The 232,556-nt window shown below is 41.7% G+C and overlaps 6 protein-coding genes across 36 annotated transcripts; 3 read left to right on the forward strand and 3 right to left on the reverse strand.

Annotated features, from left to right (window-relative positions):
- The first annotated feature begins 26,241 nt into the window (after positions 1 to 26,241).
- On the forward strand, positions 26,242 to 125,409 carry BLTP1 (bridge-like lipid transfer protein family member 1). 8 transcript variants are annotated; one of them, XM_071555511.1, is made up of 87 exons: positions 26,242 to 26,330; positions 33,425 to 33,554; positions 36,438 to 36,554; positions 37,943 to 38,021; positions 38,650 to 38,714; positions 42,756 to 42,942; positions 43,970 to 44,051; positions 44,668 to 44,861; positions 47,190 to 47,269; positions 47,792 to 47,942; positions 49,545 to 49,701; positions 50,456 to 50,534; positions 50,818 to 50,909; positions 52,557 to 52,674; positions 53,108 to 53,263; positions 53,850 to 53,947; positions 54,903 to 55,081; positions 55,225 to 55,331; positions 57,809 to 58,017; positions 60,346 to 60,573; positions 61,111 to 61,248; positions 61,614 to 61,790; positions 63,287 to 63,415; positions 64,117 to 64,236; positions 66,314 to 66,591; positions 67,413 to 67,663; positions 68,086 to 68,344; positions 69,314 to 70,157; positions 70,940 to 71,010; positions 71,489 to 71,662; positions 72,314 to 72,434; positions 73,222 to 73,368; positions 73,554 to 73,681; positions 73,777 to 73,979; positions 75,649 to 75,846; positions 76,487 to 76,698; positions 76,870 to 77,021; positions 77,806 to 77,956; positions 78,742 to 78,894; positions 80,121 to 80,361; positions 81,346 to 81,494; positions 82,951 to 83,170; positions 84,084 to 84,242; positions 85,806 to 85,981; positions 86,073 to 86,248; positions 86,860 to 87,566; positions 88,661 to 88,888; positions 89,860 to 89,953; positions 90,943 to 90,993; positions 93,548 to 93,754; positions 94,665 to 94,903; positions 95,503 to 95,747; positions 96,663 to 96,768; positions 98,747 to 98,844; positions 99,146 to 99,331; positions 100,071 to 100,239; positions 100,725 to 100,936; positions 102,273 to 102,471; positions 103,043 to 103,102; positions 103,926 to 104,152; positions 104,642 to 104,836; positions 105,049 to 105,179; positions 105,665 to 105,788; positions 106,219 to 106,328; positions 107,157 to 107,247; positions 107,707 to 107,769; positions 109,345 to 109,589; positions 110,221 to 110,436; positions 110,951 to 111,131; positions 111,973 to 112,165; positions 114,068 to 114,229; positions 114,344 to 114,483; positions 115,296 to 115,497; positions 115,681 to 115,884; positions 116,001 to 116,180; positions 116,882 to 117,019; positions 117,463 to 117,723; positions 118,120 to 118,270; positions 118,548 to 118,705; positions 119,196 to 119,388; positions 119,534 to 119,751; positions 119,939 to 120,190; positions 120,754 to 120,957; positions 121,773 to 121,967; positions 122,436 to 122,570; positions 122,997 to 123,162; positions 124,697 to 125,409. In XM_071555511.1, exons 2-87 carry the CDS (start codon positions 33,458 to 33,460, stop codon positions 124,911 to 124,913), a joined length of 15,255 nt encoding a protein of 5,084 aa, XP_071411612.1. In that variant the 5' UTR covers positions 26,242 to 26,330; positions 33,425 to 33,457; the 3' UTR covers positions 124,914 to 125,409. The 8 variants fall into 8 exon arrangements, with proteins under 8 accessions (XP_071411612.1, XP_071411613.1, XP_071411615.1 ...); XM_071555512.1 differs by having other exon boundaries at positions 117,466 to 117,723; XM_071555514.1 differs by having other exon boundaries at positions 111,973 to 112,069.
- Positions 125,410 to 128,020: 2,611 nt separating this feature from the next.
- Positions 128,021 to 136,287, forward strand: ADAD1 (adenosine deaminase domain containing 1). Its single transcript, XM_071555546.1, has 11 exons — positions 128,021 to 128,198; positions 128,982 to 129,158; positions 129,617 to 129,784; positions 130,318 to 130,380; positions 130,901 to 131,023; positions 131,141 to 131,264; positions 132,043 to 132,213; positions 132,970 to 133,196; positions 134,541 to 134,778; positions 135,188 to 135,320; positions 136,152 to 136,287. The coding sequence occupies exons 1-11, from the start codon at positions 128,021 to 128,023 to the stop codon at positions 136,263 to 136,265; spliced, it is 1,716 nt and encodes a 571-aa protein (XP_071411647.1). The 3' UTR covers positions 136,266 to 136,287.
- Positions 136,288 to 140,527: 4,240 nt separating this feature from the next.
- Positions 140,528 to 216,512, forward strand: BBS12 (Bardet-Biedl syndrome 12). 24 transcript variants are annotated; one of them, XM_071555523.1, is made up of 12 exons: positions 140,528 to 140,636; positions 156,962 to 157,121; positions 177,844 to 184,539; positions 184,638 to 184,686; positions 184,785 to 184,833; positions 185,266 to 185,334; positions 185,987 to 186,133; positions 189,023 to 189,149; positions 204,979 to 205,201; positions 205,968 to 206,077; positions 210,258 to 210,385; positions 213,087 to 216,512. In XM_071555523.1, exons 11-12 carry the CDS (start codon positions 210,357 to 210,359, stop codon positions 215,239 to 215,241), a joined length of 2,184 nt encoding a protein of 727 aa, XP_071411624.1. In that variant the 5' UTR covers positions 140,528 to 140,636; positions 156,962 to 157,121; positions 177,844 to 184,539; positions 184,638 to 184,686; positions 184,785 to 184,833; positions 185,266 to 185,334; positions 185,987 to 186,133; positions 189,023 to 189,149; positions 204,979 to 205,201; positions 205,968 to 206,077; positions 210,258 to 210,356; the 3' UTR covers positions 215,242 to 216,512. The 24 variants fall into 24 exon arrangements, with proteins under 24 accessions (XP_071411624.1, XP_071411627.1, XP_071411645.1 ...); XM_071555544.1 differs by lacking the exons at positions 140,528 to 140,636; positions 156,962 to 157,121 and adding exons at positions 171,066 to 171,422; positions 211,547 to 211,789; XM_071555534.1 differs by lacking the exons at positions 140,528 to 140,636; positions 156,962 to 157,121 and adding an exon at positions 171,066 to 171,422 and having other exon boundaries at positions 177,844 to 181,564; positions 184,046 to 184,539.
- Positions 141,745 to 149,100, reverse strand: LOC139672193 (uncharacterized). Its single transcript, XM_071555855.1, has 5 exons — positions 148,854 to 149,100; positions 143,614 to 143,729; positions 143,470 to 143,508; positions 141,950 to 142,069; positions 141,745 to 141,864 (listed from the first exon to the last, which is right to left on the reverse strand). The coding sequence occupies exons 1-5, from the start codon at positions 149,098 to 149,100 to the stop codon at positions 141,745 to 141,747; spliced, it is 642 nt and encodes a 213-aa protein (XP_071411956.1).
- IL21 (interleukin 21) lies at positions 168,429 to 172,818 on the reverse strand. Its single transcript, XM_071555856.1, has 5 exons — positions 172,684 to 172,818; positions 172,528 to 172,563; positions 169,056 to 169,193; positions 168,546 to 168,626; positions 168,429 to 168,446 (listed from the first exon to the last, which is right to left on the reverse strand). Exons 1-5 carry the CDS (start codon positions 172,816 to 172,818, stop codon positions 168,429 to 168,431), a joined length of 408 nt encoding a protein of 135 aa, XP_071411957.1.
- Positions 206,719 to 211,692, reverse strand: LOC139672070 (uncharacterized). Its single transcript, XM_071555547.1, has 5 exons — positions 211,536 to 211,692; positions 209,867 to 210,022; positions 208,511 to 208,639; positions 208,285 to 208,422; positions 206,719 to 208,048 (listed from the first exon to the last, which is right to left on the reverse strand). Exons 1-5 carry the CDS (start codon positions 211,536 to 211,538, stop codon positions 207,959 to 207,961), a joined length of 516 nt encoding a protein of 171 aa, XP_071411648.1. The 5' UTR covers positions 211,539 to 211,692; the 3' UTR covers positions 206,719 to 207,958.
- Positions 216,513 to 232,556: the final 16,044 nt, after the last annotated feature.

The raw sequence follows: 232,556 nt of genomic DNA on the forward strand, positions 1-232,556 counted from the left end.
TGTTGCTGAGTGCAGGGAACCATCTGATAGGTAAATAATTGTCACAAGACACCATCTTTAACAAGTAATTTTGTGTTTTGGCAGTGGTTCAGATATTGGGTGGGTAAATGCAATGTGTCCTGTCCCCTTGGTGGTTGATAGCAAAAATTATTGCATGGATATATCCAGTGTTTCAACTAATGAGCTTGAGAGTTGCACTGGATGTATGGAGTGCAGAGGAGCTCTTATTTTGGAAAATTATCAATGATTTCCATCCTGTGCAAGTAATTAAGTCTGAGTATTTTTGGACACAGTTTGATCTTTCTTTAATTGGGGGAGCAGGATTTGAGTCACTGTGGGGTTCAGAAGAACACAATAAAAATAATAGCAAGAGACAAACAGGTCATGTGATGAATTAAAACAGTTCACAGTGATTTTTAAACCCAGAAACAAGTGGATTTTTCGTGTTGTTTTGTGAATTGATGCTGTAACTTATTTTAATTTGTAGACACATTCTCGCTTGTGACACCGTAGCAGAAAGAAATTTAAGCAGCAGCTTAGTGGTGTAAAAGAGAAATCTGAGTGACAGGAGAGGCTCCCTGAGGAGGCCAAAATCCTTCATCCTGGTTTGCATCATTCAAAGCTCCTTTATCCAGGATTTCTGGTGATTCTGACAGAAAGATTGCCTGATTCTGTCAGAGTTGAGAGCCCACTTTTCCTAAATCACATCAGAACCCTTGGATAAATGCCATGTGGTGCTAACTACTTGCCATACCTCAAAGCACTAAATCCCTCTGGTTGGAGGAGGAGTGAACAGCACAGTGTGTGGTGTGGATTGAAAATACGATCTCTGCTTCCATGGGCTGCTGTGGAATAGGTGATAACTCTCCCCGAGATGTGCTCACTGTGGCTCATCCCAAACCACTGCTTTGCTGTGGTGGAGGAAGGGGCAGTTCCAGGGGCAGGACAAGTGCCAGCACTCTGCCTTTCCATTGCAAATAACATGTTTAACTTATGGCAAGTTCAGGTGTTCCCAAGGTTGGGATCCCATATACATGTTGTGTTATGAAATTAAAACACCTACGTAGAGTTTTGCTGCAGTTTTCCTGCATTGTATGGAAGAAAAGGAGTTCTTCAGGAAAAGGAGTGAGAAAATGCCAAAATTTCTAGTAATTGAGAGGTGTTCAGAATCACAGACTATTCTAAGTTGGAAGGGACTCACAAGGATCATCGAGTCCAACTCTTTAGTCAATGGCCCATACAGGGGATTGAACCCATGACCTTGGCATTATTACAACCAAGTTTTAACCAACTGAGCTGATCTCAGGGTTCAATAACAAAAAAGAATGGAAAACCCCCAAACAAACAGGTTATTTCTGTGAAAGAGACTCTTTCTGTTACACTTTCTGTTATAATCTGCAAAGCAACTGAGCGGGAAGATGGGAACGTGTGGAAAGAGGGAGATAGGACAGTACTTATAAATTATTCCCTGAAGCCAATTTGAAATACACTGAAGGTACAATATCTTTTGCCATGAAAATAAGAATAACTGCTGTTGTCACTAACAGATAGATGTCCCATTGAATTAATATGTTTTGGGGAGGAAGATGGTTGTAGAGATAAAAGGGCAAATAATCTCAGCACTCCTGCCTTTCACCAGTGCCTCTGGTGTCCTGGTATGTGTGACCAGGTGCTCACACAAAGATGTGGAGGTCACATTTACCACTTCTCTTTCCAAATTAAGGAAAGCAAAAAAAACTTTTAAGGATTTTTTCTTTTTTCTTTTTTTTTTTTTTGTGAGTTCAGGTCAATTCCGTCAATCAAATTCCAATCACTTTCAGTGGACTTTGAGATTCATATTTAGCTTTTAATAAAAATAGTAACCCATGAAAAGTTGGGAGAAGTTTTCCCAGGGTTTCAGAACACAGCCAAATGCAGCTGGACTGGTACCTCAGACAAATTAAGAAGAGAAGGTAAATCTCAGAAGACCCTCATAGGTTGCATTAATTTTTAAAACATCCATGTCCTGATTTTTAGGAGCAACTACAGCTCCCATTAAACCTCAGAAAATGAGACCAGAGGTGCTTATTCAGCAGAAGAGCAGCAGAAGGCAAAGTATTTCGTGGTAACATGACAGACAGACAGAAGGAAATGCCTTTCATGCAGAAAACATTGATAGGACTATAATAGAGGTATTTCCATCTCCCTCAATATTTTTCATTAAGGTGCCAGAGCTGCTGTGTGGAAAGTGCCTACAACAATGAAGTCTTTATCCAGGAATCCCACCCCCTCAGCTTCCAGATTCAGCTAACAGGGATTTGATACTGATAGAGAGCTCAAAGAAAATTCCTCTTAATCAGAACAGGTAGAGTAAGCCCTGAAAAACTGAAATACTGAGCATCAAAATCAGTCTGTAAGGGAAAGGTGATACAAACTGTCTCCTTATCAGATGAAACAGCTGTTGACAGAAATATGTGCCTGCCAAGCTGAGATTTTGGAAAATTAGGAATCTGCACCTTCTGGGCTTTGATGTGGGCATGGAATTCATTTGAAGAGATCCAAAGGTTATTCAAGGGCTTGTTGAAATCAGATGTGTAAATATACATCTTGTGTGCAAAACCAGTGTGTTAAAAGACTTGGAGAACCTTTTAAAAGAAGCTGCAAAAATAAAACTGTGGCCAAAATTGGTTCCTCAAATTAGTAAAATCCCTTTTACAGATGTAATAATCAAAAAATAACTGACAGGCAGTATTAGATAGAAAAATTTCAGGAGCCTCACACAATTAAACTTTCCATTTTTGAAGTTATAAACCATCAAAGGGGAACCCTTTAAGAGCTTCAGTGTCACTATAAAACAGGCTATTAGCTTTGTCCATTTTTGATCAATCCATTTTCAGATTCAGGCGGTGCTTAACATAACTCAGCATAATTTCAGCAAACCTTTTAGCAAGAGTAACTCTGTTACGTTGCCTGTTCTGTCCAACACTCAGAAATGGAAAACACTGATTGCACAGGACTCTCTTGTAGAAATGGTGTCTCTGCCACACAGGAGGGACAGAAATGCAACTTGGCTGTTCTTCCTTCTTGCCACTTTGTTAGGAAGATCCTTTTATCACAGAAAAGATGCCCCAAATTGCAGACATCTGCATTATAAAAAGGGGAGGGTGGAAATTATTCACAACACAAGCAAAGTTCTAAGAAGGCCAGCAGAGATGCACTGACTTGTCCCAAAAGCAGTGAGATACACAGGAGAAAATTAAAAAGGTTTTGGGGAGGAGGAAGAGTTTGTTTCGGCATTTTCAGGGATGACATCCCTGCAGAAGTGGAGTGGATATGGAAGTGGAATGGAAGGAAGAGAGCAGGAGTGTATTGGCATTTTCACTCTTCTGTCCTTGTGACATCCCCCCAATTAACACAGCACGGCTCATTAGTTCATGGAAGGACTGGTAGGCACTTTCCTGAGCAGTGTCTCCCTGTGGCCCTATTAGATCAGATATGCAGAGTCAATTAAATAATCAGCATCCAGTTTTGTGGGAACCACGAAGAAAATTCAGATAAAGGGCACAAGCCTGTCCTTGACTTCTGCAGTCCATCTGACAAACTGAGATGTGAGACCTGAGTCTACATCCCACAAGGAAAAATAAGCAGGAAATCTGGTGTACCAAGGCATATGAAGCTTGCTTGTTCCCATATAAGTTGCCTACTTATATTCCTTTACTTCTCCCATCTTCCCTCTTTTCCCATTGCTGCCACCCCCATGCAATGAAGCAACAACTCTCAGAAGCTGGAGCCAGTTCAGCAGCAAAGCCCTGGCAGAGAATTGCCTGTCACCACCATGGATTCTGTCTGAATCTGGGTAAGGAAATGCCAAGAGAAATGTTACCTGGGCGTTTTGGATCAATCCCTGCTGCATTTCAGAAACTGTTTTATTTGTGATTGTTCTTTTCTGTCCTCTGTGTTCTGCATGGATGTTTTTTTTTCCATTTTTCCCCTCTACATTTTCTCCCCCTTGTATTTTATTCTTATTTTTTTTGCTCCCATGGTCCCTTAGGGCTATCAGAACCCTTGGATACTCCCTGCTTAGTGCAGAAAAAGAGAAGCTCCATCCAAACTAGCCTAGATAAGAAAAGCAAAATCTGCATTTTATAATATCCATTGCTCGTCTTTTTTCATGTGCTTATTTTGAAAGTTTTTTCCTTCTGATTTTTATAGACAGTCCCTGTGTCAGAGAGTCTCTTTTCCCTTGTTGCAGGGTCTCAGAGCACAACAGTACAGAACATAAAATATAATTCTAGGCTATAAATGTATATATAAAACATATCAGTCACTGTAGTGCTGCTTCTGCCCTTATTTTCCAGTTCTCTCCCACTGCTCTGCCTTTTGGCACCTCTGCACTGTCCAGGAAGGACTTGGATAGTCCTGGTGCCCAGGATACTTTTGGTGTGGGAGGGTGGCCTGACCAACAAGTCTGAGATGGTTTGGCAAACACCTCAGAAAATAAAAGATCCTCCTGTGCAGCAACAGAATAGGACTCAAAAGATGCAGGAAATTCAGTGGGGTACCATTGTGCATTGTGTTTATTACACCGAGTGGCTGTTCAATAGGAATATCCTCTAACATCTATTTAAAATCATAACTGATGTTTTTAATACTGACACAAAATGGTGGGGATTTGTGAATACTATTGATTTATTTGGCTGCTGAATTGAAGTAGAAATGGGAGACATAATGAGAACGGATGTGAGGAGCATTGTGCACAAAAACAATTGACAGGTCAAGAGAAACAGACCCAACCAGAGCATAAACACAGCCCTAAATGTTATTAAAACGGTACATTGGGTCATTCATGCCATTTGATTACTTTAACATTTGTAATCACATGGGACAGGGACTTGACATGAAGAATGGAATGGCTTTTGCACAATGGACTATTCAAATTGAAAAATTGGCCAAGTGCATGACGGGCAATTTGCCTTCCTTTGAAGCATCTTGCCTTTGCCAGGCAGAGTGGAGAATATTGGACGTGATGGATCATTGGCTTAATGGAGCATGGCACATCCTATGTTCCCATTAAAACTGACTGGCAGAGGGCATTGTTCCAAACACAAATTTGGGATTAAAAGTAAAGGTATATATTCTTCTGAGCCGTCCCTCTAATAAAAATCACAAGTAGCATTATTTCAGTTAAAACTTAATAATTTCATATAGTTCGATATTTTTTTTTAGTCCTGCACTCTGATTTACAGATTTAATTATGAGACATAATTTATTACAATAATGTAAAGTGTGAAAGTTTGTGTAGCTGAGAAATGTGGTGGTCTTGTGACAAAAGTACCTTTAGCTGAGATGAAGGGAATAGTCTTGGGAAAGCAGAGATACAATTCAGTGATCTCTGTCTTTATTCCCTTTCAGCCAGAATAATGCAACAAACCTACTTAGCCCACGGCCATAAAACCTCTTATCAGAATTAATCCAGAATTAGGAAATAAAAAACCATTTAAACCTTTTTACAGGCGAAGGCAGGGCTGGAATGAATAAGTACCTCAGAATTACATCATTCTTCTTTGTGCCAGGTCCACACCCTTAGGAAAAGGGCAAGGCAGGGCATCGGCTGTTGTTGCCTGGCTGCCCATTAGTGCTGCAAAAACTTAAAGTTTAAAGGGACTAAAGTTGAAAGTGATTTGGTGTTTTACCTGTTTCTCTCTTGTCCTTTGTTCGAAAGCTATTGTAGAACCTTTCCATGGTGATAAAGGCAAAGAGCTTTTAAAATCCATCTACCTCCAAGTCATTTACTTCATAATTATTAAATTACCTCGGGGTGAACATCCTCCAGTGAGCAGTAATAGGAGCAAAGGAGACTATCACACTATCTAACTTCTAAATTAAGTAATGAATGAAGAGTCTTTCTGGTGTCTTTATGTATCAGTGGAGTAAAGGAGCTCTTCCAGTCGTTCTAAATGACTGTATTAGGGAATATAACAAGAGTTTTCCAGTTTAGCCACCTGTGTTTGGGCCCTAAAGTCAGGCCATGCATTGTGGCCAGAAAGCAGAAGCTCTAAAAGGAACTGAAAATCCTTGCTATGGCAGAGAATATTTTATATTGGCAACCAAACAGTGACAGGAGAATCCCAGAATTTTGTGAAACACAGAAGTGCCAAGGTTGTTGTATTTTAACATGGATTTTGTGTGATGTCCTAACTGGACTAACAGAGGTCGTTCACAACTCCTGACACTCAACTTAAAATTGCAACTTGGTTCTTCTCCTGACAAATAACATTTTAAGACCTCAAAACAGAGACAGAAATAAAGCCAAAAGTGAGAGACTGAGGCAATTCTTTAGGTCCAGAGCTCACTTAGCAAACATTTGGTTTCTCTCCTCTTAGAACATCATTGGCAATGCCAACCATGTTTTAATTTTTAGCAAGATAAAAAGAAGAAAAAAATTTCAACTAAAAAAATTTATATTACTCGTGAATATTTCCCATTTCCTCTCTGCTTTCCTTTTTCTCTTTCTTTAAAAATGTATATATGCCTTTTCAAAAATATGCCATATATAAACTGACATATAAATTAAAAGAGCAATTTGGTCTGACAGCCTCTGGGCTGTCTGACATCTTCACAATATCCTTGTTGGGATGAGGAGCAATTAAATTTGGTAACTCTGGTTTGGTTTTAGTTTTGGTTTGTTTGTTTGTTGTCAAAATGAGTTCTTGGGGTTTTTATTGAAACTGAAGAAAAGAATTTTCAAACATGGAGAAAAAGAGGTCAAAGGCTCTCAGGAGTGAATTAAAACCAGCTATTGCCAATGGTGCTTGAACTTTCCAAGTCATACTGAACACAAGAACAGAATGTTTGGTTTACCAGCTTTATCTAAGTTTTCAGTGTTATCATAGGCACATTAGAGGTGTATTAAGCACTTTGGGACCCCAACTCCACCAGAATCCATTGCTGGAAATGAGGATTTAAATGCCAGATGGGTTACTGTGAGATTTGCTCCTGTCAGAGTTGGACACTTCCCTTGGAGAAGGATGCAAGGAAGACGTTGGTAGAAGGCATGAGGAAGAAAGTGAAAAGGTCCCAAATACAAAAGCTCCTTCTGCTTTCTATTCACAGCTTGCAGGGTTCAGCTTCCTCCATCCTGGTAATCCCAACTTGTCCAAAGAGCTTCCCTTGTGAGGAGTGATGCAAGCAGGACAACTGGGCATTGCTCTACAAGGCTGTCAGCAAAGTGCCAAAAGGACACCTGAGTTTACCTGAATTTCGTGCTTCTTACAAGTGTTTTCATTTTAGACCCTTGCCAGTACTCGCCTGGGAATGGTCAGGTTGCATTATAAACAGATGTTTACAGAGTGCTTTATTTTTTTCAGAGAGCTTAAAGAACATAAATAATTGCTGTAGTGTTCTCACTACTCGAAAGGTTAAGCAGAACCTGAGCTCAGAACAAGTTCAGGGTCAGGCCACCTGCCTCCACTTCAGGAAAGGCTTGGAAGCACTTTCCAAAGCAGCCACAGCTGGCAGCTGTGAGGAGATGATGGTAATTTCTTCTCTTTGAGGCAGCCACAGAAGACACTGAAAAGGCATAAGCTGTCACAAATAACAACTTCCCTGTCACAGCACACACAGGATTTTGGGAGAGGTGGAAAATGATGTGCAAAGTAGTAGCTTTCCACACCGGTGACAGCTTGGGCACAAAGTGAAGTTGTTTCTGAGGAGCCTGAAAGTGGAGATAACAGAGAAGATTGTGGGTAATAAGCCGAGACAAGACAGTTACATGAAGAGGTTCCTTCTCAAGCTGCCTGCTGCTTTCTGAGTGTGTTTCCCTGGATCATGTAGGCAAACAGTTCCATCCCTGGCTGCTGCCTGTGCCTGCAAACACCTCCTGGCTTCCAGGACATGGTGAAACCCAAGTTTTACTACATCTTTCAGGCTGAAGGGATTTACAAGCAGCTTGTGCAGCCAGGGAATAGGAGGTCTCAAGGGCTTTCCTTTTTATTAGGACAAACCCATTACTTTTATGAGCTTTTAAGTAAAGCATTGGCAAAAAGCAAAAAATAGTCATTGATATGAAACATGCATACATCTTTATCCGTGCATGAGAAATTAAATAATTTTCATTACTTTTCAAGGATAAAAACTAACTTTGACATACATTTAAATTGAGGACAGGCTGGAGATAAGGAAAATAAAACATTCTGTGTGAGAGCTGCTCTCAAACAACAGAAACGTTCATTTCTCATTCACCAAGTCACAGCTCAGGCAAATAGGTTTGGGTCATTGCCCAGCCCCTTTGCCCTGAATTTGCATTGGCCATTTTGCTGCTGTATGAGCAGTCACTGTGTTCTGCTCCAGAGAATGCTTCTGGGAATACATTTTTGTGCTGTTATTGCAGTAACAGTAAATACAACTGGCCTTCCAGATTATGGAATACTGGATGTATACAGGTCACTCCACTTAGCCCGGCTGCTTTTAAAATGCATTTTCTTTCCTGCCTTTTCAGACAGTGAGGTCAATAGGTTGGCCAAATGTGATGAGAGTTTCTTAGCCAGGCTGTGGGAGATGTTTATTAATATGCATCCATTAGTAGTGTACAAAACAACTTATAAATTATGCATTGCCCTTTCTTATCTAGAAAACTATTCAACTGACCAATTTAAGGTAATATTATAGTGTATCAGGAGTTGATTATAGGTGATTATAGGATACCATATTTAAATGAAGATCTACTTTGCTATAATAGAGGTCTCAGAAACCACAGACATGCAGAACTGGGTATAATCCCACCCATCAGTTCCATTCTCTGGGATCAAGTGTAGTGACTCTTATGGATATTTGTAAAGCCTGTCCTTAGGTCTGCCCAGATCCCACAATCCTGTAAATGATCTCTTTATTATTAAAATATAGTTAGAAAGTTATTCCTAATATTTAAAATTATTTTTCACTTGCCATGAAAAAGGTGATTTAATTTACAAAACGAGTTCTCTATGACTAATCTCATTGTACAAGGTGTAGCTTGAGAATGGATTCTTTGACTGAAACCATTCTGACCTAATTTGGCTCCATCTGAGTGCAGCCATGGCACCTTTACACCAGTGCCACTTCAGTGAAGTCACAGGCTTCAAGGGCAGTTTCCTTACAAAGAGCTCCCACTGGTAGTGCTTATCCACTTATTTCCATGGACTGGGATATACATAATTACATTCACACTGTATGGACTTTCATTATCCAAGTACAGTGTAGATGTAAAAAGATGTATTTTTCATAGAAGCACAGAATGGTGTGGGTTTGAAGGGACCTTAAAGATCATTTTGTTCCAACCTCCTGCCATGGAGAGGGACACCTTTCCCTTCAGACTTTCACAGACCAGGTTCCTCAAGGTTCCACCCAACCTGGCCTTGAACATTCCCAAGGATGCGGCATCAATTTTTAAATCTCCTTTTTCCCCCCCCGTTACCTCTTGCCTGCAACTCATCTCCTAAGGAAGGAAAGTATCAAGCTGTTTGAATATCTCTAGACAGATAATATAAACAGAGAGGTTGTGTGTGTTCTTAAGAACAATGAAACAATTTTTGTAGCCATTAAGAATAAGTAAATATGTTGAATGGATAAAAATAGAAGACGTGGCCTATTCAAGAGTTATTTTTAAGTGGTCACAGTTCTAGCAGCACGGGCTGCACTGCTTTGCTTTTGTAAATGAATTTATCAACAGTTTTGGAAGTAATATCACTGTTTTAGCAAGGGAAATATTGTGTGTTTTCACTGGCAGGTGTGCAACATTTTTTCACTAAAGATGTAAGGGCCACATTACCAGGCATGGGGTTCAATGCAGAAAATAAGATTAACAATACAACTTTGCCACCCAATAAAGCTTGCAAGCCCTCGTATACCAACCAGCCAGCTGAAGGAGATGCAAAATGCTTGGCCAAATAGAATGTGGGCACACCCTTTATAGAAACACATAAAAGAAACTTCTATTAAAACAGCATTTCTTCAGAATCTGGTGTGGAAGAGGAGACTGCCTGGACAGACTGATGCACAGAAAGAGGGAGGCCCCTGAGTGCTGTCACCTGCTCCAGTTTGGTTCAAGTCATTGCTGTCAAAAAGTTTTGAATGGTTGTTTAATCCTCCATGCAAAACTACCTTGACTTAGAGTATCCACTTCTTCCCATTTCTGAGAAAAAGGGGGATTCTTGGGAACTGGGGCTTTGCCTCATTTTTTCTTCCTGTTCTGTAACAAGTCTTAAGGATGGGCTGGAATAATGTCAGTTGTCCTGATAATGAGAAATGCTTATTTCCTTGCTGCTGTGAAGGAAAACAATAAGTTGCTTTATGATAATATTTGCCTCTAACCACACTTAGACAACACTCTGAATTTCCACTGAGAGGCAAAACTAATGCTTTAAACTCAACTCCGTGGGTTATTTATAGATCCTCTGCTGGCTGGTGATAATGATCCTCCTCAGGCTTAAGTCACAGGCAGAATAATCCCCTGAATTGGAGACCTTTTATTAATTGTTCTTGTACTTTTGCTTTGTGGGAGGAAAGCTACATCCTACCTGTGTGCTTGGATGCTGTTAACAAAACACCTCAAGGAGCGTAATGTACTTTTCCAAAGGAGTTTTGCCTCAGAGAACAGGCCCCTGCAGTACCTTGGCTCCTGCAAACACAACCCCAAAGAACTGCACAAGCAGTGGGTTTTATCCTGGGAATATGTTTGTTCAGAACAATGGGTTTTATCCTGGGAATATGCTTGTTCTTGTCCTCCACATGCTGCAGGAGCCAAGTGGAGTTGCCCCAAACCAGGCAGTCAAACAGCTGTGTTGTCCAAGGTATTCAACACTGTGGAATACTAAAATAATTATTTTCCTCTTTTTTTTTCTCCTTTAATTTTTAATTAATTTGGACAGTAGCAACCCCTAATCAGATAACAGAAAGCATTGCTCATTATTCAGAAAGAAACAGGCACAGATAAATGCTCCCTCTTCTCTAATGTGCCTTTGGGAACAAAGAAGCAGGAAAATAGGAGCAGAGAGCCTTAGAGTCTCTGTAAGGGGAACAATGAAGCCTTTGCTATACAATTTGTTTTACCAGCCTTACTCATAGAATCATAGAATGGTTTGGGTTGAAAGGGACCTTAAAGATCACCCAGTTTCAATCCCCTGCCATGGGAAGGGACACCTTCCACTAGCCCAGGTTGCCCCAAGCCCTGTCCAACCTGGCCTTGGACATCTTCAGGGTGGAGCATCCACAATTTCTCTGGGCACCCTGTGTCAGGGCCTCACAGCAAAGAACCTTCTCCTACCATCTAATCTAAAGCTGCTGTCTTTCAGTTTGAATCCATTCCCCCTTGTCCTGTCACTACAAGCTCTTGCAGAGAGTCCCTCTCCATCTTTCCTGTTGGCTCACTCAAATCTTGTCCATGATGCCCCACTAACAGTGCAGGTACTACCTGGGAGCAGAACTGGTTAATAAGGTAAATCTCTGCTGTTATTCACTGTCCTGAGGCATGTGTAAATCCAAGGAGGAGAAGAATATTCCTTGTGCTGATATATAGAAATAGGATGCATTCTTTGGGGTTTGCCATAACGTTTCCCAAGGCTGTGTTCCCACATGAATTCCAGCACACTGAAAAACAGGTATTTTCCCAAGTGAAAAAATTTTTTGTCATAATTTTATTTCCTTTACCAGATTTTACCGAGTTTCCTTCATATGTATGTGTGGGAAAAGAACACTCATTCCATGAAAATTCTGAAAAAGAAGGGAGTATTTGAAAAATCATTGGCATTACAGATTTCCTGCCAGCAGTTCTACTTGAGAGTGCAATGAGGAAACAAAGGGCAGATTATTTCCCCTCACTTTTTAAGCTTTCAAACCCCTCTGAGAGTTACAGGTGAGAACCAATTTCATAATAAAGTCAGTAAAGAAAAATCTTACACTGCCCCACAAATAAAGAAGGGTCAAAACTTTTCTAGAGGATCAGGTCCTACACTGAAGGCAGGAAAGAAGGTATGTTTAATTTAAGGATTTTCTCCAGTTGTGGACATCCTAAATGCTGTAATCAGACATTCATTGGTGGCACACTGGAGTATTACTTGCACTACTAAAATACAGCTCGATTCAGGAAAATATGTTTTAAATTAATTTCTAATAGGCCTCCCCTGCAATACAAGAACAGACAAAAAGGTCTCATGAGATTCCTTTAAAGAAACATCTTACTGAGGGATCTGAGGAGAAATCTCCCTGGGAAAATGCTTTAAAATTGCTTTTAACTTTAGAATGTTGTATTGCCAAGTTTAATAGAATTATACACAGTTGAAAGTGGAATTTTCTGATAAGAACTGCTGGATATTCTTTATAAAGGCACTGCTGTTGGTCTTCAAAGTAGCACTTCCCTGTCCAGGTGTGTGCACAAATCTGTTTGTGTGTGTGTTTGCCCAAACTAAACACACTTTCTCTTGCTTTAATTCTGCTTCCTGCAGGGTGGAAGATGGGAGACTCCAATGGGAATAGCTTATAAGAACAGAGAAGAGGAGGAATATTTGGAATAACTAAACAAGGGATACTGATAGTGTGTGATCCATTCCAAATACTTTGTACAGATTACACAGTACAGCACTGTACAGAAAGGTGCGTCAGTTGACCACATGATTGATGATCTCAGAGGTCTTTTCCAACCCAATGGATTCTATGATTCTATGATTATGCTTAGAAATAAATGCTATAAAAGACAATTTCTAAAATCATACTTTTAACCACATTTGCTGTATCCATGTTAATTTGCTGAGGCTCCACTGGTAAACATGAATCACATAACCAGCCACTTGATTTGATTTCGAAGAACTGAGCAAGAAGCAATAGAGTGAACACAAAATATAATATTTAGGCAGAGTTTTGAACAGCATCTGCAAAATAAGCAAATAAATAAAACCCCAGAGATTTTTAAAAAATTCTTCAAATGAGCCTACAAAACAACACTTACCACAGAACTTCATTAAAGAGGACTAATGACATAATCTCTCTGTGTGTTTACTTCTTCAGAACAATTACTTGAGGCAGGAAATCTTTAGATAAAAACCTCTAATGATGCTAAGTCTCCTATCTAACCTCCTTCCCGAAAACATTACAGTTAATGATGACAAATTCTTTCCTTTTGTATCATAATAAAATTCAGACTTTGTATGTGGTTCAATAAGAACAAGAGACAATTTACCCTCCTTCTTTCTGATTATAGATTTAAACTGGTAATTAATGTATGAGAAGTTTAAAAAAGGTGGAAAATTATTTTTCTTCTTTTGTCACTGTGGATTTTATTTGTTCTGAGCTTGCAATAACCAACAGATCCATTTAAAAAAAGGGCAGCAAATTCAGAAGTTCTGGGGTACAGACTCTGCATGTGCTTTTCTCTTTCACAGACTGCAGAGCAAATAAGATGAACCTACAAGACGCAGTGGCCTGTGAGAGTCAGGAGCTACAAGGAGAGTTTAAAACCCAGTAAAATGGAAGGAAAAGCAAAGACTGCAAGACTAGCCTGTGATGTGTAACTACTCAGGCAGGAGAGCTCATTTCACATTTCCAGATAGTGGTATCTAAGGGCCACATGCTGCTGGAAGCACAACAGTGCCAGCTGACCTGCTTACCCACTGATACTGCCAAATATATGGTGAGTTTATCACAAACTTCCAGTTACTATGCATAAGGTTCACTTTAGCCAGTTCTGCTTATATTTGCTGAGTTTCGGAGTAGAAATTATGGTGATAAGGTTTATGCACAAATAAGGATTGCAGTGTCATTCCTCAATTTAATTATGACTTTGCACCCAAGTCTACAATAAGGTTTATCAAAGGTGTTACTGGCAGTGAGTCCTCTACTACTTGGAGTAACCTTTTGCCCTTTAAAGTACCCACTGTTGGGGACATGTATGTAGAGAAGGTTCTGGAAAATGCTGCTACACTTTGATGATGTCAAGTACTCCTGAAAACATGATATCTGGGTTTAAACCCCAACAGTAATGTCAGCATTTCCCATACTAGAGCTGTGTTCTGACAGTCGTTGCAGGGAAGGTGGTGGCAGGTTAAGGCACAGCTGTCCACAGCTGGTTGGTGCTTCTGTGCCAGAAAGCACCCCTGCACTAGGGCTGGGGGGATAAACCACTGCAGGGCCCCTCATCAACACCCCCACAGCAGGCAGCCCATCCAGCTGGCGCAGCAGCTGTGGCTGTGGGCAGGAGCTCACTGGTTTTACCCTGGAGTGGGTGAGGAGAGCTCATAGAATCATAGAATTGATTGGGGTGGAAAAGGCCTCCAAGATCATCAAGTCCAACCCTTGGTCCAACTCTAGTCCCTTTACCAGATCATGGCATTCAGTGCCATGGCCAATCTCAGTTTAAAAACCTCCAGGAATGGTGAATCCACTCCCTCTCTGGGCAGGCCATTCCAATGCCTGATTACTCTGACTGGAAAGAGTTTTTTTCTGATCTGCAACTTCAATTTCCCCTGGCAGAGCTTGAGCCCATCGTGCCCCTTTGTCCTATTGCTGAGTGCCTGGGAGAAGAGACCAACCCCCTGCCTGGCCAGAACTTCCCTTCAGGTAGTTCTAGACAGTGCTGAGGTCACCTCTGAGCCTCCTCTTCTCCAGACTAAACCCCCCCAGCTCCTTCAGCCTCTCCCCACGGCACTTGTGCTCCAGTCCCTTTCCCAGCCTTGTTGCTCTTCTCTGGAGTCTGTTCCCTGCCTGAATTGTGGGGATGTGGCTGCCTGCAGGGAGCTGCTGCTGACAAATAGGACAGACCTTCTGCATAGATCATCTGAAGGTCGCCTGGCAGTGCTGCCTTTGGCAGGCTGGAATCAATACCAGTTGCTGTAAAGACTCCCTTATCAGTCTGGATAAAGCCAGAGACTCTGCAGAAGCAGCATCTTAAATGCTTGAAAAGCATAAAGCTGATGTTTAAGGCAATGTAGGTGCACTGATACTGGGTTTATTACAAAAGCTGTCATTGAAGCAGTCGATGAAATTGTCTGAGAATGCCCCTTAGCACTGCACATGCAAAGGGAAAAGAAGCACATTTAATTCAGTATCTCGTGTCTTTTGCTCTTACGGGAACTGGTAACAGTAAGGCATTGACAAAGTTGCAATAAGGTCATCAGGAAGTTGTTATCCGAACAAAAAGGTGTGGTAGTCACTTTGTTACTGGAGCTGAGGAAGGACTTTCACTGCTCTGGGAATTGCTGATACTTTCTGACAAGTTCAGCAGAGGATGTAAAAGAACACGTGATAGGCTTTTGAAGTACTTGCCGGAGCTTTGTTCTTTCTGGAGTTAAAACACATGGCACTGCGGTTCAGGAACTGCACACACAAGAATGGACCCTGTTGCCTGAGTCTGAAATGTAAGCAAAGCACCACCCCTCTCAAAGGAACACCCCCATACCCAACCCCACACAGCACCCCTCTGAATGTGCTGAATTCTGCTGTTCTCTACAGATATTATCAGCTTTAATCACCTCCATCTCAAACTCAAAAGTAAAGATGATGCCTAATTTCAACTCTCAGATTATTGTCTTACCCAGACAGAAAGAAAACACCTTTCCCAGAGAGAAAGACCCACAGAACTAATTATTGCTCTAAAACACAGCTTTATTTTAAAGTGATTTTCCATCTCCATGTGGTTTTCTACCCTCTTTGAAAGTGGGGGTGCCAAGGCTGGCCTGAGGCTGAGAAGAACATCAGAGGTAACTGAGGAAATGGGAAAAAAGCTGGATGCTCATGTGGTTGTGGTGATTAGGTCTCAGCTATGGGATCACAGGGATACCCTTGGTTGGGACTGGCAGGTCAGAGCTGGAAGTTTTCCCCACATGCACCTGCTGGACAGAGCAGGAATCACCTCTAAATCCCAGGCAGACCCAAATGAGGCAAGTGTGTTCTGAGAGCTGGAAAACTGCTAATGGCACTGAAAGGCCATGTCAAGGTCCCAGGCTGAGGCTGTTTGTTCAGAAGACAGATCAACAACACAGCTGGAAAGCATCCAGGACACAGCTTCCAATCCCTTTATGATCTCCCTGCTCCCATCATCACTCTTCTCACCATCTCTCTTGGTTGTGCAGAAGATGTATCCATTCAGCAGTCCTTGGAAGGGGAGTGGGAGCTGCCAAGTCACCCTGTCCAACTCCCTCTCATCCCTGCTATCTCTCCTTCTTTCCAGTGCAACAGCACCAGCCTTCTCCATCCCCAAAGTTTGCACAGGATCACAGACACCCAGGGCTCTGGAGCTGGGCAGAGGGAGGTGGGAGATGCAGCAGCAGGTAGTAAAGAGAGAAACATGGTTAAAATGGAGAACAAATATTTAAAATAAATCAGCTTTCAGGAGGGTTTTGTGTTTGCAGATAGTTATACCAAATCTGTTACTTCTGTCACCATCTTCAGAGCCCTGACAGAGCCTATCCTCATTGAATTTAGTGAGCTTTGGGTTAGATCTGCAATCAATACAAAGTATTAAAAGAGCTGATTAAAAATCAGCAGCAACTCCAGGAATTTGGCCAATCAAAACCCATCCTGGTGCCTGAGTGATGCACCCTGCTCAGCAGTCAGTGCATCCCTCTTGGGTTCTTTGCTTTCCCAGGTTGTGCCTGTGGGTGACAGTGACAGAGAGAAGCACTCCTAGGGGACACTGTTGGATCCAGGGCTGCTCCCTGCCAGCAGGAGCTGGCTCTGGGCTGACAAAGGTGCTCCTTCTTAGACTGAAATACTAAGCTGGCACCTCCACTGCAGAAGGCCAGAAGAGAGGAGGCTCTCTCTTTTGTGGAAGTGCTAGTGCTAAAGTAAGCAGTTTTCCTTTTTGCTAAGTCTGCAAAAGCCATGACTATTGTGACCAAAGTCAAAGGAATACTGTCAGTTTAGCAGAAGCCCTGTTTCTAAAGGGCTGCAAGTCCTACTAATGAAATCTGGGAAGAGCAGAGTTGTTTACATTGCACGTTAATACTGAAAACACTTTCCATAATAAGTTTGTTTTTCAGTTTCCTTCCTTGTCCCTTGCAAATGTAAATGGAATAGTGATAAAATCTAAACTGGATGAACACATTTCAAGGCAAAAATCTAAAATTCTCCAGCATTGCCTAAAACCTTATGGCACATCTTGTCCTCTGGTAGCATTCTAAGGGAAGCTTGCTATAGGAACTCATAAAACATACAGTGATTAGGGAATAAATCTGTAGACTTTTGAACAGTTTTCTGCCATTTTTTGACTCATGGAAAATACAATATTTGTTGGCTCTTGTTTGGAAAGCCAAAGTTTTCTCTTTTTTGCCTCACAAATTAGTAAAAGCTCTTCTCTAGCCAACTATTGGGCATCTTGGGGAAGATGTGTTAGTGTTTGTCACATACCTGTCACATTTGGCACAATGCAGTGTTGACTAAAGCCCAAAGAAACCCTCTCTGGAAAGAATATTCTGATTTACTGGTGTGCATGACCAGGTAGACCTGGTCATGAGAACTCACCAATGTTTCCAAGGAATTCTTAGGAAGGAGGAATGCCTAAACACAGGTGAAAGAAAACAACTCACAGACCTCTGTCCCTTTACAAATTGTCTGGTCTGATGCTGTGCTGGGTTCACAGAATATTTTGTATATTGCTTGGCAAAAAGCACCAATATTTATTTCCCGAAAAGCCAAAGTGTTACTGACTCTTTCTTTGTTTAAGAAAAAGCTTTCTAGTCAACACAAGGAGGAGGGAAGGGAGTAAGTCCTTTGACAAACCCTTTCCTGCACACATGATGAGCCTGAGACATGGACTAACCACAGGCTGAAGGGGAAACTGTGCAACTCCTTTCTCTACAAGATAGGCAGTGCCTCCCTATCTCCCCCACTTCCACCACTGCCGTAGGAAGCATCCAGCATTTCAGATAACAGCCTATGAAACAGCACAGCAGTGGTGACCAGTTTGCTCTGTACCAGTGAGTTTTTCAATGACTTTGACCCTCGGTTCAAGGATACCTGCTGGTGTTAACTGTTTTCAAGGATAGTTCAGGTAGAGGGAGAGGACACGCTGTGCAAACAGAAAATGTTGAGCTGTCATTTGCCAGCTGCCCATGGGACAGGAAAAATGAAGAGCTGTTTTTTTAAGGGCAAAAATCACCTTGGTCTTGCAGAGTGGCAAACTGCAGAATAGAATAGTCAGAGTACAATCAGGGAAGCTGCACAGTGGAGGAAATGCAAATGTGATAAATTGCTTTTTTATAAATTACTGTTGTAAACATAATTTGTGAAGTCTCTAGTAGTTGAAATCACCAGAATCGTATGTCTCCAAGGTTGTGATCTGTGTATTACCAATGACACACTGGTTGTCTCTGAGTGTTACCACCGGCCAGTTCCCATCATCCTGTTTTATTACCAATCCCAATGTACTGCTTTGTGCACTAAGTGGGATCTGCAGTGTGGAAGTGTCAGCAGCATTTCCTCTGGGCCTCTGGGGCATATTAAGGGCCTGCCCCCTGTCTCCATGGATGTCATGGGCCAGACTTGCAGTGATTTCACTGAGAACAGGACCAAGCCTTGAATGTGCTCTCTCCCAGAACAATCCCACTGTGTCCAAGGTGAGGGCTTGGGAGCTTTCCATGGGTCAGAGTTCCATGGCCGGTCCTGACTCCTCCTTGATTAATTCCTTGAACACTGTACATCTTGAAGTGCTTCCTCTTCTATTCCCAGTGCTGCTTGTTATTTTAAGTAACATTTTTAAAGTCACCTTGCTCATCCTTAAGCCTGGAAGGTGAGAGGCAGTTCGTTTGCAATTTGTCACAGCCTTTGGATGTGAAGGTATCCACAGTGAATTAAGACACTGTCCTTACAGCTTTGTCAGTGCTTCACCTGTATTTTTCTTATTTATCCTGGAAAACTCTCAGAAGATGTGGAAAATAGGGATAAAGCAGTCACTTCACCCACTCCTATGAGCAGTCACTGCTCTCACTGAGTATGGTCACACCTGTGGTCTCGCAGTGATGCTGCCAAGCAGCTACTCACAAAAGATTGTAAAAAATGACTTTATAGATGTATAATCTACCAGAGGATCTCCCAAACAGCTTCCAAAGCCCTTGGTCATGTAGGCACAAAGCATTTCAGGTACTGCACACAGGTAAGTTGCATTACATAGTAATTTGTTGCACAGCCAACTATCACTGTTCCGTGTGTTGAATGGTTCTCCATGAGTGCAATTTTGACAGCCTTTGGCCTGATTTTCTGTGCCACAATTATTAGCTTTAGATCTCTTCTTTCACCTCCTAAAAAACTGCACTTAAGTGTCATTATTCCCTCAGTTGCACAGTTACATCACCCCTTAAAAATCCATGTTATATTTGAGCATGAAGAATTCACTGTTGGATTCCTCCACCTTTTTTTACTTTGAAACCAAAAAATGGACACGTAATGAAAGGAATAAACGCCCACACAGTCTCAGTATTGTCCTGCTGTACAACAGTCATTGAAACACCAAGGGAAAAGTGGCTTCTTCAACAAAAACGCTGGAGGAGGTTAAAAGGAAGGTAGGTGGGTATTTGTAATTTGTCCAGGCCTGGCATTAAACATGGGGTGAGATCCTGTGTCTGTCTTAATACACCCAAACTTCAAGTCTGTGGGAATTTCCAGAGTGCAAAGAACATAGAGAATAAGCCAGAATTATTTGTAAACATGGGATAGATGGGATTTATATAACAGGCTACTGCAGATTTATGAATCCAGAAAGGAAATAATTACAAAGGAAATTAAAGTTAAAAATAGCCATGAACCACCAAAAAGACTGTGCTTTCACCTCTTTCTCTGGCAACAGAGTCTTACACCCACTTGCTGTGTGCCAGTTCATTCTTCTAGATAATTATCAGGGCCAGGAATGGGGTCTCCAGTTTAAAAAAGAAACTTTACGTGGTAAATACCTCTCATTGTATGTTCAAAATAGGTTTTAGATTGCCCAGACAAAAGGCTTATGCAATTTGCCTATACATCTAGCACAAAAATTCTTATAATAGGGTGTTTCAGTACAATGCACTTCTCCTGAGAGCTGGAATAACTAAAAATAAGAGAAATTTTAAAACCTGAGGCTAACCTACCATCTGATGATGTTCATCACCAGCAGAACAACATAAATGTGATGTGTGAAACACAAGATGTGAACAGTGTGGGAATGGACATAATTGCTTCTAGTTATCCTACAGATAGTTATTTATAGGGCTACAGACACACAATAAAATCCAGTATGAATCAATAATGCAACTAGACAGAAAAAGAAACGGGGAGAAAGAGTGAAGATGGAGCTCTGCCATGCTGGATATTGCTGTTACCTGGGGTACAGACATGCCAGGGAGCAGGGAGGGTCTCCAGCATCTTTAGGGGCTTCCAAATACTCACCTGAAGCCAGGGAGAGGTTTTCAGTGGTTTCAATGAATGGATCATAGAAAAACACAAGAGCAACCATTTTCTTAATAGAAAGGAAGTTATAATCCATACCAAAAAAAATTAATATTGAAAAAGGAAGCAAGAACACAATTTAGTTTCATGTGTGCACACCTGGCAAGTGATGTGGGGGACAGGTGAGAAATGAGGGGGTTTTAAATAATAAGCAAAGTATTTTGTGAAAAAATGTGTGCAGGTGCAACACAAGGACACTCAAATGTGTTCTAGAGATTGCCAAGATACAGTGATGGGATCTCACACAATCCCAACCTCTTTGCTTGTTTTCACCTGTTGTTTTCTGAAATTAAAAGTAGCAATTTTTCACAGAAATAGGATTTTTAGTGCTGCCTGAAAACATCTTTCATAGCTGAATTTTAACAAGCTTTTGTCTTCTACCAGCTAAACCCTGGCTGAAGTCAGTGTTCATTTTATGTGCTTTGATGCCTGTTTCCTCACAGGATCATCTGTATGGAGGAGGGTTGAATGAGATGCACAAGAACATTCCTGTGACTTTGGCTAAACAACACCTGTTCATAAAATGGAGATTTTATTGTTGGTTTATAATCACACTCATTAATCAGAAGGAGAGAGTTTATTAAAAATTATAGTTTGAAGAAACTAATATAAAAACTAACATTTTTTGTTGGCATTTTCATATATCATTCTGGCTGCTGATCAAGGTGAGAACTATATTGCTTAGTTTAGAGAAATATGACAGAGAAATATCCTTTGTGTAGAGTAAATTATATTTTTCTTTACAATTTATGTAGGGATGCAATGAAGAGTAGTTTGATCCTTCTACATTTTTCCTATATTCACAAAAGATCTGGTGCACAGATCCAGACACCAGTAAACCACTCTAAGAGCAAGGAGGATTTTTTTCCAGCTAAGAAGGAACCTCTTTAGGCATCAGTTTTTGGGTAAACCATGAGATGAACAACTTCTTTTGAAAGACAGACAATGCTCAGTGAGGCTCCATGGAGAAACAGGCTTTGGAAGGAAAAAAAGACACTGTGAGTACTGAAAGGTCAAGTATGGAATAAATTAATTCTGTAATTGATAACAAGTGACTTCCAGCTCTGGCAAATTATGTACTTAATACAAGTTATTAATATTTGTTTGTTTTCTGAACTGAGTGTCTGTGATTTTATCCTCAGATGAAAAGAACCAAGGAATTTAAGACTTTGCCCCTAAGCTAAAGGACGTGGGTGTTTCGACCCAGCAGCTTCTGGCTTGTTGTAGCGAGTTTTTGCAGTGCTGTGATTATTTTGCATAAGGAATATTTGTATTTATTTATGTCTAAGCTCAGGGTTTGTTTGTTTTTAATGTAATCTAGAATGAACCCTTATAGTAAACACTGATGTTCTTTAGGGAAAGAGGAAACCAAGCAGTACTTCCATGGATATACTCACAGCTCCAGCAACTTCAAACCCGTCATCAAAGCACAGCTGAAGACAGAATTTGGTTTTCTATCACACAGAGTGCCAGTAATGTGGTTTGCTCTATGTATTTGTGATTGTTTTTCTCTGAAATGGGAGAGGAGGGAAATATTTCAAATTCTGAGTGGATTCCCATGCCGACCTTGGTCCACCCAAGCCAGAGCCCAGCCCAAGGTGTGAGACACCTGAGCCTGCTCTCTGCAGCCTCCTGGGATTCCCAGTACAGCATCGGGAAAACAATTCCCCAAAGTGGTATTGTTAGAGAGCTCCCTGCAAGAGGATTGCCTGACAAGGGCTTTGCAATCTGATAAAGACTATGAAAGGGCTCCTCAGGGTTTCCTGATTAAATGAATTGTCTCATAAACTATCTGATGCTGGTGAATCAGCTCCCAGCTCCAGGATGGGGAATGTCTGGTCCTGCTTCCTGGGCTGTTGCAGGATTTTGGGAGGAGTTATGCCCATGAGTATCAGGTAATGCCAGCTGGGGCAGTGACTGCTCTGTTCCCCTGAAAAATGCCAGGGCTGCCCTAATGAGGGAAATCAGTTAAGTCCAAGAAATGAGTATAAATATGCAAAATCACATATTTGCTTCTTTGTTTAATAGTGTTGTGTACTCAGCAGCACCTGGTTCTGTATAAATAAATTCTGGCAGCCTCAGCATCAGCTTAACTTTGACCCTTGGATGGCATCAACCAAAGATAAAACCCATGACCTAAGTGACTTGGGAGCTTTTAGAACAGTGTGCAGAGAAGCATCTTCTCCTGCAAAGCAGAAAAGGTGTAAATAATTTAAAGCAGTGCATTTCTTCAATTAGTCCTCTTTGCTTACAAAGAAAGTCCTGGAGTTTTAGGTATAAAAATAAATATATATATGTATTACAGTCAGTATGTTTCTCTGCTTTTAAGGTACTCAATCTTATTGCAATCACCTGTTAAGCTGCCTCAAGAACAGCTCAGTGTGTTGGGAGAGGCTTTCTTGGTACTTCAGATCTGAATCATCAACTGGATTACAGCAGATAAAGGTAATTCATCCACTCATTTCTCTTCTTATCTGAGCTTTTAGGTTTATGTGGATCGCATATCTTGAAGCTGTGATCATTAATTTAGCCTTCTAAAAGTAATTTCTACAAATCAACTTCAAATGTCAAATGTATTTTATTATCTGGAATCAGTGTACAGAAGGAAGGGCTGAGGACAGCAATCCAGCATCATTCCTTCTTGGTAAGAAAATGAAGAGAAAGCTCCTTTCAGAAGAGAGAGAAGGAAAAGAAAGCTGGGGCGGGGGGGGGGGGGGGGGAATATCAGGAGCTAATTTGTAGACAGTCCCCCAAAAGGTCATGGGAGGCAATGGAAGGAATGAAACTGGTGATGGAAATCAGCAACACAGGCAAACATCCCAAAAATGCAATCTTCAAAAAAAGCAGCAGGCAGTCAGGCAGGGGTGCTGTGAGAATCCACAACCCTCACGTCAGCACTAACCCCCAGCCTCCACAGCTCCAGCCCCTCCGTGTGACAGCCCTGCCTTCCAGGAGCTGCACTCATGGGGCCAGAGTCTCTGACATAACACCAAGTGCCCACCTAAAAAAGGAAGATCCTGGCACCCACTCCCCATGGCTCCAGGCTGTGATGCAGCAACTCACTGCATTGTCCCTGTGCGAGACTTAGTGAGAGCCTGAGAACAACTCATCTGTTTAGACTGAGTCAGATGCTGCTGACAAAATAACTGTCAGGTGGAAAAAAGGAGATCTGAAAACTGAACATATCTAAATCTAAAAATTATATAAAACTGTTGCCACTAATTGCTAAAATTACTCTATGCTGTGGGCTTTGGAAATAGTTCTTGTTACTGCTGCATTAGCAAAGGAAGGGACCAAAGACATATAAAAGTGCAGTGCTGCTGTCTGTCCTAAGGCAAAGAGAAACTGCTGGATTGCAGGCCACAAACACACACAGGTACTAATATTTTATAGAAACACAGCAGCATGTTTGGCTTAAGCTGAGCTTTACTTAAAAATACTGCATGGAGTAACTTCTGTGGTTGATTTTATCTGTTGCACAAGTAGACTTAGAGTCTCTGCATTCCTGCCCACCACTGGTATTGGGATAAGACTCAGAATTTCAGCTATCCTGGCTTTTCTATTTCAATCCTGGTAGCTTTAAATTGTGGTGGTATACTATGATTCTCCCTCTGCCTTATTTTGGTTGTTCTGGGACACATTCTGCCCTGTGTTGATAAGAGATTAAAAATAAATCTAGTTTGGCCTTTGCAAACACAAAAAATATTTTTGTGAGAAGAGAGTGCACGTTTCTTTTACAGAGAAGGTAAATATGAGTGCCCTTTATGAAACAAATAAGTTCAAAGCCCTAGAGGGGCAAATATTTTTCCTTGTGTTAACTCCATATTTCAATGTTCTAGCCAGGCCTGTATCAGCATTAAAGCTTTTCTTTCCATTTCCTACACCAGGCAAAGACCCACCTTCCCCAAGCTCTGGTGATGACTTTGAGCTAAAATTTCTTCACGTGGCCTGACTGTGTGGACCTCATTAAAACCTCCAGGCACCATGTGGATAAAAACATTTGGAAGAGCCTCCCAAGACCCTGAGCATCCATCCCCTTGGCACAGCAGGTCAGAGCATCCCTGGAGTGCACGGCTCCAGCAACAATGGGGAAGGAAGTGGGAAGGGGGGCTTCAGTATGAAAAACAGGGATATTTAAACAATATTTGTCTTACTATGCTTAGTATGACGGGAATGTAATCAAAACCCATGAAGGATAAACCTCATTAGATAACACTTGCTGTGATGGTGGTTCATCTGCTGGGTGGAGGGTGCCTGGAGCCGCTCAGGACAGTGAGGGGCAACCAAGGTGAGGGGTCACTCTGGTTTAAGTGCTGCTCAGGGGATAATCTCACCAACCAGTGCCTTTCTGTGCCAGGTTAAGAGCTCCTGCCAGGCCCCGAGGGGCATCCCTGCCCTGGTGCTGTTTGCTGATCCAGCAGAAAGTTGGATCTGCAGGGAAAACCATGTGGTATTCCTGAGGCAATGTGAGGCAAGAGGCAAGGACACGTGGCTGGTAGAGAGGAGCCACGAGCCCTCTGCTCTGCTGGGCTGTTTCACTTTGGCCCTAGCACATCCAGGCAGCCCTTGGATAGCTCTGTCAGGCCAGTGAGAGCAGGATCCTGGCTTGGGGAGTCTGTTTCTCATCCATAGCGTTTATTTTGTAGGTATGAAGTGGTACAACCGGCCTTCTTTGTAATCCAGGTGCCCAAGGCTGGGTAACCCTCACCCTGCTGCTGGCTGAGAGCCCAGGGGCACATGGAATGCTGCACTGCCTTGTGAGCATCGAGGAACGTGGAGCACCAGTCTCGATAGTGTGCAAGGACCGCATGGAAAGAGGTACAGACTCACACAGACACACACTCCATCACTGTTTCGGTTTCCTCTGACGCTCCGCCTAAGCCTGTAGGATTCCCGCCTGGGTGATTGAAAGACATGAGGAAATCTGCGTGTTTATCTTATCTGGCTACATCCGGCCGTCAAGCCACAGTGTTCAAAAACCGTCTGACAGTTCACTTTTTATCTGGTTTTTGAGGGCGGGGTTTTCTTCACTTCTTTGTGAAGGAAAGGGGCAGGAACACGAACCCGCCAGCCCGCAGCGGTTTGAGCGGCAAACCCTTGCAGCGTCCCAGTTAGAGTTGCGAGGGCAGGGCAGGGGAGGGGAGGGCAGGGCAGGGGAGGGGAGGGGAGGGCAGGGCAGGGGAGGGCAAGGGAGGGGATGGGAGGGCAGGGGAGGGGAGGGCAGGGGAGGGGAGGCGAGGGGAGGGGAGGGCAGGGCAGGGCAGGGGAGGGCAGGGCAGGGGAGGGGAGGGCAGAGCAGCGGCGCTCTGTGCATCTCCCGGCGCACCGCTCCGAGCAGCCGCGGAGAGCCACCGAGGGGCCCGTAAACCGGGATACAATTTACGCCGGCCCCGCACGTACCGGGGGCGGCCACCCCCGCGGTCCCGGGCGCGCCGCGCCAGCCGTGCCCGCGCCTGCCGTGGCCGTGGGGGCTACGCCGGCCGTGCCCGCGCCAGCTGTGCCAGCCGTGCCCGCGCCTGTCGTGCCCTCGCCAGCTGTGCCCGCCGTGCCCGCGCCCGCCGTGCCCGCGCCCGCCGTGCCCGCGCCCGCCGTGCCCGCGCCCGCCGTGCCCGCGCCCGCCGTGCCCGCGCCTGCGCGCGTCGCCGACGGGGCGGGAGCGGCTCCCCGCGCACAAACACACACACACACAGAGGCCGAGCGCCGCCTCCCGCTATTGGCCGAGCAGCCCCCTCCGTCCCGCCCTCTCGGGGGGCGGACGGCCACGCCATTGGCCGGCCGGGAGGGCGGCGCGCCGCGGTTGGCTGCGGTGGCGGCGTGGGCGGGGCCGCGCTGGTCCGTGCGGTGCGGGAGGGCCCCGCCGCCGCCGCCGCCGGTTCCGGGTGCGCGGGGGAGCAGCCGCCGAGGGCGATGGCGTAAGTGCGGGGCGGGGGACACACCGCGGCCGGGCTGCGCTCCCTGCCCGCCCGCAGCGGCCCCGCGTCCAGGAGCGGCCCCGCCGCGCCGCCCGGGCCTGCCCGCCGCGGGGAGCACGCAGCCGCCCCCGCGCCGGGAGGAGCCGCCGGGGCCGCTCCCCGTGGGGCCTGGGGCCGCGGGAGACGTGCCGGGCTCGGCGGGACCCCCTCGGCGGGGCAGGGTGCGAGCCCGCGGGGCGGCAGCTCCGGCCTGCGGGGGAGTTTCCCGGTGCGGGTCCCGGTGCGGTCGCCGCCCGTGCCCGCGGCCCCGGGAGGGTGTAACACACCGTGCAGGGTGTTACACGAGGTGCACCTGCTTTTTGGGGTGTCTGAAGCTGCAGTGGTGTAATACGTAATGGTGTAATGATAACGTGCTTGCACTTTGTGCTGTCAATAAAAACCCTGATGTACTCTATCAATATAACATTTATAATATATGACAGAACCCTGATACGGTGGAGGTGCCTCTTGCAGATTAGAAGTAGCCAATATCCCATCACAACCTATGCCTGGATTGGTTTCCCCATGTTAAGACACAGCAGCCTTTATGCAACTTTGTGACCACTTCCAGAGTTGGTATTTTGCTGCAACATATTTTCAGGTTTCACATTGAAAGGGCCACAGTTGTTGCCCTTTGAGTTCTGTTGTTGTGTCATTTAATCCATTAATTCTGCTTTTCTGGCTTTTTTTTAAAATATGTTATTGTGGCTGTGCAGGCGTTTTGTTTCTACTTTTTATGTGTAGTGACCAGATAAACAACTGGGCCAGAAATGTTGGCAACTGAGAAGAAACACTGGAATGTGTGAGGGAGTATTCCTCTTGTTTGTAAAAGTGTGTCAGTAGGTTATTCAAACAGTCGTTGATAAAACCAGTATTGTGGGGTGGATGTTGGGGGATGTTTGCTTAGGATCGTGGCCTGAACTTTCATCATTTGACAGTGTTCAGGAGTAGATGTTGCTGGTGGTGGATTGTCTGGGATTGGTTTGGTGAAGGTTTGGACATGCTCAGGCAGAGTCTCATCCTTGTGTGTGGCATGTTGGGGTCGCTCACCCTCTTGGCTGTGCTGTTAGAAAACTGTGGCAGGTGAGATGTGCACAGCTGCTCTGTGGTAATTGCCCCTTTGCATGACTTTATCCTGTGGTAAATGGGTGAGGGTTTAGTGCTCTTAGCAGTGTGCAGAATTATCCTGTGTTTGCTGTGAAATGTGAGACCTTCTCCTGGTAACTCCTTATCTCCTTAAATAACTGATTATAGCACTTGTTGCAGTGCCAAAACCTTAGTGCTGACTTCAGGCTGGGATGGACACTGATAAAGATCTATACATGGTTCCCTTAAGGATGATGGTATATGTGGCCACAAGAGTGATGTTTAGGTTGATTTATGGCAGGCTTTCCATTTCCCCAAATTGTGGTAATGTGTCAGAGGAGAAATTTAGAGGAAGTAAACTTCTGGAAATAGAGGCATTGTCTTAATGTTGAGACCAGCCCCAAAAAGGACTATTTTACTTTTTTTCTGTGAGTAGAGGAATGTGCATCAGGGAAGTTCTGAATTATTTCTGCTGTTGTGTCTTTATGTTCTGTCACTTGTGGGTTGTTTTTTTTGGTTTTGTCCTTTTTCCCTCTGCAGCATCAAAACCTGGCAATGTAAGCAGGGAATGAACTCTCTCCCCTGAGCAAGTCTGGGAGGTGGAGTCAAACAATATATTTTTGGGGTTTGGATGATTTTTCACTTGATTTTGAATTTTAAAGTTCAATTAGGCACTCCTAGGCTCACAGTGGAGTGATGCAGGGAGTGCTGTTGGTTGCCATGGCAGGAGTTTGGTTTTGATTCCTTCTGTATGAAAACTCATGTCCTGTACTACTAAAAAGAGATAAATAGAAGACATCACTTGTGCCCTGAAGTTCGGCCTCATCAGCTGGGCTACTGTGAGAACGGCTTTTATCTTACATCTTACAGTTGCTTTGGATATACTTTCATTTTAGTTTAATTAATTTTGAAGCAAAGGTGTTATTTACCAAGCCACTGTAGTGCAAATTTAGTTTAACTCGGACTGAACAGGCACCAGGTGTGACTCTGCTGGGCTCTGTTTCCAGCTCAGCTGTTTCCGCTGGAGGTTGTAGCAAGACTTCATTAGTGTAATTAAAGCACTAGTTGAGTTTGTTTACACTTTGCCACTAGTGGGACTTCAGCACCAGCAGACAGGGAGGAAAATAGGCCTGAATATTAGTTTTTTTCTTTAAAAAAAACACAACACCACATCGGGTATGATGGCAATGCAGTGGTCACGTGGCAGAATTGCTGTGCGGGTGCTGTCACTTCATTTGGGTTTGTGTACGTGTGTTTTGAGAAAAGCTTTCCTTTTCTTCCTTCCTCTTTGCCTTACTTGTTGATTAAAGAGTAGCTGAGCTTCCTAAGCGGTGCTGGGATGGGTTTGAAGCCTTCAGGGCTGTGTGGAGTGTTTTGGGAAAGGCGCCAAGGTTGGCAGCTTTTTGTTTTGTGCAGTGTGCCCGATGTGTGTCTGGGTGTTGACAGGGTGAGGATACCCTTAGAGGAGAGTTCAGTCCAGCTGTGTCTATCCTTGAGAGGCTCCTTTATAACACCACTTAAGTATGTAAAGCTTTGATTTCATGGCAGCTGTTACTGGAGACCCTTTGAAAGACAGTGATGGGAGTGGGTAAAATACAAAAATGCCTCTTCTTTCCTTTTCTCCAAGGAACTCCTTTGGGTACGGCTTCTTTATGGGGATGTGAAGCATCCAGGCCTATTATCTATCTTCATTTTTTTATACATTTGCCTCCTTTTGTTTAATGTGTCATTTTGGTGTCGTTGTGATTCCACGAACTTGTAACTGTTGTGAAAATTTGGACTTGGGTATCCTCAGAAGGGTATTTCACGTCTAATAACAACACTTAACATACATTCAGTAAGCACTTGTTTTGTGGTAAGGTCAGAGAAATGTCTGATAAATTAAACTCCCACCATAATTCTAAATGATAAAGTGGGAATGGTCAGTGTCCCTTATGTCCCTACCTGCTTCATAACCATATAAAAGTATTTCTTCTCATTATCAAATGCTCTTTTTTCCTCCACCTTTGGACACCCATTTTATTCAGCTGTCTCTATGGGGTGTGCCAGGAAAAAGGTGTTAAACAGACATTCCTTTTTCTTGCTCCTTTTCTTACACAGCTCCAGTCTCACATTATCCTAATGCTCCCAGGCACTGAGTAAAACATTCGGTGCCTTTGCCCTGAGCTGCAGGTACAGGAGAGACCTTTTCCAGGTGGGATATTTGTCCCTGGGCTGCAGCTGTCTCTGCCAAGTGACTGCACTCTGGTGACCCAGAGCCTGCTGACTGAGCTGCTGGTTTCTTTACTGCCAGCTCCTGCATATATTCATGCCCTCTGTAAATTGTTAATGACTCAGTTCAAGCACAGGTTTGTTCTCAGTGTTGTGTTAATTTGCCAGGCTGAGGTTAAAACTAGTTTGCCTGTTTGATGTGATTGCAATGGGTTTATAAAGCTTTGGAGCAGCTGCATGTGAGTGTTTGGCTTTTTAGGGATGGGATGCTTGTAGTGAAAACTGGATTGAGTGTATAACAGTGGAAGGAGGCTGGAAATGAAGTGCATCCCCAGTGGATTGTAACTTTCCTTGCATCTTTTTGGTACTGTGGAGAATGGATTAATGTGTGACACGAGTAATTAAAATGTTTCTGCTATAAAGGCAGAGCCTGGCTGACCTGGAGGTGCAACTCTACAGCAATACTGAACCCTCACATCTTCAGTCCAGTCCACTGTCTGCTTTGAGCTTGCTGAGGCTCTGGACATGCACAGCCTGAAAAGCAGGCCCCAAGTATTTCAGTCTGAACATCAAAAATAAAGGATTTGGCTTCTATCTTCTCCTTGCTTCACATATTCCACTGCAGAATGATGACTGCATGATGCCCTGAGGGACTGCTGTGAAGATAAATAGGAGTATGAGGATTCTGTCACCTCAGTGCCATGGAATCTTCCTATTCTCCTGTCCCCTTCCCAGGAGAAAACTAATACATGTGTTTATTAATGTGGTATGTGGTAAATGAGAGCCATGAATGACATGCTAAATACTGCTTAAAAATAAGGCAGAGGAAAGGCAAATCCACACACTTGTCATGGTTTCGGACTGTGTTTCAACCTGGTAATTGAGCTCTTCATCACAAAACAGCAGAGACCTTGGGAAAAGATTATAAATAAAGGCAGGGATGTAAATGAGAGGTTCTGGGTTTCTCTTCCTCTTTGTTGCATTTTCTTTTGTGTGCTAGCAGGGTTGGTAAGACTCACTTTCACACCCAGACTTGGCTCTCATCCTTCAAAGAGCAGTTTGCAAAGTGTACTGTTACTTCAGGAGAATACAGCAGTAGGATGAAAGAAAATGAGGGGCTCAGCAACCTCTTGGGTCAGTGTTCCTGGAGGGTGCAACAGTTCCCGTTTGCTCGGATTGCAAAGATTGCACACAGGAATAAATGTAGCAGAGTGAGGGAGGTGAGAGGTGTGCAGGGTTTAAACATGGTTACAGCATAGAGAGCCTGGGAGATGGATGCTGGAAAGCGCAGGACTGTCCACAGAAAGAAATGCTGGTTCCTCAAAGCAGCAAATACCTGTCCTGATAAGGCTACATCTCTTCCTCTTAACCATCCTGGTGATCCAGATCCTGCTGCTCCATCCTTCGGGCCATATAAATGCACATGATAAACAGTGTGTACTCCTGAAGTCTCTGCTTGCTCCCCTTTCTATTACACCAATTCATATGGCCAAGATTATTCATAATCTAGGTGGGTTAAACCCCTGCTTCCTCTGAGATGCACATTGAGAGGTCACATCTGGTGCAGGTCTTGACACTGCCTGTTTTGGGGTGGTTACACTTTCATTGCCAACATCTTCCTCCTCAGGTGACTTGATCAGGGGCAAAGACTACCAAACCAAAAACCAGTGGGGTGGGGTGTTACAGGCTCAGCTGGGAAGCTCTAATATGCTGTTTTGACACATGGTGACTGATGGGAGATCCTGAGTTTGTTTGCATGCAAAAAGCAAATTATTCCAGAGGAAAAATTCAAAGGCTGTCCTGTTTGGGGTTATGGATAGTGATCACCAAACCTGATGGACACTGGAGTTGGACCAAGGGTTGGACTTGATGATCTCGGAGGTCTTTTCCAACCCAATCGATTTGATGTTTCTGTGATTCTATGTCTTTAAATAGCTAAATATCAGAATCCAGTACTCGCAGCCTCTGAATTGTCTTGCCACAATCTCATTTAGAGCATCATGGTTTTCACTGTCCTGTCTCAGTATCATGGAAGGTTGAGTGATAATTTCTTTGGAAAAAGCTGCAGGTTTCTTCCTTGAGGACCTAAATAGTAGTGGTGTTTGAGGCAGCAGATGGGCACTCCTTACCTATTGGCAGCACTTCCACAGTGGTCTTGTTCACAACAGTGAGCCTGTTGTCTGTTGGTAAGACAGGGAGGAAACAGGTTGTTCCTTCCTTTCTGCTGGAAGTGTTGGTTTGGGTTTCTCCCGTTACCCTGTCTGTGATTCACAGGTTAAAGGCTCCCAGAGCCTGCCTACAGGGGCATCATCTGCTTCAGAACACCAGCTGACATGTGGCTTTTTTATTAAGGCACTGTGGATGTCTTAAAGCAAATCACAGTGCCATTATGTGGTTTAATTTGCTGGTGTAACATCCCTTCTAAAACAGCAGCTTCTTCTTGGATGTCTGTGTGTGTGTGTGTATGTGATACTTATTATTCCTTTTTGTTCGTAGCTTCTTTATCATCACTGCTGGAAAGGGTTGGTTGGGGTTTTTTTGTTGTTGTTTCTTTGCTTCTGTTTACTGCTTTAATTTTCTTTTCTCCCCATTTTGCTCCTACTTAAAGAAGAGGTAATTAACAAATTGTTAGCACTTTCTTGGGACTCTACTCATATTTTAGTTCAAAACACAGGCTCTTGGTTTGAGGTACAGCAAAAGAAATAAGTGCATCAAAGGCAGGGTTTTTTAACTTCTACATTTTGTTTTCCAATAATGAGAGTATTGTATGGATATTACAATAAAAACTGGATGAATTGTTACTTTTATTGCTAACATTTCCAAATACTGACTATCCCAAAGCTGTTATGCTGCTAATGTTACTTAGTTTTATGTTTCAGAGCCCTTGATGGAGCAGCAGAGGCTTGATAAAGAAAGGGAGTAAAGTCTGCTCATATTCTTTGAGGCTTGAGTGCTGACAGGAAGATGGGCTGCCAGGAGCTGGAAGGTGTTAAAAAGCCATGACAAAAAAGAAAAAGCAGAATTAATGCTTTTCTTCCTGTAAGAAAGCTTGACAAGGGAGGAGAATTCCAGTGAAACTAATGCAAGGAAAATACTGCTGTGTAATTAGAGATGTTGTGGAGTTGAGCAACACCCTGTTAATCACATTTAATTAATATAACCCAGTTGCAAGGTGATTAATGGGTGGTTTGAGTAAGTGTAAAATCAGGAGGACTGGTTTTCTGCCCTCTATGACACAGGCACATGTAGTCACTTTTTATGACATGATGCAAATCCATGTGAAAGCAGAAGAGTTGATGAACACAGTGGACTAGAAGGTTAAGGGAATTTTCCATAGTTCCTGAAAGCGTCTGCTTTGGCCTTTCCTTAGCAGGGGTTTAGTCTCTTATTACCTTTTTGCATGTTAAAAGGCTTAATGGAGACTCATTTTCACTTGTCTGTGCAGTTACCTTTTGCCATTCTGCTGTAGCACAGCAGTTTTGTACATGTATTTGCTTTTCTGTGCAGTCCAGGACATCCAAGCTACTAAATCTGGGGAGCATATCCTGGCATTCTGTTGTTCTGTGATTTGTTTTGGGGAGGCTTGTGCCTGGAAACTGCTCCAGCAGAGGTGAATGGAAGTATTTCTGGAACTCTGGAGCTGAAGAAGAGGCAGCTGAGAATCATCAAGATGCTATTAAAGGAATAAAATAAGTTAATTCATAGTTCTGTACTGGGCTTATTACTCATTTTGGTTTTGTGTTTTTTTTCTCTTTTAGTTCTATAAGTGCTGGTGCAAAAACAGTGTAGCAATGGATCAAAGAAAAAATGATAGTTTTGTCCCAAGTATCACACAATTGGAAGACTTCCTGACAGAACATGACTCCAACGTGGTTTGGCTGTTAGTAGGTAAGGTTCATCTGTTCTGTCCTGGCTGAATTTCTTCTTTCAAACCATAACAAGGGATTAGCATGACAGGCAGATACAGTAACCTCATTATAGCAGTATGTCCATGCCTGCCATTTAATGTGGTATAGTTTGAAAAGTGATCTCAAAGCTATTGTGTTTAATGACACAACTTCTGCACTAAATTGTGTGCCACAATAAGCCTTTGAGCCAAACTGTTGTGTAATCCATTTGCAAACATGCCTGATTTAGGTGGGCTAATTTTCTTATAACATTAGTGCTTATTGCCCTATATTTGTGTAGGTACTTTTATTTTTTGAATCTATTCAGGTGGATGAAGGACAGCAAAATAAGTATTAAGTTGTTTTTGTGCCCAGGTGAGAGTACTAGAGGTGAGCAATAAATTCAGACTTTTCCAAAGGTAGATAATTCCTGCTTTTTAGCCTTGACTCTTGGACCTGACTTGAAGGGCAGCACAGGAAAAATGACTTCAGTTTTCACTTCTGTCAACTTAAAACAGTCTGTTGGCTGTTGACTTACTGGAATTATTTTTCAATAGGCCAAGCTGAATGAAAAGAACATAGACAAAGTAGAAGAAGGTGCTTTCTAAATACTACTCCTTTCACTTTTAATATGTTGGCATGGAAGGTTTGTACTCAACATAAAATTCTCAGTGTAATCAAGGTGAAGATAAGGGAAGTCACTGATAGTAGCTCATGGTAAAAAGTGGCACAGATGAACAAATCTGAAATATTTGTCTCCAGAAGCTTTGACTTGGCTCCTGTTATTATGAGGTTTGGATAGAAATCTATAAAGTGATGTTTATTAACTGACCCAGTTTCAACCAGCCATTCCTCCTTTGCTTTTATCTGCATCCTGTTGTAAGAGAACATAAAAAGACATCAGCAGTTTCTTCTCCTGAATGCTGGAACAGCTATTGATTCCAGTAAAAGCAGTGATGAATTCCAGAAATGAACATGTCCCTCAAAGAGCTGCTGTTCAATCCTAGAATAATTTCTAAAATTCACATGCAGTAAAACTTTCCAAGTGTGATTTCCTAAACATGGTTCCAGTGAAGAGGCTTTAAAAATCAAGAATATAACCATGAAATGAAGAGAGTTTGTGGGGTTTGTCACTTGAGACCCTGAGAGTAGCTCAGTTGGTTAAAACTTGGTTGTAATAATGCGAAGGTGATGGGTTCAATCCCCTGTGTGGGCCATTGACTTAAGAGTTGGACTTGATGATCCTTGTGGGTCCCTTCCAACTCAGAATAGTCTGTGATTCTGTGAGACTGAATTTGGTGAGGGAGAAGCAAAGGCAGAGATGAGCCTGCTGGTAAAAGCAGAGCATCAGGACTGCAGTGCCTGGGAACTGCACTAGTTGCCTGGTTTTTCTCATTATATGTCCCCTTTAAAGGGCACCTTGTTGGCCTCTGGTGGTGTGTAGTTGAACTTTAATCTCAGATTAAGCTTTCCTGTTGGGATGGACCCTCTGAGTGTGAGTCATTGCACCTTTCCCTGCGCTCATGGAGGAACTGCAGTGAGTTCCTGCTCTGAGAGGGAGGGAGGCAAACACTGCCCTTGGAATGTGCCTTCCCTAAGAGCCAGGAGCACCTTCTTTTCTGGGATGTAGCCTTAACCCTCCCTGCTTTGTTCCTGTGTAATCACTCACACAGATTAGGTTTGTTTGACATGTCAAGCAATTTAACTGCCCGAGGGTGTGAGCTGCTTGAATTTTGGTCACACAGGACCCATTTGCCAGTAAGGAAAAGACAAAAGTCATGCAAGGCTTTCTCTTCTCCCTTCTCCTCCTCATTGAGCACAGGCATTGGTATGGAGCAGTGGAGTATGCCACTGCAAAAATTAAAAGGACAGGTTGGTTTTGTAAGTTTACTTGGTGTTTTGTTTTTTTTAATAATCATCTGAACTCTCTGCAGGGTGAAGGCATCGTGCCCATATGCTTTTCTGTGCTCTGTATTTCCCTTAAAAGCCACATAAATCTGAGTTTTTCAGCATGAAGGATACACACAAATGAAAAATTTCTATGACCAAGTTCAGGTTTTTTTCCTACTCTGCTTTGGAATGGTAATTATCAGTAAAGTGAATTAGAACTAGTCCATTCCCTGACAGTGCCACTCCTTTTGGGTTTGTCCTTCTGGAAGCTTTAAGAACCCTTGTAGTTAGAAATAGGTTACTAGCTCTTAATCAACTAAAGTAAAAATGACTTTGGGGATTAGCAGACCTAATTTTTTTTTAAACATTTTTCTCATTGGCTTGCTATTTCCTTTTTTTCCCTATCAAATTCCATGCTAGAACTGTTGACAGATTTCTGCTTACCCAAGGACTGGCATGTTTGTCTCAGGATGCAGCAGCTTAGGAAACAGTTTCAGATGTGATAATATTGTTTCCTGTTGTAAGATATGAAAGACCACAAATTTAAGTTACAGTTCACAGTTTGGAGAGGAGCAGAGAAGGAATGTGGTATGATTTTGTGGTGTTGGAGTTTTTTTAAGGTGTTTTGAAATAAATGACCACATGGGATAATGCATGTTACAATTAAATCTATAAAATTTAACTTCTTAGATGAGAAGTGATGTAATGAAATTTGTGGTATGTAATGAAATCTGCAGGTCCTCTGGGAGAAGGATTTTTTGTATACTGGGCAATGGAAGAATGAAGAATCTCTCTTTTTCTGGACTCCCAGTTTCCTGTTTTTCCCCCTCCCATCCCTTCTCACCCTTCTCACACCCTTAGTGTCCCATCAGTCTCAAATTTTTTGGTGAGATTAGGAAGAACACTGTTATGCCCGGTAGTCTTAGTAGGTAAGGTTTTTATCTGGGACAGCATACTTTAAAAAATGCCTTAATTAATTGTAATCTTTCAACAGCAACAATATTGTCCTGTGGATGGATTATCTACCTAACTTATTATAATTCCCGGAACATTGGGCTCATTCTAACGCTGGTTCTTAACAGATTGTATAAACATGGCTACATCCACATTGGTAAGTTATGATTAATGCAGTGCCACTGTTTACATTACCACTGCAATGCACTGTTTATTGCTTTTTATTATACCTCAATTTGCTCAAAACTTGAAGGAAAAATGAGTGTTCCTTTGTTGTAGTAGTTTGACAATGCTCGGTGTGGAGCGGGCTCGGAGGGGCCTGGAGTTCCTGTTCCAGCACTGCCCTTGCTTTCTAAATAAGCTGTGAGAACAACTCATGGTGTTAATCCATGCTGGGACTGTGATATGTGGAATTGATACCTGTTAGAACATTTGCATCAAAATCCATTAACTTTTTATTAAAGTATTTCAAACATTTTTGAATAAAACAGGTCAGTGCAAATCACTTGGGCACTCACCCACATTACAAAAATACCTGGTGCTGAGTCACAGAGGGCTGTAGCCCACAACCTCACTCCAATCACACTTCTAATTTTCTTTCATTTACTCCTCTGCCTTCCTCTGTCTGCCTCACAGAACAGCAATGACTTTACCTCTGGACTTTATCTGCAAGTATTGGTCATAAATGTAGTGAAAACTTCAAAAAATCCCACCCACACCTGCCTGCCAAAGACACCCCTGCAATTCCTTGGCTTGTGTCCTCAGCAATCCAAGAGCTGAATTCCAAGCCATCTTCAATCCAGCTTTTTGAGGAGCAATATAGATGAAATGCTTATTGGCTGCTGCACTTGATCTATAGGCTTTTATTAAAATTTCTCTCTGAAATTGCCATTAGGTAAAGACAGCTGATACAGCTGGCCAGAGATGTGGTATTCTTTATAAACTTAATCAGTAAGGGGAACATAACATTAATTAAATCCCGTGATTTACAGCTTGGTTTCAGTCAATTAATGTTGATTTTTAATTTTTTTTTAAAATCTTGGTTTACTTAACTTTCTGTGAGTGAGGTGAAAGCCTTAGGAAAAATATGGGCTATTGCATTACCTGCTGGTCCTTTCATGCTTATTAATCCTTCCTGCTGTAAACACACTTTCTCATAATAATTGGATGGAAATCCTTATAGTCATTTAAAATTTAAAAGATTAGTCTCTCAGGAATCTTTATTTCTCTGATTACAGTCTTGCACACAATGGCTTGAAACTATAAATGCTGAAAATAGATGTTCTGACTGTTCCACAAGCTTTGCCAGGCACCTGAATGGGTGACTGATGTGTCCCAGGGGCCTGGTTGTGTTCCTGGCAAGTGCCAAACCCACCATCTTTTAGTTGTGCACTTTTTGCCCTGAATCTCTGAGCTCCCTTCAAAGGAAAAACTCAAAATACCCAGTTAAATCATTTCAGATGTTGAATACTGTATTCTTCCTGTTCAGATTATGAAGCATCACCAACTTCAGGGTAATGTCTGATCAATTTTTTTCCACCTTAGGCTCCTTTTCGTTCTCTGTGCTCTCTGGAAAGGTCATGGTGCGTGAAATCTATTTCATCACAGAAGACATGTCCATCAGGTACAGATTTCCAAGGCAGTCCCTCTTCTAAATGAGGATTTTGAATACAGTCAATGCATACATATAAATAACACATAACAAAATACAGCCTTACAAATGAGCAGTGTATTTATAAATATTAAACTACCTCTTTTGATTATGGTATTTAACACTCCTAGATACTTGCTACTCATTTGCTGCTTTGTCATTATCATTTACAAGAGTATACTGGGTAAGATTGTAATTCTCCTTAATATTTGCAAAAGAAAACACTCTGGTTATGAAATGGCACTATTTTTTCATTAATATTTCTGACTCCCTCGTGCTTCTGCTCTTAAGTCTGGAAGATTCATGTTGGCCAAGTAGTTTGCATTGATTTTACTGGAATTCAGAATGATTTGTTTCATGACCTTGTAATTTTGATTCTTACTGTCAGCTTTGGAAAGCCTTGGGAAGACAATGGAGTTTTATACAAGTTTCAGCTAATGCAGTAACTGTATAATATTGTGCTGTGTGCTTTATGCTCTAATATTGCTTACACACTTAATATTACTTGTACACTCCTGCAGCTCTCTGCATAAAGCAACATGTCCTGCAGGTTGGTTTATCTTTCTCTTAACTTCTGCTGTATCTCCTTTATCTGCTTTAGAATTCAAGATGGATTTATCATATTTCGCTGGTGGAAGATGTACAACCCTAAGCAGAAACAGCATGGTAGGTTTCCCTCAAAGATTTCAAAGGTCACATTTACAGGTAGCCTACAGAAAAATGCTTCCTTTACTCGTTCACGTGTGTAATTGATTTGTTAATTTGTTAATATGTACCTGAAGCACTTTGAACCATCAGAAGGTGTGGGGTTTTCCCCAGCTGCAGACTAGAACACCACGATGAAATAATTACAGAATTCATTATCAGGGACATGAATTGAACCCTTCTGAAGACAAACCATTAATCTTAACAGTAGCCTTCATTACCTGTAGTCCAAGCATAATTGCCTCTCTGTTGAAGTTTGTGATGAATAGAGACATGTTCTGGAAGTGGATTTACTCTCTGAATTTTAGTGTTGTGCTTTAGCAAAAGTGTTCTTTACTATTTGATAAGACCATGTCTTGATGACATCTGTGGGGGTAGAAGTGTGAAAAATTGATTTACTTTTCTTCCTTATCTCTGCCTGAAGAAGGATGATTAACACCAGATGCAAGAGATTAATTGTATCTGCAGAAAACACTGAGGAAGCATGAGCAGCCTAGGGATGTGTGCTTCATCATTTATGGGATTAGAATCTTGTTGAATGACTCTCAGGTCCTGCCTCTCTTGACTTCTGAAGCCATCACAGCTCCATTGCTAATTCAACAAGGTCCAGAACTGGCAGCTGTGTATGGCTGAGGACAGTAGTTGAGAGAGTCATTGAACTTTACAGAGCTTTTTTTTTTTTTTTTGCTATCTTGCCTTTGGAAGTGGCTTGTGATGGTGTGAAGCCTCTTAGCCTTGTCAGCAAGCTGGTACAGCTGGTGCTGTGGCAGTGCCAACTCAACAGTGCTGCATGGAGAGTTAGTCAGGTGAATGTGAGACACCACTCCTGCAGGGATATAAATTAAGGATTGCTGCTCACTCCTGTTTATTGAGGCACTACTAACCCTCTGAGTATCAACATGAGCCACCAGTGTGCCCAGGTGGCCAAGAAGGCCAGTGGGATCCTGTCCTGTATCGGAAATAGCATGGCCAGCAGGCCCAGGGCAGTGACCCTTCCCCTGTACTCTGCATTGGTGAGGCCACACCTTGAGTGTTGTGTTCAGTTCTGGGCCCCTCAGTTCAGGAAAGAGATTGAGGGGCTGGAGCGGATCCAGAGAAGAGCAACGAGGCTGGTGAAGGAACTGGAGCACAAGTCCTGTGGGGAGAGGCTGAGGGAGCTGGGGGGTGTTCAGTCTGGAGAAGAGGAGGCTCAGAGGTGACCTCATCACTGTCTAGAACTACCTGAAGGGAAGTTCTGGCCAGGTGGGGGTTGGTCTCTTCTCCCAGGCACTCAGCAATAGGACAAGGGAGCATGGGCTCAAGCTCTGCCAGGGGAAATTGAAGTTGGAGATCAGAAAAAAATTCTTTCCAGAGAGTAATCAGGCATTGGAATGGCCTGCCCAGAGAGGGGGTGGATTCCCCATCCCTGGAGGTTTTTAAACTGAGATTGGCCGTGGCACTGAGTGCCATGATCTGGTAAAGGGACTGGAGTTGGCCCAAGGGTTGGACTTGATGATCTCAGAGGTCTTTTCCAACCCAGTCAATTCTGTGATTCTATGATAGGGCACAATTCAAGTTCTTTATACCATAAACAAAAGGAATTCAAGGAGTAGAACCTAGTATTAGACTTAATTAGATTTTCCCAACCACAGGCTGTTGTTCTACAGGTTTTCACAGAATTGTCTTCATCTGCTAGTTAAAACAGATTTCTCTGGTGGCTCACACAATGAAAAAATGAATTGAATTTAATGCAGTGAAGATGGTTGTATCTGTCATCTGTGGCAGCTTTTTGGCTTGGCAATATTGCAGGGCCTTAAGGTTTTCTGATGGTATTTAAGACCACGTAATTAGTGGACAAATAATCCAAGTAACCAAGGAAGTCAGAGGTGTACAGATCTGACAGCAAAGGAACGTGGCTAAAATACCCCTCAGTGTTAAGTTAAACCATACTGGGATTGTAGAGCAGCTTTTGTACATACTTGAGAAATGGAAGTGGTTTAGGAACAAAAGCTGGAGGATCATATTGTGAATAGAGCATACCCAGATGTCTTGGCTCAGATGCCAGAGCACATTATCAATTTTCACATTGTAAAATCCTGTAGTGTAGTTCATGTTTTAAAGGGGAAATACTGTGTTGAGAAGGAATTGCTCTACTTTTTCTTGTGAGGAGTGGCTTTTTTTGTGTTCCCCTCAGGTTTTATTTAGTGGGTACATTTATGTGGAGTTGTTTGGATACACATGATACAAATATTTGAGGAAGTAATAAGTAAATAATGCACCTTGATTAAACTCTGTAGGTGGCAAATTTCATACCCTTACATACATTAGTCACCTTGATTCCAACAAATGTTGATAAAACTTTGCTGTCAATCTGGTAGTTGCTTGTAAATAACCTACATATATCCTTCTCTGAGTCATTCAATAATATGACATTTTGATTTACTTGGCTCTTTTTCCTTGCCCTTTTTCTTTCCAAAAGTGTTTTAGGCAACCAAATTGATGTGTGGAGGTCAAATCTTGGTTTTGTTATTAGGAAAAAGAGATACTTGTCTCTTTAAATGCCCTTTAAAGAAATGAATTTTACATATGATTTCATTTTGTTAATGAAGTCTAATGCTTGTCTCCAGGAATTGAAAAATTACATTTATTTGTGTTTTTGATGATGGTTAAATCTCCCTGGGGAGCAGCTGTGTATCCCAGTCCTTGTCCATGTCATTATTTGCCTGTATTTTATTGATGCAAGTCACCATTGGGAACAAATGCATTTGGTGGTGCTTTGATGCAAACAGGAAGGAACTGAAACTGCCTCATTAACTTTTCTCTGTCTCCTGTTCAAGAAAACTGGGCTGTCAGTGCTTTCTGGAGACTTATTTTACTTTTTTTTTTTTAATAATGATTTGGATATTTCTGGTACTTTAAGTGTGAGGGGTAAAAGGTGGGTTGCTTTTGTTGGGACAGTGTGTATAGATGTGTAATTTTGGGGGACAGCTGAGTTTGGTAGCAAAGAGGGTGGAGTTAATCAAGCAGGTGTCTAAACTTTGGCTCTTGGGCAACTGCTTTTCTTCTCTTGACCCTGGTCATGACAGCAGCAGTGTTTGCTCTGGCTGTTTGATTTACAGTGTCTTTGGGAAATGCTGCCTTCAGTTTGTACCCCCTGAGCTACAGATTGCTGTAATAACCACTGATGCTTCAGTTTCCTAAAGTCTGTTTGACTCAGAAAGACCAGCTGAGGTTTTTGGAGCAGCTCAGGTCTCTTGAGTGAATGTGTAATGGGCACTCTTTCAACTGGGTAATTAGGGGGAAATGGTGCGAGCGTTTCCCTCACATTAACTCCATAATTAGGTCATACTATCTGAGGCAGAACTATGTCAAAGGATGTCACAACCAGCTCTGGACATGAGCAGCAGATGCCAAACTAGGTTTGAAATATCCGAGAGTCAAGCTGATATTACAGTTAGAATTTTAAATTTGTGCAAGTGTGGACTGACTGTGCAAAATGAGTATGATCTTGTTGGTTCTGCGTCTGAGTATTTTCTGCTTCTCTGGAAAAGAAAGATTTTTCCCAGTTCAGGCATGCTGTACCAGAGAGCTTGGCTTAAAAACCATTGGAGTTTTGAGATGGAATTGGTCTCAACTATTGATATCTGTGCTAAAAAAGAGGTTTGCACTGGAGCTTCTGTGCTCTGCATCAAGAGGGATTTTTATTTGTTTGTTTTGATAAACTTTTTTACCATTTTGTCCGGCTCTAGCCTGCATTTATTTTTGGATTGTGACCTAAGGGTGAAATGCCTTTCAGGTTTCAACTTTCATATCCAAGTGTATTTATTTGCCAGCTTTTACTGATTTGCTTGGAATGGTGTGATTATTTTGTGGAGTTTTTTTACTGCTTTTTAATGTGTGCTTCAGCAGCTTGTTCAGTACTGTGTGGATTGTTTTTGCAAAATGGGCATATGTGAGAAACTGTAAATATTCCAAGGGAATGTTGAAATAGAATGAGAAACCCTTTTCCTACTGTTTGTTTAGATCCAAAGGCAGAAACACGACTGTATATTATGGTGAATGACTTTGAATTTCACGTGTACAACCGTTCTGAGCTTTATGGACAACTTCAAGAACTATTTGGCTTGGATCCCACAATAATTCCAGCAAAGAAAGATGATGAAAGAGCACAAGTAAATGGGAGGCAGAGAACACATACCAATCTTGAAAGGTAAATTATTATTCATTTTGCTGTTTTGTTGGTGCTTTGTTCTGCAAAGTGCTGAACTAATTGGGCAATGTTTTGTTCAAGGAGTGCTCTGGAGGCCAAATGATCGAAGCACAGCTGAGAGAAATTGCATTGACAAGGCTCACAATCCAAATCTTTTTCATTTCCTTTTAAAAAACACAACAAAACAAACCAAACACTCTTGTTTAATGATCAGAGACAGGTTGAAAAATTTATTTGTGATAGAGTGTGGAAAAGGGTGTGTGTGTTGAAGAGGGTTATGCTGGCAGAATAATGGTGGTGTTGCTCAGCAAAGTAACAGCTGCTCAAGACACTGAATGGGGAAAATGTGAGGATCTCTGTGTTATTGTGGATAGCTACACAAACTTCCTGCTGTTAATTCCTCTTTTTGGGGTACCCCAGAAAACATGGTGTGGGTATCTAAGGAGTTTTTCTACATGGCTTATGTGTAATGGAGTCAGATATTCAATGAGAAGCCTCTTTTGGGGCAGAATCACTGCAGACTGATTTATTGTCAGGAGCAGAGAAGATCTAATGAGACTTGGGTCCTTCCACTGCTGCTGGCCAGTTACTAAATGACAGTGGGCAGCTGCAGGAAGCTGTGGCAGTCCTCAGTTTGAGTAAGGACTGAGCCTCTGACTGATCTCTTTGTGGTTCCACCATAAGCTGAGAGGCACAGGACAGATTTTCTACCTTTGAGGAGGATGTGTCTTGGGAAATCAAAACTCCTGTGCCTCAACAGAAGTATTTAGAACAGACCACGTTCCCCTGAGGAAGATTCATTGAACTATTGCTCTGAGTTGCACATGGCAGCTTGTTTTCCTCCTGTGTCAGCACCCAAGGCCCAGTTCCATGTGCTCCCTGCTGCTCTTCTTGGGAGGAGCTGCTAAGGAGTCTGCTGGGGAAGGAATGTTCCCCAAGATCCATGCGCTGAAGACTCCTTGAATAGTTGGGTTAGTTCTTCTGCAAAAAAGACAAAATAATAATCCCCCTTTTTTTGTTTCTTTAGTGTTAAAGTGAAAACAGAATCTCACGACCCTTCTTCTTCATGGAGATCACTTATTCCAGTCATTAAAGTCAATGTGAGCACGGTAAGTGACAAGATTCCTGGTAGTGAAAATATTTAGCAGTAGATGCTTAAAAATTAGGCTTGCCATTCATTTTTCTTATACATTCTATTTGAGATTGTTGCTCCCCTTCATGCTTTAAACAAGTTTTAAAATTACACCACCAGCACTCCCGTGGCAGTCTCAAATCCTGCTGGTGCTGGTGGAAACATGGTTATGTTCTCAGTTTTGGGAAGTACTGGTGTCTTAGACTTGTAATGATTTCAAGAATATCACCAAGTAATTAAGTTAGTGAATGTTCTGTGAAGTGTAGTGGATTGGGGTTTTGGCAGGAGTTTAGAATTGGTTTTTCCCTCTCTTCCTGTTTGTTTTAAGAGGGATATTTGGACACTTTCCTTAAAAGTTGATATTGCCTTTCAAAAACCCCAAGAAAACTCTTACTGAGTTGCTAGGAGGGAATACTGGGAGTTTAATGTACAAGGCAGCATTTTTAGATACGCACAGATTATGGTCAGGATTTTTGTCCATGGTCTTTATTTCCATACAGCTGGTTAAACTTCATTGTTATAGGTGAATATATACATGTATTTATATAAAAGAACAGTGTATAACAAGTATTTGGGTTGGCTCTTTGCTCTAGGGGCGCTTGGCATTTGGGAATCATTATCAGCCACAAACACTTTGCATTAACTTTGACGATGCCTTTTTGACCTACACCACAAAACCACCTTCGAGCCACCTCGATCAGTTCATGCACATTGTGAAAGGGAAACTGGAAAATGTTCGAGTCATGCTGGTTCCCAGTCCCAGATATGTTGGTCTGCAAAATGATGAGTAAGTTTGGGGTATTTTTGTATCCCTGTTATTTTAATATTTATTTTTGTGAAAAGAAGAAGAGAGTGTCGGTTGCCTTTCAGCTTATTTTACTTAGTGTGTTCAGACAGTTGGCTTTTTTACCACTCTCAAGGTTTTAAATGTTGAATTTTGGAAGCAATTTTAGTTATGGTGAAAAATACTGGTTTTCTATCTCATTCTAGGTTTTTATTTATGTGCATGGGTTTGCTCTGTTAATAAACATAGAATAGTTTGGGTTGGAAAGGATATTTAAAGGTCATTTAGTTCAACCCCTCTGCAATGAGTAGGGGCATCTTCAACTAGATGGGGTTGCTCAGAGCCCCCTCTAGCCTGGCCTTGAATGTTTCCAGGGATGTGGCATCCTGCATTCCACTTGTACTTTCCTTCTTTCAGGAACTAGAGCTTTTCACAGGCTTTGCCAGCACTGTGTTTCTAGTTGTGTGTTAAATGCAAGGTGTAAGGTGTTGACTTTGGTAAAGTTGATTCATGTATGATTTGGAAAATACCAAAAAAAATGGGCAAAAGGTGCATAATACTTGGTGGAGTGGCAATCATGTTATCTGCTGAGGGCAGGTGCTGATCCTTCTGCCTCTGTGTATTCTACACTAGTGGGGTTGTGCATCCCTAACAAGCTGCAGCAAGTCAAACACAAGCAAGAGGGCTTGCATGAAGTAATAAAACAAACTGTACGTCAGTTGGCTGTTCCTTAATTGGATTTTTATCAGCCAAATACTGCTGTCTATAATATGCCTTTGTGCATTTTCCAAAGGACACTTTGTGGATGTAACAGAATCTTGCTCTGCCAACATGACGACAAAGGAAATTTCTCCAACTAATACGGAAACCAAACAAGATTAAAACAAAATAGGATTATGATGCTCCAACTATTAGCTTTTTCTCTTGCTTCCTCTAAGTATTTTCTTTTACAATCCCTGCAGCTCCTGATGGCTGAAGGATGCACAAAACATGTTCTGATTTACTGGGTAGATGGAACAAATTACCCAATTCACTAGAAATGGACAATGTTTGACTCTTTATAGCCTGCCCTCTTAAACTTCTTTAGTTTAAAATTTAAGCTGGATGTTTTAACTTTGGGAAATTCCTGCAGGCATTGCAGTTATAACAAACAGCTGAGTGACTTGGTGAAGTTTGTAAGAGACTGGCTAATCAATACAAACATTGAAACCTCATCTTGAAAACTGTCATATTGTATTACAAACACCCAGCTCAACACCTCCATCACTCCTAGCTAATAAATCCTCCAAAATCCAAGGAAAAAGAACATTGTGCTAAGAAAAGCAGCTCTAAGTGTGGAGAGCTCCAACTAAGCCAGCAGGCTCAAGGTGGAAGTTTGGGATAGATAATAGGAAATACTTGAAAAAGATGATGGTAATCTCATTATCGCTCATTGCCATTACCTGGTTGGTGTTAAAGTGTTTTGTTGCTCTCAAAGCAAAATTGATTTCAAGGTTGCTGCTTGGTTGCTTTTCAAGAAGTCCTGGCAGCACATGGTCTCTGACCCTGCTGCCTTCCATGTTTTCCAAGCTTTCTTGCCTTTGGAATGAGCTGTGGCAAAATGAGCACTGTGCTGGCAGGTCACACGCCTGTTCTGTGTGTTTGTCATTGGAATTGGCTTTTTTTGTTTGAGCAGTCACAACTTAGGAAAGTGGCTGAGAAGCTGCAAAAACATCTGCTGCAGTAAAACCAGAATTTTCACATTTTAATAGTATTACTGTTACAGAAGATATTAATATGTAAGTTAACATATGGTAGCCCTGAGAAAGGGATTGTAACATACCAATAGAAGGGTCTTTTATCTATTAGTTTTATCACTTAGATCCTTTTATATTGAGGGAAGTGTTACTGAGGCAGAAGAGCTTTTTTTCTTCTTTTTTATTAACTAATGCTCTAATTACTGAATGTCTTGTCCCTTTGGTTTAGAGTGCTATTTTAGTAAGAAAACAATTAGCAGGTGAAAGAACAATATAGGACAAGGAGAAAGGAACTCTTGACAGAAAGAAACAAAGAAAGTAAAACTTGGGTAGTTACTTGTGGTTTATAATATGTGAGAAATGTCTTTGTGGAGAGGAACCTGGTATCTTCATGCTTAAAATAACTCAACTTTAAATTATTTGATGTAATAATTATAATAATAATAATAGCAATATAATGAACAAGTATTTTTTGGCAAATCATTATGCAAATCCACTATGCTTAATATGTTGCATTTAAAATTAACTTGAATTCATAAAGCTTAATCTGAGCAGGTGGATTTTTAACCTTTATCTTTGCCCTCTTTCCTTACAGACCCCCGAGGCTGATGGGTGAAGGTTTTGTGGTGATGCAGTCCAATGATGTTGACATCTATTACTATATGGATGAACCAGGTACCTTCTGTTAAATACAAACATAACATTTTAGGGGAATTTTGAAGGCTATTTGTTTATTTATCTGGCCAGATTTGCTAGACAATTTCTTCTCTGAATAACTTGTTGAATGTTTACTATTACCTCTTGGTCTGCTGTAGTGAGTTTTCCTTTGCTTGCTTTGTCTGCAGAAATTATTTTTAACTTGATCTTTGGGTTTGTAAGTAGGATTTGGAACTAAATGTGGATGTGTGAAAGCCTGTAGTGGTAAAAAACATTCTTAAGAGATAAAACTGTTGTGTGCATCACTGACATTGATGAACAGTGTTTGAGAAAATCCCGATTTTTGGTCCTATTTGGTCCTGTTTCTTGGCCTTCCACTGGGAGTCTGCACTGAATTATGTCTTGGTAGTTCCACACTACAGCTCTCTCAAATAAAACTGCTATTAGGACACTTTAATTGTCTTGTGCTTGGCAAATGTTTGTCATGCTAATTTGAAGCAGCTTCCTTTAATAATCTGTTTATTTTATTATGTAATACAGGTCTTGTCCCAGAGGAGACAGAGGAGAGTAATGATGGGGAAGCCAGCAATGAAGACAGCAAATTACAGGACCTGCCACCGTGTTGGGGCCTGGACATTGTGTGTGGGAAAGGAACAGACTTCAACTATGGACCTTGGGCTGATAGGCAGAGGTATTACCATGATTTACAGCTTCAGTTTTAATCCTTAATAACTAATATTATGGAGGAAACATTCTAAAATTTCCATTGTGGGATTGTTCAGTCTCCTAATTTCAGGGGGTTAGGGCAGACTGGACAGTGTGGAAGGGCAGTCCAGTCAGAGATTTAGGATTAGTAAATTCCTTGTTGTTCATCTTGTTGGTCTTCCTAAGTTAAGATCACTCCTTGAATTTTTGTTATTAAATTAATACATTGTGTTGCCATTTTTTGTGAATCAAATAGTTTTATCATTTTAAGTGTTACATACATAAGGGTTTAACTTTTTAGTTGGTGATCTTTAGATTTATCCACCTCCTGTGAGCTCATGGATGGGAATACACTGCATATGGATGAGGAAATTGTATAGGAATAAAAATCTCTAGAAAAATGATGAAGGGGGGATAATTTATCCCTGCTTAGGATAATCAATTCCTTGGTGTGATCTGCAAAGTATTTATTATCTAGTTATTTCAGTGACAAAATATTAGGCCTGGACTCTACTACTCTTGTTTCGCACATGAGTATTTGTGGTGAGTGAGGACAGCAGGATTGTTGAGAGAGTAAAGGACTATTAAGTAAAAGTGACATCAGCAGTGCTTTCCCTCTTTCCCCCTATTAATTACAGGCTGAGGCTTCTCCTTGGCCTTCACTAATTCTCCTGTGAAACTGTTATGATTAACTGTCCCATAGGAGTGTGAGGATGGCAGACCAAAGAGTAGTCATTAGAGATAGATATACATAGATATATATAGCATTAGAGAATTTAAGAGAAAATGTCAACTTTTTACTAGAAACACGAGGTCACTGAATCATTAATGATACTTTCAGTACTCCAAGGAAAGCCTGTCCTATAAAGGCAGGTTTTTTATGATTGCCAGAAGGCAGTTTGGTGCCTGTGCAAGGTGTGTAGAGTTCATAGATCTACACTGGGAACACTTTTGTGTTGTGTCATGCATAGAATATGGAATTTTGGAAACTTCTAAGCTGTTAAAATGATCAGGTGCCTTGTGCAGGAAACTATTACCCACTTCTAAAGATTTAATTCCAGGCCTGTGTAAGCTTTGCTGTGCCTTTCCTGTCATGTATTTGCATGTTCACCTCTAAGTCTGTAGAAATGGGATCTTCATTCTCAGATCCTCAGGTTTTGTATTTCATTTATTTCTGGGCATTACATCAATTATTTCTGCACAAACTGAAGCATAAATAGATTACTTCCTGCTAGGTCTTTGTAGCAGATTTGTAACCCAAAGATTGGAAATAGGAAGCAAAACATGCCTTTTTTGCCTTCTGAATTAAAATATTTCTGTTCTAAACCATTTATGGCTTTTGTCCAAAAGTAACTTCTTGTCATTGAAACTTTTGGAAATTTCAGTCATGAGCTGGAAGGTTCCCAGGATGAAGATTTTAAACAAACATTCTCTCTTTTCACATCCATTGGTTTTCTAAAGACTCAGCTGAAAGGAAAATCATTAAACAAACCAAATAAATGCATAAATATACATATATATTCTTCTGTGAATAAAAACCAACTCATTTTGTTTAGTTTGGTTTTCATTTCTTCTTCTTCCCCACTAGGGATTGCTTGTGGAAGTTTTTCTTCCCACCAGACTACCAAGTGATGAAAGTTTCAGAAATTGCTCAGCCTGGGAAACCAAGACAGATCCTTGCTTTTGAACTGCGGATGAATATTATTGCAGATGCCACCATTGATTTGCTTTTTACCAAAAACAGGGTAAATAACTAAAGCTTGTCAAGAAATTAACTTGTCTGCTGTGGTTGCACTGTGCTTTTGGGTTGTGCATAGTTTTACTTGTTTCAGGTGTTAAGAGCTGGGTGGTTTTTGTCTTAGTCTTCCATAATTATAAGCAAACCCATCAAAGAGAGATATTTTCTGAGAGACATTAATTTGTTGGCTTATTTAAAGTTTCTTTTAAGCCCTCAAGTTACATCTTAAACTGTGCTGTGTCCTGCAGTCTTGGGAATTCATGGTGTGGACATTTCCTGTTATGATGAAGCTCCCCATGAGAAAAAGATAATTTCTTCTGATGTTGAATGAATATCTAATAGTACTGGAGAGATGATATTGTGTGTGTAGGGGGTTGGACTTTTCTTTTCCCTGCTGCTACTCTCCTAAATGAGAAATAGCACAACTTCATTGTACACTTATTTTGTTCTTTTTGAGGGGACTGAAAGGCTTAGAAATGCAGTGTTAGAGGTATATATTGATCTGCCCTCCCAGGCCTTGGATCAGAGTATCCTGTACTGTTTCTGTTGTCAGACCTCAGCATTCGTTAAGCCTAAAACTGGTGTTATTCGGTGTCAGTGCACACAGGTAGTTCATTAGGAATTTTTTTAAGGCAGAAAAGACTTGATGAATCATGAGGTGCCTTAATCCAGGTGTGGATAGTGACAGCCAGAGGTATGAAGTACACTGGTTGATGCAGCAAGCCTAGAAATAGTGTTTGTTTTCCTTTCTTGCCATGCAGGAAACTAATGCTGTACATGTAAATGTTGGCGCAGGATCATATTTGGAAATAAATATTCCCATGACAGTAGGTGAAAATGGTGAGTTAAGGCTAAGCCTCTTTTTGTTCCTAATATTTTTCCTGTTATCTTCATTCCTGTGTGTGTCAATGTCCTGTAGTGTTCTTCCTGTGGGGCTTAGAGATGGATATTCTTATGGAAATGAACCATAATATTTCCTTGCACAGTTCACTGCAGGATACTAAGACGTGTATCCATCAGGATACTTCTTGTTTGTCAGTGGGCTGCTGAAATCACTGAAAAATGTTGAAATACTTTGTAACTCTTGTGTTTGAGTGACTGATTGGTCCATTTTGTTTGCCAGGCTATTCCCCCACGATCAAGGGGCAGCTTCTCCACGTGGATGCCACGAGCAGCATGCAGTACCGCACGCTCCTGGAGGCAGAGATGCTGGCTGTGAGTTGGCATTCATCAGCACAAAGCTTCAATATTTGGGGAATCTTTAATAAAATGGAGATTATTTTTTCTCTGCAGCAGCCTTTAGGTTCTTAATGCAGAAAAATACCTTTTGAATGTATTTTGCAAGACTAATATATCAGAAGGCAGAAGGGCTCTGCCCAGGGACCTTGATAGACTTGAGAGATGGGCTGATTCCAATGGGATGAAGTTCAACAAGGCCAAGTGCCAGGTCCTGCACTGTGGCCACAACAACCCCCTGCACCGCTACAGGCTGGGCACAGAGTGGCTGGGGAGCAGCCAGGCAGAAAGGGACCTGGGGGTACTAATTGACAGGAAGCTCAACATGAGCCAACAGTGTGCCCAGGTGGCCAAGAAGGCCAATGGGATCCTGTCCTGTATCAAAAATAGCATGGCCAGCAGTGACCCTTCCCCTGTACTCTGTGTTGGTGAGGCCACACCTTGAGTGTTGTGTTCAGTTCTGGGCCCCTCAGTTCAGGAAAGAGTTTGGGGGGCTGGAGCGGGTCCAGAGAAGAGCAACAAGGCTGGTGAAGGGACTGGAGCACAAGTGCTGTGGGGAGAGGCTGAGGGAGCTGGGCGTGTTTAGTCTGGAGAAGAGGAGGCTCAGGGGAGACCTTATCACTCTCTACAACTGCCTGAAGGGAAGTTCCAGCCAGGTGGGGGTTGGTCTCTTCTCTCAGCCAGTCAGCAATAGAACAAGAGGGCATGGACTTAAGCTCTGCCAAGGGAGCTTTAGGTTGGAGATCAGAAAGAAATTCTTTCCAGAGGGGTAATCAGGCATTGGAATGGCCTGCCCAGAGAGAGGGTGGATTCCCCATTCCTGGAGGTTTTTAAACTGAGATTGGCCATGACACTGAGTGCCATGATCTGGTAAAGGGACTGGAGTTGGAGCAAGGGTTGGACTTGATGATCTCAGAGGTCTTTTCCAACCCAATCAATTCTATGATTGTAATTTATGTATACACACGTAACTGTGCATGTGTTTGTCAGTAACTTATATATTTATGTACCTAATTAGTGGGTTTTATGTACAAATCTTGCCTCATTCATTGTGTAGCCTGGTGTTCAAGCAGGTTTTGCCTTAGTAAGTGGTTACACTCACTAGCTCTGCTATAGGGTGTGTACTTGAGTGTGCCTGAACTACTTGAGACAGATTTAATACTGCATTATTCTTTTGTTTGCCTAATATTTCACTTGTACAATACTGTCATTCTGCAGATTATTCTTCTCATAATTTTTAAAATTACTTTATTAGAGTCATGTTTTTTAATGTCTGAATTTGAGTGTAGTATCAGTGGTTGAAAAAACTGTATTCTGAGGTATTTTCTTTGGTGTGTTGTGAAAAGTGATGCTGTTGATGAAGACTTGGGTTTATAAATTGCTTGGTACATCTACTGCAGCAGGTTGATAAATATACCTTTCCAAATAAATTAATATACTAACACTTGACCTTCAAACACAGAAAGAGAGATTAAATTATTAAGGAACTGGAGAGGCCTTCTGTTCATCCCAGCAGGAAAACTGTTTTAATTATTCAGCAGCGTACATATGTGAAAACTGCTGAGCTACAGGGTCAAGCATTGTCATCTTTGAGGTAATTGTGATGCTTTAATATCTTGTTCACAGTTCCATATTAATGCCAGCTACCCCCGGATATGGAACATGCCCCAGACATGGCAGTGCGAGCTTGAGGTTTATAAAGCAACCTATCACTTCATCTTTGCTCAGAAAAGCTTCTTCACAGGTAACCTCTTTCCTAAATAAATTAGTTACATATCAAGTTAAATTTTCTTTCTTTGGAATTTCTTTTCGAATTTTGCCAAGCTGTGCAAGGTCAGGCTCTCTGATTTCACATATTTAGGGCAACAGATCATTTCTGAGGATGAAGTTCCTGATGCCTATAGAAGTTTTCACTGTATGATATTCTTACATTTGAATAGAAATACAAATAATTTAATCTTCAAACATCTAAACTAAATTTGATCTGCAGTTATGTAAAGGGATCTTACATTTATTTCTTATCAGAACTCTTATCACAGCTATTGATTTGTTTAATATTTGTCACCTGCCTAATCTGCTGATGTATTCATGGACTTCTACAATAATCAAGTCTTAAAAGAAGAAATCTCCCACTCGATTGCTACTAACTTGCTTTTTATTACTTTGCATGGGTTTAGATTTGATCCAAGACTGGTCCAGTGACAGTGCACCTGATATTTTTTCCTTTGTTCCATACATGTGGAACTTCAAAGTCATGTTTCATCAGTTTGAAATGATTTGGGCAGCCAATCAACACAACTGGATTGACTGTTCCACCAAACAACAGGAGAATGGTGAGATCACTTTTGTATTTGGAAGAAGTAGTCCATGTTACAGAAATTAGGTACAAAACACAGAGTCTATGTATACTTACATGTAGAGAGAGAGACAGAGAGGAATAGAATTCCATTGTTTCAGTATTGCAGTGGTTTACACTGTTCTCAAATCTTATCATGTCAACATAGAAAGAAGATGTGGATTTAAAATCATGAGGTTGTGTTCTAGTTGAAAATAAGGCTCAACACTTCATCAGAAGCCTAAAGAACCTTCACTGTGTGTTTTCTTGTCTAAAAACTGGTGTGTGAAGCAATAAGGAAAAGCATTAGATATTACAGATATTTTTATTGTTTACCTGCAATTTCCTTGTGCTAAATGTCTTTCTAGAAAGGACAAGCTGTAGGGAGTAAATACTTTCAGAATAATTTATTGCAGTAATTTAATACTTTAAATACACTGTAGTTAAAATGGCAATTTCCTCTGTTATGAGTTCTTTAATACCTTTTCATTATTTTTACCTGTATGTTTGATAATTTGTCTAAGAACAAAATAGGGAGAATTTTGACAGATTTTTTGCTGTTTGTTTTTGCTCTTCTCCCTCAGTTTATCTGGCAGCTTGTGGAGAAACACTGAACATTGTTTTCTCTCTGCCTTTCACTGACTTTGTTCCAACCACATGCAATACCAGATTCTCTTTAAGGGTAAGTTCTTTTGTCTTCCAAATGTGAGATCTCTTCCCTAACTTCTTGAGTCACGAAATTTTGAGTCTCTTTCCTGAAAGAAAAATACTCTCTTTCAGTTGCAGTTCATAGAATTTTTCTTTAAGTAACACAGAGGTAAATGGTTTTGGTTTGCTTCTATGAAGCATTTAATCCTAGACTGGTTTAATTTATATATAGAAAACCCCCCATTTCTTAAAAATACAAGCACATGTTTCATACATGCCTAGATACATTTAGTGTGTATATTTATTAGATGTACTTAGTCTGTGTGTCTATGTGTGTATTTTCTCTTGCAATTCTGCTCCCCTTTATTAAGGAAATGTGGAAATCTAATGGATGTTCAAAGATAGAATCAAATACTGGAATAGGTACCCCCAAACCATTTTGGAAAGCCATGATCCACACTTCTAAGAGGTTCTGTAGAATAGATAATGATTATAAAGTGTTTTTAACAGACAGAGATAATTCTTTGTAAGGTTGTACTTCGTGTCTTCCCTAAAATAGAAACTATCTGCTGCTACTAAAAATAAAAAACTAGTTGATGGGGATGTTGATAATTTTGTGTAATTTTATAGCAAAGAAAGCATTGTTTTATGATATTTTCTTTTCAAAGTGTGATTTAGTTGAGATGCAGGGTAGCCTTGGGCCAGCTATGTAACTTCTGCAGTGTGGTTTGAACAACAAAAGAATAGGAATCCCTACAGGCTGTGCCTCTGTGTTGTACAGATTGCTGTGCTGTGTTGTTGTGTGCAAGTTACTGGACTTGTAAGTGTTCAGAACTATGGGCTGTGCTAGAAATTGGTGGGAAAACAGAGATTTCTTGTCTAGATTGCCCGTGAAGTGAAGATGATGACACGTACACATGCAAATAGCATGAACATTGTGCATGAAGTGAATGTGAATTAACTTTTCTGCTGCTAATGTTTGATTTTAGGGAGAAGATGTTGATCTTCATTTGTATCTCCCAGATTGTCATCCTAGTAAATACTCCCTTTTTATGTTGGTGAAAGACTGTCAGCCTAATAAAATAAGTCCTGAGTCTTGTATGTCTGCAGAATGTCAGAGTGGTCAGAAAACAGGCAAACCCAAATGGAGGAACATCACGCAAGAAGAGTGAGTTTTCTTAGGATATATATTTATGTCTTTCTATTGGCTTTTCATATTTGCTTATTTTGCTTGTGACTCATGAACATCTTTGACAAAACCTAATGGAAGTATTGTACTTGAAATAACAGTGTGATGTCTCTCTTTGAAAGGGCTGGATGGGTTGAATGCTGGACAGTCCCCAGTGTTGTGTTTACCATTGACTACTCGTGGCACCCAATTTATCCTCAGAAGGCAGATGAGCAGCTCAAACAGTCCTGTAAGTATCCCCACCTGTTTCTTGTTAGCTTGTTTCCTTTTGGAAGCTTCTGTGAGTTGGGATCACACTGCTTCCCATCTGCAGGGATGAATCTGGGACTCCACTCCTGTTCTGAGTCTGTGCTGATCTTCAGAATGCTCCAGGTTTGATTTAAAAGCTGACAACATTTCATGCTGCCACATTTCAGAATGTGCCCCAATTCCTTGTGTGAAAAAGAGGGTTACTGTCTGCAGTTCACTTCTCCCTGTCCATACAAAGTGGATCTCTTAAATGGGTTGTTGCACAAGATAAAATATTAAATATTGGTTTATTAAATGGGAATCACAATATTTTTGGCAATATAACACTCCTTAGCTTTTCTAAGCTTCTTTTCCTTCAGATGTGATTTTGTCTTATGATTTAAATGCTTAAGCCCATTATATATGAGATATAATCACATTGTCTTCCAGTTATGGCTATGAAACCCTGGGATTTCATTGTAGCACTGTTGAAGTGAGCCATGGCCCCCAGCTCTGAGCCTCAGGGCGGGGACTCTAACACTGATAGCCAAGATTTCCTTTTAATTTAACTGTCTAAATATTTCTAAATAACAAATACCCTCTAAGTGTGTACTTGCAATGGGATCCTGTCCTGTATCAGGAATAGCGTGGCCAGCAGGCCCAGGGCAGTGACCCTTCCCCTGTACTCTGCGTTGGTGAGGCCACACCTTGAGTGTTGTGTTCAGTTCTGGGTCCCTCAGTTCAGGAAAGAGATTGAGGGGCTGGAGCGGGGCCAGAGAAGAGCAATGAGGCTGGAGAAGGGACTTGGAGCACAAGTGCTGTGGGGAGAGGCTGAGGGAGCTGGGGGTGTTTAGCCTGGAGAAGAGGAGGCTCAGAGGTGACCTCATCAATATCTAGAACTACCTGAAGGGAAGTTCCAGCCAGGTGGGGGTTGGTCTCTTCTCCCAGGCACTCAGCAATAGGAGAAGGAGGCACAGGCTCAAGCTTTGCCAGGGGAAATTTAAGTTGGTTATCAGGAAAAAAATCTTTGCAGAGTGAGTAATCAGGCATTGGAATGGGCTGCCCAGAGCGGTGGTGGATTCCCCATTCCTGGAGGTTTTTAAACTGAGACTGGCCGTGGCACTGAGTGCCATGATCTGGTAAAGGGACTGGAGTTCGACCAAGGGTTGGACTTCATGATCTCAGGGGTCTTTTCCAACCCAATCCATTCTATGATTCTGTGATTCTAAGTTAGAAAATATTAAACACAGATAAAAGTAAGTTAATTTAAATGCAGAGGGAGGTGTGCAGGAAGTTTGGGGATTGCATAAAACTCTTTGAGGTTGAGATGGTAGAAGCAGAACTGCTCAAGGAGAGGGATTAGAAGGAGAATGAGGGCTAATTTGAATGGGGCTCAATCAGCAGGTGTTACAAGACATTGTGGGGAGTGCTTTTAGGTTTTGTGTTCCAACAATTCACATCTAAAAGAACTCAAATTCTAGAGGATGATGTAGAAGAGGTAAGATTGGTTTTGCAGGTGTTCACTCAGTGCTCCTGTGGGAGTGCCAGCTTGTGCCAAATGTGTTTTCTTCACGTTTTGAAAACATTTGCTCCTAATCACAGCAATTGAAATCTGCATGTGAGAGTTGGGGCATACACAGGTGATCCTGTAGCTTCCTCCACTGAATAAACAGCACAGTCCAACTCACTCCTAATCTGTGCTGCTGACACAATATGTTGGTTGCAGTAGCTACCTTTGGTTTGTTGTTTGTTTGGAGGGTTTTTTTGAGTCAATTTTTTAATACAACTTTTGCACTTTTCATGTTTATTCCCTTTTGTTTATTCTACAGTAGCTGTGGGTTGTGGGAAATCTTCTGTGCTGTGGAAATGAAAGCACTTTTCTGTTTAACTTCAAAAGCAAGATAAATAAATGGAGTATTTTTTCAGAACTCGAGGGATTGTTTTCCTCTTGCATAATTAACATTGACTAAAATATTTTAGATTTTCTTGTCTTCCCATAGTTACTAGGGATGAGAAACCACCTCTGTAGCATAGATATGTTCACAGAATTATACAAGTTAGAGGCAAAAAGTTAGGTGTTTCATACCTGAAAGGAGGTTCTAGCCAGGTGGGGGTTGGTCTCTTCTCCCAGGCACTCAGCAATAGGACAAGGGGGCACGATGGGCTCAAGCTCTGCCAGGGGAAATTGAAGTTGGAGATCAGAAAAAATTCTTTCCAGAGAGAGTAATCAGGCATTGGAATGGGCTGCCCAGAGAGGGGGTGGATTCACCATCCCTGGAAGTTTTTCAACTGAGACTGGCCGTGGCACTGAGTGCCATGATCTGGTAAAGGGACTGGAGTTGGACCGAGGGTTGGACTTGATGATCTCGGAGGTCTTTTCCAACCCCATAAATTCTGTGATTTATATTTGCCAGATTTTGTCCAGCAGAAGTCTGATTTGTAACCCCACTCTGTTTTGTGCTCTGTTTTGCTCCCCAGTGTCAGAAATGGAGGAAACAATGCTGTCTGTGCTTAGGCCATCGCAGAAAACAACCGACAGTGTGATCTCATCTCCCACAGCCTCAGCGCGGCTCCCCCTCGACCCCTCCGAGCTGCCTCCAGACAAGCTCCACGTGGAGCTGGAGCTCTCCCCAGATTCCCAGATCACCCTGTATGGCCCCCTGCTCAAAGCCTTTCTGTCCATAAAGGTAGGCATGGCAGCACAGTCAGTGACAGCCACGTGCAGCAAAGGGAAGCAGTGAGTTTGAAACAGAAAATGGGAATTCCGCAGAGTGCATGAATTTGGATGCAAAGTTGTTGAAAGTTCTACTTCGGAATGACTTTGATAGGGATGAATTCCATTGGCACAAGCTGATGAGAAGACTTCCCATATGGATAGATATGTATGTAGACCCACATCAGCATAATTTTCCTTTCAGGAACTGGTGTATGCTGGAAAATTTCTTCCTTGTGTTTTGCAGTAGTAAAATAAAATAAAAAATCATGATTATGACTAGAACTTACATAAACAACCTTTTCCATGGAAAGTTATAGCAGAATCCATGCTTTTCATGCATTTTAAGCTCTGCAGTGTCCTAATTATTTGTTTGGTTTTGTTTTAATTGGATTCTGGGAAGTTTCTGGAGTTAGGATATCATGGAGGGGAGTGGGGAAGGCCAGGAGAATAAAGCTATTTCAATGGATAGAAGAAGAATTATCCATCCTTTCCTTGATGTTAATCTGTTATTGTTTAAAATGTGTGTTTGTGTTGCTTTTGCCATGTCGTTTTCCATGAGTGATTTTTTTAGAGTGTCCAGAAACAGCTTAATTTCTGCTCCCCTTCCCTTGTGGTGACAAAAGCAGAGGCAGTTGAACACCAGGGACAGTACCAGTGAAACACTTGGGGTTTGGATGATTTTTTGGGGTCTTTTTATGTGGTTTGGGGCTTTGTTTTTGGTGGGTTTCTGCTTGTTTGTTTTGTCTGAAGGTCTCTTTCAACCCACACAGACCTTGGCTAAGGTGATGCTTCTGGAGGTTGTCATTTTGGGTCAGAGGATGGGGAATTTTCTGAGGTGGTATGAACACCAAGACTCACTGCAACAGTGATTTTCATGAATTTATATAAGACATTGCTTATAAGCAGTGAATAACACAAAATATTAAGGTTTTTACTGTATAGGACTTGCAAATACTCAATATTTTGTCATGCTCTCGATAAAATAAATAGGATTAAAATTAGGTCAGAATTGGATCTTGAAGATTTGATTTCTCCTGATGCAGAGGAAAAGCACCCATGTTTGAATTGTTTAGCGAGCCCCTTTTTTGGAGCCCATAATTCATGAGGTAATTCTGGCTTTCCAAGCAAAGCAGCACTTCCTCAGTGCCCGTTGCCTCTGGAGGTAGATGTAAGCAGTGCTGCCTTAGATCCCTGATTCTATAATGATTTAATTATTTTAGGTGCAGATTTCTCATATGAAATCTACTTTTTCTCTTCAAAATCTCAAGAGAAACTTTAGATGAATAGCTTGTTTTAGAAAATGTGCATTTATTGCTCTTTTTAATATTCTTGTGGCTCTGTTTAGATCTTTTTGTCCAGCTGTGCTGGGAGCATCTCTTAAAAGATTTCCAGGAGTGGGTTTTTTTATGTTTGTTTTCCTGGCTTGTGGCTGAAATGTTTGTTTTCATTCTTTTTTCTAGTACACATGATAGAGATTCCTGTACATGGATCATTCTTGCAGTTTTATTGAGCCTTGAAATCTTAGGGGGTGGTTTTTTGTAGCACCCCCTGGTTTTTATTAAGTGCTTTCTGGCTGGGAATGATGGATTTATAGATCCTGACATTCCCAGTGGAAGGTACCAGGAGTAACTTAGTGAATTTCTTACCACCCTCTGCTGGGTCTGCCTTATAAAAAGTATTGTAAGAAAATTCTTCTTTAGTCTTTTTTTTTTTTCCCAGGGCAAGGATGTGACAAATGCTCAGAAATCTGATTCTGATGCACTTAATAAATACAATGGAGGAAGTTGTCCTTTTTTTTATTATTATTACTGATGGATTTTCTGTTTCCCAGTATAAATTGGCAAAGTTTCTTTGGTCTTAGATAATGGAGGAGGATTTGCTTAGGAACAAGGTGGCTTTTAGACCACAGTGAGAAATGTTTGTGATCTGGTATTTTAGAAGCCTGTTTAAGACTTCCAAGTTTGCTGAAAACAGAAGGTGACTTCCTGCAGGATGAGTTTTCTATTCTTACTCTGTTACCTATCTTCAAAAGCTCAAAATTTATTTTAAAATATCACTAATAATACTTGTATTGCATTTATCTAAAATACCAGCACTATGAGAGCACATGGCTTAAATTTGCTCGTTTAAACTCTCCAGTTGCCATAAAATAAAAGTATGTATGTTTCTTTAGCTGTAGGCTGTAGCTATACCATTTATTTAGGGAGAACCAACACACAGAAGCTGATTTATTTTGCATTTCAATATTTTGTCTACATGTTTTTCATTCTCATATGGCCATAACAATTCCATTTCCTAGGAAAATTATTTTGGGGAAGACGACATGTACACTGATTTTGAGGAGGTTCTTTCCAGCCCTGTGTTGTCCCTGTCCACATCCTCAAGCTCTGGCTGGACAGCTGTGGGAGTGGACAGTGACAGGAAGGACAATGAGAGTTCAGGGAAGCCGGTTCACCCTCTCACTCTGCGCCCCTGGGACATCACTGTGCTTGTGAATTTGTACAAAGTGCATGGGCGATTACCAGTGGTAAGTACTTTAAAATCATACAATGATTGGCTTTATTTAATTTATTTCCCTTTTCAGTTTCTTAATCTGGAGCTAAATTTAATTCCCTGGAATGTTTATTTACTGTGGTGCTCACCAAAGTGAGTATTTGCCCTCTGTGACTAAACTGATTTGAGACATTGTTTATTTTGCTTATCTAAGAGGCAGAACTGGATAATTTTTCACAATTTTTATTCAATGAAGTTAATTAGTGTGATATTTTCGATTGACCATTATGATTTCTCTGCTAATTAGCAAATCAGTTTTCCAATGGTGCACTCTGCTGTGTGCAGCTGTAGTCTGAGAAATCCACAGGAATAAAAGATGGGATTTACCCAAACAGGCTTGGATTGCTCTTTATGCAATTGTCACAAGAGTTTTGAAGTTGTACAGGCTTCTTTTTGAGTATCCACTTGCAGGAAAATGATCATATTTCCTACTTGCAGGTTTGCCACAGTATTTCAACCATGTTGTGTATTTTCAGTTTCTGAAAGAGTTGTGGTTATTTTTTTATTGTAGCATTGCAGTCCAGATGGCCCAGAGTGCCCTACAGCTTTCTTGGAAAGGTTGTGTTTCGAGATGAAGAAAGGATTCAGGGAAACAATGCTCCAACTTGTCCTGTCTCCAGTGAATGTGTTTCTGAATGACAACTATCAGGTAGTCAGCTTAATTTTACATGTTTGTATGTGAGTGTTTCTACTGTGGAAAGTTGTGTTGACCTTAAAATTGAACCTTCCTGTTCTGCAAAGCCTTATGAATCATAAGAGGTATTAAAGAAAAATCTCATGCATATTTTTAAAGATCTTTACTTCTGCCCAGAAATTTTCTTGTGTTGTCAATGAATAGGATTGAAATTAGGTCAGTGTTGCATCTGGCCTCTTTTTTAGTAAAATGCACAAGAGAAAGCGCTGCATTGTCTTAATTTGTCTTAAAAATACTCTGGGGGAGGTTCTCTAGGAGATACCATTTTGAGGAATGCTTTTTTCTCACAAGAACTGCCTTTCCCTCCCTGTCCCTGCCAGCGCCCTGCGGTGGATGAGGTTCTTCGGGAGGGCCACATCAGCCTGTCGGGGCTGCAGCTCAGGGCTCATGCCATGTTTTCAGCTGAGGGGCTGCCCCTGGGAAGTGACACCCTGGAATATGCATGGTTGATAGATGTCCAGGCTGGAAGTCTCACAGCCAAAGTTACAGCACCACAGGTACCATCCTGACACCATTTGCTTTGAAGTGTTACCTTTCTTCTTCCTCATGCCTTAAAGCAGGAGGCAGTGATGCTGCTCACTGCATAAATTGTGCTGCCTGGGCCCACTGGAACATAGTTTGCTTGCCCACTCTTGGATTTTATTAGCTCAGTCTTAGCACTAACTCCTTTCAGTCATGCCATTTATGATACATTTATTTTTCCAGATAGATGAATGACTCCAAGTATACAACAGGCAGATCTATTTCTGTTGTGGTCTGCCAGGTATTTCAAGGAGGTTGTTTTGCTAGTGTGTTCTGAGGCATGAGGAAAGTACATAAATTCTATTTAGTAGTTACTGTTTGGTTTATTTATATTTAATTTTCTTAAGACACTTCTACATCCTCTTGTTCCTCTAAGAATTGGCATTATTTTCTAGGATTAAACATATATTTCATCAGGAAACTTCTGCAGCAAATAAAACTTAAGTCATACAAGCAGGTTCAGTAAATCTAAAGAATAGACTTCAGATACATTTTTGTGTGCTACATGCACAGACATGTGTGGTGGTATGTCCCAAAATGCTGCCACTGATTTAGGGAATCTGTAGTATGTACTGCACTGCTTTATGGTTCAAAATTAAACCTCTGTGATTCAAAGTGCTCTGAGGTTAGAGAACATTTCTAAATGCTTAGTGCAACCTAAGGATTTTCTTCCCTCATAAAGCCATTCTCAGCTGTATGCATCACACAGGATTTTTATTTTATTTTCAGTTGTCAGCACTGCTGTGGAGCAGAACTTAAATTTGCTGGTTCAGGGTCATTGGTTTCTTTCCTCCCACAGTGTGATGTATTGCAAAAATTTGTGAAGGGACAACTCTGAAGGGGGGAGGAGAGGTTTTGTGCAGGATCGTCATAGCTATATTAACTTCCATTTAAATAACTGCTGATTTTAAGTGCCTTTCCTTTGGCTAGCCAAGGAAAACCCATTTCCCTCTCATAACAGACAGACAGTCATGAATCATTTCCTCTATGAGCGAGCTAACTCTATCAAAGGCTTAAATCAACAATAGGCTAATTGCTGCTCTAGCAAGAATCTGTTGAGCCACTTCCCTCCTCTGCTTTCTAAATGTAACTTGGTTACTTGCAAGCAAGTTTGGCATTTAAATTATGGATGGTAATAAACTACTTTGAGGTATTCCTTGTGGTAAAGTGTGGGGAGCTCTGTCTTTACAGTGAAGTTCCCAGTTTGTAATAGCAAAAGCTGCCGCCTTTTATTAAGAAATAATTCAGGAAATTGTTCCTTATCACAGTGTTTTCCATGGAAAACAAGAAGAAAAATCAGGAGATAGACTTTGTGTAAGGAAACTAATGCAGCCAGGGTGGTGGTGGTGGGTTGTTGTTTTCACCCTTGTCACCTCCCCACCTTTGGTGGTGTTCTGGTACCCGATGGGGAGCTGAAAGAAGCTCATTTTGTGTAGATGGTGACAGACAATGTGCTGTTGTTTGCCCACAGCTTGCCTGTCTTCTGGAGTGGGGACAGACCTTTGTGTTCCATGTGGTGTGCCGAGAGTTCGAGCTAGAGAGGCCCAAGTCTGTGGTGATCTGCCAGCACGGGATTGATCGTCGCTTCTGTGACTCCAAGGTGCCCTTTCCTCCCCCTGAACTGCTCACGGAATGCATGGGCTCTTTGGAGCAGTCCACAAATCCAGCACTCGTGTTAGCAACTCACATGGAGTGTACAGGCAGATTGAGTGTTCCTTTTGGTAAATTACAGAATCATAGAATGGATTGGGTTGGAAAAGCCCTCAGAGATCATCAAGTCCAACCCTTGGTCCAACTCCAGTCCCTTTACCAGATCATGGCACTCAGTGCCACGGCCAATCTCAGGTTAAAAACCTCCAGGGATGGGGAATCCAACCCCTCTCTGGGCAGCCCATTCCAATGCCTGATGACTCTCTCTGGAAAGAATTTTTTTCTGATCTCCAACTTCAATTTCCCCTGGCAGAGCTTGAACCCGTGCCCCCTTGTCCTATTGCTGAGTGCCTTATACTTAGTTATGTTTTAAAGAAATGTGGTTCTCTCTGGACTTTTCCTGTGGATATGCACAGTGGGAGGCAGTGGGTCCCCTGGCATGGCTGGACACAGGAATTAAACCTGCGTGAGGGAAAATGAACCTCCGCACAAAACCACCTCATCTCATACTCAGTTGATATTGTAAATAACTTGCTATTGGTCTAGTTTTAGGCCTCTGTTAAACAACATAAGTGAAAGGATTGGCTCAAATGAAACTAAAACTCCTAATGTATGATGAAATATAATTCCATTTTTTTTCCTTCTGTCCAGATGAACTGTGTGCCTGGGCCGTGCCCAACATCTGATGACTTGAAGTACACGATGACACGCTTAGCCATGGATGGAGCAGATCTGTATGTGGTAGAACATGGCTGTGCCACCAATGTAAAGGTGAAAATAGTTCTCTTAGTGCAATTAAAATGCTTCCTTGTCAGTAGAATTATTTCTATTTTTTAATGGAATAGCTGCCTGAATTAATTGCTTGCTTACATGCAATGGGCTAAGCAGACTTTCTGAAACTAAGTGATAAAAGGTTGGCTTGGACTGGGGCATGAATGGGTCAGCTTGGCTTCTACTTATTAATTCCATTAATGATGTTGGAAAATGGTAAGGAGGAGTATATATGCCAAAATAAGAGTGGAAGCTGCAGAATTGGTGTAAAAAATGTAGAGAACACTGGGAAATATAAAGCTCAGTGGTTGTACCTGAGAGCTACAAAAAAGTTGTGCTGGGAGTTAGTAACTTGGCAAAGGGAAGGGATTGCTACGGATCATGCACAAGTCAGTGCCTGATAATTCGTGGTCCCCTTGTGTGAAACAGCTCTTTAATTTCAGATGTACCTTTGGTAGAGAAGGGAGAAGTGTTAGTGCCACTGCCTGACTGAATCTTCTGTTTAGAAAGGGCTGTGCAGGAGGAGCTGAATTTCTCTCCATTATCTTGCTGCACAGGAAAAACTGGAATGATTTACTCAGTGTTGCAAAATATGAATTTGGACATAACTGACTTATAGCAAAAACAGAAGAGAAAACTGTTATGCTGATACAACTGACTAATAGTTGTGCTCTTAGTTAATAAATTCAGCTTTAAATGGTAGACTTAAAGTGTAAGGTTTTGGGCACAGCTTCACATGAGCAATAATGTAACTGAAGGGCAGGGATAATTATTTTAGGCTTTCTTCTGATGACGTGATCTTTCCTCATTTGAATGGCTTGCTGCCCTGTGACAGTAAAAAATATGTTTGAGCCTCCAGATTCTTTTGAATCCAATATTAAAAAGCACCATCACAAATATTAACTGTGTCTGCAGGCATGAATATGAATGGCAGTATTTTCAAAGGCAGCTTAATAACCTAAACCACTCTAGAAAATTATATCCTGAATGTGTTTCATTCAAATTAAAAAAAAAAAAGGTTTCCAGTTTTTTTTTTTTATAATCTGTGACAGAGATGGGAAGTAATAATTTAATATTAACCCTGTGGGTAGCTCCTCCATGGCTGGGTTATCTTTCAGCTTTCCTTGGTTTTGAGTTGGAAAACAGTCTGAAATTTCAGGTGCTCTCTGGTGACTTTGGAGAGGGCTGAAGCTGTGCAGGGAACTTGGCCCAATGTCTTGAGATTATCTGAAGTGTGTGGAAGGGTTATTTTGTGTTTTTATAGTGTGTACCAGTGTCGGGGAGGATTGATACTGGTCTGGGCAGGTGGGTTTGTTGTACAGTGGCCAGTTTTCCACAGCAGGGGTAAAGCAAGAGCTTTTGGCTCATCTTTGAGGGACAATCTCCTGCTTGGTTCACCAAAACTTCTGGAATTGTATCAAAACAAAAAGTGAAGTGTGATCATGCAGGAATTACTGTAACAGTTCATCTGGATCTCAGTTAAAGTTTAGGATCTGAAGTTTCTGGAGTTTTGCAGTGTTTGTCTCACTGAGGCATTTATTAAGTGTACAGTTAATGCACTATGTACTTAAAGTAAGTAATTACTGATTTAGTCTAAGGACATACCATGATATGTGTAATATCAAATAATCTGATTCTAGAAGTTTTTAATGCCTTGGTTTTTAGATGACAGTGAAGAAGTTAATGATTTTTTTTTTTAAGCTTCATTACAACATCTGTCCAAAGTTGAGCTTTCTTTTTCAATCTGTTCACACAATATGGAAAGATTTGTTTGTTTTGGGGTTTTTTTTTGTTATTTTAAAAACTGGCTGAAATGAATTTCTAAGCTTGCCTTCTTTTGTATGGGTGCTTACCTGCATATAAACTGTTCCCTTAGAATCATAGAATTGATTGGGTTGGAAAAGACCTCTGAGATTATCAAGTCCAACCCTTGGTCCAACTCCTTGTCTTCTTTGGAGAGAACAGTTGACTGAAATCTTTTTGGACTGTAGTATGTGTTGTGTCAGCTGGTGTAAGGCTACTGTTTCTTTATTTTACTCCAAGTAACCCGAGTTGATGCTTTCCATGGTATTTTCAGATGGGCGCTATACGCATTGCCAACTGCAACCTGCACAACCAGTCCGTGGGCGAAGGCGTCAGCGCTGCCATCCAGGACCTGCAGCTGCGCCAGTACGTGGAGCAGGTGAACAGCTGCAGGGCAGGGCTGCAGCCCATCCTGAGGAGGGCCTGCTGGCTGGAAGCTGGCTCTGCCAACCTGGGGCTCGTCACTGCCGACATCGCCTTGGCTGCAGATCATCCCTCCAAGCACGAGGTGCAGAGGCACTTCCTGGAAACACACGACACCCGGACCAAGAGGTGAGAGATCCACTGGAGGAGGTGCATCTCAGAGAGAGGTATCTTTTGACTTTGCTGTGCCGGTTTAAAGGTAAACTGGCAGGAGAAATGAACCCAACACAAAAGAGATTATAAGTCAGAGTTACAATTTAAGAACAATATTACAATAAATGCAATGCACAAATAGAAATTGATTTTAACCCACAAAACCCAGAAGTATGACCCAGCACCCTGGGGCACAAACACAAAGGGGTTTGTTGGCCCCTGTGCTGAACCCCATGTGGTTCCCTCAAGTCCAAAGTAAAAAGGAGTGAAAAACCTGTTGGTTGCAGTCTGGTGAAGGGTGGTGGTCTCCTCCTTTAGAGGTTCTGGTCCTCCTCTGGATCCAATAAGTGGTTCCCCAAGTCCCCAAACCCCCAAGATTATATACCCTCAGGTCCGGGTGGGACTGCCCAGTACCTCCCCTAGGGTGGGGAATTACAAAATGAGTAATCTCACTCTGTGAGTCATGGGGTATTTGGAACCATTGATGGCCCATTAGCAGACATGACCCCTCAGGTGGGTGTGGAGGTGCCAATGACTTCCTGGAGGGGAGTTATCACAGCTCTTATCTCACAGGTGTCTTTCACACCCTGAGGGGTTGGGTGTGCCCTGGGCAGCTACTGCAAGTGGTCCATTGTTACCAGTTCATGGGAAATGAACAGAGGGTGTAGAATACATAGCTTTGGTCACACCCACACAGTGATAAACTGGTCCCACCTGCTGAACTAGGCCACTTGCTTTCACTGGGTTTAAACCTGCTCATGTGTTTGTTCATGTTATTTATTTTTCTGCCTTTGTAGGTTGTGGTTTCTTTGGCCTGATGATAATTTGAGAAACAAGAGAAGCAAGAACAAGTGTGGCTGTCTCGGTGGTTGTCGATTCTTTGGTGGCACCTTAACAGGACTAGATTTTTTCAGACTGGAGGAACTGACACCTTCAAGCAGCTCTGCTTTCTCAAGCACAAGTGCAGAATCTGATATGTTTTACGGGCAGTCTTTACTGCAGCCAGGAGAGTGGATAATTACTAAGGAAATTCCTAAAATTTTAGATGGTGAGACTGCAATATAGTGTATTTTCAGTCTATTTTGCCCAAAAGTATAATTTCTTAACTTTTCTATAGCATTTACAGTTCTGGTTAATAAGTAGAACTACTTATGCTCTTGTAGCCTGGACCCTTCTAAGAACAGATAGAGCTCAAGAGTAGTAAGTATGCTTTCATATGCTGCATTTTTATATTAACATGCAACTCGTGAGTAAAAAGGAGTTTTTTTGACTTGTGTCTGTTCTGCCTATGCAGAAACCAGTCTGCCAAGACAATCTGATGCTTTGCTGCCATGATTTTATTAGCTTTTTTAAGTACAACATGCTCGGATGCTTTTATTTAATGAAGATTTTTATTTCAGTGGGCAAGGAAGAGACCACTGCAGGTGTGTTGTCCCATACCCAGTTTTCCTTTTCCATTTCTGATCTTAGGGAAAGCAAATGGTGTAAAAAGAAAAGATTGGGATTGCAGATCTGTGGGTATAGAAATGGAAAGAAAAGCACAACACCTAAGCCTCCAAGTGCCGCTGCGCTCCCACAGCTCCTCATCCTCCTCCGAGGAAACGAGCAGCTCCAGTGCTGCACTGCCCTTGCTGGCCGGGGAGAAGGACAGCCCGTCCTCCACCATGGAGGATCACCTGGGACAGAAGGAGTTCTTGTCTGGTGCCAAACGGGAGGATGGTCATGGAAGGTTAGTACTCTCTCTCCAGGTATAATTCCGCTCTTGAATGCTTTAAGGTGGAAAATAAGCCTTGGCTTTAGGAATTTATAGAGTGTTGGTTATTTTCTTGCATGGCTGCTGAAATGTGTTTGTAGTTGGAATGGCAGTTTGGATCTGCCAGGGGAGGTTTAGGTTGGATATCAGGAAGAAGTTCTTTACAGAGAGAGTGGTCAGGCATTGGAATGGCCTGCCCAGGGAGGGGATGGATTCTCTGACCCTGGAGATTTTTAAGGTGAGACTGGACGTGGCACTGAGTGCCATGATTTAGTAATCAAAGTGGGGTTGGATTAAGGGTTGGACTTGATGATCTTGAAGGTCTTTTCCAACCCAACTGATTCTATGATTCTATGAAAACCTGTATGTAAGACAACAACCTTTGCTGTTAGTGTTCATTTTTACATCCTCTGTATGTGGGTAAATGGGCTAACAAGTGGCAGAATTTCATGTGTAATCAGGGTTATGAAACTAATGGCTACTCTGATAGAAAGGTGCAGAATCACTGATGCTTCTGTAATGTAAGAAGAGCAGCATTAACAACAAGGGGCGGTCCTGTGGTGTAAAGGAGAGCACTCTGGACTCTGAAGCCCAAGGACCTGAGTTTGAGTCTCAATGGGGACCATCCCCTGGCATTAAATGCCTCCCTGCCATCCCATTCCGTCACATCTCGGATGCTCAGCAGGGTCAGTACTGGTTAGTACCAGGTGCTGTGACAGTCCCGAGGACTTCACTGTCACTGTCCAAGCTCACTTGGCCGTGGCAGATGAACCTCAGGACTTAAACGGTGGGGCCAGTTCTGTGCACGCTGAGCCTCACCTAAAACATCCACTGCACAGGCTGGAAGGGCACACCCACGTGGGGAGAGCCCTTCCCAAATCTCTGTTTGCGAAGTCTGGCCATACACTAACAACAAACCAAACAACCTCTGCTTTCTGTTCCCAGCATTGCTGCTGAGGGTGCAGAGGGCCGTCCTGCATCCCCTGGCAGCCAGGAGAGGCCCGTGGGGCAGTCCCCCATGCGCTCCCCGCTGAAGCGCCAGGCATCCGTGTGCTCCACACGGCTTGGGAGCACCAAGAGTCTCACGGCCGCCTTCTACGGGGACAAGCAGCCCGTGCCCGTGGGAGTGCAGTTCAGCAGCGACGTGTCCCGCAGTGATGAGAACGTCCTGGACTCCCCCAAGCAGAGGAGGAGCTTTGGTTCTTTCCCGTACACTCCCTCTGCAGACTCCAACTCGTTCCACCAGTACCGCTCCATGGACTCCAGCATGTCCATGGCTGACAGCGAAGCTTATTTTTCTGCAGCAGAGGAGTTTGAGCCAATAAGCAGTGATGAAGGTCCAGGAACATATCCGGGGAGGAAGAAGAGAAAAAAGCAAGCTCAGAAAACTGAATACAGTAGAGGGTCTATTTATCATAGCGTGGAAGGGCCCTTAACAAGCACAATCCATGGAGAAATCAGCCAAGATATTAAAACATTGCCAATTAAGACTCACCCTTCACAGGCTTCGTTTGTTTCAGCGCTGGGAGGAGATGATGAGCATGTTGATAACATGTATGTCCTGGACTCTGAGAAGACTGTGGAAAGGGAGCAAATAACTTCCCAGCAACCTGTAATGGCATGTTACCAAAATTACCTTACGCAGTTCCAGGTGATCAACTGGTCAGTAAAGCATCCAACTAACAAAAGGACTTCAAAATCCTCATTACATCGCCCTTTAGACCTTGACACACCAACCAGTGAAGAAAGCTCATCATCTTTTGAGCAACTTTCTGTCCCAACTTTTAAGGTATGGAAAATGGAGATGCAGAGAAAGGAGTAAGAGTTCAAAATAATTTCAAATCACTTGTGTAAATAAAGCTACAAGAAACTTGAAATTCCGTTGCTTTTAGTTAAGGAGTACCTTGAATTTTTGACTTCAGATCATGGGGCTGAGTGGCTGGGAGGTTGTGGACAAGAAAACATGGAGGATCATTCTGTGGATGAAATGTGTGTTCTGAATTGTCATTATTGCTCTTGAAAATGCTGCTCTTATAAACTTTGAATGCTACACAGCTGAGTTATATTGGAGTTTTGCTTAAAATATGTTATACAGAACTTCAGTAGCAGTACATTTAATACTGATCAAGTATAATCTTGGCTCTAAGTAAAATGGAAACTCAGATTTAGCAAATTATTTTTTTAAAGGACAGGAGCATACATGTTCAAGAAAGGAGCTGAAATGAAATACAGGAAAAAATAATGGAAATTACTTGATTAAAAAATAGATGTCTGGCCTCTGAAATTCAATTTGTTATATTCTGCAGGAAAAGCTTTGTGTTTGTGCAAACCTTTTGTAGATTACTATTAGATTTTTTTAAAAAAAGCAATGAGTCAATGTTTATATAAAAACTTCACAGTCTAATCTCTGGAGTAATTTACAAAATAAATTTAGGAGTTTCTGTATACTATGTTGGAGAGTTGCTTAGGAGGGATTCTTTTAACAAAGAAAAAACTGTAAGGGGAATGGTTGAAGATACCTTTTTTGTTTCATGTATCAATGGAATGTAATAAATTTCTTTGCACTCTTAGATTGTTAAACAGGGTCTCACAGCGAATTCATTGCTGGACAGAGGCATGCAGCTTTCAGGATCAACATCCAAGTAAGTTGAATACTGTCTAACATTATTAGCATATTTTTAAGAGTAGAATTTTCCTGGTACTCTTTTTAAATATTTTGGCTCTTGCCAGCCTTTCCAAAATTTGATTTATAGCAGTAGTTTCAGTAGCAGATCTATTTTAGAACAGAGTATTCTATTATAAAATATTTGGGTTTGGTCAAAGTGAAAGTACACAGTGAAAGCATTAAATTATTTGTATGTTGAAAACTTTTATGTTTTCAAGATTACAAATGGCAATTTAACTTAGATTAATTTGAGAGGTGCTAATGGCAAGCGTCCATTGCATTGCCAGAAGCTGACCTCAAATCTAGAGAGAGCCTTGCCCTGCGATTACATTTGTGTACTTTCTAAGGTGTAGGGTAGAAGAAACCTAATAATTCTAATCAGAATCAAAGTGATACCAGGACAGGTGTATTTTTTTTACAAAGCCTGATTATCAATATGTATTTGTGCTGTTTAGTACACCTTACACTCCTCTGGATAAGAAGTCTGCAGAAAACACGGATGATGAAACAATCACAGAGGAATGGACTCTGGATCACCCAGTCTTCCAGACACGGACCACGGCAATAGTAGAAGTGAAAGGAACTGTAGATGTAGTTCTGACTCCTCTTGTAGCAGAGGCACTGGATAGGTAATTAATTTTATTTTACTGCTGCAGTGGGTGGTCCCGTGGTGTAAAGGAGAGCACTCTGGACTCTCAATCCCAAGGACCTGAGTTTGAGTCTCAGTGGGACCGTCCCCTGGCATTAAATGCCTCCCTGCCATCCCATCCTGTCAGATCTCGGATGCTCAGCAGGGTCAGCCCTGGTCAGTACCGGGTGCTGTGACAGTCCTGAGGACTTCACTGTCACTGTCCAAGCTCACTCGGCCGTGGCGGATGGACCTCAGGACTTAAATGGTGGAGCCAGTTCTGCGCACGCTGTGCCTCACCTAAAACATCCACTGCGCAGGCTGTAAGGGCACCCACGTGGGGAGAGCCCTTCCCAAATCTGCATTCATGAAGTGTGGCCATGCATACATACTGCTGCAGAGTATGCTAAAAATGGTCTAACATCAAGGTTTAGGTTAAAAGGCTTGAATAACTTGACTGATGGAACAGCAGGGCCTCGTGCCCAGCGAGCGCAGTTCTGCATTTCCCAGCTGCAAGAACGTTATGCTCACCTGGGAAGTGCCCTTTATTATAAATGTCAGTGCTTGTTTTTTCCCTCTCTGTGGTGTTGCTGAAGCTCCACTGCCGGTGTGGCTGGTGCAGTGGAGGTTTCAGTGCTCTGTCCCCCTGCAGGTACATCGAGGCCATGGTGCACTGTGCCAGCTCCCGGCATCCAGCGGCCATCGTGGACGACCTGCACTGCACCGTGCTGCGCGACGCCGTGCAGAGCAGCAGGACCAGCTGCTCTGAAATTGTAAGGCAGGGACAGAGGCAGACACACCTGGGCTAGGGGGAACACTCTGTTCTATGTTTTACACAGGGAAAGTTTTGGTGTTTTGAGATACAGTCACTAAACGCTACATTAATTGGGAATCCATGCTTATTTTTGTCTTGTACCTGTTGTGCATGTGTTTCTATAATCAACTGTTGTGTACAGTCAGTGACCAGAAATCTCTCACAGCACTGACGTTTTTCTGTTGTGGATGGTCTAGTCATGAGATCACATCATACATTCTGTTCTCTAGAATTACTATAACTTAAATATTCATATCAGCAAGATTATTTATTATTTTGAAGTAGTCAGGGAGAGCTGTGAAAGTGCCTGTGGTTTTTTTTTTTGGCAGTTCATCTGCTACCTTAAAAAATTCATTTAACTTGAAAAGAATTGTGTGCTATTTCTACAGAATTGTGAGTTCTTTCTGTCCAAAGTGATGACCATATTTATATTGTATGATTTCTAAGACTTCACAGTGTAGCAGACACTAATTATTTGCTTCATAGTAAGTTATTTTATACAACCTACATATGCAGAATTCAAACTTTCAGCTGAAATCTGGTCATTAGGAAGTTTACTGCAGAATGGTCTTGCTGCCCTTATGGCTCTAGACTGACTGTGTCTGTAAGTGCTACAACCCTTGCTCTAGAAATCATGGTATTATGATATAAATGAAGGTAGAATCCCTTGCTGCTTCAGTGCTGATGAATTGTCCTGTTACTCTTGAGTTTCAGTGCTAACAACTGATTTTTCTCCCTCACCCAAGTTATCTTCAAAGCAGGATATCAGAGGAACAAAAATAGACACTACCACCACAGGAACAACAAACCAGGGACCAGCACAGACCAGTCTGTCACTTAAGCAAGATAATGTGACAATTAAAGGTCTTCAGGCCAACGTTACAGTACCAAAGGTAACAACTTTTTGTTTAGCTTATTGGTAGCCACGTGCCTCACAACTTATCCTCTGTTTCCATCCCTATTAGTTCCCCAAAAGCTGGGAAGTATAAGACAAGATTGTATCAGAAGTTAGTGATGTGCACTTAATGTGACATGTTTTTCTAAGTTTCTTTCCTCTCTGCTGGAATTTTATGTCCAGGTGAACCTGTGTTTGCTCCAGGCATCTGTGGATGAATCCCCAGGGGTTTCTTCCAGCAAAACTGTGACTCACGTTTCGTTGGTGGCTTTGTGTTTTGACAGAATTGCCACACAAGTTCGTATGAACAGGTAACAGTAATACACATTTCTGTCATGAAAGCTCATCAAATGAAGTATGTCTATCTGAGATTTGCTTCCTTGGTTTTTCTCCTTTATATTCCAAGGGGTGTAGTTGAGGAGGCTTCAAACAGTGCAGAAACTGGGAGGAATTCTGTCACATTCGATCGTTACATCCAAACCAGCAAAATGCAGCCCCAATCCTCTGGCTCACTGAGGTCCAACTCTGGGGCAGAAAAGGGGAAAGAAATTGCTGCTAAACTGAACATCCATCGTGTTCATGGACAGCTTAGAGGCCTTGATACAACAGGTATTGAACAATATGAAGTTGTGGAAATGTCAGTTTTCAATGGAAACAAGTGGTTATTCTTGGTCTTGTAGTTTGGTTGTGGTGTTTTTTTCAACACAGATAAAAAGACACTTAAACCTGGAGATTTTGCAGATACTTTAAAAACAAGTTTAGGATGGAAACTCTGAATTGTTTCTATTATTCTGTGAAGTGCTGGATATAAATGTAGGCAGATTTAAGTTTATCAAAACAAAATTCTAGCAGTTTGTGTGGCAGATGAGTCACATTGTAAATATTGACTTCACTGGTAGAATTTCAGGCCTGAGCTCCCCTCCTCCCAGCTGATCTCTTTTCAGCTACCTTTTTTTGTCACCTTAAGTGAGGAATAAATTATGCTTATTTGCTTTCTTGCTTTTTTCCAACACTTTGAAGATAGACATGATGTGTCTGTTGTACCTGAAATTTCAGCATGACAAGCTGTAGATTTTTAACCATAGTGATGATAAGACTGAAAATGTGATCTACCCAATTGACTTCCTTCTTGTTTGTGTTAAGGAGATTCCCTGAAGAAGGTAGGAATTATGTTTTGCTGTAACTCCTGATCCTGGAAAAACTAACCAGGAAAAGATGAACAAAAGTAGAGTTAGTTTTTTGTTATAACGAAATCAATTTTGGTGGAATCTTTATGAATTAGTGCTGTTTTACTCTGTCCCATGAAGAATGAGAACCTTTGGGACAGGAGGAAGTACTCAGTACAGCAAGTCTGATTAAAAAAATAGACAATAAATAAATAAACAATGGAAAACCCACTGCTGTGCAAAGATGAGTGAGCCAAGGAAATTGGAGGAAAACAAAAGCAGTAAGAGAAAATTGAAATGGTGTGACTCCATTTTACTTAGATATGGAGAGAGTCTTAGCAGCAGTTCCCTGTGTGGGGGGTGCTGCAGGCATTCAGGAAGGTCAGGTTTGGAATTCTAACCAAGAAAACTTGTCATCTTCTCTTTAAAAGTTTGAGAAGTGCCTTTTTAAGGATCTTAATATTTCATGTAGATGTCAAAAGTGAATGCAGTTATAAACTGGAGGCAGAGAGTGAGGATTGGAAGGGATATAAAGTGACTCAGTGTAGTTCTTTTCCTCAGATATTTGACATTTAGCCCCTTGTGTGACTTAATAGGCAAAGGTATAAAATTACTTAAAATGTTTCTTCAGGAATGTCACTAAAAGAAAGGATTTAGACTTAAGCTACATCCTGACATCAAAGAAATGGACAGTCAAGATCATCATAAATTTAAAACTGCTGGAGTCTGGATTTTCTTAGGAGTCACTGAAACTTAATGCTTTCCATCTTCCCAATGCAGACATAGGAATGCTTCCAACCAAGAGGCAGCCTTGGAATTAAATTTAGAACTTCATCCTTAAATATCCTGCAGTATGCTATATTATATATTATTATTTTATGCCCATATTAACATACCAGAATCAAGGAATTTTCCCTCTTTCTATGCTTCTTTTTTTTCTTGCCCATGCTTCAATTTTAATATTTTTTTTCTTTATTTTCCTCCCCCTCTCCTGTTTGAGGAATGCTAAAGGAATAACACTCCCCAAACACTGTCAACTTCAGAGAGATGTTTGAAGATGTAAAGTTTTTTTTCATTTTGTAACGAAGTAATAAATATGTTTATTTTCACAGATATTGGTACTTGTGCAATAACAGCCATTCCTTTTGGGAAATCAAAAGTGCTTTTTACTTTGGAAGAGTTGGATGAGTTTGCTTTTGTGGATGAAACAGATCAACAGGCTGTCCCAGACGTAGCTCGGATTGGTCCTAGCCAAGAGAAATGGGGTTGGATAATGTTTGAGTGTGGCATTGAAAATTTAACTATAAAAGGTAAAGCTTATCTAGGCTTTATTGGGGTTTTTAATGTTATTGCTAGCAATCCTATAGTTAGGTCTTGAAGTGTAGCAACTACTTGATTAGAAATTGCTGAATACAGGTGGTCCCAAATAGTACATGCCTGTGGTAAATAAAATACATTACATAAGTGATACAATAAAGGAACTTGTAGTAGTAAATACCACTTAAAATATTGTATGAAATAATTCCCTGTAAACTCACTTCATCAGTTTCTGAACATTTCAGTGAAGGTTGAAATTGATGCTTTCACTGATTACTTAAATCCTGACCCTGCAATCCTGACCTTACTCACAGTAACTGCATGCAGGGCCAGGGGTTTGCTCTGGGAGGGGAAAGGTAGCTTCAAAATTAAAAAAATAACCCAGAATATATGTATTTTCTGTCATCCAAGTTCTTTTTTTAGGGAATACTATTTTTATATGAGTGCTCCTAATTACTTGGAACAAACTAATCACAGGCTTGAAGTTGTAGTGATAAATTCCTGTATAAAGTGTGAATGCATCTTGTGTAAGCAAAATTATGTGTATTTCTTTTAAGTGCAGACCTTTCCTATGGGGCATAACTTAGAGATATTTATGCACTGCAAACATTTACAGTCTCAGTGTTTTTACAGGAGGAAGGCAAAGTGGAGCAGTGTTGTACAACACATTTGGGGTCATGGGGAAATCAAGAGATACGGAGAGAGGTGGACTGCTTGCTTCAAACAACTCTTCAGACTCCCCCACGGGCAGTGGTTATAACACTGATGTGTCTGAAGACAACCTGCCTTGTGACAGAATAAGTCCTTCCTCAGATATTAATGGAAATTCAGTGTCAGATGAGCAGGTTTGTCTTTCACCTTTCACAGCGTCTGTTGGGAGTCAGTGGCCAGCACTAGTTTATTTTTCTTTGCCCAAAAGCACATGAAATTTTTTTTTATGCTAAGTTAGTGCTTTTCAGTATAATAATTTCCGAAAACAATTTCACTTTTGACTTTGTGATTCCGTTTTTTTTAAGGATGAAGGCGTTGAGTCTGATGATCTAAAAAAAGATATCCCCCTGATGCCTCCTCCCCCTGACTCCTGCAGCATGAAGTTGACAATCAAAGAAATCTGGTTTAGCTTTGCAGCCCCTACCAATGTGCGCTCTCCAGCCCATATATATTCAAGGTAAACTTTTACCTGATGTAAAAGAAAGAAAATGGCACTTGTGCTTTGTTAAATTGCAGTTGGATTTGGCAGATTCTGAGTGGAACTTCAATAATTTTTGAAGCTTCTCTGAAAGTGAAAAATTTTGGATTTTGTATTTATTGCAGTAACTCTTGCTTCAGTTTTATATTTTTGTAATGGATATGGAAGTGTTGCTAGAAAAATTCTAGCTAGATGTGATAAAAAGAAGAAAAGGAAGGTTAAAAAAACCAAGCCAAACAAAAAACCTCTCCCCAAAAGCTTCTGCTGAGATGGAAATCTGTGAAGGAGAAAGGCAGGGAGGATATTTCTTTTGCCCTATAAATTTCAAGATCCATCTTTGTAAGCTAGTTTTTCATATGGTGTATGTAGAATAAGACCAGTAGTTTAAGATCAGTATGGAGCTATAAATTAGAAAATACTCTGGTAATATTATTGCCTGAGCCCTTCAGCAAAAGTCCTTCATGAGGTGTTAATAACAGTCAGTGATGGCAATTTCAAACTGTATGATTTCAGTGGGGAGTACAAATGGGAAAAGGGAGGAACAGCAGTGGCAAAAGCAGATGAAATCATGAGTGTGTGAGCGAGTAAAACTAAAATTACCTTAGGTCCTCTTTGCCAGTGTTCATTTTCTGGGCAGTAACTCTGCATTTATCACTTTGCATTGCTGCCCTGTGGTGTTCCCCCTGCCTGCCTGGTGTCCAGAACAGCATTAGCAACCCTTGCTGCTGCCTGTGAGTGCTCCATTCTCTTCATGTCCCCCCAGGCAGCTGAATCTCCTGAGCACTGCAACGCCTGCAGTCGGCGCTTGGCTCGTTCCCATTGACCAGGTGAAATCGTCCCTGAATAAACTGGACACCGAGGGGACCCTGCGGGTCTGTGCTGTTATGGGCTGCATCATGACTGAGGCTCTGGAGGTAAATGGCCTTCACAAAAACCACAGGCATCTCAGAACAGTGCAATAAGTAATATATATTGTCTGGGGTTCTGGATATTTTCACTGACAGACTCGTGAACCTTCAGTTTAGAGCTGGTCACAAGAATTGGGTGCACAGCCCAAAAAATTTGAAAGCAAAATATAGTCAGCTGTTTCTGGTGAAGAAGCCTCGTGCTTCTGACCCTCCAGATAAAATAAGAGTAAGAAATATGGCTACAGTGCCTGGGATATTTAATGAAATACTTTTGTCTGCTGCTTGTTTGGTTGGCACCATCTAGTGGGAAGATTTCGAGGTGATACCTGTTGTTGAGATCCCATCTTGCACTGAGAAATTGATGTGTGAGGCTTGTTTTCTGCTGGCCTCAAAAACCATCCTTTGCAGCAGTCTCTTATTCCTACCTCCCTTCTTATTTTTTTTCCCTACCTCTTTTCTAGCATTAAACCAAATTACAAAAATTCCTGTTTTGTCTTTAACTAGGAATAGTCTCTTTGAAAATCCCAACTGTCTTTGCAAATATGTCTATTAGTCCAGAAGTAACTTTATAAAATTTGCAGTTTGAATCCAGTCTTTTGTATTATTACTTCATATCAACAGATAAGCATCAGGTATGATTTTTCACATACACTATTAAAAGTGAGGTGAGTGTCCATGTGGCAAATGTTTGTTTAAAATGGAGTTAGAGCTTCTATTGGAGGTGAAATCCTGTCATTTGTACTCATTTGCAATGATGTTCCTATGCTGAAAATGACTTTATTTTAATGTAGAATAAAAGTGTGCACTTCCCTCTGAGAAGCAAGTACAACAGGCTCACCAAAGTGGCTCGTTTCCTGCAAGAAAATCCTTCCTGTTTGCTCTGTAACATATTGCACCATTACCTGCACCAAGCCAATTACTCCATTATTGAGGATGCCACCATGGTGAGTTGCCCTGTAAAATTGGAAATAACTTGGTGTTTTAGTGTTAAATGTAGCAATTCTACTGTCTTAAATTTGCTAACAGTTTAAGGGAAGTTAACAAACAAGAAAATAAAATTCAAACTCCTATCTATCTTTAAAATGCTAAGTGGAGAGGACTGATGTCATGTCAGTTTCTTTCTATTCTGCCATTTCTGTTCTGGCCTGTATATATGCATAATGTTTATCAAGCTATTAGTCAATACATGACAAATCATAAACAAAAGGCATGCCTTTAAAATTATTAATCAGATTTCATTGCCTCTTTATCAGATGCCAGTGGCCTTTTCATGAGATTTCATTTTTCATGGTCTTAAAATTCGAATAGATCTAAAGTTTGTTAATGCAAGTGCATGACCTGTTTGGCTTATTCCAAACACTCTCCTTGGAACTAGTTTTCATTCCTATAGAAATACTGGGATAAAGTTTAAAGAAGGAACTTGAATTGTACAAACTTTTAAAGCTTAGGAATCTTGATGGCTTTAGAGGGCAAATGCCTGGATTGTAGTGGGAAATAGTTGTTTGAACAAACATCAGGCAGAAGGAGGAGTGTTTATTCCTGATTTTGTGTCATTTTCATAATCCAATTCCGCAGCTGTCAGATTTAAACACTCTGGTTTTCAACATGATTCTGTGATACTCAGCTGAGAGTCAGTGATCAGAAATAGCACAGTTTGTGGCAGAAATAGCACAGTTTGATTTGTGGTCAAAAGAACAGGTTTTTTTTTTCTTTAGGACAGTTCAATGGTGTAATCAAAACAGTCCCTATTTTTGGCCTCAAATTTATGTTCTTAAAATACTGTTTTACCAACAAGGGAAAAAACATCATCTTTTTAATTTCAGTTCTGTTTCTACTGTCAATCTAGTGTTGCTATGAATTTTAGCCTAATTCAGAGCCTTATAATTACTGAAGTGCTTTTACTTTTATATTTAATAAACCTGTTTCCTGCTGTTTATTTTTGGCCCCTCAGGTCATGTAGATAAATGTATTCACCATGCTCAATGAAGCTGTAATTTTTATCTCTTAGTTTTTGGCTGCTTCTCTCTGAATTGTCGTGGTGTGGTACCAGCATGTTTGTCATGAGCCTTCTGAGCACAAAGATTTAATGCAGCTTTGGCTTTTTTTCCTTCCAGTTTACTTCAAAATGCTGTGATACAAATTTTAACTGTTTGTTTGGTTTTTTTTAAAGAGTGATGGCCTTCCTGCCTTAGTCACCTTAAAAAAAGGTCTGGTTGCCTTAGCAAGGCAGTGGATGAAGTTCATTGTGGTAACCCCAGCCTTTAAAGGAGTCAGTCTACACAGACCAGCCCAGCCAGTGAAACTGCAGCCAAACGCCTGCCACGAGCACGAGGATGGGCTGGGCCTGGACAACGGGGCGGGTCTGCAGAGTGACACAAGTGCTGATGGGGCAGAGTTTGAATTTGATGCAGGTACTCTTGTGTTCTTCTGCTTCCATAAAAAAAGTCATGGGGACAAGTAGGTCCTCTCAGAGAGTTTGTATCTTCTTTTAATGCTTGAATACATTATAGTCTTCATTTTATTTTAGAATTATTGAACTTCATTTTAAACTCATCTTCACTCTTATAATTATAATCTTCACAATTATAATTATAGCATTAAAATAATTAGTACTTGTGCAGGAAAAAACAAAACAGGAGACCTCTCTTTCTTCACAAGCTTTGTCTTGTTATCTCCTGCACAAAATACATCGACTTAATCACCTGCTACCTTAGAAGTAGGATTTTGTTGTGCAGGCTCTGACCTTAGTTAAGAGTTGTAAGATGCAATTCTATGGATTCTGCCAGTCATAGCTTAAAACTATTCTTTGTGAAGACATTTTCTCTTCTTTTTTTACCCCCCTCCTCATTTTTACTACTGAAGTGGTAAAATTTCTATTGTCATCTTACATGTTGCCAATTTAAAATAAGCTGCTCATTTAGCTTTGTATTTGATACAGAGGTGACTTAAGAACTGCAGAAGGGAAGGGCATAAATAATACATGTTATTGGAGCATTTTTGTTGTGTTGATTTCATGAGGAAAAAATAATAAAAAAAATCAGGAGGAGAATCTGCTTTTAGTTAAAAGCCAGGCAACAGTTATCAGCTTAAAGAGAGCAAACCTGAATATGTTTATGAGTGAAACTTGTATGTAATCATACAGTACGATGGAAAATGTTATTCCCTTCTCTAAAACATCTGCTTTGGTTCAGCAGAAACACTTGGATTATTAAACCAAATCCAGTAGGTGCTGACTGAGGTTTTTCTTCTTTGTCTTCACATTGCCTAGACAGCTGTGTAGGTGTGTGTCAGAATTTGGGAGTTCATGACTGCCTGTAAATAAATGTGCCTAATAATAGATGCTCTTGGTTCCCCACATGTATAAAACTGAGGAATAACCATCTGCTTGGTTGCAGCCACTGTCAGTGAGCACACAATGCTCCTGGAGGGAACAGCCAACCGGCCTCCCCCTGCCAGCGCCTCCTCGGGGCCCGTCACCGGCGCTGAGATCATGAGGAAGCTGTCCAAGACTCACACTCACAGCGACTCTGTCCTGAAGATAAAGGTGAGTTTCCAGCACCACGCACCAGGGGAAGGTGGTTTGTTGTCTTGGTTTTGTTTTGGCTTCCCAGCCCCCGAGCTGCCCCTCTTTCTCCCTACGCTTCTCAAAGTGGGTGAAAAGAAAGGGAAAAAAAACTTGAAAGAAACTGAATTGAGTCAGAGTATATATGTATTTTTCTAAAGGTTTCTGAACGCTTATATATACACAATCTGCACCCAACATCGGAAAACTTCCAGGGGAAAAGGGAAAGGGAAGGGGAAAATAGGGACAACAAAGGGACAAAACAGAACAAATAGGAACAACTAGACACCCCCACCCAACCCCCAAGCAAACCAGTACGATACAATCCTACCAACGACTCTCAGAAGAAAGCCAGCTCTTTCTCACACTCTCTCTCACATCCTCTCTCTGATCTCCTGTTTGGCTCTGACAAGGGACTGAAAGCAGCAAAACTCCCTGCTCCCAACCCTTGCCAGAACAAGAAGACCGCACACTTCCTGTCTCCCTCTCTGATATCCTCCCTTGTCACATGGGAGGGGGGAAAAAAAAAACGGGTGGGGAATACCTAGGAGATGAGCCTTTCCCTAGTTACACGTGGTTACCAGGAAAGGCCTGGATCAAAACTGTCACATTTGTAGCAGTTCTGTTGGCTGCAGATGAATAATTCTGTGTCTAAAAGGGAACTATAACTGTAGCACATGGAAGGTGTGCTCCTGACACTATGAAAGTGGTGCTTGATCAGCTGACTTATATTCTACATCTGTTCATTGTTTTTCTTGTCAATTAACTTCAGTATAAAGGTGCATCACTTAAAGATATGCCTTAACCTTTATGTGTTTTCACCTATTTCCAGAAGCAGAAATGAGAATTTAACTATGATCACAGAATCATAGAATTGATTGGGTTAGAAAAGACCTCCGAGATCATCGAGTCCAACCCCTGGTCCAACTCCAGTCCCTTTACCAGATCATGGCACTCAGTGCCACGCCCAATCTCAGTTTAAAAACCTCCAGGGATGGGGAATCCACTCCCTCTCTGGGCAGCCCATTCCAATGCCTGAGCACTCTCTAAAGAAGTTTTTTCTGCTCTCCAACTTAAATTTCCCCTGGCAGAGCTTGAGCCCGTGCCCCCTTGTCCTATTGCTGAGTGCCTGGGAGAAGAGACCAACCCCCACCTGGCTGGAACTTCCCTTCAGGTAGTTCTAGACAGTGCTGAGGTCACCTCTGAGCCTCCTCTTCTCCAGGCTAAACACCCCCAGCTCCCTCAGCCTCTCCCCACAGCACTTGTGCTCCAGTCCCTTCTCCAGCCTTGTTGCTCTTCTCTGGTACCAGATCTGAGATCGCCAAAGCTCTCAAATAACTTGCTGTACAATTATTGTGTTCCAGTCTCATATTCAGAGAAGATGTCCCTTCCTTTTTGCAGTTTGCCCTTCACTGGTGTCTTTGCTTTCTCCCCCAAGGGCATCCATCCATATCATTCCCTGAGTTACACCAGTGGAGACACAGCCACGGACTCCCCGGTGCACGTTGGCCGCTCCGGAATGGCGGTCAAGGAGAGTCCAAGGAAAGAGAGTCTGCTCAGCTACCTGACTGGGAGCTTTCCCAGCCTGCACAACCTCCTGGAAGGGACTCCTCAAAGAAGTGCAACTGCAGTTAAAAGCAGTTCTTTAACAAGAACAGGTATGATGTGGCATAAGTGAGCTAAAGGAGTGGATTTTATTTTAATGATTTATTTAAAAAAGATGCTGTGTTGTCACTATGAGATACCATGTCTGTTTAAAATCCTTCCTCCTTTCCCCCAAATAAGAATAATAGTTTTTATTAGCAGTTCCTAGACATTGCTGCACCATACCATTTCCTAGAAGCAAACAGCAAGTGCATCAGGTTAGGAAAAGAAATTATAACTAATAAAATATATAAACTATTTTCCCCTTTATGTAGCCTTAATTTTACTTAGCTTTAATTTGTGTGTTTAATACATAATTACTTAAGTGGGCCTTTTTGAATAAATAAATGTAGTGATCATTCTCTATTTGTAATTTTTTTACTTTGTAAGTAACTCAAAAAGTGGACTAAAACTAATATTTCAGTAATTTAATTTGCATTTAATAATTTCCAGACTTTTAGTAATAGTCTTTTGAACAAATGGGTTAGAAATTTGAAATACATACATTGAAATTTTTATCTCTTCTCTGTTATCTTCCTTGTTCACTGTGTTGTTACCTGTTTTTCTCTATATGTAAATTATAAATTTGCTACTCTATTTTCTCTAAAATCTCTCTCCTTTGCTGTCAGGGACTGAAATATTGTTCAGAAAAAAAGGTATTTTGGTTTCTTAATGACTCCTTTCCTTTAATTATTGGTAGACATGAGCAAGTGCAGAGGCACTTGTAGTGGAACATCCATTGGTGTCATAGTGTAACTTCTGTGGTAGCACCTGTAGTGCTGTTTGACAAGTTATTTAGTGGAACAAACCTGGACATTTGGGCTTTCTTTTGTAGTAAATAGGTGTTGTCAGTAAAACTGTGCTGTGCTCCTTGGTTTTGCTGACTTGGACACAACAAATGCTAAAGCTCCTGCTCTGTGTGTTTAGGAAACACCATGGCCACAGACATGTTATCCGAACACCCTCTGCTGTCTGAACCATCCTCTGTGAGTTTCTATAACTGGATGTCGAATGCTGTGGGCAACAGAGGGAGTGTAGTCCAGGAAAGTCCTGCCCCCAAGTCTGGACACAACAGTCTTCCAACAGGTATTGCTGATTGCAGCTGAATTTGAGACGTCACTTTGGGTTGGCTGGTCCTGTGTTTACCACTTCTGTCTGAAAATGATTGGAGTGAGTGACTTGTGTGCCACAAGACTTACTCATTTCAAAATACCACTTGTGGGACTTCTCAGCAAACCAGAAAATGGCAAAAACCCCTGTTGTATTAATTTCTGTCACCCTGCATTCATAATTCAGCTTTTTCTTGCATTTGAACATACTTCCAAAACCATGTACAGCTGTCAAAAGCTAAGCCATAGGATCATCTTCTGTTGCAGAGTTCCTTGGATTTTGTTGGTTATTTTTCATCTAATTTGCATATGCTTTGGGGGAGTAATTTTTGCATTGGAATTCTTGCTCTTTCTTAGTTCAATTTGGGGACTGAATATAAACATTATTTTGAGACTAAACACAAACTTTGAGACTGTATTTTAAGTGTAACTTAGGAGTGGGAATGATTAACTGGTGTAAGGAAATGGAGAAAAAATATATAAGTGAAAGCCTTACATGTATTAAAGAAACAGATGTGTAGCAATTTATTGCAGCTTATTTATTATTCTTGTAAACCTGTTGTCTCGGTTTGAGGGGAAAAACCAAAATGTTTTACCCACAAGCAGGGGAGGGGCCTCCTCCACAATAATCACACCACTCTTTATCAAATTTAAGAAAAGGAATTTTAATACAAGAAGGATAACTGCTATATATATATATATATATATGTAAACAGACTAGTGCAACCCACTTCCCCAACACCATAAGAGAAAAAAAAAAAAAAAAAAAAAAAAACAACAACAAAACCCAGCAGGTTTTCCTCCGGGAGAAAAGGTTATACTTAAGTGTCCTTGTCACAGCCCGCTGGCTGCAGAGTGAGTTTCAGTCCCTCTCCAGCGAAACAAACGAGCAGTGAGCTTTCAGATGGACTCAGTCTCTTCCCCCTGTGTTCCCCGTCCAAGAAGCAGAAAGGTACGAGCAACCAGCAGCAAATCCAAGGCAGGTAGCAGTACTTTTTCCAAGGCAGGAAAAAGTAATCCGAAGTAGGCAGCGGCAAGACAGCCAGGGAAAACCCCAGCAGTAACCAGCAGGGCAGCCTGCCTCCTTGGAGCCCCCACTCCCCCGTTCCGCCGAGCCAAGACTGAGGAGAATATCCAAAAAAAAAAACCAAAAGAGACAAACCTGCCCCCACCCCAGCGATCACAGTTAACTGCTTCTTTTGTTAACCGCTGGCCTGGGCAGTTAAGTGGCAGGGGAGAGAATTTACATAATAATCCCAAACTACAACACCTGTCGTCATTCATAATACTCAAATGCATGTGTCTTACTTTTCTCTTTTACTAACACTACTGATACTTCCTTTTTTTTCACCGTTTCAGCAATATCAGAGTGTTTGTTTATACTAAATGCCACTTTTGTGAGGATACAGACCTGACTAGGGCTCTGATTTTCTCTGTGGGTGGCTTGTGTTATCTGTGTAATTAACCTTGCTGAATTAACGCAGTCGGTGGTGATAAAATTCGCTGTGGTGTTAGTGTTCCATGGGTATTTATTTTTCAGGTGTGGCACCCAATCTTCCTACTATTCCTTCTGCTTCAGACTTCAACACAGTGTTGTCCAGTGACCAGAACACCCTGGATGGCACCCACTCGCAGCACAGCACCAGTCAGGATGACATTGCAGGAGTGGAAGAGGGTAACCAGGGCTTTCCTGCTGTCCAGCTGGCAGATGCACAGGTAACTGGGGTTGTGCATCAACAAATGGTGGAACAGGAACACAGGAATAATGTAGGCAATCGGAGCTAAATCAGTGGGTTTTGGTTTGTAGGTTGTTTTCAAGCCTCTGCTGAGCTACACGGGGATTCAGTCTCAGGATGCAGTGCCCCTGTGCTATCGAATGTACTTTGGGGAGCACCTCTCCTTCTCAGGGACTCTGGACTGCCTCAGGGCAGATATTGTGGACTCAGACACAGCCAAGGAAAGGAAAAGCAAGCGAGCCCGAAGGTATGTTGTGAGAGATTTGAAAACAGGTATATTGATTAAAGGACAGAAATCACATGTTTCAAGATCATTTTGTGTTCCAAAGCACTGCCACGGAAGAAGGAGAGGCCTTTTTTCTTTCAATCTTGCATTTTGTCTTCCTGTTTGAAGAGGGTTTTTTAAGCTTTCTATGGAATGGTTTGGGCATTGTAAGTATTTAAATCTCAGCTGCTTTTGAAAATTGGAGATTGGAGAAAGGACAGCTGGTGGGAATAATAGTGGGGGGGGATTTGAGTAGCTCTTAAAGGATGTTCTTCAATTAATCCTATAAATGATGATGTTACTTTTGGAGTAAATGCTGACTCTTCCTCTGGACCAGTTTTGGGCAAAGGTTTAAGATATGATGGAATGATTAACTGAGTTTCACAGAACTGAATGATTGCTAGATTGTTAGCACACAGTATGAAACTGCAAAAGTTCATTTTATTATGTTTAGAACTATAGCAAGAAGATGATATCCTAAGGGAAATAAAGGGATGGATCCAGTAAATTAGATGTACTACCATGTAAAAAATATACGACTCTCACTCATAAAAGAAAACAAGGCAGTAACTTGTACCTTTTTGTTTCCTTAGGCAAGGAGCTGTTAATCTTCCTCCTCTGGAATTCAAACCAGCTTTGATGTTGGAAACTTTCAGTATTAGCGCTGTTGTGATGGAGAAATCCATGTGCACCCCTCATAACTCCACCAATGCCCTCTCTTTCCACGACCTGAACAAACGCTACTACAACACTTTCCACTGCAACTTCACCATTTCCTGCCAGTCCATCAGCCAGCACGTGGACATGGCGCTGGTGCGTCTCATCCACCAGTTCAGCACCATGATTGACGACATCAAGGCCACGCAGACAGACATCAAACTCAGCAGGTACACGGCTGGCTCAGCCTCCCCGACCCCGACCTTCAAAACGCGCAAACACCGCGACTTCCGCTCCTCCGACTTCAGCCGCAGCTCCCGAGGGAGCCTCAACGGCGGCAACAGGGTCAACAACACCAAGAGCAAACGGGCAAACAACGAGAACAACAAAAAGGAGTCTCGCAACAAGAATTCCTTGGGGAGGTCAGAACGAAGGACTTCCAAAGTGTCCAGGAAAGGTTCAAAGGATGTGGTTGACCACGTGACCATTCACATGGATGACTCGGACTCTATCACGGTGTCGGAACAGAGCGAACCTTCTGCTGAGTGCTGGCAAAACATGTACAAGCTGCTGAACTTCTATTCACTCATTTCTGATCCCACTGGCATTTTAGAAAAGTCTTCTGAAACTTTTGGGCCAACAGGTAATGCAAGTAACTAAGAGCTTGTGCTTTTGCCCAAATGCGTTCCAAAGTTTGATCATAACTCAATTTTTGGAACTTGCCTACCCCATCTAACTTGGGTCAGAGGCACAAGTGGTGAGGATGGGGGCAGCTTGTAGTTATTTCACTGAGATAGTGTATAAAAGAGAAGTTTAACTTTCTCACTAATTTTGTAATGTGGAGTGAGTTTTTTCTTCCCAAGGTGCTGTTTTGTTTTCAAGGGGCTACTATAAATGTTATATATTATCATTCTGTGAAAATATGCAAGGGGAGTTAATTTCTGCCTTGAAAATGACCAACAGCAAAAAAACAATCTGTGAACCTAATTGAGAGAGAAGGAAAGGTGAAACACTAATTTTGGTAAAGTCCCACAAAGATGTCAGGTGTTTGTGCCATAATTGCATGCAAAGGTTTGAGATCTGGCATAATCATTGCTCTCTGTTTCTGACATATTTTAGCACAGCAGAGTAAATTTGAGAGCTATCTGAGCATCATTGTGTTTGCTGGTGAACTTAGGCTGCTCTAAATACACAGGGGATGGTATAGTTACTCATTAGGCATATTTTCTTTGGGCTTCTTTTAACTAAAGAATGAAAGAGTGAGGAAGTGTCAAAAGGAGAGCTTTTATTTAAGCACATGCCAGTGTCTTTCACGTGCAGAAGAACATACCCAGTTACGATATCTGCACAAAACGTAAATTTTCTTACACAGTTTTTATGCTCTTGAGTGTTGAAAAGGAAAACTTGCTTATCCAAAACTGAATTATAAGAACTTTTGGCTGAGAAACAGTCAAAAAGAAAAGGGACAATTGGAAAGTGCCAAGGCATTTTTCTAACATAACAATAAAATCAGATAATGGTGAATATTTATATCAGTCACATAAGAATGTATTTGTGAATAATAATGCAATGACATCACTCATTATTGTGCCCATTGTGTTCAGTTGGAATGGTTTAGGGTGGAACGAGCGAGGCACAGGTAATTTGCCTAACAAGATCCTTGGTTTCAAACACAAATACAAAGGTGTGCCAGGGATGCCTGGTGACCAATTGCTGACCCAGCTCTCGGTGCTGCAGGTGTTCGGAGCCCCACGGAGCCGGCCTGCAGGGTGGTGTTCGAGAACGAGCAGGAGAACGGCCGCAAGCGCAGCCTGGTGACGGCGGAGCCGCAGCACGTCACCCTCATCGTGTTTGGGATCGGCATGGTGAACAGGACCCACCTGGAGGCGGACATTGGGGGGCTCACCATGGAGTCTGAGCTGAAGAGGATCCATGGCAGTTTCACCCTGAAGGAGAAGATGAAAGGTGGGATGAGCTAAAGTGTTCTCTGGAGTTAAACTGGCTGCCAGCTTTGTGTGTTTATGTGCAGGAGGCTGAACATGAGCCAACAGTGTGGCCAAGAAGGCCAATTGGCATCCTGGCCTGTATAGTGTGGCCAGCAGGACCAGGGCAGTGATCCTTCCCCTGGGCTGAGTGCTGGTGAGGCCACACCTTGAGTGTTGTGTTCAGTTCTGGGCCCCTCAGTTCAGGAAAGAGATTCAGGGGCTGGAGTGGGTCCAGAGAAGAGCAATGAGGCTGGTGAAGGGACTGGAGCACAAGTGCTGTGGGGAGAGGCTGAGGGAGCTGGGGGTGTTTAGCCTGGAGAAGAGGAGGCTCAGGGGAGACCTTATCACTCTCTATAACTGCCTGAAAGGATGTTGTAGCCAGGTGGGAGTTGGTTTCTTCTCCCAGGCACTCAGCAACAGAACAAGAGGGCACGAACTCAAGCTCTGCCAGGGGAAATTGAAGTTGGACATCAGAAAAAAATTCTTTCCAGAGGGATAATCAGACGTTGGAATGGCCTGCCCAGAGAGGTGGTGGACTCACTGTCCCTGGAGGTTTTTAATATGAGACTGGACGTGGCACTCAGTGCCTTGATCTAGTAATCAAAGTGGGGTTGGATCAAGGGTTGGACTTGATGATTTCAGAGCTGATTCTGTGATTCTGTGTGTAATGTGTGTGGGTAGTATGGTAATATTCAACAAGCTGAAGGATTTTAGAAGGATTCAAGATTTTCAGAGAATGCCATGAAGGAAATTCGCTTGGAAAATACTCACTCCTTTCATTTTCAAAAGCTTTCTTCTTGTCACAATTTAAAGTTGTTATTACTTAACATATTACTAAAACTGTAATTTTTCCATTATTTTACTGCTACTATGTATATGAAAGCACTAGGCACACCTGGGAGTATTTTACTGAATGAAATGCTTTTGAATACCTTTCTTTCTTTCTTAAAGATGTACTACATCAAAAGATGACTGAGACCTGTGCCACTGCTCACATAGGAGGGGTCAATATTGTCCTGCTGGAGGGAATCACCCCAAATATCCAGTAAGTATGAAGCCTCACAATGTCCAGTTGTTCAAGTGCAGAGAATTGAATTGTGTGTTGTTTCTCCTATACTTCTGTTTTTGAGAATAACAGGTTCAAACCATACAGGATTTTTAGGGAATAGTTAACCTACTGATGCTGATTATTCCCATTTAAGATCTGTAGTGTTTCTTTAATGGATGTCTTTTTTAACTCCCATGACGCTTCATTCGTTGTGTTATTTTTACACTTTTAACATGCCTTTTTCACCCTTTATAGAATTGTCACAACTGAGCAGGGAAGGGGGAGAGAATCCCTTCTTGTGCATGAACATCATGAATGACTTGCTCAACATCCACATTGTTTTGGGGGTTTTTTTGCCAGGTTCACAAACTCAGAAAGGCCATGCATTATTTTGCTTTGTTTCTAGCTGAATTTCTTTGTGTTTGAGTTGCAGAACAGCAGCAGAATCACAATTGTTTGTTGCAGATCACCCTCACTCAGCTTGGGTGTTAGCTGGGTAACCCCCAGTATGTGATCTGGTTTTACAGTATGAATGTTGTAGGCAAGGGGTAAATAACACGACTTGAGTCTCTCTCTCTCTTCTTTGAATTCCTGGTTAGTTTGGAAGATGCTCCATAAAACTTAAAACATAAAGAATTTTATAATTTCCTCAGCTAAATTGCTTCCAATAAATGTGTTTCAAAGGGATAAATAAAAGTTCTGATCTGATAGCCATGAAGGGTTTTTTGAAGGTGGCTGAGGCTCTTCATGTCTGTTTTACATCATCATCTAACTGAGCTTCCATATAGGGAGGGTACAAAAGGAAAGGGGGAAAATGCTTAAAAACAACAAACCTGAACCAAACCAAACCCTTCAACTTGGTAAATTTGGATGTCAATGTCATATTGTGGGTTACAAGTAATTAACTGACTAATTTTGCATGGATGTTTATCCTTTATTTGCTTTGTTTTTGTTTTTCTTGCTTTCTCTTCAATCTTCATCTGTAGACTGGAGGATTTTCCTACATCTCCTACAAGCACAGCCAAACAAGAATTTCTGTATGTCATATTATTATGTTTAATAGTCTTGCAATTAACTCTGTGTCCTGTAGCTGGTGGCTGCATTCCTGCTGTGTGTGATTGTGTAGGAAAATGTTGCTTGAATACATTTTAGTTTAACATCTAGTACTGCCTAGATAAGCTTTTAATGTAGCCTGCTAAATATCTGTCCAAAAAAGCACTTATGAATGTTAACAATCAAGGTGGAGTGGCTTAAACTCTGCCTGTGCTTTTACTGGTAGTGAAGGTGACCCTCTTCATGTTCCCCAGACCCTCTGAGGGTGGAGGTCTCTCTCCCAAAATATGCAGTGTCTTTTGTATATTCAGTGTTGTGATGAAACAGGATTAACTTTAAAATGCCTTTACAGAAGGTAGCTCTGGAAGGACAGGTGGTGGACTGTATAACTGCAAGGGATGTAGAGCAAATATTGGGGGTTGTGTTCCTTTTTGTCTGGTAGCAACATTAAACCAGCAGAAGAAAGCACATTTTTCATTGTGCATCCCTGAGCAGTTGAGTTCATTGCCTTAGGATGTGGTCAACAAAAGCATAAATGAATAAAAGGATTGGATAAATCCCTGTAGGATAGATCTGCTGTGAGTCATGGATGCTGGAATGGAGGGCAGAATGACTTTATTTACACCTCAGGTATCTGCTGCTGCCTGAGTTTTCAGCTGACTCTGTAATAACTCCTGTCTGTTATGGGCCTCCTGCTGGCTTTTTTCCTGTCCTTCTCATAACATTCCCAAAAATCTGTTGAGTGCTAGCCTTGTAGTCGCTTCTCTAGTGGGACAGAGGCTTTTGTCTGGAGAGTGATTATGGGTCTGAGAACATGTATGTAACTTAAATATTGATGAATGATTTTAATAATGTGCAGCCAGATCTGTTACAGGTGCATCACTGCAGGTAAGCAAACTGCAGATAATTAACATGCAGTCCTCATTCCAGATCAATGTATACCCAGGCAGTTGTTCCACACCTCATGTTGTCATGGAAGTAGGTTTTTTGGAGGCAAACTAATTTGTAGCATGAAGTATGGAAATACCTTAGCAGAAAAGCACAGTTAATCTTGCTGAAGTATTGGTGTAATAGTTTTTTATTTAAAGAAGTGGTTAAAATGGTTTGAATGTAGTAGTGTTTTTGTGTTACACATGGGGGTGGAAATGTGTTCTTGACTGGCCTCACAATAGTTGAGTCAGAATGGGAGCAGGGAGAGAGTAGGAAATCAGCAAATATCGAGACATAAACGATTGTGGTTTTGTATTTAAGAGGTGGATTATAATAAGTTTGATCTTTTCTTAAGTATCATTTCCTTGTATAATGTTTTTTCTGAAAATAATTGTGCATTAAGATTTGTTTCCTCCTTCGTATTTCTGCAAATTCTTCATAAATTTTGAAATTATTTCTACTTGACAGTCTACCCTGAAACATTAAACCAACCTTTAAGTTGCTTGTAGCTCTTGTGTAGCTGTGAAAATATAAGAATGTTCCTTGAGCTTCAGTCAATCTGCTGTTGATAGGCCTGTGGTTGCATTACAGTGCTGTTTGTTTCTTCATTTATAAGCAGAAGGATGATGTCTTTTTTCTGTTTGTATTTCCACACCTGGGAGTGGAATTACATTGTAGCTTTCACCATTAAACCAAGCTGTCTAGGGAGCAATTTAAATCATGATACATGAAGTATTTTAGCCTTGCTCCTTAAAATACAGTATTTGAGAAACTTGCATGGAATGCTGCAATTTTATGGAGTCTCTTTCTCAGCCATTTTAGCTGATGTGCTGCATCTTCACAACACACATCCTTCTCTTTGAGGCTGTGATACCCTGTGCTGGCTGCATAATATACTTCCATTGGGTAACCCTCCAGGAATTGACCACAGAGGAGAAACATTAATGTGTTGCCCCAATAATCTTTTCCAATAGGAGCTGAGTGAATTCTGCTATGCCAGAATGTCATTTTGACATCCAAAACTGTCAGCTTTGTGCAGTTGTATTTTTATCTGGGGTGACCATTGTGAACCATATCCTCCTCAACGTCACAATAAAGCTTAGACAACTTATTTTGGAATAGTTTGTTTGAATTAAACATCAGTATTAATTCACAAATCCATTTATCACTGGCTGTTAAGTATTTCCTCCATTGATATTTTTGGATGCTAAAATCAGATTTTACCAAGTCTTCTTACAAAAAGGATGGTTTGAGAGTATTCCTGAAAAGGAGTTGAAATGGAAGGCTCTTCTTTGTTTCTGTGTGTGCAAATTTGTCTGTCTCTGTGCAGCCCAGTGTGTATACACTGAAATGATCTCTCTTTGTGCAAGAATAACAGTTTAACAGGTATCTTTGCAATGCATGATTGTAGTTCTATTAAATGTAGTGCAGTTGTTTGTGGCATGTAGTGCATCTGTGTGTGTAAAGTGAAACAAAAAGCGATGTGTGTGTAGTTTATAAATGCAGTGACTTATGGTAACTCTAAAATTCAGCTAACACTTGAAACTCACTTAGCTCAAAACTGCTTGGAAAGACACACTGATAACTCCCGTCCCCTTTTCCTGTTAGAACTGTGGTGAAGTGCAGCATTGCCAAATCGCAGGCCCTGTACAGTGCCCAGAGAGGGCTGAAAACCAACAACGCCGCCGTGGTGAAGGTGGGGGCCATCAGCATCAACATCCCTCAGCACCCGGCCACGCTGCACAGCATGATGGTGCGCAGCTCCCACCAGCTCTCCAAGCAGATCTCCGACCTCATCCGCCAGCCCTCTACCGCGTGAGTGTTCCGGGCATGCCCAGCTAGGGGGGCACTCAGGCTGCTCGTGCCTCCCTGACCATAGAACCATAGAATCGACTGGGTTGGAAAAGACCTCCGAGATCATCAAGTCCAACCCTTGCTCCAACTCCAGTCCCTTTACCAGATCATGGTACTCAGTGCCACGGCCAATCTCAGTTTAAAAACCTCCAGGGATGGGGAATCCACCCTCTCTCTGGGCAGGCCATTCCAATGCCTGAGCACTCTCTCTGGAAATAATTTTTTTTCTGATCTCCAACTTAAATTTCCCCTGGCAAAACTTGAGCCCATCGTGCCCCCTTGTCCTATTGCTGAGTGCCTGGGAGAAGAGACCAACCCCCACCTGGCCAGAACTTCCCTTCAGGTAGTTCTGGACAGTGCTGAGGTCACCTCTGAGCCTCCTCTTCTCCAGGCTAAACACCCCCAGCTCCCTCAGCCTCTCCCCACAGCACTTGTGCTCCAGTCCCTTCTCCAGCCTCGTTGCTCTTCTCTGGACCCGCTCCAGCCCCTCAATCTCTTTCCTGAACTGAGGGGCCCAGAACTGAACACAACACTCAAGGTGTGGCCTCAGCAACACAGAGTACAGGGGAAGGGTCACTGCCCTGGTCCTACTGGCCATGCTAGTTTTGATACAGGACAGGATCCCACTGGCCTTCTTGGCCACCTGGACACACTGTTGGCTCATGTTGAGCTTCCTCTCAATTAGTGCCCCCAGGTCCCTTTCTGCCTAGCTGCTTTCCAGCCACTCTGTGCCCAGCCTGTAGCGCTGCGTGGGGTTGTTGTGGCAAAAGTGCAGGACACGCCACTTGGCTTTATTGAACTTCATCCCATTAGAATCTGCCCATCTCTCAAGGTACAACAAGGGTTCTCTGCTCTCTGTCTTGCCCAACAGGCCCCAGCCCACCAAGGAGGACGTGGCGACTCCTTTGCCCTCTGAAAAGACTCCGACGAGCATTAACCAAACGCCTGTAGAAACCAATGAATTCCCACAGCTGCCAGAGGGCTTGGAGAAGAAGCCCATAGTGCTCAAGTTCAGTGCCATGATAGATGGCATAGCCATTGGAGCAGCCCTCCTGCCCTCTCTGAAGGCAGAATACAAGATGGGAAGGATGAGGAGTCATGGAATGACAGGTAACAGTGCTCTGAAACTTTAGAAACATCACTGCTTTTAGTTTGCCCTTCCTGTAAGTAGCTCTGTTGAGTTATGGCTAGAGCTTGGAATCTGTTGCTAGAAGCTTATTTTTTTAGTAAGGTGGGGCCATGTGGAGAATTTACACTGTGGTTGTTCTACAAATTGCCAGAGGGAGAATACAAGAGCCAATGCAGAGGGAGACAGACATAGGGAGACAGGCAGAGATATATGTCCCTTTTATACCTTTCTTCCACGAAGCTTCCTTCTAACTGCTAAAATCAGTTTATAATCCTTTATTAATTAAATTCTGATTCATAAAGTGACCTGAGAATGCCCTTATAGGGCCTCAGTACACCTGAGATGGTTTGTATGACTCCTTTCTCCATCTCATTACGGTGGAGTCTTCATTTTCTTTAAAAATTAAGAAAACCCAGAATCAAGTGGGTGGATATTTATAGCTCTTTAGGTCTGTGCACTTCAGTAACATTTTAAATATTTTAGTTTTTTAAAAAATTCCAAAAACGTTGTTAAATTTGAGGATGTAAGAAAGATTCTTTTGCCAGTTCATACCTTTTTTTCCCCCACCTTCCTTTCACAGGCGCCCAAACCAGATTTAATTTTGAGCTTCCAAACCACAGATTGCGCTTCACTTCCAAAGTCTCTGCCACTGACATGTCAACCATTCCTCCTTCTGCGAGTCTCAACCTTCCCCCTGTCACCATGTCAGGGAAGTATATCATGGAAGAACATGACACTTACTCAGACCAGATCTGGAGCATCGATGAACTGCCTGCCAAGCAAGGCTACTACCTACAGGGGAACTACCTGCGCTGTGTGGCTGAGGTGGGTGCTGAAAACATCCTGGAGAACTTGTTATTGCCATCTGTGACACTTCTCTGTGTGCATCTTCACATTATTTTAATCATCTGCCTCCTTCAGAACTCTGAGGTTTACAGGTTGAATACCAATACTGAAAAATTGAAAGAAAATTTTGTTTTTATTGTAGCTGGTTTGTTTATTCGTGATCAGACAGCTCCATAGATAGATGTAACCTTATATATATAACCTTAGTAAATGATGCTAAATTTTCTGTCCTACTTACAAGTTCTATTTGTGTACCAATTCTACCGTTAGTTTTCACAGGGAGAAAAGTGATGCTGCTTAAAACAAACCAACCTGCTGGGCAAAAGTGGGGCTTTTATTACTAACTCTACCTCTTTAATCAGAAAAATGGTCTGGCATGTTTGCAATTGATGACCTCTGATGTTTGCATCTTTAGTTTAATCGGGTGCTGCTCTTTTTTCAGCCCACTTGTGTTGTTTTCCTGGCTGAAGAGAAACATTTCAGTCTTTGAATTTGTTCACCTTCTGAAACTAAAGGGAGGGTCTGCCTAGCCAAGGCAAAAGCCAAGTGCAAGTAGTTTTAGAACATGTCTGTATTTTAACTGTATTTAAAAAGTCTTATTGGCAAATTTAAACAGTCTTAGTCAGACTCCAGCTCTTGAGGATTAGACTGGACACACAGCAAGTTTACCACTGAAGAACTTAACCAGGAGAATAAACTTTCTCACATAGTAATGTATGTCCTTTGGTTTTTTGACAGATATTCATAGCAGAAAAATTTCAATATAAAACTATATAATTGTCTTTTTTCTTGTGTCAATAACAATATAATTTGACTTGAAAAGATCTGCCTGAAGACTGAAAATCCACTGTTTTGAAAACTCAAATTTTGTTCTAAAAATTTCTATTTCTGCAGGTTGGTTCCTTTGAACATAATCTCACGACTGACCTTCTAAACCACTTAGTATTTGTGCAAAAAGTGTTCATGAAGGAGGTAAATGAAGTCATACAGAAAGTTTCAGGTAAGCAGAACACTTAAAACCAACTTTGAGTAAGAGCCTTAAACCTTGTTTGAGGGCAGCATCATACAGCTCTCAGGATTAGCTCCTTATTTCAGGGACACCTGAAAATTCTTCCATTGCTCTCTCCCAGAGCAGCAAGAAGCAGGGCTGGAGCATGAAATAATAACAGAAGCTCTGGAAATTGTTCTAGTTCTATCATAAACAAGACTTTTTACTCAGAACCAGAACAACTTGGCATTCTGGACACCAGTCCCTCTGTCTCTATCCATGATGTGGTCTTAGCTGGGTCACTCTCTGTATTCACTTTGTTCACCTTTACTTGATTTGAACACTTTGTGAGTTATCCTAAAAGGCTGTTACAGATCTATGGCTAATTTTTAGTGGAAAGATTCCTCAGTAGTTGGGAACATTGTGAGGAAAGAAATGTTAAAGTGGTAACTAAGTGAAATGAGTGTCTGTGTGTACATCTACTTGCTTTCATATACCCCTCTGTGTGTGTATATATATATATATATTCATGTATACATTTGTAATTAAAAAAATGTTGAGGTGATGTGCCCTCAAGGCAGTTAGAAGTGGCAGTGGAGAAAATGGAAAATGTCAAATTCCCTGAAGGATAAAAAGAAACAAATTTTAAACACCCTGTTTCCTCCAGAATATATTAGTATTGGGTGGTAAGAAAAGGCTTAGGGGAACAATAAACCTTCAGCAGCTGTCATTATTCTATTAGAATATTTTTTATAGAGTAACAGACAGAGGTAAACCAGGAAACCTGTATTAGCTTTTACAACATTTCTCAGTCTCTGGAGTTTGGTCTCCCCTGTGTTTTTATGTGAGGAATTTATTACCATTCTTCGCTTTTCCAGACTGTAAATCTGTGTTGCAAGTAGCAGCCTGATGGCTTCTCAAATGTGGCTGTTACCTTCCATACTGGGGGAATTCCCCAGGAGCCAGCAATCCATGGCTCTGGATGAGGAATGCAGAACAACAGGGACAGAAAATAGCTTTATCCTCCTGCCTTGGAGCAAAATGATTGCCATGGCTTGAAAATACCGACTAGTGTAAGATACTACAGTGAGTTTTCTAACTAGGGTTTATGTTGCACTGAAATACTGTTTGCATGTTATAACTGATTACCAATTATTTCAGGTGAAATTGCACAGACTGAAAGCTGATTAATGTACAGAGGAGTTCATAACAATGGCATCTTGAAGTTCAAGGCAATGTGGATTAAAAAAAGAAAATTACCCAGATACAAAATGGAGTGATAAAAATTCACTCTTCTTATTTGGTTTTTTTTTTTAATCTATGATTGAACTGCTTGTTCTTACCACCAAATAACTTGTAATTAGAATTGGCTTGTATGGAGAGAACTAATGGCTTAGCCTTTTCCAGCAGCAGAACCTTCCTGTAAACTAAGATGGAATATAGATCAGATCTCAAGGAGAAATAAACCCAGGATTGCTCTTCCAAGTTACAGCCTATGGGGATAAGTAACTTGGGATGAAATGTGCCAGGATGAGGAATTAAACCCAAAAATAAAATAACTGCAAAATACTCTTTCTTCCTCTCATTGAAAAATACTGATAAAACTTCAGTTCTTCTTTTCATGCAATTTTCATGGTATTCAGTCCAGTGTTTGATTTTTATTGTCAGATAATTAGGAGATACATTGCTGAGGGAGACAAATCATATCTTTTTGGAAACTGGTTATTATTCCTTACAGGCTTTGAGCCTTCCTGTGGAGAGTTTCCCAGGAGGAAGGAAGGTGCCTCTCTGCCTTGATTCTTAGTAGAGAGCTATTAATTATATGTAAGAAGATGAACCTGCACTGGTGTCTTAGATTCAACCTTCATTTGTTTGTATCAATCTTCAGCTGAGGAAAATGAGGCTTAGTTCACTTTCACCTTTTTATATCTGCTGGTTTCACAATGTTTTCCTTGTAAAAACTGTGCATGTGTGTGTTTAACGTGCACAGGAGGGGAGCAGCCAATTCCTCTTTGGAATGAGCACGACGGCACCACAGACGGAGACAAACCAAAAATCCTTCTTTACTCACTGAGCCTACAGTTTAAGGTAATCTTATGATGACAAAACAGTGGTCCTGGATGATATCAGTGGCTTTTGGATGTTTTATCTCCAAGTTTATTAAATCAGGAATACTCTGCATGAAGAAAAACACCTAAAGACCTTGAGTTTGGGTCCTGTAATCTTTTTAAATAGCTTTGTGGCATCATGTGTGGAAAATTGTCTGCTTGGGTTTTTTGCTGCACAGTGAAAAGGGGTTTTTATTGTTTTTTCTGGTGGATTTTTTTGTCCCTTCTCCTTATATCTATGAACCAGGTGCTGATACCTTTGCACCTTCCTTACTCCTTAGGGAATTCAAGTGACAGCCACAACGCCCTCAATGCGTGCTGTGAGATTCGAAACTGGATTGATAGAACTCGAGCTCTCAAACAGACTGCAAACCAAAGCAATGCCTGGAAGTAGCAGCTACCTCAAACTGTTTGGGAAGTGCCAGGTGGATTTAAATCTGGCACTAGGCCAGATTGTTAAACATCAGGTTAGTACTCGACATCTTTGCATGTTGTGTTCTGATTAGTGTGTGATGAAAAAAATACACAACCAAGCTAAGAGGTTGTTTTGCACTGCTGTTCTTATCTAATCTGGCTGTGGAGCGGTCAGGAGTCAGGCATGGAGGTCTTGATTTGTTTCTTCCCCCATATTATTACTATCTTAGAACTTAATAGCCCTTTAGAACAGTAATAGCCTTTCTACTGGGTCAAACTCAACATTTTTGTTGATTTTTGTGTTTATTTTTAGGGTGTTTGAATGAAATAATAAGTTCAGAGAAGACCCGAACTTGGCTAGACCTACATTTTGACCTAGTTTGTCTGTCTTAGTTTGGCAGTTGTACCTCTTGTGTTCCTAAACCTGCTGTTACCTGGAATCACTAGTTCTGTGATTTGGAAGGATTTTGTGATGCCTAGAAACAAACAAATACAAATCTTAGAACCTGTTAATGTACTGTCATAATAGAGGATCTGGATATATAGTTATTTTACTTCACAATTTATGATAAATAAGGAAAATAACACTGTGATCAGAATTTAATGCAAGAATACTGAATATCCTCAAAGGTGTTTTGGCTCTAGGAGGAAAAGGGGAAAGGAGACGACTTGTTTTTTGATTTTATAGTTTGCCAAATGCAACAATTGGATTATTTTTTTCTCTACACCTTGTCCTTGAACTCCTCCCTGCTGCAAACCTTTTCCTCATCCCATTTTTTGGAATATTTTAAGGTATATGAAGAAGCTGGCTCAGACTTTCATCAAGTTGCCTATTTCAAGACAAGAATTGGATTAAGAAACGCTCTCAGAGAAGAAATCAGTGGCTCCTCAGACAGAGAAGCTGTGCTCATTACCCTGAACAGACCAATTGTTTTTGCTCAGCCTGTGGCCTTTGACAGAGGTATTGAAGAGACAATTGCTGCAGATTTGTCCTCATGCTAAAGAAATTTTTTTTCTTGATTATTCAAAATTCATATTTCATGTTAAGTCAAAATGTTAAGTAGCTGAGAAGTTTGGGAGATCTACTCCATGCCAGCAGGTTGATAATTCCACACATTAAAAGTTCCTCTTGCTGAGGTGATTCGTTTTCAGAGGGTTTGGAGAAAGTTGCTGTTGCAAATCCCCACAAATGAGTAATGCTTAAAACAGCAGCACTTTCTGCATTTTAACTCCAATGCTAAATTATCAGATTTGTCCATCTGGTCCTTTGCAGCACGAGCCTGATCACTGCATCCTGAATGTGTGTCCATTGTTACACATCCACAGCCTTAAAGCAATGGAGAAATTGTAAAAAAGAGAAAAAAACCCCCAACTTCACTTAGTGAATGTGCATTATTTTTTGGTGTGTCTTGATTTCAATGAGGCATTTCTGGTTTCCCCCTGAAGCTGTGCTGTTTTGGCTGAACTACAAGGCTGCTTATGACAACTGGAATGAACAGAGAATGGCTTTGCATAAAGACATTCACATGGCCACAAAGGAAGTAGTGGATATGCTGCCTGGGATCCAACAAACCTCTGCCCAGGCTTTTGGGACCCTGTTCCTTCAGCTGACTGTCAATGACCTGGGGATTTGCCTGCCCATCACAAACACCCCTCAGGTAAGCAGAATGTCTGAAGCAGCACTGGCTGCAAGTCTGTTAAATTACCAATTTTGTATGTGCTTACATGGCTTTTATGTCCATCAGTGTAATTTTTCATCACACCAGTGCAAGAGACAGGATAATTGCACTCGTGACATTGCTTGTCGTAGAAATGATGTTCTTGTTTATAGAAGAATTAAGTTGTGTGTGTTGTGGGGTAATGTCATGGATTCTTGTTTATACTGTATATGAGCTGAGCAGTCTGGGAAGTCCTTGGAAATGCTCTGCATGGAATATATTTCTTGAAAGCTGCCATCACAAATTCCAATGAATCCTTTGCTTTTCATGTTGTTATAAATGGAGAAACTCCAAAAACTTGACTTTAACATGATGTTTTGTCTCTTTTGTTTGTTTAATTAAAGTAAGGAAAGGGAGTGTAAACAACTATTTGAGATATACACAGGTTTTTCAAACAGCTTTATTTAGGAACTCAGACTGGGTTAAAAAATATATTTAAGATGCAGACAAAAAGTATGCCACTGTAGAACAGGGTAAATCCTAATCTGTTAGGCAGGATTATGTATTCTTTAATGTGCAGTTAAATTTAATACAATTTCTATATTAAAGTAATAGCTACACAGTGCATTGTGCAGTGTGTTAATGCAAATTGTTCTGTAAGGGAACACTGAACTGGGAGTATTTTAATGGGGAATAATTCCAGAACAGGAATGAATCATTTTAATGGTGTAGAGGGAAACAGCCACGACACATACAACTGTGAAGGAGTAATGAGGCAATATCCTGGAAGTCACATTGAGATAACATTTTGATTGTGAATCATCTATCTGGCAGCTGTGGCCAAAGCAGATGGCATTTTATGCTCTTATGTGTAACAAATTATAGTAGATTATGAAAAATCTCTTCTGTCTTGTGGAGTCTTAAGCTCTATATAGAAGAGCATGTTTACAACACATGGTCAAAGGAAGTCCAGCTTTATAAAATGGAGTATGGGGGCTTTTTTTTGCAGGTAAACATAATCATAGATCTTCATATCCAGACTGGAAAATAATCAGTCAATCTGTGTATGTAAGACTGGATGTAATTGTAGACACCAAAATAAGCACCAAAAAATCACATTCAAGTTAAAGCTACTTTTTGTCCTTGTTAAACAACTCACACGTGACCCTTCTGGGAGAAATGCATTGATCCTGTGTTCTGTGGTCATGGGCCACGTGGAGATACAAACATGGGATCAGTTTTCCAGTAGGGAAGGATAAATGGCGTTTAGTCCATGTGCAGCATCACTCAGACCCTGCACTGAGCAGTGGATTCTCTCTGTGATTGTGTTTTCCAGTCTAACCACAGCGCAGATCTGGACACTGGCTCTGCTTTGGTGCTGACCATTGAAAGCACCTTAATCACTGCCTGCTCCTCTGAGTCCTTAGTCAGCAAAGGCCACTTCAAAAACTTCTGTATTCGCTTTGCTGATGGCTTTGAGACAAGTTGGGATGATTGGAAACCAGAAATAAGAGGAGATCTCGTCATGAATGCGTGTAAGTGGCTGTGATTTCACACTGGACAAGAGTATGTCAGATCCAAATCCGCTTTTGCCTTCCCTTTGACTGAAAAACTTCTGAACTTTCCCAAAAAAATGAAAGAAAAGACATTTTGAAAGCAAAACCATATGGATGAAAAATGTTGCATTCCTTTGTTGTTTTCCTTTATTAACAAACTTTATTGCTTGATGTCTCATTTTAATAATTTTTGTCTGAGTGATGTTGGACGTGTTGCTTTTATATAATTTCATAAGATCCCAGTATGCTTTTAATAATAGTTTAATATAGATTATTTTAATTTTTGTATAGATAAATAGGTATCTTTTGTTATAGTGCAAATTCTAGACTTTCTGTGGAATTTTATGTTGTTTTAAACTTGGATGTAACCAGGTAGTTTCACTTTATTAAATAAGAGGAGTCATTCAATGGGAATTCAAACTGAATCTCCTGTCCAACACCACTCATGCTTTAATTATGGAGGGCAAGAGAGTGAGGGTGGGATTTGGAAGGGCTGGTCTGAAGGAACTGCCTCCCTAAGCAGTGTGTCTGCTTTGTACCCTTCACACAGGTGTTGTGCCAGATGGTACCTATGAGGTGTGTTCGAGGACAACAGGACAAGCTGCAGCTGGTAATATGCTTTTTTTAATAAATCAAGTCCTACATAAATAAAGCATTCCTAAAATACCAAGTTTAAATTCTTTAACTATGTTTTATTTTAATTGGTGGTTTGAGGTTTTGTTTTGTTTTGCTTAGTGTCTTGTTTTTCTGGTAAAATCCTTCATTTTTCATCTGCTCCACCTTTCCAAGATGTTCTAGGATTCGAGTCACATCAGCAAGACTGAGTTTAGGTTACTACCTGCAGGAAAACACAGTGTAGATGTGTTTGTTCTTGGGGGGCAGAAGAATCAGCAGCACTTGTAATAACAGTAATGTTGTCCTGTTGCCTCCTGACCTAGAGACTGTTAAATCTTCCAGTCCTCCTAGTGCTGACGCTTTTGCACCCTGAGCTCCCATTCCACCCTCACCTTTCCCACAGAAGGCTTCTATCTTTCCCAGACTCCCTCTCTTCCCAGTGTGAGTAGTTTGGCCATTCTCCAGAGGCCTCAAAAGCAGCTTGCAGTCCCTGTACTGATCACCAGACCTGCTGCTTGGTTCTTCATCTCTGTACCCAACTGTGCCGTCTACAGTGTTCCCTGTCCCATTAGTTTTACTCCTTGTCCCCCACTCTTTTGTGCTGAGGAGGAAAAAACCCCACGTGCTCCAACAATTAAAAAATTAGCTTACATGGAATTGTGAGTGATGAAAAACAGGCTTAATCCATTTAGAAAGCAAACCAGTATCTTGTGCAATTCTGCCTAAAGCCCTGTCTTAGCTAATTAATACATAATTCAGTAGGAGGGAGTTTTTTAAAAGAGGACTAACTGGTTAAATCTTTCTGTTTTTTAATGCAGAAAGTAGTAGTGCTGGAACCTGGACACTGAATGTGTTGTGGAAGATGTGTGGTATTGATGTCCACATGGATCCAAACATTGGGAAAAGACTGAATGCTTTGGGTAACACCCTCACAACATTGACAGGAGAGGAAGATATTGATGACATTGCTGACCTCAACTCTGTAAACATTGCTGACCTTTCGGACGAGGATGAAGTGGACACGATGTCTCCCACCATACATGCAGTAAGTGAATCAACCCAAATAAGTGCTACTAACTGGAAAAGGTGTGACAGAGTCTTCAGGCAAATGGAAGGATCTTAGTCCAGCGTATTACTCCTTATAGCTCGTGTTAGTCTTGTTGCAAATCAAAAATGCCTCAGTGTGTTTGTGTTTTCTAACTCCATATTCCAAGGCAAGCAATCACAGATCCTATTTCTGCTGGTGTTCTGTGGGAATACCGATCTGGATTGGAACCTATGGAGAGACAGCACTTCACTGCAGGTCCCTGAGTTGTAAAGCTGTGCCAGGGCATGGGTTTTCTTCACAGGAGAGTAAGTTACTAACATCAGCAAATTAGAAAAAAGTCTGTTTTGGTACTTCTACACAACATGCTGCTGACTTTGCTTTTTGATTTTACCTAAATATGTTCCTTCATGTGTATCTAACATGCCTCTTACCTGCCAGCTGTGGAAACCTCCTCCCAGAGCACTAATGTTGCTGTTTGTTGTGCAGAGATCAGGTGCCCTGTGTGGAGATGCACCCAAGCTCACGTTTGGGCAGCGGATTGTAAATCACCTGCTGGGCTTGAGCCCCCCAAACCACCGACACTCTGTTCCTGTAGAGTATCTTTTGGGGTCAGCGAAGCGGGATTGGCTCCAGTCTAGCAGATCACATATGAAAGCAGGCAGATCCTGCTCGTGGGGACATGTATGTAGCAGTCACAGTGTGTCTTACCTGAACTGAATGATGGGCTTTGGATCACTTCAAAAAAACCAATCAGCTGCCTTGTGAGATGAATCTGATTCTTTTGCATGCACTAGTCCAAATTCTGAGGTGTGAAATTCACTTTGCCAGTTGTTAAATTGTGCTAATGGCAATTTTTTGATGAGGACATTAATTAAAGGTTTATTTTTAAATAGGAGATTGTTGATCACCGACGACAGGGAGCTTCCAGCATCCAAACTGGAGAACAGCGAGGAAGGAAATTCATGAAACGTTTGGTCGATATTAGAGAACTCAATGAGCAAGCTAAAGTTATTGATGACTTAAAGTAAGTTGCTTCTTGCTTCTTGGACATGATATTTTAATCTCCTGTGCTGTAATTGAGAAAACCCTGAAGAAAAAACTTTTTCAGATGCCACAAATTTCATCTGAACTTCACTGAATTTTATTAATAGTTTTTCACCAGCATGGTTTGGTGGGCTTGGCTTTTTTCCCCTTTTCTCCTAGACAGACTTACTATAAATGGATCTGTCAGGGATGGGAATACAGAGCTTGGTAATTGCATGTTAAATAATGAGGAGGAGACATGTTTTACTGCTTGTACTTGTAATGGAATTGCTGCCACCATTCAGAGGGCAGTTGTATCTCAACATGGGATTTTAGGTTCGGTGTCTATCCTAATAGTTCTGCAGCTCTGTGTGGCACTGGTCATAAGGAGCTCCTAGAAAAATGGGAAAATTCCCAGGCCAAGCGTTGTTACACCCCTGATTTTGGAATGGCTTGTAAGGTAACTGAACCATGATTTATGTCCAGAAAATTAGGGGCAAGTGAAGGAACTATAAACCAAGAAATCCAGCGCTACCAGCAGCTGGAGTCGGTGGCTGTGAACGACATCCGCCGGGACGTCCGGAAGAAGCTACGGAGATCCAGCATGAGGGTGAGCAGGATTTCAAATCTTTTAGAAATACTTCAGCACTTGTGTTCAATATTCCTTTTCTGCATGTTGATTAAAGCCAGGAAAATGTTAGTAATGGAAAAGGAAGGTTAAGAGGATCAAATAGTTCAGCACCACCTTTACCTTTAGGAGGGGCAGGGAAAGGTTTTTTCCCTTATAGTAATGATAGAAAAATTGATATTTCACAGATAGTATAATGTAAATGGGCTATTTGCACACTCACAAGAAATAGAAAATGTGTATTTGAAGGTGTCATATTTTAAGAGATTTTAAAATAATTCCTTACTGGACTGATGAATCCATTTTAGACCTTTTTGCTTTACTGGCACACCCATGTAAAATAATATTTTAGCTGGCCAGAGTTTGTCTCTGTGTTCTCAGTTGTTGCATTCAAATGTTATTTCTGTTTTAGGCTGCCTCCCTGAAAGACAAATGGGGTCTCAGCTACAAACCCAGCTACAGCCGATCCAAGAGTATTTCTGCTTCAGGAAGGCCACCTCTGAAGAGAATGGACAGAGCAAGGTGAGCTGCTGGGAATTGGGGATCTCTGCTGGCAAACAGCATAGGGAACAGAGGAAACACTGGACTTCTAAGAGCCCTTGTGCTCTGCAGCAGCAGCTGTGTGTGTTGGAACTGGATAGCAGGAGGCAAGACAGTCATGTTCTAAAAAGAGTTTTTTTTCCATTTTTTGAAACCTCTGAGAAGATTTAATTTCTACAGCAACTTAAAGTTTTCTACAGAATCCTGCTTTCAAGATGTTCTGATGAAATGTATAAAGGAAAAATGACCAAGTGTAATAATTCTGATTTCTACACTTGATTTGCAGTCTTGCCTTTTAAAAGGGCTGTTGTAATGAGAAGAAGAAAGGGAGATGTTTATTTGTGTGAGAATGACAATTTCCATTTCATCTCTTCATCTGTATAACCTGTGTTGGTTTTGTGTCATTATTTGCTGGCTGCTGAGCAAACTGTAGTTGTATAATGATGCTTCCTAGTAAAGTATTTATTGCTGCTGCATATCCAGCTGAAGCAGCCAAAGTTTGGAATAAAAAATGTGCTGCATTATTAACTCTTAGATATAAAAGATTTGAAAAGTAAAAAAGTGGAGACAAGTGTTTGAATCCTCTGGACTTTTTCTGTGAGAACAGAAGCTCTTAACAGAAATTTGCTTTACATTGGAGTACTTATGTAGAAGTATTTCATGTACCTTAAGGCCTTCAATATGATTTTATGCTTTGTCCCATAACAAAATTGTAAGTATTGCCTTAGATTTTTGTGGCTAAATGTTTACATGACCCTAAAATCCTGTAGTAAAACTCAGCAAGCTGTTTTGATTTGGTTTTTCTTCCAGCTCTCGACTGGGAGACAATGAAGACCTCCCAGATATCCGTGTAGATGCTGCATCTCCTGGGCCAAGAGTCACCTTCAACATTCAAGATTCTGTAAGAATTACTTTATATGCCATATAATTTTATTCCTTATGCCAGAAATATGTGCCATATAATTATATTTCTTCTTATAACTTGTGCCAGTTGGTCACAAGTCTCTGAGACAGGAATATTTAGGCAAACCTGACTTGCTTGGATGGTTTTGTGTGTCTCTGTGGTAGTCTGTGCCTCAAATTATGGATGTGGTTTTGGAAGAAAGACTTGCTTTGTGAGAAGACAGATGTAATTGTGTTTCTTAACACAGAAATTAATTTAATCAGGGGAGTTTTGAAAATGGGTATCAGTCAGTTTGCTGTAGCCCTACAAATGTATCCTCCTGACTGTTTGAAATGGATTGTTGAATCCTTGGTCTTTTTTTGTTGCTGTATTTTCTTATTTTTAAAGTGTTGTTTTGCATGGCTGAGTTTATTGTAATTGTTTTAATTTATGTATTTTTTTTCATTTCTAATTAAGTTGAATCAAACAGCTTTGGGGATTGCACAACAATCCAGCTGTCCAGGGGAAGGGTATTTTCAGGTATTTCTGAGCAGAAACAAGTATTCTTTGCCAGAGAACTAATTTCTCTCCCAAGGGAGCTGCTTTGCAATATTTCATCTCTTTTGCACTCAGCTAAACAGAATGTATATCCAATTTGAAACCATTTAAATCTAAATATGTCAGGTAAGCAGAAGAGCTTACTTTACATATGAGATGAACAATCCAAGTGCTTCTGTGCCCTTATGTAGACCTAAACCTGTTTGTAAAGTGAATTACTGGGATTTTGCTTGGAGACTGATCGAGTCTGATGTAAAGTGGTCTAAGTCTAGCCTTGAAATGTGCTTTAGGAGGGGATTTTAGTGTGTGTGTGTGTGTGTGTGTGTGTGTGCCTTCATCTGTTACATCGTGTTCCAAGTTTGCAGCAATCAACACCAGTACAAAATAATTGCCACGTGGGAGGACATCTGCTTACACTTTTATTTCTGTTGAAATCCCTATATTTCATGCAGAATAAGGTATTTTCAAATAGCAGCAAGTAGGGAATGTGCCAAAACCCCAATACTCTGAGAACAGACGGTGGAGTTTTTTAACTGCTTTCAAAAACATGTCTAAGGAAAATAATAGTTTTTTTCTTTAAAAAAATAAACAAGCCAACACAAAACAGACCGAAAAAGACAAAACAAAACAAATTAAAAAAAACCCCAAACTGTAGAGACAGTAATGCACTTCTTCTCCCTTCTAACTCATCTCATGATCCCAGTAAATAAATCCGTGTTTCTGAGAGAACGGTGGAAATGGAAGCTGGAAATGTGCTTTGCACAGTTCAGTATGTGCACATTTAAAACCTCTCCTACCTGTTGTTGTTATGTAGAAGTTCAGTTAGATTAGGGTTTTTTGGCATAGCAAAATGCTGTCAAACACTTAGAGGTATCAATTGTTAAATAATAAATCTGTTTTTCTGACCTTATAACGCCAGTTCCTCAGCAGAGCTGTAATTTGAATTTGCAGACAACAACTGTGTAGCTCTGCAGTAACTTTGTGTAGGCAGTGCTGGTGTTCACCACTTGCACGTCCTTTGCACAGGCATTTTAGGAACTGAATGCTGGAGAATTGCCTGTGTGGTGCTGGTGGTGTGCGTTGTGTGAGAGGCAGGAGGCTCCCTTGGGAATGTCACCGGGAGCGCAGCCCGGAGCGGTGTCGTACATTCTGAGTAGCATCCTGCATTGCCACCTCACTAACCCTCCAGGATGCATCACCCTCTGCAAGTCATGCTGATTTGGGCTGTCTTCTGTTCTTTTCTGTTGAAATATTCATTAAATTTAAATGAAGTGTTTCCATTCCTTCTGATTGTGGAAATTGCTAAGAGCATGATACGTCTTTAGCTGCCAGATCAATCACTAGCCAATGGCAAACATCTCCCCACCAAGCTTTCCTTGCTTCCTTTTTCATAGTCTGTCTGGCAATTCTTTACCTGCTCTCGCCCTGTTATGAGGAACTCAAGAGTGAGAGTTTCTCATGGCACTCTTGCTTCTTTATTTCCAGATCTATCTACTGCGTTCTCAATGGAAATCTTACCTGTGGAAACTTAATATCTTTTTGTCTTTTTACAATCAGTTTCCCGAGGAGACAGAAATGGACCTTTTGTCTGTAACTATTGATGGTCCCTCCCATTACTCATCTGCTAGTGAAGGCTCATGCTCGGTATTTGCTTCACCCAAAACTCCAGTAGCCTTCTCACCCGGCATTCCCTTCCAGCCCGAAGAAGGACGCCGGGATGACAGCTTGTCATCGAGCACGGAGGACTCGGACAAGGAGGAGGACCATGACAGGGAGAGGACATATTTTTATAGGAAACCACCGTAAGTAACAGCCCTAAGGGAGAACACAGACATGAAGAAAATACTTGAATATACTTTCTATACTTTCACACTTGAAATACTGCATTTAAAGCTGTAAGGTCTGTTATTGATGAAGTATTGAATTGTGCCTTGAGTGTGTATGTGGAAGGCAAGGGAGGGGGGACTGTGTGGGAGGGAGGAATTCTGACCTGGAAAGGAGGCAACTGCTGGAAATTTCAGGGCTTGCAACAGAACAAAAGAACTTGGAAAGTGAGTTTTTTGAGGCACCAAACAGGTTTTAGTGGGACCAAGTGAGAGATGAGTCAAATACAGCAAAACATTCAGTTTTATCCAGTGATTACACCTCCACAAAGGGCATGTAATAATGTATATATTTACAAATATGACAATTACTGTATATGGTTCCTTTTTTGACTGAGAATTTAAGAAAGGGTTAGCTTTTTGTTATAAGAAACGTCTATTGTACGTGTATGTGTTTGGTATAGTAAGAAATGTAATGTGTTGCTGTGTGTCAGATGAGGCCCTTTCCAAACAAGTTTCTAGAAGGTGCTGCAGTGAGTGTGGGCACAGTTTGAGGCTGCCTCCTGCCACCTGTGCAGGTAAATGTGCTGCTCTGTCTGATCCCCTGCAGGGGCACCTCTCGCAAGAAGACCACGGGCTTTGCTGCGGTGCAGCAGCTCTTCACTGAGCGCTGGCCAACCACTCCCACCAACAGGAGCGTCACTGGCACGACCACGGAGAGAAACATCGACTTTGAACTTGACATCAGGGTTGAAATTGATTGTGGGAAGTGTGTGCTGCACCCCACGATGCTCCAGCAAGAGCATGATGACATCAGTTTACGAAGGTAAGAAATGTGTTGCCTTATGAGCAACAGGGTGTAAGTACTTCATTCTGCTTTAGCTGCTGAGTCCCTCTGATATTTCCATCATTTAAGTTAAAGCCACCTGCATAATAATTAATGACTCCCTGTCTTGGGTTGAGCTGGCAAAATGTCAACTGCCCAAGTACAGAGAAAAAGGGAAGAAGAGGGAGAGGAAAAAAACCTCCAAACTAGGTTTATGCTGAAACTAACTATATGTATTTATACAGAAAAGAGAAAATTAAGAGAAACTACAATATAACACACACTTACACAAGTTATATATAACAAGAAATAACCTCCCACTCCCCAGTCGATACCAGTACCCATAACACTCCTAACCACTGACCTTTTTGCAAAACATAGATGTATGCACTAGTTCATTACCATCACTTTATTTATTGTAATTATCAGTTGATAGCAGCATCATGAGTTGCAGTTGTTCTGGCTGTGTAGAGCATGGGAAATTCCTTTAATAACACGGGTATGTTTATTTTAGGAGCTATGATCGGAGTTCCAGAAGTTTGGATCAAGAGTCTCCTTCCAAAAAGAAAAAATTTCAAACTAATTATGCATCTACTACTCACTTACTTGCCGGCAAGAAAGTGCCATCATCTCTCCAGACAAAACCTAGTGATGTGGAAACAACAGTGTTTTATATTCCAGGGGTGGATGTAAAGGTAAAAGGGGGGTATAACTCAGCAGGGAGGCAATTGCAGTGTTTCAAACACCATACACTCCCTTGTTTTCTGTTTCTAGAACTTGGCCAGAAAGGGTCTCAACAGAAATGTTCTTGTATTTTGTGATTTGAAATTCTATGGAGTGAGAACAGGAAAAGTTCAGTCACTGCTGTATGGAAGAAAAACCCATGCAATTCAGTTGAGGCAATGTCTTAAATTAAGTGCTGTTCACCTGGAACAGCTTGGCTTTTCTAGTCTTTTGATGTGTGTCCATTTTCCAGGATTCCAGGCTGTCTCTGGGGATAACAGTTATCCTCATGTCCTGTCCATTGTTCTTAGCTAAATTTAGGAAGAACTAAACATTTTCTACAGCTGTATTTTCACTGATGGTATATTATGCACATAGAGAAGGGTGTGAACTCTTGGACTATCTTACTATTTTTATTTTTTTAGGCAAATTTCTGTATTTCTGTGTTTAGCAGTGGAACGGTTCCACCATGCAGCAAGACAGAAAGAAAGTTGTGTGCACAGGAACAAACAGCTGGTGGCACAGGATGCATGAGACAGCAGAGCAGAGGAACAAGCTTTAGACATTGCTCCTAAATAATTACTTTACTCTGTTTCTCTGCATTTCATTTTTTATACTTTATTAACTGATCTTCTTCACTAAATTTTCAGATCTTAATATTTGTAGGAGACAAATTGGAATGTAATGTATCTTACAGTGGTATATATGGAAATAATGAAAACAGATAAGTTTTGAAGGGAAGGAGTGACACCAGAAGGCTGTATGGAAATTGAGTTCTCTGTGTGAAGTGAATGATCTTTCTTTGCTTTCCAGCTGCACTACAACTCTAAGACTCTAAAGACTGAATCGCCAAACACTTCCCGAGGATCCTCTTTGCCAAGAACCCTTTCCAAAGAGTCCAAGCTGTATGGTATGAAAGACACTGCCACATCTCCTCCTTTATCTAGCACTATCCACAGCAAGACTAACACCTTACTTCCTCCCCAACCCCCACCCATCCCATCAGGTACTTATAGACAAACTTTCTGAATCTGTCATGGATATGAATCTTTCCTTGGTGTAATCTACTGGCTTTGGATCTGGCTGCATGTTACCTGAAGTTCTGTATTTATCCAGTCTTAACTTTGGCTGCAGAAAGCTGATTCCAGAAGCAAGAACCCAGTTCATAAAGCTGCATTTTTAGACATTGTTTGCCAAATCAGTCTCTTAATATTTCTGTCGTAGTCACCACATCCCAGAGAGGGGCTGTCACTGCCTTTTCCTGTTTTCATTTTAAAAAAGAATGCTGGAAAGCAAAGTTTAAACATCTATAAAGTCTTGAATAACCATGATTTCAAGTAACATGGGTTCTCATACTGAAAAGTTGTGTTTTATCTCCAATCATTCCTGTTTACAAGCAGGAGTCTGTTGTTACATCATGTCAGATCCAGAGAAGTGTAGATTGCACCTCTAATTCCTGAGACATTCGCTCTTCTCTCCTTCAGCATTTGGATATGGCTTTAAATCCAAGGCTGAAATTCTGCCAGAATTTGATAAGCAGGCAAAATTAATAACTGAAAGTTGTGTGTGTGGTTTTTGTCTTATAAAATCACCAGAGATGCTGGGAGAGACCAGTGGAATGGGGACTCCTTCCTCAGTTCTCCATGCTCTTGAACCATTAGCTCTTAATTCTTTAAGTGGCCATCCTCTTTATGATTACCAGATGTTGTGTAATGGTTTACACTACTTCTTTTCAGTTTAGTTCTCTACTTCTCTGTCTTCTTTCTAATCTTTGCCTTTGAATTTTTACCACACCACTCAGAGTCGTTTTGCTGGTTTTATGGCTGTAAACTCTTCACTTGGTGGGGGACTTACAGGAATTGCACTTGTATGATAATATAAGTGTCTCCCTAAACTAGGGATTGGATTGTAATGGCTTTATTTCTTTATGCAATGTATTTCTAGAAATATTTATTAGTTCTGATTTTTTTAAAACACATTTATTGTCGCTTATACTACTTTTTTTTAATAGTACTTTACCTCTGGAAACCATTTCTCTGGAATGGAAACCACCTTGTCTTACTGTCTTTGGTTTCCAGTAAAAGGGTACAACAAATGGGACAATGTGGTCAGGGACACTAGACAGAATAGTTTGCATAGAAGGAAAATTCAGTGCTTGCTTCTTTTTAGCAAATAGAGGGATTTTTAGACTCTGCTTTAATAGTTGGGGTAATTTTTATACTTTTCTTGGAGAATTTAAAATACATATCTTCATTTCTGTCCATTCTAATAGCTGTATTTCATAGAGACAGTAATGGAGCTGGTACCAATACCTGCTCTGCATGTTTATATTTTGGTGAGCATGGATTCAAATCTCTTCCACAGATTTTGAAGACAGTAACCTTTTTATTAGTTTATACTCTGGCTAGTTCCAAGCTTTTGAAAGTTCTGATTTAGAATCTTCAGTTATTCTTTGTGTAAATACTTATAAGTAGGCTTACCATTTACAGTTTTAATTTTTTGATGCATTTTTCTCTGCTAAAACTGACATTCTTTGCAGACTTGTGCTTTTATTTTTCATGGCTCTGCTCTGATTTCCAGTCAGCTGTGGGTACTTTGCATTGGGTATTTGGAGAAGGATTGTGTGTGTGTGAATCCAGTGCTAATTTTTAAAAAGTGAGGTGGTGATAATGACATCAGAGTGCTTGGTCAAGAATTTGAGCAGTTGAGGATTACAGACTAATAGTTGTTCTTGCACAGTTTTCTGGGTGAAAATTTAATTACTTAATTTTTTCTAACTGTTCTATGTCTCTTCAGATGACACAGAAAATTAGAGGAAACAGCTGATAGTTATGAAGTTTCTTCTAGTGTTTATTAGTTACTGTTCAGTAGTATTAGATTAGACAAATTTACCTTTCAAATGTTGCAGCCAAAGGGAAAGGAAGTGGTGGAGTCAAAACCGCTAAACTCTATGCGTGGGTTGCGCTGCAGTCCCTGCCTGAGGAGATGGTGATCAGCCCCTGCTTGCTGGACTTCCTGGAGAAAGCTCTTGAAACCATTCCCATCACACCCATTGAAAGAAATTACACAGGTACGTTGCACACTTGTATTCTGGTATTCTGGGCTTTTCTGTGTGTTCTGGGGGATTATACTCCTTTTTTCCCTTTGAATTCCACTTTCTAATGGGTTCTTGTGTTGTTAAAAGCTGTTAGTTCCCAGGATGAAGACATGGGACAGTTTGATATACAGGATCCCTTGGAAGAGTCTACAACATCATTAGTGTCGTCCTCAACCTCAGCATATTCATCTTTCCCTGTAGATGTGGTGGTTTATGTACGAGTTCAGGTGAGGTTTTAACTCAACATTCAGGATAGTAACCGTAGTCACAGCCTTTAAAACAATCCATGCATCTTAGTTTGCTTTCTAAAAAATAACAAATAATTTCGAGTGTCTTTTCTGAGATATTCATGTCTAGTGTGACAATAAAATAGGAGTTTTGACATATTTTAGTCCTATTTTGAGAAGTCAGAAAAGTTCTGAGCATTTTGTGTCATTACTTCTTCCTTGTGTTTTGGACTTTTTCTGAAAGTATCTTTCATAGCTACTTTTTCTATCCTTTGTTTATAGGTACCATTGGAAACCAAAAATAGTAATTTAAGATTTTTCTCAGTTTATGTGGAAAATGTAGGAATGTACAGTTATGATCTACAGGACGTTGTCCAGGTGGCTTAATATTTGCTTTGTCCAGGATTTTTATACATGTAAGAGAGAAAAGTGCTTCTGTGGAGTGATTCAGAGCACTTGAGCCTGATCTGAATGTTGCTTTTTTTTTCCACTTTGCTCAAACAACATTTTTTCCTGGCATAAATTTGATTATGCTGCCAAATTAAAGAACATATTCTAACACTTTTTTTATTCCCTGTGAAAATTAGCCACAACAATCTGTAGCCTCTCTCAGCTTTTACTTGCAAACTCATTTGGCCAAGAATGTTTGCCCTGGTGAAATTAAGGAATCTGTATCAACTTGTTACCTTACTAATTCTAAAGACAGTCTGATTTTAAAAATCAATCCATAGCATGTTATAAATGCAGATTTGGGATGTTTTCAGTGTTTCATATTTGTTCATTGAAGGCTTTACTTTCCTTCTGTGTTTCAGCCCTCTCAGATCAAATTCAGCTGCTTGCCAGTATCCAGAGTTGAATGCATGCTGAAGTTGCCTTCCCTGGATCTTGTTTTCTCTTCAAACCGAGGAGAACTGGAAACTTTAGGCACAACATACCCCTCAGAAAGTGTGTCCATTGGTGTCAGTGCCTCACAGAGCGGCTCAAAGAACTCAGTCAGTAAATCTGGAGCACCAGGTAATTTGTGTAGGAATGTTGATTCTATACCATGAATCGCATCAACGCTCAGAATATTTAAGCTATATTGCTGCTAAATGGCATAATTTGAAGTGTTTTGTATCACTGTTAACATTAAGCATTATTTGACATTTGAAAATGCCTTCAAAAATCTAACTTTTGCTCCCCAAAAATTGCCTTCAGGCTCATCCCCTGGCCTGGGCAGCCCCCTTGGCAGGACACGGCACAGCAGCAGCCAGTCAGACCTGACGACTTCCAGCAGCAGCTCCTCGGGCCTGAGCTTCACTGCCTGCATGTCCGACTTCTCCCTGTACGTGTTCCATCCCTACGGAGCAGGGAAACAGAAGTCGGCCGTTACTGTGCTAACCCCTGGATCAGGAGCCTTAGGTATGTGACACCTTTTGGTTTGCCTCAACAAACGCTTCTCATGTTTGGAATGGTTTTGTGAACTGGAGATTGGGAAAAGTCACAAGAGGTTCAATTCTTTTCTTGCCTCCCTGTAGGGAATGTGGATGAGGAGCCCACCTCGGTCACCGGGCGCAAGGATTCTTTGAGCATTAACCTGGAGTTTGTGAAGGTCAGCCTGTCCCGAATACGGCGCTCGGGAGGCTCCTCCTTCTTTGAGAGCCAGTCTGCCAGCAAAGCTACCAGCAAGATAGATACCACCCTGATAAACATATCTGGTAAATGCTTCTTCCAGTTTAGTCTGCTCATCTGATGAGAGAACTTCATTCTTGGCAGCTTTTGTAGCTGGTATTGAGAGCCATCTACTTGCAGTGTGTAGTAAAATTTTTGCTCTTTCTGACTGAATTGGGATTGATACATTAAATTGAATGGTGCTTGGAGTATCTGCTTGCTAAGTGTGCCTTTTTATCTTCCTGAGTAATTTAATGTAACTGAATGGACCAGCTCAAACACATCTCTGGCATCAGCCCATCTGACCCTTGCTACCTGGTGCCTGTGAAGCAACAGTGAGTGAGACCTGGACTCCTGAATACTTACGGAACCTTGAAGTAAAAGTGGAGTTTGAAGTTTTATTTATTTATTTTCTGACCCTGACTTACTGGGCAAACAGCAGAATGGTTGTGATTAATCTGCCATTCGAGCCCTCACATGAGGAGTCTGAGGCACATCCAACACAAGGAGGACTCAGCATAGTTTTTATTCTTAGGTTCCATCTTGCATTTATGAAATATATTTGTATCTAATACTGGATTTGGAGAAATGGCAACACCTCAGGCAGACTATATTTCATGACAGCAGAGACAATACTGCTGAGTGGAGAAGAATTTGACTATACTGAATACCATTTAATTACATTTGGTAAGGAAAACCTGTTCCTATGGAGAATTTACAGTTGTGTGTATATGCTTTTTCTTTTCAGCTGTCTGTGATATAGGGTCTGCTTCCTTCAAATACGACATGCGCCGCCTCAGTGAGATTCTGGCCTTTCCCAGGGCTTGGTACAGGAGAAGCATTGCTAGAAGGCTTTTCCTCGGGGACCAAACAATAAATCTGCCAGGTAAGAGGCTGCTCCTTATCACAGAAACCCTTTTGGTGCACTGGGTTACAGCAGGAATTTTATAAGGATTTATTACATGTGTGACTAGATATAAATGTATTATAACTTACTCCATGCACAGTCACTCAAAGAACTTTAATAGAAAATCCTAGAAGGAAGAAGTTAAAAATTTATAAAGCAGGTAACTGAATAATTTAAATAGCCTATTCCAAGGCTGAGTTGGATGGGGCCCTGAGTAACCTGCCTATGGCAGGGTTGGAACTATATGATTTAGGTCCCTTCCAATCCTTCTATGATTCTATTATATGTTAATAAGAATACAGTAGAAAACCTTTAGTTACATAAAATTAAATATATTTTAGCACTCTCCAAATAGTTACTGTATGGAGGTTAATAAAAAATTAAATAGCTGTTCTGTGCATCATGTGCTGCTTTTTCTCCAGCAGCATCAGGTCCGGGAACTCCGGATTCCATAGAAGGAGTGAGCCAGCACCTGTCTCCTGAATCCTCACGGAAAGCCTACTGCAGGACATGGGAGCAGCCCTGCCAGTCTGCCTCCTTCACTCACATGGCACAGTCCCCTAATGTTTTCAGTGAGCACAGTGCAAGCAGCAGTATGTCACCTGGGACAGCCTCTCACAGCCTCAAGTCTCCAGCTGTTACAAGATCCAGGAGCGTGTCTGACTCTTCAGTGCCTCAGAGAGGTGAGAGGACAATGATTTCTTCAGTTTTTTGAAGTATTTCCATCAGTTGGATGAAAAAAAGTAGGTCATTACTGTTTTGTAAAAAGCAGCCATAAAATATTCTCTTCCTTGGTGCTTGGTAGTGGGAGAGTCAATGGCTTAGAGAAAGGAAAATGACTGAAATGCATGAATTTAGGTGTCATTTGTTAGCAATTTCTATACAATTGCATTATCTGTTACGTGTGAGTCCATATGTATGACAATTAAAACAACTCAAATTGCAAATCCTCTAGTTCTCACTTATCCTCACACATAGTTTTGTTGTGCTCTTCATTGTCAGTCCTTTTGTAATATTTACCATGGATTTATTTTTTTCCTATGGAGTAATTTAAATTTTTTCTACTTTTTTTTGTTCAGATACTCTCTCAAAAACATCAACTCCATTTAATAAGTCAAATAAAGCTGGAAGCCAGCAGGGAACACCATGGGAAACACTGGTTGTGTTTGCAATGAACTTAAAACAACTAAATGTTCAAATGAATATGAGCAACGTAATGGGCAATACTACGTAAGTATAAAACAAGATGGAGCATGTTAACAGGTGGAGTTGTTTGGGGGGCAAAAAAACATCTTCCCCATGGACTGTTAACAACCTGTTTTCTTTTAGCTTTAAAAATCCCAACTTTTCCAGTTTGGAACTGTGAATCCCCTCATGAATACTGTAGTAGACGCTTAATCCTGACTCACATATGCCTAAACCAGGTTGTTTATTGCTTTCCAGTAAAATAATCGGTTTCTCTTTTGACAGCCTGGAAAATTGTTGTCTGTTTTCACCTCTGTTCTAGGTGGACCACGAGTGGTTTGAAAAGTCAGGGTCGTCTGTCTGTGGGAAGCAGCAGAGATCGGGAAATTAGCATGTCCGTGGGCTTGGGGAGATCCCAGCTGGACTCCAGAGGGGGAGTGGTTGGAGGTACCATAGATGTGAACACCCTGGAGATGGTGGGTAAGTTGGAAGCTGCCTGGTATTAGCACATGCTCCAATCAATAAATGTGAAACCCCAAAGAATATACCTCATTTTGTGAACCTGCAAGTGTGGAAAAGCTGTGGATTCTTACTGGTGCATTCTGACTGTGAAACACACCGTGAATTGCAGGGTTAACCTTCTGATCAGGCCTGAGTCAGTCCCAGGGTTGCTCTAAAATTACACTACTTAGTTGTGTGGAGAGGTGGCAGCTGAAGGATTTGACAGCATTTCAGCTCCTCCTACACCTTCACAAGTGCTTCTGGTCAGGGAAATAGAAAACTGGCTTTGGAAAGGGGCTGAGTGTTCTGGTGCTACACCAGAGTCATGACCTGCCTGTGCATCTGGAAAAAAACCCTGTGCTTTCTCAGTCCCTTCAGTATCCTGTGGGTGACATAAAGGTGTTTTCCCTGGAAAAACTGATTTTCTTACCTCTTACTGTATTTCTATATTGCTTTGGTTCTATTTCAGCTCATATTTCTGAGCATCCAAACCAACAGCCCAATCATAAAATTCAAATTACAATGGGTTCTACCGAAGCACGTGTCGACTACATGGGGTCCAGTATCCTAATGGGAATCTTCAGTAATGCTGATCTTAAACTACAGGATGAATGGAAAATTAATCTGTATAATACTTTGGATTCGAGCATGACTGATAAAAGGTAACAATGTTTTCTGTGTTTAAAATGTAAAATGTTTTATAAGGTCAAATGTCTTCTATCCAGTTCATTTTTGGGGGTTGGGTTTTCTTAATTGTAAGCAGAAAATAGATCAGCTGCTAATATTCTTGTTATTTTTAATATCTAGTGAGATATTTGTCCATGGGGACTTGAAATGGGATATCTTCCAAGTGATGATTTCAAGATCAACAACACCTGACCTGATAAAAATCGGGATGAAACTCCAGGAGTTCTTTACTCAGCAGTTTGATACAAGCAAGCGAGCTCTGTCCACCTGGGGTCCTGTTCCTTATCTCCCTCCCAAGACAATGGCCAACAATTTGGAGAGAAGCTCCCACGAGCAGTGTAAGTGAGACACAAAATATTATCATTCCCAATGAGAGTGTTTTAATTGTAAAAATTCCTCTGAGTGAGTGTTAATAAAACAGATAGAAAATACCACTCATAATTCCAAGTTTTACTAAAAATATAATTATGGCAGTGATCTTTTCTGTATCTTTCCTGAAGTTTGTTATTCATGTTTACTTTCCAGTGTTGGATGCAGCCCATCATCGCCATTGGCCAGGAGTTCTGAAAGTGGTGTCTGGGTGCCATATATCCCTATTTCAGATGCCACTGCCAGAAGATGGAATGCAATTTGGAGGATCCATGAGCCTGCATGGAAACCACATGACCCTGGCTTGTTTCCATGGGCCGAATTTCCGCTCAAAATCGTGGGCCTTATTTCACCTTGAAGAACCAAATATTGCGTTTTGGACAGAAGCCCAGAAAGTTTTGGAAGATGGTAATTTAAACCCTCTCCTCCCTTCTCTAAATTCCTTTAAATGAGTTTTTAAAATTTATTGATACATAAAAAGATAACAAAGAAAAATTTATTTTCTTTAAGTCTGAATCAAGATTATTTCCCAAGAATATACCACATACCCAAAAATAAGCTGTTTTCTCTCCATCTTTACCACAATTTGCTTTATCTCTGGACTAAGGCAAAGTACCTTCTCAAATATATGGGATGTATCCCTGATAACATGCCTAGAAAGTGGATTGTCTGCCATGTTAATTGCTCGTGTGTGTTTATGTAGTCCCTTCTCTCTGTATGATGAGTTTTGATGGTCTTACTACTTGTATTTGTCTTAATATTGAGAAGTTTTGCTGTCTGTAGCTACTGAGCATTTAATTTTTCTCTTGTGTGCAAGCTTTATACTGGTTTTGATTCTACTGGCATACTAATTATTCATGTTAAATACCTGTATGGGGAGAGGGAGAGGGAGAGAAAATCCCACAACTCACTAAGGCTGGTTTTACTTTTCGCCCCCCCCTCAACCCATGCTGCCCACACCTTCAATCCAGGTACTAGTGAACACTCCACATACATCGTGCAAACCCTGGACTTCCACTTGGGGCACAACACAATGGTCACCAAACCCTGTGGAGCCTTGGAGAGCCCCATGGCCACGATCACAAAGATAACACGGCGGCGCCACGAGAACCCACCCCACGGAGTTGCCAGTGTGAAAGAGTGGTTCAACTACGTCACAGCCACAAGGAATGAAGGTTGGAGTCGTGTTCACTGAGTCTGGCCACTGCTCTGCTGGCTGATGATTCTGTTTAAAAGCTGCTAAACTTAAAAGAGAGCTACAGGCAGAGTGGAGGTTGTTTCTTTTTGAGGAACTTAGGGTGAACTGTGGAATGGAGCATACATAGGAATGTGCTGAACAGCTGGACATTCCTCTTTCAATATATGCAAAAAATGTTTCCCATTCAGTTGTGATCTTGTAACATAAGGACAAGTTTCACTGTATATGCAGGATTTATGGATTAAGTTGTAGTAGGAATATATTTTAGTCTTCTGTCATCACTTAGGACTAACACTTAAATTACTCACTTGCCTAAATCTTTTCTACCTTCAGCATTTCTAGGCCTTAAAACATTTTGAATCATATCTTTAAATCATTGTTAATTAGAAAACAAAGCTTTCAAGCTATTAAATCTTAAAATACAGCTGTTGCTATTTTATTCACAGTCTGTAGAATCAGTAAAATGATGTCAATGAAACATCTATTATGTGAGAAATCAGACGATAGTCTTGGAAAAGTGTTTTAAAATGACTTATATGCAAATATTTCTTTAGAAAGATACAACAGGAGTTAGTGGTTGAAGCTCACAAATAGAGGCACTGTCTATTGGATGTTTTTGTGTAGCCCTGTGAAGGATTTAAGTATATAAACAACATCTGGTTGTTTGACATTTTCTAGCAACTTGGGAGCAGAATAAAAGATATAATCTTACTAATCATAGAGTTTTACAAGTGACCTTTCTTAACTTTTTTTTGCCTTGTCACAATTCAACATTTCCCATTGTCCCCATAGAGCTGAACCTGCTTCGGAATGTTGATGCCAACAACCCGGAGAGCAGCACAACAGTGAAAAGCTCCAGCTTGCTCAGTGGCTTTAGAGGTGGCTCCAGTTACAACCATGAAACTGAAACCATCTTTGCACTGCCAAGGATGCAGCTGGATTTTAAATCTATTCATGTTCAAGAGCCCCAAGAGCCATCATTACAAGGTGCAGTAAACATAATTTGGTTTTCTTGGTCTAAATCTATGTCTCGCTAAGAAAGGGAAGAGGATTTAATCCGAGAATTACTGTAGATCTGCAAGAAAGGATAAAATTTCATGTAGAGGGAAATTTCATTGTATGTTTCTACATAAAACGTAGAAGGAATTCTGTTGAGAGAATGAAGGTCTAGTCCAGAGACTGGTCACTTTAGAAAAAACTTAGCAAGAGAATTAATATTAACTTTTCAGGTAGACTGGCTGTTTTTGGGGGGTTTGTTTTCTTATATTTATTAAAATTTTAGAGGGCCATTCTGCAAAAGTCAGTATAAGATAGGAGCTTAAATTTTATGCTCTTGTTTTCAAAATGGTATCTTGAGACTTCAAATCTTACAAAAATTTGTATTCGAAGTCTGTGTACTTCTACACATACTGTATGTGCTTGTTGTGTATTAAAACTATTTTTATCTGACTGTAGATACAAGTGTTAAACCAAAGGTGGAATGCAGTGTAGTAACTGAATTTACAGACCACATCTGTGTAACTATGGATGCTGAATTGATCATGTTCCTGCATGACTTGGTGTCTGCTTACTTAAAAGAAAAAGAAAAAGGTGAGTTCTTGTTTATGGCGTAACACTTGTCTTGACAATCTGCAGTTGTCAGATTATTTGACAGTAAATACACTCTTAAGTCATAAGCTTGCTCCTACTTTGACACCTGGTGCTTAGTTTTCCTTCCTTTTTTTAAGATAGTATAGGCAAATGAAAAGTGTTTCAGGAAGTTTTATGACTTTAATCGCAATTCTTTCACCAGGAGAGTCCTTTCAAGACATGCATTTTTGTGACCTCAGAATGCCGTTCAGTTGCAGCATTCAAATTTGGCATGTTCAGTCTTAAATAGTATGTGGTCCTTGCCAGAAATTCTGTAAAACTAAAATTCAAAGTAGTTCTCTGTTTTATTTAAATGATGTACAAAGAGAATTCAGCTGAGCTGATTGAGACTGACAGTGTGGGGTTTTTCCTCTCTCCACCCTGTAGCAATCTTCCCTCCTCGCATTCTGGCTGCTCGCCCAGGGCAGAAGAGCTCGGCTGGTGTTCTCGAGGACAGCTCGGCCGACAGAGAGGCAGAGGACGGCATCACTTACACCACAGTGGACTGGAGAGAGTTCATGTGCAATACTTGGCATTTGGAACCCACGCTCAGGTAACAAGGAGTTTTATCTCCAACCTCTTTTCATAGAATCATAAAACCGTAGAATCAATGGGGTCGGAAAAGACCTCCAAGATCATCAAGTCCAACCCTTGGGCCAACTCCAGTCCATTTACCAGATCATGGCACTCAGTGCCACGGCCAATCTCATCTTAAAAACCTCCAGGGATGGGGAATCCACTCCCTCTTTGGGCAGGCCATTCCAATGCCTGATTACTCCCTCTGGAAAGAATTTTTTTGTGATCTCCAGCTTAAATTTCCCCTGGCAGAGCTTGAGCCCGTGCCCCCTTGTCCTATTGCTGAGTGCCTGGGAGAAGAGACCAACCCCCACCTGGCCAGAACTTCCCTTCAGGTAGTTCTAGACAGTGATGAGATCACCTCTGAGCCTCCTCTTCTCCAGGCTAAACACCCCCAGCTCCCTCAGCCTCTCCCCACAGCACTTGTGCTCCAGTCCCTTCACCAGCCTTGTTGCTCTTCTCTGGACCCGCTCCAGCCCCTCAATCTCTTTCCTGAACTGAGGGGCCCAGAACTGAACACAACACTCAAGGTGTGGCCTCACCAATGCAGAGTCCAGGGGAAGCGTCACTGCCCTGGGCCTGCTGGCCACCTTATTCCTGATAGAGGCCAGGATCCCATTGGCCTTCTTGGCCACCTGGGCTCACTGTTGGCTCATGTTGAGCTTCCTGTCAATTAGTACCCCCAGGTCCCTTTCTGCCTGGCTGCTCTCCAGCCAATCTGTGCCCAGCCTGTAGCGCTGCAGGGGGTTGTTGTGGCCAAAGTGCAGGACCCGGCACTTGGCCTTGTTGAACTTCATCCCATTGGAATCAGCCCATCTCTCAAGTCTGTCCAGATCCCTCTGCAGAGCCCTCCCGCCTTCCAGCAGGTTGCTATGCATTAACTTCTAGATTAGAATTTATGCAGATTAAGAATATTGTAGAAGGTTCTTCAAAATTAGGATACAATAAACTTTTAACTCATTAATTTCACTCTGCCTCTTCACTTTCAGCCATATAGTTTTTCATCTTGCAGTTTTCTATTTTTAGCATTCCAGTTTTAGTTTTCAAACACCTTAAAATAAAGCAAAGCACGATACTGGTTGCTATAAGACAGTTTAAAATTAGCACTGAAACTGACTTTTCTCTGCGTAGGTTTTGTTTTCTTTTTTAACCTCTGCTGACACTGCTGGAGCACCTGAGTGTTTATTCACATATGAAATAAAACATCAGTCCAGGCCAAACAAGTCTTGACAGTTGGCATTTTGTGTTAGTAGTAATAATAAATCAATTTAAATATGATCTGGAGGGAGCTCAGTCAGGTTTATCACCTCCTTGGACATCCTCTTCCTTCAATAAGATGTTCCATTGATCATCTTGAGCTTATCTGTATAAATCAAATTTGAAGTAATGTCTGTTGGACTTAAGTTAGTCATAAGTAACAGTAGGAAAAATCATTTTCTGTTTATACAAATGCCATTTGCTGTATTTATATATTTGAGATTGAGTCATGTGTTTATTTGGGGTTTTTTTAGATTAATATCCTGGACTGGGAGAAAAATTGATCCCGTTGGTGTTGACTACATCCTCCAAAAGCTGGGCTTTCACCATGCCAGGACTACTATCCCTAAGTGGCTGCAGCGTGGGGTCATGGATCCTTTGGACAAAGTTTTGTCAGTCCTTATCAAGAAACTTGGTACTGCACTACAGGATGAAAAGGAGAAGAAAGGAAAAGACAAAGAAGAATATTAAAAATACAGTGTGACAACCGTAACTCCGTTTGATTTTATCAAAGTGTTTTATTATATTTTAAGAACTTAAATATGGTTTAAAGAGAAACCTAACAGCTTTTTGCTACTCTATTTAAAACTTACATTGTGAGTAACTGTTTACTGTGGTACTTGATACCATTCTGTATTTGAAGTTATTGCATGATGATGATGACGACCAATGTACATTCTGTGAAGGAATAGCTGGAACACTGTAAATCTGCTCCTCAGCCTCCGTTTTATTATGTGCAATATGATCCTGCATCTTTACAATACTTGCAGATTAACTGTGAATTTTCTTAAAGGTTTTATTTGCCATAACACAAACCCCTTGTTGATGTGACCAGTAATTGATTTGTCAATGTAGACTGGTGTAAATTATATATATATATATATATATATAACTTATGAAACTGTGATTGCCTTAGTGCTAAAAATCATGAAGTTTATTACACTTGTAATAAAATTTAACTACTGTACAGGGCTTTTTTTTTTTAATCAAGGAAGGTGAACAAGAAGAAAGTGTTTTAAGTGTAACTTTGTGCAGAGTGTGATTTAAGTGAGGTAAATCCCAGAGGTCAAGGAAAAGCAGCTGTAAAAAGTTGGATTTTTTTTTTTACCCCACATGCAACAAGCCAGTAATTCCACAAAACCACCCTGCCAGCTATCAAAGCTTTTTACTATTCATACATTTTAGCAAACAAAGGAATTCATGTTCATTGGCTACAAGCTCCATCCTTCTCTTATTAATTACTATTCTATTGTCTGCTGGTTAATTTATTCTCTTTGCTTCTTGTGCTAATTATGGCACATGCTCAGTCCTTCTCTTGAGTGGGTGAGTTTGCTGGGGCCATGGCCACTATCTGCCCCTGCTGGAGTTACCTCTTGCCCAGCTGGGGCAGATTTCACTACAATCGCCAATAAATTCTGCATTCTTTGTGTCCTTTATCTTGGCACATCCTTCTCCCCAGGCTTCGCTAACCAGCCCTCGGCTGAGCTCATCGCAGCTCATCAGGCCCATGGCAATTCTACCAAGTCATTAGTCATTGTAACACCTGGATGTCACGCGGCAGCCAACAGCCTCTACTTCACGGTTTGTATGGCCACACTTCGAAAGATTTGGGAAGGGCTCTCCCCACGTGGCTGTGCCCTTAACAGCCCGAGCAGTGGATTTTTTAGGTGAGGCACAGCATGCGCAGAACTGGCATCGTTTAAATCCTGAGGTCCATCTGCCACGGCCGAGCGAGCTTGGACAGTGACAGTGAAGTCCTCGGGACTGTCACAGCACCCGGTACTGACCGGGGCTGACGGGATGGGATGGCAGGGAGGCATTTAATGCCAGGGGACGGTCCCTACTGAGACTGGAACTCAGGTCCTTGGGCTTCAGAGTCCAGAGTACGCTCCGTTACACCACGAGACCGCTCTACTTCACAATTTAAATCTCCGTTTATTAGCTAAATTTTGCTTATCCCGCTGGAGCAGCCCCGCGCTCCGCCCTCAGCCGCGGCGGCGCCTTCGCGCCTTGTTGGCGGGAACGGCCCCGCATTCACGTGGCAGAGGGACCGTGAGGGCTTTGGGAGCCCAGCGGGTCAGAGGCGCTGTGAGGACTTCGGGAAGCAGCGACTGAGCGCGGTGAGAGGGGCCGTGCGGGTTTTGGGAATCCGGCGGCCGAGCACCGTCAGAGGGGCCGTGAGGGCTTTGGGAAGCAGCGACTGAGCGCCGTGAGAGGCGCCCTGAGGCTTTGGGGACCCAGTGGGTGAGCGCGGTGACAGGGGCCACGAGGGCTTTGGGAAGCAGCGGGTGAGAGGGGCCACCAGGAGGGGTTTGGGGACCGCGCGGTGAGAGGGGCCGTGAGGGCTTTGGGAGCCCAGCGGGCGAGAGGGGCCGTGAGGGCTTTGGGGAACCAGCGGGCGAGAGGGGCCGTGAGGGCTTTGGGGAACCAGCGGGCGAGAGGGGCCGTGAGGGCTTTGGGGAACCAGCGCCTTTTCGGCGCTGTGAGGACTTTGGGAGCCAAGTGGGTGAGCGCTGTGAGAGGCGCTATGAGGACTTTGGGGACCCAGCGGCTGAGGGGCGCTGTGAGGGCTTCGGGAATCCGGCGGCCGAGCGCGGTGCGAGGGGCCGTGAGGGCTCTCGGGTCCCAGCGGCTTCTCGGCGCTGTGAGGGCTTCATGGCTGCCCCAGGTCACCGCCCCAGGGCTCTGGGGACATGCCTGTCCCGCACTGCGACCCTCGTTTGGCCTCAGGCGTGCTCCGCCGGTGCAGGCGCTTTAGGGATCATCCGCAGCGGGCTCGCCCAACAGGTGAGAGTGTTCTCCGAGTAAATGAGGAGCAGCAAAGGCACAAATCCTTCGGCTGCAGCGCCAGCTCGGCCTGGAAAGTGGAGAGAGAGAGAGAGAGATCCGCTTTGCTGTATTCGTGGTTTGCCTCACTCCTTTGAGAGCCTTCGGTTGAGGATTGGTAGTGTATTTCGAGTTGGTTTCGTGAGAGAAGGTGGTTGACTAAAAGGAGAAGTGGCGTTAGGCCTGGTGGTGCCGGCCGGGAAGGGAGGGATTGGAGGGACAGCGGGTGAGGGAAGAAAGGGCTGGAAGGGCAGCGGGTAAGGCATGAAAGGGTCTTGGAAGGGCAGCGGTGAGGGAAGAAAGGGCTGGAAGGGCGGCGGGTGGGGGAAGAAGGGGCTGTGGAAGGAAGGCGGGTGTGGGAAGGAAGGGGCTGTGGAAGGTCGGCGGGTGTGGGAAGGAAGGGGCTGTGGAAGGTCGGCGGGTGTGGGAAGGAAGGGGCTGTGGAAGGGCGGGAGGTGTGGGAAGGAAAGGGCTGAAAGGACGGAGGGTGTGGGAAGAAAGAGTTGGAAGGGTGGGGGGTGAGGGAAGAAAGGGCTGGAAGGGTGGCAGGTGTGGGGAAAAAAGTACTGGAAGGACAGAGAGTGTGGGAAGAAGGGGCTGTGGAAGGTCGGAGGGTGTGGGTTCTGCCTCAGCCTGTGTGGGACACAGAGTGCGAGTTACTCCTGTGGAACAGCTCAACTAGGAAAGCTGTAGTTTGTGGTGTCTTTACCGCTCACAACTTCGCTATTAAAACTTCCTTAGGTTGGTAGAAAATGGCGAGGTCGTTTCAGGGTGCTGGGATGCCCCCGTTTGATCCCGCACCGAGGGGGAATTTGCCGTCTGAGGCTTTCAGGCAGCCAGCTTGGAAGAAACTCTCGGAGCCCGTGACTGCAGCGCTGAATCCTCCGCCTTCGGAGAGGCGCAGTCAACCAGAGGTGATGAAAAATCCAGGTATATTTTTCAGTGTATACAGTGGAATTAGCTGCTAATATTGTTCAAAGTAACTTTACAACCCTCTCTGCTTCTTTTTTTGTCATTATATTTTCTTTAATGACCTGTTTAGCATCTCCTACTCGTTCCTCCTCTTTCTCTTGTTTTTGCGTGCTGGAAGTTTGCTAGTGGTTTTTGTAGGCTGTGTTCTGTTGTGTGAGTTTTAGTAGATAAAATCGAGAAGGGTTTTTACTGCAGTTTCAGCTGTCCCAGGATGTATTTTGAATTCCATCACTTTGAATAGTTTTGATTGAAGTAAAGGCACCTCTTTATAAAGCTTGAAAATAAGGATTTACTACAGTTCTTGCTGGGAGGTATTTGTGCCTGAATATATCATACTCCTGAAGCTGGTGATTCCATCCATCTGGTGGTTGCTGAAGCTTCTATAGTGTTTTACAACAGGGAGTTGCGCTGGTATATAGTTTTGTGTGAAAAAACACAGGCTGCGCTGTTTAGAACCTGCCACCGGCAACTTCGCTGGTTTACAAGACAGGAGAGGGGGAGATCTATGTTGTACTTGTTTGTAACACCGGTTTGTATTCAGAGGTGCTTTCATGCTTTTAGGAGAGGATGGACACGCCATTTCAGAATCGATAGTGTTGCAAATGTAGGATTCAGTACAAACCATTAGTGCTCTATAGTACATCTTGTTGCTTTTTGTTCTTCCAAGGAGCATTTGAAAAGTATTTTGTAAACCGATTTAAACTGTCCGAGGGTGTGTTCAGTTCTCTTCCCAGTTTTAAGAACGTTTTCTTTTTAAAGGAGAACACGCAGCCCCATTGTCAGCACCTCCTTCAGAGAAACATCTAGAAGAGCTGATTACAAAATATAAACAGGGAGCGATAAACTCAGTATCTGCCTTGCATATGTTTGCCCAAATGTATCACAAGAAACTTGAATTGAGAGAAACTGCCGTGCCAGGTAAATATTTCTTTTCCTAAACAAAGTATTACTTGCTTATCCTTGAGATTACCTGAATTTCTGCAGTTAGTATTGATGGCAGTAATACAGGTGAATTTTTTCTAACTGTTGGTGGCACTACTCTCCATATATGTCGCTTTTTGACTGCCCTTTTATTGCCTACACAGGTGTGTCTCGGGGTTTTTTTTTTCAACATAGTTGTGTGTTGTGATCAAGTGCCACAGAATTTGATCAGGTGAATTGTATAAAATTCTGGCTGCTCCCAGAACTTTGTCAAAAGCGCATAAAGTGAAAGCTGCCAAAATTCTTGTGGAGGTGAAAGATACGAGTTGTGTTCTGCCAAAATTATAATTTGTCTTTCATTTGTTCTAGGAGTTAATATAAGGACATAGAGCTATGGATAAAGTACCTTAAGATAATTTCAGTAATTATGTCTGCTTTTTTTCCCTTCTTTAAAGGTGAAATGATAAGCCCTTATTTTGCCTTTTGTGCTGTGGTAAATGGTGTTTGCTACAAGACTGGGCTGGGAAGAAACAAGAAGCAATCTAAAGTAGCTGCAGCTAAACTGGCTCTTGCTGAACTACTTAACCTGGAGAATACAGAGGCAGACTCTTCTGAAGATTCAGGTAAGTATTCTGGTGACACCTAATCAGAACTTGAAAAGCTTGGCTTAAAGGTTTCCTGTGCAAAACCTTTGTGAGTTTATTAAATGCTTCAGCATCAGGGCCTTTGTCAGGTTTTTTGAATCCTTGGGCAAAGCTGTCATTTTGTTCTGAAACTGTTTTTTTTCCTTTGTCATTTGTGTGTTAGGAGTTGCATCAGTTGGTAGCACAGTCAGGAATACTGAAGGAATTGCTTGTTATTACGCTCGATTTGCTACTCAGTAGGTGCAACAAACTGAAGTACATCTCAAGTGGGTTTGAATTTTTATAATTAGAAGGGTTCCCCACTGAGCTATTACTTCAAACAGAATTCTATTATTATGATATTTATTTTCTTCCAAGGTTTGCTGTCTGAATAGTCCTAAACATTCAAGGACTTCAGAACCAGAAAAGAAAATTCTTAGGGAATTAGAGACTGATTTGCTAGAAGGAGTGTGAGATTGCTGTTTCAAAATTAGGAATGTCCATCCCACTTTAAAATTTTTTTGAATTCTTAGGTTTTCCTTGGGTTCCTGTTGAGCTCCACACTCCAGCAAATTCTGCTTGTGTTTCAAGGACCAGTTTTGGTAAGGAATAGTCTTGTTTTTCTCTCTTGATTCAAACTACTCAGCAAATACTTTCTTCATTTTTAAATTCTGTTTTTAATACATTTAGTGATCTCTGGTACTGTTATTTTAAACATCTTGTCCTTGAAAGCTGTAAGAATTAGGGACCTTGGTCAGTTCTACAAATGGACACAAATTCATTAAATTGCTTGAATTTTTAGGTGGTGATGGATGACAAAAATACACCATATAAATAAACGGTGTTTCTGTCCTTGGTTGAAGTAGTGTGCAGTAGATGATCAAAATTGATCCATATACTGCATTATTATAATGAATCAAAAAAGCATCAATTTTTTAGGTATTCTTGAATTTATTCTTTTAATCCTGATAATCTTCAGAATCCCAAAAGTACATGCTGATAGTAGTGCTTACACCACGTGTTCAGGTTTAGAATTTGGCAAGTGGTCACTTATGGTGGTTTTTTTTCCCCCTACCTGCAAGTTTTTCCCTTGCTGACTTCTATTGTTTTATCTAGGAGGACGGAATATATATCCCAAAGTTTCCCAAACACTTGAAGACGTGTTTAACAGCCTGACTGCCCAACACCCCGAGTACCGAAGCTGTGGGAGTTCACTGGCTGCCTTCATCATTGAAAAAGGTAAGTCTGTTTGCACTGTGAGTTTTGGGCAGTGGGAAACCTGGGCTGTTCCCGGGGAGCAGCTTGGTGGGCACCCAGCAGCCAGAGCAGGTGAACTACCACAGCCTCTCTCCTCAGGTGGGCAGCATGAAGTTGTGGCTCTGGGAACAGGGGAATGTAACTACAGCCGGTGTCTTGAATCCTGTGGCCGAGTGTTGCATGACAGCCACGCCATTGTCACTGCCAGGCGTTCCCTGCTGAGGTGAGAGAATCACAGAATCGATTGGGTTGGAAAAGACCTCTGAGATCATCAAGTGCAACCCTTGGTCCAACTCCAGTCCCATTACCAGATCATGGCACTCAGTGCCATGGCCAATCTCAGGTTAAAAACCTCCAGGGATGGTGAATCCACCCCCTCTCCGGGCAGCCCATTCCAATGCCTGATTACTCCCTCTGGAAAGAATTTTTTTCTGATCTCCAACTTCAATTTGCCCTGGCAGAACTTGAGCCCGTGCCCCCTTGTCCTATTGCTGAGTGCCTGGGAGAAGAGACCAACCCCCACCTGGCCAGAACTTCCCTTCAGGTAGTTGTAGACAGTGCTGAGGTCACCTCTGAGCCTCCTCCAGGCTAAACACCCCCAGCTCCCTCAGCCTCTCCCCACAGCACTTGTGCTCCAGTCCCTTCTCCAGCCTCATTGCTCTTCTCTGGACTCGCTCCAGCCCCTCAATCTCTTTTCCTGAACTGAGGGGCCCAGAACTGAACACAACACTCAAGGTGTGGCCTCACCAATGCAGAGTCCAGGGGAAGGGTCACTGCCCTGGGCCTGCTGGCCACACTATTCCTGATACAGGCCAGGATCCCACTGGCTCCTACAGTTTTTTCCTTTGCAACCAGTTCTCAGTTTTGCTTTTGCACTTGCAGTTTATAGCTAGTACCTTGGGGATTATTTTCAGATCATGTGAGTTAACTGTAAATATCTATGTGTTAGTAAGCAAAGCAGTTTTTTTTCTCATCTGCTGTTCCATAACACTTTCTTTCAGATATTTGTATAAACATCTCTTGCTGTTCTATAATAAAAATCCGGTTAAGTCGGAGAGATCCATATTTTGCACAGCACCAGGCTCAAAACTGCTCACCCTAAAGCAAAATACTACTCTCTCTCTATATATGAACCAGCTTCCAAAAGGAACTGCTCAGTTTAACCCAGAAGTGTAAGTACCATGGTATTTTCAGTGATGTTGTAGTGGAAGATTCAGGAAGAGCTGTTTGTTTACTACAGACAATTACCTGTTAACCCACTTCTCAAGACAGTTAAAATACTAACAGATCATTAATTTAACCACCTGAGCAAATGAATGTGATGACTTAATGTCATCCTTTGTACTACAAGGTTAGAGTATAAAAAGCCTTGAATTGAAACAAAAGGCTTCTGCTTTGCTTTTTAGATAAAAGGTAATGAAGGAAACTTGATGGGACAGATATGCTTATCCAATCCTATGCTTATCTTTACACTTCTAACTTGTTAAATTTCTGGAACTTTGGGGGTTTTTTGAATAGTTCTGACATAAAACAGCAGCAATCACTATTTTATGAAGTTAAAACCAGTGTTATTTTGGGTCCCCTTCTATTGGTACAGTGGAATAATGTCATACTATCATAACTTTTTCGTATCTACGAGACAAGTGGCTGCTTTCATGCTAGTCTGGGGGCTTGGGAAGGCAAACTTGTGTCCTGGAAGGTCACAGCCAGTTCATTGCAAGTTGTAGTGCCTGGGGGAGCCCCTCCTGTTAGAACTGCAGGAGGTTTTAGATGACTTTCAGTGTCCTAGCTCTGAAATGGACTTTGTTGATAAGCCTTGGATACAGTTTGTAAACTGTCTTGAAATAATTGATCCGAATCAGATTCCTCACTTTCTCTTTTTGCCTGGTCTGATGTATCCTCTGAAATCCATTCTTCTCTTACTGTAGATGCCTTGCTCCACAATCTGTATCTGCTTATGAAGCCAGTGAAGAACTGAGTCTCCATGTTGCTGTGGAAGGCAGGATTTACCTGGCTGTGTGTTGTCCGCCCAAAACTGTCAGAGTGAGCAGCATGTCAGCCAGTGACAAACTGACAAAATGGGAAGTGGTTGGTCTGCAGGGGGCCTTGCTGAGTCACTTCATTGAACCTCTGTATATCAACAATATTCTTGTGGGTAGGTTTAATGCAAATTTCAGTGGAGGTTTTGTATGTTTTCATGTTCCAGCTTGATTAACATTTTATAAGACACAAGCTAAACAAAGTGGATTCTTTTAAAGAATTTACAGTATTTTTCTGAAAAGGTGCTAAGTGTAAATATATTTTTCACTCATCTTTGAAATGCCCTAACGTAAAACTCAGTCATTGTGGTTTGGTTTTTTTTTTATTGCCAGCCCTTCCTTTACTCTGCATTTGAATAACAGAAGAAATTGAGCATTTGTTTTGTAATGAATTAAGTTTTATATATTGAGAAAATATCATGTGACAAATGGTGTTTCCTCTTCAGTCAGATGTGGTGACCTTAAGGTGACAGTCGCTTAACTGGAATTGAGCAATGGGGGAAAGCCTGACAGTGTTCAACTGAAAATGCTCTTTCACCCTGGGTTGTCTGAGACGCTCTTTTGGAAAGTATTTAGTTGGTTTTGTGTTGTCCATGGTTTGCATCCACCTTCCTTGCCTCTCTGCCCCCACTTTGTTGGGCCAGTAGGTGTTCTGTGGAGGAACAGGGATCACCAAGGTGATAGTGAATTCCCAGGATTTTGTAGCAGTGGGAAAGACCATACTGTTATCAGAACTCATTTCAGTACCTTTTATTTATGTGGGGGAATTAAATTAATTGGTGTTACCATGAATGTTTGCAGCTATTTCTTTTAAGTCTTTATGTTATGAGACTTGGTTCACAAGACTCTGAGGACGCAGCGGCTTTTCCTTTTCTAAACCAGAGCAAGGTTTTTGAAGTGCTCCAAAGATTGGAATTGGTGGATTTGGATTGGCCTGTTCCTTCTGAGGAAATTTAGCCAATTTTTCTTAATAGAGAAGCTGCTAATTTGCTACTTTCTAAGTAGTCTTCAAAGTAAACATAATAATCTATAATGTATTGCCCTTATAATAGGAAGTTTGGCTCTCCCTTGAGAGGCAGTGGACCAAAGTGTATTTATTTAGCTGGCAGTCGGAAACGCTATTGGACATGGAGTAATGTGGGCAAGCTCCTTGGCATATCTTCTGATCTGGAATACCGGAGTTCTATTACAGTGGTGTCTTCTGCAGGGAATATAAAAAATGTTGATGAAAATTTATTGTTCAAAAATAAGGCATCCAATGAAAATGATGATGCTTCTGGAGAAGGAAGTGTGAAATCACTTTTGCAATTTAAATACTAAAACTGATCTACTGAACTTTCCAGACATTAATTTTATGTGGAAAACTTAATATAGTGTGTTTTCTAAGAATGCAAAAACATCTGCCTGCTTAACTTTTTTTTTTTAATTTGATGTGTGACTGATCTTGTTGTGTTTAATAGGGAATGGAAATTGTAAGGATACAAAAGGACTAGAAATAGCTGTCAAGCAGCGCCTTGATGATGAACTTACGTCAAAGCTTCCAATGCCTTACCTGGTCAACAGATCTCATATTTACCTGGTGAAAGCTGCACAGCCAGTTCAAACAGATACAAAGCAGTGGTCTCTGAGTTTGAATTGGACGTTGTCAGATGCATCCCTGGAGGTTGTGGATGGGATAAGTGGAAAAACCACTGAAAGGTTAGTATTTTTCTTCATTTTGTTGGAAATCATGGTTAGCCTTGCTTTGTGCTGGTTCATTGGAGTATCCATTTTTTGTGGCATGGAGGCCACAGTATGAGATTCTTTCCTGTGTTAGCTGAATGCATCCTGTGATTAGGTGCCGTTTTTTAGAGGTCTTGTAACTTCACAGAGAGATACCAAGGTATGAAACAAAACAGTTCTTTGAATGGAGATATTTGCAGTCCTTTGTCTGTTGCAATAACGGTTTTAGTTTTAACACTGCATAATCATCCTAGTTGAGATGAATTCCAGTTTGGCCCTACTGACAAAATGTAAAGAGGGAGAATAAAAGCCCTGTGATGATCAAAGCAATCTCTGTGTACTGTGTTTGTTGCTGAGTGCTGTTCTTGTCTCCTGGTGCCTGTAGCTCCCCATTCCAGAGCGGCTCGTGCCTGGCCAGCCGCCTCTGCAAGGCAGCCATGTTCAGTCGCTTCCGGCTGCTCTCCAGGGAGGCAGGACGGGCTGATCTCTTTCAGATTCCCACCTACCGGCAAGCCAAGGTGAGCTGCTGCTGCGGGAAGGGGGAGTTGGGTGGGACTCTCTTAGTGGCTCCTTTCAGAGCTGGTGTGGTAGCCATGGCTGGCTTTGTTTTGCTGACAGCTTCACCTGAACAGCTTGTACAAAGGAGGGAAGTTAAGAGTTGGTCTCTTCTCCCAGGCACTCAGCAATAGGACAAGGGGGCACAGACTCAAGGGGAAATTTAAGTTGGAGATCAGGTATAAATTCTTTCCAGGGAGAGTAATCAGGCATTGGAATGGGCTGCCCAGAGAGGGGGTGGATTCCCCTTCCTTGGAGGTTTTTAACCTGAGATTGGACATGGCACTGAGTGCCATGATCTGGTAAAGGGACTGGAGTTGGACCAAGGGTTGGACTTGATAATCTCAGAGGTCTTTTCCAACCCAATCGGTTCTATGATTTTTCTCTCCTGTCAAAACATGCAAGAGATAATTTTTTTAAATTATTCAAAAACTACTTCAAAAAGAAATCTCTTACTAATTGACTCTTCATGTGTTTAGATTTGTATTGAATGATAGTGAATGTTTATTTTCTCTATAAAATATTACTGGAAAAGGCACTGAAAAAAATAAAGTTTATCAGAAGTTTCTCTTTCCAGTAAATACCCAAACATGAAAGGAGTATGTTTTTGGAATCTAAAATTTCCTCTCATTGTCACCAGCTGAGGGAACTGTAAGATCTATAGTTACTGTTTTCTACAACAGTTGTGCTTGTGCGTATTATATGCTGATGGTAAAGAATACAGATCTCTTCAACCATCCTCTCTGTAACCATCATTGTGAGATTTTTCAGGGTCTTCCTTTTAATATTTTTAGGTTGAATCTCAGTTGTACCAAGAAGCTAAAAGGTTGCTGCAGAGCTCCTTGGAGCAGCACAATTATGGATCCTGGATTGTGAAGTCTCCACATATTGAACAGTTCAGTAACTAACTGTGAGGTGGATTGTATGTAAAGTCAGTCTGGATGATCTATTTCAGTAAAATAATGGTTCTGATTAGTAAAATGTTTAAGTTCATGTTTACAGGAAGAAAATAATTCCAGAACTGCTTCTTTTCAGTTAAAATGCAGTTATTGAATCACCTATAACACTTCAGTCTCTTTAAAAAGTTGATGTTTTCTTATAGGTAGGAGTATCCAACAGCTTTGTAAATCTGTTTTGCTTTACCCTCCCCAATGCCACCTCATTTCAGTTCCCTCACCCCTACCTCCATGCACCCCCACCCCATGGAGTTACAAACATGTTTTTTTTCCTGATGGTTTCAGGATTTCTGTATATTGGTTTCTTCTTCTCCCTTAACCTTTTTCATAATTTTCCTTAAGAAAGAAAAACAATCAGTAAAGCCTGGATTATTTTTAAAAACAAACAGACTAACACACCAATGTGAGAATCTTTCTGAAACAAAAATGAGCAGTCTGTGGTTTATCTGTAGGCATCCATCCTTTACTAGTTCTTTCAAGAGATTTGTTTGGCGTGGATTTGCCAAGTGGCTTGTAGTTGACTGTATATTGTTTGTGGTAAAAGGATTAAAAAATAATGTGTGTACTTGCAAATGAGAAACTGTTACTCTCAAGTGTTTTGTGACTAATGCTCATTTTGGTAGTGGATTTCAAGTGACAGGTGTCAAAGCTGTGAACAAGGACACAATGCCATGTGGTACAGAAGTTACCTGAAAAAAAGACTCCTTCAGCTTTTGTGAGCTGTGCCAAAACCCATCAGTGTTGATGCTCACAGATGCATTGGACTTCTGTGTCCTCAGATGGTTTATCACTGTATGACAAATCCTCACAAAATTGTCTTCATACATAATGGTTTGAAAAATGTTAGCTGTCAAAAGGGAGGTTGCTCCCATGGGAATTCTGGTAAGAATATGGTAACACTGGAATAAATTTGGAAAGCACGTTGTTAAGTGCCATAGTTGGGGTTTGTGTGGTGGTGTAAAATCCTGGTGTGTTTAAGTGAGGTAAAACACTTGGATTTTGTTCTTGGTTTTTGTACACTGTGCAAGTGTGGAAAGCTGTTACATTTATGTCGTGTTCATATACATCAGTAATAGTGTAGTGCTCTTGTCATGTTTCAGCTTCTTAGAGGATTCCAAAACAAATTCCTTCTGGTATTTTTTTTCTTAATCTGTTTTCCCACTAGTATGTGGAGTCTTTTCTGGAATGATTGTGTGCTGACTTTCAAGCTGTTGAAACTTACTTGTTACTACTCAGTTCTTGACTTCTTTTTTTTTTTGCAAATCTGCTCTTGTTTTCTGTGAGTATCCTTTAACTTTGGGAGGTTGATGCTGTTTGGCTTTTTTGTTGCACTTGTTTGACGTGCTGTTTGCTCCATGTAATGTTTTGTTTCTAAGAATGCTGGAAAATGGCCATCATATTGCAGGCTAGAGCCCAGTGTTGCATTTTTTCAGGAGTATTATTCAATAAATTTTCTTGACAGTGTCTTAGGTATTACTTATACCTGCCTGCATATACATGCTGGAAGTGACATACATGTCAAATCTGACATGCAGGTAACATTCCACACGTGTGTTGCATTCCATACGCCTCTGGACTGTTTGTGGACTTGGACTTTTGCTGAGTTTCAGCACCAAGGTGTTTCCTGTAGTTAGCCCAGAAACCTTAAATATGTACAAGTCCTGAGCTTTGTTTGTGCTTCAGCCATTTTATTAATTGAACAGCAAACTAAAACTTCCATGGAACTTAGAATGCTGCCTTAGGAAGAGAGAGGTTTGTGAAAACCATGTGTTGTGCTGAACATGGCAGCTGTGTCTTTAAGAAATGAGTTGACATCACCAGTATGGATCTAGTTCTTGTATCTGGATTGTCCTTTGACTAAGTGACAGCATATGCCGAACACTCTGAGCTAGGAAATGGAAGCACGTAGGTCTTGTATCCAGGTTTTTCCTCAGCTACTTTGGTGATTCTGAGGTATGTGATCCTACAAGCTGATCACATGAGTAGTGCTGCAGCTCCAGTAATGAGGCTGAGGATGGATTTCTGGCAGGCACATGCACATACAGCAGGTATGAATCATACACATGTACAGATGGGGCCGGCATAGGTATGTGAGCACAAACAGCCTGTCCCTGCCCTGCCTGAGCAGTGAGACCCAGGGGTGAGAATACACCTGCACGTGTGCATGTGGGGAAAAGGGTGGTGTCCTTTCCTGTGCTTCTGTGTCCTTCCTGTGTGTACCCACAGGTGCAGACACGCCTGCTGCACCTGGACACGGCTCACACGTGAGTGACAACACATTGTCATAGTTTAGGATTGGTACTGCCCAGTTCAGTGCCCACACCACAACTCTGCAAACCACACACTGCTCTCTGTCACTCTCCCATTTTCGCTTTCCTGCTGTGTTGGGATGGAGAGGAGAATTGGAAGCACAGAAGATGATCATGGCTTGAGAATTATTAATTGGAAACAGCAGTGAGGTAAGAAAATGAACAGTAAGAGCAACAATGTTAATGACAGAGGGTATAAGAAATTATTTACATGCTAAAAAAAAAAAGCCAATACCACCAGGCGGCTCCTTGTGCCATGTTTTCTTGATGGAAAGGAACCCCTTCTGGGAAGAGAGTCCCACTTCCCTCTGGCCCTGGCAATGTGAGATGGTATAAAATAACCAACCTCTCTCTTTAGCCATGCCCACTCCTGGCTACTGCTAAGGTTAACCCTGCCCTGGCCACAACCAGAACACACATCAGATCTGACATACATGTAGCACAAGTCTTAACATGCCATACTTGTTGAATCTGACATGCCACATAAGTCACACAGATCGTGTCAGATACCACATACGCATCACATTCTCATGTCACATCATGTCATAGACATGTAGATGTCATGTGTACAATGTCACACATCTCGATTTCACATGGCCACATGCGAGATGCATGTTCCATATATGTCACATGCTACATATACATACACCTTTCATGTCACATGCAAGCCATGGCATGTCATACATCTTTGATACTAGAGTTGTGTAAACAAGCAGAAGAAAGCTCAGGAAATACATTTTAGTATTTTAAGGGGTTCTGCTGAGAGGTTTGTTTGCAACTTCTAGGGGAAAGGTACATACAGTAAAGTTCACCTTGTTATGTATTTTCAGGTGCTTTAATATCCCTTTTCTCTGCAGACATGTAAAGCTTGGGCAAATAAAAATGCTGGTCATGCAAATACTATTAAAATATGTGAAACTGCCTCTAATTTAGGTTTAACAGACTAAAACAACTACAACCACATGTAACACAAGCAATATCCTCACCCCCTCAGGTAGCTGTATGTATCATCAGTCTTTAATGCAGGTATTTCCCTGAAAAGGTGTCTTGGAAGTGCTTGTTGGAGTTGCAACATCGGGAGCAGGCCAGCCTGAAAATGTCTTGAAAATCCTCAGCAGAGCATAGCTACTGTGCAAAAGTGATGTGTCAAGCCCCAAAACTAGGGCCAGGACAGCCAAAGTCTCCACTTTGCATGACTGTAAGTCTGCAGCTGTCTCAGAATATTGTCACCTAACTCCAAAGGAGTTTGTGCAGAGTAAATGCCAAAATAGATGTATTTCCAATATATTTATTATTGAAATATATATATATACTATTTCCGTTCCCTCCCTGATACTGAACACTGGAGTGCAACTCGGCACCCCTTGGATCTGCTTCCCACTACATCTTTCAGAGACAGACCTGATGGGGAGCCCAGCAGGGGTGTTCAAGGGAGTCTCTGGACTTGGCTCTGCCATGAATGTTGGTGTTGGGCAGTCTCAGCCTCACTTGGTTTTATTGTGGTCACTGAGGTGTGTGGGACATCTTACAAGACTTTTCACACTGAACTCCACAAGTGGCAATGCTAGTCAGAAGTCAGTAGTGTTCATGCAATTCTTATATTCTTACACATGTTTTGAAGACTGATTTCTGTTTATGTCATAGGCTAAGTGCTTTCTATGTTTTTAAATATTGTCTCATTCTGTTTAAAGTTTTTTTTCATTATTTTTGCATTCTGCATTTAGGAATTTATCAAGTAAGAAGGAATCTGTAAAAAGAGGATTATTCTACAAAGATGGACAAGTTAGAACGAGTTACTATGAAGACACTTCTTGCCTGTTTTGTCGTCTTCTCTGTCCTACTGTATTCAAGTATTTTTGTTAGTCCTGTCATCTGATTTGAGAAGAGGGTGGAGCTTTATGTGTTTGTGACTGAGGTGACTGACAGTATTTTGCTTTCCTGAGTCCTTGTGGGTGGGGACAGAGCACTCCTTCACTGTGGGAAGACGATAAGTACAGCAGCAGGCAGCAGTGCTGTAAGTATTTTCCCAGTTTTGGCAGAAAGCTGACATTAACGCTTATTTTCTCTTTGCAGCATGCAAGGAAACTGATGTTCTTTCCATTGTTAGTCTCTTACGAGTAAGTACTCCATACCACACCCACCAGGAAAACACATCAGAGACTAAACGATAGGCTGTTACCTTTTGTAGTAGGCTTACTTTCATCAGTTGTAGCCTGCCTTGTTAGCATTGAGTTCTGGCTTTGTAAAAGATGCTCTTGTTTCGTTCTGCATAAAATTACAGTGTCACAGAACTGGCTCCATCTGCATTTGAAGTAAGCACATTTCTGAGGTTCCACAGAAAGTTTGCTGACAATACCTACGGTGGTTTACGTGCATTTAGACATTAATAATCAATTTTACATCAGTTGTTACTGTGTTAATGTTCTGGGACCTCAATTACCTGCACAGGTATTATTTCAAGTGTGTTACTGTCTCCATAATGTTTTCCTGTCTCTGAAGATTTTTGGGAACTATATGTTCTGTTAACACCAATGAGAAAAACGTGTCCTGTAGAAAGCTCGTGTAGCAAAGGAGTACAGCTCACAGTAAACAAGTTTTTGGACTTCTTTTGGGGGGAAAAGCAGCTTGGTACTATTCCTTGTGCTGTATGCCAGCACAAGGTGGTATTTTATATTGCTTTAAAAAGAATATCTGCATGTGTCTGGGCTTGAGTCTGTGCACTTGCTATGCTGCTAAATCTTCATTGGTTTTTTTGTGTGTTTTTAAAAAAGTAGAGTAATAAGGCACCAGTGAAAAAAGAGAGTGTCATTTAACAAAGAAGACTCTAGATGTTGTTATATGTTACTGAAATTTATTAAATATAATCCACAAGTAACTTCTAATAGTTTTTCAATAAATAGTTACCTTTCTCAGTTTATTGACAAGTTTTCCAAAGAACATCTTGAGCCCGTAGGGCTTACAAAAAGATCAGGTGTTGTCCTAAAACAGACTTATCACCCACACTAAGAACATACAGTGGTCCAAAATGGACAGCGAGCTAAATGTATGCCCCAGGGCAAAATATATAAATTAGTCATAATTAAATATTTAAATAAATAATGTAGCAGTAAACATAACAATTATTATAAGACTTCTTTTAGCATAGATTGCAGAACGCTGAGCAGTTCCTGGTGAAATTCAGGAAACTTGGTCTTGTCATGAGCTTCACACCTCTTGCATCCAGTTCCTGGGAGAATGTTTTTCTGCAATACAGGTATTTTATTCATTGGTGGTAACTCTTGCTGGCTGATTTTAACAATAATACATCAGCTTAAGACTATTGCCTACCTTAAGACAGTTGAGATTCTTTTGTATATTTTCCAGATGTCTCTGGTTCTCGCCTTCAAGTTCCTTTTCCAGAAGTGTCAGTTCTCTCTGGTAACAGTGTAGAGTTCCATTGCCGCACTCCTGAAACCGTCAGTAAAATTGTTACATGTGCAACTTGTTCCCTGATGCTAACTTTCCATTTTAAAAATCCCAGTTACCTATTGGTTTTATCCTCATGTCAGGGATTGAGTTTTGTTTTATACAACACGTGGTTCATTTGTTCCCCTTAAAATTGTGTTGTGAGATGTTATAGATGGCCTTAGTTCTGTGGTAGGTTGTTGTAGCTTTTGAAAAATGAGCAATCCTTACAGGACCCCTGAAGTGTTGGAATATTCCTCGGGAACACAAAGCTGTGATATTTGTTCCTAAGCTGAGCCTTGCTCCTGCTTGCCATCTGGTCATGTGTTAAAAACAAGTGGCCCTTCTTAGAGGCATCTCCAGTTAATGCACTTTGGTTACTCTGTCTAGTGTCTGCATCAGATCTGGCTTGTGAACAGGGTAAATAACTATTAGCTATAAACAGCTATTTCAGGCACCTCAGTATGGTAGTAATCAGGCTCAGGCACTTGCATTTAAGCACTGGAGCTGAGATAGTTATGTCCTGATGTTGCCAGCATAAAAGTGATGTAGATAAGGAAGTGGTTGCAGGATCTGACTTCAAAACAAAATTTCTGTTAAGTGAGAATTCTTCTGAATTAAAAACGTGCCCGGAGGTTCAAAGGAGTCAACAGGTAACTTATGTACAGATTTTAATTACCCAATACTAAATAATTGATGCTTCTGCTTACTGGTCTATTTACATACTGGATGCAAAGCAGTACAGATCAGCAGCCTGGCTGTAGTAAAGCTGTACTTAGAACACTGTCTCACTCTGATGTGCAGTGTTTAACACAGAAGTGACCACAGTGATAGTAAGGACTTGGGAAAGTTTTGTTCCTGAAAAGAGGAAGAGCGTAACTGAGTTTCATCATTGGTGGGGTATAGAAGATTTAGAATGTCTTAAACAGAACCTACTCTGTATCTAGTTTAGATAAAATGTGGGTAATCTTACATGGATACTGCTTTATTGAATTATTTCTAAGTCTGATTTCATCTTCAGAATTTTTTTTGGTGTTACAGTTAATACAACAGAATTGCCTCCTGCAAATCTTACACAATCTTTAAATAATTCATAAACCACATTTGTCCTGTGAATTCAACATGTATTAAGCAGAATGAATAAGGAGGATTCATTCTGCATTATATATCACACAGAACAATGAGATAATACTGCATATCAGCCTGTTAGTTTGAGAATAAAAGTGAAAAGCAGAAGTTTTTTAAGAAACTGTACTCTACACTGAATGTAAATTATTCAGATTTTTGTTTTATATCTGACCATCTCCTAAGCAAGTTGTTTTAGTGTAACTCAATAAATGTTACATCATTTTAAAGTAGCCATACCCTAGATATCCTTTTGAGAACAGAAAGTTTCAACTCACCTCCATGTCATTTGGTGTGTAGAAGTCCAGATAATCAACCTGTAGAGAGAGGAAGGGGAAAAATGTTAATTTTTCTGAAAAACAAAATGACATGAAAAAAATCAATAGAAAAGAATCTTCGAATAAAAGAAAACCAGCACTTACATTGTCGATGTCTTTCAGGAGTCCTAAATCCCATATTAAAGCTGTAAGAAGGCCTCTTTTCTCCTCAGGTGGCAGAGGTATTTGACAAGCTTCAGCATTAAGAGGTGCTCCATAAGCTACAGACATAAGAATTACAGCTGAAATGCAGCTAAAGATCAGCACTTTGCCCATCATGTCAGTGTTATCTGGGTAGTAATATTAGAGTTGTGATATATGATCAGAGCTGATAAGTTGTCATTAAGCTGTTCAGTGTATTTATACTCTTCTTTCTGTGGGGGGGAAAAAGATGGGGGCGTCATGCAGAAGAGGTTTTATTACACATTTTTTCATGTCTTCTACCTGTATGGCAAGAATCATTACTTTTGTTTTTCCTCCCCTGATGACACTTTGGAATTTTTATCAAGCAGGAGGGATTTTACCTATATTCACTGGTGTAAGAGAAGCCCACACTCACCTTTTGCTGTCTCTCTTTGTGCTTTCTGCATGAAACACTTTTTCCCTCATGGGCTGTCCCACTCCCCCATAGAATATGCCATAGAATAAACTCCTGCCATAGTTTACAAAATGTTGTTCTAAAGATGTATAATTTAATCACTCTGTTTATCTCTATATAGCTATCCTCTCACAAATCCTGGGGCATTATTGAAGTGAAGAAAGAAGCCTTCTGATCTTAGTAATTGTTGATTAAACAACAGGAAGAAAGTTGGCTTCCTGTCTGAAGGTGGTTTTACCTGTCATGGTTTGCAAAGGCAGTCTGAGCTGAGGTGCCCCAATCAGTCTTTATACCAGCAATTTTAAGACATTCCTGATAAAAACTCCAGCACAATTCGTTGATTTGGGATATTAAACCATTTTATCTACTGCTGTATATCTTAATGCTGTTCTTTTCTTCATTGTGTGCAACTTTCACTTTTCTCCAGCTTACACTGAAAATGCACAGCTCTAAAATATTTACAGATTTTCTTTCCTGATAAATAACCCACTGCATCTTGTGGTGTGTCTCACAGCACTGAAGTTCAAAGTAAACAGTCATTTGACACTGAACTCTTGCTTAGTACTGCTAAATTGTTTTTCTTTTGTGGTTCAGGGGTCTATTGGCCGATACCTTTGGAATGTGATGTGCAGTGTTTAAAATTCATGGTTTTCTTCATTTTCAGTGTAGTTCTGAGCCCAATACTCCCCCTGCTGCCCGGCAGTCTCTGACATTGAGTGAAACATGGTTCCCCTGCTCAGTGGATTCGGCTGTGTGGAATAAATTCTGGGTTTGCACACTGCTGCATTTGAAGTCCTGTAGCATTGAGGATGTGCAGGACTTGGGGGGTAGTTGCTTCACCTGCTGTTACGTGTAAGGCTGCACGTGGAAACCCACATTACATGTTCTGATCATGTCATCAAAGGGGGTGTGGAGCTGCTGGAAGTTGATTAGAATATGCTTTTGCTTGGATTAAATACAGTCCATTGCTATAATTATTAGCATGTTCATAAATCATTGAATTGGTGCTAATTATCAGTGTGATCCCAGCTCCTGGAGAAGGTGCTAATTTCCTGGTTTTGAAATAAGCACCAACATTCCATCTCTGTGGTCCTACAGAAGTCGTGGAAGCTACTGTAGCTTGCAGTTCATAGTGTATGTGCAGTATGAAACTTTTTCTGACCCTTTATATTTGTCTCTTCTAATTTTTCTTGATGGTAACCAATTTCTACCAGCAGTTATGCCTGCAGAGGTGACTTGCTGAGCACTTAATTGTCAGCTTTTCTGCAGGGTGTTTATAAAGTTAGGCCCTTTTATTCCAGGGGTTTTGTTGTTTGGTTTAAATACTGTGTTTTGACTGTAGAGCAGTAAAAGACACCTCAGTAATGAGCACAAGACATAATTTTGTTTGTAATTATCCTTACTGTTTTCAGCACTATTCAGTCTTTTCTGTGCCAGGTCTGCAACACTACAGAGGTTTGTCTCTTTATAAAGTATTTCATGGAAATACATTTGGAAACACACAGTTTACTGTTGGTCAGGTTTCAGCAATCATACTCAGCCTGAGCTCATATTTATAACTGGGCAAGGAATTACTTGGGGTTTTATTCACAGGTACAGCCATTTAGATGGTCCTCCCAGCTTCACCACAGAGCTGATTGCATTTTAACAGGAAATGAAATTCCTCTTTTAAATTGCCTTGGAATCATACTGGATGAAGTAGTGCTACAAGGGCTCAACTCCCCAAAAGGGGTGGGGGCAGGTAGTAGTGGCCATGTCATACTGTGGGGTTTTTTTGTTTGGTAATAATCCACTACTAAGGTTGGTTGATTTATATATAATTTTATTTCTAAATATAATATTGTTACACTAAAACTGTTATAAGGAAATGCACCCTGCTTGAAAATCTGTAAGAAACAGTTTAAAAGCCTCACCTAAATTTTCAAGGAAGGCTAATTAGCAGTAAAACACATGTTAAAGGCAGATAGTATTCCTGCATCAGGGAGCTGGAAAGGGAGAAGGATATTTGTGGCCTGCAGTTGTTTTAGTGGGTTGTTTATCCTTTTGGTAGTACTTGTGCCTAATAGAAAGAATGAGGACTAATTTTCTGTTTTAGAAAATTAATAAAAGTAAATGACACACGCTGACTAAACTCCTGATCTGTGCAACTTCAAAGCCTGGAAAAGTTTTTACATAGGATCTGACTCCTCTCAGTTTAGACTTATTTTTTGTGTTTTTCTAATCTGAAAGCTTGCATCTCTTTATTTTTCTCTTTTTTTCTTTCTCCCCTTGCAAACCTGATGACTGATGAATTTTGCAGACAAGTTGTGGTTTCATTGAGGTATTTGACATCGTGTTGATCAAGGTGCTTGCCTCTTTTCTCCACCAGCAGAACAAAGTTCAGCCAGAGTCACTGTGAATGCCTTGTTTGGTACTTTAGTTTGTCTGCAGGGTTTTTTTTCAGACTCCTACTACAGTAACATGCTTGTACAAGATTACTGCCCATAGAGCCACAGCAGAGTTCATGGTCTCATGAAAGTGATAATCAATTTTTGATCTTGGTCCATTGATTTAACTCTTTCTAGCTGTGTTTTAAAGAATTCTTGAGTGACTTCTGCTTGCAGATCTCATCCTTCTAAGCAATAACCTGTAGAAAGTAAGCCTTTAGTATTCTTACTCTGCTCAGTAGGGACACTCACATAAACATGTTGAAGGTTTGAGTAAAGGGTTGAGTAGCAGTTGTTGTTAATTTGATTTTAAGCCATCAGAAGGAGATATTTACCACCTTCTTTCTTCAGCCTTTTCTCAGTCTTTCCCTTCAGTCAGGTGTTAGCAGAGGCTCATGATCCTGCCCACATTTTAAAAATGGAAACTTCCTCAGTCTCTGTGATCCTAAAACTCAAAATCTCTAACCTATTCAATAGGAGCTGATGTTTCTTGTTGAGCAAGAATAACCATAGCAGTACCTGAGTTAAGCCAATAATCTCTCTCTCTGTGTTTTAGTCTGTACTTCATAGAATCACAGAATGGTTTGCAAAGGACCTTAAAGATCATCCAGTTCCAACCCACCTTCCCTGGACAGGGACACCTTCCACTAAACCAGGTAGCTCAGAGCCTCATCCAGCCTGGCCTTGGACACTTCCAGGGAAGTGTTCTCTGGGTGTGTCTGTTTGACAGATGCTACAAGCAGAACAGCTTCCAGAGAAGTGCAATGGATCCCATAATGTATTAATATTTAGAGACAGGAGTGAACAGTGGATTTAACTAGTTGGATGTTGTCCCTGATTTGGGCAAGTACCCACTCTTTCAGGAGAAGGGGCCAAAAAAACCAACTCCAAAGTGATTAATTCTTAGATTGATTTTTTTTTTCCTGCAAAAATGTCACTGGGTTTTGTTGGGTTTTTTTTAAGAAAGACTATTACTATAGTTAACTAAAACGATCTGAAGATAGTTGGCAATGGGGCATCCCCTCACCAAACCTGTGTTTGAAGTAATCTTCCATTGAAAGGACAAGGATTAAGTGGGAGCACTTTAAAAATAAAAAATTATCTCATTATAAACTAGCTTGTCCTTGGGGAAAGTAATTTAATGTCTTAAGAGCTGTCTGGCACAAGTTTCGTCCTCCCAAAACCCTTGTTGGTAGTTGTTTAATAACTGTGGATTTAGTTAAGGTATGGGGAGCCTTGGTGCTTCCTGTCACTGTTCTCTACTTTTTGTGGACTTCAGAGTCAGTGTTTTTGTTTGATGGTAAAATTTGGGGTGATTGCAAGTCTGAATGAGAAAATTAATTACTGTGAGAGTTACAGCTGAATGTCAACTTGGTAAGTTTGATCAGTAAAGGGTAAGGATTAGGACTGGATGTAACACACCTTAAGGTGGTGTGCTGTATTTACAGAGGAAATACTTGAATTTTTGTAAGATTTCTGGGTGAATATGAACGAGTTCTTTTTGTCTTTGTTAGGTTCAGCCTATGTTTGCAAGGATGCTTGGTCCTATTCACGTTTTCCTTTTATATCCAAATGGAATTTTTAAGACTGTCTCCATGGTAAAGTGTTGCCCATATCAAACTAATTTCCTCTTTAGCGCAGTGTGCACTAAACCTGCTAAAAATATTCTTTGTATACCCACAAAATAATACAAGTGTTAACCTCTACTAGTTTTGTTTCACACTTCTCTTTAGGTGCAGGGCTGTAGAGCCCAATACAAACACAGTGCTGCTGAGGCCCAGTTCTGTGAGAGGGAGCACATCCTGAAGAGAAGAAATGAAATCAGAGCATCCTGGTCAACCTAATAGACAAAAAGGTGCTTTGTTGTATTTGGAAGGAAACTGAGGGCTGTCAAATACTCTGGGTAGCTCAGATTAGAACAGTACGTGTTTTCATTTTGGAATAAGAAGCTCAATGGCAAAACCTTTCTGCTTTTCAGTGTTACTGTTTAGCACTGGAGACTGGCATGTAAACTGACAAGCAAAGCTGTTGCCAGACCTCTCAGTGGTCAGATTTAAGAAATGTACGGTAAGATGCAAGTTGAAATTGCCCTGCTGGGTCAAAAGGCCAGTGACAGGTTATAACCATAGAGGATGCTGATAAACCACAGTCAGAGAGTGCTGTTTCGCCTTCTTGAAGGCTGTGACAGTTCACATGCCAAGCAGCTGGCCTGGATTTGTGACTAGATAGGGACAGAAGGTAGTGATAGGGACAGAAGGTAGTGAGGCACCTCAGTGCTGTCTGGCTCAAAATTGTATATAGGCATTGCTGTGACAGTGTACCCATTTTCTTCAAGTTCACTTTCTTGATTCCATTTTCCCTTGGCTCACTTTTCCCACTTGCTTCATGCTGGTTGTGTGGAATTTCCTGGGGAGGAGCAGGGGCCTCCCCACATGTACATCTTTGCCTACTGTCATAGCCAGGGCCAGTGTTGTATTCCTGTACTTCCTGTGGATCTTGTCCTGGTTGGGTGTTCAAAGTGTTAATGCAGAAGTGTGTGAGCAAGTCCGTTCCTCTTGCTCTGTCCATATTAGCCAACCCTTCTGTCTGTGGAATTTAGTGGAGAGACAAAGGTTTTGGTTTGAAATAGTCTAAACAGCCCTGGGAGGATGTTTGTTTTCCCTGAATTCTGGAGCTGTGCTTCATCAGCTAAAGAGTCCATTTAATTCTGATCTTTCTCCAAAGGTAGCCACAATCAGGAACTTAAGGCATATGGTGCTCTTGAGTACTTTCCCCAAAGCCAGCTTTTTTCAGATCCAAGGAATTACTCAGTTGGAAGTGGTTCCTTTGTATTGACTGAAGCCACAGTGTATGTTCAGGCTCTGCCTTGAGCCACTCTTAGCATTCACAGCCCAAATGGCTTGCAGGTTCCACGCATTGACCTGCTGTGGCTCTGCATCTTTTGATCCTGGTGTATTGGATTGTTCTACCTTTTGGTCCTTGTACTGGAAAAGACGGTGAGTCTACCTGTGCTGTGACACTTAAAATTATGGGGAACTTTGTCCACAAGAATTGCCTCTTTTCTAGGCTTTTTTCTTGTCCTTCTTGTTTGCTGGATGAAACATCAGAAATTTGGTTTGTTTTGTTGTCGTTGCTTGAATCCTTTGAAGTTCTGCTATTCTTCTTTGGAAATGAGGGAACTACATCCCTTCCACTGTTTCACCAAAACCAACTAATATTTGCCATGTGCTTAATTTTTAAGAGTGGGAGTTTTAAGGGATATCCCACAGAAGTAATAAATACAAGGGCAAATTTCCATACTAGTGACCTGGCACAACATGAATTTGAACATAAAAGTGAAGAAAAGATGTCTTTTGCTAGGAAAATCCTCTGTGGGTGTCAGTGGGATTCAGAGCTAAGGAGTGTTCCTGGTTCTTTCCCTTTCATTGAATTACAGAATCTTAGAATTATTTGGGTTGAAAAAGACCTCTGAGATCATCCAGTCCAACCCTTGGTCCAACTCCAGCCCGGTTACCAGATCATGGCACTCAGTGCCACGTCCAATCTCAGTTTAAAAACCTCCAGGGATGGGGAATCCACCACCTCTCTGGGCAGCCCATTGCAATGCCTGATTACTCTCTCTGGAAAGAATTGTTTTCTGATCTCCACCTTCAATTTCCCCTGGCAGAGCTTGAGCCTGTGCCCCCTTGTCCTATTGCTGAGTGCCTGGGAGAAGAGACCATGTCGAAAATCATTTTACTGACATAGATGGAGCAAAGCCAACTTTAGTCCTAACACACAAGTGCTGTAGTTGACAAGCTGAAGTTTATATGCTTTGTTACTGTTAAAAATATTTCTCCCTATCTAGATGACAGTTTTATGAGTGTATTCTGCGTTTGTTCCTATTGAGCACAGCAGCTCAGTATCTCTAGTTCATTTAAAAACCATAAACTCAACACAAGTATTCTATGTATAGAAAAGTCAGGGGCAGTTAATTTGCCATAAGAACACCAGCACAGTGATCAGAGCTGTGTTTTCACCTGCTCAAGGTCTCAGTAGTGTGTGTGAGCACATAATAAAAATGCTGTATCACAGTGTGGTAACAGCACAGTTCATAATTCAGGCGTGTGGTGATTTGAGAAGAGCCTTCCCTGAGCTGTGCCTGTGTGCCCCAGCCACATATGTGTGTGGTGACAGCACAGTTCATAGTTCAGGCCCTGTGGTGATTTCAGAAGAGCCTTCCCTGAGCTGTGCCTGTGTGCTCCAGCCACATCTGTGTGTGGTAACAGCACAGTTCATCGTTCAGGCCCTGTGGTGATTTCAGAAGAGCCTTCCCTGAGCTGTGCCTGTGTGCCCCAGCCACGTCATGACGCTGTGCCCAGGCAGGACCCGGCGTGCGTCACCCTCCCTGCTGTGCCCTGCTTTTCTGAGAAAGGAAATGCAGTGCGTGGGCTGGGAGGAGATGCTCGCTCGTGATCGGGACGGTCAGTGCAGCACATGATCAGCTCATGCCCCTCTCTCAGTCTGAATGCAGAAATCAGAAATCACAGTGCCTCAAGAGCATTGTGCAATGCTCTGGAAAATCCATGGATATTGGTAGAAACAAATTTTTCTGAGATCCATGTTGGAACAGGGAGAGTAAATTTTCTGGAGTACTCGGCCAGTGAGGAGACTGGAGTATTAAATTCCAGACTGCTTAGGTGGCAAAGTGGCAAGAGGTGTGAATTATTTCAGACCTATAATATGTTTTCTGTTTAAATACATTCACTGTTACTGTTATTCATTTTATAATAATACCCAGCCATAACAAGTGAAATCCAGATTCATTAATTGTATAAATACTGAAGGAGAGAAGCTGCTGTTCTGTTACATTGAACATTCTCCCAGGTAATGATGGGTAGTAACAATTCCTAGAAAACTTGTGGTCAGCAGGGTTAAGGTGTTAAGCCTTGCACATCAGAGTTTTCTGGAATTTGAGAAAGATGTTTTTACCTCTCTGCAGCTCTGGAAGCAGTTTGCAGAAAGGCAAGACTGCTTAACAGTAGCAGAAAGAAGAGGACTGATTTTCACAGTTGCTCTTTTGAAGCAATGGATTATAATCTGAGGAAAGTGGCCTAAAGTATCCAAATACCATAAAACCATTTTCTCTGGGACCTCATCATACCTATTACCATTTACTTTTACTCACCAGTAATAAAAAGTGCAGGAAATTGAAACTTTGATCATGTAGTTAGAGGTTTCAAAAAGGACCACAGTGATCTGATTAAGAGTTTTTATACTCTCCTTGCTCGATTTTTTTGCAATCTTGGTAGCTTGTGAGAAGTCTATTAAACCACGGAGTGCAAGTTTAAATTACACAACTGCAGTGTGTAGCCTTGCTTTGGATGATTCTCTGCTTCAACAGCCAGACATGAAGGGCAGTAGAATGTACTGTGGAAAGCAAGGCTGAATCTTTAGAGCTGAACTCTAACTTGATCTCTGGACTTTTTTAGTGATGAATTTGGCAATGGAAGCCAAAGCAATGGAGAAATTTTTGGGTATTGGCCTTCCCACCGTTATTCAAATTACTGTACTTTTCATTTTCCATGTCTCTGAAGGGAAAGATTGACAGTGATTTATTGGTGGCAAATGCATCATAGCAACTTCAGTCATATATTCCATAACCAAATGCATGAGAGAGTAAGCATTTCATTCCCCCATGGTGCTCAGATCCCAGTTCAAAAGTTTTAGTAATATAAAGAGGTTGATGTAATAGCCAAGAAATCCTTGAATGTGTCATTTTGTGCCTGTTCAAAAGAAAAGCACCTTTTGGAGTTGGTGTGTTAGTAATTGAGCACGTGAGTTGTACAGTAGTGCATCCATGAGGTAAAGGGGTGAACAGTAAACTTGTGAGCAGTAAAAAGTTCCCTTTTTAACCACAGAGAGCACCAGTCGTGGAAAAAAGTGTACAAATGACTGTGACCTGTTAGACTGTCGTCACCTGATCGTGCTGCTGGCAATGGAATGACATTTGCATCCAAATGTTAAGGTGTTCTTGCTGAATGGCCACACTGCACAGAGGAGAGTCAGGTGGGAAGGGAGAAGGGGATGGACCGAAAAACCCTCCATGAAAACAGGTGAGCGTGGATGTACCTGGATGTACCGTCCACCTCCGGGCAGTGAAAAAGCAAAGGAGTTCAGTCTGATGTAGGATGTAGCCCATTAATACTGCACTTATAAATAGGGTGTAAATGTCCTGAACACTTCAGAACTTTGAATAGGGACAGTTACCCCTTAGATGCTGCATTTATGTAACATATTCTTTTTATTGCAAGTCGTTCTCCTTTTTTTTTGGCCTTTAGTGACCAGATCTAACACAAGCCATTTTTTTCCAAGTTGAGGTGTAAAGATTTGAACCAGATACTGAAGTAAAACAGCAGACTTTGTCACTGGTTCCCAATCCCTACTTTGCAGAAACCTTTTTTGGTGATCAGCTTTCTGTGCAACATGGGGGGCTTTGATCAGCTTTTGAGTGCCCCAGAGAAAGCTCTTGATGTTTCCAGATGGAAATGAAACTTTATTGCTGTGAAACATCTCCTGTTCAAAAGGTTTTGTGATCATATTTTGATGTAATGTGATTTTTATTTCTTTTTTTTTCATATTTTGACACAAAACTACCATCAGATGTTGTTTTCTGCTGGTTTAAAAGGAGATTTAATGCTGATGATTCTTTCTGATCCTGTCAAGATAGTCTAATTGGTTATGGAGTGTAAGTCTTAGCCATTGTTAGCATGAGCATCTGAAAATTGAAGCTTATTGATAGATTTATATGTGGGGTTTAGTGATTTTTTTTTCTGGTGGAATGATTTCAGTTTTGGAATTCTGAGTCAGTAAAACACTTTATGGCTGAAAATTCCTTGCCCTGATGGCAGAGGCAAGTCATTATACCCTTTGAAAAAGAGATGATACCAGCTGATAATATTAGACATTGAAATCTTGTAAAAATACTAAGAATTCAAGAAAATTTGCTGAATTGAACTGTTTTCTAAAACAAAGTAGTAGAGGCAAGAAGCAACTGTAACAGATAGAAGGAGGGAGTTCTTGGGAAGATCATGGAATCGATTGGGTTGGAAAAGACCTCTGAGATCATCAAGTCCAACCCTTGGTCCAACTCCAGTCCCTTTACCAGATCATGGCACTCAGTTTGAAACGATCTCAGTTTGAAAACCTCCAGGGATGGTGAATCCACCCCTCTCTCTGTAAAGATTTTTTCTTAAATCCAAGATGTCACTTGTTGAGATGCCAACATCTAGAGGATGGCAAGAGCATTCTCTGATTCTTTTAATCTAAGAATCTGTTCCCTATTTCTTTTGTAGGAAGTGTGACAATGAGTCACTGAGACTACTAAGCCTCTTCCATTTTTTGTAGATATAATTGCGAAGTTTTTACTGCATTTGCTGCCAAAACCATCAGAAGTTACTGTGATGTTGGAATCATTGTGATGTGGCTTTAATGTGAAACAGGACACAAGTGCTGCAGAAAATAGAGTAGTAAGAGTCTTCAGTGGGCTTTTCTGAAACCTGTTGTGACACTGATACGAAAGGTCATAATAGATTTCTTTGTTTGTTTGTTTGCATTTAGTCCCGAACCAAAAATATTACTCCTTAGAAAACACTGGTTGAGGCTCCAGAATTCAGGGAAAGTTCACTCCCTTTCTACTCTTCAAATCTAGGCTTAGTTCCCAGATTCATGGAGGAGCCCAGTTATGTTGAGAAATTCTAGTTGGTGTTGCACAGGGCAGTGGAAATGCAGAAATGCTAAGTAGCAGTAGTAGAAATTTGGATCAAATTTTAGGTGGAGTTTCTCAGCCAGGATCTGTCTGCACCTAAAATTTGGTGAAATTTGTGAAATACAAGATTGTGGTTTATCTTCCGCTGTTCAATGAGTGTAATTTCAGGAGGCTGTTTTAGAAGGTGGATGTGCATATGGGGTAGTGTGAGCGTGGAGTGCAGGTGAGATGCTTTACCCAGGTGTGGAGTCTGGGTCTTTCCTCTCATGGGCTACATTTTCCAAAGAGAAAATCACCAATTTGAATCCCGGAGGAGGACCAAGGGCTTCATTTTGAATACTTGCTATTCCAAATGTTAGGTTATCTTCCCATGCCCAACCTGATTGCCCAGCATCTCACAAACTTAATGTACAAAGCCTTTGTGATTGAGACAACTTCTCTTGCAGCACAAGGAACTAGCATTTTTGACCCTATTTCCTATTTTATTTTTTTTTTAAAAAGATGAATGCAGCATACCTGTTGTGGTTTGGTTATAATTTCATTATTAACAACTGTGATTCATATGTAGAACGTTGGGGTTTCCCCCTCTGCTCTGTAGTGTATCCTTGCATGTGGTAATGCAGGGTTTTCCCTCTCCTGGCTCTTTGGTTGGGTATATAGTCTTAATTCTTCCTGTTCTCCTAGATGACTGTATATTAATTTCTTCCTTTCTGTCCAATCCTGCTGGGTTTTTGTAGGATTACCTGGTGTGCTGAAGTGTGACCTTCAGCAGGGATGTGGTTTAGAGGCTCCCATGTTGTCATTCTAGCTATGACACTGCCTCCCCCTTCACCTGGGGAAGTTGCTGACTCTGCTTTAATCATCTTTGTGAGTAAATGAGAGTGAAATTTCACTGCTACATTTTGGAGGAACTTTGTGCCTGCTTCTGAATAATCCAGTCTTAATCCTGATCTCACAGAAACCAAGAAATGATTTGCATTGATGAGTTTCTCCATTTTGATGTATGGCTTTGGAGCACTTACCTTACAATTTCTGTCTCCTGATATTGGCTCATTTTTTCCCCAGTGGAATTAGTGATAAAATAATGCCCTTTGGCTTTGTAATAGTAGTAAGGGTGACATATAGGTCTGAAAAAATACACTCATCTCCAGAGCATCTCTCCCTTCATTCCCAAAGTAATTTTACTACTTTATTACGGTTAACTCCTGGATTGCTGTGGTAAAAAGTATTTGCTCAGCCAATTGTACATATCTCTCTTCAGACCATCAGAGGGCTTTTCCAGAACTCATCCAGGGACAGTTACCTTCCCAAGCTAGATCTTGTGTTTATGACATTGTTTTTAGAGCATTTTCTATTACAGGGCTAAATGATTTTTCCCTAATGCTGGTTTCTATATCCATGTAAAATTTTACAAGTGGTTACTTGTCTATGAAAATCTATGCATTTATATTCTACATTCAGAGAAACTGGAGGAATATTTTTTGAGGCATAGGGTATTTTATGTCATATTTCATGGAGCAGTATTATTACTGCCTCCAAAACTCTTAGCTATGTGTGGCTAAGCAAAAATGTCAAAAGGTTCCATTTAAATGCCTAAGGAAAAAACCAAGAGTGGAACCAAGATCTGTGGGGGAGAAATTTCTGATGTGAAACAGGAAGCGCAAATATTCAGCAGAAATGTTAACATTATTAATAATTCTGCAGATGTACATGTGTTAATTTTCTCACTTATTTTTCCCCAAGGATTATTGGGTGTTTTCTTGGGAAACTTAAAATTATCTAAGCCACTTAATTTAACATTTAAACTGGAAATGGCATATGTTAAAAGAAATAATAATGAGGAGAATCTTTGTGTTTGCCTAACACATGGTGGGAGGAAAATCAGCCAGTCCTGTAGCTACATGTGTTAAAAAAGGAGTTGTGTTTACTCTTTGAGAACTTAAACAATAATGCTGTCTGAAGTTTGTGTTGTAGATGTAGCTTCTTATTCTTGATGTTCTGCAATAATACCCAGCTGGTGAATAGCTGTGTTAATTGGTATATCTTAATCTGTCCTGCAAAGACAATTAGTAGTGGTTTTCCCATTTTCTGTATGTAGTTTGGACACACAGATCTAAATAATAATTTTAAATCTCTGTATCTGGGCATTCTCTGCAAATCAGTACAAGCAAAGAGGGGAGAAAACCAAAACAGCCCAGCAAATACCAAGTTCAAGATCATTGTATTTGGGAGAACACCAGATGTACTATGCAGTGCCCTGAAAGTGAAAAGCATTTCCCTTTTCTGCTGTAGATAAAAGGGTTGTGTGGGGCCTCTTGCACTGCAGTACTTGTGAGAATCCTGAATTGTAAGTAGAAGTGAAAGGACTTTTACTTGCATTGAGAAACTAAGGTGATGTTTTTTTCCATCCAGAAAAGGATTGAAAGGTTGTAAGGAGAAAAGAACAGAAGATAAATAATCAGAGTAAGAATGTGAGTAGGCCTTGACTCAATGTTTTATTATATTTAAAAAGTACAGGTACATTAGTCATATTCTCTGAAGGATTTCTTGTAAAGGAGCTTTGCTGTTTGTAAGCTTTTCCTGTGTTTAGTTTTTTTAATAAAGGTATTTTTTAAATTAATGAATTGGTACTTTGGAAATTGATAACTATGGAAACTGCAGTGATGTACTCCTGACTTTCAGGGACACTGAGTGGCACAAGCACCGTGCAGAGAGCTGTGCAGAGGAAACTGTTTCTGCCCAGGCTGAGCCAGTGTGTGGCTGTCAGGAAACCCCAGGAGATGATGCAGTACCTGTTGTGAGGCCCCATCTGCTGGTACCTCCTGCTGTGGCTGCGTGTCAGGTACGAGGTGTGCTCTGTGCTGTCTTAGGGCAGTTCTGTGGGCTCAGATCCTTCTGCTTTCAGTGAAGGGTTGACATTACCCCTCGTCTGGTGTAATCATGGCCCTTGTCTGCTCCACAGCAAAGAAATAATGGCCAATCATTTCAATCAATTAATGTATCATGCCACTCATGCTTTAATGGTTTCTAGGTGAGTTTACATGAGAGAGGAACAGAAGACTTGACTCTTGTGGCACTTCAGCCTGAGACTGTAGTTACAGCATGTTCAGGGAACAGCTGGACCCTTCCCAAATACCTGTGTCTGTGCTGTGATCCCTGGCTGAGGAACAACTTGCCAAGTTTTGTCCTGCAAAGTATCACTTCATCCTAGCAGCTTATTGCGCAGTTAGACAACCCTGAGATTAGCTCAGTTGGTTAAAACTTGATTGTAATAATGCCAAGGTCATGAGTTCAATCCCCTGTATGGGCCATTGACGTAAGAGTTGGACTCGATGATCCTTGTGGGTCCCTTCCAACTCAGAATAGTCTGTGATTCTGTGGCTTTAACCATAGTGTTACAGACACAGGCAGAATAAAAAAATCATTACTGCTTCAGGCCATAATTGTAATGAGATTGTAGTACCAGGAGGGGAAGTTTGAAATTGTGGAACTTGAAATCCCAAGTCTTAAAACTTCCTTGCTTCATATAAGGAGCCAATAAACATGCACTGCTTTTATGCCAGGATACCAGTCTGTCCAACCTGTCTGTGTTCACTAAAATCCAAAAACCCTGAACGTAAGAACTTGTGTGTTCTGAATGCTGTGAACGTGGCTGTTGGCAGAAACGAACTGCCTTCTGGCAGTGAAATACTTCACTGCTGCCGTCTCCAGGCCAGAGACACGCACAGGAGCATTTGCCCTCAGGCTTTTGGGGGAGATCTTAACAGTGATGCTTCTGTTTTGCCAGTGAGGACCTACTGTCTTCATTTAAATCTTTCATGATAATGTAGGAATTAAAATCCATGCAGTGCAAAATAAGGGGTAATGTAGAGTAAAATGGAAGCTGATTCTGTGTTTATGTTGCAAGCAGCTGAACTATATTAAGTCTGTGTAAATAATAATAAAAAGGCCATTTCAGGAAAGATATTGAGGGGTGGAGCGGGACCAGAGAAGAGCAACGAGGCTGGTGAAGGAACTGGAGCACAAGTGCTGTGGGGAGAGGCTGAGGGAGCTGGGGGTGTTTAGCCTGGAGAAGAGGAGGCTCAGAGGTGACCTCATCACTGTCTGGAACTACCTGAAGGGAAATTCTGGCCAGGTGGGGGTTGGTCTCTTCTCCCAGGCACTCAGCAATAGGACAAGGGGGCACGATGGGCTCAAGCTCTGCCAGGGGAAATTGAAGTTGGAGATCAGAAAAAACTCTTTCCAGAGAATCAGGCATTGGAATGGGCTGCCCAGAGAGGGAGTGGATTCCCCATCCCTGGAGGTTTTTAAAGTGAGATTGGCCGTGGCACTGAGTGCCATGATCTGGTAAAGGGACTGGAGTTGGACCAAGGGTTGGACTTGATGATCTCGGAGGTCTTTTCCAACCCAATCAATTCTATGATTCTGGTGTGATTTTGGCTATCAAAAGTCTAATATTTAGTCACTGTCTTACTCCTGTTAAGGTCATGTACTATTACCCATGGCCAGTTGTTAGTTGGTTACTATTAATTTGGGTGTGCTGAAAGAGGAGTTTGGAACTGCATAAACTTAATAATGTCAAGAGGGTGCAAAAAATAAAGCTGGTAATTAGCAGCAAATGTTGCAAACATAGGAAGCTGCATATCTGTCTTACAGGGTTTAAAATGTGTTTATTGTGCCTTTAAAGATATAAATCATTGTTCTTTAACTTAAAAACTGAGCATGAATTATCCAAAGCCATGTGACTGCTGGTATCTGACTGGTGGTCAGAGCAGTTTCACTGGAGTGAACTAGTTGTGTGGGATGGAAAATAAGGAGATCTGTGGCGACTGGGAAAGCACCCTGGGTGCTCTTGGTTATGAAATGGATCAATACTCATACAGAAACTTTCATAGAGGGACAAGTTTTAAATGAGATAGCTATCCATCTTTGTTCTCCCAGTGACTTTTCAACCTACAGTTTCTTTATTCCCCAAAGGGATTTACTGTTTGCTTTGTACCTCTGCAGCTCTTCATCTGACCTTTATCACTCTGCTGCCCACTGAGTTGTACTTAAAGCCTAAAAAAAGCGTATGTGTCACACTGGGAAATTTGCCAGAGAATTGTCTCAAACACTGAGATGGATCTTATGAAAACCAGATAATACTAGCTAGAAAATTTTTCACCATCTCACACAGGTGTCACTTTTTCATTTTTGTCCTTTTTTCCCACCCTGTGTCATTCTGAAATGGTTTTGAAAACTTCTCAGGTGTTCTAATAAAAAAGCACTCAAGAAAGAGCAAGATTGATTCATAGCCATCAGTAACCTGTTGAGTAGACACCTCCCATCCCAAAAAACTCCTCTCAGCTCTGCTATTGTGTAGCTGCTCTTGTTTTTACCAGAAATTCCATCCTGGACCTGAGAAATGGTTTTTGTTTAAAGTTTTGTCAGACTTTCAGTGAAAGTTGCAGAGTTTCGGTTTCGCAAAATTGTTGTCCTCCAGTGGAAAAACTTGCCCTGAAAAATTCCCAGCCCAGTCTACTTCTGAGTTTACCTTGCACAACATCTTTTTAAGCAAAGTCTTTTGGTGCAGAACAGTTGCCCTTCAGGAGGACGTTTCAAAGGCAACAGTGGAAAAGGAGCTTGAAGGCAGGAGGTTCCCAGTACTTTGTAATAACATTTTTAATGCCAGGTCAGGTTGTTAACCTGGTGTTTGTCTAGGTCTTTGTAGGGCCATGCTGTAAAATAGATAATGGAAAGAATCTGTAGAAATAAAATAGAACCCTGAAGACTGTTTTGAATCAAAATTACTTCAGATTTGAAGAGCAGTTGCAGTTACACTTGCCCAGCTTAGACTGTGAACCCAGTGAAAGGTTGAGACCGAATGAATCAAAAAAGTGGAGGAGGATGGGGAAAGGAAGAAGAATTTCTGAAGGCAGTTTCACCAAACAACTTATTCATGTCTGCTTGTCTAAACATATTCCTGTAAAGTTAGGGGTGGAAACAAGTAGGGGAGTAGTGTAGTGTAGCAGTGAACAGAACATGGGGCACCTGAAGAGACTGAGAGTTCAAGCAGAAATACCCACCAAGAAGGGAGGCAGGAAGCTGATAAGGAATGCTCAGAGCTGTTGTTTAGCTGCAGGTGCTGGGTTAGTAATTCAGAAATATGCCAAGTTCTCCATGGCCAGGAGAGCAGCAGCACTCTGAGCTGAAGGGAAGTGTAAATCTTCCAGGGATAACACAGAGCATGGAAGTTTTTCTGCTTGTTATTTGTTTTCAGGTGACACTTCTCCCAGTGGTACCTGTGACATAAGGTGGGACAAGATTTGCCAGTGCCTTGTCCCCTCTGGTGTTAATGCAAGGGTTGTGTCAGGCACCATTAAAGGGTCTTATCTAAAGAGGAGAAGGAGGATAGAAGAGAGTGAAAGACTGAATGAGGAGGAGTAAGTTGAGATTAAGAAAGAATTGAATATAGGAAGAAGAAATGGAGATGATTAAGTAGATGGCATTGGAACTGTGCCTGTGAAAGAGAACACAACATGCAATCAACAGCACACTTTTAAAGCTTAAAAACTAGGGAGTTTTATGCCTACTTTAGGTAGATTTGATGTCAAGGTATTTTTGCTTCACCATACCTGTTTTCCACACAATGGAAGACCCCAAAAACCATCCCCACCATGTTACAAAAATGTTCAGTCTCATCACAGAGTGTATTTGAGTGGTTAAGTAAATTTTGGTGGGTGTTTTGAGTTTCCTGTGTGTGCTTTGCTCACAGAACCCAGGCAAAGAGCCTGTGGTGTTCTTGATTCTGCTTTAAATACACACCCAGATAAGCCAGATGTTTCTTGCTGTGCTGACTTGACTCGCTGATGTCTTTGTATACTTCATTTCTTAAGCAGCCTTGAAAAGAGAGATCATACATGTGAGGCAGCAAAATACTGTAGAAATGTCCACTTACTTCTTTACAGACACTGAATTTAAAACTGGCCTCACCATTAGCAAGTGCCCATTGTCTGAGGAGGTGGCTCATGCCCTTGGGAAAAGCATTCCTGGGGCACCAGGTGAGCTGGCAGGGGTATGGTATGTGCGTGCTGGGGGCCATACCTACGTGTCTTCATGCAGGTCTGGTGCCACTGACTTTGGGTCATGGGCAGGTAAACGTTGCCTTTTCCTCCTTGGGAAGTTCAGCAAACCCTAAAGTGTCTTGTGTTGAAAAAGTCACCTTTGTAACTTTTGATCATTAGTTCTTTCTCAGAAATGGGGGCACTGTAGCTCTTTTTAGTTAAGCTCCCTTTTCAGATGTTATTTCCCTATATTTGAGGGTTGCTGAGATTATTTTTTACAAGCTGGGTGGTGCCAGGAGGAGGAGGGAGAGAAGGGAGGAGGCCTGTTCCTTTGTCAGCTGCCTGCTGCCCTCTTGTGCAATGATCAGCTCTTTACACCAGTGTTTCCTGACCATCCATAAAGGCAGTGAGAAGCTTGCAGTTGCTTCTTGGTGTGATGAAATGCTGGATTTGGTGTCCCAATCTCACATGCTTTTCTGTATTGCACTTCCTGCAGAGCTTGTTTTCCATTCAGCCCCCGCTTCAAATCAGTCTTGACCCTTTTTTCATTCATTGTCTCTGCATGTGTTGTAAGGATTTGAGGGAGGATGGCAAGAACTGCTCTGTCACAGCATTAAAGCATTTGTCTCATCTGTTGTGATACATTTGATATGAGATGTACTGTGTCTTCTACTGCATTTGGTTTGTGAGTGGTTTCCTCACTTCTTTGGCTTAAAAGTGAAAATCTTTCTCAGTTCTTTGTTGTCAGGGTGTGCTCCTGGGGTTGGTAAGGAGTTTATGCCACTACACATTAGCAGTATGTTCAACTCTTTTTCCATTCTAATGGAATTGTGCAGCTGATGGGTATGCACTAAGTGCCTGAAAATCTTTGAAAACAGAAAGGACATTGGAGGCAGCACAGCAGAAGGAAAAAAAGTGAACTGGAGTGGGAGAACAAATGTGGGAAATTAGAAGAATGGGGAGAAGATAGAGAATCAAGGATGAACATGGAGAAGGGACAGGAAACAGCAGAGTTTAATAAGGTCATCTTGAAAAAGTGAAAAGAGGGAGAAGTAACAAGGCCCTTTACAAAGAATCTAAGAGGAGCAGGACAACTCCTGAGAGGTTGTTGGGCAGTTAACAAAGGGGAACATGGACACAGCATTTGTACAGCCTTTTGCAAAGCAATGGGAAGGGAGCTGCTGAGCAGCCAGACGGATGTGAGGGATAGTTTCATGTCCACCTCCTGGGGATACAGCAGAAGGAATATTGGGAACTTGTCAGCTATATAAGCAGGAAAAGTAAAAACTAAGTGGGAAGCAGAGAAGTTATTTTGTCTGCAGTGTATCTCAAAGCTTACTGTGATGAGAATGATTTTCAGTTTACCTGTTTGGTGTCTGAAACTGCCCTGAACTTCCATACAGTCATCAGAAGGTGGCAGCACAGCAACTGAGATCAGCAGCTTGGGCAAAGATGCTTGAATAGGAAATGTTCTTTTTCACCCTGGCTGTTTCTACATGGCTCATCAGCACAAGTGCAAAGCAGAGAACACTGGAGGGCAGCTTTGTTTTGTTAGCTCCCAAAGCTGTCAGGACAATATGCAGGGGGTGTAACAAAACCTTATTGAGAGAGATCACAGTACAAAGCAACATTTGAGATTTTTCTTTTACATGTTCACGGATATCTAGGTCAATTTGGGCAAAATTGTGCCTGGACTTCTCAGTAGAGTTGATAGTTGAGTTACTCTAGTGTTGGCATAATTGCCTGTGTTTTGGGAGGTTCTGTGTTCCCTAATGCATTAGCACATACCCATGCAATGCACAAAGTACATTGTACTGTGTGCTCCAGCAAATACTTGAGTGCACCAGAAGCATAAAGCCTTCTGTTCGTGCTTCTGTATGATCTGTTTGGGGTTCTGTGAGGTTTGTAGCATTCCAACTGGAGTTGCAATAAAATGTCTACACAGTGAACCCTGTACTTGGGAAGACAGTGTAGCCTGGCCACAGGGCCTCTGGGTCTGTTTGCTTCCCACAGTGCAGTGTCAGGATACTTTCACACAGGAGAGACAGTTATATTAGCCACTAAAAATATTTCTGAAATACTATTTAATCTGTATTTATTTTTCAGTTTCCTTCCATTTTAAAAGCAAAGAAAAGCCTACTCCAAATATTTTCCTTCCTGTGTTTTTTAACGTGGTTGTAGCTGTAGGTGGAAATACTGAAAGGTGCAAGTGAGAAATAAAACCAGTGTATCTCTGCAAAATTGTGTTCTACCAGGAAAGAAAGACTGTGGTGTGTTTAGCAAATACACACTTGGAGACACTGTCAGCCAAAGAAAGTAGTCTCAACATTTTGGCTTGCATTTGAATCCTACATAGTTTGAGTGAGATTCATCACATCCAGGAATGGCCTTCAAATATGTAGTTATCTGTGTGAGAACTGTTCCCTGGGGGTTTTCCAGTCCCCTGTACTGCATTCCTGGTTTGGAGTGGGGGAATTGTTCCTGAGTATTTCTGCTTCTCCTCACTGAATGAACAGATGCCTCAGACTTGACTGATAGTTAATTCTGCTCGGATCTCAGCATGCCTGGCTCCCACTGGCTTCTCATGTGCAAAGATAGGGGGTTTATATCCTATTCTTTTGCTTTTCCTTCCAAACACTTTCACAGGGACATCTGAGGTGCAGACTCATGTGTTCACCATGACTGAACTATTCAGGAGCTGACAGGAGGGAACTTGCTCATCCAGAGCCTTGGGAGTCAGTCTGCTGGCTCTTCCTCTGAGAGAGCACATCACCCTCTGTCCTGGACTAAGAGCAGTTTGTGCCTGAAGCCTCCAGTGATTTATGGCACTTAATCATTTTTCAAGGATTTTTTTCAAGGAAAGCAGGCCCAACAAGTGCAGTTGTGTGATGACAGAAAACACAATGAAAGGAGTTACTGTTTGAGTCAGTGTTTTCTGAAATGGGGAGGAAGTGTTTAGTCTTTGTTTTGTTAGAACTTTGTGCTTTGTTGTTGGTCCATTTTTGTGATGTTTGAGGAAAATAGGATTTTTGTAAAAGATAAAACATAGCTACGATTTTAAAGTATAATAGCTAAAAATACACTTTTTTTCTAACTTCACATCCTATCAAATTGGGATTTGAAAAAAGGATTGACATTTGAAAGCAAGGAAGAAGTAAGAAGAGAGAGAAGGGTTAAAAACAGGCTGGATAATTGTTACTTCTTGAGATACGTGTTCAGGTGTTTGACTTTATTCTGGGTAGAGTCAAACAGGAAGTTATCGGGTTTGTTCATGGCAGACTAAAGCAATCTGGGTGATGTCACTGAACCTGCCATGAGTTTGCCAAAGCAATTTATCAAGCCAATGAAAAGCCAGTTTTCTAAAAAAGGTATTCAAGTGAGATGGGAACAATAAAACATTAATGACTCCTTAATGGCTATGTAAGGAAGATGAACTTTGTATGCCATGTCCCTGATCTATTGATAAACTGATGACAGTGTAGGCTAATATAGTTCACTGGTGGGCAACTGTTAGGATAGGAATGGTTTATAAAGAAAATCAGGGTAGGGTCTAATCCAAGCAATCCCTTCTGTGTTTGTACACAAGAAGCCAGTGGGAGCCAGGTTTGCTGGGACTGACCCAGAATTAACTACTGGTCAAGTCTGAATCATCTGTTCATTCAGTGAAGAGAAGCAGAAATACTCAGGAACAATTCCCCCCACTCCAAACCAGGTATGTACTATAAGGGGCTGGAAAACCCCCAAGGAACAGGTCTCACTCAGATAACTAATAAAAAAAATTTGTAAAGAAAAGAACAAAAGAAGCTTGTGTTAGCTGAAATTGTTTAATATCAGAGACATATAAATTAATCAGACCACATAGTCCTTAGTATCAACATTTCCTTTACAGAAATGCAATAAATAATTAAATTAGACAAGTCAATGGGTATAAAAATAAAGAATCTTCTCAGGAAAAGTAAATATTATACAGAATTGTATATACCATGCTAAAACACATCTTGAAGTGCCTGCACAGGGCACTTATGATCAAAATCATAAATACATTGTAAAGCCTCCCTGGGAGGTAATGAGCTTTTGCAAAAGGCTTACACTATATGCTCAGTTAATGAAAAATACATGGTTTTTGCAGAGAGTGCACTTAGAACAAAGAGAGTCCATCTGACAAAAGTTAAGATTGTGTACACATCCTGATGTGTGATATCTGGTTCTTTCTAGGGTCATGGGGTCCTCCTGGGGTATCTTCATTTCTTATTCTGAGGATGGTGTTGCAGAACAAGATGATGTCTTCTTGAACACTGATTTGCCCTGTACAGATTTCTTGCTCTTCATTCATCCTGTTCTTCAAATAATACGCTCTGAATAATACACTCACTCTTTCACAACTCTGGCAAATCAAAGAGTTAGTACTCTGTAAACCAAAGCATGTTTGAAGGGTACAGAGTTGCCCACAGTGGTGGTGCTGACACTGCCCAGAAGTCTGTTGTTAACCAACATCAGCTGTGATAGTTCTGTAATTAATACTCTCCATACATAGCTGGACTGGATTGTCCAAGAATTTCAGTTTTCTGCAACATCTCACAGCAGTGAACCCTCTTAAGTTACATTTGTTGCAGTTTCTCACTAGTTTTTTGAATCCTACCAATGAGCATTTTGAATGAAGTTGTTCTGCAGGTGCAAGAAATAGCCTCAATTAACAAACAAGTGTATTATGTTTTAAAACAAGGAAGAAAACCTCGTTAGCACTATGCTTGCTGTGATAAGATCCATAGTTAAAAGGAGTGAAGCGAGTCACTAAACAGAAATAGCTGCATTACTTACTGCATTATGTGCTGCCTCCTGTACAAACCCCAGAAACTGCTGCAGTGTGGGCAGGAGTAACCAATTAGCTTATGACATTCCTGTAGGGAATTGCTTTCCATTTGGGAAATATCCATTCCAAGTTAAGTTCCTTCTCAATGCTTTACAATGATTGCTAATAAATATGTAATGTACAATGTTGTCTTTGTTAGAGCATGCTGATAACATTTCATCTGCACAAGAATTTTAACAGGCTCTCTTAGAATATTCACTTGAAGGCACTTAGCAAGTTACTTGGAAACACATTTACAAATATACATACAGTATTCTTTTTACAAAAATAAATCTCTTTCCCAAAAACTCTACACATGCAAATATTCCATGAAAGTGAGTGAAAAGTGCTGGTTTAGTGGTTGACCCTCTGGGAATCACCAAAGAAAGGCACTTAATTCAGGATAAAGACATTAATTCAACTCCAGAAAAATACAAATGTAGGAGCATCAGCAGGTACACTGCAACTGCAGGACTTGCTTTAATATTTTCCCAGTTGTTTTGATCCAAATGTGAAATTAAATTTTATCCTGACTTCCCCTGCCTCTGTAACTTTAAAATCCATTGCAGTCACAGCAGCAGCTTTGCATATTGCTCACCAGTTGGTGGTGAAGGGACTCCATGGGCAGGTGAGCCAGAAATGAGGATAGAAGGTGCAGAAAGAGCATCATTTAAATAAGCTCAGTAGCTTGATTGACTTGCACAAGAGTGGTGGCTGATGTTTAGAATGCTCATTCTCATGCAGTAATGTGGAGACATTGAGGTATGAGATAGAACGTTACTCAGAGCTTGCAAAGCAGTTTTTGAAACAGAAAAAGTAGAAAAGGAGAAGAAAAATGGCCATCACCAGAAACAAGGAGAGTTCAATGTGGAGATTTGTTGTTGCCCTAAGGCAGCAAAGCTGCTTGTATTAGTTTTCCTTTAGGCCAACATTGCTAGGAATGGAAATATTTTTAATAGTACCTCACTATTTGTGGAGGTAACTAAGCTTGTGATTTTCCATTGTAACACTAGACGTAGTTTTCCAGTTTCCTCTTTATACCACATTTCTACTAAGTAGAGAGAAAAATTACCTGAAAGGTTAATTTTTACTGGAAGGCTCTTCCAGGATCAGTTTCCTCATGTGGGGCTAATATCTGTTTGGGGGTAAATTAGCAGGTACTGCTCAGGTGGGAGAGTCCAGAGGTTCAGAATCATTGCAAGCAGAATATGGTGGTATATAATTAAGCTGCTAAAAGAACTTTTTAGAGCTGTGATACTCACTTTATTTTAAAAAGTTTCAGTGGTATCTGGCCATTCTGTTCCACAAAAATGTTCAGGATTAAGAAGCTGTACAGGCAGGTTTCCAAGTAACAAAAAACTTGACTGATTTTAAAGAAAAAACTGCAAGTAAAGCTTAAATTGTTAAAATTAGTGAAGAGGAGAGAGAAGGAATAGTGTTAATAAAGTACATGAGTTTAAGTGTAAAATATTGTCCTCTGAGAAAGAGCAATATGCATTTGAGCTGCTTCACTCTGAATAATCATCAGTTACTGTGTTCGTTGGACCTTTTGCTGTGGCTGGTAATGCCTCTGCTCTATTTATCATGTTTTGTTGGGGCAGTCTATGTGGAATTCCACCTTCTGAAATGTGTTTTTCCCTCCAAAATCCTGTATGCCCACTTAGAGCATGTGTGTTACTCCACTCCCTATTGAAACCTGTGGCAAATGTGCCATTAACTTCAAGATATTAATCACAGGTCAGACCTGTGCCATACAGTATGATTTGTAAATGTTTTTCCAGTATTTACAAGACAGTCAAATGCAGGATATTTTTCCATAGTTAGCTGAGATACAGAGCTTATAAATAGAATTGTGTGTGTGGTATATTTGTTCATTTTCTTAAAAAGGTTTCAGGTATCTCAGCATGGGATTCATTTAAGATGAAAGCAAAGGTACAGAAGTACCTGTCTCTTGTCTTTCTAAGCAGAAGATGACAGTGAAGTCCCTTAAGAGAACATATTTTTGTGAAATTACAATTCAGTTTTCACTGTAAGGTTGGGTTAGGGTCACTTTCATAACAGCATCCATCTTAGAAATAGCCATCCAAAAATGATTCCTTAATACTTTGGGAGAAGCTTCTGCTTACCACACACACACACACACACACACAACAGAGCATTAGAGCAATGGAAAATATTTACATTTTTCACATCTTAAATAACATAGTGTCTGCTTTAAAAAGTAGATTTTCAGTAGCCTTCAGCTCTGGTGTGTCCTTCATTCGTTCTTTAATAACTGTAAAAACAATACATGGTTAGAAATGATGGAAAATAAGGATATTGTAACAGTTTGCAAAATGTTAGAAAGCACCCAGGAGCACTCAGCTCTTCTTACCTTTTGGATTAGTTTTGCAAAACTCTTCAAAAACTCTTTGGGGGTTTTCTTCTCATAAGATTCACAGGAAAACTCACACTGCTGGAAGATAAAGAAAATGATGCCACTTCTAACCAGCATATCAGAATCATAGATGAGCCTACGAACTTTCTCACTGAGAAATCCAGAGGGTTGTAAGCAAAGCCTTTTCCAGCTGGAAAAGCTTAGACACAAGCTATTTCAGAAAGGCAGAGAATTTAGTAATGGCACTTCCAGTCACATTTTTGCAGTGATCCCTGTCTTTTGCCAGCCCAGGTGTGGCTGCCAAGCTTGTCCATGTGATTGATTAGGATCGCAGTGAATGCCCCTCCCAAAAGTGCAAAAATTGGACATTTTTTAAGTTCCAAAGTAACAAAAAGCAGATCGGTTTTTTTAATAACTTCTTTCTACAATACTACCATTGCAGGTGGTCTCTGCTGCAGAAAATAAGGAGCAATGATCAGGTTTATGAGCATTGTGAGGAAATCCTACCTTTCCAGGCCCTCTGAAGGTGAATCTGCTGAGGACTCTAATGGCTTTGGTGAATGTTGCATTCACTTGGCTGTTTATTGGTTGTAATTTCGGTGTGCCCTTCTTGAAGCAGGTCACAGCTGTCTCCAGACATCCCTCCTAGGGCAGGGAGAGAAGGAACTGTTTTAAAGCCAGTGTTGCAGCATTTTTCATGCATGTGTTAGGTTATAGTCCATGTACAAAAGTCAGTATCCAGAGTATTAATTGAGAATATTCAACTGTACTCTTTTTTTTTTTAGTTAGCTTTGGGTATGCAAGAGATCTTTAACCTTTACTTTGCCTGTTCTTTGATTAATTCATTAAATTCTTAGCATATCCTAACTAAAATTTCCACTTGGATGTTAATCATGACAGCAATTGAAAAAGAATTGCTCCTGAAGAGTGGATCATAATACATGTAGTTGGTTTTCACAAGCCATGAGCATTTTATTTTTTTAAAACTACAAATATCTCTCAGTGCTACATATGGGAATATGCTTCTTCCTTCCTAATTTTTGTGCCATTTCTAATATTGCTTAATAATAACTATTGATGTAGAACTATTGAAACATTCTCACACGATAGCATGAGAGAGGAATATGGAAAATACCACCAAAACAGACCTGACAGTCAACAGAGAAAGTAGAGCAGTGTTTAGTGAAGCCAGTTTCTAAGTTGCTTTCTGTCTTCCAAAGAAGGAAACATTTAGAACTACTGATCAGACACATTAGAAAGGCTCCAAAGCCATCGCCCCTGTGTTGCATACCAACTGCTGCCCAAGCTGAGTCTCATCTGGGTTTGAGAGATGTTGCTGCTTGGGCAAGGACAAGGCAAACTCCATGGAAGTTGCTTGTAGCAACTCTCACTAGCAACGTTTTATATTGGTTAGAGATAAGATTTTGTTTTCCTTAAAAGCCATGCATTTTTGTTTGCTTCAAGCATCTTACCGTAACCAGTTTTGCTTACTGGAAAAAAAACCATTTGTCTTTAAAAAAGAGATCGATTTTCCAGCTGAAACTGAAAACATTTTCTGTCTCATCCGTGATGAGCTGAGAAACCAGCATTTCTCATCTAGGCTGCCTCTTTTCTTTCTGCTGAGTTGACAGTCAGCTGCAGGCAGGCCAGCGGTCAGAGGGCCGCGGGGCTTGTGGAGTTTGGTGCGAGGTCACGGGCTGAGCACTTGGATAAAGAGGCATTCAGGAGCACAGACCCCTGGCAATGTCTGAGGGGGGCTTGGCGAGCATGTGAACTACTTGTCTCAGAGCAATTTGCAGCAGGACTCTGCATCTGACTCAAAGTGACTTCACAGATCAGACTGTAAAGCCCTCGCTTCCGGAATTAGTGATCAGCGGGGTTAGACACAGCCTGTGTAAATCAGCACTGTGGTACTGACTTCAGCTTAGCTTCCCTCCAGGCTGGAATCACTTCAGCATTAAGATTGTTTTCTCAGCCTCAGCATGATTTTCCTTGGGTTGATGTCCCCTTGCCTCCCTGGAAAGTTGTGTGGGATTGTATTGGGACTAACAGTCCACACAGAGGAACCTCAAGGAAGTCAAAACAGATCGTGAGAAACCACCTAGTTTTGAGGGTTACAAAAGGTAGTTTCCTGCTTCAATATTCAAAACCAAATTTACATCTGGCATAAGGCAGGTAGCATAACCCAGGTAACATCCAATACCAATATTTTTGGTATTTGAAATACAGCTAAATGAACGACTTCTGATTAAATCAAGTTTCATTAGGGTGTGATGGCACCTCATCACCCCAAGTGCTGCTTTGGCACACTGTAATTCATGTCTTAATAACCCTGTTGGGTGAAAAGCTTGTTCATATGGTTGCTGGAGATAATTACTATTAGCTTTGAATGTTTTTCATCAGAAGTTGAACCCTTATCAACTTCCTATGTTCTAAATGCGTGTGTCTGTCTTCTCTAGTATTCAGTGGAGGTACTTAGGACCTCCCAGAATCAGACTGTAAAGCCCTAAGCTGCAAGTGAACTCTTGTCTTCCTTCCTGAGGTGTGTTTTTTTTTTTTTGAGAAAAAACCCAACAACCTGATGAAGCAATTAGTCACTAGTTGTACTTGCTTTGTTTCAGAGCTAGGCAAACACTGTAGTAAAATGACAGCTAATCATCTGCTTTTCAGTTTGACACAAGTTAGAAAGAGTGTTAATAAAAAGAAACCACCAGCAATTAGTTGGGGTGCATTGGGTTTGTGCACTGCAGTTGTTTCCAGCAATGCAAAGGGCTGTCTCTGTTTTGGTCGTGCTTCTGTATATTTTTGGCAAGTAGAAAATGCACCCAACTGTAAAGCCTGGGAGGAGGGCAACCAAAACCTGTGTGAAATGAGGTGAGTTCCTTTCCTTTCTTCTTGAAGCTGCTTTACAAGAGAATTTGCAGTCCTGATAGATGGTTTTTGTAAAAATGCTTGTAGCATTACAGTGTAATAATATGTAATGACAATTTTTATATGCCAGCCAAGTTCGTTTGTGTTATGAAAAAATTGTCAGGGCTCAAAAATTTGAGACAGCTGATACCAAAAGTATAATATTAGATTAGCCCCAGTTCGCTCTAGACCTTTGTTGCATGTTGAGAATTATCAAAGCAGATGCATTTAAGACATGTTACTATGATTGGCATTTAATTTTGTGGTACATCCTCCATCCCACCACTTTTGAGTATGCACAGACTTTCTGTGACTGATACTGTAAATTTACTACATATAAGAAGTCCCTGACCTTGGAACATGCAAAATACCAGCATTAAATAATGTATAAGTAAATACCAGCATTAAATACTGTATAAGTAAATACCAGTATTAAGGAGGGATTCAGGAAGGGCTCTTCTTGTATTTTTAACTAGCTATAATCCCCAGAGAATATTTGCAGAATGCAGTTCTATCTTTCTGTTGGTAGCACAACCCTTGCACACAAATAGTCTCAGAGAGACCACTGTGACTGCATATGATGAGAGGAAGTGCTCTCTGTTGTGGCCTTACAGTGCCACTATGGGCATTCAGCCTCAGTGGGAGGGAAAGGGGGTTCCTTTGGATTCAGCTGCTGCTCCCAGCATGGCTGAAGCTCCCAGCAGCCGGAGGCACTTCCACTCCCAAAACCTGCATCCTCAAAAGTACTGCTGCTCATCTGGATCCTGTATGAATCCTCACTGAGCACTTCAGTATTGAATAAATGGATCCCGTGCAACTCTGAATCTGTGGGTGGCTTAGAGTCCACATAACAACAGTAAAATAATAATTCAGACAGCAAAATATAAACACTTCTGCCATTAAATATCCAAAAATAAGGAACTTCTATAAAAAAGTATTTTCTTGTTCAGTCTAGCTTGCTTTTAGAGTACTAGGTCAGTGATCTGAAGATTCTTGCATGTGCCATTTGTCAATAGGATAAACGAATACAAAATCAAATGAATAGAAAGAAATGTTAAAGCATTCTCACCCCAGGGTTTTCAGGTGTATGGAGCAGTTCAACATCCTACAATAAAACAAATCTAAGTTAGAAAAGTTTTGAAAGTGATGCCCCTCACAAGATAAATACTAAACAACACATTGTGCTTGGAAACAATTCCAGTATTATGACAAATACTTTGCTTACCTTATCTTTCACTGTGAGTTCTAACTCTTCAATTACCCTGAAGATCTGTCTGTATTTTACTGCTCTGTGTGAAGCTGCAGCCAGCACTGTGCTGGAACAGAAGGAAAGCACAAAGAAAATAATCATCCTCTCCATCCTGATCAGTTTTGTTTCAAAATAGGCCAGGAGCGAAGTTGTGCTGTTCAAGTTTATCACTCCAGTTTGAGCTGTGCTCAGGTATGCTCTGCACCTACCTATATATTGCTCCCTGCTGGAGATGCAGAACCCACCCATTTCAGTTTGGAAAGCTTTGTAGAATGGATTAATGAGTAACCCTTTTTTCTTTTCCACTGGCTGGGTGCATGTGTGCGAGCTTGTGCGTGGGGGCGCAGGGATTGATGGAGTGAAAATGTGCCCCATCTGCACATTGGGCAGGAAAAAAAGAGAAAAGGGTGAATTCCCATTTTCACTTTGAGTCAAGTAGTAACAAGCAGCTACTTAGAAACCACAGGCTTAGGTAAACAAAGATGCTGCAGTTCTTAACAAATCTCTCCAATGCATCTGAAGCTCTTCTGGAGAAATATGACAGGACTTCCTTTCAGGATTTAAATATATTTATCTTACTTTATGGCTCCAAGGGATGTTTGTTGGCTAGTTCCCCCTGGTATCTATGAACCACCACTTGTACACTCTCAGCTTGGTTTCTGTTAGACCTGGGAGTGAAAGCTCATCTTGGCAATTAAGCCAGATGAAGTTTGCTTTGTATTTGCTTGGAACCAATACCAGATATACAGACAGCATTGTGGAGGGCATGCCCACTGGGACTGAGTATTTCAGGGAGACAGATTGCTAGATAAAGGTGAATCCCTGGATCCATGCCCATTACTAGGATGGGAACATTACTGGAAGACCAGGGAGTAAATCCATGTGAGTTCCAAGGGACACTATTACACATAGCAGCTAAACACATTCAATGATGTTCTTCAGCAGGTGGGCTCGAGCTGAGTTTTGTAATTTAATCTCTTCAAAGGAGGTGTGATACTGAGACCTGAGAATTCTCTTGAGGAATGTGGAAGTGCATTTGTTTCATATGGACTAGGGACTTACCATCAGCTCTAGGAATCAGTTGATTTTAAAATCACTGTTCTTCATATTTCATCACAGAGAGGGAAAAAACAATTTTAAATAGCTTGTATGTTTTATCATTAATAACTTAGTATTGTGGTGTTACCATTAGAAAGTTCCTGTGTTGAATTAATAGAGGGCAGTTAAAGTCTCTTGGACACTTTCACTGTGGTGAATAAAAAGGTAATCAAGTGTCTGTCAAAGGAAGTCTGCCTCTGAAAATCTGAAGATTTCAGATGGCTTTGGAGTTGCTTTACAAAATCTACACAGTTTGGACTTCACTTTGGTGTCTGGTAGTTTGTGTAATGCTGCCATTGTCTAAAATGCATCTGTGTGTTTCTGTCTGGTGGGTGAATCTGGGCTGTCAGGCTGGATCACCTGTTCATTTAAAAATGAGCATTTAAGCTGGGGAGAGCTCTGTCTGGCAGACTGAAGTGTTTGTTGTCTGTGTACAAATGATTATTTACTGCTTGCTGTTTGGATGCTTCAGTAATTTCTCATCTTTCAGAAAATGGATTGCTTGAGGGAATAGATGTTCCAGGTGTGTGTGTAGGTACTCACAGTCTCGTGCATGCACATACAGAATCTCTCCTGGTGAAAGCGATAGCTAATGACACCTGAGAGAACAGAAATGCAGAGAAAGGAAAACTGAAATAAGAAAGACTATTTTCTTCTACCATATAGTCATTTCTTGAAGAAAAGGTACTGTGATTTTTTTTTATTTTTTTTTTCTGTGGACACATTTTGAAATCATTTTAGATATGCAGCACAGCTGGATTGTGAAGTACAGAGTATCTCAATAGGTCTTATTCAAAAGTTTTGTTAATTTATAGCTAAGGTTTATTAATGGAAGTAAGCAGCATCTTTTGTTTGAGAAACCCTACGGTGGCCAATAGTTCTTTTCATTCCACCTCCTTCCATTCCATTCCTGTGAAGCTTTGCAAAATTTTATTTTGTCTGTTGTTCAACACCTCCCTGAGGGTGCTGAGAGGATGGAGAGATTCTTTCTGATGGTTGTATTCTTTACATGAAGAGAGGACTTAGCTCTGCTCCTGTTGAACTCCTAATGGACTGAGCATCCATCTTCTCTGTAGGTGGTTCCCAGTAACTTGAATGGATGTGCATTTATTCCCAATCCAGTTTTTGACTGCTCTTGGAAGTGTTGGTAGTGAAGGGGCAGGGTTGGTAATAATTTCTGCTTCTACTTTTTATTGTCAGTATTTTAACTCTGAATTCTTTTGAGAAGATCCTTTGAGCCCAGCTAGAGTAGGTGGTTGTACTAGCACTGTCAGCCTTTATTTTATACATTTTTATTTGTTTGATAGTTCAAAACTTTCCACTTGGATGTGTAATGTAGCTCTATTAGTCCTGACATCATTTGATGGCTTGCATTATGTCATGCAAAGACATCCCTGCAGATTGTTTGCAGGTCCAGACAACTTCAGAACCTCTGTGAAACTTCAGTTAATGCACAGTATGACTCTCCATGTGCTTTCAGAAATTCAGGGCTTGAAGGGACAGCACAGAGTGTGTTGGTCTGTGTCACTGCACAGCACTGCTGTGCAAGAGACAGTCTGTGATAGTAGAGGGGATAACATTGATTGTGGTGAAGATGGTCCAAGCATGGCTGTACGGCAACACCAGACACTGCTTGGGCAGTAAGTGAAGTGCTGGCATTTTCTGCCAGAAGCATCACAGAAAACCAGCAGACTTCATTCATTTACTGATCCAGCAGCAGCATTCATAGATTTGGTGGAGGCAGACTTCCACCAAACTCATGGGAGGTCAGATGGCTCTGTCTGGGATACTCCTAAATGAAATTAGTTGTATCAGAAAACAGTTTTAAAGCTGGCAGAGTAAATGAGAAGCTTAACAATGGGTATTTGGCAGTGTGGTGGCCTGTGGTTGTATATTGTGTCTCTAAAACTGGTTAGTCTTCTGTCTTGTGTTAGAGGCTGTAAGGTCACAATAGTTGCTTCAAGGAAGACATGCTGACAGAGAAAGTGAAATACAAGGACAAGGAAGGACTTCCTCTATGTCTAGGTAGTGGAGAAAACTCCTTGATATCCCTCTTATCAGATAAGAGCGAGCAACAACTTTTTTTATATACGTCACTTCTCTCTTGCGGCTTAGGAACATGCTGAGTCAAATAATGACACCTTCTCTCGCGCCATCGCTGGCCCAGCCCCAGCGGGATGGCTGGAGAGTGGAAACCTGAGAAACCTCCCGTGCCAGGCCGAGTCTTCCTCTTTCCTCTTTGCGACAGTGCCACCCAAGTGCTGAATGACTTCGACCCCGAAAGCCCAGTTCCCCCACCCACATTTTCCTTTGCAGTAGAGCTGAATGGAGGCTTTTCCCATTGCTTAGTCATTGCTATGGCTCAGCCAAGAAAGTCTGTAACGTACAGGGCTGCTTTCAAAGAATTTTTGTGAATTAGGTACGTTAAATTTCAGGTGTGTACTGCCTGTGGCTTGGGAGGGAACTGTAGGAAAGCAAGGGGAGGGAGTTATGCTAGAAAATGGGACACTAGGAAGGAAAACAAACCTGGGGAAAAAAATCTATCCTTAAATTGTATGTGCTATAAAAATCAGACTAAATATAACTCTGAATATAGTGACACAGACACTGAAATATTAAGACAACAATATAAAACCATTGATATTCTCCACAATGTTCCTCCAGAGTTAACCTATAGCGAGTTTCTAATCCTCAACCCCAGTGATGCTTGTTAAGCACATAGTTTTTAGCCTTATCAGCTACTAATAGCAAACTGTACTGAGCAAACATCCTGTCAACACCCAGAGCCTGATACAAGTCTATGCCCTCTGCGCAGAACCAAATATTCAGAGCTGTCCACTTTGTGACTGTGTTCTTTTGAGTCTTTATGCTGGAGCAGCCTTCCACCTCCTGGCTCGCACCTCTCTCTGCACACTGGAGGGAAGAAGCCTCACTGGATCACCAAGTCTGGTCTTTTATCACTGCAGGTACCCATGTCATGCAGTTCCCGTCATGTCTCCAACTAAAAATTGCTGCAGAAGGCCTGAACAGTTCAATCTCTAAAAATGAGAGCTTAGAGTCATGCCTGAGCTGTGTTCCAGCTTCTGTAGAGCAGATTCATTCTTCTTTACACTACTAATAATAACCTTTCCCCACTACAGCCACATTCAGAAGAAAAGGCAGCAGCTGACAGGAAGTTGGCTACCACAGTTCTCTTAAAAATTTGAGGGCAGAAAGGAGATGTTCAGCTAAAAGCCACAGGTGGGGAGAGGTGGGGGCAATAAGCAAGACAAGCGACCACTTGATGCACTGCAGGTCTCCTCATGAAATGTGGCCCCAAGAGGCTGCCTTGGTTCATGCACTGATATTAATGAACTGAAAGAACAAAAATCAGAAGAATTACTTCTGTATTATAAATTCAGTACCATAAAACAAATAACCTCCAAAGCATTCTAGGGTCAGGATGCTCATGTCCAGGGCAGCCTGTGGGAATGCATTACACAGGTAACTGTTCCACTGGCAGCTGGGCCTTCTGCATCTTGACATATTCTGTATGTTGATGTGACACTTCAGATCAGTTTTGATAACAAAATTAGAAATTTGATGCTACAGATTGTTATGGAAGTCACTCCTAGGGTTGGATGAGGCTGCTGTGTTGTGGGATCTCTGCGGTAATACCAGTATTCCCCTCTTAATAGTCTACAGCAAAAGACAGGGCACAGCCAGTGAGGGGCTGTGGCCCCTTTGCCCTCCTCTCCAGCAAATCTGCCCTGATTTTACCTTCCTTACCAATACATTCTACATAAAGTTAACTTCAAAATAAAGTACAATTTTCTCCTTTTTATTGTCATTATTATTGGTAGAAGTAGATGACTGAATACCGCTTTTATTTCTAACTAGTTTCTGGTTTACAGATTGTACCTTCTTTCCTCTGTATGCATGTGTTTACTGTTTAGACACAGTTTATATTAGAATTAATTTTTTAATAATAAAAGTTGGTTCCAAGACCTATAAACTCATTCACATTGTTCCCCTACCTTTTCTTTTGTGTCTTCCCAGGCCCAGGAAGTGTGTCATGTAATACAGTGCTGAGGCACCTCTGGCACAGCAAGAAGTGAGGACATAGGAGCAGTGTGAAATTGCACTGGAGAATGCAGTGTGCCCCCTTGGAGTGACCCCAAGTTCCTGCTTGCAGTTCAGCTTCTCAGCTTCTCCTGTCCCACCACTGTGCTGCAGACCACTGGCTCAGCCGTCAGAGGCTGCTTGGACTTCAGCTTCTGTGGCAGAGAGCAGGATCTGGTGTCCTACTGTGGAACTGAAGGAAATGCTGAGGCAGAAGCCACTTCTGCAGTTCTTAGTCTAGTAATGCATGTGCTTTCTTCCCAGCAAAGCCATTTCGTGAAGTTTCTGCTTCAGCCACTGCTTCCCTGTGTCACAGTTTGGTGCAATCTGAGGGAGCCTCCGTTACAGGACCTTGGGTCTGAAGTGATTCAGGTTAAAAATCCCTCTTGGGAAGGCCTTTAGAGTGTGTTTGTTTACCTTTGTTTTGATTGTAATCATTTCACTGTCACCCTTACTTTCTCCTTAGCAGGAGTGACAGATTTGTAAATAGCAATGAGTTGCTAGAAGTCAGAAACTCCTCTCCTACTGGCTTTACTACTGAACAAAACTGTGATCGCCCACACAGCCAGTGCCTCCTTTGTGCGCAGGGCTGAGGGGGTCAGTGGGTATTGATCAGCTGTATCGAACCAGGAACAGCAGTTTGGTGCCAGTGCAGGCAACATTCAGCCCTTCAGCTGTACCTGGAGTGCAGTTTCTGGCAGAATCACTTTATGGGAGACCATTTAGGAAAATCTTAACTCTGCAACCTGGTCTACATTTAAGACTAACAGGTTGAGTAGCATCGTCCCAACAGGAATGTTTGTTGCTGTTCAGGCTGTTACATCAATAAAATCTCTTATGTGGAAGTGACTATACCCATATAGAATTCTCTTATATAGGAATGCTAACTGTTCTGTTTCTCATCCATGAGTTGCTTTGTGAATGAAATGCACTTTGTTATGACTTTACACTTCAGTAGATCATCTGTTTAATTGTTTAGAGCAGGTCAAGGAGCGCTGAGGTGTGACTGGCTCATGCTACCCTTAACAGATAAAACTTCAATCTAGCATCTTTGGAAAAACAGCTTTTCTTTATGACATGTTGTTTTCAGATGTCTCTGTTTCTGTCTTCATCTATAACTAGACGTATCTAACAGATATGGACATGTGTGCCTGTGCATACAGATTTATCTGTTCTATGCACACACATACAGACTTGAGAAGCTATATGGCACAGTTGTTTGCATAATAAGTTTCATTTTTCTTCACAGGTCAGCACCTTAAGCGAGCCTTGGAAAAACTATTGTGTGATCAGTCATCACACTGAAGCAGCAGAACCCATTTGGTAAAGGTAGTCTTGGATAAAAAGCTGAATGCTGAGGTTTCAGTGACTTGTCGTTGAAACCTTGTGGTTTCTGTGTAGGAGGCTGTTTAGGCTGGACACGTTCGACATCCTTGTTTCTGAGCTGTGAAATCTGTACATCTAATTTATGAAAATTATCTCTGGTTTAATTTTATTCCTTTTTTAATGAAGTCAACATATTTTCCTTGCATTCAGTGGAAACAGTAATGGAAATAGTTTTAAGATGCACTGTGAGCATCTTTCAACCTCAAAAAGTACGACAATTCAAGATATTCTTGGTTACGATGAAGGTCTAAGAAGGAAATTAGGATTAAATTCAGAGAGTCAGATGTGAGAGGACAAGTGTGGAGACAAACAGAGTAGCTAACTGTGGAAATGAGATAGACATTGTAAAATAAAAATCTTCCAGGTGAGAATTTGATTTTAAAAAGCCCAAACAACCAAGTAAGGTAATTTAGAATAAACCATGATAGTGGTGCCATTTAAAGTAACCAGGAGTTTCTACAGTCTTTCAGGTGGTCTAAATAAATAAGTTTACATGTGATGTAAATCCAAGACTGAAGAATGTAAAAGTCGGACAAAGAGCTGCAGCAGAAGCAGGTGAATCACAGGAAAACATAATTGATCAGTTATGTGCTTTTTGCTTTCATAGTTGAGTTCTATGCTACCACAGTGAATTAATTCACAGAATCATCAAGGTTAGAAGAGACCTTCAAGATCATCAACTGTCAAGCAACACTACCCTAAGGGTGGAACATGCTAATGTTGGTGCAGGAGATTTGGCAGGTCTGCACACCTGGATTTGGAAGGAGGGGAGAGTAAGTTTCTTGGCATCACTATGTTATGTAGCTGGGGTGGGAACACATCCATGTCTGCATCACTTAACTGGAGCCAGGACGGCCATGGACCCAGATGTATTAGCCTTCATTCCTTACCTCACTCATCTCCCTTCTGCCCTGGTGAGTCTCTTGCTGAAATATCAATGAAATGGCTACTGGTGTGAAAATAACTACTCACTGCATTTGTGGGAGTACAAAAATCTGTCTGAAAACATTAGTCAAAGCTGTGTGAGCAGAGATTGAAAGTGTGATCACCCACTGACAGTTATTTCAGAGGGATGACTGCAAGATTCTTCTTAATAATTTTCAGTAATTTCCATACCGAAACATCGATAGAAGACCATAGGTTTTAATTCCTTGCTACTATCTCATTGGTCCTCCCAGTAGAGTTGTTCCTTTTCAAGGAAAAAAAATTACAGATCAAAAGTTTTAGTCTAATGTTGTACCTTTGAATGGAAAATTAAGGTGTCATGTCCTGCTTGTGTTTTCAGAAATCTGACCCAGTAAACACAATTACTGCATCTGTAGGTGAATGTACAAGACAATAGTAAAATTGGTATCTAAAACTACACTTTTGGGCAAGGACATTTTTCTTGTTATTCATGAGGTTCTTGCAAACTTAACAATTGCTTTCCCTTCCTTGAGCAGACAGTGCTTTTTTTCTGAACTTCTGGAAAAAACAAAAGGCAAACAAGGAAGCACTTGTGCTATCCAGATACAATGGAGGCTTTTGAAAACCACGTTTTTCCCATATCCCAAGGTATGTAGGCATGCAGATAACCATGGATGGGCTTTCTTTTGGAGCATCCAGAATTTACCCAGAAGCAATGTCATAGGTTTCAGCATTACTTTCCATATCGATCAATTCCCACTGTTCTGATTATCGTAAGGGTTGCACAACTCCTTTGTTACCCAGCCCATGGGAAAACTCTTATCAGTGCCTCTTTTTGTCGTTGTAGCTAAGCCTGCAGTTCTTCAGATCCCTGGGTGGTGGCATTTTGAGGTGGTTTGTTAGCCACTGCATTTCCACTTGAATTCCGACTTTATTGTCCTCCTCACCGACCTGCCCGTTGCTGGGCAGCGACAGGCAGGAAGCACCAGCGTTTCCTCCCACGACAGTTGTATCCCAGATGTTGGGATCAAAAGCGGCTCCTTAAATCTCCCCTTCTGCAGGTTTGACCCCCCGGCGCTGTTGAGGACCCAGCGGAAAAGTCACAGGACCGGTGGCACTCCGAAGGCTGCAAAATAATTCTGCGTGATACTGCTGCACAAAGGGCAAAAACGTGAAGGGAAATGGAAACATTAAACCTGAGAACAGGAAAACTCACGAGAATGTCAGAAACGGCATGAAGGAAAAAGGAGACAAAGCTGTAATTTCCAAAACAATACCCGGAGATCAAAGGAGGTTGATGCGTTTTCAAATCGCTGTGTTTGCCGGATCTGCAGGGAAAGGTTAAACGAGAGCATTACTTTGAAAGGTGCTGTGAAAAATGCAGAGTATGGCAAGGAGGCAATAGACCCTGGAGGTTTTTTCTTGGCTCTCTTCTTGCCATTGTCCTCTGCATGTCTGCATTGGCCACACAGAGAAATGTCACCATTCACTTTAAATTGTCTTTAAATTGAGCAAAGATTCAACACTTTTATCCTCTGACACAATCATATGCCATGGAAACTCTCCTTACTCATTCTCTGAGCTGCTTTATTTTCTTCTTTACTGCAAAACCTAGTTCAGTGCTTTTAAGGGTGGACATGGGATTCTCCCTTTTAGCTTCATTCTGCATCATATCCTCAGTGATTTTATTGATTCTGTCCAATTCCTGTCAAAACAAAGAAATAATTAGAAATACGAAGATGGCTCATGGTGACATTTCTGTAGAGCTTTTCAACTTTCCATTTAGGATATTCCATAATGAAGTTTTGGTTTATTTGAATTAGTTTTAAGAGCTGGGAAGGAGACATTTCTTCATGGTTTGGTGCAGAATGTCCAGCCTGAAGTGAGTTTTTTTGTCTTGACTATCTCAATCGTTGCAATGTGTTTTGTGCCACTCCCTGTTTTATAGGTTATCAGTGTTATTGTCTGTGCTTTGTTACACTTCTGTGATTCACTATACATGCTCTGAAACTTATTTTTTCCCATGTGACAAACAGTGCCAGGTTTATATACAGTGGGTAACCAGTATTCCAGATAATGAAGGACAAAGAAGTAAACTGTAAAAGGACACGAGTTAAACCTAAACTAAGGAAGAGGCAGCCAGTGTGTGTGCTTGGGTTTGGGGACTGGAGACAAGGTGATGTCCTTCTGCCTCAGTTATTAATTCTAACAGGGCCAGGGCAATTTTTGTTGACCTACCAGAGCGGGCTAGGGAATCTGGATTTACCAGCTCTTTTGACATGTAGTGCTAGTTTCCTTTTATCTCTTTCTCTGACAGAAAAATACAAAGTGAAGCTTTTGCAATTTAAACCATGTCTTTATATCTAACTTATTCCTTGGTGTTTAAAGAAAAGACAACTTTAACCTTTTTACAAGGTTAAGAGGATGGTCAGGAGAAGCCAATATTTATACATTAAATTGTCTCTATAAAATGGTATATTTCATTCAGTACATTGTCTTCTCATTAGGGTAATTCATTCTCCAGTGTTATTTAAAGTCTTCCATAAGTTAGTGGAAAATGGCCTAATATGGGTTCAGGTGGACTGCTGTGCCTCACTAGTTCTTTAGACCTAAACAGCACTTCTTTGCACCTTGTGAAAATGGAGTAAAAGTGCCATATTTAGCTATTTTTCAGTTTCTGTTTTATCTGTTAATGGGAAGGACTGTCCCTTTGGCTGCCTTTTGGTCTGGTTTTCTTCTAAAAAATCTGTTTGTTCCTTACTGAAGGGATTCAAGGGAACCTGAACCTTCAAAGTCTTAATTGACTTTTCTTTTAAGATGAGCCAAGATTTCATTAGGAATAATGCTGTGCACAAACAAGAGCAGCTCAGTGCCAAGAGCAAGCATTCTTACACTGGTATGAATCAAACTAGCCTGAATCCACACCTCCATCACTTCTCAGTCTTGTACTGAGAAAGCTTTCCAGGGCTGATTAGTCATTTAAGTGCAATGAATGTCAGAGAAACTAATTAAAAAAAGAACCTCTGTAAATGTGAGGCATAGCTGCTCTCTAGTGGACTTGTGAATAGTGTCAGCAATAGAAGTACACTTAGCCCCAGAAAATAATCATGTGGATACTCTGCTGAGAGACAGGAGATGAAAGCTTCCTACACCTGTGAGTTCAGCTGCTTCCTTGTTCCATCTCTGCTCTCCTTATGCAGCTGACTTACACCAGTGAAATAGCAGAAACAGCAGAATGTGAGTGCAGCTTTAAAAAATACCTCCTGTCCAGTGCTGTGGTGAGCAGCATTTCATTGTCTCTATGTCATAGTTTTGTTTGCAGGTGACAGTGTTTCCATTTAGAAGCCTGTGAGAGTGGCAAGTGTCTTAGAGCTAAGGAAAACTGTTTTATGAGAATGGGAGGAGTTCAAAGCACAAGTGATTATTTCCTTAAGCAGCATGGAAAGCAGAGGGAAAAATACCTACTGCACAGAGGACCTTCACTTTTGGGAATGTGAGATCTCTTGGGCTTTTCCAGGAGAAAGACTAGTGATCTCCATGGGATCAAGGTCAAATCAAACCAGCATGCCCACACAGGGGGCATTGGGCAGCCAGGTGCTGCCCAGCAGGGTGTGGTGGCAAGCAGTGCTCAGCCTACAAACAGCCCCAGGGACAGCACTTCTCTTCCTGACCTTTCTAGCAGCTTCACTGGGTCAGTGTTTAGCTCAGTGTCCACTGGATGTCAACGAATTCTCTCATGTCCACCAAAATGCCCACAGAAATAATCTTCTGGCTGTTTTGATTTATTGACAGTTAATCTTCAAAAGAATTTCAGAACAAACTTATCTGTTGCATTCTTTAATTGCAGCAACTTCAGCCAGAATCAGTGAGAGGTTTCATAAGCAGCCTCTGAAATAACTTCAGGACTAAATAACGTGACTCAAACCCACTGAAGTTTTACGGGACTGACTGAAAAGGTTAAGTCTTTGATACTGTGAACAAAACTGTATATGCAACAGATCAGCCTTGTGAAGAAAGCCTTGATGCTCTGCAGGGACTGCTCAGCCACAGACAAAGCACTGGTGTGTTTTCTGCACCTGTTAGTCACAAATCCAAATTACAGCATCATAGGCACTGCTGTGAAGAAAATTAACTCCGTCCCAGTTGGATCCAGTTCACCCGCAGTGATTAAACTGGTTTGATTGTGGATCCTCTGGTTACATTCAACCACATTCATTCTTTTCTGGAAGTGACAATGTCTAGAATTTCTGATTGCTAATCTGTTGCTCACTAATAATTATTTGCATCTCCAGCTGGGAAGGAGTTCACCGAGTCCTTGTTCCATGACATCCCTAGAAAGAGGTGGGTGTTTGATTTCAACCCTGAAGTGAGGTTGGTGACAATGTCTACGATTTCTGATTGCTAATCTGTTGCTCACTAATAATTATTTGCATCTCCAGCTGGGAACGAGTTCACCGAGTCCTTGTTCCATGACATCCCTAGAAAGAGGTGGGTGTTTGATTTCATCCCTGAAGTGAGGTTGGTGACAATGTCTACGATTTCTGATTGCTAATCTGTTGCTCACTAATAATTATTTGCATCTCCAGCTGGGAAGGAGTTCACCGAGTCCTTGTTCCATGACATCCCTAGAAAGAGGTGGGTGTTTGATTTCATACCTGAAGTGAGGTTCTAAGCTGAGAGCCTGGAGTTTCCACATCTGCATCTGAGCAGAGGTTTTAGGCACCTTCGTTTTACTCAAACCGTGGAAAGAATTCCTTACCTTATTAGAAGTAAAAACTCTGGATTTTGTAGTCTGTATGCCCAAGTAAATGGGTATATTGTCCCTGGCCACTTCCATTGTGTGTATGTTTGAACATGTGTGTCTGAGGTGCTGATCTTTGGCACTACACTAACACCTAACCCTTAACACTGCAGTATAGATGATATCAAAGTAAGTCTGACTTTTTCTACCCTTATTGACCACTGGATCCACCCTTTCATCAAGTGGGATTGAGGTGTAACAGTGGTTTAAATATGAAAGGTTCAGGCTTTAAAAATAAAGATAGGAAATGCTTTTTGTCTCCATAGGGAACTTCACAGACTCATCTGAAGGGCAACCTTGATCTATGAAAATACATCAGTCTGAACTGTGCAGAGGTGAAAATATGCATATGAAAACTAATATTTTCTATTTCCTTTTTGTTCAGCTTCCTGTATGCTGAGCCCAGGTTGTTTATTCTTCTGAATGATGCAATGGGTTAACGGATAGTATGTGGGTTATCAGTAAGGAAATCTGAAGGTACAAGGACCATAACAGTACCCCTTATGTTTCGCTTTGATTAAACTGGTGGAATTCCGTGCAAATGGAAAATTGTGCAGGCGTATAGCCTTCATTTTATCAAAGGATACAGTAGGAAGTAACTCAAAACACAAACTATTGTGTTATTTATAAATCACGAAATACCTTGAAGGCTTTAAATTCAAAATCCGTGCAATCTTTTTACAAAAGATAAAATACATGCATAGTCCTTCCTGCAAAGGTGGAGATTTAGGGAAATGTGAGGATCAGGGGAAGAGTGTGCTGGATTTACTTAGGAGCCAAGGGAAGTCACTAGGAGTTTACCATTCTCTAACTTAGCTTGGTACAAGATAAGGAGTATGTTTCCTTTTGGACACTGCTTTCCATGACAAACAGCATTGTGCAGGTAAAAACACTTCACCTGCTTTAGAAATCTAAGTTAACTTAGAATAATTTCAATTAATTTTTTTTTAAAAAGCCACATTCTTTTTTGTTTCTTTGCTGCTTTAGAGAATGTACAGCAATGCAGAGTAAGCTCAGTTGCTTTTTAGAAATAGAGTTGGTGCTCTGGGAACCTGGCAGAGCTTCTCTCACGGGGATCCACACCAGGCCAGGTGTCATCCCAACCCTTGTGCAATCCAGTCTGCTCCCCTCCAGGTAAGCCAGGAGAGATGCTTGAGTGTCCATGCACAGGAAAGGAGGCAGTAGAACCATTTCAGTAGCTACATTCTCCATCGTGCACCTCAGTGGTTCTAAAATATGTATGGATAGTGGGAATGTCCCCTTTTGTGTCTTTGCAAATATATTTGATGCTCCATGTGAACAGGAACAAAGATTTTCTTTGAGGTGGGTTTGATAGACACTGTTTCTGTGCCTAACTGCTCTTGAATAAGGATCAATAACTGTTTTATTGAGATGCAGCAGGGAGGGAAAGCCCTTGGCTCACCCCACCTTAGCGCTGCATGTTGGTGTTTTGAAACTAGGGTGGGGTGGTTTGTATTTTGATAGACCATTATCTAGGAGGGAAGCAAATAACCTGAAACCTCGACCTTATTAGGTGTCTTTCCTCACCAGTGTTGTTGTTTCTGTGCTGCACAACTGCCTGTGAGGGCAGCCAGGAGCTAAGGACAGTCCTTTACACTGAAGGCTTCAGATGTTCTTGCCCTCCTCACCCTGAATTTCCTCTGCTTTCACTTGTGTGAGGAGGACTTTTCTCCTCCTTGCGTTTTGCTCTCTTCCTGTTACACTGGCAGGACTGGGGCACTCTGGCATCTTTCACCCATGCACCAAGTGGTAAACGTCCTTTTCTGGGTTATGTGAGGTGACAGTTGTTTGCTCAAGAGCTGTGTAGCTGAGGTCACATCTCTTATGTCTCACAAGTTGAGAGAACACAATACCCAGTATTCTGAGGTTGATAAAGTACCTGTAATAATGTTCAGGTCACATCAAACCACAGTTGAAAGAGGTGAAGATGTGGTTACGGTGGGTGTCTCAGAGAAGAGAGGGTGATACTAGAGGGGTTGAGTCCAACATCCTTTGTGCCTGGAGGAACACCACCATGTCCCAGGAGCATATTTGTAGCAGACAGCTGCTCCTTCAGGAGCCAAGAACATCATCACCTTTGGGAACAGCTGCTACAATAGGGATGCCACGCCATCCTCTTCTCCTTCAAATCCTTCCTGGGAAACAGTTTTCCTGGGATGTCTTCACCAAGAACATTAGTTTACCCAAGGCTCTGAGAATTAAATGTGCAGGCAATATTTTCTTCCTAAATTTATAAGCAAGAGGTACATGAGTGAGTTACTTCAGTGGCTGACATGTACCTCCTGCTCCAAGATGCAGGACCTGCATGGGCTCAGCACCAGTAAGAATCTCTGTGGCATTACTCACAGCTAGTGGCTACCCACAGTCTGAGCAAGAAAACTTGTGGTTTTGTTTCAGCTTCCTTGCCAGAAGTCTCAAAGCCAGACATCCCCATTTTGGGCAAGAGATGCATTCCCAAACTGGACTTATCCCACTTATTGCTTGCTATTGTAGCGACTGTTTCCTCCTTCACTTTGGCCCTGTGAGCGTGGCAGTGCCTGGTGCTCCCACAGTGTTCTGTGCTGCCTCAATGGTATTGCTGCATCCTCATCCACCACTTCCTCCCACAGCTCCACAGCATCTGTGACATCACCTGACCCGACGAAACTGGCCTGTCCACATCCCTGTGCTCCCCTGCTGGCAAAGAAACAGATCCCAGGGCCTCACTGTAAATTAGCCTATGTCTCCCAACATCATCTTTTTTACCTAACAGTGACCATTCCTCCCTCTGCCTTCAGAATCCTTGTTTCTGTTTTAAATGGATCAGTTTTGTTTGCCTTGAGAGGGGCTTTTATTGTAAAACTCTGCCTGGTTGCTTCTCCACTCCTTCCTAGATCTCAGACAGAAAATGCCTCTTCCTGTCCCCAGACTTGTTTTTCTCTTCTGCTGGGACTGTTTAATTGTTATTCTGCTCTTCCAGTATTGCTCAAAATGTGTTGCAGAAAACAAAGTTGTATTGTATTGAAACAGTGGGATTGAAACAGAGTGGGATGAATCACCCTTTCTTCAACCCCCACCTGAAAATAAAAAATAAAAAAAAAAGATGATTCACTGTAGAAAGTCTATGTGAGGTTTCTCAAATTCAGTTCTGGTTTATCACCTATGAGGCAATGCTGTGCTTGTCATTCTGGCAATGTGGTATCACTTTACTTGAAAATGGCTTGAGGGTTTTACTGATTCATTCTGAGAGATTATTTTGTTGGTAAATTTGAAAGTTATTTTTGCTTCTTTTATAAAGCATTTGAAGCATATTTTGGACTATAGAAAATTCAAGTAAATTTAAGTAAATATATAATAAAACATATCAAGCAGTATAACAAAAATACAACACATAAAGCCAGTGTAAGGCTGTGTGGTTTTTTATGAGGCACAAAAGCTGTGGAAGCTTTTGCCTCCATATCAAGGGCAAGACCTTTGTGAGGTTCAGTACAATTAGGCATCCTCTGTAGTTAAATTGCAGAAAATGGATAAAAAGAAAACATCAGACCTGAAGGACAGTGATGCCTCCTGTACATCCCTTAGCATGCAGGAGTAGTGCCTGGTGTCGCAGACTGCCAGTGCTACCCCAGGTATGTGCTGGGGATGGATTTTAGTCCCCTCAAGTTGGATCCAGCCTTGCAGTTCCCTTGGTGTGTCTGTGTTTCCATGTCCATATGATGAGCAGAACGAGTATTTTGTAATATGGGTGAAAATGTAGATTGCTTGTATGCCTGCTTTGTGTTATCACACTGTCCCCAAAGAAGGAGAGCACACAACAGCTTTGGTGGAAGTTGAGCTGTGTGCATCAGCTGCAGGAGCACTCTGGAGCTCTGAGGGGACTGGCTGTGTTTTGGGCATTGGCCTGTGAGAGTAGGGGAAGTTCCTGAAGCTCACAACAAATTGCACTGGATTTAAATAAAAAATGTAGGTGAGGTACTGAGTAAAGGGGACTGAAATACTCTTTATTTTCCATTTCCCTAACAGGCTTTTTTCAAAATTACTGCAAGAAAGATTGTGAAGTAACCAAACCTTGCCACCCAGGAGAGAGCAAAGGATCTGAGAAATGGCAGGTGCCTCCTTCCTGAGCCCCTTCACATCTTGGCTGGCTCTGGTAGGTCAGTGCAGTGCTGGGTGATGTCAGGAGGAAGTGTGATTAAGAGGGTGACAAAAGGCAGCGGAGGCTGCCATGGAGCCCTGTCACAGGAGGTGTGATGTTTATGGAAGTGCTGACATGCTTGCTGTGAACTGAAGAAAGGGCACGTGAGGTCAAGTGGCCCAGCTCCTCGGCTTCCTCACTGGGGGCCATCTGGAGTAGGAATCAAACTGCTGCATGGTGAAAGCTTTTTTATGAATCACTTTTAATGAATACTCGTGGAGGTGGTGGGAGGGGGCGATATGGAGACAGATCAGTGGTGAGTGTGGCCAGAAGCACTGCTGCTGACAGGGCACACTTCCCATGCTGGCACAGGCACAACGGAGCAGCTCTGTACCAAGTTCTGCAACTGCACATAAACTGGATGTGTTGACAGTTTCCCCAGATAGACTGTGTTAGGATTGCCAACCAAACTGCCTCTGGAGCGAGGCCAGAGCAGAGCCACTAAGCTGATCACAGGGCTGGAACACCTCTCCTATGAAAACACGCTGGGAGAGTTGGGGCTGTTCAGCCTGGAGAAAAGAAGGCTCTGGGGAGACCTTAGAACACCTTCCAGTACCTAAAGGTGTTCCAAGAAAGCTGGAGAGGGACTTTTCACAAGGCATGAAGTGGTAGGACAGGGGGTAATGGCTTCAAGCTTAAGGATGGTGGGTTTAGATTAGCTATTAGGAAGAAATTCTTTACTGTAAAGGTGGTGAGGCACTGTAACAGTTGCCCAGAGAGGCTGTAGATTCTCTACCTGTGGAGGTGTTCCAAGACCAGGTTGGATGGGGCTCTTAGCAACCTGGTCTACTGGAAGGTGTCCCTGCCCATGGCAGGGGGATTGGAACTGGATGAGCTTTAACGTCCCTTCCAACCCAAACCATTCTATGATTTTATGATTAACCGAATTTTCACAGTCTACACACTCTAGAGCTACTTTTGATGTACCTGTCACCACATGTACTAATAAGGCAGCAAAAGTGGTAGACGTGATTTGTTTATGATTTATTTAGAAATAATTTCATATGATTTAATTAGTGTGCTTTGTTTGGGGGGATTTTCTGTTCTTCCTACTGTATAAGAGGTGTTGTTTCTAGTCTACTGAGAGTAATCATATTCACATGGGGGAAAATAAAAATCCTTTATCCATAACTGAATTTGAAGCTGAATATGTCACAGAGAGAAAATAAGATATGCATGTTTGATGCTTTTGGTGTGTTCCAGGTCTATGAGATGTCACACCAGTAAATGGCCATCATTTAGGGGCAGAAATGAAGGTCTGAATCCCACTTCAGGATGTAATGTTCAGCCAATGCTTTTACCAGGCTTACGAACATGAATTTCAGTTGTGAGCATTGCTTAGAGCACAGTCAGCTTGCAAAGGACAGAAGTTACTTACAGAGAAAACAGGGACTGTTGGGAAGGCAAAATACTGGATGTTGTTCAGTGCTTGGTGGGTATCCTGTTTTTGCCATGAAGGGGTACAGCACAGTCAGGGGAGGGGTTGCAGTTGCAGTGCTTGGCTGAGCTGTGAATGCTCCTCGTTCAGTTCATCCCTACCCAAATGAGCTGGGGAGCTTGAGCAGCACACCAAGATCCTGTGTTTCAGCTGGTGACTGCTTGCTACTACCATCATTCTCATCAAATTTTAGCTGTATTTACCACTCCTAGGTGTGTAAGTTTTGTTGCACACGAGAGAGAACTGGTATGCTTTGTTCTGGGGAGTTTGCTGTCAGAATCAATATGGCAGGGAATCCAAAACCAGCAGTAATTCTTAGCCTGAAAAGAACTAGAGGGACATTTGAGAGAGGCTTCCACACAGCTTCAGTCAGGCTGGCAAAGTGCAGCTTCCCTTTAGGAAAGTGGATTCACTCACACCCGTATAGGTCATCGCAGCTACAGTAACACAAGTACTGCAGTTTCCACCCAGGTGCTAGTGGTGCCCTTCACATGCCCCCTTTCCTCAGTGACAGGAAACCTGGGAATATCCAGAAAATCTCTCTACAAGTTGTCAAAACGTGCACCTTCAGAAGGGCTCTGTGGTCACAGATGTTCACACGTGGGCACATGTGGGTGTCAGTCTGTTCCCTGTCAGCAAACGGCAGTGTGAAAACTTGTGCTGCTTTGTGGCAAGAAGGAACATGAGGACATTCACACATCCTTTCTGGGGGTGCCAGGTGGTGTCTTTAGCTTAGAAATGTACCCCTTTACATTAGATGATGAATAAGACATGACCAAACCTGGATGCTGTAGTGGCCATCAAGAGCATAACACATGTGAACAGCAATAAGGCAGTGCTTTGGAAAGAACAAGGCAGCATAATAAGGGATTTAAAGACACCTGGTTTTAATGAAGTGACATATTAAAAATGTAGGCTGATCTTCTGTCAGTTCTACTTTTTTGCCTTGTATTTTGTGATCCCATGTGTGATAGCAGTAAATTTTTATTATAACAAAAATTCGCTCATAGATTTGAATTTCTGAGAAAAAAATTTGCTCCTCAATAGCAGACAGATGTTTTATAGATCTGGCCTTAATTATGGGCAAAACCAAACTTGTCTGCCAAAGCAGTATTCAGCCACCTGAGAGTTTTCCAGCAGCAGGTAATTCTCGGATACTGGAAAAGCTGTCAGATGTCAAAGGTTCTCATTCAAGATTGCCTTTAAAGTGCTATTCTCTCTGCTGAAGATGTTTTCTCCCTAAGCCTTTGTCAGTATATTTCCTTAGTATTTCCTGCAACTGGAAATGGCATAAGAGGGGTTTTTACTTGGTTGCTGTTGCAGAAGGTCAAGTTTTATTCTGCAGACTAGGACGCAGATATTCCATGAAGTTCTGAACTGATGTAAATAAAGTAACTTAACAGCAGTGATGGTGGAGTTAACTTAAATTTACATTTAAATTGAATGCCTAGATAACCCAAAATGAGAAATTTACATTTATGAAGGAAAATAAATAGCAGCACTCACTGTACAGTTTGGAAAGCTGTTCTGTAGTATAATCAAATTAATCCCTTTCCTTTGCACACATGGTCAGGGTTAGGGTAGAAACTTAGATTTCAGACTAATTATTTCCACTATAAAACTTTAAAGTACTTAAATTTGTAACTTGATCTTTGAGTTTGCAGTTCATATTATGTGGTGTTTTACTTCAGCATTTGTTCTTATATATGTGCCCATTGCTCCAAACCATGCCTGAGTCATAGTGATGAAAATTTCTGCAATTCATTTTGGATCTCAATGTTTATGTGGTTGGATAAAGTATCAGAAACCATCTGCATATGTGTCATACATGCAGTAATAAGGGGACAGCAGAAGTTTTCTGCCAGAGCAACGCCAACTCCATTATGCGCCCTAAGAAATGACTCAAACAATGGGATAGATTCATGCATACAGAGAAAAGCTGTTGAAGAAAAATGCCTTTATCCACATACTCATGGAGTAACATTACAACATGGCCAATCTTACCAAGTTTCACAATGAATAGTAAGTGGGAACTGAAAAAAGCAAACTGTTGCCCAAATATCATTACCGTAAATGTAAAGGAAAAGAAACACTGTAGGTGGGGATAGCAGTTCTGAGCCATTCCTTTGTGTCTTATATGTCACTGTCCCAAAAAAACCCCAACAGGACTTCACCACCAGAAATCTCCCGTCCTGCAGACAGCCTTGTCTGCTCTTGCCTGCTTGGCCACAACCCTGAGCCCTTCTGACGGCACAAAACAAACGAACCCATTTGACGCATTTCACATTTCCACCCCTGGTCGGGGATCTTTTCCCTTCTGTCTGCGGTTGTTTAACCTTGATCCAGTCATTCAGGTGAGAACAGAGAAAAGTGGAAACAAGTCTATGTTTTTCCCCTGCTGTGTGTCGAGACGCAGTGTGGCCACCACCTCAGCACGGTCAGGGACAGGCTCAGTGGCCTTCGAGCTGAAGTGTTCTCTGAAAACAAAACAATGTCTTGATTAGGGCTCAGTGACATTTAATTTGGTCAGCCAAAAGTAATTATTTCACTGCTTGGCTGCTGAAAATAGTGACTTGTTGAATTTTCCCCTGGGCATGGCTGTTGGAGCACGGAGGAGATGGTGGGGAATCACCACTCAGGTGCCAGGCTCCAGAATCCACGCTGCAGCCAAGGAGCAGCCCTACATTTTGCAGGATCTTCCTTTGTGTGTGGGACGTGGTGCGTGGTTATACTTTGTTATTTGCAAGCTGCAACAACGATTCCAGTGGAGCAGGGAGCAGAGGAGCGTGCTTTGGGATGGAATCCAGGCTGATGTTTCCAGCCTGCGAGCTGGCTGCATTGCACTGGCAGCTATGAATTAGGTGAGTCAGAGCTGTGTGGTCACAGGGAGGCAGAAAATAGCAATGTTTGTGGCACACAGGGTGGTGGGGTTGGTCCCATCCTATTTAGTAAATCAAGGTTTGAAACTACCACTACACTCTTCCTTGCTCTGGTGCAACAGCCAGACCAGACTGTGTAGTTTTTCAATATCCACCTATATGGGTGATATCTGGGCCAGGGCTTTCAGAAGTGAGCCTTGGAAATTGTGTGTGAAAATTGCCACCTGCATTTAGACACGTAAATAAAGTGCCTGCCTTCAGAAACACATTCTGAAAACCCCAGTCTTTATCATTAGTGACATTTTGTTGAGATCCGTTATCTGTGTGGTTCCACAAGTGACCTAGAATAAGCAGAGCAGAATTCTTGTTTTTAGAAATGGAAAAATTTGCCCTTCCATGACGCAGAAATATTCAGGGTGGCTTTTGGCCTTTGCTGTGACTGTCATTGCATAGGATGCTCTTTCTAAGCGTAGCGGAATTGCCCCGTGGCAATCAGCGAGCAAAAGCAGCTGGAGAGGATCCAGAATGGTTTTGTTGGCAGGGTGTCTTTCCAAGGGCAGATAAATCCACCACATTACCAGCGTGCCCAGGGCAGCAGAGCAGGGGGGATTTGTGGCACACCACAGCATTTGCAGTGACTGCTGCAGGCCACAGCCACAGTGTGGATTGAGGTTGCCCTCGGATTTTTCACCGTTTGCTTTCAGGATATGTGCAGCCAAAAACTCATCTGTCTGGCTTTGGTTTAGCTTTGCTTCAGCAGAGCCAAAGCAGATCTCCTGTCTGCTGCAGCAGGGTGCAAAGGCTTGGGACAGAGTCTGTTCCTAATGTCGAGCAGCAGCACAAAGATCCCAGGTGCTCAGCAAAGTCAGGGGACTTGTGTGGGCAGCCAAGAGCATCAGATGGGGTTTGGCTGTGTGTTTCCACTGTTTCATGTTGCACAGAGTCTGGCTGTGTATTTATATCAGTCAGGAGTCAGGAAACATGAAAATATGATACAACATTTCATTTTATCATCTTTATTAGGAATCCACCATCTCGAGGACCCTAATTCTGTATGCTGGCTTATAGGAAAAACTAGAGCCTGCCTCATATCCATTAGGACTTCACTTTTCACTCCTATTAGGGATATATATTTTTTCAGAAGTAATCCAAGAGCTCTTACTCGAAGGTATCTTTGAAATTACTGGGTTTGGAGGCATATTATAGGACTCAATCTATATGTTGAAGTGTTGATCTCATTTGAGGAAAGGGTCCTCAATTTGGGTTTGTATCTCTAGGTACAACCTTGCAGTTTCCCAAACATCATCTTTTTCTGGCTGAATAATTAAGGGGAAAATGGTTTGCTGAAAGGGCATATGAGAGGCTGAACACTGTCTAATATTTAATCTAGATAAATTTATAATAGGAAAAAACCCAAAAACTTGGAGGAGAGTATGAACTATTTTGCTTATCAGAAATAAGCAAGAAGAATTGCCATGCTATGCAAAGTCTGCCTATAAATCCTAAAAATTCAATATTTAGAAGCAGTAATCCTGAGTGCAAGCTCTTCTTTTTTGCTCTTAGTAACCTACACAAGAAAGAATAAAAATGGAAAAACTATACAGTGATCCATTAGTCTAAATCCAGAATACACCTGGCTGCACATGGAGCTGCTCTGAAAGATCTCTCCAGCAGACTGTACCCTTACACATGCAGGGCAGGAACATCATCTTAAACAAGAGCTAAAGTCTTCCCAAAACTAAACAGACACTATTCTGTAGTCTTACCTTTTTAGTGTGCATTCTCCCTCCAAATGACAAATAAAATGGCAAATGCCAGTATTGAAATGACAGCTGTGCAAGATTAAAAATTAATGATTAAACCTCTGATTTGCCTCTGTCAGTGGCTGAAAGAGGAAAGGCTGTACCTGTGGTTCTGCATTTCTTTGGTATGGGAAGCAAACAGGTCTGCAAAGAGTCTTCTTAAAATAAAGAAGCTCAGCCTAACCACTGGTTCTGCTGTTATTAGTGCCTCTTTTGGCATGTGGGGGCTTCTCTTACTCAGACTTGAACTGAGACTCACAGGAACATTTGTTTACTACATATCTGACCAACCAGGTACAGCCTTTGCCAAAGCAACTAAATTACAAAGAAAAAAAGCAATGAGTTAGGATTGGAATGTAATTTTTAAGGTCTGTGGAAGATGAAAAACATACACAAGCCATAAGCACATGCTACTGGGATGAAGCTTTGCAGGAACCAGAAGACACTTGCTTGTTCAAGACAGAGATTGCTAAAAGGAATGCGTGATGACACTGGAAAAGGTTATAGCTACAAAAATGAAGAATATCAATACAACAAGATATATAAAAACTCTGAAGTCCCCAGCTACAGGCCAGGTACTTTACTGCTTAATTAGACTATCCTTGATCTCTCTAGATTCAAGCTTGTGATGTTGAGCTTCAAAATGCCCAAAATTTGCATGAAATGGAGGATGTGCAGCTGAGGACTTATATCAAATGAGAATGAGGTAGCAGTCAAAAACCTGCTGAGAAAACCTCATCCCCAAAGAATATTTTTCCTAAAATCCTTATGCCTGCTTTGGAGTGAGTTATTCTAAACAAAAATTAAGAGGTTTGCTTTTGTGGGGGTAGAAGAGTTTTTTTGGGTGTGTTGCGCAGGTCGTGGATTGCAACCGGCACTGTTTGCAGCTCACACTGGTGAGTTTTTGTGTCAGGCAGCAGAGTGATTATCACTGTTATTAACCTTCACTTCCAGTAATTGATCAACTTCTAAGAATAAGGAAAAAAATATATATTTCAGTTAAAGCACTTTCACTGAGAGTCTCTGAATAGTTCCAGCCTCTGGAACGAGGTTGTCATGTTTCTCTGTGGAAGAGGGAAGGTGTCACCTATACCAGTGTCCCAAAAACACCTTCCTCAAACGCAGGCAGGGAACAAACCCTGAGCATCTTGCTGCTACTGCTGCTAACAGTGATATTGCTCAAAGCACCTGAGGATGCTGTGGCTGTGAGAAAAGCCTTTGCGAGGCCTCAAAAGTCTGAAATTCATGAGTCAGGCTCCCTGAAAAGAGTGGGGAGGAAGAGGATTTTTTATCTTTATCTCTGTGAGCATAAGACAAGTGATAGTTTTTTGGCCTCAGAGATAGGAGATACCTGTGGGTTTGATGGTGTGGGTTTTCAGATGGTTTGCTTCCTAGATTACCAAAGCTGAAATAAGCTGTGTTTTCCACCTGCCCTTGATTATCCCAGAAGCTGATCCTGCCTCTGATGTGATCAGACTCCATCAATCTCCTCTAACAAGGCATTTATAGAAGCTATTTTGCCTGCAGGGGTTCCTGACTCTGAAGTCTGTGTGCAATGCTGGTTTTCTTGATTGTATTACCTGCACTTTCTCTCTGGACTTCTTGTTATGAGTAAAATTGGGAAGCAGTGCAGTGTCTGAAAGTAAATGTGTTTATATTTGTAAGGAATGAGGAGATTTGGATGAGCACACCACACAAAGGAGTGTGAATTTTCTTGCAAGAACAGATACACTGGATTTACCTGTAGTACAAAATAATGGAAACAGCGAGAAAGGGGAATAAATTGAGTGCTTTTTCTCTCAATAGCAGGACTCCTATGGGGAAGTCTGCAAGGTCATGTAATTAAAGGCTGATAATGGAACAGCAACAGGCTGAATTAGGGTTGAACAAGTGAATGTAGCTGCTGCTCTTGTAGTTATGAAAATTGGACTTTGCAAGTGTATTTCCCTTCCTTAACAATTGTATGTGCCTCCAGAGAGTTATGTTTGAAGACAGGATATTAATTAATTATGCCTTCTTCTGGATTCAGGGAGAGATTTGCTTGAGATTCCAGTTTTATTCAAAAAATGAAATGGTATTTTTTTACATAAACCTGACGGTATTAAATAATGGCATAATGAGATCAATTAAAGTAGGGGGTGTATTATTGAAATCTTGTATTTTTTCACCTCTGCTCTTCCCAGGGTCATTTCCAAACTCTCAAGAACTCCCAGCTCTCCCCAATTTTACATTATATTGTTCACATTTTGCCGTTCCTGTTGGACTCTTACAGATTTCAGTTTTGGGTACTTTGAACTGGCTGAAATAACACTTGGGGCATTGTTCTGACCTCAGAGTCTTCCTAGGTCTGTGAACTCTGAAATCAGAGTTGTCCTCTTTGAAGGCAGAAACAAAAATTGTGTGTTCACAACTTTCATCCATCGCAAAACCAAATCTCCAGATGCATCACCCAGCATTGCTATAGAAATGCCTCTGCCATGAACCAGACAGGTTTGGCTCATGTTGAAGCTGTCCTGCTCTGTGTCTGGATTTTCTCTCCAAGCTGTCTAACCTCATTCACAGCAGAGCCACAGGCACAGCTCTTAAAAAATTTTTGCATCGCTCTCTCACTACTTCCCTCTATTTTCCTCCATCTTCCCATGCTTTTGTACCAGGGCAAATCTTGGTATTCAGAGATAGCGACAAAGAGGAGGTGCTTGGAACAGTTTCACAGGGTTTCTATGCACAAAAGCATCTCTGAACCACTTAAAATGCTTTGGTTAGAGTGGATCAGCATCTGCCAAAAACAAGCCCTCAAAGGCCTTTCCACAGCCACATAAAACAAGCCGCCACCTGTGACTGAGTTGTGCAAGTTGTGTAGCACCAACAGGATCCTGGTTTTCCTCATCTGTTGCATTCTCTGTTATGCCATGGAAGTTGCATTTGATGTGATGTAAATAAACAGGCCATTCATAAACAGATTTACTAGCCAATGTTTTATCAGCCACTGAATATCACCAAATTTTTATTAAAAAGGCATTCAGAACAACCTGAAAAACTAGAAGGGCAAGCAGTCCTTTTGGTGTGATATGTGTTGTTTTAGCACCATGATTTTCATATTAGAGTGAAAATTCCACTACCTAAAGGCGGCTACAAGGAAGCTGGAGAGGGACTTTTCACCAGGGCATGAAGTTCACAGGACAAGGGGAAGTAGTCTTAAACTGAAGGAGCACCGGTTTAGATTAGAAATTAGGAAGAAATCCTTCACTGTAAAGGTGGTGAAGGTGCTGGAATGGGCTGCTCAGAGAAGGTGAGGCCTCCCCATCCCTGGAATTGTTCAAGGCCAGGCTGGATGGGGCTCTGAGCCACCTGGGCTAGTGGAGGATGTCCTGCCCATGGCAGAGGGGTTGGAACTAAATGGTCTGTAAGGTCCCTTGCAACCCAAACTATTGATGATTCTTTAATTACCATACCTTGTCTAATTTTGCTGAAGATGAAATTATTAAGGGCTTCTGCCTTTTGAACATTATTGTAAGAGATTGACTTAAATTAGATGGTTTATACCTTTGTGCCAAGCTTCCTTTTGGAAGGGATTTGGATACAGAACTTGCACTTTTCACTCTAAGCCTTGGAGGAGCTTCCTCCGTTGCTCTCTGGTGCATGCCTATCTTTTGTGACTTGAAATGATCCTCTGTTGTGTTATCCTTCAGCTAAAGGTAGAAATTCATCCAAATCTCTGACAGATTTCAGTTTTTAACCTTTAAAAGAAATCTGGGAAAATGTGAATAATATTTACTCTTAGGCTGAGGGTAAGCAGAACTTGCTGTTCCTGCTCTCCACACTTCTCACCAGCTCCCTGCTGGAGGCTCCCTGCACCTCCCCAGGCAGAGAAGGAGACTCATGCCCTTGGTGTGAGACTTAACAAGGGACTGTACAGTTCTCATGAGGGTGGTGCATTGTGTTAGTCACAGTGCCATGGTTCCTACAGCTCCCCATTGCTAAACCCAGCATGCATTAGGCACCCACAGACAACTCAAAGCTGGTATTTATTAAAGCCCAGCATCTTGCTTCTCACTCAGACTTGCAGCTTGGCCATCATCTTTGTCTAGGACTGTTCTGTGTCTGGATTATACTTAAATCTGGATGTGTGTGTTCAGCAACGTAAGATTTTTTCACAACCTTAAACTTTCTTCTTGTGTTTCTGCTATTGCAGGATTCTTGGCTTTCACACAGTCCTTGCCTGCTACTGCAAAGTCAATTTTCCAAGCCTGCCTCTGCTTAAACAATTTCTGTGATATCTCTGTTGTATTACCTGCCTGTTCATCCAGGGCCAGCTGTGATGTATTCTCAGCCTCATCATATCTCCCACTTGCTGTTGGTACATTCCCTTCCACCTTTCACTGCCCTGAGCTCCAAGGCTCTGCCACCCTCCTCTTACACATTTGAGTGCATGTTTTTCGGTATTTCCAAAGCATCCCAATTTCAGTCATCTTCAGATGGCTTTTCTAAGAAATGGCTATCAGAAGGATGTTAACATTCCTTGGATTTCGGGTCAGTGCTGTCCTTTGTATTATCTGTCTTCTCCTGAGGTTGAAAGCTTTTTAGGGCATGGGGCTGTTACTGTTTTGCTTGGATAGTCCCTAAAACAACTTGTATGCAAATAATTAATAGTGGTAATTGCTAGGAACTCAGTGAATGTTATCATGTGAAATCTACTGAAGCTGATGTAGTGTTTTTAAAGAGATGGTGCCTTGAACAAGCCAAGTTCTCAATGGAAACTGCTGAAGTAAGTGTGAAATCATTTCATTTTTGTCAAAGACTTTTGCCACCTTTTGAACTGCAAAAGTTTCAGGATGGCAGCAATGCCACAAAAAAGTACTGTCCTAGGTTCCATTTTCCATTCAATACCTAGATTCAGTTTGAATCAGTGCTTCACTCCTAAAAACCAAATTATTTTGTATGTCATCTGCCACCTTGAGATTTGCAGGTGTGGTATTCAAAAACCACCCTAAACTTTTGAACTCTGGGACAATAAGCCAGCAGCTCACATGCCATACATTGATATAAATTCATTTTAACTCCATCATGTAACAGGAAATTCACTCTAAGAATGCAGCTGTAGATATTTAGAAATGCCCCAGATGGCTGTGATGTATCTCTAAACTAACACTATGAAATAATTTATGTGATAAGGGACATGCTGGACCCAGTGAAGGGGGAACTGTGGTGTAACAACCTCTTCCCTGAGCCAGGCTGGTGGTGGAACCAACCCCTCTGGCACCTCCTTGGAAGACAATGTTGGTGTTGAACACCAGTGTTGAAACATCCAAATGGTGATCCAGTCATGGTAAAATATTTATGGGGCCTTGTTTCTCCCTTTGGCAGAGGTTACAAAGGCAGGTTCTCATCTGCCCATCAAGCTGGGCCAAAAGTACTTGGTCTAGTGAATGAATCCAAGACAGAGTTAGGAAAGGCTGGTTTGTTTTTCCCTTGACATGTAGCTATTTTCTCCTGTCTGTGCTTTCCTGTTTTGATCAACATGAGCATGGAACAAGTGTTATAGGGAATGGATGTCAGGAGAATTTTCCTTTCCTTTATTTTCTGCATGGTGTTGCTTCTTAGCATTCCTGAAAGAAGTTCAGGTGGCTAAACAGAATGGCATGACAGTGCTGGAGGCACAGGGGCAGCAGCTTTGCTAAGGAGACACGAGGAGGAGGAGAAGCCTCCAAAGAAGCACAGCACTAGCAAAGAAGGGTTGCGTGAGGGTTGTGGGATTGGCCGGGATGCTTATGGCAAGTTCTGATCCAAGTTGCTTATAAGGCATTGGAGACTTGGGATAGGAAGGCTTGTCCTGCATAGGGCTGACTGAGACTGTTTAATTGCTTTCCTAAGACAACCTCTCCTGGTGACACCTCAGTGTGTAAGTGCACATTTAGGGATGTCAGGTCTCTTCCTGTCAGCTGTACAGGAGCAGCTTCTCAAAAGAGCTTTTGTGTGGAGCAATTGCCCAGACAGCCAGGCAAACCCATGCCAGTCTCTCCCTGTGTTTCCTTTCCCAAGAGCAATACTCCACTTTGGACTGGAGAGCCAAGGCACTGGCTGCCTGACCCAGGATGCTTGTGGTCTTCTCAGAATAACACCACCCTCAGCATGAGCTTGGCAAGTGCCACAGGGAGCTCATGGAAGGAAAGTATGGACCAGTGAGCAAAGACTTCAGTTGCTTTCCTGGCAATGTGGTTTTGCCATCCTCTGAAGCTGTGTTGGCAGTTTTCAACTGGTACTGGCAAATTCAGATTGAAGCTGCCTCGGCTGATTGCACCCAGCTCTGCAATCATGGAGCATGGCTGGGAGTGATCCCAGGTGGGTGGGAAGTGAGAGCAGCACCTCTGAAGCCACCAGGGCTGTGCTGGCCACAAGGGCAGGGCAAGGATCGAGATTTGAGTGAGGCCCTGTGCTTGAAGACAAACATCCTGGGCTGGAGAAGGCCAGTGAGGGTGAGGTGTGACATCCCCGAAGAGCAGAGACAGAATGAGGTGGGATGGGAGAGGCTGTTCCTGGTGGCTCTGGCAGATCCCCATGTGGGGCGGCAGCACTGGGCATGCACCTTGGAGCATTGGGGCTGGCAAACCAGTGGGGCTGTGGGCAGGCAGTGCTGGCCATGGGTTCTTCTTGCAGCTCCCTGCCTCTGGGAGCTGCCAACAAGGTGCTGGGACACCGGTCCTGAGCCCACAGACACCGCCCGTGCCACAACCTCCCCTTTGTTTTCGGTGGCGACGCATCCAGAGGCTGTAGCTGCGTTTCCTACACCCACTGGGAGGATGTGGGATTTTCCTGGCTGCGAGGCACAGGATGGCTGTGAAATGCAGCAGCAAGAAGCTGTGCAGGCTGGGCCAGTGACTCAGCTGCTGGGGATGGGCAGGGGACAGCACAGATGGGCTCTCCCCTCTCTCTGTGCCTCGCAGCCCCAGCCACGGTGCCCTGGAACACCTGAATCCTTTTGTTTGCCACCCTGCTCTTCATTTTGCCACACAGGAGGTGAAGAAATTAATTCAGCCAGCAGGAGATACCCCAACTGGTTTGGAGAAACAAACACATGATTTTTATTTTAGAAATATTTCATTCCTTTCATCATAGTCATTTCTGCAGAAGCACAGTCAGAAGTTGCTGTGTAGGAGTATGGATTTCTGGTAACAAGGCCACCTACACAGATCCACTGCAGGAAATAGGAAGCCCAGACCTAAAGCCTTCATTGCCCAAGGCCTGGTTTTTGCAGCAGTGCTGGGCACCACTTAGTCCTGCTGAGGGCAATGGGAATAGATGATGCTGAGCCCTTGGCAGGGGTGGTCAGGATGGCACCATCCTCCACCTGGACTCAGTGAGTCAGAGCATTGCATGGCATTTGATAGGCAGGAGGATTCTCAACCCTTGTGCAAAAATCCCCACATAATAAATAGTATCCTGTTTAAAACAGCTGTTGTGTCTTGTTTTGCTACGAGGAAGAATAAAAATACTTGTTTCTTCCCACTCCCCTTCTAAAAGAAGTTTCATTTCCGGGTAAAGCTCCTTTGATTGTGATACATAAGCATTTTCCAGTAATATTTTCTCTTGGATTTGTAATACGGCTATTTTTAACACTGTAAGCAATAATACATTTGTTTTCTGTGGAAGAATCCTAAGCATTTACTTCACCCACATAGTGGCCCAGTTTATTAGGATTCGACAAAAAATATTTATGTATTCTGGAGCAGGAACAGAAAAAAATATTTAAACTTGTCAGCCATTTTGTTGAATACTTTATTGGTTCCTAATATTAAGGAGGAAGCTGAAAAAGAGCCATGTAAGGGATGTTTACCAAACACTAAACACAGCTATAGTAGTTTTCTGCTTAGAGAAAGTAATTGGAGTTTTAGCACCTGTTTTGCCTGTTGTCTGCTCTGCATGGACTGTCCCTTCACTGCCATGGATTTTTTCATATAGAAAAAAAACCTTACAAAACCTTAGTTAAATTTATGTCCTTTCCAAAAGGAGCTATTCTGTTGCAATCATCTCCAACCTCACGGTGACTACAGTGCATGGATTGATTTAAAGCATTCGAAACAAACAAAGCATTCAAAAGATGTGTGGAAACCGTGTTTCTGTGGAATCCTTTGGCCACTTATGTCATATGCTCTCTAAGAGGAAACATGGGGAACACAGATTTAACACTGAGATGATCTGATATCATGTTTTTAAAAGTTGGTAAAATGTTGCTTTTTTTCAAAACTGAAATACCTCCTAGTGTTCCTAAATCAGATCTGCAATGTTTACAGTCAATTTTTCCTTGATGTTTGGAGCTTTCATGGTACTTCTCTTTTGGAGGTCTGAAAAAATTTACAGGAAAGCATGTATCTTTTTTCTCCATATTGAGGGTGTTGAGTAGAGGCAGGTGGAGAAAGAACCATACTAGGAAGGAATTTCAGACAATTGCTTGGATGAATAAATTAGGTGAGTTTGTTTGTTTGCACTAAGCTACATTTTTGGATAAAGAGTGGTTCAAAATAGTGTTGGAGATTGTTTAGGTTAAGCTGTTGCATTTCCTTCCTATGGAAACCTATTTTTATTGCTTTATTTAATATTGGGGGGATTTTTTTCATAGTGAAACTTGTCTCACTAATAGAACCAGTTAAAAGCTTTCAAAGGACATAAACTGGCCTTGAGAGCAAAGGCAAACTCACTGGGACTGCACCAGTTTGTTGCAAACCCTGAACCTGGTACAAAGAGTTCCCATGCCAGTTCCCACAGCCCTTACTGGCCCAGTGGAATTTTCACTCCAGGGAAATAAGGGCTAGACTTCTGCTCCATGATTACCCTACAGTACACAAAGCCTGTCCCATTTGGGACTTAAATGTTAGAGCAAATCCTCCTTTCCAAGTGATGCTTCCAAGGTCACATTGGTACTTTTTATATGTCAGAAGTATGTGAAACTCTTAATATAGGACTGCAAGATCTGCACAGGCATATACAGTGTGTGTGTGTGTGTGTGTGTGTGCACATGCACCAGCACGGGGGGAATAACAAATGTGTGTGAAAAAGTTAAGGCTGTAGCCACAATCTTGCACCTTTGCAGCTCAGGTTTGACAGCTTTGCTTTGTTCTTATTTGCTGTGTGAAATCTAATTCAGACAAGAAAAAAAAAGACTTGAACAATTTCAAGTTTAGTAATTAGTGGCAGTCAGGACACCAAAGAGGCCAAGAGCTGTAGTTTTAGGTCCCCACAAGGCCAGTGTTGTTATGCCACATCCCAGAGCAGTCTCCTAAAGGTCAACACACTCACCTTGGGGACAAGGGTCTAATTCTCCTTGTTCCTCTTGACTCGAAGCAAGGCCACAATTCCAGCTTTCCCACATCCCAAGGGGCAGCCACAAGCATCCTGCAGGGAGTCTGGCTCTGTCTCTCTGCTGGAAGTGGTTCCATTTGATAGCAGTATTCCCAAAGGGAGAAAATAACTCTATAGGGTGGTCAGAGCACTCGGGGGACTGTGTGAAAGGCAAGCTGAGTTCTCTGCTCTCCTGGGAGTGTGCCTCTAATTATTGATACAGAGTGGGAGTTTCAGAAAGTGTGGTTTGGGGGTTTAGCTTTGAACAACTGACTAATAATTACAGCATTTGCACATGGGTTGTGTGAGAAGCCTTGTTTTCTTTTTTTCAGAGAAAATAATTCTGTATCCAACCACGTATTTCAAGCCCTGTCTGGATGGTGTTTGTACTTTCTATCGTCACTGAAAGCCACAGAGGAGGGAAATCAGCATCAAAGCCTCATAATCAACTCAGCTCACACTTTAGTAACTGGATGCCCTCTAGCGAGGCTGCCACACTCTCAGATCTATTGGCCCTTACTTCATTGAGATATGTGACATTTCTGTGTGACAGTGGTGAGTTCTGCCCCAGAGCATTTTCTGCTGCCCAAGTCTCTCAAAATCCACTTATGCTATGCAGGGGTGTTTAAAAGCAGTTGTAGTGTGGCAATACTTATTTAACTCAGTGAGGAAGTTTCAAGGGAATGAATACTTGACATTTCAAATATGTGGTGTGACTTAACCAGGCAGTTTGCAGGATGTGAGAGTTATTCTTCTAAACTGTAAGTGACCAATTTAAATATTTTAATATTAAATACCTCATCAGTTTATGGAACTATTTGGGCTCTGTAAGACTCTTGGCATGTGAAAGTACACAAATGTTTGTTCTACTGCTTTCCCCAAACATCTTTTAATGCCAAGATTAGGTGAAAAGACGCCATTATTTCTCTGCAATGTTAGAAGGTGATCCCGCTTACTGCTCTGGAAACAAACTCACTCCTAATGAAGTGAGAGCACTGCACTCCTTGGCAGTTCCTTGGCTCTTCTTTTCCTAAAGCCAACTGAAGATTTGCCTTAGTGTGTGACTGGCAGAACTGTGGGACTGTACTATGGGCCTGAGAGATGACAAGTTAAAAAGTTTTTTGGTGGAAATAAAATTGCCATGCAATTGGCATATTTTGGAATGCAGTTTTTTCCTTCTTGTACTATTTTGTATGTTATTAAAAGCCTAGTACATTTTCATTTGAAGTCACATGTAACATTATCCCCCAGGCAGCCATTGCCTTTAGCAATGCTTTGATATTTACATACAAACTGCAGTTCCACTTTCCTTTTTGTACAGTATCTGACTGGCATGAACACTCAGAGTGAAAACCAGACATCAGTGCTGTCCCAGAGGAGAGACCTCAGCTGGATGCACACACTGCAGCCATCTGAGGGGCATTTGCAAAGGTAAGAACCCGCTCTCCAGGTCAGCATGAAGGGAGACAGGGATGCCCTGGAGGAGGTTCACAGCCATCTGCTTCCCTGGCCCTCAGAGGTGCCCAGGCTGAGGAGGGGACAAGATATCCCCCACTATCATGCAAACTAAAGCACCATGAGACACTTGTTAACACTTGCAAACTTTGTGCTAATTCAGCCACTGCTTGACATTCCAGACTTAAGAGACAAATGGACAAACCAGAAATAAGGTTTCACCATTTTAGTACAAATGGTAGGTATGATTGTGTGGCTTTTTCCTACCTTCTGAGGGCAGGTAATGGGATAAGAACAGGAAGAGAGAAGTGACATGCATCATAGGTAAACCACAGTCATCAATCTCTTCCTGTGGCAGCATGAAAAAAGTGCAGTCACTCTAACAGGCTCTGGGATTCCCCATAATCAACCAGAACTTCAAATTTCCCTTTCTGAATGTACGTGGTTAGTACTAGAAACTTTTAATCAGCAGAGTGGAAGAGGAATTACGTAACAGACTATTGGAGCTAAGAGTTCCTCTCAGAAAGAAAAGACAAATGAAAGTAAAAATGTACTTGGTGAACCATTTAAACATTTAAAATAATTTTTGAGAAACTCAGAATAAGCACACAAAGGCCTTAACTTGCAAAACAGTTTTATTTCACACTTATACAAAGTTAAGACATTTTAAAACACAGTACTATAGCTTACATCTACTTCCACTGACTATGTTAATTGGGAACTTCTCAGGTCTCTGGAATTTTACAGGCTTGGAAAGTTTTGAAACTGATTGTCTAATCAGGACCCAAGGATAAACCCTCCTGCAGAGCCACGTAATTGGATGTCAGGTTGTGTGTCACCCCCCTGTCACGGTGATACAGAAGGAAATGTGGCTCTCCAGTATGTCCTAGACAGACAATATGTGCAAGAAATAGTCAAGAAAAGGAAAGTGCTTCTAAAAGAAACCAAACTCAAACCTGTGATGTGTGAAAAGAATTTGGATTGTATGGACCTAAATATATTCAGTGTTCCACAGATGTGGATGGAGAGCTATTTTTTCACTTCAGAAGCGAGTCCTCCCTTCAGCTAAACTGGTAACAGCCAAAGACAAAATTTACTCCAGTGCATCACAGAACCAAACTTTTTGGGTACCTAAAATTCTGGAGCAACAGCAGCTTTGGAACATCTGGGGAGTAAGAACAATGGCACAAGCTGTTGCCTGGTTATACAATAAACTTTGGTGAGCCAAGCAGGTTACATTCAAGTTTCATTCAAGTTTCAGGTGACGAGATAAAGAGAAGAACATCCACGGATGGCACACAGCTCCAAATGAAGAACCAAGGCTGGTTAGCTACATGTGCTTCCCACTAAGACCAAAACCAAGTTGCCACAGGAAAACAGTGTTTCATACAGACACATAAGCAACTCATTTTAGTGTCTTTCATGGAAATAAACAAAAGGAGACCAATACCAAAAGATAACCTAAAAACCTTAAAAGGAATAAAAAAAATACTGTGCTTATTCCTTCAATCTGTAGCCTTAGGGAAGTCCAAGTGGCCTTTCCCAGCAGCAGTGGGGATCTTTGCATCTCAAGTGAAAAGTTTTTTAGTAAAACACAGCAGGTTTTATCCAAAATGGCAATCGAGGAGACAGAAAGAGACCCTGCCTGGCAGGGTCACTTCATCCTTCCTTTTCACAGTGTCTCATTTAAATAGTACTGGGCACTGCAGCCCACTCTTCCCCAATTCACTTCGTTAAAGAATGAACCAAAAAAATCTGTCTTTTCAGACTGGCAGAAAATATGTGGGAGACACAAGCCCAGTTTTTAAGTCTTTTCCAGGTTATCTTTTGGAGTGGCTGTATAGCAAGGCAACAATATTAATATAAGCTAGTTTTCTTCATGATTCTCAAGAATTCTTGCTCACTTACTTCTCCATCTCCATCTCGATCAGCCTCATCGATCATCTCCTACAAAACACATTGTACATTTCATCAGGCACTGCACTCTAAACACAAGATATTCCACTCACTCAAACAACAATAAATCAGAAACATTTCCTGTGAAAACATAACTCTGTATTGACTGCTCTTTGTATTTCTGACCTCTCAGCCCCTTTTGTATAGGCATAAATTTCCACCCAGTCCCAAGGAGTTACAGGAGTGGTTTGTGCCTGTTAGGAAAGCTCTGAAAAATCAGAATTTACCTGAAGTTCTTCATCTGTTAGATTTTCTCCCAGCTCCTTGGCAACTCTTTTCAAGTTCTTGAATGAAATTTTTCCTGTCCCATCATCATCAAATAATCTGAAAGCTTTCAAGATTTCTTCCTGTGAATCCTTTTCACTCTGAACAAGAGCAAAACATAAATAAATTAGAAAACTCCTGACTCCAGTTGCTTATGCTGTGACAAGAATTTCTGCTAAGAACTCCTACCATTTTTTGTGTCATCATGGCCAAAAAGTCTTCGAAGTCGATGGTGCCACTTCCTTCCTTGTCAATGTCTGCTATCATTTTCTTAATCTCTTCCTTCTTCGGCTCAAAGCCCAAAGCCCTCATTGCAACCTGCACCACAAACCAATTGTTAGGAGGCCACCAAAACTGTGGTGAAAGCAGCTGAGCTAAAGCTTGTTTCATTTCCTTGTCCAAAAATGTAGTAAGAATTCACTGCAGTGAAAACACCTTGGTATCTCTTATCAGCTTCTTTCACCTTTCCTAACACAAATAGAGTAGGTTTGATATTCTTAAGATGTTCTTCTTCCTATATGGTCTAGTGGAAATCCATAGTTAATATTAGGCAAAAATTTTCCTGCTGAACACTTTTCTAATGGAAAGTGTCAGTCTGTCAGAGATGTGTGTTTTCTGACCATTTTCTTGCAATGGGACAACTCAAAAATGTTCCATTTTGTTTATTTTAAAGGGCACACTTTCTATTGTAAAATATCTATTATTGTGGATTTATTTTGAAAAAGAAAACAGCCTTAAATGGTTGATGCTAAACAATTCAGTCTGTTTTAAGATCTGTATTTTAACATGTATCATCTGCATTTAAAGAACACTCTCTCCTTAACCAAGCAAAAGTCCTTCCATGTAAACCCTGAGCTCAGCCACAGGCTTAGGTAACTCATCCTTCTAGGCCACATATGCAGAAATTGAGGCAGTCTGTGTAAGTGAGAAATCAAGGTCAAGGAGATAATTAAAAGTTCATGCTTAGAAAAGGGTAAGACCCATAAAAACATAGGGGGAGAACTGAGAATAATCTCCCCCTTTGGACTGCTGTGTGTATGCAAGTGCACACACACTGCCTGAATTGTTATTGAAGTGCACTCAGACCTCTGTTTTGTTCCTTTTCAGATTAAAAACCAGGTAATTTTTGGACTACGTTAAAGCAAATATGGCTGTAGCTTTCCTGAATGTGTTTAGTTCTGAGATGAAGAAAACATTTGATATTCTGACATCCCAGAACAACAAAAGTCCACTTTCCAGAAATAACCATATCAGTCATGAAAACTGAAACATGTTCATGCATGTACCTTAACAGAGGAACTGTTTAGTTGCTCTAATGCTCAGCTATTCCATGTTATCACACCTAAAAATCCACATATTAGAGAAGCTTGTCTGCTCTGAAGCATTACATGCAGAGTACACCCCAAATTCAGTCATGACAGCAAGCCATTACTCCTGTTCATACTCCAAAACTATTTAAAGTAGGGCTGGACAAATAGAAAAAGCAGCTGCAGTTTTGAGACCAAAGATACTTTCATCCAAGGAAAAAGAAAAACGTTTGGAAACCTTCAGTTCTTTTATGTCGATGCTTCCAGATCCATCAGTGTCAAACAAATCGAAGGCTTCTCTGATCTCCTGCTTTTGCTCCTCTGTAAGTTCAGGTTTCAGGCCACTTTTCTTCCGCTGGGCTGTAGCTAAGCCAGGTTTTCTATAGTTGGATGCCTTCAGAAAGTGGGGGAGAGAACAGGTAAGAAATAGCCCATTTCAGGGAGAGTTCAAAATACACTAAATTACAAGTAACAGTAAAGCTGTAGCAGAAGTGAGAGACATTCATTGCTAAATGTGGTAGACTCTGGGTCTCTATGCTCATTTCTTTGGTTATTCTAGAAAGAAAACAAGCAAAGACTTTGTTCCTGGGAAATGTGCATTTGGGCTTCATGATTTCTGTTTTAAACAGGAAGATCATCGATTGAAGGAGTAATGCCAGAAAAACATGCAGGCAGACTGAAAACAAACACCCCACTGAGGTGACCTAAGACCCCCTGCACCTCCCTGGATGTGTCAGGATGGTTTCACCTGGAGAATGTGAGTACGTCACCCCCACAGCCAGAAAGGGTGGCTGCTGCACGGGGTCTCCACTGGGAATGGGAGATTCAGCCACTCCCCCAAGCCAGCACTGAGCTGGGATGTCCGAGAGCACTTGCTCTGTGGGAGCAAAGGATAAGGGGCGCTGTGCAGCTCCAGGCTGCCTGTCCACAACGTGCAGGGAGATCAACACGAAATCTGCCCCTTAAGGAGCACTAATCTGCTTGTGCTGAGCCGGTACATCATTATCCAGGACAAGCTTTCCTACCTCCAGTGTCAGCTGCACAGCACAGAGCCTGCGGGTCCCTCCTATCTATGGAGCTAGGAGGACGTTTTCCTCCAGTCCAGTTTCGTTTTTAAACCACCAGCAGGCAAATTTTAGTTCTTCAGTCTTGAATCTGCTCAGACAGATGGAAGGAAGGGCAGTCCCTGCCACCCTCAGCTTTAATCAGTTGGGCTTCATAAAAGTCAGTAAAACAAACACCAAGCACAGGAATCTGTTTTCCAGCTACTGCAACCACTCTCTTATCTCATCTCAGCTGCCACCATTTTCCGGGCTGGGATGTTATACCCCGTGTATAACACAGAAGGTTCCATTTTCTTACAGTTATTCATGAAATACCTTTTTTTTCCATTTGTCCCTCCCTGACTGGATTGCAAAGCAATTTGTCTGGCTTTTCCCTGCCACCAACACGGGCATCAGATTTTTACTCTTTTATATCCCGCTCTGGGCACAACCCACGAGAGACGTTTTTCCCCACCGTAAAGACTTATTGTTCTTTTTATTTCAAGTCCGAGCTGTGCAAATCCCTTCCAGGTTCCACCTCCCGGCCTGGAGAGCGCCATTCCAACCGCTACAGAAGGAAGCGGAGCAGCTCAGACGAACCAGGCGGTTTGCTGAGCGCAGGGTCCGTAATTTGCGGATCCCGCTGTTTTTAAGGGATTGTTTTCCACAGTGACAGAGTTGGGGGGCGGAGGGTGCGCTGTGCGAGGCGGCAGCGACGGCCTGGGCGGGAGAGGAGCCTGCGAGGGGTTTGCACGGCTCATGCTGTTGGCGGCAGGGGCTCGGGGGAGGCGGCGGTGGGGAGGGCAAGGCGAGGGAAAAGATGGAAAGGGAAAGGAAGGGAAGGGAAAGGAAGGACGCGCTCACCATCCCGCCAGGAACGGCGCTCCGCGACGGCCGGGACGGGACGCGACGCAACCGACGCGCGCCGCCCGAGCGCCCAATGAGCGAGCCGGACGGGGCGGGGGACCCGCCCCCTCCCCAGAGCAGACCAATGGCAGCGCGGCGTGCCCGTGATGGACAGCTGGGGGGAGCGGAGGAGCGGCCGCCGTGTCCAGGCAACCCGCGCCCAGGGAAGCGCCGGGAAGAGCCGGGAAGCGCCGGGAGCCAGGGAAGCGCCGGTGAGACACCCGCACCGGCCGGGCGGGCATCGCGGCCACCCTCACACCGCCAGCAAGCGGCCAGGCCGCCGCAGCGCAGTTCCGGGCCCCCCGTCGGGTCTGCGCCCGCCTGCTCCCCCTACGTGTGTCCGGGAAGCGCTTCTTCTCCCTATGGAGATAAGGAGATAACAGTCAAATGGAGTTCCGCTGAGTGGGATGGGGAAACAAGCTGTGTGGGGTTTGGGATAGCTGCGGAAAGGGACCTTTAGGGACATGGATTGAGTGATATAATGAATAAATTGCTGTACTTGAAAGGAACTTGTCAGGAGAGATGGGGCAGGATGTTTGTAAGAGCTTGTAGTGACAGGGTGAGGGAATGGGTTCAAAGCGAAAGAGAGTAGCTTTAGATCAGATAGGAGGGGAAAATTCTTCCCTGTGAGAGTGGCAGGGCAGTGGCACAGGTTGCCCAGAGAAGCTGTGGATGCCCCATCCATGGAAATGTTCAGGGCCAGGCTGGATGGGGCTCTGAGCAACTTCCTTCTAGTGGAAGGTGTCCCTGTCCATGGCAGGGGTTTGGAACTGGGTGATCTTCAAGCTCCTGCCAACCCAAACCATTCTATGATTCAAATCTGGGCATAAAAGGTATGGGGCTCAATTCTTGATGTGTATACTTTGTCATTCAAAAAGGAAGTTTTAGTTTAATCCAGTGCTCTGGTGTGGAAGAGAGTTTGAAGGAAGGATTTATTTTTGGTGTGTTTAAAATGAGTGGTAGATCTAAAATTTTAAAGTCTTGGCAGTTTGTGAGGTATGAAGAAGTGGCATTGGTTTTCATGCACGTTTAATTGATGTGTGTGGAATCCAGTAAGTTTGCTTTTCCAGATTTTGAAGGTTAAACCTTCCAAAGCTTTAACTGTTGATACCAAGAAGAATCTGTACAGATCACTTGTGTCTGGCACATAATTTGCCCATTGTACTGTAATGAACTTTTGCTCTAAGTAAGGCAAATAACTGAAATCACAGACAGCAGGTCAGGAGGGAGATGGGAGCTTTATACAGTCTGCACTGCCTCAAGTTTAAGAAACCATAGGAATTAAGAGGTTTTTACTCTAAGCAAGCCAGAAACAATTCCATGGCATTTTAGCAACACACCATTTCAGCAGTTGTGTGCATTGATGTCTCATAATAAGTGCACAGGATGAAGAACTGTTTTATACAGAGTAGAGCTGTGTTCAAGGCTAGACTGTTCAATTAAGTTTTGGGGAGTTTGTGCTCTGCCTTGCTGTGAAGTTGGGACAGTGAGTTTGTGTTCTCTCTGCAGGTGCTGCCCACTGCCCATGGCTTTCAGGGATGTGAATGCAAGGAGACATATTGGGCTCCAGCAACTCTCATCCTTGGCATCGACTGGAAGAACATTTCTGGGGCCAATGAAATCTCATAAATTCATTGTGGATGAAAGCACCAACCAAAGCACATTGATTTGTTCTGCTGTTAGACTGATTGAAAGTTTAGATTTGACTACTGCTGCTGGACAGCTTCTTAATGAAACCATTCAGGCACAGAACAAGGAGTTTAAGACTGGGATGAGTACCCTGTTGTTCCTCGTTGGTGCGTGGAGCAATGCTGTGGTGGAGTGCCTCCAGCAGAATGTTCCTGTTTCAGCAATAGTGTCTGTGATGTCCGAGGGCTTGAGCTCTTGCTGTGAGAGAGTCCAGTGTCTTCAAATATCAATACATGATGTAAAGAAAGAGCTGTGTTCTAGCAGAGTTCAGCCAAACGCAGAAAGCAGAGCTTGCCAAGTTGGATGTGACAGTCTTCTAAATCCTAGGGATTTGCTGTATTTTCAGAAAGATATTTCTGCACTAGAAGAAGCAATTCCAATAAATTCTTCTTCCCATCAAGGAGACAATTGTAATTTTAACAAGTGCCTGGTTTCACCCTTGGTTGGCTTTGGTTCAGTGGCTTCCCTTGTCAAACCAGTGGGAGACAAAAGTTCATCTGCAATTTCTGGAAGTGGTGTTATCACACCCAGCTGTATCAAACGCAAGTTAACCCACAGCAGACATTTCACCACTTTAGGAAAAAGCCATTTTTCAAGTCAGCAAGCTAGTTTTCCAGGATATCTTTCGGGACCATCAGCAGATCCATGTGAATGCTGTGGCTTAGGGCACCTGGCAATGGCTCTGAGCCATGGAAATCAGACTGGCATGAAACTGCTCCAGAGCATTGCTGCGTATCAGCAGGAGAGAGCAGAATGCAGGAGCTCTTCCCAGCTTAATATCACAGAGATTGTGACATGCTCTTTGCTGGGACTGCCTGAAAGCTATTCCTGTGTCTCCCCAGGCTTTGTCACATTAGTGTCACCAGAACAAGCCTCAGTCATCAAACACTTTGAGGACAGACCCCTCCAGATTGTGCTGGTGGACGGTGACCTAACGGAGCAGTATCGTCACTTAGGTTTTAATAGACCATGTAATGTAAGGACCATATTGGAGCATCCTAACCTACAGGCAGGCAGAACAGGAGGCACATGGCTAAGCAGAATGTTGGATATCCTGGTGAACTTTGAAGTAAACCTGGTTTTGGTCAAAGGAAGTGTGTGCGAGAATTTAATGGACAGATGCATTGCAAGCAGGATATTGGTAGTTGGTTCTGTGCCTCGGGATGTATTGTGTGCCTTTGGGGAGGTCACTGGTGCCCAGTCAGTGACATACCTGACCCAGGTGAACGCTTCCTGTGTTGGGGCCGGGGCCCAGGCAGAGCTGTGGGAGGCCAGCGATGGGCGTGTGATGGATCTGCGCGAGCTTGTGCCGGTGCGGATAAACGTGCGAGGCATCCGCCTGCTGACGGCCGTGCTCACCACTGCAGTGGCTTCAAAGGTGCAGCTCCTTGCAGACCAGTTCTGGACTTTGGTGTACCGACTGCACCACGCTCTGAGCGACGGAAAGGTGTTCCCTGGGGGTGGTGCTGTGGAGCTCTTGTGCCTCAGCCACATCCAGGCGCTCGCAGAGCAGCCTGTGCCACCAGCAAATCAAAAGGGTGGGAAGGAGCTTTGCAGTGCTTGGCTGGCAGCACCTGTGGCAGAGTATAAATCCCTCGTGCTCCAAGCGCTAGCAAGCGGTTGGAAGCGGTACCTTTCCGTGGTCATGTGCAACATGGCAAAGGCTCTGTCGGAGTTGGAAGCGTGTGCCTTAGTGGACCATCACCTCAAGGAAGCAGTGGGTTGTGGCTCTCCCTCAGCATATATACTGGAATTGTTTAGGAGAGGTGACGTGCTCGGGGGTGGCTCTGGTACCTTGGCTGCCCACAGTGAGGGTTTAAGGGTTTATGATAACGTTGTGGCCAAGACAGAGGCGTGGAGGAGAGCTCTGGACTTGGTGCTGCTGGTGCTTCAAACAGATGCCGAAATTATCACAGGCCCCAAAAGGAATCAGCTGTTGAACTCACCTGCGTCAAGTGAATTTATGTTTTTGTAGGGCTTTTTAACCCATGAGACAGGAGAAAAAGTCCGGGTTCAATCTCCCTATATTCACAGTTTATAAAGCAAGCACTGTGATGTAATTATGACTTTAGAGTGTAACAGCAGAAACCAGAATGAGAGACAGTCACAAGGTAATTTCATATTTCTAGAAATGGGAAATAAACCACTTATGGGGTAACTCTAACCCCAGCCATGTGCTTCTGGCTAATAATATTGTCTGTATGGATGTCTCCTGAAGAAAGGTAGGGATTTCTTGGTGTGCTTGTGTTAAATTAAAGAATATCTATGATGGAATTAATTATTTATATCTTGTTCTTAATTTCTGTACATTGCAAACATAAGAGTTAAATTGGAAATAATTTGAGTGTTACATTTTACAATAAGAGATCTTATTATTAGATTCTATTTCTGCATATTTATATGGTCCATATATCTCCTATTTTCCAATATACACCCTTTGGAATTTCTCTGATTTTAACACATTCAGGCTGGATGCTTCCCTTTAGTATTGCAGACTGGATGTATCTCCACAAAATTTTCTTTTACATCATGAACTGGATTTTTAGATTATTTCCATGGAGTCTTTCAGTTACCTTTGCAGAGAGGAAAACGTTCTGTATTTTAGGTGTTGGCTAAAAGCTGTAAACAGGTCTATCATGATTGAGGCAAGGCATTTTTACTGTATTACAGCACTTAGAATTTGAAAGCAAAACCCTGAAGGACTGGCACTTCATTGCAAGAAAGAGGTATGTAGCTATGGAGATATTTTTTTCCTGAACTTGGCATTCTGAACAACACTTAAAGTGAAATGTCTCGCCAGTCCGGTGAAAATACAACGGAAAACAAATGGAAATGGTGATGCTAGAGAGGATTCTTGCTTTCAGGAACTTTCTCATTAAAATGCTGATGCCTGGCAGTACAAATAATGAAATTCATCCCCAAGGTTTAAATACATATAGGGATGAGTGTGTTTGTGTGTGTGCTAAAGTAGGGTTATATCTCTGACTTGAAACTGCAAATGTTTTGGTTTTCTGTCAAACTCCAGAATTTTGGGAAAATCTCATCAGTACTACAGGGGTTTGTAATTTTAATTTGGAACAGTAGTTCCTAGCAGCACAAGGATCTAGTTATATTAAAAGTTTTGATCAGCCTGCAATTACATTTTCATTATTAATCAGTTGGCAAATTGATATTTTACTGCTTGGCCATGTTCTTGGTGTAGAAAGACATGAGAAAGGAGGAATCTGGTAGATCAAAAGAGGCAAAAGGAGCTTGTGGCTGTTAAGTGAGAATGAAGTGGAAACACAGCATGTAAATAAATAAAAACAGACTGTGCTCTGCAAGAGTTTGTAGCCCATGTTTGGCTTTATACTGGGATTTTTTTGAACCTCCTGTACTGAGCGTTGCATAACCCCAGTTCCCAAGAAAAGATCCACTTGCTCTTTATTTGACTAATAGAGTTAAGTGTGTTATGGAAAAACTGCAGACATGAATTGTATTGAGGTGGTCCAAACATCTATTTATGGGGCTCTTACACACCAAGAACTGACGCACCAAGTGTTGAGAAAGTTCAAAATGATGTAATCTTTCCAATCAGGCTTTTAAAAAGCACATAATGATACATTTAAATGTTGTGATGCCAAAACCAGGACAAGGGGTTTTCTAAAAAGCTGTCAGACATTATATTTTGATTAATTAACACTTGCTTTTCTACAGGCCAACAAAATGGAAAATTCTATAAACTAGCTAGATATTGTATCCTGAGTTACTTAAAATTATCTCTCCTCAAGGTATGCTCTTCTGCATTTTGGAGTACAATATACTGGTGTGGCTTCCTCAGCCTCAGATCTCTCAGACCTCTTTGCAGCATGGGCTGGAGGTCCTGTGCATGTCTGCCGTGGCACTCGGCACAGGGAACGATTTCAACATCTGCCACGGGTGATTTCGGCCTCTGCCAGGCAGAGGCTCCTCCTCTACACACAAAGGCTGTTTGTGTAGAGCATGATGTGATGGAAGAGCTAAGCTTTTACATGTGATGTGCTTGGGAAATTGGGAAATGGCAGAGATTTCAGGGAAAGGATCATCCCAAGGCGTTGGCAGAGTCTCACTCCCTGCTGAAACCAAGTCCTAGTCAGGTGCCTTGTTTCTCCCTTGCATCCCAGTGTCATCACTCCCAGCTCACTCTTCCTTCTGTTTAGGGCTAGTGCTTCTCTTTATAAGGCCAATTTTGTAGGCCTCTGCTCCTTGAGGTCTTAATCATAGCAACTAGACCCTTGTCCCAAGCTGGGCCAGCCTAGTGGGCACAGCCTGCTTTCCAATCCTGGCGTTATAAGGGCTGATAGCCTGGTGGTCAAGGGTTGTCAAGAGGCACCTGATGGTTTGTCTGCTACCAGGTATGCTGAAAAATGGCAGCTAGGAATTGTAGGAGACAATGGTCCCAGGCAAGCAAGGGAATGACTGTGGGAGAGTGGGGACTGGGGAGGTTAAGGTAGTTATGGAGCAGGAAGGGCTGGAGCAGAAGACATGAGCTCACACGTGGTGGGAGAGTCAAGACAGTTTATTTGTACTGACCTCCTGCTGATGTCCCAGGCCAGAGCTGCTGGAGAGGCTGGGAGAACATTTTTCTTTTTATTTTAGAGGAGGGAGGTGGAGAGAGGAATCTAATCTGGGAGAAAATTTATGCAGTAACAAGAAGTTTTCAGCTCTGCTCACAAGGACAAGATGACTGGCAGACCTGAGTCATCCCATCAGTTACATCATCAGCAAAAAATCATTCCTACAGCATCAAGACCTTCTTCCATGGAAAGCAGGTTGGCTTCTTATTACTAACCCAGACAGGACATCTGGAGGAGTTGAACCAATTCTACCAGGTATCAAGTGAATAAAATGTCCTGTTAATGATTTCTTTTTTTTTCTTTTTTCTGTTTAAACTCTGGAATGCCCTGCTGTCTGACAGTGCCATACTCAAATGTCACTGAGCTGCTCCATCAAGGAAGGGCTTGCTGTTCATGGATCCTGGACTGCTGTGCACTACAAGCATGTCTGGGAGTAACAGAGACTCACTGACAGCCTCACAATTTGTATAAGGCAAATTGTCAGGGGGTCTAAAATTGTTCAGTTGTTTATCTACAGCTACAGGGATCTGGTGCTGGCCAACTGTAAATATGTTTTTTTAATCAAACCCTCAAGGATTTTTTTTACTTTTGGGAGTGAGCAGGTTGTGACTGTGTTCAGTGTGCCACAGGGATACATTTGCTTTGTCCTTTGCACAACTTCTTTGTGTTAATTTTTCCCCTGGGGAGTTAAGCTGAGCTTTTAGCAGCCTTCATAAAGGCCTTTTCCAACCTTAAGGATTCTGTAATTCTATCAATGTGATCATCCATACTGCTGTTTCTACAGCTTTTTTCTCACAGTCACTTATGGAAGTGTCACTTACTCCTGGCACTTAGAAGCAGAGGGAGTATATTCCAGTTTTATTCCTCTCTCTCCATAAGTCAGCAATCCTTTTCAGATAATTCCACACCAGCACAGTTAGAGCATGGTTTGTATGATATCATTTGGAAAAATCAAAAAAATCACAGACTGAATGCCACTTGCCACCAGCATTGCTGCATTAATTAACCATTTATTGCAAAGCTGCAGGACCAAGATATTTTTCTTTCAAGGCAATGTGTTAACCAAGCATGAATAGATCTGCACTCTTAAAAGGCTTTTCCTTTGTAGATAATGTTGCCAGGGATGACTTCAGCACAGGTGAAGGGAGAGAACAGCTCAGGTATGTGCACAAACTGGAGACTGGGTTTGGTACTGAATGGTGGAAAGAGCTAAAGAACACAATCCTCTGTATTTTGGCTTGCTGCCTGTTTATTCTGCTGGTAACACCCATTTCTGTAGAATTTTTAAAAACACCCACAACAGTGTCTTCAGCTGCATTTCAGTGATGGTTTGCCGTGTGTACTGGGATTGAGTTTGTTGCATTATGTTCCTGAAAACTTTATAGGGACAAGGTCAGTTTGGGGCAGAAATGCTTCCCCAGGTGGAGGGAAATAATAATTCCCCAACTTCTCCTTTCACATCAGGCCCCTGATGATCCTTGGGAAGTAGCTTCATGTTACATTTAATCCAACCCCCAGTTTCCCAGCATCCATGTGTTCCCATGGTGAGACATGTTTGGGAGGAATCCTTGAGTGGTGGAAAGAAAGGCTGAGCCATGATCATGCACAGATGGTGAAACAGCTCCTGGGGAGGGGAGAAACCAAGGCCTGTATTTGGTTTCCCTGCCTAGAAGAAATTCAAAACAAAGAACTGTTTAGATGAAAAGGAATTCTTTACTTCGAGACCAAGTGCTACTCCAAACAGTAGGATTATTTTTTCATTATTGCAGGAGTAGTAAAGATAGCATGCAACTTTTATTTAGAATTAATGTGAAGACTGGCCCCTGACTATTTTCTTCGAGCTCAAATCAGTAGATCAGGGTTTAGTGCTATTCACAGCTTTTGTCTGCTGTGTTGTGAGACTAAATAATTTAACCAGCACTGCAGATTTGGAGAGATGACTAAAAGTAACACAGTTGGTGAACTTATTTATTTCTGAGGTGTCATCTGAGTCACTGCTTTCACTGACTAAACTTAAAAACAAAACAAAGAACAGAACCCCCCTATTTGTTGCACTAGAGAACCAGAATAACTCCAGAGAGTTGTATAAAAGAAATTTTATTTATGTATCTACATATGTACACACATTCTAGAGCAGAACAGTCACAGTTTCTCAATTAGCAGCATTAACCTGCAGTCTAATCATACAATCCTGGAGTAGGGAATTTATCTATTCATCTCCTGTTTCTGTCAGAGAAAACCATCAAATGCTTCCTTTTTCAGAATAACTATTATAAGTAAATCCTATTTTTTTCCAAACAACAGCAATCTCTGCAGTAAACTGAAAGGAATTGTGTCTTGGGTATTAACTCTATTCCACTTGCTGTTCCCTGCATCTGGAGTTCTGCCTGTGGATTGCAGCTCAAAGAGATGCCTGTACCATTCCATACTGTTTTAGGGGAAGTGAACACAATTCCATGTGCATAACTCCATATCAGCGTAATGTCTTTGATTCCTTACAGTGATGAAAATTAAGACTAGTACACCTGCAGCTATACAGAAATGTTGATCAGATCAGTTTAATTAACTGGCAAATTCCTCCCAATGTAAGATTGCAGTTCCTTGAGTGTGCCTTGCTCAAAGTAAGGGGCAGTCAGTGTTCAGAACCTCCCTTCTCACTGACCTTCATCTCTCAGTTTATGTAGGCACTGTTTGAACAACCATCCCAGCCATATCATCTTCCTTTCTGGAGCTGTTTAGCTGATGGCTGCCAGAAGCCAGAAAACAGATATAACTGGCAATAAGAGAGCTTTACTGGAAAAGAAGCCCAAATCTCTCTCTGTTTATGTGAAGTACCAGGCAGTTAACTTGAAAAATGGTTTGCAGAATGTGACCTTGACTATGCAGTTGTTCTGTTTGACATCCCCATTACAAGAGCAGTGCTGTAAGTGAGCTCTACAGAACTGCCAAATGTCAGGTCAGTAATTGCTATACATGGAATTTCTGTGGCTAATATGGGAATGACTCTCAAATCTCAGCTCCAGTGGTGGATACTCAGGACTGTTTCCCAACAGAGCTTGAGGAGGACCCCCCAGCATCCCAGTTTCCTCTCACAACCATTCATAACACCACTGAAACTGTGGAAGAAGAGAGGATTTTCAAGGCTAGGAGAAGCTGGAGGAAATCCAGTGTCTCTTACTTGTTTGAATCTCATTATTAAACAGTCTTATTACTAAACTGCTGGAGAAAGGTCTTCCAAAAATACAGGAGCTAATTTAGAAGTCTGTGCCAGGAGGTGCTGTCTGAGTTAACTGTGTTTGTTCTCCTGTAAAACGGAACTGGACACTGCCCTACAACATAACACTGGAATTCAACACAGCCACTACAAAAATGGGGTGTTCCATTCCCTGCCCTCCCTCAAACACTCCTGTCCATCTCAGATAACAAGTTGAAAAAGAGTTTGTTGTGAATTGGATTTTCTTTTAAAAGGCCAGTCAAGCTGTTTTTGTTCTGGTTTATGTGTTGCTATGAGCCACTACCACAAATTCAGCTCTTGAATGAGAATTCACAGATGCTTTTGCTGCTGTGCATGTGGGACAAGATGTTATTTTGCTGATATGTTGTTCTCAGGAGACCAGAGGGGAAGGGGAAATCATACTTTGGTTGTGAATTAATACAGGAACCAATCCCTTTTTTCATTAAAAACATCAGTCAAGTTTCCATGGCTTTGGGGAGTTGGTCCCTAAGAAAGAGATCATTGCAAAACTGTGACTGTCCTTCCTCCCTCTTTGGAATCCTGGAAAAGGGTGACTTTCTGATCATTTCTTAGTGGAAAGAAATATAAAATTGAGGATTGCTGGTGTGATGAGGAGTGCAACCTTCATTAAAAGCCACTCTTGCTCTGATGAACCTCTAATAAGCTCCAGTAAGTTAATGATGACATGGAAAACACTTCCTTCAGAGCTACAGTAGCTGAGCCAGGCTTTCCACTGGGGAATTTTGATGAGATTAAGAGCCCAGCATCTCTAGGTTAAAGGATTTCTCCTGCAGGGAATGGCACTTAGGGAATGGTCAGCTCTGGCAACAGTGATATCCAGGTCTCTATATCTCTTTCTAATCTTTAAAACTGCAAACTCTGTAGAGAAGAAACTCTTTAGTATGTAACAAAATGAGGCCTTGGATAAAGATCAGGAGTCAGACTTACTGCAGCAATGAATGAGTGAATGTTTGATGTCATTTCAGACTTGGCTTCTTCACCTTGAAAGACATTTCCTTCATTTGCAAACCTGATAAAGCTGCTGGAATTTGTCAAAAAGAAAGCCCCCTGCATTGCTTGGCTGTACAGAATTCCCACAAGTCTGGGCTCCGTAAGGAGAGTATCTAGGACAGCATGATTCTTGGAGAGTAATAGTAAACTTTGACAATGAACACAGTAGCTCTTTTTTGGAGTGTAGGGTGAAGATTAAACCACAGTAGTTACATTGTGCTGGGCAGAGCTATGAGGAGTCACAGAACTTACAGTGCAAACTCAGTGGAGCAGAACATTTCCTCTACATCCGAGCTGGCAGGCTGGAATGAATGTCATCCTTTTAAATGCCTTGGAAATGAAATGAGACCTCAGTGTAGGTGTGAGGGGGTTGAGTTTCACTAATTCTTTTTAACATCTCTCTGAAAGAATTCCCCATACTCTGCAATCATTTACTCTGCATGCAATCTCTTTATTTATGACTTTAATATTAATCTCCAGTATTGGATCTCTCTCTATTTCTCTTGGTCTGACAAAAGCACTACAAGTTCCCCTTGTCATGTTTCCTCTATCACTGATGTGATGCAGCGCTGGAGCAGGCATGTTTGACAGCAGTGGTTTTAATATTGCAAGCAAAAAACTAACAGACTTTGTTGCTGCAGTTTTGAGGAAAGTCCTTACTTGTTCTGTTTGGTTTTGTTGAGGTTGTTTTGGTTGTGTTTTTTCTTTTTAAGTGGAAACTTAAATTGCTTTTTTAGAATTGTGCTTTCATCTGTGTCTGGCTCTTCCCCTGCTGTTTGCTCTTGAGTCCCCAGAATTAGCAAGAGTAATGTTCTAGTTTGCATTGCAGTAGGAAAGAATAACTTGACTTTCTTAAATGTAATAAACAGTGCAATACCTGGAACAAGTACAAAACCTTGAGACAAGGTGAAAGCCCCCAGAAGAATACCTCTATTCAAAATGTCTGTGGATGTCTGCAAATACTGCCAGGAGCTTAAGTCTTGTCCTCTTCCTTTCCAAACATGTGTGTTAGGTTTTTCTTTAAAAATACATACAGTATCCTTCAACTCTTCCACACTCCTAGTCAAAGAAGGTAGTATTTCCTTTAGACTAGTTGATTCATACATAAAATCTGTGAAACATTATTTTGGTCTTGCCTATTTCCCTCTTGTGATATTGGATGGAAAACGTCCTTTTTTAACTCTCCAAGCTCTAAAACCAGCATGAAAACTGGCTGTTGATGGTTACCTGGCTCGATGGCTCAGGAATCCCACTGGGTTTAAATCCATTTCCGACTGAACCGATCCAGCCTTGTTTACAATGTCCCTTCTCCTCTGGTCCATGTGTGTGCTGTACAGCACATCTTCTCTGGGCCATGTATGTGCTGTACATTGGAGGTTGGCGAATGTCACCCCAATCCACAAAAAGGGCTGCAAGCAGGACCCTGGCAACTACAGGCCTGTCAGCCTGACCTCCGTGCCTGGCAGGGTTATGGAGCAGTTCATTCTGAGTACAATCACACAGCACCTTCAGGGTGGACAAGGGATTAGACCCAGCCAGCATGGGTTTTAGGAGGGGCAGGTCCTGTCTGACCAACCTGATCTCTTTCTACAATCACGTGACCCACCTGGTGGATGAGGGGAAGGCTGTGGATGTGGTCTATCTGGACTTCAGCAAGGCCTTTGATACTGTCTCCCATAATATACTCCTGGAAAAGCTGGTAGCCCATGGCCTGGACAAGTGTACCCTCTCCTGGATTAAGAGCTGGCTGGAGGGTCGGGCCCAGAGAGTGCTGGTGAACGGAGCTGCATCCAGCTGGCGGCCGGTCACCAGTGGTGTTCCCCAGGGGTCTGTGTTGGGTCCAGTCCTGTTTAACATCTTTATTGATGATTTAGATGAGGGGATTGAGTCCATCATCAGCAAATTTGCTGATGACACCAAGTTGGGAGGGAGTGTCGACCTGCTGGAAGGCAGGAGGGCTCTGCAGAGGGATCTGGATAGACTTGAGAGATGGGCTGATTCCAATGGGATGAAGTTCAACAAGGCCAAGTGCCGGGTCCTGCACTTTGGCCACAACAACCCCCTGCAGCGCTACAGGCTGGGCACAGAGTGGCTGGAGAGCAGCCAGGCAGAAAGGGACTTTGGAGTACTAATTGACAGGAAGCTCAACATGAGTCAACAGTGTGGCCAGGTGGCCAAGAAGGCCAATGGGATCCTGTCCTGTATCAAAAATAGCATGACCAGCAGGACCAGGGCAGTGATCCTTCCCCTGTACTCTGTGTTGGTGAGGCCACACCTTGAGTGTTGTGTTCAGTTCTGGGCCCCTCAGTTCAGAAAGGATATTGAGGTGCTGGAGCGGGTCCAGAGAAGAGCAACAAGGCTGGTGAAGGGACTGGAGCACAAGTGCTGTGGGGAGAGGCTGAGGGAGCTGGGGGTGTTTAGCCTGGAGAAGAGGAGGCTCAGAGGTGACCTCATCACTGTCTATAACAACCTGAAGGGAAGTTATAGCCAGCTGGGGGCTGGTCTCTTCTCCCAGGCACTCAGCAATAGGACAAGGGGGCACGGGCTCAAGCTCTGCCAGGGGAAATTTAAGTTGGATATCAGAAAAAAATTTTTTACAGAGGGAGTAATCAGGCATTGGAATGGGCTGCCCAGAGAGGTGGTGGATTCACCATCCCTAGAGATTTTTAAACACAGATTGGACGTGGCGCTGGGTGCCATGATCTAGTAAATGGACTAGAGTTGGACCAAGGGTTGGACTCGATGATCTTGGAGGTCTTTTCCAACCCAATCGATTCTATGATTCTGTGATTCTATGATTCTATGATTCTCTGGGTCAAGTGTGTGCTGCACAGCACTTCTTCTCTGGGTCAAGTGTGTGCTGTACAGCACATCTTCTCCTCTGGGCCATGTGTGTGCTGTACAGCACATCTTCTCCTCTGGGCCATGTGTGTGCTGCACAGCACATCTTCTCCTTGCAGGGTCAGTGCCATGCTGGGTGTGCTGTGGTCCCCAGGATGGTTGTCAGACCACTGGGATGACTCAATCACCCCAGAGTGGCCTTGCAGGCCAGGACCTGGCCCAGCAAGGGACCTCATTCTGCAAAATATTCTGTCTTGTACCTTTTCTAATCATCAGATAAATCAGCTGTCAGGCTCCATGTCTGTGTTTGACCTTTGGGGCTGCCCTCCCCCAGGAACTCAGCAGTAGTAAATTCATGTTTTCAGCCCCTGTGCATTGCTCTGCTGGTGCCTGTTCCTAAAGACAGAATAACCTCTACAGAGCTTAAGTGAGTCTCTGAGGTAGCTTTACCTTCAACCTCTCTCTCTTCTTGCACTGCACTGTATTCCTCTGTTGTGCTTTGTTTTTAAATGACACTAATTGTAATCTTCCCTCCTCTTTCTTTTTTTTTTTGGCAACACAACAGCTTCTTTACAGAGAGGGCAAAAAGGTTTTATCTTGTGTAGAAAGCTCAGCTACAGACTCACCTTTTTTATAAAGCCCATGGGTTAAATTAATGGAGATAAAGCCCTTATACACACAATCTATTCTGTACCTATGTCTAAATGCACAGGGGATGCATAGCAGATCACAGTCACTCCCTCCTTAAATGTGAGCTTTGTCATCATTGCAGGGTCAAATATGATGGAGTGAGAGGCTGTCTGTTGTTTAATGTGTCACTTGTTCCACCTGGTGCCGCCCATCTGGTTCAATGTCCCAAGCAGAGGCTAATTTTGTTGCTGTGCTGTTTCCAGCAGCCTAAGAAAGATTCTTTGTGGCATTTATTTGCTCCTTTTTATTTGCCTTAAAATCACTGCTGAACACAGCCTGAGTTTCTCTCTGTGGTCTGTGGAGAACAATAGCGAAAATTCCACTGAAATTCACCTTGCTGGGAAGGAGTCATAGGTGGTCTAGGATTTATTCTTGGTTTACTTTAGTGTGTCACCTTTTATTAGCTGATAATTTCCTGTTCATTAATGACAGGACAGTCAAACAGCATCTCCTCTGCAGCAAAGGCTGTCTCTATGTGAGTAGCTTTTTGCATTAGAAGTCGAGGCCAGAGAGAATTCTTCCTAGGCCTGCAAAATGTGCATGGAAGGAAGGGATTAATATTAAGATGATGCCTCATCATCTGATTTGGCCTCTTAAATCCTTTTGGATGTGCCAGGTCCAGAAATTCTTCCAGGTTATTTTCTTACAATCCCCTCTGTATTCTGCTTCTAGCAAAGTCCTGTGAGAATGAGTGCAACAGATGAGAAAATTAACTCAGATTTGAATCACATCTGAATTTGGCAGGAAAATGAGGGACTTCAGGCCAAACTCCACAACATCCTCAAATACAAAATATTTGGGATCCGGAGCGCAGTGTTTGCTTCTGAGAAGAACTGGGGCTACTTGTGATTTTCTGCAATCAATCAGGATCCACCAGTCCTGTAAAAAAAATGTCACTGAAAATGAAAACATCGTTCTGGAGGCATTAATTGCATATTGCTGATACTTCAAACTATAATTAGAGGTCAATATTATTTGGATGTTGCAGACTGCAGTAATCTGAAGAAATATAGTTCCAAAAGAAATTCTGGAGACAACTAACTGTTCCACTGTCATTATTGCTTTTTATTTTCATTTTTAAATCTTGCAATTAGTGTTTTTTAAAAAATAACAAATAAAGCAAAAGGCAAATACAGACCATCTGTGGAACACAAAGGAATTGCTAAAAGCTGCATCCACCAGGATCTCTGGGAAGAGTGCCATAACACAAGTATTCAGCCAGATGATATAATTACAAATTAAACATCTCTAAACCAAATTCAGGTTGAAAATAAAAATCCATCAGATCTCTGCTTGTTTCTTTGTTCCGAAAAACGGTATATTTAGTTTATATTCATTTAAATAAAGGCTCGTTGACAGTGATATGGTGAGACATAATCTTTCTACCCTTAGAACAGTCTCTAATACTTTCACATTTCTTACTTTTATCTAAAGCAGCACTTTGCTTTTAGTGATAGACAGAACCCTTGAGCCAGACTGGATCTGGTGGCTCTCGGGACTTGCTTGAGGTAAAAACACTTTCAGCAAAGTCATTAAGTATTTGTAATAAAACTTACATTAACACTTACTGCTGTATTTCCAAGAGGAGCAAGAGTAACAAATGGAAACTTTACTTACTTAAAAAGAAAAGCCAGTGAAAGAACCCTGTAAATAAAGGAAATGGACAATGACAAGATGTTTAAGGTTATTGTTAAAATTTTTTTTCATGAAAACCATCTTTTTTTCTAACATGCCCTGCCTTTCACAGAAAAATGTTACCCTCAGTTTTAGAGAGCAGACCCACATGTCAAATAGATCTGTCTTCTCCATCAAAACCAGAAGTATTCCTAATAATTGAAGATGACCACAATAAAACCAAACCCACCAGAATAAAATTTCGTCATGAAAATTGGATTAATCACAAGACTGAATAAACAAATTAGTTCCTCGAGGAGGTTCAAAGTAGCTGCAGGAAAATGGTTTGACCAGTCAGGTACAAAATATTACACCAAACAGGACATATTTTTTGGAACCTTCATAATTTAAAACAAAAGAAAAATCATCTCCCTCATATGTGTTATTTTAAATAAATTACTAAAGCTTTTTGTACAGGAAAAACTGAATTATTTGCTTTGAGGAGGAGCACAAACCTTAAAGCTTTTAAGGGAAGGCTCATAAGCTGAGTTTTCTATGGACAATAAAAGCTAATAAAGGTGTCCATGGTAAACACAAGTACTGCACTAAATGTAAAAATCCAAGCTTTTGTGCTTGCTTGTTTTGCTTTCCCTTATGACATTGTTACAGAAGGAGAGACCGTGTATGTCAGTGTGACTTTCTGTACCTGTGTGGAACTTTAACCCCAAATTTTTTAAGAGTTCTCAGTACCTGTGAAGGGATGTGATTTCATTTCAGAATTCTGTCTGATGTGCATTGTAAGCTTTACTTTGGTCAAACAGCTCTTGTTTCTCATTGTGAGCCAATGAACTGAAATTTTGTTTGTTACAAGTAGAAAATCTGCTTTATTCCTCTTTTTAAAAAACAACAGCTTATTACTGCTCTCTCTCTGAGAAAGAACAGGAAATTAGAGCCCTGGAATAAAAGTAATTTAAAAATAATAGTAGAAATGTAATGTAGTGTAGCAACAAAGGTCATATTTCACAAATTTCCAGCTACGTAACTCTGAAACACTGCACAGGTGAGATTCTTGGTCCTGTTTCAAGGATGCTCCCGATGTATTTCTTCACTGGAAAGGCTGGCTGGGGAAATAATTGCTGTTGTTTGTATCCAGTCTGTTCACCTCTATACATCCCTCCCACTTCTGAGCTCTCCCTTCATGTCCTAGGTGTGTTTGGTCAGCAAGTCTTAGCACTGCTGTCATCCAGGCTGGATTTGCTGGCTTTCCACCATCTGAAGAACTATTCCCTGGAACAGGATTTCCATGTACCTCGTGGGATAACATGAACAGCAGCAGCCTGGAGCTGCTGTGCTTTGTCAACTTTAAGTGACAGCTGCTGCAAATAGCAATTAGAACTTGTTAACATCAACTCCATTGGTGGCTATAAGACATAAATACCTGCTTGTTACCTGCTTGTTTAATTGGAGTTACACAGAGACTATGGAGCAGCCAACAACGGCAGTGACTGTGAATCCGATTGACTTCCCCCACTTTCAATTCTTCAGAGACTCTCACACAATTATTGGGATTTTTTTCACTCTCTAGTGAATAAGAAATGCTGAGTAAAAGGATGTTACATAAATTGGCTGACATTTGCATGGGACTAGCTAATTCCTGAGGCCTTGTGCATGCAGTGGCTGTGTGTGTGTGTGCACATGTGCCGGTGTTTGTCAGCGAGCTGCCGACCCATCCCCTCTGCTCCAGCTGTTGGGAGACTGCATTGGGGGGGTTACGTAAGAGACAATCTAGGAAAACAGGCAGAGCTGTTTGGAATTTACCCTCAGCACTAACCTCCTTCCTCCATTGTGTCATGCACTTTTTTAAAAAAAATATTCTTTGTTTTGTGGAGTGTCGGGGATGTGTCTCATCTGAAAAAATGATGTCTGTCTGTCCTGGGGAGGGAGTTGGGTGTACCAGGAGACTTTTGCTTGCTTCTGCTTTCCATGGGCTGTGCCTGCAGTCCCTGGAGTCAAAAATCTCTTCTAACAACTGGGAACTGAAGATCAGCAAGGGAGAAAAGGGAGATTAAAATGAGTGTTGGGGCTGTATCTTTACCCTGACCTATGGAGTGGTTCAGGTGCCAAACAAATGGCAGCTGCATCCTGGGAAAGGGCCAGAGAGGTGGTGGATTCACTGTCCCTGGAGGTTTTTAAACTGAGATTGGCCGTGGCACTGAGTGCCATGATCTGGTAAAGGGACTGGAGTTGGACCAAGGGTTGGACTTGATGATCTCAGAGGTCTTTTCCAACCCAATCCATTCTATGATTCTATGATTCTGTGTCTGCAAATAGTTATTGTTTTCTTCTTTCTGGCAAGTTATTTCCCTTAAAAAGTAACATTTGGAGATTATATTTCATGGCCAGTGAAGATGGGGTCATTTCTGGTGAGAATAGATCCATGTGACAATCATAAAACATGTTCCAGAGAAAACGAGTCCATCCTGTGCATTTCAACAGGCACATCAATCTGCCGTGTGGAACCCTCCTTGAGCTGGGCTCATTCTCGATGCTGCTGCAAATTCCTACACATTTGTAAGGATTTTTATCCAACAAGTTTTGATTGGCCTGCCTTAAAACACCGGAAGGACACTCTAGTAAATCTTTCTTATACTGGCTTGGAACAGTGCAGTGTTACTTTATTACATGTGATTTTTCTCTTGTGGCCTAGAACCTTAATCCTGATTCCACTCAAGTTTCATAGCAAAGATCTTAGTGATACTTGTTATTTCTTTTAAAAGGGGTTGGGATCAGACCTCTGTGTTCTGCTTCTGCTTTGCAATATATTGAAAATACTGGTTTTTAAAAGTGGGGAATTGCTTAAACTTTCTGATCTTTTTCAGGTAGAAGTAATGACATTTCAGGCAGAAAGAACAGAGCAGGAATTACAGCCAAATTACTCCCAGAACTACTACTTTTTGCATGCTAAAATCAATAGATGGGATTCAGACACGAGGTAAGTAAATGCAACTCCTTTGCTTAGGCTCATTTGTACCACATCTGAATTCTGGCCAATTCTTTCTAGTCTCCTGAGCTAATTGCACAGTTTGTTCCATCCTTTTCATCCCATTGCTTGCAGCATGATTTGCCTTTCTTGCATGTAACCATCCTGGAAAAAAGACTCCTGTCTGAGAGGTAATGTAGTTGTGTTTTCAATTATCCTCATGTGGTAGTGATCCAAACATCATAATATGAGCTAATCTTTGCTTTAAAGACAGGACACAAAGCTGACCTTAAAAACTGAAATAAAAGTGTTTAGAGGCTCTTCAGTGCTCATTCAGTGTGAATGGAGGAGCAAAGGCAGCCTGCTCTGCTGCTTCTAACCAGAACTATTCACCTCTGTCTCTCCTAACATGCAAGATAGTAACACACCACTAGGAATTCGGTGGTGTGTCTTGGGCATGTGGCAGCCAAAAAGCGCTTGTTTACCCCTTCATAAAATTTCAGGGGCCTCTTTTTCCTCCTCTTTTCAGAAAAATTACTTCCATCTGCTAACTATTTCCAATTGCATAAAAAAAGCACTGGATAAAGCTACAAATTCTGCCTTTTTGTTTTTTGTTGTTTTTTGTTTTTTTTTCACAAATCACTTCATTATTTCTGTCACATCTGTACTCAGTTGTCCTCACTGCATGTCCCAGACCCAAACAGTTTCACACATGTGGTACATGGAGCCAGGATTTCTAGTGAGAGCTGGCTGGGAACTCAAATGTCTTAAATTAAAACAATGGCTACCATCATCAGTTAAAATTGGCTAATGGATTTTTAAGAGATTTGGATCAAGGCCTCAATTGACTCCAGTTTTAGAGTGTTGAGATGTTTTATTAGTGCTTAACTTGGAGAGCATGGGAGATGTCTGGGAATCAACTGTTTAAAATGGTAGGCAAAATAGAGATAGCCTAAAATATTAATTTCTCTAGAAGGTTATGCTCAGGGTATTAAAGGTAAGAGTGTAAGAATGACAGAAAAGGTTTGTCTTCAAGCTAACAGCTCCAGTGACATGAATTTAATTATAAATATCCCCTAAGCTTGAAAAAAAAGTTTTAATCAGAGTTGTCAAATAGGTTAATTTCTGAAACACTCACTAATGGTTGTGTCTGCCAGTTGTGTGGCATTGGCTGCATGAAACATGTAACCAAATTGGTTCAAAGTAATAGTTGAACTACTTGTTTAGTAAAATCACAGATTTCATTAATGATTAACCTGATTTTATGTTTCTTATAGGCCCTGGAGAAAACTTTCATTGACAGTAACTCATTCCTTACATTGCATTTTCCACTTCTTCCCATATACACTTCTTCCCACTCTCCTGCCCTGAGCTACTGAGAGCTTTGCTATCATACTTCCAACTGTCTCATCCATTTGCCTTTATGGAGCCTGGATACTCCATAAAGAAACCAGACCAGAGCACACAATTTAGATGCAGAAAAGGGTTGGCTCTGTTTAAACAAAAAAAATATGAGGAAAGGCTCTTTGGTCTGCACTCAGCAGGTTCAACTTCCCCTAAAGGTGCCTGTTGGGATGAGAAGACAGACTGCATTCTCCTCCCTCAGAATTCCTGGTTCTTTTGTTTGCTAATGACCACAGGTCACTGCTGCTCCATTCTGCTCTCCATTCCACAGCCACAGCTGGGAAAAGGATTAGTTCTCAACTGTGTCTCTGTGGTGAAACTGGCCACTAGGAAAAACCCTGGTGTTCCATAAAAACAACTGTGCTCAATAATAAATTTGTGCATGAGATCATGTTCTTAATCTGAAAATAAATAAAAGCATCAAGCAGTTTAGAGGGCAGAAAGGAGAACCATAGTTCAGCGACTAATAATGCATTTTGGGCTACTTGGTACTGCTGTGGAAAGGAGGCTGGAATAAGTAATTGTTCTTGAAAGTCATCTCTGCAAATATCCTTAATAAAAATGCAGTAGTTGGTGTGGCATTGGTGTAATTTTACAGTATCTGTGATGGGAGGGATTGTGACAAGAGACCCGCTAGTGGAAATTACAGGAATTCTGTCCAGCACAAGAGGAAGTCATTCAATGCAGGGCTGTAAAGACTCTGATATTTCTCTTGGGAAACACACAAGTAGGTAAAAATACTATGGTACCTTCATATGATTGTCATCTGTATTGCACTAAAAATAACATGAGATGACTGCCACAGAACTCAGTGGAGAGGTGCTGTTTTAAGGGTGTGAGTAAAAGTAATGTTCCCATAAATTCCAACCAAATATCCTGTGCACATCCTGTTCTTCTTCGCATGGAGACTCGTGTACCTG

Source organism: Pithys albifrons, chromosome 5 (assembly GCF_047495875.1).
Source record: "Pithys albifrons albifrons isolate INPA30051 chromosome 5, PitAlb_v1, whole genome shotgun sequence".
In the NCBI taxonomy this organism is placed as follows: domain Eukaryota; kingdom Metazoa; phylum Chordata; class Aves; order Passeriformes; family Thamnophilidae; genus Pithys; species Pithys albifrons.

Bases quoted from the DNA above. Each gene is read 5' to 3' on its own strand.
- BLTP1 (XM_071555511.1), top strand. From the start codon at position 33,458: ATGGATCAAAGAAAAAATGATAGTTTTGTCCCAAGTATCACACAATTG. The intron at 50,910-52,556 runs GTGAGTTGGCAT...TCTTGTTCACAG, and splicing joins TGGAGGCAGAGATGCTGGCT to TTCCATATTAATGCCAGCTA. The intron at 61,791-63,286 runs GTACCATCCTGA...GTTTGCCCACAG, and splicing joins CCAAAGTTACAGCACCACAG to CTTGCCTGTCTTCTGGAGTG.
- ADAD1 (XM_071555546.1), top strand. From the start codon at position 128,021: ATGGCGAGGTCGTTTCAGGGTGCTGGGATGCCCCCGTTTGATCCCGCA. The intron at 130,381-130,900 runs GTTTTGGTAAGG...TGTTTTATCTAG, and splicing joins TGCTTGTGTTTCAAGGACCA to GAGGACGGAATATATATCCC. The intron at 132,214-132,969 runs GTAAGTACCATG...CTCTTACTGTAG, and splicing joins GCTCAGTTTAACCCAGAAGT to ATGCCTTGCTCCACAATCTG.
- LOC139672193 (XM_071555855.1), bottom strand. From the start codon at position 149,100: ATGGACAGAGCAAGAGGAACGGACTTGCTCACACACTTCTGCATTAAC. The intron at 142,070-143,469 runs GTGAGTTGAAAC...TGACGGTTTCAG, and splicing joins ACACACCAAATGACATGGAG to GAGTGCGGCAATGGAACTCT. The intron at 141,865-141,949 runs GTAGGCAATAGT...CCTGTATTGCAG, and splicing joins AGAATCTCAACTGTCTTAAG to AAAAACATTCTCCCAGGAAC.
- IL21 (XM_071555856.1), bottom strand. From the start codon at position 172,818: ATGGAGAGGATGATTATTTTCTTTGTGCTTTCCTTCTGTTCCAGCACA. The intron at 172,564-172,683 runs GTAAGCAAAGTA...GTTTTATTGTAG, and splicing joins AACTCACAGTGAAAGATAAG to GATGTTGAACTGCTCCATAC. The intron at 168,627-169,055 runs GTAGGATTTCCT...TTTATCTTCCAG, and splicing joins CCTTCAGAGGGCCTGGAAAG to CAGTGTGAGTTTTCCTGTGA.
- BBS12 (XM_071555523.1), top strand. From the start codon at position 210,357: ATGTGTCAGGATGGTTTCACCTGGAGAAT. The intron at 210,386-213,086 runs GTGAGTACGTCA...TTCTCTCTGCAG, and splicing joins GATGGTTTCACCTGGAGAAT to GTGCTGCCCACTGCCCATGG.
- LOC139672070 (XM_071555547.1), bottom strand. The intron at 208,640-209,866 runs GTTTCCAAACGT...TTTGTGGTGCAG, and splicing joins TCGACATAAAAGAACTGAAG to GTTGCAATGAGGGCTTTGGG. The intron at 208,049-208,284 runs GTAAATTCTGAT...TGTGTTTTGTAG, and splicing joins TAACAGATGAAGAACTTCAG to GAGATGATCGATGAGGCTGA.